The sequence below is a fragment of the Scyliorhinus torazame genome, chromosome 16 (genome assembly GCF_047496885.1).
Source record: "Scyliorhinus torazame isolate Kashiwa2021f chromosome 16, sScyTor2.1, whole genome shotgun sequence".
NCBI lineage: Eukaryota > Metazoa > Chordata > Chondrichthyes > Carcharhiniformes > Scyliorhinidae > Scyliorhinus > Scyliorhinus torazame.
In genome coordinates, this window is record NC_092722.1 from 187,404,890 (window position 1) to 187,693,247 (window position 288,358).

General features: G+C 46.9%; 1 protein-coding gene across 7 annotated transcripts; it reads right to left on the reverse strand.

The window, feature by feature from the left end:
* Nucleotides 1–24,744: 24,744 nt before the first annotated feature.
* On the reverse strand, nt 24,745–226,569 carry r3hcc1l (R3H domain and coiled-coil containing 1-like). Of its 7 annotated transcripts, XM_072479624.1 has the most exons (10): nt 226,518–226,569; nt 170,397–170,489; nt 168,327–168,468; nt 143,597–143,662; nt 110,193–111,606; nt 93,787–93,962; nt 84,482–84,552; nt 59,666–59,761; nt 50,278–50,418; nt 24,745–28,369 (listed from the first exon to the last, which is right to left on the reverse strand). In XM_072479624.1, exons 5-10 carry the CDS (start codon nt 111,585–111,587, stop codon nt 28,317–28,319), a joined length of 1,932 nt encoding a protein of 643 aa, XP_072335725.1. In that variant the 5' UTR covers nt 111,588–111,606; nt 143,597–143,662; nt 168,327–168,468; nt 170,397–170,489; nt 226,518–226,569; the 3' UTR covers nt 24,745–28,316. The 7 variants fall into 7 exon arrangements, with proteins under 7 accessions (XP_072335725.1, XP_072335727.1, XP_072335726.1 ...); XM_072479626.1 differs by lacking the exon at nt 168,327–168,468; XM_072479625.1 differs by lacking the exon at nt 143,597–143,662.
* Nucleotides 226,570–288,358: the final 61,789 nt, after the last annotated feature.

Genomic DNA, 288,358 nt, shown 5'->3' on the forward strand with positions numbered 1-288,358 from the left:
GACAATCAGACCAAACCTACCTCATGAAGGACAGGTATTTCAACAGCTTGAATAAAGAGATGGGTGTGACATAAAGAAGCAGAGATGCGATCGGGAGGAATTTGGGGAGGAATTCCAGAGTTTAGGATCCGGACAGCTAAAGACACGGCAACCACGTTGTCAGGAGTATCTTCGAGCAGGCAGCGCGGTGGCGCAGTGGGTTAGCCCTGTTGCCTCACGGCGCCAAGGTCCCAGGTTCGATTCTGGGTCACTGTCCGTGTGGAGTCTGCATGTTCTCCCCGTGCCTGCGTGGGTTTCGCCCCCACAACCCAAAGATGTGCAGGTTAGGTGGATTGGTCGCGCTAATTAGCACTTAATTGAAAAAAATGAATTGGGTACTCTAAATTTTATTTAAAAAAAGAAATATCTTCAAAGAGAATGGAGAGCTTCAGGGAGGCATCACAAATCTTCGTAGCATCAGCAAGCTAAAGGCAGGGTCACCAATAATGCAGCAATGAAAATCGGCGACTTAGCAGCCAGGATTGGAGGGATGCAGAAATCTCGGCACGTTGTCAGGGGGTTAGAAAGGTAGGGAGAGGGTTTTGGTGAAAATGCCCTATTCATTCAGGCGATACAAAAGTTGGCTTAGGAAATAGAAAATATAAATAGAAAAATATTGAATGCTTTAGTGGGAATCGGTTTTCTGAAGTTAATGCCGAGGCCCATTGTTACATCACCATCGTTACTTTGCATCGAACAAGTTTATTGCTGATTCTCGGAAAATATTTCTGACTGCACCATCCAGCAGTCACCGAGAATACAGATTGAAAATTCGGGCATTTCTGGTGTTCTTTATAAGGACGGGATGTGGGCATCGTTGGTTAGGCCAGCATTTATTGCCCATCCCTAGTTGCCCTTCAGAAGGCGGTGGTGAGTTGCTCCTTGAACCACTGCAGTCTGGTGGAGGTACATAAGAACATAAGAACTAGGAGCAGGAGTAGGCCAATGAGATCATGGCTGATCTTTTGTGGACTCAGCTCCACTTTCCGGCCCGAACACCATAACCCTTAATCCCTTTATTCATCAAAAAACTATCTATCTTTGACTTTAAAACATTTAATGAAGGAGCCTCAACTGCTTCACTGGGCAAGGAATTCCATAAATTCACAACCCTTTGGGTGAAGAAGTTCCTCCTAAACTCAGTCCTAAATCTACTTCCCCTTATTTTGAGGCTATGCCCCCTAGTTCTGCTTTCACCCGCCAGTGGAAACAACCTGCCCGCATCTATCCTATCTATTCCCTTCATAATTTTATATGTTTCTATAAGATCCTCCCTCATCTTTCTAAATTCCAGCGAGTACAGTCCCAGTCTACTCAACCTCTCGTCGTAATCCAACCCCCTCAACTCTGGGATTAACCTAGTGAATCTCCTCTTCACATCCTCCAGTGCCAGTACATCCTTTCTCAGGTAAGGAGACCAAAACTGAACACAATACTCCAGGTGTGGCCTCACTAACACCCTATACAATTGCAGCATAACCTCCCTAATCTTAATTCCATCCCTCCAGCAATGAAGGACAAAATTCCATTCAACTTTTTAATCACCTGTTGCACCTGTAAACCAACTTTTTGCGACTCATGCACATCCAAAGTGCTGGTAGGGAGGGAATTCCAGGATTTTGACAGTGAAGGAACGATGATATATTTCCAAATCAGGATGGTGAGTGACTTGGTGGGAAGGGGGCAGGTCCTCCAGGTGGTGGGGTTCCCAGGTATCTGCTGTTCTTGTCCTTCTAGATGGTTGTGGTCGTGGATTTGGAATCATGGAATAATAGAATCCCTACAGTACTGAAGGAGGCCATTCAGCCTATCGAGTCTGCACCGACCCTCTGAAAGAGCACCGAAAGTGTATCGTATAGATGGCACACAAGGATGCCACTGTTCGTCAGTGGTGGAGGGTTTGAATGTTTGTGGAAGGGGGAGGAATCACGTGGGCTGCTTTGTCCTGGATGGTGTTGAGCTTCCTGAGTGTCGTTCGAGCTGCACTCATCCAGGCAAGTGGAGAGTATTCCATCACACTCCTGACTTGTGCCTTGTAGGTGGTGGACAGGCTTTGGAGGGGTGGGGGTGGAGAAAGGATTGAGTTACTCGCTGCAGGATTCCTAGTCTTTGACCTTGTCTGGTATTTATATGGCTAGACCAGTTCAGTTTCTGGTCAATGGTAACCCCCAGGATGTTGATAGTGTTAGCACTATGGCCAGAAAATTAGACGGGGCCACATTCTCGGTTTGTGCCCCTGGTGTGTAAGGTATAGCGAAATGGCACACGGTAGGAAGATTTCTTATTTAGTACCAGTAAGTTAGCAGATTCAATAGAACCCTTGATTGGAAATACTTGGATTAATACCCGAAGAGAAGGAAATTGCTGTGACATTGGGGGAAAACCCTAAGAAATTGGGACTAATTGAGACTAATTTGTAGCTCTTCCAAAGACCCAGCACTGGCGTGATGGGCCAAATGGCGTCCTTCTGTGCTGTAGTTTTCTGTGCGAAGTGCCCCATTAGTTCATGCAGGAAATAAAAGGTATTCATTAAAAGTGGGAATTTGTAAGTCGCACTTATGAATGCCTGACCTTTTCACATTTGTTTTCAAATGAAAGAACATAGATAGAGCAGGAAAATTACTTTAAAAATCACTTCATTTCCTCTTGCCCGCTTTACATTGCTTCATGTGGATGTTGTTCAGGAAACAGCTTACGCACCAGTAATAAGTTTGGCAGCTGATCTAGCAGCAGTCAAACCACATGTTCCAGAGTGGCCACTCGGCCCCTCCCATCAATGCACCATCAGTGTTTACGGCCACAAGAGCCTGTTGTTCAAGCTCAGTAAATCAGACCATTGATTCAAGCAGGTTATACCCGCCAGAGAAAAGTGGACTACTTCACGTATTTGAAGTTCTACAGCCGATTAAGTTAGTTAAAAGTGGACTTGACATCGTTGGAAGCACTGAGGGAGAGCCAGTACCCTGTTCTCTCCTTTATTGATATCATTTACGTGGCTGCTGCATCTTTGAATGTTCCTCCTTTATTTTTCTCCAAATCCCCGAGGCAGGAAAACTGTGCCTCTCGCATGCCAAGGGCTGAATTTGCACGCCCGAGTCAGGTGCGCAGAAAATCTTCCACTCCCCAAACGCAACTCGGGAAAAATTCCCCCCAAAAGGTCAGATTTTCTCTCCAGGGGGGCTAAGGGGCCTGCACCCCCTGGACGCCGAATGGAGGCAGCCGCCTGGGTTGCTGAATTCTAATGCGGGCTGTTTAAAGAGGCCTGCCTCATCCCAGTTAAAATAAAAACACTTAAGTCCCTCTAGCCCTCACCACCTCACCCCATGTGCCCCATCCGTGCCAACGCATGCCACCTCATTCCCCAAACCAACCCTGTGGCCCCCATAGCACCCATGCCAATCTATGCCCCTCTACCCACCCCATGGCCCCACTTAGCCTGCACGCCAACTCATGTTCCACCCACCACCCTTTGTCTCACCTGTTATACACCATGGGCAAATCTCAGGGGCCATGCTGAGATGAAATAAAATAAAATAAAGTTCTCAGTGTTTGTTACAGACTTCACTATATTAAAATAAACATTCATGTTGATAAAATACCTTTCAATACATTTAAGTCCCTTCAAGTTATCAAACAGTCCATTATCAAAACAAATATTTGTATTTATAGCCTCACCTCACAACCACATTACCACCTGAAGCTTCCAATCAAACTGCAAACTTAGATGCACACAACTGTGATAATGATAGGTTGTGGAAGCAGTAAAGCAGCACTAATACTGTAATGACAACCCACAGACTTATGCCAACAAACATACTGAAATCGTAAGCACAGCTCTTTTATGACTGAGAATCACAGAAGGCTGTGTTTTGTTCTCAAAATTTAAACGGCAGGGGATTTGAGCAAGTTGACAGCTTGACTATTCCCCGAGACCTTATTGACCATTTCCGCACATTCACATCTACTGTTAACAATCCCAAAATGGTACCTGACCTTTTCCAAAGTGCAGTTCACCCCTCCAAAGAATTCCAGAAGATATAAGTCATTTCCTAGAATTCATAAAGTCTATGAATTGTGTTTCGGAAACCTAGATAATGAAAGTTGCTTCTAATTGAGCCACGGCTGACATTAAACATACAGTTTAGATGGGGAAAGCCAGTTTGAAGGGCTAAAGCCCAGTGGGCAGGATACCAATTCTATTGTAGGATGAGAGAATGAGAAGTTTCCAAGTTCTGAAGTCCTGGGGACTAAATTATCCGTGAGAGGAGAGTTTTCTTGCACCCTGTCTTGGAGTTGAATCTTCTCCTCATTACTTCAAATGACGGAAATTCCACTTTTAGTTAGTTTAATTGGCTGTAGAATTTCAAATAAGCAAAATATTCACATTTTTACTTGTGAGAATAAGAGGGAAAAGCTCGTCTTTATGAACCTTGGATATGTGAAATATATAACTTCTCCATTCACTCCCTCTATTCCCTCAGTGATAATGATTGGCGCCGGGTCCAGGGAGTGAGGCAGGGGACCTATTTTGCCAAGGCACTGGATCTCTTCCATATTTATGAAAATTCAACCCCAAAACAGAATACAATTTAAGATTCGTCTCATGGATAATTCTTCTCACATCGTTAAGTCTACTACCTTTTTTCGCATCCCTCTGCTGTGATCTATTTTATAAGCTTGGTTATTGAGCCTCTGAACTTTGCTCTCCTAGTTCCTTTTCATTCCTGCGTGCACTCTCCCACTCTCCTTCACGGTGCTGAAATCAATATTCATTGAATTGTATCTTATCCTGCCACTTATTTGCTAGGGTTGAATAACTTGGGATATTCTCATTCTCTCACCCGACAATCTAACTGGTATCCTACCCCTTCCAGCTGGCTTCCCCAACGCCAGCTGTGGCTCAGTTGACAGTAATCTCATCTCGTAGTCTGATGTTCATGGGTGCACAGATGTGGAGTAGAAATCCAAAGTTGTCACTACAGCGCAGGACCGAAGGGAGGGCTGCACTGTTGGAAGCGCTGTCTTTGTACGTGTCTCAACGGACAGAGAAAGATGGTCTTATCAATTTGTTAGAAAGATAATGAATGCCTGGAGTCAATGATGTGTTAAACCATGAACGTTTACGACAAATATTGGAAAACCAGGAATTTAGAATAGAACATAGACATAGAACAGTACAGCACAGAACAGGCCCTTCGGCCCTCGATGTTGTGCTGAGCTTTGTCAGAAACCAAGATCAAGCTATCCCACTCCGTCATTCTGGTGTGCTCCATGTGCCTATCCAATAACTGCTTGAAAGTTCCTAAAGTGTCCGACTCCACTATCACAGCAGGCAGTCCATTCCATACCCTAACCACTCTCTGAGTAAAGAACCTACCTCGGACATCCCTCCTATATCTCCCACCTTGAATCTTATAGTTATACCCCCTTGTAACAGCTACATCCACCCGAGGAAATAGTCTCTGAACGTCCACTCTATCTATCTCCGTCATTATCTTATAAACCTCTATTAAGTCGCCTCTCATCCTCCTCCGTTCCAAAGAGAAAAGCCCTAGCTCCCTCAACCTTTCCTCATAAGACCTATCCTGCAAACCAGGCAGCATCCTGGTAGATCTCCTTTGCACCCTTTCCAACGCTTCCACATCCTTCCTATAATGAGGTGACCAGAACTGCACACAATACTCCAAATGTGGTCTCACCAGGGTCATGTATAGTTGCAGCATAACCCCGCGGCTCTTGAACTCAAGCCCCCTGTTAATAAACGCTAACACACTATAAATCTTCTTCACGGCTCTATCCACTTGAGTGGCAACCTTCAGAGATCTGTGGACATGAACCCCAAGATCTCTCTGTTCCTCCACATTCCTCAGAACCCTGCCGTTGACCCTGTAATCCACGTTCAAATTTTTTCTACCAAAATGAATCACCTCGCACTTATCAGGGTTAAACTCCATCTGCCATTTTTCGGCCCAGCTCTGTATCCTATCAATGTCTCTTTGCAGCCGACAACAGCCCTCCACCTCATCCACTACTCCACCAATCTTGGTGTCATCAGCAAATTTACTGACCCACCCTTCAGCCCCCTTCTCCAAGTCATTGATAAAAATCACAAATAGCGGAGGACCCAGCACTAATCCCTGTGGTACACCGCTGGTAACTGGTCTCCAGTCTGAAAATTTTCCATCCGCCACCACCCTCTGTCTTCTATGTGATAGACAGTTACTTATCCAATTGGCCAAATTTCCCTCTATCCCACACCTCCTTACTTTCTTCATGAGCCGATCATGGGGAACCTTATCAAACGCCTTACTAAAATCCATGTATACAACATCAACTGCTCTACCTTCATCTACACACTTAGTTACCTCCTCAAAGAATTCAATCAAATTTGTGAGGCAAGAGCTACCCTTCATGAATTCATGTTGACAATAAATGAAACACAAAAAGAGCTTTAAAGTAAAAAGCTTTTGGCCTGACCTTTGTTCTCCTATTGACACCTTCTGCCATCTTACCTGTGCCACTATTAGCATTCTTCAGTCCTTAATGGCACCATTAACACCTCCCCCCCTCCATTTGTATGATGTCCACAATACTGTTGACAATCTCTCCTTTGCGCCAACCTATCCCTGTCCTAGTCTGCCCCACCTCCTCCACCTGCCTCCCCAACTAGAGAATTCATTACTTTTCTATCTCTCTTCAGTTCCATAGAAGGATCGTATGGACTTTTAACACTCTGATTCTCTCTTCACAGATGCTGCCAGACCTGCTGAGTTTACCCAGCATTTTCTGTTTTTCTTTCAGCTTTTGTTCTAATTGTCCCCGGACGATGTGTGTTTCTTCAATGAAGGTGCCTGTGATCCCTGAAGTTGATAAATGTGAATTATTCAGTAGCCCGTCTTGGCCCCAAAGTATTGGCCATTTTGGCAGCACAGTGGTTAGCACCGTCGCTTCACATCTCCAGGGTCCCAGGTTCGATTCCCGGCTTGGGTCACTGTCTGTGTGGAGTTTGCACTTTCTCCCCGTGTCTGCGTGGGTTTCCTCCGGGTGCTCCGGCTTCCTCCCACAGTCCAAAGATGTGCAGTTGATCTTTTCTCTACACCTTGCTATAACCGTAACATTATATTCTGCAGTCTCTCCTTCCTTCCCTATGTACGGTCTGCATTGTTTGTGCAGCATGCAAGAAACAATACTTTTCACTGTATACTAATACATGTGACAATAATAAATAAAATAAAAGCAAATCAAAGATTGGGTGGATTGGCCGTGCTAAAATTGACCTCAGTGTCCAAAAAGGATGTGGAGATGCCGGCGTTGGACTGGGATGAGCACAGTACGAAGTCTTACAACACCAGGTTAAAGTCCAACAGGTTTGTTTCGATGTCACTAGCTTTCGGAGCGCTGCTCCCGAAAGCTAGTGACATCGAAACAAACCTGTTGGACTTTAACCTGGTGTTGTAAGACTTTGTACTGTCCAAAAAGGATAGTTGGGGTTACTGGGTGACGGGGATCGGGTGGAGGTGTGGGCTTAAGTTGGGTGCTCTTTCCCAAGGGCCGGTGCAGACTCGATGGGCCCAATGGCCTCCTTCTGCATTGTAAACTCTATGATTCTATGAATACACGACACATCTTCAGACTGTAGACGTCTCCTCCACTTCCTCGCGTGTCCCTCCCACGTATATTCCATTGTGAGATTCTTTCCTCGTTTGTCTGATGGAACTTTGCCGATGATTGTTGCTTTTATATCATTTGTTTTTCTCAGGGCCTTTCGTTGTAAAATTGAGATCATCCTTGGGGGCCAGCCAACACCCTTTCACCTTCTTCTAGTTTTAGAAAACAACTGGTTTCCGGGCTATTGAACCCGAAACAGTTGCTCTTTATGAAAGATTCAGCAAAGAATCTATAATCATGAATCAAATATCCTCTTCATTTTGTTTAAATCTATGTAAGGGTTTGCATGCTCACCTTCCAGTTTCCAGTGGCTGAAAAAGTGTCTGGAGCCGAAATAAATGTCCGGTTCAGATATTGAAGGCCTATTGCTCAATTCCGTGGCAGGGTGGCACAATGGTTAGCACTACTGCCTCACAGTGCCAGGGACCCGAGTTCAATTTGCTCTGAAGATCCTGAGCACCCATTTTCGCGCTCGCTATCGCCAACGCTATCTCCAGCTCCTTCTTAAAATTTATATCTGCCTCTGCTAATAGCTTCCTTTGAATGGCCTCATTATTTACCCCTCAGTTCAAACAGTCCCGCAGAATATAATTGAGAGTGTCTCCGTAGGCGCAGTGCTATCTCATCTTGGTAATGTAAGTTACAATAGTTTCCCTAGGGGCTCTCCTGGTTGAACATAGAATTTATAGTGCAGACTGAGGCCATTCGGCCCATCGAGTCTGCACCGAACCAGTTAAGCCCTCACTTCCACCCTATCCCCGTAACCCAATAACCCCTCCTGACCTTTTTTGGTCACTAAGGGCAATTTATCATGGCCAATCCACCTAACCTGCATGTCTTTGGACTGTGGGAGGAAACCGGAGCACCCGGAGGAACCCCACGCAGACACGGGGAGAACGTGCAGACTCCGCACAGACAGTGGCCCAGCAGGGAATCGAACCTGGGACCCTGGTGCTGTGAAGCCACAGCGCTAATCACTTGAGTTCAACTTAAATCGCCGCAATATTACTGATGGCTTTGAGGGGTAGTGGATTTCACCAATTCAACCTCAGTGAATGACTTGGAATCAGGCCGCTTGGGGATGTGAGGTTGCCAACTAGATTGTAGGCTTGGGTCCCACATGCACTCAGAAGGATTGCTGTTATCTTCCCCTCCTCCTCTGTTTCATTGGTCTGAAGAAAGTATCCCAAATGTTCAGCGTATTGTGTCCAATCCTCCAGAGAAGCACCAAAAGGATCTATCTGTCCAAATAAGGATATAAATGCAGTCTTCTGTTTCACAACATCAATTGAACCTTGGCGTGGCTTAATACTCACGATCTTGGGGCCGTTTTTTATCCCCATTCATCCTCATCGCCAATGTAATATTTCCCGTTCACCAAATAACAACTGCAACATTTATTTAGATATAATTGCAATGCAGAGGCTTTAAGCCTCTGATTGCAAGTCAGTTTCCAAGATCAAACTGATACAGAAACCCACGCTTGCTAGGGTGACACCCCGGTTACCCGGGTCATGTGACCCTCTCGGCAGATCGCCCCCACGAAGAGGACAAACACCGCATGTTATTTCCACTCTTTTAAATCTTCTGTTTTTAGCCTTGTTATCGAATTATAAACAATCTGCAACGGGTGTCAAATTCATGATCCCTGTTGCGTGGGTGAAGCGAGGAAGCCAGATACTAAATCCAGCCCCTTGTTGTTGGGTTTCAAGGCTTTAAATGACATGACGTGGAGATGCCGGCGTTGGACTGGGGTGAGCACAGTAAGAAGTCTTACAACACCAGGTTAAAGTCCAACAGGTTTGTTTCGAATCACTAGCTTTCGGAGCGCAGCTCCTTCCTCAGGTGAAGCGCTCCGAAAGCTAGTGTTTGAAACAAACCTGTTGGACTTTAACCTGGTGTTGTAAGACTTCTTAAATGACATTGCCACACTGATTCCCTGTGTGCACAATATCCACATCATGTTGGCTGGAGTGTTTGTTCTTTATCAAATTGGAACAACCCACAATTGATTGCTCTGAGATCCATCTTGAGACAACATGCAACAATCAGCCCTACGACCAGTATTTACAACGTTCAGTGCTCTGTTACTGAAGCCCATGTAAAAGGCAATGCTGACATTAATTTGTGATGACTAATCCAAATTAGTGCCTTCTTTTAATTAGCATCACCTAAATTGTGCAGTTGATCCACTGGACATAGTCTCAGATTCCGAGGTCAGTGTCCTTTGGATTGAATTTTGGCTTTTCCACTTAATGTTTTTCACAGATACCACAACAGAGTGAACAAGACTCCTGAAATAAAATAAGGGACAATACAGCTATTGGATGGTGGGAGAGATGTGGACAACCATGTAGTTTACGGAGGGAGGAATTGGTAGGTAGTGAGGGCGATCATAACTGGTGGCCACCAGTCACAGTCCACATATGCAGGATACAACTGGCATGCTCCGGACACATGCTCAGGACACTGTCCGCATGCTCAGGACACTGTCCGCATACTCAGGACACTGTCCGCATGCTCAGGACACTGTCCACATACTCAGGACACTGTCCGCATTCTCAGGACACTGTCCGCATTCTCAGGACACTGTCCGCATACTCAGGACACTGTCCGCATGCTCAGGACACTGTCCGCATGCTCAGGACACTGTCCACATTCTCAGGACACTGTCCACATTCTCAGGACACTGTCCGCATTCTCAGGACACTGTCCGCATTCTCAGGACACTGTCCACATTCTCAGGACACTGTCCACATTCTCAGGACACTGTCCACATGCTCAGGACACTGTCCACATACTCAGGACACTGTCCACATTCTCAGGACACTGTCCACATTCTCAGGACACTGTCCGCACGCTCAGGACACTGTCCGCACGCTCAGGACTCTGTCCGCACGCTCAGGACTCTGTCCGCACGCTCAGGACTCTGTCCGCACGTTCAGGACACTGTCCACATTCTCAGGACACTGTCCACATTCCCAGGACACTGTCCACATTCCCAGGACACTGTCCACATTCTCAGGACACTGTCCACATTCTCAGGACACTGTCCTCATACTCAGGACACTGTCCTCATACTCAGGACACTGTCCGCATTCTCAGGACACTGTCCGCATTCTCAGGACACTGTCCGCATTCTCAGGACACTGTCCGCATGCTCAGGACACTGTCCGCATTCTCAGGACACTGTCCACATGCTCAGGACACTGTCCACATGCTCAGGACACTGTCCACATGCTCAGGACACTGTCCACATACTCAGGGCACTGTCCACATTCTCAGGACACTGTCCATATTCTCAGGACACTGTCCACATACTCAGGACACTGTCCACATACTCAGGACACTGTCCGCATACTCAGGACACTGTCCGCATGCTCAGGACACTGTCCACATACTCAGGACACTGTCCACATACTCAGGACACTGTCCACATACTCAGGACACTGTCCGCATACTCAGGACACTGTCCGCATACTCAGGACACTGTCCGCATACTCAGGACACTGTCCGCATGCTCAGGACACTGTCCACATACTCAGGACACTGTCCACATACTCAGGACACTGTCCGCATGCTCAGGACACTGTCCACATACTCAGGACACTGTCCACATACTCAGGACACTGTCCTCATGCTCAGGACACTGTCCACATTCTCGGGACACAGTCCACATACTCAGGACACTGTCCTCATGCTCAGGACACTGTCCACATACTCAGGACACTGTCCGCATGCTCAGGACACTGTCCACATTCTCGGGACACTGTCCACATACTCAGGACACCGTCCACATTCTCGGGACACAGTCCACATTCTTGGGACACAGTCCACACACAGACACAAAAACATCGAAGCAAAGACAAGAGGCTGCTCTCAGGCTTAGTCTGTCCTCGAAATAAGGAATAAAAGACATCCACAGGGGGACAAGGGACAGTCAAATGAAATATAATCTCTTAAAATGATAGACAGTTTTGTCACGCTGTCCCACAGTCGGTTTTCGCAGTGAAACTGCCAATGCTGATATCCTTATCATGTGATCACAGTTTACACCAATAAAGCACAGATAGTCAGTGATAGCACTGGGGACTAACACAGACACTTGTTTGAGGGGAGTCTGTCTGGTTTTAGTGCTGGCTGTCTGGAAATATGATAACACTTGAATTTATAGAATGTCTTTCATGTCATAAAAACTCTAAAAGTACTTCATGTTTTGAATTACTTTTGAAAGTGTGAGTTACATATGAAGAACCTAAAACGTTCACAGATGGACACAACGTCTAGTTTTGTGATACTTTCTTTTTACAGTCAATGTAGCCTTGCCATCCATGTCCATGTCATAATAATTAATTTTAAAATACTTTAGAATCTTGAACAATAAGTTGTCTCGAACAATACATTGTTACTATTTGAAAGAAATAACCGGCCAGATTTTTCGTTCCTGGGACTAAGTGTTGACGCTGAGGCGGGATTCGTCGTCTTCCACGATAGCAAAACTGGCGGCGAACTTCGACCGATTCGGCAACCGTTTAGGGGTTAGCACCGGTGCCACGTGGAACACAATCGAGTCCAATGGAAAACGAGATCGGATTCGCTGGGGTCGGGATTGTCACTCGGGAGGCCGAAAAGCTCCAGCCGCCTATTAGCACTTCACTCCCCCACACACACTCATCTCAGCCAACAAGATGGCACTGGTTGGGCTGGAGCGCACCCAGTCCGTTGGTGGGTCGGCTGAGGCCAGAGGGCAACTGGGGCAACACCCATGCGACCCGTGGCCCTAGGTTCGCAGTGGGTAGTCGGCGGCGTGCGCAGCTGCATGGCTGCCTTGCCGGCTGCGGCAATGGTGTTCCACGCCTGTCCACCCTGACCCCACGCCTGTCCACCCTGACCCCACGCCTGTCCACCCTGACCCCACGCCTGTCCACCCTGACCCCACGCCTGTCCACCCTGACCCCACGCCTGTCCACCCTGACCCCACAGCCCACCTCCTGGCCAGCCCCCGCTACTCCCCCCGGCCAGCGGCACAACAGTCAGCAATCTACGGTGACGTTGGGAACTTTCCGGACCCTCTCTCCTCCCTCAGCAGCCACAGCGACTGTTTCACAATTAAAAAAAAAACATTTTATTAAGGCATTCGTGATTTTATAATAAAAAATATACAAATACAAAGCAGCGCATAACACCCCCGCCAACCAACAACCATACCCAGCCACTTCTCCAGCCTCTCCATTTCCTCTCGCTGATCCCGCCTGAACTAAACTATACTACCTCCTCCCCCCCACCCCCACGACAACTAACCACTACCCATGTTATTGTTTCTGCTGACAGTTTAGTTTTCCCCGAAGAAGTTGATAAACGGCTGCCACCTCCGAACGAACCCCAACGTTGATCCTCTCAGGGCCAACTTTAATTTTCTCAAGCCTGAGAAACCGAGCCATGTCGCTAACCCAAACCCCCGATTTTGGGGGCTCAGAGTCCCTCCACGCCAATAGGATCCGTCTCCAGGTTACCAAGGAGGCAAAGGCCAAAACGTCAGCCTATCTCGCCCCCTGGACTCCCCGCTCTTCCAATACTCCAAAGATCGCCACCTCTGGACTCGGCGTCACCCTCGTTTTTAGCACCGTGGACATGACATCGGCAAACCCCACCAGTATCCCCTAAGCTTCGGGCATGCCCAAAACATGTGGACCTGGTTTGCGGGCCCTCCCGCGCACCTGACACACCAGTCCTCCACCCCAAAAAACCTGCTCATCTGGGCCACCATCAAGTGTGCCCAGTGAACCACCTTGAATTGTATCAGGCTGAGCCTGGCACATGATGAGTACGTGGTGACTCTACTCAGAGATTTCTCCCACAGACCCGCCTCTAGCTCCTTACCCAGCTCATCCTCCCAGTTGCGCTCTACCTCCTCTATCTGGATTCCCTCCCACTCCACGAGCCTATTTCATGATTTTTAAAAGCACAAGCGAACCTCGCTGTCGGGAATTCCTCGCAGTGGAAGCCTGAGAATCGCAGAGATCCCGGAGAATACCGGGCGGGGCCCGCTAATTATATGCCAACGGCATTTACTGTACAGTGGAGTAGAATGCATTGACACCACTGTCGAGGCGACGGAGAATTGCGATTTGGCGTGAAATTGGCAGCTGCCACATTTTCGGCGGCAAAACCGATTCTCTGCCCAATCACGGACTGGATTCTCCGATTCTGGGGCTATGTCCCCACTCCGCCATGGCAACGCCAGAAAGAATAATGCAAAACGGCCACCGATTCCCCGTTTTGCTGGGGGTGAGCATGCTGGCAGCATAGAACACCGGCTCTAGCTGCCGATATGCCCCAGTGAATTGCCGGGTCTGTGGCCGTGCATGTGCACAGTAGCGGCCTGCAGCGGTCGCGCCGTGCCACATTGCGCCGGCCGCTCGCGGAACGAGCCCGCGAAATAGCCCCCCCCCCCCCCACCCTTCGGCCGGCTCGCACGCCCCGGACCGCCCTCCCCCACAGTGCCCCCAGCCCTGAATAATGTTCCCCCCCGCCTGCAGATTGGCCCTCCCACAGCCGCCACGCCGAGTTCCCGACGGTGAGAACACATGTGCCCCACGCCGTCGGGAGCTCGGCCGGTCGGGGGGCGGAGCATCGGGGGGGGTTGGGGGCGGGTCTCAGGCAATGACCTGAGGCCGTCGAAACTCACAGAGTACGCCGCTCTGGAGGGGGCGGACCATTGCAAAAGCGGCACCGCCCCCGACTTGGTCGGTAACTTGGATTAGGATTTCCAGACGCATCTTGTTGTGATCTGCTGTTTCCCTGGGTTGGTGTAGTTAAGCCAAGTTGGAAAGTGCTGCACAAAAGCTCAAACTATTGATACCTTTCAAACCATCGACTTGCGTCAAATAGTCCTCCTGGAGGAAGGTTGGTGGTGGGGTTGGCATGAAGAAAGAGGAACTGACGGAAGTAGTTTATTTCTCAGGATGTGATGCTGCTGGTGTTGTGTTCTGCTTCTTCATGTAGCATAAGCTGCTTCCTTGATGTATACTCTGACAAAGGAAGGTTCAGACTTGGAGATAGGTTTAACACATTTATTGAACAGTTAACAATTCACCTACTTGAATTCGACTCTCCTGCTAATCTTGCTACAGTAACTCAGTCTAACTAACCAGTCTGCTCTAAGCCACGTGGTGGGTGTGATGCTTCTGATCTGCCCCCGTGCTTCTCTCTGAGTGTCACCTGTGGAAAGAGACAGAGCATGCGTGCCCTGTCCTTTTATATGGGTTGCCTTGTGGTAGTGTCACCTCTGGGTGTCTTGACTGCCCATTGGTTGTGTCCTATTCTATGTGTTCATTAGCTGTATGTCTGCATGTCATGATGTCTCTGGTGCTCCCTCTAGTCTTCACTTAGTCTTAGTGTATTCACATTAACCCCGTGTGTATTTACAGTGATGCAAGCCTGACATTTATGCGTCTGGAAATCCTAATCCAAGTTACCGACCAAATCGGGGGCGGTGCCACTTTTGCAATGGTCCGCCCCCTCCAGAGCGGCGTACTCTGTGAGTATACCGCGCCAAGTTTCGACGGCCTCAGGTCATTACTTCACTGAATTTAACTTGGGCTTTAACTGTTGGTATCTCAGACTTGGATCAGATTATATATGATAAAAATAATAGTTAGAAGACGAGGGGCGGAATGGTGGTGCAGTGGTTAGCACTGCTGCCTATGGCGCTGAGGACCCGGATGGGATCCTGGCACCGGGTACCTGTCCGTGTGGAGTTTGCACATTCTCCCCGTGTCTGCGTGGGTCTCGCCCCCACAACCCAAAGATGTGCAGGGGAGGTGGATTGGCCACGCTAAATTGCCCCTTACTTGGAAAAAAAATGAATTGGGTACTCTAAATTTCTATTGTAAAAAAGACTTGCAATAGAGCATCAGATCACAGGATAGGTTTGGGCTGAGTCAGTCCACTGATTTTATTCTCTCTCCCTTCCAATTGCCACCTGTTTCCTGAATTAGTCCAACCTGGTGGCTTCTGTTCCAGAGGCTGATTAATCATCACACCTCAGGGGCTTGCAGTGGTTGAACAAGGCACCACCACCTTCTGAAAGGCAACTAGGGACGGCCAATAGGTGCTGTGGGTTGTAGCATCAGGCACATCCCATGAAAGATGCTCTTAAAAAAAAAAAAATTACAATGGGGAAAAAATAATCCTCCTCGCTCGCCAGGAAAGTAGGGCAACTACTAAACAAATATTCGGCAAACCATCTACCTGCTCTGCCAGCAAAGGGGCCGGACCAGTTTCTAGGCCCAGATCTCAGATGTACAGAATCATCAAACTGCCTGCTCCGAAGCTGGCCACACTTAGGCTGATAAGTGAGGAGGGCAGAGTGTCATGATATGTATGTTGACTGGGATGTAAAGAGTTAATGATAATGATTCATGCCACTAGAAGGAACCACAGAACAGTCGTATATATATATTGTATGGCTTTGGGGATTCTGGGAGTTGAGAGTTAAGAGAGAGCTGGAAGAGGGTCAGGCAGAGAGAGCAGTTGTATACTTGAGAGTTCTGTAAGTTCGAGATAGCAGAGTTTTGTATAATCACCTTCTACTTTAGGATTGTGAATGGATCTTAGTTAGTAGTGTAAATTAATTTATAGTTTTGTTTGTTAGCAAAGCGTTGTGTTCTTTATTCAACACTACGCATCCAAGCCATCCAGATAAAGCAGAATAGAGACTACAACACAGAGGTGGCCGCGATTTGCAATATTGTCATGGGGCTCAGAGAAAAGGTCTGCTTTCCGGTTTGTAGGGCCCCTTCAGTTGTATCGCCAGTAAGACTGGAGAATTGGTGTGCTTTGGGAAGTTGGAAGGGAATGAAAAGTGAAGAATTGGATTTTTTAAAAAAAGAGACCGATAGGCATTTAGCTGCACTGAGGACTTGCGCGATGCAGATTAGCCTAGTAGCAGGGTGAAACAGATACTTTGTCCAGCAAAGTGGAGATCGCAGGTTTGGGACCTCGACAATAATCACACCCAGAAACAAAGCAGAACTCTCTCAGAAAGGAATCAAGCTGTTGTGTAGTAGAAAGCAACGGATGTTTATCTGTGCCAGGGTCCATAAATCCTACTCTAAACTAGAAGACACATTCCTAAACGAAAGCTTCAGGTCGTGTGTGGTAATTATTTGCTGGATTTAACTCAGAGTATTAAAACGTATGGGATGTTGTTTTGGGGATGGTGTATCCTTGTATTTGAGCAAGTAAATAGATTTAGATTGGGGGGGAATAGTTTAAGCATACTGTCTGGGTAACCATTAGTTAATTGTAATTGTCATTCTTTATTGTTGCCTTTCTTGTGTGTGTTTTAAAGTTTAATAAACATTTTGTTATTAAATAATTTACAACAAGACTGACCCCATTCCTCACTGGGTTTCACCTCTTCTCTCATTTTTTTTTCAAATTGCAAAAATGAATAGTTAAGAACTGGCGTTCCAGGACTTCCGGAAACGGCTATGTGGTAAGCAGTCACACAGGCGGTGACTTCTGGAAGAGTCCTTTGTTTTTAGCCCTTTACACCCATGTGCTGGTTGATGTTTGGGGGGGGGGGGGGGGGGGGGGTCTTGAGTAGTTCAATGGGATAAGGTCCCCACATAAAAGTAATGCCCAACACGTATAATACAAGGCAGCAGACGGGCAAAGAATCGTTGCCAGTCTCAGAAGCTCCTAGGGTCTCGTTGGTGGTGAAAATGGCGGAGGCCCCTGCTGCGTTCGGCCTCTCGGTTGACGGCTGAGATGTTGGCAAACATCTTGGTGGAGGAATTCATTAGCAGCGGCAGGCAGTGTCTGTGGACCGTAGCCAGTTAAAATGGCTAACTCCCGATTTAGAATGGCCAACCCCGATTTAAAATGGCGAACGGAAAAGGCTGATGGGAAAATCAGCCAACAGGACTAAAACAAGCAGCTGCAGGTAAAACTGTATATTCGCCTCTAGGAAGGCCAGCCAAGATCGATACCTGCAGCCATCAGCACAACAAAACACCAACCATCTGAATATTAATGAGCAATCCCCGGGAACAATGTGCAACATTTTAGACACAAAGCCAACCCAGACTTTTCGGCGCCAACAGGAGTCTACACAAAGGGAGGTGAACGATCACCCCAAGACCGCCCATCGATCAAGGAATCGCTCCAGCATTGGAGAATATCGAACCAAGTGATTGGGACAAAGTCCAATCACTTGGGACCAGGTACAGGGTCCGCCCTGAAAGGCGGGAAGCCCCTGGGGACTATAAGTATAGAGTCCAAGTTCAAATCGACCCTTCTCCTCTCTGCCACCCTCCTGCGACCCTTCTGCTGACCTTCTGCAACAGCCGCTCAAATCATAAGTCTTACTTCAACGCTCGCTACGAGATAGGCGCTCCTAGCTATCGATCTGTACCAGCTTCGAATCCCGCAGGCTCAGAACCCAAACGAAAGGCCATTCATTTCCCTGACCTGGTGGGCCATTTCCAAGTTAAGTATTGGCCTGAGTTGTAGGAAGTAGCTTAGAAGTAGAATTTATGCATGAGTATTGATTACTGCATATAATAAATGTGCGTTGATTTAACTCTTACTAAGCGGTGTGTTGTATTATTGATCATTACTCGGACTTGAACCACGTGGAGGTATCAGAAAGATACCTGGAGACTCAAGAGCAAAGGTGATAGAACAGAGCAATTAAACTAAGGCTAAAGTTAGCAGCAACAGGACCATGAGGAGATGATGGAAGGGGCTCTAGCCCCCATCTGGGGCACCTTGGAGAAGACGGATCAGAAAGTGAAGGAGCAAGGTGCAGTGGTACAAGAGTTGGAGTTGGCACTCTCAGACCAGAGTGACCGGATTGCCTCCCTGGAGGCAGTGCTGGCTGACAGGCATAAAGCGTTGAAGGCCAAGGCAGACGATCTGGAAAACCGCTCCCGATTGCAAAATCTGAGAATCATTGGGCTGCCGGAGCGTCTGGAGGGCCCGAGTCCTATGGACTATATGCCCAAGATGTTTGGGAAGATGGTAGGGGAGGGGCGGGACTTGCCATCCCCTTCTGAATTGGACCGGGCCCATCGGTCGCTGAGGCAGAAGCCCCGATCTGCGGAACCAGCACGGGTTATCGTTGTCAGGTTCCACAGTTACCAAAAGAAGGAACGGGTCCTGAGGTGGGTGAAAGGCCATCGAGAGTATAGATGGGAGGGCCACGGCGTCAATACATGGGAGCAGAACTGGCTAGAATGTGTGCAGCATTCAACAAGGCTAGGGTCACGTTGTAAAAAAGCAACATGTGATTCTGGGTGGTATAACCTGAACGTCTTCGAGTGGCTTTAAAAAAAAACAAATTTAGAGTACCCAATTCATTTTTTTCCAATTAAGGGGCAATTTAGCGTGGCCAATCCACCGACCCTGCACATCTTTGGGTTGTGGGGGCGAAACCCACGCAAACAAGGGGAGAATGTGCAAACTCCACACGGACAGTGACCCAGAGTTGGGATCGAACCTGGGACCTCACCGCCGTGAGGCAGCAGGGCCAGCCCCCTGCGCCACCGTGCTGCCCCTTCGAGTGGCTTTTAAGGAGAGGGACTATTATTTTGAGGCGCCGTAGGATGCAGATCTGTTTGTGAAGAAGCATGGGCTAGGGGCGAATTAATTGTTCGGTGCATTTGTATCTGTATTTATTGTGGGATTTTGGTATTGTGGGTGAGGGAATGTGATTGTGGGGGATTTGCTGGAGGGTTTTCTGGGTAAGTTTGGAGTTTGTATATTTGGGGTTGTTTGTGGGATGGGTGTTAGTTGATAGTTAATAGAGGGAAAAAGAAATCCATCTCACCGACCACTTCTTTTAGGACTCCAGGATGAAGTCTGTCAGGTCCCGTGGACTTGTGAACTTGCGATTGCAACTATTTGCTCAGTACCATTTCCCCGGTGATTTTAATTTTCTTGAGTTCTTCCCTCCCTTTCATTTCCTGATTGACAGTTATTTTCTGGAACGTGGTTGTGTCCTCTATAGCTAGGACCAATGCAAAATACCTGTTCCATTAATCTGCCATCTTATTTTCCATGATCAATTCCCCAGACTCACTTTCTACAGGACCAACATTGACTTGGGTAACCCTTTTCTTTTTCAAGTAGCAATAAAAACTGTTACTATCTGATTTTACATAACTTGCTAGCTTTCTCTCGCACTCTTGGCTTATTAATCTTGTAATTCTTCGCTGTTTTTTAAATATCCTATCCAAATCTTCTGACTTATCACCCATCATTGCGCAATTAGATGCTTTTTCATTAAGTTTGATACCGTCTTTAACTTTTTTAGTCAATCATGGATGATGGGTCCCTCCTTTGGAATGTATCCATTCTGTGTATTGTAAATATCCTTTTTAATGTCTGCCACCGTATTTCTTTGACATATCCCTTAGTCTAATTTTGTCAGTTCACATTAGCTAACTTGTCTTTCATGCCCTCGTAATTGCTCTTATTTCCGTTTAATATATTAGTCTTGGACCCACTCTTCTCTCCCTCAAACAGAATGCATAATTCAATCACATAATGATTGCTGCTATCTAGGGAAGCCTTCACTATAAGATTATTAATTAATTCTATCTCATTGCACAATACCAGATGTAATATAGGCTGCTCACTCTTTGTTTGGCCCCAGTATGTGCTGCTCTGAGAGGTTCCCAAAAGCATTCCATGGACTATTTTTCACCGGACTTTTCCAGTCTGTATATGGATTAAAATCCCCAAGAACCTCAGTCAAACCCTCAGCCTCCTTTTGGTCCCGAATCAGCCTTACTGCTCTTTATATCACCTTTTTAACTGTTTTACTATTATATATGCTTGTAGAATACTTTTGGATTTCCTATTATTTCAGCTGCCAGTCTTTTTTTCCGTATACTCTCTTTGTTTTGGTTACTTGGTTTTTCAATGACCCTCTGAACATTATATATTCAGCCTGTTTTATTCACCTGACATCTGTGATAAGCACACTTTTTCTTCCTCGTCTTAATTTCTATCTTTTTAGTCATCCCGGGAGCTCTGGATTTCTCTGTCCTGCCTTTCTGAACCATCTCTTCTTTAACGGCAGCCCATTGTTCAGTGACAGCTTTGCCTTTGATTCCAATTTATCGGAGTCAGAAACACTTTTGGTCTACTGAAGTGGGCTTCGCCCCAGTTCATTTTTCTTAACCCTGGACTGTTCCTTGTCCTTTTCCAGAGCCAACTTTAAGCTTACGATACATTGATCGGTGTGGCCTAAATGTTTCCCTGGCAACTGACCCACTTGGCCCCCATCTCATTCCCAAGAACCATGGGCAGGATTCTCCGAGCCCGTGCCGGGGCACGAGAATCCTGCCACGCCGTCCCCGATCGGAAGCCATCGAAAACGGCCCCCGCAGGGATTCTCCGCGCTCGATGGGCCGGCGTGGTTTACATATGGTCCCACACGGCAGGACCTCGGGGTTCTGGCTGCTGGGGCCGTCCTGGTGGGGGGGGGGGGGGGATCCGACTCACTCCGGAGGGGGGCCTTCATGGTGGCCAGGCCCGCGATCGGGGGCTACCGATCGGCAGGCGCGCTCATTCTGGGTGGGGGCCTATGTTCCTCCGCGCCAGGCCCATGGAGGCCTCCGCCATGTTGCGCGGGGGCTGGCAACCACGGGCATGCGCCAGCGCGAAGGCAGCCGGCGCGCAGACCCGCGCGCGAATGCGCGAACCCGCGCTGGCCGTGCAGGGCCGGCTTTTGGCGCCGGGGCAGCGCACAGTACACCGTCGCCGTTCCAGCCCCCGAGAAATAAGAGAATTACTGGGCCTGGAGACCCGTTGATGCCGGCATCGCTTGTGTTAGTTTTGACGCCAGTGTCAACACTTGGCCGTGATATCGCAGAATCCCGGCCCATGTCTAGCAGTACCTCCTTTCTGGACATTTTACTGTTGACATTTACTCCCGTGCATACATCCAGCAGTACATGCCCATCTCTGCTCTTTAGACTGCTACTTCCATCCTAGTCTATATTCATAGCTATAAATTAATTTTTAAATAACTTAAGTAGCTCCTGGCTTATAACATGTTCATTCACATGCTCGGTAGCATGGTAGCACAGTGGGGGGTAGCACGGTAGCACAGTGGCTAGCGCAGTTGCTTCACAGCTCCAGGGTCCCAGGTTCGATTCCCGGCTTGGGTCACTGTCTGTGCGGAGTCTGCACGTTCTCCCCGTGTGTGCGTGGGTTTCCTCCGGGTGCTCCGGTTTCCCCCCACAGTCCAAAGATGCGCTGGGTAGTTGGATTGGCCACGCTAAATTGCCCTTAAGTGTCCAAAAAAGTTAAGTGGGGTTACTGGGATAGGGTGGAGGCGTGGGCTTGAGTAGGGTCCTCTTTCCAAGGGCCAGTTCAGACTCGATGGGCCGAATGACCTCCTTCAGTACTGTAAATTCTATGCTGATTGTGCCTTCCTGTGACAGCTGATGGTTCCTTTTGGAATTTAAGGGCAGTTGGCTGCGTGTTTATATTACCATGAGTTTCCAAGTCAGTGTCGTCGATGTGTGCTGGAGGTCACCAGGCGTGCATCTTGGGAAATGCTTTAGGTTTCTCCAACCGGGGTTTTATCGGACATGCTTGGCACTGAGCTATGTAAAAGACTGGCGAGGAAAGGTGACAGGTAGGTTTGATAGGAAGTCTAAAGCAGAGGTGTAGGGAAGTCATTCCACTGCGTCGGGCCCAGGCAGCCCATCTCTCCAGGTCCCTAACAAAGTCTCACGTTGTATTTGGTTGCCTTCCCAAGTAAACCTACTCCATTTTGACCAGTTGCGAATTGGCGGGGACATTTGATGCAATGACCCCTTTCCGCAGTGTTCCAGAGGCCACTGAAAATATCTTTAGGCAGCGGAGGATCCCCAGCAGTGTTTCGTTATTTGTCGGGGAGTGGTGCGCTATCAGGCAGACGGGTGGAAGGATCGGCAGGAGTTTGGGAACATTTCGTAGATTAGACTGCACAAAGAATTAACCACCACCACGTGGTAAACAGAAGGTGAAAGATGAAGAGCAGGGCTCATTGCTCTGAACCAGATTTTCGCATCTCCACATAGAATGGCCGACAGATACAGAGAAGGTCCTCCTGTTGTCCCCTCCGCTGAGTGCTCTTTAGAGGTCCAGGGAAAAATGTTCCTCACCTGAGGAAGGAGCAGTGCTCCGAACGCTAGTGTTTGAAACAAACTTGTTGGACTTTAACCTGGTGTTGTAAGACTTCTTACTGTATTTGTCAAGATGTCCCTTAAATGTCACTATCGTCCCTGCTTCCACCACCTCCTCCGGCAGAAAGTTCCAGGCACCCACTACCCTCTGTGTAAAAAAACTTGCCTCTTACATCTACTCTAAACCTTGCCCCTCACGCCTTAAACCTGTGCCCCCTAGTTATTGACCCCTCTACCCTGGGAAAAAGCCTCTGACTATCCAGCTATAGGGGGAATTTATTAAGGGTTATACATAGAGTACTGTGGCTGTGTGGGGTATTTATGTTGCTTACTGTGTGTGTTTATAAAAATGTTAACTAAATTTGTAGAATAAACTTTGTTTTTGATTAAAAGTGCTGAAGGCCTCTGTTGAATAACACCTGAAAGGCAGTCCCTTGTGCTCCCTGTAACCAAAATCTACAAACAGCTGTAGGTCAGGTAAACTCCGTGATATACTTTAGAGTTTTCTAAACCCTGGCCCATAACAAAGGCAAAAGTTAAAGTTTTTCCTTGAGTGTTTAAGAACTGATAATTGTGAAGCTATTTTCTTTGATGTTAATGTGGTTAATTCTTTATTTAAATTATAGTTTATTTTAACATAAAATTGGTCAGGGTCATCGCTCTGGGTGAAGTATCCTTTCCTCATGATTTTACAATCTTGTCCGGTCTTCTATCAGATGTTGGGGTCTGGCCCAGTATCCAGTAACAGCGGATTTCAAGGATTGTTTGTGTAATAAACGTTGGCAGTCACACATATCTCTGGTAGCCATGGACCAACAGACAGTGCTCTCCCCAATCTCTACGAACTGGAAACCCTTGCCCAGAGAGACCACAGGAGGAAAAGAGGATTCAAAAGGTCCTCTGGCATAATAAGAAAAGCCAAATGACCGATGATGGAACCTGAAATGAAAGAAAGCGGAAATTGCTGGAAAAACACATCGGGTCTGGCTGCATCAATGGTGAGAGGAAATAGGATTAACGTTTCGAGTCCGTACGACCTCTTCAGGTTCTCTGGCGTGCTTGATGTGCTCTCCTGAGCTGGGCTAAGAAACAGTGAGCACTATTTCCTTCGTGGGCCAGATTTGATGTCTCAAGTAGTTTCCTCAAATGTATTTAGCATTTTGTGCACAGGCAGAGATCTGCCCCTACTTTTCGGTTCGATCACGGATGGCTTTACTCTGCTGCTAACATCGGTGGCTCAAACCTTAAAACTAAGCCATGGTGTTCAGGAGTAATGTTAGCAAGCCACTCTTCGCACAACAGGTCGTTGAAATATGGGACACTTTCTCCGCCAAAAAAGCTGCGAGGTTTGGGGGTGGTCAATTCAAAATCTCAAAACTAAAATGTTTTGTTCAGCAACAGGATTAGGGAACGTGGAATCATGGGGGGGGGTAAGATACAGATCAGCTATGGTCTGATTGAACTTCGGAACAAGTTTTGAGTGGCTGAATGGTCTTCTGTTCGAGAATCATAGAATTTACAGTGCAGGAGGCCATTCGTCCCATCGAGTCTGCACTGGCCCTTGTTCCTACGTGCCTTCCCATGCTTGATCTGGATACCAGCTCCCCGAAATGGGAAGTGTTCCATTCTCCAACACAAGCACCCCGGAAAAGCACAAATACACTGGGCAGTTACTTGCGGAAATTCCTGGGCCTAAAACAGTACTATTTAACGAAAAGATCAGATGAGAACATTGTTTTAAGGTAAAAGGTCAAACATATTTGAAATGACCATCGCAAGATACAAAATTGGTGCCAAGTTTCTCAGAGTTGAGATTATCAGTGTAAACAAAGTAGATTTCAAATTGTGAAAAATCAAAAAAACACTGCTTTATTTATTGAATACTTAAAAAGACATTCATTTACAGAGGTATCTTTCAAAATTTAAGAAAATGGTTTACAAATCTCTTGAGTATTTGCACAGATCTCAGTTCCCTGGAACCGTTGCTCTAAAACCTGGTGTATCAGTTGCAGTTTCGCTGGTGTTTTTACAGGCGCTGGAAGTAAATCAATACTTTGCCTGAAACCTAAAGTTCAATTTTGGGTAAATCGCCAGCGTGACCAGAAGAAGTTGAAATACTGTGAGAGGATTAGTTAAAAAAACAAAAATTCGCAAATGAAAATAAATCTGGCAGAACTTTAATTTAAACTAAGGATAATCAAAGTTATCCGCAGCTGGTCACTGAGGCCAAGTCGAGGAAATAGGTTCAGGAAAAGCAAATGGGCGTGATTCCAAAGAAAGAGTCAATGAGAAGGGAGGTAGATGGTGGTCAGCGCAATCACAAATGGGTGTGTTTGATTTAACCTGCACCCACATGCAACTCAAGCCCAGGTTTTACAATTGGTAATACAGAATTCATTTTGCCAGTAAGGAACTGAGCTTTTAAAAACTGGGCACTGACCTGTGAAGGGTGTAAATACACACAGAATGAATTCTCTTTGGGTCCTTATATCGCCAACTTAATAACGATTGGATGTGTCTTGAGCAATGCGCCGTGCCCTGAGCCACTGTTTTCTTTTGGGTTTCACAGTCAAATACAGAGAATCACCGAAGCAAAATGTCGATACAAAAATAACCAAATCGGTCTATTCAGTCGCTGTAAACTAGTGGCCTTGAGTGTATCCCCCACAAGTTCAAAGTATTACCATTCCACGCTTGTGATCCCAGCTCTGTAAATTACTTGGATGATTATGTACAATGAATACGCTGCACCCCAGTGCAATGAAAAGATGGATAAATTACTCCAGGAGTTCAGCTGAAGTCAGCAAGAAGGTTTGATTTCCTGACAGTGTGCTGCTTTGGTAAATTCCCTTTATGTTCTGTTCTAACTCCAGCTGTTAAACCACTTATTTTTAAGTTAAAGCCCCTAAATTGAAATTTAAGCAGCGTGGACTGAAAAACGACTTACATTATAGAGCACCTTTCACAACTGCTGGCTGTCTCAAGGCAGTTTGTAGTCAATGAACAACTTTTGAATTGTAAAGGAAAAGTCGCCCTAGTCCCAGATGACCATAGGCTGCATTCCCCTTTGAGGGGAGAGAGCTGACTGGTGGTGATTTAACCTGAGGATCACCACACCTCAGGCGAGGGGTGAAGTTGAGAAGGCGAGGCCTTCATGGATAGCCTCAGCCAGTGAGGGAATTGAACTCGTGCTGTTGGCCTCGCTCCGCATCCAGCCAAGTGTAGACACTGCAAGGTAACAGCCAATTTGTTCACAGCAAGGTCCCCTAGACAGCAATGTGATAGTGACTGGATAATGTTTTTTGTGATGTTGATTGAGGAGTAAATATTGGCCAAGGCACCAGACTCAAACCTCGTTGCCCTTCTTCAAAATAATCCAGCGGGTTCCTCCACACCCACTTGAGAAAGCAGACAGGGACCTTGGCTGAATGTCTCACCTGAAAGACATCTTTAACAGTTCCCTCGATATTGCACAGGAGTGACAGCCTCAATTTTTCTGCTCAAGTTCTGGGGCGGGGCTTGAATCCACAAACTTGTGACGTGGAGGTGCGAATGTTACCCGCTGGCACATCAAATCAGCTAAATGTGAAATCAAAGGACGGACTTGAAATCACTTTGCTTCCCCCTCTGTATTACTCGTTATTTCCATATTAATCTACATTGTTAAAGTTTCTGATGTATTTGAAAGATTGGCGGGTGGGGGGGGGGGGGGAGGGAGAGAGAGAGAGAGAGAGAGAGAGAGAGAGAGAGAGAGAGAGAGAGAGAGAGAGAGAGAGAGAGAGAGAGAGAGAGAGAGAGAGAGAGAGAGAGAGAGAGAGAGAGAGAGAGAGAGAGAGAGCTGGTCAAGATCTCATACCCGACCCACTCTTGTGCTCGCACTGTCTCGGTATCATAGAATTTACAGTGCAGAAGGAGGCCATTCGGCCCATCAAGTCTGCACCGGCCCTTACAAGGAGCACCCTACTCAAGCCCACATAGCTACCCTATCCCCGAAACCCATTAACCCACACTTAACCTTTTTGGACACTAAGGGCAATTTAGCGTGGCCAATCCACCTAACCCGCATGTCTTTGGACTGTGGGAGGAAACCGGAGCGCCCGGAGGAAACCCACGCACACACGGGGAGAACGTGCAGACTCCGCACAGACAGTGACCCAAGCCGGGAATTGAACCTGGTACCCTGGAGCTGTGAAGCAATTGTGCTAACCACTATGCTACCGTGCTGCCCTTATGGCAATATGGTACTCATGGCAATTCCTCCCAAATACGGCTATCGTAACTGGTCAACGCCCTTACACGTGGATTGATAATTTTATGATAAAATCTTTCAGAACTTAAGCCTTCACACCGCAGTTCTGTGAAATTAAACAGCACGGTACAATTTCCAAATCACCGTGGGTTTAAACAAGAAATAAACTCCAGTATTACAAAATTAATTTCCAAAAATAACTCAGCCAACATTTTGCCCTTCCGAACACTCCTGACAAGTTTGTTGAAGTCATTTACCTTCAGGTGAAAATGATAGACATCAGGGATGGTTTCAAAGGTCTTCATTTTCTGACTAACTGCAATCAGAATAACTGGTTCGTCCGTTTATACATAAAAACTTAAACAACTGAGAGTCTTGTAAAAGGAGGCTGGCAGTGCAGGTTTTTGTAAAGGCAGTGGAAGTGCTGATGTAAGGGTCACCACTGCCTGCATCTCACAGGAAAGGAACCATTCCAGATTAGGGATGGACAGAGATCAAGGCCAGGAAACAGGGAAAACAGTCCAAGGGTTCTCAGGATTATCAGAGGGGGGGGAGGGAAGACAACGGGCCACACCATTCAGAAACAACTTGCAACTCTCCCCTCCAAATTCTCCTCTGCTGTCTGATTCAAAACAGTAACCCACACGTACCCAGTGAAAAAACACACGAGGAATTGGTAAAAATTGCTACTTGAAACAGTCGGGGAACAACTGGAACCATTAGCTGGAATCCAGTTAAAGTCTTCAGTGGTTTGCTCGACAAATTAAAGAAAGAAACAATCTTAAAAACAGATTTAAAAGCATCTTCAATACGAGGCTTTGTTCTCCTCGTGATTAAAAGATACCTCGGTAAAACCCTTCTGAGTAAGTGAACTGGTCGAAAGTATCTGAGCTGTACAATGACTTCACCAATAAATGCACACTCCTTGCAGTTTTACAAGTTCATTTTGTATCATAAAAGTTGTGTGATTCTCTCTCACGGGGCTTCTCAGCCTCTCGTCTATGCAGATAACGCAACACAGGTTGGGTATGTCTTAAATCATGCGCTGTGTTCAATTCCCCCTCGCGGTGCTACAGACTGAGGCACTTCCACACTGAGGTTAGAGTTTGGAGAACACTGTTGATTTCTGCTGTTTGCTTCAGTGCGTGTCTCGCTGATCTCTTGCGCTACCTTCCTTCCCAAGCATCTTCTATTTGCCGTGCTGCAAGTTTTTTCTGCTCTGCAAGTGAAAAGAAGAAATCAATTACATAATTTCATATATAATTATGCAGCAGAAGCTGTGACCATTCTGCTCCTCATGCCTACGTTGGGTCGTGAGAGAGTCATCTGTGCTAACCTATCGGGCCTAGTTTTGAGCCTGATTAAAATTGGATATCCTAAATGAAAGGATTGGACACTTTAAATTAAACTGCAGTCGGCTCCAGCGAACAACTGGGAATTCGGACTTGACCAAGTTTGAATATACAAACTCAGTCAGGCTGCCTGAGCATGTCTGGACCTATCCTGTCAATCGCCCATCAAGAGATCATCACACCCTTTTGATCGGCACCTGTCTATTGTCCGCAGCCTAGATTGGACCGGACTCCTAGGTGACCGGGGTTCCCGCTGTTACCTTATTTGGTAAGGGAGTACGTGCAGACTACAGTACCGGAGGTGGACACCTGGTGCGGGCCAAGGTGCCCTGTCAACAGGTCACTAACAGGACCGTCGGGTGCTGAGACCCACTCCGGAGGCCTCATTGGCAGGAGGCCAGCGGAAGTGGCGAAAGGCGCAAAGGAAAGGGATAAAAATAGATTCTTGGGCGGGGCGCATCGGCAGCGTAGACTTGATGTGGGAGGTGACCATGACCAATCGAACTGACCAAGGAAGGAAGAAGCTGCCAGCGAGATCCACCTTCATGGCGACGGGCCAGATGGACTCAGGAATCGGACCCACCAAATAATATCCAATTAATCCCACTCTCCTGCTCCCTCCCCATCGGCTTGTTGCTGCTGCGTGTAGCTACTCCCACCAAGAGATCAGCTGCCATGATGTCTGTGAAAATAGAGGCCTTTGAAATGTGGATGCTGAGACATGTGCTTAAGGTTCCGTAAAGAATTCCTGAGACAAATGAAGAGGTGCTTGAAATTACAGGAGCAAAAAGAACCAAAAGCAACATCCTGAAATGGTAGCACAGTGGTTAGCACTGTTGCTTCACAGCTCCACGGTCCCAGGTTCAATTCCCGGCTTGGGTCACTGTCTGTGTGGAGTCTGCATGTTCTCCCCGTGTCTGCGTGGGTTTCCTCCGGGTGCTCCGGTTTCCTCCCACAAGTCCCGAAAGACGTGCTTGTTAGGTGAATTGGACATTCTGAATTTGCCCTCTGTGTACCCGAACAGGCGCCGGAATGTGGCGACTAGGGGATTTTCACAGTAACTTCATTGCAGTGTTAATGTAAGCCTACTTGTGACAATAAAGATTATTATTTTAAAAAAAAAGAAAACGTCAGCATTTCAGCCATTTGTTCAGAAAAGTTACAGAAGTGTCTGATCGAGGGCAAGGTGGAGGTCAGAGGGAAGGGCCTAGCCGCAGACATCACAGAGTGGTTGCAGACAAGCAACAGTGGGTGTGAGAGGATGGTGGAATCCATAGCCTGGCAAATGGCTCCTTTTCAGGTATTTATGTAATTCCTTTTTGAAAGTTGCCAACTGCTTCCACCATCCATCCTTGATCATAACAACTTCCCCAGAGTCTTTGCCAACTATTTTAAATTGATGTCTGCCAGTTACCTACTCTCCTGCCAGTGAAAACAGCTTATCTTTACTCTATTAAAAGCCACCGTGATTTTGAACACTTCTATTAAATCTCCCCCTTTAATCTTCTTTGCTCCAAGGAGAAACATTGCAGTTTTTCAAATCTTGCCGCAGAGCTCCCTCCTCCCTGATCGCATTCTGATAAATCTCCTCTGCTCCTTCTCGAAGGCCTTGACAACAACACTTCTAAAGTGCAACGTCCAGATGTGGATCCAACTTTACAACTGAAGTCTAACCAGCGATTTAGAACGGTTTACATAAAAGCGGGAGACTGCTATTTCACATTCTTCCAATCACGTAAGCAGCAAACACGAGATGATGCACAAGACAAATACTTAGAAATATTGAGGGATTGACAATAAAATGACCTCTCATAAAGGCTACCGCTTCCGAGCCAAGTGATAAATGTGCTGCTGTCAACATCCAGTCCAGGGGTAGCAGAAAAACAGGCCCTGCTGCTTAAGACTGGAAAGGGATATGGTCATGTTTAAGTAAACACATTCCAAAATCAAGCAACAATCTTGGTTTGCAATATTTTACAAAACCACGGCATTCCTTTTGAACGGTTGCTCCACCATAAATATTAAGACTCGCTGATCAAGGTCGTCGACAGTTAGCACGGAACAGACTAAACGCAGGTGTTCACAGTTCCCCCAAGTTTAAACAAGTCAGTTTTGTGGACAGGCGAATATTCTGAACTGACGCCACTTGGCGAGCTTAAGAACTTCCGTCGCAAGTGAAGTAATGGTCGCACAAATACTCCATCAGCTTACAAATCTACCAGCTTGGGCTAGGGCACAGTAAGCTTGCCGAGAGAGGCTAGTTGCCACACAGGGTCAACGCGAAGCCACGCAGCTTCATAAAGAAATTTTAAGCACCAACAGCTTCAACTACAGATGGGCATAGGTACATTTTACAGAGGCGTAAACAAACCACCCGGCGATGGGGAGGATAAGGGGTCTGAGAGTTCAGCGCAGGGTGAAATAGAATCCACAAAGAAAAGTTGACAAATGGTGTCCAGAATGCTATGACTGCAATCCACTGCCAAATTTCCAACCGGAGGCAATTAAGTTGAGAAACCTTCTAATTCCTGTGCGTGAATTATGCTTTTGATCCCTGTTGAGGCTAAATAGACGAATGGTCAAAACATTTGCAAACCGATTAATTTTATTTGGAGTTGTTAATCAGTCTGTATCCAAGTAAAAGATTGGGGGAAATTGTGCGTTGATTGATCCTTGATTGCTTTGCAACACAGCTCATGCTGAATAAGATGCTTGACTTGATTTCCTCAAGCTCAATAAAAGGGGGATTTCTAGTTAGAGAAGGCAAAGTCCACAATCAAACTGCTGGTTGTGCAAGGTGCTAATTTGACATTCCTATTCATCCAACTCTAGCCCTAAACTAATGTAATTGCACGCTCTCATTTTTAAATTGCTACATCGGCCACTCGCCGTATTTGCATTTTTAAAGGGAAAAGATCATTCTTATTCTTGTTTTTATAGCACCTTTCATGACAATCTCAGGATGTCCCGCAGCGCTTAACCACAAATGAGGTGTTTCTGTAATGCACGATCGTAATGGAGGAAAAATATCAGGCAACTTGTGGTCAGCAAGGTCCCACAAACAGCAATGAGATAATGAGTAGGTGATCCATTGTTTCAGGGATAAATGTTAGCTAGGACAGTGGGAGAAAGCTACTGCTCTGCTTTGAAATAATGTCACAGGGATCTCTTGTGCCAATCTGGTCTAATTGCAAGTTATTCCAGCTAAGAATGCACAGAGCTGCACATGTATGGTGCAGTGTTTCAATATTTAATTCCAGGCAAAAATTGTCCTCAGGAACCTAACTCTAGTTTTATCTTTGATTCCTGTGGGAAAGCAAGCTTTATTTAAAATGACTGTTTTAAGGAATGCAACCATCACTCTAACTTGAGGACTTGTTGAATAAGCAGCACAGTAACACAGTGGTTAGCACTGTTGCTTCACAGCTCCATGGTTCCAGGTTCTAGTCCCGGCTTGGGTCACTGTCTGTACGGAGTCTGTACGTTCTCCCCTTGTCTGCTTGGGTTTCCTCCTCCCACAGTCCAAAGGTGTGCAGGTTAGGTGGATTGGCCATGCTAAATTGCCCTTAGTGTCCAAAAAAGGTTAGGTGGGGTTACGGGGGATAAGGTGGAGGAGTAGGCTTAAGTATGGTGCTCTTTCCCGTGGCCGGTGCAGACCCGATGGGCCGAATGGCCTCCTTCTGCACTGCAAATTCTATGATAAACTATGATAAGTTCCCATGTTCATATTTATAATGGAAGCTGCCCATGTAAACGTTGTCATGGTGTAATTAGTACATAGAGAGTTTGTATTGTAAATGTGGAGCTTGGAAATTTAAGTAGAATCTGGCAGGAAGCATGAGGGGTTAATTAAAAAAATATATATATGCTACAGACAGAAACATGTCAAAAAGCAACATATAACAAAAGCTAAACTGAAATAAAATTTTAACAGGAAAATCAGTCAAGCACGGACTTGAATTGAACTTGCACCGCTGAGAGCAAAGGTTTTTCATGGTGCAATATAAAGATTTATTTTACTCTAGCGGGAGGAAGTCAGATAAATACCTTTCTGATTCAGTTATCCATAAAATATAAAAAATAAATTAACTTCACAAGCTCCAAAGATTAATTTTGATTCAAAAATCTTTCTAAAGGCCTATGCTAGATTGGGCCGACATTGCCAGTTTAAGTAAATCTTACTGCAGAGCCTCATCTAGTGGCTGCAAGTGTAAATCAAGGGTGCAGCCTGCTGCAGGCTGCTTTGAGAGAATGCCGTGGAGGAAGTCACATCTCACTCGTGACGGCAGTGTCTGGGTGAAGCTCTGCTGATCCCAGAGGAATAGGTGGCATTCAACGGGCTGGATACTGAAACTGGCCATTTGCTGTACATTATTCAGCAGAAACCACTGCTTAAAGAGAGTCAAATTCTCCTTCTTTAAATGTGGTCACAACCTGGCCCGCTGAGTATTTGTAGCATTTTTGGTTTAGATTTCTGGCATCCTTGGTATTTTGACAGAGTCAGAGGTTGTGCGTTCAAGCGCCACTCTAGAAATTTGACCACATAATTGTCAGGGTCTTTCCTGTTTATTCCTTTAATCCCCCTTTCTTTTATTTTTGCCGTTATATTTTTGATCCATGATGAAAGAAGGCGTATAGTGTGTTAGCGTTTATTAACAGGGGGCTCAAGTTTAAGAGCCGCGGGGTTATGCTGCAACTATACATGACCCTGGTGAGACCACACTTGGAGTAATGTGTGCAGTTCTGGTCACCTCACTATAGGAAGGATGTGGAAGCATTGGAAAGGGTGAAAAGGAGATTTACCAGGATGCTGCCTGGTTTGGAGGGAGGTCTTATGAAGAAAGATTGAGGGAGCTAGGGCTTTTCTCTTTATAGAACATAGAACATTACAGCGCAGTACAGGCCCTTCGGCCCTCGATGTTTGGAGCGGAGGAGGATGAGAGGCGACTTAATAGAGGTTTATAAGATAATGAGGAGATAGATAGAGTGGACGTTCAGAGACTATTTCCTCGGGTGGATGTAGCTGTTACAAGGGGGCATAACTATAAGATTCAGGGTGGGAGAGAGAGGAGGGATGTCTGAGGTAGGTTCTTTACTCAGAGAGTGGTTAGGGTGTGGAATGGACTGCCTGCTGTGATAGTGGAGTCGGACACTTTAGGAACTTTCAAGCGGTTTTGGATAGGCACATGGAGCACACCAGAATGACAGAGAGTGGGATAGCTTGGTCTTGGTTCGCACAAAGCTCGGCACAACATCGAGGGCCGAAGAGCCTGTTCTGTGCTGTACTGTTCTATGATTTATGGACATGCGCCTTTAAGGCAGCCTCTACCTTTAACTCCCAAGCAGAAGGAAGCAGTGGCCTATGCTTTTAATTCAACAAAGATAATCCGGAAGACTGTGCTGTTTTAGGCTGGTGACTGCAGACTGGCCGGCATCAGTGATGACTCGGTTTGATTGATTTGGCTGATGGCCAATTAATTGGCCCAAAAGGCCGCGCTCTGCCCGGTAACAGGTGGTGATTGGATCTGATCCAACTGGTATGTTTTCAGAATCACGAGGTTCCAGTTTGGTTTCACTTTTGAATCTGGCAGCCTGGATGGAGGAATCTAACTGACTCTCTCAAAAAGGATGTACAACATCCCATGGCACTATTTAATAATAATAATCGCTTTTTGTCACAAGTAGGCTTCAATGAAGTTACTGTGAAAAGTCCCTAGTCGCCACATTCCGGTGAGGCCGGTACGGGAATTGAACCCGCGCTGCTGGCCTTGTTCTGCATTACAAGCCAGCTGTTTAGCTCACTGTGCTAAACCAGCCCCATATTTAAAGAGCAGGCGAGTTCTCCTCCATGTCCTCCCAGTATTTGGTCCTTAAACAACATCACTAAAGAAAGAGGCTATCTGATCATCATCACATTGCTGTTGGTGCGAACTGCCAACATTTTCTACAACAGTGACTACACTTCAAAAGTGCTTCACTGGGCCGTGAAATGCCCTGAGGTTGTGCAAGGTGCTATAGAAATGCTATTCTTTCTTTCATAAAATATTTCGACAATGATGATGTACGACCACCGATAACACCTCATGACAGAAAGGTGATGAATTCAATCTGACAAGTCTTGTGGGTTACCTGCGCCCCAGGTTTTGGCAACCAGAGGCGGGAGAGAATGCGTGCCTCATTTCCACGTCATAAACACTTCCCAAGTACACGTGTAAATTAAAATGTGGAACATGGCGCTTGGGAGGTCACCGGCTCTGCTGGTGTTCTGCTCTCCTCTATCTCCGCATCAGTCCACGATAGATTTAAAGGTTGCCAGTATCTGAAGTGAAATCATTTGCAGGGCTACAGGGAAAAGACAGGGGAGTGGGATTGGCTGAGCAGTTTGCAAAGAGCCCAGACTCCTCTCTCTTGAAAAAAAGGCAGCTTAGGAGTGGCCTAATAGCAGTCTTTAAAATGATGAAAGGTTTTGATAGAGTGAATAGAAAGAATGTTTCCTCTTCCGGGGAAGAGCAGAACTAGAGGTCATCAAAATAAGATAGTTACCCAGAAATCCCAAAGGGAACTCAGAAAAAACGTCTTCATTGAAAGCGTGGGAAGAATGTGGAGCTTTCTACCACAGGAAGTGGTTGAAGCGAATAGCGTGGAAAAATTTAAGGGGAAGCTAGATATTTTTGAGGGAGAATGGAATAGATGGTTACATTGGTAGACTGGGAGAAGGCTAGAGTGGAGCATGGATTGGCTGGGCTGAATGATCCGTTTCTGTGCTGTACATGCTATGCAATCATTCTGTTGCTTTACCGCAGTTAGACACTTATATTCTAGTCTGAATCTTCTTACTTCGTCCAGTGAAATGTATTGTATTGGCTTACACTTACCCATACTGAAGTTAATTTGGCAACCACACGCCCATTCTACAAGATTGTTAATGGCTTTCGATATTCTGCCACAATCTTCCTCTGTACGTCCCCCAACTTGGTGTTATCAGCTAATTTTGAAACTATACTTCTGACACCCCCAAGTCCAAACTGTTTATGTGAATAGTGCACAAAAAGGGCTCCAGCACAAATCCTCATGAAACATCACTTCCCACACTTGCCAATCTGAATAACACTTTTAACCCTTACTCTCCATTTTTCTTTTGTACCCAGCTTGCTATCCATTCTGCTATTTGTACCCTGATTCGAGATATTCTGACCGTAATCCTACTTTTTGGTTTCTTATCGAAGGTTCTATTAGAAATCCAAATGTGTTGCATCGACCATATCACCCTTATCTACCTTTTCTGTTACTTCTTCGATTAATTCAATAAGGTTGGTCAAGAGTAATCTTTCCTTTTGAAATAGTTTTTACGATTCTTTATTACATTTCTAATAGATGGTTTCCACGTTATCTTAGATTAAAGATTCCACTATTTTTCTTACCATGGATGTTAAGTTAATTGGTCAATAGTTCCCTAGGTTTTCCATCGTGTATAAAGGAGTCAGATTAGCTGTCCAATCATGTGGCACAATTCCCTTTGACTGATAATTATTTCTATAGATGTGATAATGCCTTTGCGTTATTTTTCCTAACTTCTTTCTATGCACGGATGCAGCACTTCTTTGCGACCCTCTTTTTTAAAATCTTGACCAGTGTTTAATCTTCTCTCAGTTTGGTTAGTTTATCAATTATCACCTCTCATTTCTATTTTAAACACATCTTTAAAGTCGTCTAATGTTAGGCCACCATACCAGTGCCTTTGGTACATATTTAACGGGCCATAACCTGAGCTCTGGGGTGGTGTATCTGGGAGGGACCCCAAAGATGTGCTGGTGTACCTCCTTTGGATGTTTCCAGGTAGGATTTGCTTGGCAATTGCCCGGGAAGTGTAAACTTCGCTTGGGTAATTGCCCCGTACTTAGAACCATCAAAAATATGTTTCACATTGTGAAGTTTGATGATTCAGACTGTATTACTGTAAGTTACCTAGAAAAATTCAAAACACTACTAACCTCTGGGTAACTAAAGCACTAAACCATTTCAACAATCCCAAGAGACAACCAACCATTGGCCCCACCCTCGACAGAACACACCCCACCCCTCCCCCACATTCCCCCTGACTAACCGTCCACCAGGTCAGACTTCCACCCCTGACCTTCCCCCTCCCCACCAACCCAAAGCCAACTCTCCCCATCAGACCAAGTCTGAACTCTCAGTTGCTCACCTCCCAGGTCCAACTCCCGAACCCCTCACCCCAGGCCCGACTTCTGACCCTCCAGGCTCAACACCATTAGCCACCCCATCAAAGCCTGACGCGCCCCTCCTCCAGACCCGACTTCTAACTCTCTTCCCACCCAGGGACTACCCGACAAACGGCCCACACCCCAGACTCTTCCTCCCCACTCCCAAACCCACAAAAGCCCCTTTTAACCCACCCCCCCACCCCCTCAGGGTCAGTGCTATAGTTACCCAGATGCTAGTGCCATAAAAAAGGGGTTACTTACCTGTCCTCGACTGTAGGCCCCAAATGGCACATTGCACTGCACAGCTCTCACCCAATCAGAGTCAAAAGGTTGGGCGAGGTAGAATTGCCTGAATTTTCAGTAACGTCCAGCGGTGTGGCAATCCAACTCAATTGCTGCTCCGCTGTAAGACACAGCCCATCATTTCTGCCCTTTTACTCCCTGTGATCATCATTTGCATCCCTTAATCGGCCTACCTGATTTTTTTTCTTCAAAAAGATCCGTGAAATATTTTTCTATTTAACATAATCCCTGATATTATAATTTTGTCGCTTCTCTTTGCCGTCCTAATTTTTTTTAAAAAAATTCTTTCCTAACCTTTTTGACCTCCCTTTCATGAACCTCTGCTTTTTTGTATCTGTACTTAGTAAGCACCTTTTTCTTTTGGTTCCAACTTTGCCCTTATGTCTTTATTCATCCAGAGTGTGTAAATTCTGGCTAGTTACATTTTGCCTTTTAGTGCGATTTATTTCTCCCAAACGCTACAGATCACGGTTTTTAAATGTTTTCCCCGGTTGAGCTATTTATTTGTCAGTGAGTTAGTCCAGTCCCATTCTCAGACACTTAAAATCAGCTTTTTTCTAATTTATCACTTTGGTAATTGTCTTAAATTTTATTCCTGAACCGTTGCATCCGAGTTCCAGCATTTTTTCCTTTTAACCTGAGCGTCTCAAGTCCCAGCCAAATCGATCTTCTCTTCTGAATGTTGCCGGGTCTGCCTTAACCACGCCTAATCACCACCTAATGCAGATGCTGCAGGTGAGAAGTATTCTTTAAAATACACGCTGGATGGGATTCTCCGATCGCGGGACAGAGTGTCCGCACCATTGTGAACGCCGTCGTGACGGGCACGGGCACTAGCGATTCTGTCCCCCACAGGGGGCCAGCACGTCGCTGGAGCGGTTCACGCCGCTCCAGCCTCACTTCCTGGCGCGTACTGGGGGCGGCGCCAACCTGCACACGTACAGTGGCGACGCGCCAACCCGCGCATGCGCGGTGGCTTCACGGAACGCGGCGGCCCGCGCAACATGGTTCGGGGGTTCTGGGGCCGGACGTGCAACAGAGTGGGCCCTGGGGGAGGGGGGGGGGGGGGCTGTCCCGCCGATTGGTGGGCCCCGATCGCGGGCCAGACCCCATCGGAGGCCACCCCGGGGACGGAGCCACCCCCCCCTTCCCCCCACAGGTCGCCCCTCGAACCTTCGCGCAGAGTTCCCGTCGGCAGCGACCAGGTGTGGACAGCGCCGGCGGGACTCTGCTTGTTCCGTGCGGCCGCTCGGCCTATTTGGGCCGGAGAAACGGCGGCTTAGCCTCGGAGAATTGCGCGTCGGGGCGGCGTGGCGGTTGTGGCGATTCTCTGGCCCGGCGCGGGACTGGGAGAATCGCGCCCACAATTCTTGGACTCCAATTACAGCAACCTCCCTTCCCTGCCCCAACATCCTCACTCCTATTTGCTACTTATCTGCCCAATTGGCTCTTCTCTGTAGATCTATTTAGGTTTCAGTGCTTTCCTCAAAACACTCTTTCAACAATTTTGCACGCATTCTATTTAGAATACTCTCTGCATTAGCGTATCAAAATTATGAGCAGGAGCTCAGGTTCAATCCCCATAAAGACATTGCAATCTCCATGGGAATTATTATTAAACACTTACTCTTTCTTATTTCTTGTTTGTCACCCAATCTGTTGCTTTTTGTCCCCCCCACCACACCATGACATTTGGAAAGGCTCACAATACTCCTGTTAAAGATCCTATCCAATGAAGGTCAGGATATTTAACATCAAAACGCACCATCATCACCACCGTCAACACGAATGTGGCTCAGTATATTTGGTCCCCTCTTAAATGAAAATGAAAATCACTTATTGTCACAAGTAGGCTTCAAATGAAGTTATTGTGAAAAGCCCCCAGTCGCCACATTCCGGCGCCTGTTCGGGGAGGCTGGTACGGGAATTGAACCGTGCTGCTGGCCTGCCTTGGTCTGCTTTCAAAGCCAGCGATTTAGCCCCGTGCTAAACAGCCCCTACCATGCGTGGCTTGGAATTTTCGTCTTTGCTGACATTCAACTCATTTTAATCTCACTCGTTTGCCACCTTCCCAATGTAACAAGCACACAGTTCACAAGATCATCCCCTTAATCTTTCTTAGACTGGAGTAAGCGACAATACAGCTCCCATACCCAATGAGCTGTAATCGTTTCCCATCACAGTGTATCCCACGCCTCCATTTCCCGTTTACTCTGGGGTGCATTCCATCTGGTATCGCTTTATTTTCTTCCAGCAAGGCATTTATTTTACAACAAATACCCTTATATCACTGAAATAAAAGCAAAGTCCTTCAGATGCTGCAAATCTGACAGTACTGGATAACAATTTCCAGCACTTTCTGTTTTTTGCCCCTTTTATTACCAACTCCTATTGTGCTGTAAATGAAAATGAATCTGCTGCTCACCCTTTTAGCAGAAGAAGAATGCCATTGACATTGCCGACTGTAGAAACAAACTGGTGAAAGGGCGAGGACATGAATTGGAGCAGCAGTACAAGAATTGAGAGAAACTTTCTAAGTAGATATTTTTGCCCTCGGCACCCTGATGGAACATTTCTGATGGTTTGGATATAAATTTGTTTCCGTGTTTATATGCACATGGAATACAGATGCGTGTCACCTTGTGTGAAAGCACATGTACATCACGCCTTCAATATGAGGATTTGAATTTAAAATAACCCAGTCCAACCAAATGCATGCCAATAAACAACATGAAATTGATTTAAAAAAAAAAATAAAACAAGTTTTGATTTTTGTCTTTAGTTGTCAGCATTGGATTTTTTTAGGTAGCGCAGTGGGATAATGGATACTAGGAGCGTGATTACACGTCATTTCACAAGAGGGCTATAGACAATATAATAAACCACAAAAGCAATCAAGTGGTTTATTACTATTATATGAACTGTGAGATGGGATTACAGTCGAGAAGACACTCTTAAGTATTCAGAATTGGATAATTTGGACAGGCAGTACAATTGTAGGGGTCAACTTCCCCTTCCTCCCCTACCCTTGGATGCAAAGGTGGACATCAGCAACTGGGGGAACTCTTATTGTGGTGAAGTCTTCCGTGAAAGAATTAAATTATACAATCATAGAATAGTCCAGCACAGAAAGAGGCCATTTATTCTGCACTGGCTCTCCCAAAATGCAATCCAGTTAGTCCTACTCGCCCTAAGTCCCCTGTTGAAGGCTACTACTGGATCTGTTACCACCATCCTACCAGGTATTGCTTCCAGACCATAAACACGTGTCGCGCAAAAAAGAGTTAAGCCTCTGGTTCTTTTGCCAATCTCCTTAAATCTCCTCTGGTTATCAACCCTTCAGCTAAAATAACACTGCGATGCGAGGGTGACACATCGAACATAATTTTATTTACACAGGTCATCAACCAGAAATGCGACAGGATGCGCTACTATTGTTACAGGACACCAATATCATGGTAAGGTGCGGCATAACATAGAACATAAAAAAAATACAGCACAGAACAGGCCCTTCGGCCCACAATGTTGTGCCGAACCTTTGTCCTAGATTAATCATAGATTATCATTGAATTTACAGTGCAGAAGGAGGCCATTCGGCCCATTGAGTCTCTTGGAAAGAGCACCCTACCCATAGTCAACACCTCCACCCAACACTAAGGGCAATTTTGGACACTAAGGGCAATTTATCATGGCCAATCCACCTAACCTGCACATCTTTGGACTGTGGGAGGAAACCGGAGCACCAGGAGGAAACCCACGCAGACACGGGGAGGATGTGCAGACTCCACACGGACAGTGACCCAAGCCGGAATCGAACCTGGGACCCTGGAGCTGTGAAGCAATTGTGCTATCCACAATGCGACCGTGCTGCCCTTAAGAACAAATAAATCTACACTATATCATTTTACCGTAATCCATGTACCTATCCAATAGCTGCTTGAAGGTCCCTAATGTTTCCGACTCAACTACTTCCACAGGTAGTGCATTCCATGCCCCCACTACTCTCTGGGTAAAGAACCTACCTCTGACATCCCCCCTATATCTTCCACCATTCACCTTAAATTTATGTCCCCTTGTAATGGTTTGTTTCACCCGGGGAAAAAGTCTCTGACTGGCTACTCTATCTATTCCCCTGATCATCTTATAAACCTCAACAAGTCGCCCCTCATCCTTCTCCGTTCTAATGAGAAAAGGCCTAGCACCCTCAACCTTTCCTCGTAAGACCTACTCTCCATTCTAGGCAACATCCTGGTAAATCCCTTTTGCACCTTTTCCAAAGCTTCCACATCCTTCCTAAAATGAGGCGACCAGAACGTACACAGTACTCCAAATGTGGCCTTACCAAAGTTTTGTACAGCTGCATCATCACCTCACGGCTCTTAAATTCAATCCCTCTGTTAATGAACGCTAGCACACCATCGGCCTTCTTCACAGCTCTATCCACTTGAGTGGCAACTTTCAGAGATGTATGAACAGAGACCCCAAGATCTCTCTGCTCCTCCACATTGCCAAGAACTCTACCGTTAACCCTGTATTCCGCATTCATATTTGTCCTTCCAAAATGGACAACCTCACACTTTTCAGGGTTAAACTCCATCTGCCACTTCTCAGCCCAGCTCTGCATCCTATCTGTCTCTTTGCAGCCGACAACAGCCCTCCTCACTATCCACAACTCCACCAACCTTCGTATCATCTGCAAATTTACTGACCCACCCTTCAACTCCCTCATCCAAGTCATTAATGAAAATCACAAACAGCAGAGGACCCAGAACTGATCCCTGCGGTACGCCACTGGTAACTGGGATCCAGGCTGAATATTTGCCATCTACCACCACTCTCTGACTTCTATCGGTTAGCCAGTTTGCTATCCAACTGGCCAAATTTCCCACTATCCCATGCCTCCTTACTTTCTGCAGAAGTCTACCATGGGGAACCTTATCAAATGCCTTACTAAAATCCATGTACGCTACATCCACTGCTTTACCTTCATCCACATGCTTGGTCACCTCCTCAAAGAATTCAATAAGACTTGTAAGGCAAGACCTACCCCTCACAAATCCGTGCTGACTATCCCTAATCAAGCAGTGTCTTTCCAGATGCTCAGAAATCCTATCCTTCAATACCCTTTCCATGACTTTGCCTACCACCGAAGTAAGACTAACTGGCCTGTAATTCCCAGGGTTATCCCTATTCCCTTTTTTGAACAGGGGCACGACATTCGCCACTCTCCAATCCCCTGGTACCACCCCTGTTGACAGTGAGGACGAAAAGATCATTGCCAACGGCTCTGCAATTTCATCTCTTGCTTCCCATAGAATCCTTGGATATATCCCGTCAGGCCCGGGGGACTTGTCTATCAAGTTTTTCAAAATGCCCAACACATCTTCCTTCCTAACAAGTATTTCCTCAAGCTTACCAATCTGTTTCACACTGTCCTCTCCAACAATATGGCCCCTCTCATTTGTAAATACAGAAGAAAAGTGCTTGTTCAAGACCTCTCCTATCTCGTCAGACTCCATACACAATCTCCCGCGACTGTCCTTGATTGGACCGACCCTCGCTCTAGTCATTCTCATATTTCTCACATATGTGTAAAAGACCTTGGGGTTTTCCTTGATCCTACCCGCCAAAGATTATTCATGCCCTCTCTTAGCTCTCCTAATCCCTTCAGTTCCCTCCTGGCTATCTTGTATCCCTCCAACACCCTGTCTGAACCTTGTTTCTTCAGCCTTACATAAGTCTCCTTTTTCCTCTTAACAAGACATTAAACCTCTCTTGTCAACCATGGTTCCCTCACTCGACCATCTCGTCCCTGCCTGACAGGGACATACATATCAAGGACACGTAGTACCTGTTCCTTGAACAAGTTCCACATTTCACTTGTGTCCTTCCCTGACAGCCTATGTTCCCAACTTATGCCCTTCAATTCTTGTCTGACAACATCGTATTTACCCTTCCCCCAATTATAAACCTTGCCCTGTTGCACGCACCTATCCCTCTCCATTACTAAAGTGAAAGTCACAGAATTGTGGTCACTATCTCCAAAATGCTCCCCCACTAACAAATCTATCACTTGCCCTGGTTCATTACCAAGTACTAAATCCAATATTGCCCCTCCTCTGGTCGGACAATCTACATACTGTGTTAGAAAAGCTTCCTGGACACACTGCACAAACACCAACCCATCCAAACTATTTGATCTAAAGAGTTTCCACTCAATGTTTGGGAAGTTAAAGTCACCCATGACTACTACCCTGTGACTTCTGCACCTTTCCAAAATCTGTTTCCCAATCTGTTCCTCCACATCTCTGCTACTATTGGGGGGCCTATAGAAAACTCCTAACAAGGTGACTGCTCCTTTCCTATTTCTGACTTCAACCCATACTGCCTCAGTAGACTGATACTCCTCGAACTGCCTTTCTGCAGCTGTTATAAGCATTGAAACACGTGGAGGATCAATGAGTGAGAGTTATTGAGTTTAGCTTTCGAGCCATACAGCCGAGGTTTCACTCAGTTCAATTCTTGAAATGTGCTGGTTTTGCTGGTCCCAGTTAGGTTGCCAGTGGAAGACTACAGCTTGCCTCAGTTACTCTACTAGGAAGCTGGGGGAAAATGGACTCCAGAGGCCAGATATGTTGGGACAAGCTGGATGTTTGTGGGTGGGACAATAATGAATGGATGCAATTGAGGGGAAAGTATCTTCTGCAATGTTCCCTGTGCTTTTCAACCACCGTTCACCAACATCCAGTACTCAACGATTGGTGGGAGAGGCAAAGAGCCAAGGGGGGTTGTGCAAATGGTCCAAGTGTGGGTGTATGCAGTGAACTTTCCAAGCAAAATTACCAGTCACCTTTCTTCCATTGCAGCGCCCACAATCACCCCCCCTTGATGCTTTATATTCTGAAACCAAGTTGGGTTCTCTCCCTTCTATGTCTTTCTCTCCATATTTAGTTTTGGGCCTGTTCTAAAATGGGTCCACTTTCCCATCCTACTGCTGACAAAAGGTCTCCAGGCCCCTAAGGTTGTAGATACGTCCCAAGTTGCTTCACAGGCTTGTTGTCAAATAAAAGTTGACACGGGTTCACAGGGGGAGGGAGATAGGAGGAAAGGTGTTCAAAAGCTTGGTCACGGAGGGAAGTTTTAAGGAACGTTTTAAAAGAAACAGGTGACACATTAGGAATTCTGGGGCTTAGGGCCTCTGCAGCTGAAGACACAGCCGTCAATGGAAGGGCAAAGAGAGTGGGGGATGCACAAGCAACAACCCTTCATGTCTCTTCTCAAATCCTGACAGACTGGAATCTCTGGTGTGTTGGGTGACATCTGCCCACATGCCCAAGTGGCTATTCGTCATGCATGAGATGAGATAGTGAAGATTTTTACTATTTGATCGTATGATGCAATATATAAGCATTTTTGTTTATGATTTGTGACTTTTCACTTTTTTGGCAGTCTCAAGGTTTTGCTCTTGAAAGTCTGCTATATTCCACTAATGCCAGCTGTCTAACATGAGATAACATTATGACCACCATATGATTTTGGCTGACTACCGTTGCTTTATAACATAAAAAGTTTAGTTATAAAACAAGATATGATATTTGGCAAAGACATTTCCCTGGCAAATAAAATGTACAATCTTGTTGTGCAGCCGTGCTGGGCCTTACACTAAATTACAACATCCCTATATAGATTATACTGATGGCAGAGAATATCTGTCATTGCATTCACAAGGCAGTAATTCACAGGTAGCCATTTAACACAGTACACAAAGATTAATGAATTTAACAATACCAGCACTTAAATCGACAATGACCTTTCAGCATTTTGATCACTAGACAAGAGCAGAGCACTAGCTCATAGGAAGTATGGTTTGCGGGATTGGAGGTGACAAGACTCTGGGTTATTTTACATAGTGAATATAGAAAGTCGTCATCTTTATGTCACGTGATTCAACACTGTAACTGATCTAATATCTAGTAGAATGTCTACCAAGATGAGGAAAATGCTGCTCATCTCTCCACACATACACACTTGTACACACAAACCTGTGTACACACACACAATGTATGCACACACAAATGAATGCACACAAACACATGTATGCACACCATTACAAGAGTATGCGCACACACACGTGTATGTGCAGACACATGTATGCGCGTGCACACGTGTATGCGTGCGCACATGTATATGCACACGCGTGTATGCATGCACACATACACGTATGCATACTCATGTATGCACACACTCATATATGCGCGCACGCACACACTCGTGTATGCACACACTCATGTATGCACACTCGTCCATGCACACACACTCGTGCATGCACACACACACGCACTTATGTATGTGTACACACACTGTGGTAAACCACTGTATTGTTACATGCCTGGCCTTGTGCCTGCTGGCTCCGCCTGTAGCTCCTCCCCTCGGGCTCATGTATAAAGGTAGCTGGTCTCCGCCTCTGATCTAGTTCGGGATCAGAGGCCAGGAGGCTTGCAGTTTCGTGTATTAAAGCCTCAGTTACGTTCATCACTCGTCGTGTTTTTTTGATGGCATATCAATTTAATACACTAAACTCCTAAGATGAACTCATCACTCAAGCCTGATCGCCTGGAGCTGGACCCACAGGCAGCCGACGCCACGGAAACATTCGAGCACTGGCTAAGCTGCTTCGAAGCGTACCTCGGATCCTTCACTGAAGACTTCACAGACCTCCAGAAGAAGCAGATCCTCCACGCACGTGTGAACCCAAGAGTCTTTCTTCTCATCAGGGACGCCCCCTGGTATACGGAGGCGATAATGCTACTGAAGGGACAATATGTGAAGTCTGTTAAAGAGGTGTATGCTAAGCACCTCCTTGCCACGAGGCGACAACGCCCTGGGGAATCACTACCAGAATTCCTGCATGCCTTGCGGGTACTCTGCCGGAACTGTGATTGCCGGGCGATATCGTACCCAGCACGCGGAGCTGCTGATCAGGGACGCTTATGTCGCGGGTATGAAATTAAACTATATCTGCCAGTGATTGCTAGGGGGTACACTCGGACTCCCACAGACAGTGCAACTCTCAAACTCGCTAGAGGTGGCCTCCAAGAACATGGAGGCCTACACCTCCGACCGCACAGCACCCTCGTGGGCACCGCCATCATCTGACCCAGGTGCGACGCAAGCATGTGCCGCGCAGCGGCCCGCCAACGCCAGAAGCCCGAAATGCTACTTTTACGGCCAGGGTAATCATCCCAGACAACGCTGCCCTGCACGGAACTCAACTTGCAACGGGTGTGGGAGGAAATGAAATGAAATTAAATTAAAATCGCTTATTGTCACAAGTAGGCTTCAATGAAGTTACTGTGAAAAGCCCCTAGTCGCCACATTCCGGCGCCTGTTCGGGGAGGCTGGTACGGGAATTGAACCGTGCTGCTGGCTTGCCTTGGTCTGCTTTCAAAGCCAGCGATTTAGCTGTGTGCTAAACGAGCTCCACTTTGCAAAGAAGGGCCACTTTGCAAAAGCCTGCCAGGCCCAACCTCTCCCCAAAACTTCTAGGCCCAGCAGCGCTGCCTGCTGCCTGTTGGGGCCTCCCCCAGCTGCCGCGCAATCCGCCATGTGCGTCCTGTGGGCGCGCCATCTTCGCCGCCATCTTCAATTTCGGCCGCCACATGCGACCTATGGGGGCCGCCATCTTTAACGCAATTTTGTTCTCCACCCGCCACGCGCGACCCATGGGAGCCACCATCTTGGACGCCATCGCCGATGCCACCTGCCATGCGCGACTCATGAGGGCCGCCATCTTGGGCCACTCCGCAGCCTCCCGGGAGCCCGGCTCACTCGACCGTACACCGGCCGCTGCTACCTCCGACCGGCCTACCAACCGTCTTCCGAAGCTCGCCTCCATCACGCTCGACCAGTCCCGGCCTCATCACCCCAAGTCTACGATGACCGTCCGGATCAATGGGCATGAGACGGCCAGTCTTTTCGACTCCGGGAGCATAGACAGCTTCATACACCCTGATACGGTAAGGCACTGCTCCCTCCCAATCTTACCGCGACCCAGAAAATCTCCCTGGCTTCCGGATCCCATGCAGTAGAAATCCGGGGGTACTGTGTCGCGACCCTTACTGTACAAGGCGTAGAGTACGCTAACTTCCAACTCTATGTCCTTCCCCATTTCTGCGCTGCCCTATTACTGGGACTCGACTTGCAGTGCCACATCCAAAGCCTTACTTTAAAGTTCGGTGGACCCCTGCCCCCCCCCTCTCCGTCTGTAGCTTTGCGACCCTTAAGGAGGCCCCACCCTCGCTCTTCGCAAATCTCATCCCGGACTGTACGTCCGTCGCTACTAGGAGCAGACGATACACTGCCCGGGTCAGGGCCTTTATCAGGTCGGAGGTCCAGCGACTCCTGCGGGAGGGGATCATTGAGGTCAGTACCAGCCCCTGGAGAGCCCAAGTGGTGGTCGTCAAGACTAGGGAGAAGCACCGGATGATCATCGATTATAGCCAGACCATCAACCGGTACACATAGCTCGATGCGTACCCCCTCCCCCGCATATCTGACATGGTCAACCAGATTGCACAGTATCGAGTCTTCTCCACAGTTGACTTGAAGTCCGCGTACCACCAGCTCCCTATCCGCCCGGAGGACCGCCAATACACTGCCTTTGAGGCAGATGGCCGCCTCTACCACTTCTTCAGGGTTTCCTTCGGCGTCACCAATGGGGTCTTGGTCTTCGAAAGAGAAATGGATCGAATGGTTGACTAGTACGGGCTGCGGGCCACGTTCCCGTACTTAGATAATGTCACCATCTGCGGCCATGACCAGCAGGACCATAACAAAAACCTCCGGCACTTCCTCCACATCGCTAAACTCCTGAACCTCATCTATAAGGAAAAATGCGTTTTCCGCATAACCCGCCTAGCCATCCTCGGCTACGTCGTGGAACATAGAGTCCTAGGGCCCGACCCCGACCGCATGCACCCCCTCCAGTAACGCCCCCTCCCCCACTGCCCAAGGCCCTGAAGAGATGCCTGGGGTTCTTCTCATACTATGTCCAGTGGGTCCCCAATTATGCGGACAAGGCCCGTCCACTTATCAAATCCACCATTTTTCCCCTGACGGCTGAGGCCCGACTGGCCTTCAATCGCATCAAGGCAGATATTGCCAAAGCCACGATGCACGCTGTGGATGAGTCCATTCCGTTCCAGGTGGAGAGCGATGCGTTGGACGTTGCTCTGGCCGCTACCCTCAACCAGGCGGGCAGGTCCGTGGCTTTCTTCTCCCGTACCCTCCATGCCTCTGAAATTCAACACTCCTCCATCGAAAAGGAAGCCCAAGCCATTGTAGAAGCTGTGCGACATTGGGGGCATTACCTGGCCGGCAGGCGATTCACTCTCCTCACTGACCAACGGTCAGTTGCCTTCATGTTCAATAACACACAGCGGGGCAAGATCAAGAATGACAAGATTCTGAGGTGGGGGATCGAGCTCTCCACCTACAACTACAATATCTTGTATCGACCTGGGAAGCTCAATAAGCCCCCAGATGCCCTACCCCGCGCGTACCTGGTAAAGGCCTCTCGCCCCTTTGAGCGCCTCAGCATCAATTTCAAAGGGCCCCTCCCCTCCACTGACCGTAACGTGTGCTTCTTCAACATTGTTTACGAGTCCTCAAGGTTCCCCTTTGCCATCCCATGCCCTGACATGACCTCTGCCACTGTCATCAGGTGCTGCACAGTCTTTTCACCTTGTTCGGGTTCCCCATCTACATCCATAGCGATCGGGGCTCCACCTTCACAAGCGACGAGTTGCGTCAGTTCCTGCTCAGCAAGGGCATCGCCTCCAGCAGGACGACCAGCTACAACCCCCAGGGAGAGGGAGAACGCGATGGTCTGGAAGGCCGTCCTCCTGGCCCTACGGTCTAGAAGTCTCCCAGTCTCCCGCTGGCAGGAGGTCCTCTCCGATGCGCTCCACTCCATCCGGTCGCTCTGGTGTACAGCCACCAACGAGACTCCTCACAAGCGTATGTTTGCCTTCCCCAGGAAGTCCACCTCCGGGGTCTCGCTCCCGCCCTGGCTGGCAGTCCCAGGGCCCGTCCTCCTCCGGAAGCATGCAAGGAGCCATAAATCAGATCCCCTCGTCGAGAAGGTCCTGCTCCTCCAGCCAATCCACAATATGCCTACGCGGCACACCATGACGGGCGACAGGATACAGTCTCCCTTCGGGATTTGGCACCTGCAGATTCCCCAGCGACCATCACCACCACCCCCGACCCAACACTGTCTTCCCCCACCTCTACCCACCTACCTCAAGAACTGGCACCCGCAGGCCCACCGGCGACCATCACCACCATCTCCGCCCATATGCGCATGCACACACACAACGTCCGTGCTCACATGCACACATGTATGCATGCACACACATGTATATGCACACAGGACATGTATGCACATACACACACGTGTACGCACCCACACGTGTATGCACCGACACACACATCTACGCACTGACACACACACACCTGTACACATCCACAAACACACACTTACACGTGTATGCACACACACACACACACACACACGTGTATAGACACACACACACGTACACACGTGTATACACACACACACACGTACACACGTGTATACACACACACACACGTGTAAACACACACATACACACGTGTATATACACACGTGAATGCACACACGTATACACACACGTGTATGCACACACGTATGCACACACATGTATACACACACACACGTGTATACACACACACGTGTATACACACACGTGTATACACACACACACGTGTATACACACACGTGTATACACACGTATATACACACACGTGTATACACACACACAAGTGTATATACACACACAAGTGTATATACACACACAAGTGTATATACACACACAAGTGTATATACACACACACACACGTGTATACACACGCGTATACACACACACGTGTATACACACACACACGTGTATACACACACACACACGTGTATACACACACACGTGTATACACACACACGTACACACAGTGTGTACACACACACACGTATACACACACACGTGTATACACACACACACATGTATACACACACATACGTGTATACACACACATACGTGTATACACACGTGTATACACATACGGCCTTAGCCGTTACAGGATGTATCATAGGCGTCCATCCTGTAATGCTGAAAACACCAACAGTCTCAAAATATGTAATAAGTCCAACTTACCCCTAGCTTCCTTCAGCTTTTTACGCTCAGCCTCTTGTTCTGCTTTGGTTTGATTGCTTCTTACGCCTAGCGCTCCAATGACCAGTCTTCTAGCGAGCATGGCACTTGTCTGAGGGCGTTCCTTTGCAGGTAGGAGAAATTCTAAACAAACAAAAGAGGTGGGGAAAAAAAGATGATTTATTTATTTCTTTTCCAACAAAAACATACCATACGTCATGCTGGGAATCAGGTGAGCCAAATGGATTTTATTCTCCTTGAATGGCAACATGAGCAGCATATTGATATGGAACAAACAGCAACTTCTTGGTATCCGTACATTTAATACTGGTATACACATCAATTATAACCACATTAAAACAATTACATTACTTTTCATTACATGGTTTTTATAAATCACTTCATAAAAGCTGCAAGAGAATAACTTTGAAAGATGCAATCTTATAATCTCTTCATAGCAGAGCAATATTTTATTGTATAGAAGTCACTAAATCTGTCATGTTAATAGGCTAGAACATATTTCCAAAAGCATGGGCATTATCTTTGTACATTTATTTCTCATGTCATTGTTTTTTAAATTATGGTTTTGATCACTTGATGTTTTGCTATATCATATCACACAGCCTGTTACTGCGTGTCTTGGCGAGTTCTGCTGGAGGTTGCGAAATGGAGATGCTCTCCCTCTTTAAATAACCATTCACCTTTCGGAGATAAAACGCAGGCAGGCACATGCAAACCTCTGCTCACCTGACCCTGGATAAATACATCTGCCACACATTATATTCAATTAACTGGTTACAAATCACCAGATTATAAACAACTGTTGAATGCCAAAACATGGCAACATTGCAGCACTTCTTTTCTTAAAGACCATCACAGACAGTACAGGGCTGGAGCAACAATCTGTGAATCCACATTCACAGAATAAAACTCTAATGGACCAAACCGTGGTGTGCCATTTAAAATTTAATGTCACATTCAAACAGCAGTTTTAATGAGGCATTATAAGCAGTTGCTAATTTTTATTTTCTGCTGTAGTCTGCAATAGCACCGATTCAATATCCATCTCCGCACCTGTTCACTCTGGTTGCTTCATGCATTTATTATCTACAGGATGTACTTCACCATCTCCAAACCTACTCGGATAGTAAATTCCCGCCGTGATCTCATCCATCCAAGAATTGCCAAGGCAGGGATGTCACGGTCTCCTCCTGAGGTCCCCAGCATCACAGATGCAAGCCTGCAGCCATTTTGATTTGCTCCACGTGATGTCTAGAAACAGTTGAAGGCACTGGATACTGCAAAGGTTATGGGCTCTGACAAAATTCCGACAATAGTACTGAAGACAGACCTTGCCGTGCCCCTAGCCAAGCTGTTCCAGTACAGCTACTGCACTAGGATCTACCTAGCAATGTGGAAAATTACCCAGATATATACACAAAAAAACAGGACAAATCCAACCTGTCCAATTACTGTCCCATCAGTCTACTCTTGATCATCAATAAAGGGATGGAAGGGACCATCAACAGTGCTATCAAGTGGCACTTACTCAGCACTAACCTGCTCACTGACGCTCAGTTTGGGTTCCACCAGGGCCACTCAGTTCCTGACCTCATTACAGCCTTGATTCAAACGTGGACGAAAGAGATGAACTACAGAGGTGAGGCAAGAGTGACTGCCCTTGACATCAGCGCAGCATTTGACGGAGTGTGGTATCAAAGAGCCCTAGCAAAATGGAATCAGGGGAAAACTCTCCGCTGGTTGGAGTCATACCTAGCATAAAGGAAGATGGTTGTGGTTGTTTGTGGTCAATAATTTGAGTTCCAGGACATCACTGCAGGAATTCCTAGAGGTGGTGTCCTAGGCCCGAACATCTTCAGCTGCTTACTTGTACAGTCAAATCAGCCAAGATCTTATTAAATGGTGATGCAGGCCTGGGGGGGGTGGGGGGGGGGGGGGGGGCTACTAGCCTACTCCTGCTCTTAATTCATATGTTCATCAATGACCTTCCTTCCATCATAAGATAAGAACAAAGAACAAAGAAATGTACAGCACAGGAACAGGCCCTTCGGCCCTCCAAGCCCGTGCCGACCATGCTGCCCGACTAAACTACAATCTTCTACACTTCCTGGGTCCGTATCCCTCTATTCCCATCCTATTCATGTATTTGTCAAGATGCCCCTTAAATGTCACTATCGTCCCTGCTTCCACCACCTCCTCCGGTAGCGAGTTCCAGGCACCCACTCCCCTCTGTGTAAAAAACTTGCCTCGTACATCTACTCTAAACCTTGCCCCTCTCACCTTAAACCTATGCCCCCTAGTAATTGACCCCTCTACCCTGGGGAAAAGCCTCTGACTATCCACTCTGTCTATGCCCCTCATAATTTTATATACCTCTATCAGGTCTCCCCTCAACCTCCTTCGTTCCAGTGAGAACAAACCGAGTTTATTCAACCGCTCCTCATAGCTAATGCCCTCCATACCAGGCAACATTCTGGTAAATCTCTTCTGCACCCTCTCTAAAGCCTCCACATCCTTCTGGTAGTGTGGCAACCAGAATTCAACACCGTACTCCAAGTGTGGCCTAACTAAGGTTCTCTACAGCTGCAACATGACTTGCCAATTCTTATACTCAATGCCCCGGCCAATGAAGGCAAGCATGCCGTATGCCTTCTTGACTACCTTCTCCACCTGTGTTGCCCCTTTCAGTGACCTGTGGACATGTACTCCTAGATCTCTTTGACTTTCAATACTCTTGAGGGTTCTACCAAGGTACAAGTCAGAAGTGTGGATGTTTGCTAATGACAGCACAATGTCCTGCACTATTCGCGAATCCTCATACTTAATGCAGCCCATGTCCAAATGCTGCAAGGTCTGGACAATATCCAGACTTGGGCTGACAAGTGGCAAATACAAGTGCCAGGCAATGACCATCTCCAACAAGACAGGATCTAACCATCACCCCTTGACATTCAATGGCATTACCATTGTTGAATCTTCCCACTATTAACACCCGGGAGTTACCATTGACCAGAAGCTGAACTGGATTGGACCAACCATATTAATGCTGAGGATACAAGGGCAGATTAGAGGCGAGGAATCCTGCGGCAAGTAACTCACCGCCCGACTCCCCAAAGCCTGTCCACCATCTCAAGGTACAAGTCAGGTGTGTGACAGAATACTCTCCCCTTGCCTGGACCAGTGCAATTCCAACAACAGTCAAGCATGACACCATGGAGGACAAAGCAGTCGACTTGATCGGCCCCCCACTCACAAATATTCATTCTCTCCACCACTGATGCATAGTAGCATCAGTGTGTATCATGTACAAGATGCACCGCAGGAACTCACTTTAAACAACACCTTCCAAACCCACGACCTCTACCCCCTAGAAGGACCAGGGCAATAGATGCATGGGACCACCATACCACTCCCCAGCTCGAGTTAAAACTATATCGCCGTGTCGAAATCCTGCATCTCTGGGCAGCACGGTGACGCAGTGGTTAGCACTGCTGCCTCACGGCGCCGAGGACCCGGGTTCGATCCCGGCTCCGGGTCACTGTCTGTATAGAGTTTGCACATTCTCTCCCGTATCTGCGTGGGTCTCACCCCCACAACCCAAAAAGATGTGCAAGGTGGGTGGATTGGCCACGCGAAATTGGGTACTCTTAAAAAAAATAATTAAAATAAATCCTGCATCTCCCTCCCTAACCTACACTACATGGACTTCAGCAATTCACGAAGGCAGTTGACCACCACCTTCTCAAGGGCAATTAGGGATGGGCAATAAATGCTGGTCTAGCCAGCGATGCCCACACCACTTGAAAATGAAATGAAAATGCAAATGAAAATGGCTTATTGCCACAAGTAGGCTTCAAATGAAGTTACTGTGAAAAGCCCTTGAACAAATTTAAAAAAAATCTCCATCAGATCCAACTCAAAGACTATCCTAGTGTAGGTATTCTCTCATCCTTGCTGGGTAGAGATCTTAGGATTCCCCCACTTAAACACACTGTGAGAGCAAAGGATCGGAACAAGGCAGACAATCAGCACCTTCTCAGGACTGGTAATAAACACAATGCCAGTGGCACCCAAATCTCAAGCACAAATGGAAAAATAAATTTTTCAACAGTGAAGCTCTAACCAGGTAGCAATGTGGGTGTTACATTAAAACCAAGGGTCTTAACTACAATCTATTTTTATTGATGCCTTGCACAAATGTGAACTGAATTACGAAGGAACAATTCATTTCCTGGCACTGAGCGATATGTAAGCTACCTGTCTTTTAGGATCAGCTTTGTGGTTCCAGTACACTGGAGAATCCTAATGTATCGCTCAATGACAGGATTATTATAGCATGACCCACCCAAAGGAATCACAGCAGTGGCTCAAAATGTGCAGTTATCTGGATTGTCCAACTATTCTTTCCTGCTGTTAATAGACCAGGTATTCTTCAAAAAAGGAAAATCACAAACTAAGCAAATCTGCAATAAAAGATGACGCAAGAAATGTGCATCCAATCCACTGGCATTCAGAAAAAAACAACATGGGGTCAACGTTGGTGACTCTTGACCTGAAATGTGAACCTATCTTTCAGGGGACTCTGCGGTTAATGCACAGTTTTGACTAAGTTCAGGGTTTTGGGTTCCATCGAACTTCTTTATAATCAGATAAAGGTATGATCAGATCATAAGACATATTTCCAAATTACTGTATTTCCAGCTCATTGCTTCTGTTGGCTCCAAGTTCACACATAGTTAATCCAGCAGAATTCTCTCATCCATTGTTACATCAGCAGCAGCTTACTCTTGTCACAGTGGGTTCATGTCCCACTTCAGAGCCTTTAGCACAAAAATCTAGGACGAGCCTTTATAATCTTTATCATTGCCACAAGTAGGCTTACATTAACACTGCAATGAAGTTACTGTGAAGTCCAGTATTGAGGCAGTGCCGTACTGTTGGAGGTGCTGTATATTGGATGAGATGCTAAACGTCTGCTCCTTCGGATGGACGTAAAGTCTCCCACGGCACTATTTCTTCTCGGTTTTCCTGACCAATATCTCGCCGTCGGACAACATCACAAAAAAAGCGGATTAGTTGGTCATCACTATGTGATCTTGGGAGCTTGCTGTGCGCAATTTGGCTGCCCCATTTCCAACCTTACAACGTGACTACACTTCAAAAGCACTTTATTGACCTAAAGTACTTTGGGAGATCTTGAGATCATAAGGGGCTACAGAAATGTAATTTATTACTTTGTGACACACATTGCAGTGGGGAAGTGTGCACAGAGAAGCAATGGAGGGTTTGTGCACGATTATCAGTGCAAGTTTCTTACTCACTTGAAATACCAGCACAAGGCTGGGAACATACTTTTGCTCAAATATACTGCTCCTACTCTCAGCATCCACGTCAGTCAACCTCCAAATTTAGCAGTGTACTTTGTGACGGGCATTATGTAATGCTGTGACAAGAGACTGAGAGGCACCACTTGAGAAATGACAGAAATATTATTACTGGGAGATTATCTGCCAAAAAGTTAATACATTTCTGAATAGAGTTTATAGCACTGTTGTCCCTCATCACTAGGTGTCACTGTTCAGACTGAAAACAGCTTATAGCACTTCTGTCCCAAATTCACTGAGTGTTACTGTGCGGAGGAGCATGTCACCAAGGCAGCTGGCAATGCTCTCCTGGTTAGCCACTCGCCTCACAACTTTTGTGCTCATCTTCAGCTCATCTGAACCCTCTGCTGACCATCTCCTAACTCCAAGCCCTCCAGCCACGCTGACCGAGATTGACACATGCAGCAGCGCCCCAATTTCAAAATTCTTATCCTCGTTTTCAAATACCTCTATGGTCTCACTTCTCCCGATGTTTGTGATCTACTCTAACCCCACAACCCTGAGACCTCTGTGCTCCTCTAATTCTAGCCCTTTGCACAGCTTCAATTTGGATTGCTCCACCACGTTTACAGTTGATCTTTCAGCTGCCTAGATCCCAAACCTTTCTCTACCCCTCTTTTAAGGCCATCCTGAAAACTCACCTTGGGTCCGAATATCTCTGAAGTGGCTCAGTGTCAAATTGTGTTTGAAAATATTCCTGTGAAACACTTTGGGATGCATTTCTATAACAAGGGCGCCACATAAATTCAAGTTAAAACGCTCAGCAGGTTTTGACAGAAGGTCATTGACTTGAGACGTTATCCCTACCTCCCCCCCCTCTTTCCACAGATGCTGGCTGGCATGCAGTGTGTTTTCACCATTCGATGATTATGAGCAGCCAGTTGCTACAACATTGACGTATTTCGGAAGATGACAGATAGCCTTTCCCTCCCCATTTTAATGTTAATGGATGCAATCATTACATTCGTTTTCAAAATGAAACCAGGACTAAAGAATCATTCCGTGTCACAAGTGTAAAAGTCTAGGCAGCACAGTGGTTAGCACTGTTGTTTCACAGCACCAGGGTCCCAGGTTCGATTCCCGGCTTGGGTCACCGATGTGCGGAATCGGCATGTTCTCCCTGTGACTGCGTGGGTTTCCTCCGGGTGCTCCGGTTTTCTCTCTCAGTCCAAAGATGTGTGGATTAGGTGGATCGGTCATGCTAAATTGCCCTTAATGTCCAAAATGGTTAGGTGGAGTTACTGGGTTATGGGGATAGGGTGGAGGTGTAGCTTAAGTAAGGTGCTCTTTCCAGTGGCTGGTGCAGACTCGATGGGCCGAATGGGCTCCTTCTGCACTGTAAATTCTATGATTCTAAGTGTGCTCCTACTGTGGACGCTGTTTGGATTGTTAACTCTGGTAGTAAAAGGAGCCAAACTAACATACACAGTTCAAAGTTAACAATCTTGTTGAGAATCAGAGAATGGTATAGTACTGAAAGTGGACATTCAACCCCATCATGCCTGCACTGGTTTTTTGGAAGTGCAATCCAATTAGTTCCACTCCTCTGCTCTTTCCCCTCGACCCCGTAAAACGTTTATCTTGCGTTATGATCAGGGAGGGAGTCCACGGCTGGAGTGGAATGGAAACATCAGCATGGACATGAATGGTCTGTTTCTTTTTAATCTTCTCTGTAGTCCTACGTAAGCCCATCTCTTTCGTTGTTCCTGTTTCTGCTCCTGACTGACTCTGATGGGGCTCTGTTCGGCAGTACCCCACACCTCAGCCTTACTGAGATGCTAAGGCCTATTGTGCAGGGGATCGGGTATCAGAAATATTGGGGAAAAAAGTGAAAGAGAAAGCAGGTGGAGAACAGCGGAATTGTTCTGCATTAAAAAAAAAAAAATCATGAAAGTTTGTCAGAGGAAGGAAGGGCTGGGAAAGGTTAGCAGTTCCATAGTTTTAAGGAGTTCCTTGGAATGAACGTGCTAAGGCTTGGAATCACGACGAAGACTCTTGGCATCAATCGATACAGAAGACAGAAAAGTGTAAGAGTCTGGAGGATGCCCTGTTTATCGGGCACTGCAGATGAAACTTTGAAGGAGCATTTCAGGAATATTTCAAAAGACAGCTGACATTAGTCGTACGAATAAGATACAGAAAGCCAGCACAAACCAGACCATGCTACAGGGAAAGAGAGGCAGAACATCAAGAAGAGTGTCCAATCATCAATCAGTAAGGGCGGGAACACTGGGTGAGATTTGTAACTCCTTGTGGCTAAGCCTGGGGCACTGCGGCCAATCCAGCCTCCCAACTAAAAAACGATTCTTTTTGCTGGTACCCCTCTCTTTTTTGTTGCTGGGAGGGATGTTATGGTCGCCAAATTACAACATGATTTTGTTAAAAACTTTTTTAAAAACATGTTTGTGGGAGGGGCTAGGAGATTCAGCTGTGGGGTGATCACATATTTGGGTTCTTTAGTGAAAAGCTGTCGGCAAGCAGCATGGTATTTCCAAGAGGATTTGGGTGTGCCTGTGGCAGCCCGTGGGTAGGATTCTCTAATAATGGGGCTATGTCCCCACGCCGGCGTGAAAACCGGTGTCAACCACTCCGGCGTCAACGGTTCCCGAAAGTGAGGACTTCTCCCCTTCCTGGGGGGCTACAGTGGCGCCGGAGTGGTCCCCGTAGCTCCAGCCGGCGCAAGTTCGCGCATGCGTGGAACGGCCGGCATATTTCCGCGCATGCGGGCTACGGCCGACGTATTTCCGCGCATACGCGGGAGTTCCCTTCTCCGCGCCGGATCCCTGGGCAATATGGCGGAGCCCAACAGGGGCCCGGCACGGAGTAAAATAGGCCCCCACGGAACCAGCCCGCCCGCTGATTGGTAGGCCCGGATCGCGGGCCAGGCCACCGTGGGATCCCCCGCCCCTCAATCCAGGACGGCCCCCGCAGACTCAGCTTCCAGGTCTCGCCGTCTGGGACTCGAGTAACCCACTCCGGCGGGACTCATCGGCCACTCGGGCCTTCGGGGGCCGGAGAATCGCCGGGGGAGTCGCTTTCAATGGCCCCCGACCGGCATGGCAGGAATCCCACAAGCGCCCGAGAATGGGGAAGCCAGTCGGCGTCGGGCGCAATTCTCGCGTCTCCCCAGGGATTCTCCGACCCGGCGACGGATCGGAGAATCCCGGACATTGTCTCAACATTCAGTACTTCACATTTTTTAATGTCTTTTTCTTAGTTACGAGTTTGGATGGGTGTCTGGATTATTGGAAATGTCTCTCTCTTCACACTCCCCGGAGGGCGATTTGTTTGTTTCTCACCTTCACCTTGCAATGCAGCCTTGGATTTTTAAACAGGTTGCTCCGTCTCAGTTCAAATTAAAGAAATTCCAGTCACTTGAAAGTTGGAAAACCATTTAAAAGAAATAAAGGAACCCATCCTCATGTTACTCACAGAATTGTTGCTTTTCAGCAGACATTCAAAGGGACAAAGGTGGTTAGCACTGCTGCCTCACAGCGCTTGGGACCCGGGTTCCATTCTGGCCTCGGGTGACTGTGTGGAGTTTGCTCGTTCTCCCCGTGTCTGCGTGGGTTTCCTCCGGGTGCCCCGGTTTCCTCCCACAGTCCAAAGATGTGCAGGTTAGGTGAATTGGCCATGATCAATGTGTGTGGTCACGGGGATAGGGTGGGGGAGTGGGCCTGGGTGGAGTGCTCTTTCAGAGCGTCGGTGCAGACTCGGTGGGCCGAATATCCTCCTTCTGCACTGCTGTGATTCTATAGATTCTAAACAGAATCTCATGTATGATAATTGCCTAACCTGACTCGTATCTAAAGCTTGATCAGCTATGAGTAACTCCCACTGCAGGGACCATGTAGATCTGTGCCAAGAGAATGAGAGCTTCACATTACATGCTTTTTTTGACAAATGTGGGTCAGATTATTAAATCGTCTCTTTAATCAACAAACTGCGAAGGCCTTAATTGACTGCAATTACAATCTTTTTCTCACCTGCACAGCTTCTAGCCTTAACCTTCGATGATCTAGATGCTTGTGACAAAGGTCGAGTCTTCAGCATGGGATGTTTGGTGCTGATGGCGTCTCGTGCTACAGAGATGCGAGAAAACAGCCATGATTAATTGTGTCTGGAGGAGTAGCAGTAAGTACCGCTAAGCAAAGCATTTCAATCCTAATTAACTTTATTGAGCACCCGGAACCGAGCAGATTCCCAAGGTCAACAAACACATAGAGGAAAACACAGGCTGATATTTTTCGGAAGGCCTTATTACGGACATAAACAGTCTGACCAGCACAATGGAATCAGGGAAAGTTAGACTGAGTGGCCTCGGCGACATGGTAACACAGTGGTTAGCACTGTTGCTTCACAGCGCCAGGATCCCAGGTTCGATTCCTGGCCTGGGTCACTGTCTGTGCAGAGTCTGCACGTTCTCCCCGTGTCTGCGCGTGTTTCCTCCGGGTGCTCCGGTTTCCTCCCACAAGTCGCGAAAGACGTGTTTGTTAGGTGGATTGGATTCTAAATTTTCCCTCTGTGTACCCGAACAGGCGCCGGAGTGTGGCGACTAAGGAATTTTCACAGTAACGCCATTGCAGTGTTAATGTAAGCCTACTTGTGACACTAATAAAGATTATTATGAAGGAGCCCCCTTGAGCCTGCAGCAAAATGCAAACGAAACAAAAGAACACATGTTCTGGGCGTTTAGAAACAATGCTTGTGCGAAATAGAAAGCATTAACAGAAATAAAATGAAGAGGGGGTTAAAATCTTCCAAAAGAAATGGAAATGATGGGGCGGGGTTGACAGGGTTAAAGCGAGACACAGCTTGATATGCAGCAGGTTGCTTAAAGCTAGATCATCACAGAGATTCAATACTCTTTCGAGTCTGAAACATCTCCGAACTTAGGCAAGAAATTGATCAGACCCGAATGGATTTATGCTTCTGTTTTTAAACGAATGACTGGGGAGAGGAAATGCGGTTTTACTCGAATCAACATTTTCCCAAGAACCTTTTCCCGAAGAGCCAACTGAACCCTGAGGTTATAATGGAGCAAAGCAGCTGGTCGTCAGTCTGTGTAACTTCGCAGAAATCAGGAACATGATTCCAGGCAACGCTAAATGAGAGATTCTGTTGTCAAAATGAAGCGGCGTCTCTTCAGGCCGCAAAGTCCGAATATCAAATACTGGGTCAATTCAATTTAGAGACTGCAGAAGTTTTGGTTCCAGTATTTTATGCTGCAGTTTAGGTCTGGATGGAAGTGCTTGCCAGATGACTAGGTACATAATGTGTATGCTTCAGCGGCACCCAACCCTGCATGCAATGCAAGCTGAGATATCCAAGGATATGCTAGGATTAAAACCTTTCCAATAAATAGGGGAGACTGCTACAAATATTGATATCTTATTGTTTGAACAGTTGTGTTTAAATAGAGTGTGTGGGTGACAATAGACTGATAGGGAGGAATCACTAAACCAGGCACTGTGAAGGAGCTGAGTCAACATTAGCAGATACGGTTATTAACCCTTGGTGCTACATCTTAAGCTGCTGATATCAATTTGTATTGTCTGGCTCAGGAAGTCCTCCCAGTTCATTCTTCTATCACCCACATATGCTGCTTTAAACAATAAATCAGAAGTTTGATACAGTTTCCTGACAATTACAATCCCTTCAAGCTTAGAGAAAATGCAGACATGATTATAAAGGGGAATATGTTCCCACGTATATAAATAAAGCATGCAGTATGCAGTACTATATGGGCAGCACGGTAGTACCCACTTGCCTGGACTGGCCTGCATCTGAATCGGCCCCACAATCTATGATTTACTTTTAATAGCCTAACAAAGCCCTCAGTCGCCAAAATAAAGAAACAAATCACCCCTTCCTGCTTGCCACCATCTTCTCAGGGCAACCAAGGATCATCAGCGTTACACACATCATGTGAACAAACGAACGAAGTCAGCACTTTGGTTGCTGTGTTATCTACTTTACAACTCATGATGACACTTCAAAAAGTACTTCATTGGTTGCAAAGAACTTTGAGATGTCCTGAAGCCATGGTAAGCGTGACATTAATACAAGTCTTTCTTCAATCTTCAGACTTACTTCCCACTTTGGCAAATAAATAATCTGATCAGTACATTCTCCTATCCCCCAACGCCGGCAGTTCCTTTGATGTTTTTGATCCTACTTACTCACAGTCGTTTAAATGAGATGAGATTCAACCTTCACTAGATGTCAGGACATTTTCCGCGAGAGACGTTGATCACCTATATTCGTGAGTCTCCTGCACCGCAGATGCTGATAACAATCAAACCCTGCTGGCTAGGAGACAAATCCATTCGCTGAGTGTGCAAAGGCGTTTCATTATCCATATTTAATTCAGTCTTAAAAATGATTTACTACTGAAAAGTGCATCGTGCACAGCAGTGCCAGATATGGAGTTCTAATAAATCATGCTGCAGCTCAGATCTGCTTTTACTATTCATTGTGGTTAGTTCCTGATCTTCAATTTTGACGAGGGACAGGTACCCCCACATCCCCCCCCCCCCCCCCCCCAAACATGCCTCTGCTCATCGATCTGGGGAAATAGCAAAGGGAACAAAAATCAGAAGGGCTGTTCACCAAGAACTTACAAACAGAGGGGGTGGCACAGTGGCATTGTCACTGGACCGGTGATCCAGAGAGCCATAGTAAAGCTCTGGGGACCAGGGTTCGAATCCCACCATGGCAGATAGTGGAGAGTGAATCCAATAAAAATATGGAATTAAAAGTCTAATGGCCATGAACCTGTTGCCAATTGTCATAAAAACCCATCAGATTGCCTCTTTAGGGAAGGAAATCTGCCATCCTTACCTGGTCTGGCCAACATGTGACAACAGATCCATCCAGCCATGTGGTTGACTTTTAAATGCCCTCAGAAATGGCCTGGCAAGCCACTCAGTTGTATCAAAACCTTTACAAAGTCAATAAAAAGGAAATAAATCGTACTGACCACTCGGCATCGACCTAGGCACTGGAAACGGCAGCAAACCCAGCAGTGTCGACCCTGCAAAGTCATCCTTACTCACATCTGGGGGCTCGTGTCAAAATTGGGAGAGCTGCCTCACAGACTAGTCAAGCAACAGCCTGACATTGTCATACCCATGGAATCATAGCTTGCAGAAATGTCCCAGACACCACCATCACCATTCCTGGGTATGCCCTGTCTCACCGGCAGGACAGACCCAGCAGAGGTAGCAACCGCACAGTGGTATACACTCGGGTGGGAGTTGCCCTGGGGGTCCTCAACATCGACTCTGTACCGCATGAAGTCTCATGGCTTCCGGTCAAACATGGACAAGGAAACTTCCTGCTGATTACCACATACCGGCCCCCCTCAGCTAATCAATCAATACCCCTCCATGTTGAACATCACTTGGAGGAAGCACTGGGGGTGGCAAGGACACATAATGTACTCTGGGTGGGGGACTTCAATGTCCATCACCAAGAGTGGCTCAGCAGCACCACTACTGAGTGAGCTGGCCAAGTGCTAAAGGACATAGCTGTTAGACTGGATCTGAGACAGGTGGAGAGGGAAACAACAAGAGGGGAAAACATATTAGATCTCACCCTCACCAACCTGCCTGCTGAAGGTGCATCAGTCCATGAGAATATTGATAGGAGTGAACACCGTACTATCCACAACCAACGCATCAGATCTAAGCTCTGAGGGCAGCACGTTGACGCAGTGGGTTAGCACTGCAGCCTCACGGTGCTGAGGTCCCAGGTTCGATCCCAGCTTTGGGTCACTGTCCGTGTGGAGTTTGCGCATTCTCCCCGTGTTTGCGTGGGTTTCGCCCCCACAACCCAAAGATGTACAGGGTAGGTGGATTGGCCACGCTAAATCGCCCCTTAATTGGAAAAAATGTACTCTAAATTTATTTTTAAAAAAGATCTAAGCTCTGCAGTCCTGCCAATCCAGTCGGGGTCGGAAATGGTGGTGGACAATTAAACAACTCACTGGAGGCGGAGACTCCACAAATATCTCCATCCTCAATGACAGAGGAGCCCAGCTCATCAGTGCAAAAGAAACATTCACAATAATCTTCAGCCAGAAGTGCCGAGTGGATGTGACGTCTGGGTCTCCTCCAGAGGTCCCAGCATCACAGATGCCAGTCGTCAGTGAATTCAATTCACCCCACGTGATATCAAGAAATAGTTGAAGGCACTGGATACTGCAACGGCTATGGGCCCTGACAATATTCCAGCAATAGTTCTGGAGACTTGTGCTCCACAGCTTTCTGCGGCGCTAGCCAAGCTACACCTGGATGTGGAAAATTGTCCAGGTATGTCACGGACGCAAAAAGCAGGACAAATCCAACCCAGCCAATGACCACACTATCACTCTACTCTCAATCATCAGTAAAGTAAAGGAAGGTGTGAAACATGGGGAAAAGAGCTGAACTCCAGAGGTGAGATGAGAGTGACGGCTCTGGATATCAAGGCAGCATTTGATCGAGCATGGCATCAAGGAGCCCGAGTGAAACTGGAGTCAACGGGAATCAGGGGAAAAACTCTCCACTGGTTGGAGTCATAGCACTAAATAAGATAGTTGTGGTTGCTGGAGGTCTGTCATCTCAGTCCCTGGACATCACTGCAGGAGCTCCGCAGGGTACTGTCCTAGGCCCAACCATCGTCAGCTGCTTCATCATGACCTCCCTTCCAACATAAGGTCAGAAGTGAGGATGTTTGCGGATGACTGCACAATGTTCAGCACCATTCGTGACTCCTCAGATAATGAAGCAATCCATGTCCAAATACAGCAAGACCTGGACAATATCCAGGATTAGGCTGACAAGTGGCAAGTTACATTCACGCCACACAAGTGCCAGGCAATGATCATCTCCAATAACAGAGAATCAAACTATTTCCCCTTGACATTCCATCGCTGAATCCCCCACAATCAACATCATGGGGGTTACCATTGATCAGAAACTGAACAGGACTAGCCATATTAATACTGTGGCTACCAGGGCAGGTCAAAGACTAGGAATCCTATGGCGAACAACTCACCCCCTGACCCCCCCCCCCTCAAAGCCTGTTCACCATCTACAAGGGACAAGTCAACATTGTAAAGGAATACTCTCCACTTGCCTGAATGAGTACAGCTCCAACATTCAAGAAGCTTGACACCATCCAGGACAAAGCAGCCCACTTGATTGCTCTCCATTCCACAAACATTCAAACCCTCCACCACCGATGAACAGTGGCAGCCATGTGTCCCCTCTACAAGATGCACTGCAGTAACTCGCCAAGGTTCCTTAGACACACCTTCCAAACCCACGACCACTACCATCTCGAAGGACAAGAGCAGCAGATACCTGGGAACCCGGTTCCCCTCCAAGTCACTCACCAACCTGACCTGGAAATATATCGCCGTTCCTTCACTGTCGCTGGGCCAACATCCTGGAACTCCCTCCCTAACAGCAGTGTGTGTGCATTTGTCTTGCCTTTACTTTAATAAATAGTCTCTAATAATTGTCACTGGAGTTTCAACTGCCTCCTCATGCCAAAGCAGGAGTATTCACCCCCACGAACTGAACAAAGAACAAAGAAATGTACAGCACAGGAACAGGCCCTTCAGCCCTCTAATACCGTGCCGACCATGTTACCCGACTAAACTACAATCTTCTACACTTCCTGGATCCGTATCCCTCTATTCCCATCTTATTCATGTATTTGTCAAGATGCCCCTTAAATGTCACTTTCGTCCCTGCTTCCACCACCTCTCCGGTAGCGAGTTCCAGGCACCCACTACCCTCTGTAAAAACTTGCCTCGTACATCTACTCTAAACCTTGCCCCTCGCACCTTAAACCTATGCCCCCTAGTAATTGACCCCTCTACCCTGGGGAAAAGCCTCTGACTATCCACTCTGTCTATGCCTCTCATAATTTTGTATACCTCTATCAGGTCTCCCCTCAACCTCCTTCGTTCCAGTGAGAACAAACCGAGTTTATTCAACCGCTCCTCATAGCTAATGCCCTCCATACCAGGCAACATTCTGGTAAATCTCTTCTGCACCCTCTCTAAAGCCTCCACATCCTTCTGGTAGTGTGGCGACCAGAATTGAACACTATACTCCAAGTTTGGCCTAACTAAGGTTCTATACAGCTGCAACATGACTTGCCAATTCTTATACTCATTGCCCCGGCCAATGAAGGCAAGCATGCCGTATGCCTTCTTGACTACCTTCTCCACCTGTGTTGGCCCTTTCAGTGACCTGTGGACCTGTACTCCTAGATCTCTCTCACTTGTCAATACTCTTGAGGGTTCTACCATTCACTGTATATTCCCTACCTGCATTAGACCTTCCAAAATGCATTACCTCACATTTGTCCGGATTAAACTCCATCTGCCATCTCTCCGCCCACGTCTCCAAACAATCTAAATCCTGCTGTATCCTCCGACAGTCCTCATTACTATCCGCAATTCCACCAACCTTTGTGTCGTCTGCAAACTTACTAATCAGACCAGTTACATTTGCTTCCAAATCATTTATATATACTACAAACAGCAAAGGTCCCAGCACTGATCCCGGCAGAACACCACTAGTCACAGCCCTCCAATTAGAAAAGCATCCTTCCATTGCTACTCTCTGCCTTCTATGACCTAGCCAGTTCTGTATCCACCTTGTCAGCTCACTCCTGATCCCGTGTGACTTCACCTTTTGTACTAGTCTACCATGAGGGACCTTGTCAAAGGCCTTACTGAAGTCCACATAGACAACATCCACTGCCCTACCTGCATCAATCATCTTTGTGACCTCCTCGAAAAACTCTATCAAGTTAGTGAGACACGACCTCCCCTTCACAAAACCATGCTGCCTCTCACTAATACGTCCATTTGCTTCCATATGGGAGTAGATCCTGTCTCGAAGAATTCTCTCCAATAATTTCCCTACCACTGACATAAGGCTCACCGGCCTGTAGTTCCCTGGATTATCCTTGCTACCCTTCTTAAACAGAGGAACAACATTGGCTATTCTCCAGTCCTCCGGGACATCACCTGAAGATAGTGAGGATCCAAAGATTTCTGTCAAGGCCTCAGCAATTTCCTCTCTAGCCTCCTTCAGTATTCTGGGGTAGATCCCATCAGGCCTTGGGGACTTAGCTACCTTAATATTTTTCAAGATGCCCAACACCTCGTCTTTTTGGATCTCAATGTGACCCAGGCTATCTACAACCCTTCTCCAGACTGAACATCTACCAATTCCTTCTCTTTGGTGAATACTGATGCAAAGTATTCATTTAGTACCTCACCCATTTCCTCTGGCTCCACACATAGATTCCCTTGCCCATCCTTCAGTGGGCCAACCCATTCCCTGGCTACCCTCTAACTTTTTATGCACGTGTAAAAAGGCTTGGGATTTTCCTTAACCCTATTTGGCAATGACCTTTCGTGACCCCTTCTAGCCCTCCTGACTACTTGCTTAAGTCCCTTCCTACTTTCCTTATATTCCACACAGGCTTCATCTGTTCCCAGCCTTTTAGCCCTGACAAATGCCTCCTTTTTCTTTTTGACAAGGCCTACTATATCTCTTGTTATCCAAGGTTCCCGAAAATTGCCGTATTTATCCTTCTTCCTCACAGGAACATGCTGGTCCTGAATTCCTTTCAACTGACACTTGAAAGCCTCCCACGTCAGATGTTGATTTACCCTCAAACATCCGCCCCCAATCTAGGTTCTTCAGTTGCTGCCTAATATTGTTATAATTAGCCTTCCCCCAATTTAGCACATTCACCCTAGGACCACTCTTATCCTTGTCCACCAGTACTTTAAAACGTACTGAATTGTGGTCACTGTTCCCGAAATGCTCCCCTACTGAAACTTCTACCACCTGACCAGGCTCATTCCCCAATACCAGGTCCAGTACAGCCACTTCCCTCGTTGGACTGTCTACATATTGTTTTAAGGAGCCCTCCTGGATGCTCCTTACAAACTCTGCCTCGTCTAAGCCCCTGGCACTAAGTGAGTCCCAGTCAATATTGGGGAAGTTGAAGTCTCCCACTGAAGCTGGCCATGTTGTCCCAATGTTTAAAGGGGGGGGGGGGGAGAGAAAAAAATCAGATTTTCATTCCTGGTCATCATTGAGTGACACATGCTGGTAGGAATATCTGCTGGGTTGGGAATCATAGAATCCTTACAATGCAGAAGGAGGCCATTCAGCCCATCGAGTCTCTGCACTGACCCTCTGAAAGACGACCTTACCTAGGCTCACTCCCCTGCACTATTCCCATAACCCCACCCAACCTTTGAACACTAAAGGGCAATTTATCACGGCCAATCCACCTAATCCTGCCAACACTAAGGGCATTTAAATGGTCATTGGATAGACATATGGACGATAAGGGAATAATGTAGATGGGCTTTAGAGTGGTTTCACAGATCGGCGCAACATCGAGGGCCGAAGGGCCTGTACTGCGCTGTAATGTTCTATGTTCTATGCACATCTTTGGACTGTGGGAGGAAACCGGAGAAAACCCGGAGGAAACCCACGCAGCTACGGGGAGAAAGTGCAAACTCCAGCCCGACAGTCACCCAAAGGACAGAATTGAACCCGGGTTTGCGGTGCTGTGAGACAGCAGTGGTAACCACTGTGTCACCGTGGGCTTGGTTATAACACATTCATGGAAAGATTAGTTGCAAAGTGCAAACTAGGTTCATCTACTTTGGTGCAGAATGCCTGCCAATAATTGTGGGACATCAACCCGACTGGAGACATCAACTTCAGCACAGGAGGAGGAGGAGCAATGTACATCATACTCATGATGTGTAGAACATTTACACTGGCTGAAGGCATTGAGCAACACTTCAGGACTAAACACCTTCCTGTGATACACTAACTAGCGTGTGGCCCTCACATTCGATTCCAGTAATAGGCCAGTCACAACAGCCAACAGAAAACGGAAGCCAATACAAAATGTTAGCACTGCAAACTCAGGTTTTAGGTCTCTCAACGATGTAAGGTGAGAAATGATCACTGGCAGTTATTAGCAGACACGTGCCTAACACGTTGGTTTGATATATCTGAGCAGATAATGGACGGGATTTTCCGACACCCCGCCGTGTTGGAGAATCGCCGGGGGGCGGCGTGAATCCCGCACCCGCCGGCTGCCGAATTCTCCGGCGCCAGGGATTTGGTGGGGGGCGCGAATCGCGCCGGCCGCTGGCAGCGCCCCCCCGGGCGATTCTCCGGCCCGCAATGGGCCGAGTGGCTGCCCGTTTTTTGCCAGTCCCACCGACGTCAATTAAAGTAGTTCCTTACCGGCGGGACCTGGCGGCGCGGGTGGCCTCCGGGGGGCGTGGGGTGATCGGGTCCTGGGAGGTGCCCCCACAGTGGCCTGGCCCACGATTGGGGCCCACCGATCCACGGGCGGGCCTGTGCCGTGGGGCACTCTATTGTTCCGCGTCGGCCGCTGTGGTCCTCCGCGGTGGCTAACGTGGAGATGAACTCCCCCTGCGCATGCGCTGGGAGGACGCCAGCACACGCTGCGCTCCCAAACACGCGCCGGCCGGCGGAGGCCCTTCGCCGCCGGTTGGCGTAGCACCAAGCCCCTTCCCCGCTGGACGTCGCAGCGCAAACCACTCCGGGACCAGCCTAGCCCCTGAAGGTGCGGAGGATTCTGCACCTTTGGGGCGAGCCGACACCGGAGTGGTTCTCGCCACTCCTCGGTGCCGGGACCCCCCCCCCCCCCCTCCCTCCCCCTCCCCCCGCCGGGCAAGGAGAGAATCCCACCCAATATGTCCATTTCTTTTCAATGGGTCAGTATCCCTGCTGCTTTAGGAATGATAACAAGATCATTGAGAGGGTGCAAAGAGATTTGCAAAGATGATCCTAGGGATTGGAGCGTAGAGAAACATGGTGACCTTTCATTACAATAAAGAGGATTGAGGAGATAATCTCATATCTGACCTTTATAGACAACTTTCATCCCACTAGTTCAGTCTGATCATGATACCTTGCTCTAAATTATTTTGTGGAAAAGTGAACAGCCAGAGGTCGTGATCCACATTGGAACCAATGACACAAGTTGGAAAAGGGATGAGGTCCTGAAAGCTGATTTTAGTGAGTAAGGAAGGAAATTCAAAAGCAGGAACTCAAGGGCAATAATCTCAGGGTTACTTCCAGCATTACCTGTCAGCAAAAGAATAGAAAGATTGAGCAGTTCACCGTATGGCTGGAGGAATGAAATAAGAGGGAGATTTCTGAGGCATTGGGACCAGTTCTGAGGCAGGTGGGACCTACAAGGAGGATCAAAGTCTGAACAGGACTGGGTTAATGTGCTTGCAAGGAGGTGTGTTAATGCTGTTGGGGAGGGTTTAAACTGGACAAGCAGGGGGATGGGAACCAGAGGGGAAATTCAGGGTGGAGAAAGGACAAAATGGCAGGGGGATGTAGAGAGGTATTAACTGATAAAGAGGATACATCAGAGAGTAGTATCAAGGTAAACAGACATAAAACTTGCCGAGGGTTTGATAGAATTAGAGTGGGAAGGGAGAACGTAAAAATGCCCAAATCAGAGTGAGTGTGGATGCACGGAATGTGGCTAATAAGACTGGCAGAGGTTGACAAATAGAATTCTGTCATTATTGCTAAAACAGGGACCTGGCTCAATGAAGGGTAGGACTGGGCATTATATATTCCTGTTTAGGAGAGACAGGAGAGGAAGTAAAGGGAGAACGGCAGTATTGATTCTAGCACTGGAGAGAGAGAGGATGTTCCTGTGGGGTCAAGGACAGAAACTCTCTGACTAGAAGTAAGGAATGAAAAAGGTGCAATAACATTGATCGATGCAGAATATAGATCACCAAGTAGTGAAGGGGATGTAGAGAAACAAACCTGCAGAGAAATTACAGAGAGGTTCAAGAATTACAGAGTAATTATAATGGGGGACTTCAATTATCCAAATATGGACTGTGATAGGAATAGTGCAACAGGACAAGAGGGAAGGGAAGTGAGCTCCTGCAATGTGTTCAAGATCATTTCTGCAGCCGTATTTCCAGTCAGAGAGGGCAGGCGCTGTTGGAACAGCTTCTGGGGAATTTGGCCCAAGTGGATCCAATATTGGTACGAGAGGGTTTACGGAACAGTGACCATTGTGCCATAAGGTTTAGATTGGTCCTGAAAAGGGATAAGGAACAATCCAGAGCAGAGCTAATTAATTGGAGGAAGGCCAATGGGATGAGAATGTATCTGAGTCTGGGCCCTGGTGGGGGACGTAAAGCGCAAGTGGGAGGAGCTGGAAGGGGAGGTGGGGGCCGGGACATGGGCTGAGGCCCTGCGGAGGCTGAATGAGTCCTCGTCGTGTGCGAGGCTAAGCCTCATCCAGTAATACAGAAGGGGCATATGACAGTAGCACGGATGAGTAGATTCTTTGAGGGGGTAGAGGACAGGTGTGGGGGGAGGCCCGCGAATCATGACCACATGTTCTGGGCATGTCCAAGGCTGAAGGGATTCTGGCGGGGGTTTGCGTTCATGATGTCCGAGGTACCGGGCGTGGAGGTGGTCCGGAGTCCAGGGGTGACGATATTTGAGGGTCGGAAGACTCGGGAGTCCAGGGGGTGAGAGAGGCTGATGTTCTGGCCTTTGCCTCCCTGATAGCCGGGGATGGATCTTGCTCGTGTGGAGGCTCTCGGAGCCGCCGAAAGTGGGGTTGTGGCCGAGCGACCTTGCGGAATTCCTGAGGCTGGAGAAGGTCAAGTTCACCTTGACGGGGTCGGTAGATGGGTTCGCCCAGAGGCGGAAGCCATTTATTGATTTCTTTAAGCAGGTCTGAGATGTCAGCAGGGAGGGGATGGGGAGGTTAAAATGGGGAAGGTAGGGGTTGAGGAAAGGGTGGCGCGGAGGGACTGGGGGTAGGTTGTTTCTGATGTTACTTGGCTGTTCCTCTGCGTTTGTTTGATATATGACAATGCCTTGAATAAAACATTTTTAAAAAGAGAATGCATTGGAGTCGAGTGAGTTGTAATCAAATATTGGCAAAACGACGGCGGCTGAACAATCTGCCACCTTCAGTATTGCAGTCGACGATGGTATATTTCCTGGAAGGAGAAAGGTAGGACAAATAACTCCAGAGTGCCCTGGATTGAGAGAGAGATAGAGGTGAAGATGAAAAGGAAAGGTGCGCATACCACAAATGTCAGGTAGAAAATAGAATGGAGAATCAGACTGAATATAGAAGAACCTGGGGAAGTGAAAAAAGTAATAAGAAAATCATGGAGAGAGCATGAACAGACTGGTAGCTGACATTGCGCCCGGCACGGGGGCCGAGAATAGCCGCTCACGCCAGAAATCCGGCGTGACGGCTCTTCCGCTGACCCGCCAGTCGCACGCGCGCGCGGTCGGGGGCCGCTGGAAGAGGCCCCCGCAACGATTCTCCTTAGTGGACCGGCCAATTTCCCGGCGGTGTGGTTCACATTTGGTAGTACCCGGCGGGAACTCGGACTTGCAGCCGCGGTGGCAATCTGACTCCTGGGGGGGCCTCAGCGGTGGCCAGTGTTGCTAACTTTTGGTTGGCTCTTAAATGTTGCCCGTTGTATCTTTACTTAATTTGCTCTGTTTCTATAACCTTTGCTCTAGAGTCGCCAGGTATCTTTATGATACCGCCACGAGGTTCAATTTCAAGTACTGATCAATAACTCAACACACCAATTAGTAAGATTTAAATCAAAACATATTTATTATACACAGTAAATCACTACTCATGCATAAACTCTACTTTCTAGGCTATTCTCTATCACTAAAAGGCCTATACATAGCTTCGGAATTGGCCCACCAGGTCAGGGGAACAAATGGCCTTTCGTTCGAACTGAGTCTGCAGGATTCAAAAGCTGGTATGGACTGGTAGCTAGGAGCGCCTATCTCTTAGCGTGCGTTGACTGGAGACTTACTTGGTTGAAGCGGCAGCTTAGACAGTTCAATTTCAAGGGTTAGTTCGAGCTGCTGAGTGACCCTGCCAAGAAGGACGATTTGAACTTGGGGACTCTATTTTATAGTCCCCAGGGGCTTCCCACCCCTTTGGGCGGACCCCGTACCTGGTTCCAAGTGATTGGACTACGTTCCGATCACTTGGATCGATTTCTCCAATACTGGAGTTGTTCCCTGATCACTGGGCGGTCCCTGAGTGTCCGTTGGCCTTCTTTTGTCTTGGCTCCTGCTGGCGCCGAGGAGTCTGGCTTGGCCTTATTCACCTTACATGTTTCAATTGTACCCGGGGATCGCTCATTAGTATGCAGATGGCTGCTGGTTTCAGTGCTGGCTGGGCTTTTGCAAGTTCTAATACACAGGATTTCTGCACTTGCTAGGTTTTGCCTGTGTTGGCTGAATTTCCCTGTAGTCTTTGCGGATCTCCATTTTAAGTCGGGAAGTGGCCAACCCAGGTGGCTACACCAGGCCTGCGATCGGGGGCCACTGATCGGTGAGCCATCGCAATCTGGGGGGACCTACCTTCCTTTGCGCAGGCTCGCTGTCTGGGTCCATGTCGGCATCGCCCGTGCCGAAGTGGGCCGCTGTGCGCACGCGCGGCCTGGACAACAGGGCCCCGCCGGCAGCCAGAGCTGCGGGACGCACGCCGGGCCCTGCTAGCCCCCTGGAAAACGGGGAATCACCCCGGACTTAAGGAAAAAGTCCGGAGTGATTCTCGCCCGTTTCCCTCCGTGGAGGTAGGAGAACTAGCGGAGGTATTAAACGAGTACTTTGCATCTGTCTTTACAAATGAAAACACTACTCAAGTTGAGGTGAGAGAGGAGGTAACTGGAACACTAGAAACATTTACAATTGAGAAGTTGGAGGTTTACTTTACTTAAAATTGATACAGGTCAGTACCGGATTAAAAGCCTCCAAGGGTACGGAGGGAACTGACTTTGGAAATTGCAGATCCAGTAGTGATAATCATCCAGTCTTCCTTAGACACAGGGGTGATGCCAGTGAACTGGAGATTTGTGAATATTACACCCTTGTTCAAAAAGGGTTGCAAGGATAAAGCTAGCAACTACATTCCAGTCAGTTTGACTTCAGTGGTCGGGAAACTTCTAGAAACTATATTTAGGGACAAAATCAATAATCACTTAGGCGCAGGATAATTAAGGAAAGCCAGCATGGAATAATTAAGAATGACTCAAGTTTAACTAACTTTGTGTTTTTTGAGATGGTAACAGAGAAGGTTGGTCCTCCCCAATGCCAAATGAATGGGAGTCAAGGCCGTTTCGATTTATTTGCGAAGGTTGCCCGACACAACCCATCAGTGTTTGTCAAATTCTGCTGCCAAGGTGCTAGTAAGCATCTTGGCCATTAGTGGAATGGCCGGAGTCACAGAGGCTGCCTCGGCCATTTTCTCCATTGACGAGCTCTGGTATGCCTCAGATTCAGTTGTCAAACTTCTACTTTCAGGCTTTTTCACCCTGGGTGTTCTTGGCATTTCATCAATGTAGGCACCTTATTCAATTAAACAAGTGGGTTTTTAAATGAACACCCCACCCCCCCCACCCCCGTCACCCTCACTACCACCACCTAAAACTAATCATAAAGGAATAAAAGAACAGTACCCTAGCTGGAGCCACTTCATGCACGTCTTCCTCCTGCATAACGCCACTGGAAGCTTAACAGCACAGAGAAGGTTGACAAGGGCAATGCTGTTGATGTGGTGTATATGGATTTTCAAAAGGCATTTGATATCGTGCCACACAGCAGACTTGTGAGCAAAACTATGTCTCATGGAATAAAAGGGAAAGTCAGCATTTCGATAAGAGGAATTGGCAAGTGACAGGGAACAGAGAACGTAAATGGTTGTTTTTCAGACTGGAGGAAGGTTTGTAGTGGAGCTCCCCAGTGGCCAGTGTTGGGAGTTTGCTCTTCTTGATATATATATTAATGACCTAAACTGTGGTGTTCAGGGCATGATTTTAAAATTTGCAAATGATACGAAGATCGGAAGCATTGTCAACTGTGATGAGGATAGTCTTAAGCTTCAAAAGAACAACGATGTGTCGATGGATTGGTAGGTAAGTGGCAGATGAAGTTCAATGCAGAGAAGTGTAGAGTGATTCATTTTGGCATGAAGAATATGGAGACAGCATAAAATAAAGTAAGTGCAGGAATAGAGAGACATCAGTGTATATGTATGTGTCATTGAAGACGGCAGGGCATGCTGAGCGTGCAGTTGATAAAGCATATAGCATCAGAACACAGATTCCCTACTGGGCAGAAGGAAGCCATTGGGCCAATCGGGTTCGTACCCACCCTTTGAAAGAGCACCCTTACCTAGTCCCCATCAGCGTAACCCCACCTAACCTGCACATCCCTGGACACTAAGGGCAGTTTATCATGGCCAATCCACCTAACCTGTACTTCTTTGGATTGGGGGAGGAAATCGGAGCACCCGGAGGAAACCCACGCTGACAGAGGGAGAACGTGCAAACTCCACACAGTCAACCAAGGCTGGAACTGAACCTGGGTCCCTGGCGCTGTGAGGCAGCAGTGCTAAACACTGTGCTGCACTGTAAGTTTTATTAATGGGACATCAATACCAGAGTAAGGAGGTCATATTGAACTTGTGAAAGACTTTAGTTAGGCCAGTCTAGTTCTGGGTGCCATACATGAGAAAGGATCTAAAAGTATTGGAGAAAGTACACAGGAGATTCACAAGAATTATTCCAGAGATAAAGAACTGTAGCCATGAGGATAGATTGGAGAGGTTGGGACTGTTTTTCTTGGAGAAAAGAAGGCCGAGAGGTATTCAAGATCCTGAGGGGTATGGACAGCGTAAAAGGTGAGAATTTGGTCCTACTCAAGACAGCATCAAGAACCAAATGCACAGATTCCAAATAATTGGCAAAAAGAGCAAAAGTGATGTGAGGAAAAATGTTCTTACAGAGGATGGGTGGAGTCTGGAAAAAACTTCCCGACGGGGTGGTGGAGGTGGGTTCAATTGAGGTATTCAAAAGGGAATTGGATCGCTATCAGAAAGGAAAGAATGTGCAAGGTTATCGGGATAAGGCAGGGGAGGGGGATTAGGTTTCAGAGAGCCAGAATGGATTTGATGGGCTGAACAGCCTCCTTCTGCACTCTAACGATTCTGTGATATACGCAAAAGGCAAAACATCACTGGTGTCTATGTGCTCAGCCTCCATAATTGTTCGCAAATTTCTTTTACTTTCATTCCAAAGGAGGTATATATGATGGTAAAAGGTATTGACAAAGTAGATGTAGAGCGGAAGCTTCCTCTTGTGGGGCAATCCAGACCGAGGGGGTCATAGTTTTAGGATAAGGGGTAGCATTGTAAAATCCATTGAAATTAGTGTAACGGCAGCCATGGCATCAACCTCAACCAACACCATTCGAAGCAATTATCTGGTCATCAAATATTTGTTTGTGGGAGCTTGCTGTGCACAAAATGGCTGTCACGTTTCCTACATTACAACAGTGACTATACTTAAAAGTACGTCTTTGGCCATAAAGTGCTTTGAGGTATCCTGAGATTGTGAAAGGAGAAATGGAGAAGAAACCATGTGGGATTTTGGGGTATCACAGAAATGTTATGGTGCAGAAGGTGGCCATTCAGCCAATCATCTCTGCGTCAGGAAAGGAGAGAAATAATGTGTAACTATGTAGTTTTCAATCACTTCACCAAAACGTCTCAAAGCAATTGACAGAATGAATTACTGTTCCCAACCATGGGCAAATCCAGCTGCCGATTCTTCCTGCAAGTAACAATGACCATTTACTCTCTTTTGTTAAAGAGGGAATGTTGGCGGGGACACTGGGCGAACCATGTGTTATTCTTTAACATTCAACTCAAGGAAGATGTGCAGGCTAGGTGGATGGGCCATGATCAGTGCGCAGGGTCACGGGGGAATAGGGTGGGAGGTGTGGGCCGAGGTAGAGAGCTCATTGGGTGGGTCGGTTCCAGACTTGATGGGCCAAATGCCCTCCTTCTGCACTGTGAGGATTGTATGGATTCTAAACTGATGCTAAATTGTGGTGCATCGGAGAGTTAATCACGTTTCCAATCATAATTACTGTATTTTCTGGAATGTCGGTAGCCACTTCAAAACGATTGTTGCAGGATAGGCTGACTTGCTAGAGAATATCAGCATCGCCAGGCACCATCCATGGGCTTGCGTGTTCACTGGAGTCAGGAGGCTGACACTGTGTGAGCCCAGGTTATAGAGACAAAGAATTTCACTTGTACAAATCCATTTTGTAGTAAAGCTCATTAAAAGTGGATGTGCCTAAAGTAGGAACCAGCTGCTTGTTCTTTTTTCTGTGAATTGCCATCTTATTTCTATCAATCGAGTGCCTTGGTCAAAATGGAATTTGCACCGAGCATCTAATGTGCACTCAGGCCTGGGGGGGAACCCGGGGTTCGACTGGCTGCTGCAGATACTGGTGAGGTACGAATTCAATTTGACCGATGAGGAGCAATTCTAAAGTGGCTCTTACTCAGGCAAGAGGTGTCCTGCAAGTCTCACCTGTTGGGAGGAATGAGCAGATTGCCCCACGTTCAGGCAGAAATACATTCTGCAACCTGCATTCCAGGCTTCCATATTCCATTAATTAGAAAGCACTTTAGTGAAAGCCTCATATGGGGTAAAAGTGATCTCATCCATAAAATATTTTGTGAACACGGATTAAGATTCAAGTGTCAGCAAAGCATTTTGTTACTTTGCGAACCAGAGTAGGAAGTTAAATCTGCCAGCGCGATCTTTTCCTCTTGAATTTTTACTTTCAACAAACCTGCTTTAATTTTAGAGAATTTAAGAAGGCTCGTGAATTCAAGAAGGCTCCAGTAAGCAAATTACAGTAACAGGAATATTCTATTTGACCATGGACAATGGTACATTGCTGGATATTGTGCATACCCAGTAACACTTTGGATTACAGAGATAAGCACTCGTTTTGGAAGGGACCACGGGTGCTGTGTGGGAGAAATACTGAAACAAGCCAGAAAAACTCACCTGGAGAAACGAAGACTGTACAATGATCATTGCAGAATCTCCACATCAATATAGTTGGCATTTAAAATTAACATAAACAGCAAAGTTGCTGTTTTAATTAATTAAACAGAAGAGAAGTTGGAGAACCACATTAAAAAAAAATCTTACTCATGGCACTGACTAGCATTCTCCCTCAGGTCACACCACTCGTGGGAATGGAAATTATTGTAACTCCTTATCATATCTCCTGCATTCACGAGGTTCCTCAGATGCAAATATTGCTTATGTCAGCAGCAAGTCTGAGGGTATGTGTTTTCAACTGCAAGATTAAAAGTTCTTCAACTTGGTGTCTTCTTACTGGTCAAAAGGAAGACAGGTGGCTGTTGAATATGATCGGCCGTTGGAAGGTTGAGTGGGAAGGATATACTGTACCGGAGCAGGTCAGTCCATGTCCAACAGAGAAAGAGGTTTCTGTTTCAGCTACGGTCTTTACACAGACCGTACAGCACAGAAATAGGCCATTCAGCCCTTCTGGTCTCTGCCAGTTTTGATGCCCTGCAGGAGCCTCCTGCCATCCTGCGTCATCACCTCCTATCAGCACATCCTTCTATTTCTCCCTTGTATGTTTATCTTACAAAGGAAGGGCGTTGGCACAGAGATGACATCACTGGACCTGGAATCCAGAAGCCTAGGTTAATGTTCTGGCGACAAGGGTTTAAATCTCACCATGCCAGCTGGTGGAGTTTAAATTCAGTTAATAAATAAATACGGAATTGAAAAGTTAGTCCAACGATGACCTCAGAATAATTGTTGGTTGTCGTAAAAACCCACCTGGTTCACTAATATCCTTTGCGGAAGGAAATCTGCCGTTCTTACCTGGTCTGGCCCACACGAGACTCCAGACTCACAGCGATGTGGTTGACTCTTAAATGCCCTCTGAAATGGCCGAGTAAGCCCCTCAATTGTTTCAAACCGCTACAGTGTCTAAAAAGAATGAAACTGCGCCAACCGCCTATCGACCTAGGCATCAGAAATGATAACAGCACACCCGGTCCCGTCACCCCAGCAAAGTCCTTACTTACGTGTGGGGGCTTGGGCCAAAATCTGGAGAGTACGGGCGGCACGGTGGTGCAGTGGTTAGCACTGTTGCATCACAGCGCCGAGGACCCGGGTTCGATCCCAGCCCCGGGTCACTGTCCATGTGGAGTTTGCACATTCTCCCAGTGTCTGCGTGGGTCTCACCCCCACAACCCAAAAAGATGTGCAGAATAGGTTGATTGGCCATGCTAAATTGCCCCTTAATTGGAAGAAAAAAATTTGGAAAGCTGTTCTACAGACTAAGCAAGCAACAGCCTGACAGTCATACTCCGACTCATACCTTACAGACAATATCCCTAGCAGCACTATTACCATCCCTGTGTATGCCCCACTGACAAGACAGACCCACCAGAGGTGGCAGCGTAGTGCTTTACAGTTGGGAGGGAGTTGTCCTGGAAATATTCAATGTTGGCTCCAGAGCCATGAAATCTCATGGCATCAGGTCAAATGTGGGCAAGAGAGCGTCCTGCTGATTACCAACCCCCCACCTTAATAATAATCTTCACTGTCACAAGTAGGCTTACATTAACACTGCAATGAAGTTACTGTGAAAATCCCCTAGTCGCCACACTCCGGAGCCTGTTCGGGTCCACTGAGGGAGAATTCAGAATGTCCAATTCACCTGACAGCACGTCTTTCGGGACTTGTGGGAGGAAACCGGAGCACCCGGAGGAAACCCACGCAGACACAGGGAGAACATGCAGACTCCGCACAGACAGTGACCCAAGCTGGGAATCGAACCTGGGAAGCTGGCGCTGTGAAGCAACAGTGCTAACCATTGTGCTACAGTGCCACCCAATACTATCAATACTCCTCTATGTTGAACACCACTTGGAGGAAGCACTGAGGGTGACAAGAACACAGAATATACCCTGGGTGGGGGATTTAAATATCGATTTCCAAGAATGGCTCGGTAGCACCATTACTGACCGAACTGGCCAAGTCCTAAAGGACATATCTGCTAGACTGTGTCTTTGGCAGGTAAAGAGGAAACTAACAAGAGAGAAAAAGCTACTTGACCTCGTTCTCACCAATCTACCTGCGGCAGATGCATCTGTCCATTACAGTATTAGTAATAGTGACCACTGCACAGTCCTAGTGGAGATGACGTCCTGACCTCACATTGCGGATACCCTGTGATTGCGTGACACTATTCCCACAGAATCATACAATCAGAGAAAGGTTTCAGCGCTTAAAGGGGTCATTCAGTCCATTGTGCTGTACCAGCAAAAAGTAAACTAACCGCTCATTTTAATCCCACTTTCCATCACCTGGTCTGTAGCACTTCAGATGTAGATCCAGGTACCTTCTAAATGAGTTGAGTGTTTCATGCTAAATGAGAGAGACTTCGAACAGATCTAACAACTCAAAACTGGATGTCCGAGAGGCGCTGTGCACCCTCAGCTGCAGCGTGATATAACCACAATCTGTAACCTCATGGCCCGGCATATCCCGCACTCTTACCATTACCATCAAGCAGGACGATCAACCCTGGTTCAATGTAGAGTGCGGGAGGGCATGTCAGGAGCAGCACTAAACACATCTAAAAATGAGGGGTTAACCTGGTGAAGTTACGACCCAGGACTGCCTGAATGTCAAACAGCATAAGCAGCAAGTAATAGACAAAACTCAGTGGCCTTACAACCAACAGATCAGATCCAGGTTCTGCGGCCCCACCATATCCAGTTGGGAATAGCAGTAGACAATTAAATAACTCAGGGGAGGAGGAGGCTCGACAAATATCCCATCCTCAATGATAGAGGAGCCCAGCACATCAGTGCAAAAGACAAGGCTGAAGCATTTGCAGCTGTCTTCAGCCAGAACTGCCGAATGGATGATCCATCTTGGCCTCCTCCTGAGGGCCCCAACATCTCAGATGTCAGACTTCAGCCAAATTGATCTGTTCCCTGTGATATCAAGAAAGGGCTGAAGGCACTGGATACTGGAAAGGCTATGGGAGCTGACAACATTCTGGCAATAGTACAGAAGACGTGCTTCAGAACTAGCTGAGCCCCTAGCCAAGCTGTTCCAGCTACAACACTGGCACCTACCCGGTAATGTGGAAAATTGCCCAGGTAGGTCTTGTACAGAAAAAGCAGGACAAATCCAACTTGGCCAATTACTGCCCCATCAGTCTGCGCTTGATCAACTGGAAAGTGTCATCGGCAGTGCTATCAAGCGGCACTTACTCAGCAATAACCTGCTCGCTGATGCTCAGTTTAGGTTTTGCCAGGGTAACTTAGTCTTACTCCAAACATGGGCAAATGAGCTGAATTTCAGTGGTGCACTTGACATCAAGCCATCATTTGACCGAGTATGGCATGGCAAAACTGAGGTCAATGGGAATCGGGGGGGGGAAACTCTCCGTTAGCTGGGGTCATACCATTTAAAAAGTTTTTTTTTTTTTTTTTATAAAAAGAGTACCCAATTCTTATTTTTCCAATTAAGGGGCAATTTAGCGTGGCCAATTCACCTACTCTGCACATCCTTTTGGGTTGTGGGGGTGAGACCCAAGCATACACGGGGAGAATGTGCAAACTCCACACGGTCAGTGGCCCAGGGCCAGGTCCTCTCTGCTGTGAGGCAGCAGTGCTAACCACTGCGCCATTATGGTGCCCATGGCTGGGGTCGTACCAAGCACAAAGTTTGTGGTTGTTGGAGGTCAATCTTCTCACATTGTTTCGAATCTATCTTTCATATTTCTGCTGTGCCAATTTAATATTTTCAGTTTTGCTTTAATCCTTCTGCTGTAATGCAGATGATTTCAGAGGAGTAGCTCAGTGCATCGCCACTTACTATTCAGGCCAGTCATTGGGGAAGAAGTAAAGTTATGCCTGTGACAGAACCTGCATTCTGCTACTGCTAGTAAACTGCACAAACACGGCACCGTTACAATTTATGTCCACCCAATTGAAATATGGTTCTGCAGATACCTGACAGCCATCTGTTAGCTTATATTCATTGCCATAATATTGCAAATTGGAGCAATGCTTCTCCAGAGAAGGGACAGGAGCCAGGGTGCCTTCGCGTTCATTTAGCTCCAATGCCTAGCTCTGCAGCCAGCACATAAACCCCAATTTCTCTCTCTGCGTGCTGCCTGTGTGGGTACTGCATAAAAGAAGCAGTCACGATCCATTTCAGTTCGACACTAATTAATACGACAAGGCTGACTGGTGCTGAAATTGGCTAAATTATGATTGGTACAGATGAAGAAAACTCGCAGGTTGGGATTTCAGCATGCGGGTGGGTGCGAGTGGGGGAGGAGAATGGCAGGAAACTTTACACCATCGGCAACAAGCTGCAGCTGATTTAATTGAAATGTTTAAGATGATTAAAGGAGTTGTTATGCTCGATAGAGCAAAACTATTTCCTCTGGCGGGGAGGTCCAAAACAAGGGGACATAACCGTGAAATTAGGTGATGTCAGGAAATACTTCTTCACTCAAAGAATAGGAGAAATACGGAAGGATCTTCCTCATAAAACTGCTGAGGCTGGGTGTCAATTGAAATTTTCAAAATGACGATCTATAGATTTTGATAGGCAAGGATATATGGGGGGCACGATGGCACAGTGGTTAGCACTGTTGCTTCATTGCGCCAGGGTCCCCGGTTCGATTCCCTGCTTGGGTCACTGCCTGTGCGGAGTCTGCACGTTCTCCCAGTGTCTGCGTGGGTTTCCTCCGGGTGCTCCAGTTTTTTCCCCAAAAGTCCAAAATTGTGCAGGTTAGGTGGATTGGTCACGCTAAATTGCCCCGTGGTGTCCAAAGGTTAGGCGGGGTTGCGGGGATAGGGTGGAGGTGTAGGCTCTTTCAGGGGCTGGTGTCAACTCGATGGGCCGATTGGCCTCCTTCTGTACACGTAAATTCTATGATGACATTAAAGGGACAAGGAGCCAAGGCAGCTAAATAGAGCTAAGAGCAAGGCTCAACCATGGTTTGATTGAATGGAGGAAGGGGTCAAGGGCTAAATGACCCATTTCTGTTCTTAAGTTCTGAGAAATGCTTCTTACATTTTAGGGAGTAATCTGAAGGAGCAGTGATCAGACAGAAATCTATGTCCTCTGCAAGCAGCTCTCCAATCTGCTTCCCTTTCTACCAATGTTCCAATCCAGGCTGAAGACCCATGATTCCAGTTTCCTGCAGAGAAAGGAATCCTAATCTCGGCTTTTATGTTTGTCTAAAGACCTGACCCTCGCTCGTACGACTCATGAAAACGTGGGTGGCTTGCTTGGGGACTATTTATAGTATTGAGGGCTGGTGAAGGAAGCAGCTCTGCTCATCTATCGCTTATGGTACTCCGTTAATGCAAATTCACCTTTGACAGAACAAAGCAAAAGGAAAGTGTGCTCGATTTTTCACCACTGCCATCATTCAGCTTGACAAGTGCAAAACCATTCTCTGAAGAAAACATGATAAAGTGAAGACTCGTTAGTCACTTTACACATGTTGCTTGGGAAAAATAAGAGTAAAAATAAATGACAAGAATCGGAAACAGTTATTTACAACGTCAGGCACAATCTTGTTATCAGTAAACAACAGCTGATATAACTCATGCAACTTTCAAATAACCTTCTGTGAAATCAGCATTGCTTCCAAATTAAAATGATACATTTCACCAGACTGGGAGGGTTTTCTCCCCACCCCCTACTTCCTAGCTATTTTCCTTTCTTACCACAGGTTGAACATCCCTTATCCGAAATGTTTGGGGCCGAGTTTGTATCGGATTTTGGAATTTTTCGGATTTCAGAATTTAATGTGCAACTGCCACGCGTTGGGAACTGCGCATGTGCGGTGCGTTGGGAACTGCGCATGTGCGGTGCGTTGGGACCTGCGCATTGCCCGGGGACTTGTAACATCACTTTGGCGCTCGACAAAAAGTGTAGATTTTGGAATTTTTCGGAATTTTGGATAAGGGATGCTCAACCTGTAACACATATCGACACACACACACACACACATGTACAAATGTACAACATCAAAAATGGGGGCATAGACAAGGGAATGTTTTTTTTTCAAATGCAAAAATCCATGTGGCCCCTGTCAAACAGTATCCTGGTCCCATTCTCCTTCTCAGTGACAGGCAACATGCTGGGAGTTAGGAAACAGCAATGGTCCTGGTGTTTCAAACCTGCAATATCTCGATCTCTCGCCCCCTCCTGAGGCGTGAGAGAAAGGAGAAGATGGGAAAACAGAGCTGATTAGAAGCAAGGGTATGTGTTGATGCAAAGAGAATGGAAGCAAAAACATAAATGAAGCTGCACTTACATAAAGTAGCAAAATTGCTCAGCAATGGGAGATCGTGGCAGACGTTTTTAAGAAGGTCGCCACGGAAACACTTCAAATGAGAGGGATTTATCAGACTGCTACCTTTAATTAGAGCCTTGATGGGGCGATGCCGGCGTTGGACTGGGGTGAGCACAGTAAGAAGTCTTACAACACCAGGTTAAAGTCCAACAGGTTTAACTCACTCACCTGATGAAGGAGCTACGCTCTGAAAGCTCGTGATTCCAAATAAACCTGTTGGTCTTTAACCTGGTGTTGTGAGACTTCTTACTGGGCCTTCAATTAGAGAAAGGGCAACCACCGAGAACCGGAAGCACTAAACAAAATGTAATGGTCACGATGCCACTGACCACATGCACAATTGTTTTAGGATACCAAATTCAGAAGATAATTTCTTGGTGCGGTGAAGGGAAGAAAATGTAACTTTTCATTATAATTCAATGCAAATTCAAAACATACCTGCAATTGCACTTGAAAACAAGCCTAAAGCATGTGTGTCATCCACCCATTTGATATCGAATCCCTTTTTCCTATCAGAAAAAGAGCACTCAGTTACCAGAGTCCAATCCCTTGCGAAAGGAAATGAGATAACAATTAGAATCAAAGCTGTTCAGAATTATACAGATCCATGTGGACAAAAAGGCAAGTGTCACGTTAACAAAGGCAACCTGCAGCTGTGCCAGATTGCTCAGAAAGTGCCTGGTTTTATTCTCAGCTTGTATTAAATTACTTGCTTCCAACTAAGCTAGCGGCTAATTGCTCTCAGCACTCTGGGCTAGGGAAGGGGAAATCAGCCAGGGCTGTGTAGGCAAGGACAGAATTGGCTCAGGCCTGAGTACGTACAAACACAGACTGGCTAGCCTCATACAAGGAGAGGCCAGCTGGGAAAAAAGTACAGGCGAGTGGCCAGTGGGACTGTACCCCAAGTCTGGGGAAGCACAGGAAAAGAGAGAGGGAGGGAGAAATTTTGGAGTCAAACAGTGAGCCAAATTGGAATTTAGACATTGTTCCACACACACACACACACACACACACACCAGGTCCTCACGGGGAGAATCATTCAGGAAGGTTAGAAATGGCTTGTATATCAAGAGCTTTGCCAGCCGGTCATCCACCTTAACAGCAAATAATGTGCTTCACAAGATGGAAAACAAACAAAGAGAAAATGAGAGAAAGGCACAATTTTGACAAAAAAAAAAAAAAAATCATAGTTATAAGCCTTGGAGATGTGAAAAGAAGTAATTAGCAACAGATAGACATGAAAACTTCACAGGCAGGGCAATACAGCTGGAATTGTCAAATCTGATTATCTTCCTCCTAGCACAAGTGTAACAAAGTGGTACACTGCGACAGCAATGAATTTGATTATTGAAGTAATGGCATAATTACAAGGCATTTAGAAATTAATTTTGCACAACTGAATGCTGAACTTGTAACCCCCAATCATAATGGCATGCAATTCAGTGCAATGCACAATACAGCTTGATTAGAAAAGCCAGACTTGCATTGATGTAGCACCTTATCAGCACTCAAAAATACTTCACGATGAATCGCTTTGCAATTGGCAACTGCTGATGGCAGCAGCTGCTTCGTATGCGGCAACGTTCCATAAACCAGCAAGGAGGCAAACAACTATTTTTGGTTTAGCTGGCTGAGGGAAGGAGGCCGGCCAGACTATTAAGAAGATTCCTTTCTCTTCTTTGAGTGGCATCATGGGCTCAGTTAACATTGCCCTGGACCTGGAAATGGGAGCTTGAACATTGCAGGTTGCTGCTAAATTTGTACTGAAGTGTCGATTTAGATTCAGTCAGGGCTGTGAATACTGAACACTGCATTTACTGATGATTCCTTCACACTAGGATCTAAATCTCAAATACCAAGACAACAGTTTTAAGCTCTACAGTGTAACAAAGCTTGTGGGCAAAGTTGTAAAGTCAGACAACAATCCTTGTAGGTCACAAAAGGTGAATAGTAATTACTGATAAGGGATGCCAATCGACCCATATATGTCCTTCTTGCATTTAAGCTTGTGCTCTCTCCTCCATCATTACAGCTAACAAGCTCTTGAGTACTTTGAAAGCTTTTGCCTCCAGTACCCAACCAGGCATTCCACATATTAATCACGATTTGTGCATGCTGACATTAGTATCGTTGCCTTTTACTAGTTTACCTTCATGTCCCCTTGTAAGACATTTGTGCAATTTAACTTGAGTCACGGGCTCTGGGTTAACTGTTAGTTTGCCACATGTAGATCCCTCGCAATGTCTCCCATCACCTGTCACCTTTTGAGCTCGATGTTGTTTTTTGCTGTATTTCCTCTGGCACAAGGTAGCAGCCTGGTTAAGTTCACCCCATTGAATTAAACTCCAATTGGACATTGATAGGGTGAAGGAAATAAGGAGGAGAGAGCAGGCTACAAGTGATCACCTTAAGACCAGAACTGGAGTGCAAATCGGCAGCTACACCATGTATTCCCTGATGTTTGGCAGACAAAAAAAACAAAAGGGCAGCAACCGTGGTGATGATTGGTGACCAGTGTTCCAGTCAAAGTACATGGGCACTTTTGCTAATATTTAGAGTCATTACGCAGGAAGAAAATGAGTAATTTATTGAAATTACTTCACCTCAGGAAAAGCAGTGAAAAGGGGCAGGAAGGGGGCAATTCTGTTCCATGTGTAAAGATGAAGGGACGTTCTTCCACTAAACTGCCTTCTGATGACAGCTTAATAAACCAATTTATTTAATATTACACCTCTCTTTACGCTGTGCAGAGGCAACACTAAAGACCATTTTAAACCAGGATTTGCTTCCATATAAATATCCTGGAGTACTTTAATATCGGCTACAAAATAAACCATAGCTTTTGTATTCCTCGAGGCTGACTTTAAAATGTAAAGTTTTACTTAATTCCAAGCAAGCTGGGTATTTTAGCCTCAGACACAAAAAGATTTAAAAGGCCATGTAAGCAGCATGAAAATTCAGGGGGAGATTCTTGTGAGGGAGCAACAATTTACGAGTTCCAGTGAGTTTTACCCACCCATACCTGCCTCATACAGGGCACAATGATATGGTGGTTATAATAATGGGCTAGCAGCCCAGAATCTGAATTCAATAACTCTGATAATTTGTGCATTGGTATCTGGGAAATACTTAGCGTGAGAGCAGCCAGATTATTGCAAAACCCAACTGGTTGTCTATGAAAGATTCTCAAAGAAACCAACTTGCTACTCCCTACTTGGTCCGGCCTATGTCTGACTCCAGTTCCATGTTACATGGTTGGAATTTAATGCCTTACTCCAAAAATAAACAAAGGAGCATTCACTATTGTATCAGTATACAATGTGGACTTCTCACCAGTAATCCCTGTGACTTTGTTAAGGAAAAGCTGTCAATTTAATGAAATGAAATGAATAAATGAAAATCGCTTATTGTCGCAAGTAGGCTTCAAATGAAGTTACTGTGAAAAGCTCCTAGTCGCCACATTCCGGCGCCTGTTCGGGGAGGCTGGTACAGGAATTGAACCGTGCTGCTGGCCTGCCTTGGTCTGCTTTAAAAGCCAGCGATTTAGCCCAGTGTGCTAAACTTTGCGGGTCTTTTGTGCTTAGATTCAAGATTTTCAAGAGCTCACTTCAGAATTTAAACAATTGGCAAACCTACTGCCCTGGATTAACGGCTTGTACATTTGAGCCTACATTGTCTAAACAAAGAGCTTGTCGTATGAGGAACAGTGGAGGAATCTGGGTCTGTACTTGTTGGAGTTGAGAAGGATGAGGGGGGATCTTACTGAAACTTACAGGATACTGCGAGGCCTGAGTAGAGTGGACATGGAGACGATGTTTCCACTTGTAGGAAAAACTAGAACCAGAGGACACAATCTCAGATTAAAGGGACGATCCTTCAAAACAGAAGAGATGAGGAGGAATTTCTTCAGTCAGAGGGTGGTGAATCTGTGGAACTCTTTGCCGCAGAAGGCAGTGGAGGCCAAATCACCGAGTGTCTTTAAGACAGATATAGGTAGGTTCTTGATTAATAAGGGGATCAGGTGTTATGGGGAGAAGGCAGGATAATGGGGATGAGAAAACTATCAGCCATGATTGAATGGCGGAGCAGACTCAATGGGCTCTGTGGCCTAATTCTGTTCCTATGTCTTATGGAGCCCCTATCCCAAGTTTCAACTCATAACCTAGGCTGATACTCCAATGCAATACTCGGTGGACTGCTGCATTGTACCTTGAATATGGTATGAAAACCAGGGGACTGTCTTCCAGTTCCTTTGATTAGATTTGTGATCCAAAGAGCAGAAATTTACCATCCTGCAATATTCCTTTAGTCAAAATCACCTAAAAAAACAACTGCTAATTAAGAGTTCTAATGAGCTCGACAGTTAAATGTTAATTTGACCTATGTTTTCAAATCTCACTGTAGATTTGCCACCAGCTATTCCTGCAATCTCCTCAAGCCTTACAACCCTCTAGGATATCTGCACTCCTCCAATTCCCGCCTCTTGGGCATCCTGATTTTTATTGCTCTCTCAATGGTAGTCATGCTTATAGTTGCCGGACTCTTAACTCCGGAATTCCCTCCCTAAACCTCTCTGCCTTGTTCTCCTCTTTTAAGACCTGTCTTTAAACTCACCTCTTTGGTCATCTCCCCAAATATATCCTAATGAGGCTCGGTGTAATACTTTTCTTTATAACGCTCCTGCGAAGCTCGTTAGAGGGACATTGTTCATGTTAAAGGCTCTTTATAAATGCAAGCTGCAGTCCTTACAGATGTTAACTCAACTGCTGTGCATTCCCAAAATGTTTTACCTTGGTTTCAACAACCGACCCAATTGCAAGAAGCTTCTGGCTTTGCGCTTCCCCAGGTAAGTATTCCAGTAATAATTCATTGTGTGGACTATTTTGAAATGTTTTGATATGATAAGGTGATCAATAAATGTAAATATTCAAAAGAAGAGTATCCCCTATATTCACAGGTGAAAATCTGATGCGGCTTTTTAAGTGGCAAGCTTCAACTGGAGTCAGGCAACCTTCCAACACACTCAGATAAATAAACATCCATGTTATACAATGTGCTCAGTGATCAATCAGCTCAAGTATCACAGGTTAGTTGATAAATCTACCAGTCAACTGAGTTCAGTTGGGAGCACTTTCAACCCCGACATCAGAGTCTGGTGACTTCGGAATTTCACTCACTTCAATTTTGTCCTCCCCCCACACAGCACAATTTCAGCAGGGGTTGCTGGAACATCAACAAGAGCAGGACCGCAATTCAGGTAGGGTTATAAAGCAGTTCTTTTTTTAAATTTAGAGTTCCCAAATATTTTTTTCCAATTAATGTGCAATTTAGCATGGCCAATCCGCCTATCCTGCACAGCTTTGGGTCGTGGGGGTGAGACCCACGCAGACATGGGGAGAATGTGCAAACTCCACACGGACAGTGACCCGGAGCTGGGATCGAACCCGAGTCCTCGGCGCTGTGATGCAGCAGTGCTAACCACTGCGCCACCGTGCCGCCCGTACTCTCCAAATCTTGGCACAAGCCCCCACATGTAAGAAAGGACTTTGCAGGAAAGACGGGACTGGGTGTGCTGTTATCGTTTCTTACGCCTAGGTCGGTAACAGGCGGTCGGCACAGTTTGATTCTTTTTAGACACTGTAGCGGTATGAAACAATTGAGGGGCTTACTCGGCCATTTCAGAGGGCATTTAAGAGTCAACCACATCGCTGTGGGTCTGGAGTCGCATGTCGGCCAGACCAGGTAAGTCGGCAGATTTCCTTCCACAAAGGATATTAGTGAACCAGGTGGGTTGTGGGGATGAGACCCTCGCAGGCGCGGGAGAATGTGAAACTCCATACACACAGTGACCCAGGGCTGGGATTGAACCCGGGTCCTCAGCGCCGCGAGGCAGCAGTGCTAACCGCTGCACCACGGTGATGAAACAGTTCTTTGTGCAAAGGGTGGCAGAAGTGTGGAAGTATGTTAGCTCTCAAAAAGCAGCAGATGATAATTTAATCATGTTACTTCTGAGACTGTTGGCTACGCCAGCCAAGGGTATTAAAGGATTTGGAGCGGTGGATGGAGTTAGTTAGGATATAGGTCAGTCATGATCACACTGAAAGACGGAACAGGCTCGAGGGGTTGCTGTTCCTGAACCCAGGGAGATCGAGACCGACTTTGGCTCCCCTACCGCCAACCTATCTGGGATCAGTTAGCTCAATGCTATGAATCAAAGGCTGAATCTTCTTGGCTTGTGGTAAGTCAGCTGCTTGTGAGATACATTTGCTGAGCCACTGGGATAGCTTCAGCTAAAAGATAAAAAGAAGGCAAGGAAGTATTTACAGAAGAATACAAAAATGAACAGAGCTGTCAAATTAGTGCAAAGTATTCTGGAACCTTGGTTTAGAAAAAAAGATGCACCGCCAATGGCTGAGTAGACCGAGGGAAGTCGTATTTACGGCTTCTCAGAGATTCTGGACATGAAGATTCCAAAGTAAATAAATCAGCAAACCATCAGCCATTTCCAAGTGATTTTCTTGCCACGTGTATAAATTCCAATGGGTGACTGGACCATTATCAGTTCATGAAAAATGACTAGTGAGGAAGAGAATTTTCAAACGATTATGTGCTTGTAATAATGTAAAAAAAAATCAAAATGATTTCCGAATCTGGAGGGATATAGCTGCAAGGATCCCCAAGCTATTAAAGGGAGCAGTCCACACGCAATTTTACCTAAATGTGAAATAAAACCAACCACTTTACAAATTTACTAATGGACGTTGCTTTACAACGCCAGGGTCCCAGGTTCGATTCTCGGCTTGGGTCAATGTCTGGGCGGAGTCTGCACGTTCTCCCCGTTGTCTGCGTGGGTTTCCTCCCACAAGTCCCGAAAGATGGGCTGTTTGGTAATTTGGTTATTCTGAATTCTTCCTCCGTGTACCCGAACAGGCGCTGGAATGTGGCGACGAGGGGCTTTTCACAGTAACTACATTGCAGTGCTAATGTAAGCCTACTTGGGACAATAAAAATTATTATTAAGCTTCTAGTTTCATCCTTTGTTGTGCTAATTATTTGGAGTTGCTGCTGATGTGGCCAGGCAAGGGTTAGCCTCCAATACGTTGGTCAGAAATACTTGTGTCGCTTTGGATGCAAGTTAATGAGCCTAGCATTTCAAATTTTTCTCCTCACAGCAATAAGCCCAGTCAAACATGGAATAATAAATCATCTTCAGGAGATGAATGGTAGATTTATGAAGAGTCAATATCAGGTTTTTTTTTTTGTAACATGCACTATACCTGCCAAAAATTAAGTTCAAATATTAAAAATGTCAGATATTTAATGTCTGTTGAATTCCACATTAATGCAGAATTGCGATGAGAAGGCCTTTCCTCCAGGATCAATTATCTAGACCTTCAAAAGAATCCACCTCCAAATCTAAACTGCATTCATTAAAACAAACTGCCACATAGAGTTTCAAGTGTGCATTGATGAAAGGTTTTGCCTCCTGGTCCTAAAGGCTACAGTCTAAATGCAAATCAGATCACACAAGAAAATAGTTGGTGCAAATGACTAATGACACCATTCAATTATTTTGGATCGAATGTCTATGCTGTACCTTGAATGTAGCCAATTAGATTAGAGAGTGGCTGAATGGAGTACGAGCAAGAAAATCATATGCATTAGCCAAAAGTGAAGTGCAAGGTATTGCCCCTTCAAATTGGCACACGGCAGTTGGGAAAGTCAGGGTTTCAGCTCTCAGTATCCAACAAGTCAGATCATAGTTGTGCCACAGGGAGGAGCGCTCAACGGTTTCATCCAGGGCTTTCATAAAAGGCAGGGACAAAATTGAGTGAAGCCAGAATGCCAGGTATCACAACCTAGTCACACATTTCAGCTCGGTATTGGGAGATACTTCACTAGGAGTCCAACAGCAAACATTGTTCAGTAGAGAGAGAGAGAGAGAGAGAGAGAGAGAGAGAGAGAGAGAGAGGGGGGGGGGGGATGGGGAGAGGGAGATTAAGATGGAAGGGAATGGTAGATGAGAATTCTGCACCCATTATGGGCAGCACGGTGGCACAGTGGCTAGCACTGCAGCCTCACAGCGCCAGGGACCCAGGTTCAATTCCGGCCTCGGGTGACTGTCTGTGCGGAGTCTGAACGTTCTCCCCGTGTCTGTGTGGGATTCCTCCGGGTGCTCCGGTTTCCTCCCACAGTCCAAAGATATACAGATTAGGTGGATTGGCCATGCTAAATTGACCCTTTTAGTGTCCAAAACATTAGGTGGGGTTACAGGGATAGGGTGGAGGCGTGTGTTTAAGTCGGGCCGGTGCAGTCTTGAAGGGCCGAATGAAATGAAATGAAATGAAAATCGCTTATTGTCACAAGTAGGCTTCAAATGAAGTTACTGTGAAAAGCCCCTAGTCGCCACATTCTGGCGCCTGTTCGGGGAGGCTGGTACGGGAATTGAACCGTGCTGCTGGTGTGCCTTGGTCTGCTTTCAAAGCTAGTGATTTAGCCCTGTGCTAAACAGCCCCTTCGAATGGCTTACTTCCACACTGTAGATTCTATGATTCTACTAGAATAGGAAGAGGAGCAAAATTGACCAGAATTGGAAGGGCAGAATATATCTAAAAGTTGAAGAATACTGTAGGTATACAGCAGCACCACAGGTGGCTGAAGATAATGAAGAGCATCCTTTTTGTACAGTACAAGAAATGGAACCATTTCAATATTATTGAAAAAGATTTTGTGTTTTACTTTCCAATTACAATATTGATGTTGGTAATTGTTGTACATCTCTGAAGATATAATACTCAACTTGTTCACTCTTGTTCAACTTGTTACTCGTTCCCACTCCTCCCCCCGCAATGACCCCTAACCAAACTTAATACTGTTCCCCCTCTATCGTGAAGGTGTCCAGCTGTGCTGGAGTATTGCATTAACGGTAACCTATCTATGTTCCAATCCTTCCTATGTGAGTGTATGCAGTGAGTGCCTACTTAAAAAGAACCACAGCCAAATCTAATACTGTCCTCATCAAATGTCCACTCGCAGGCCGTCAGCAGTGATCAATTCTGCCAGCCTTTCCCGTCCTTACCCTGGGGACACCACAGCCACTTATAATGTTCCAAATGAATTCAGCTGGACAGCACGGTAGCACAGTGGTTAGCACTGTTGCTTCACAGCTCCAGGGTCCCAGGTTCGATTCCCGGCTTGGGTCACTGTCTGTGCGGAGCCTGCACGTTCTCCCCATGTCTGCGTGGGTTTCCTCCGGGTGCTCCGGTTTCCTCCCACAGTCCAAAGATGTGCACGTTAGGTGGATTGGCCATGATAAATTGCTTTTCGTATCCAAAAAGGTTAGGTGGGGGTTCTGGGTTACAGGGATAGGGTGGAGGCATGGGCTTAAGTAGGGTGCTTTTTCCTAAGGGCCGGTGCAGACTTGATGGGCTGAATGGCCTCCTCTGCACTGTAAATTCTATGATTCCATCTAGGTCGGGAATTGAAATTGGGATCTTCCAGACTGTATGCCTCAGAATTAGAATCGGCAACTCTTTTACCTATATATGCTGTTTCACAGTGTACTGCAACATGCTCAATGATCTGCACAAGAGGCGGAGCCACACTGATAATATCTTGGAGACACTAAACAATGACAGCATGAATCAAGGAAACAATTGAGGGGCATTTTTCTGGTTAACTTGGCAGTCATCCAAGGACTCCAAACCATTTCCACTCTCTGAGTAGTACGACTGGATACATACTGATAACTGGAGAAAGCTCGTAGCAAATCTTCAGTCTTAAATCCGGCTGGAAAATCGTAAATCTCGACAATGTGTGAAAATTCTGAATCATCTATGTCTGGCTCCGCTGGCTGGTAGTTGTAATAGTTGAAACAAGGATCTTGAATATTCTTCTTGGGCTTGCAATTAACGGTTAGCTGAAAGAGGAGAAGAAAGCAAGTTCAAGGAGCAAGACAACAAAAGCTCTGGTCAATGTGACACATGATGTGGAGATGCCGACATTGGACTGGGGTGAGCATAGTAAGAAGTCTTACAACACCAGGGCATTCAGCCTCTGATCTCCGGGTAAGCATTCTCCAAGGCGGCCTTCAGGACGCGCGACAACGCAAAATCGCCGAACAGAAACTTATAGCCAAGTTCCGCACATATGAGTACGGTCTCAACCGGGACCTTGGATTCATGTCGCATTACATTCATGCCCCACCATCTGGCCTGGGCTTGCGAAATCCTACCAACTGTCCTGGCTTGAGACAATTCACACCTCTTTAACCTGGGATTATCCCGCTCTCTGGATCTGCAAAGACCTAATTACCTGCAAATGCTCGCATTCAAAGCATCGTCTTGCATCTTTGACTTTGTCTATATATATGTTTCTGGAAGCTACCTCTTCATTCACCTGAGGAAGGAGCAGCGCTCCGAAAGCTAGTGATTTGAAACAAACCTGTTGGACTTTAACCTGGTGTTGTAAGACTTCTTAATATGACACAAACATTCCATACATTTTTGACGGTGTGGATTGGAAATGTGAGGTTATAATTCATTCATTATACCACTCTTCCACTGTCCCAATTGCTAACTCCCACTAGCTTGCTTCTTGCTTTATAGCTGGACTGGTCTGGAAGACTTTGCCAATTCTTTTGTGAGAAAAAAAACTACTGATGAGAGAAATTTATTTTAGCTACGTGGCGGTCAGTTCTCTGCCCACCATCCCACCTTTCATCCATGGCGTCCCTCACCACAAATTTAAAACGCGAGTTGAAGTAGAGATCTGGAATCTGGCTCCCATTTCAGAGACGAAGAAACACACAAAATGATATTTTCTTTCTAAAAAAATTGCCTGTGGCAATTAAAGCCTAGATTTTTCCAGATCATTTAGAGTAAAGCCTACTTGTCCTCCCTTCCTAGATAGCCATACGCATCCAGACTTCATCAATAGGACTGTTGCACATGTTAGAACAAAAGTAACACTAAGAGATTATTTATCTCCAAGTACAAAAAAAGCCCCAAATCAAAGAGGGGGAGGGGGGTAGCTTATTTTAACTACTGTACTTCGTCTCCTCTGAAAAGGAGAGACCCAGGCATGTTAACATTTGTACTAATTGGATTTCTTTACCGACCATGTCACATCGAGTACTGCATTATCCTCCTGTTAAAAAAAATAGCACCGGAGTTTGAAGCAGCATGATAATGCAGAATAATGGACAGTCAGCAACAATGCGGCTATGATTTACATCGACATGTTTTCAGGCTGTTGTAAACCATGAAGGCAAAAAAGCACAAATGGACTTTAAGGATGTAAATTGAGCCTTGAAAATAAGTTATGCCTTTTACCTCACATTCTATCATCAATTCTAATTATTAGGCCTCAATAAAAGAAAAAACAGACAAGAACTAATTTGAGAGTACCTCAGTAATAAGCAAGACACTCAAAGATATAAGACAGGTCCGACTTAGCCGCTTAGACAAAGAAGGCCTTCTATAGGACATACAACACAGCCTGGAAGAGAAGGCTGCCATTAGCAGAACAGGGGGAGGCGCAGGCTAGAGACATAGCGGTATTGGATCAGACTGAGACTGTGTTGGAAGGGAATGAAGGGACAATGGTGGTGCCAGATGAGGGTTTCATCCTGATGGAGAATGAAAGCAAGCTCGAATCTTCTCCCCAAGATGACGGTCAACTTGACCAAATCTTTGAAGGAACCACAAGGTTAAAGGATGAGGGTAACCCAGCAGGATTGTCCACCAGGAATTTCAGAAAGTTAAATATTCTTGGCCCCCTTGACGAAATAAAAGCCAGGGTGTTACAGTTCATAATTATCTAAAGGTTCATGACCAATGTTGTGAAGCTACAGCTAAAGCAGTCAGGGTACTCAATTTAGTCATGGGACAATTCACTACAAAATAAAACACACCAATTTGTCCTTGTACAAGATCTTGGTTAGATCTCAATTAGAATACTGTAGCCGTTTTGATTCCTCCAAATGGTGGAAGATGTTGACGCTTTCGTAAGGGTGCAGAGGACGGTTGCAAGATTAAGGTCCGGTTTACAACATCTTAGTTACCTAACAAGGGTCAAAACGCAGGGCCAATTGAGGCTCACAGGATTAGACTGTATTTATGTGGACCAATTATTTCAACTGGATCGGTTAGGGAGGACTAGGTGTCACTGTTACAAGATAGGCAAAGGTTTTTCAAGTTATTTCGTGGGGTGTGTTTTTTGAGTGTCCCGGTGGGAACGTCCCCCCGAGGCCGCACTTAGCGTCACTTCCTGGCAAGACCGGCACTTGTTGCCCATCTTTAATTGCCCTTGAACTGAGGGGCTTGTTAGGCTATTTCAGAGGGAAGTTAACCAACTCCATTGATTTGGTCTGGAGTGATATGGAGACCAATTGAAGTAAGGATGGCAGATTTCCTTTCTTCAGGGATATTGGTGAGCCAGATGTGTTTTCATGACAATTGATGGCCACTTCATGGCACCATTACTAGTTTTAGTTCCAGATTTTGTTGATTGGATTTAAATTCCACAAACTGCTCTGGTGAGATTTGAACTTATGCATAAGACAGTCGCCTGCTCCACAAGCCTGCTATTCCTTCAGATGAAGGAAAAGCTTTTTTGCCTCTCCGAGGAGATTTCCCGGGAGTGTTTGTGTCGTAATGCATAAGGCATCATAATCACATGGAACAAGTCAGATGGACCAGTGGGCTTTTCCTTATCTGTTATTTTCATGTTTCATCTGAGAGCTTCCTAAATGGTTCAGTCAATGATGGTGCTGTCTGTACAGAGTAAGCATGAGCAGCAGAAAGACCTAAATTTAGGTGTGGCACACTGGATAAAGGAGAAGAAATATTGGAGGAGAAATATTGACCTAAGAATTCCCAAACCTTAACACTCTTGATCAACATTTACTGGAAAACGCATGTGTGAATGTTGGAACAAGATAATGCCAACGGTTGAACTGCATATCCAGGCTCACATATTAAGAACCGCCACTTGAAGCATAAGAAAAAGGAAGTCAATATCTTAGTAGGTTAGAAACAGAGAAGATGAGAATATTTTGTGGGAGGGTTGGGGAAGGCAGAGACTGTGCTGAAGCCACATCAACTGAAGGTTACAAGGGCTGGCAGTGGTGCCATCACAGAATACAATTAGCGCTGGAGGCCCATGTCCCGTGAACACGTCCAAAGGGTGGTAATCTTCGATCAACATATACGAAGACCATAAATGGCCATTCAGTTGGCAAAATGCTCCATTGGTACTTGGGACCAAAGGCCGGACCTGAAACAGATCACTGAAACTTAAAATCATAGAACAGTTTCTTTAAGTTTTACATGACAACAATGACTATGGGCGCGATCTAATGAAGAAAAAAAGTCTGTTCTGGGCGAGAATAATGGGATCGTTCCTGGCAATTGTAGCACCAGGAATGACCCCACTCTCTAATGGCACTCTGTTTTTTTTAGTGCCCCGGTGGGGAACGTCCCCCGAAGCTGCACTCAGCGTCACTTCCTGCACTAAGGAGCTCTGGCAAGCGGAGCTCCTCAATAAAGGATGAGATCAAGAAGCCATTTTTAAATGCATCCCGATCTCTGCAACCCCCCTTCCCCAAAGCACCTGTTGGGGGTCCTCAGGCAACCCGGCACCTCACCTCACACGGGCAGGGCACCCCCGGGCCTGATCCCAGACGTGGACACAATACTAGCTTGGCACCTTGACAATGCCAGGTTGGCGCTAGGGTGTCAGGGCCCAGGTGCCAGGTTGACAGTGCCAAGGTGCCATGCTAGCACCAGCAGTACCGGGGTGCCACCCTAACTGGTAGCTGACCACCCGGAGTCCTCCGATCGCCTCGGGGGCCCCCGTAGGTACCATTCCACCTGTTGCGGGGACCAGTACTGAACGGCGCCCGGTTGGGGTCTCCTCGGCAAGGCCGTTAGATGCCGGGCGGCCGTTGGATCCGGCACGAGCACGGCTAAGTGGGCTCTTAAATTCACTTAGCCGTGCGAGACTGGGTTCAACCCATTGTGGGCGGGATCCAGATCGCAACGTCTCGCAAGGTCTGGTTAGATCTCGCGAGGCATAACGGCCGTCGGGAATCTCGGGGGAGGTGGGACGCGGCCGGTAGATTGTGCCCTATATTTCAAAAGTGCTTCATTGGCTATGCAGTGCTTTGGGATATGCTGGGGCCATGAAGGAATTTACATTTATATCGAACTTTTCTTTCTCTTTCTTCAATGCACTTCTTCAGTATTAGCACGTGGCGCCTGAACTGCATCAACATTCCTTTTTAAATACCAAATATTTCATAGATTTCATAGATTTCATAGAATTTACAGTGCAGAAGGAGGCCATTCGGCCCATCGAGTCTGCACCGGCTCTTGGAAAGACCACCCTACCCAAGCCCACACCTCCACCCTATCCCCATAACCCAGTAACCCTACCCAACACTAAGGGCAATTTTGGACACTAAGGACAATTTAACATGGCCAATCCACCTAACCTGCACATCTTTGGACTGTGGGAGGAAACCGGAGCACCCGGAGGAAACCCACGCACACACGGGGAGGACGTGCAGACTCCGCACAGACAGAGACCCAAGCCGGGAATCGAACCTGGGACCCTGGAGCTGTGAAGCAATTGTGCTATCCACTATGCTACCGTGCTGAGAGAATTGTATTCTCTCGGAAACAATTGATCAACCATTATAACCATTCCTGCGCATAAATCCAGTAAAAAAACTTGCTTCATGACCACGGAACGCCTCAAACATCTTACAGCGAATGATACGTTTGAAGCATCAGCACTGTTATAATGTAATACTTAAACAATCTTTCGATTGAAGTATTCCTCAGTCCAAGAGTTCAAGAAGCAAGGTCTACATACACATGAACAAGCAAATTAAGAGAAATAGGCCACTCGGCCCCTCGAGCCTGCTCCAACATTCAATAAGATCATGGTTCATCTGATTGTAACCACAACCCCACATTCCTGCTATGCCCAATAACCTTTCACCCCCTTGTTAATCAAGAAACTATTCAGCTCTGCCTTAAAAATAGCCGGTCTCTGCTTCCACTGCCTTTTGAGGAAGAGAGTTCCAGAGTCTCACGACCCTCTGAGAGGAAACATTTTTCCTCATCTGTGTCTTAAATGGGCAATCTCTTATTTTTAAACAGCGACCCCTAGTTCCAGATTCTCCGACAAGAAGAAACATCCTCTCCACGTCCACCCTGTCATTACCCCTCAGGATCTTACAAGGTTTTTATCGTTGCCTCTTACTCTTTTAAACTCTAGTGGATACTAACCTAACCTTTCCTCATAAGAAAATTCTCCCATTCCTGGTGTAAGTCTAGCTAACCTTCGCTAAATTGCTTCTAATGCATTTACATCTTTCTTTAAATAAAGAAACCAATACTGTGCACAATATTCCCGATGTGGTCTCACTAATGCCCTGCACAACTGAAGCATAACCTCCCTACTCTTGTAATCAATTCCCCTCGCAAAATATAACATTCTATTAGCTTTCCTAATTACTTGCTGTACATTTTTTTCCTTCTTCCTGCCAAAATTGACAACTTCACACTTGCCTACATTATTCTCCGTTTGCCAGATCTTTGTCCATTAACTTCACCTATCTATGTTCCTTTGTAGCCTCTTTATGTCCTTGTCACAATTTATTGTTCTACTGATAGGAAAACAAAGGTAGTTTTAAGGGATTTATCTTTGTATTTGCAAACATTAGAAATAGGCATAGTTTTAAGTGTGTCTATTGTAATGTTTCTGTGCCTGGAAGAGTAAATATGATTCTATTGTGCTTATAGAAGATTGCAGCGAGAACAGTAAATAAAAGATTAGAAAAGGTTAAGTCATTGCTGAGCAACTGGGGCCTTGTGTGGCCGAGCTTCTAAGTTTTAGCTCAGCTAATTTGATTGCAGTTGAAGATAGGTAGTGAGAGAGAAGGCAGCTCTCACAGCTCTGCGAGAAGCAGTTGGTTTAGAAGGCAAGAGAGTGAACATTTCTTTCATCTTTGCTGGAAGAAAAGCCATACCATGGAGCATTGGTTAAGAAAAAGTGAAAGGGCAGCACGGTAGCCCAGTGGTTAGCACTGCTGCCTCATGGCACCCGAGGTCCCAGGTTCGATCCCGGCTCTGGGTCACTGTCCGTGTGGAGTTAGTACATTCCCCCCATGTTTGCGTGGGTTTCACCCCCACAACCCAAGAGATGTGCAGGCCAGGTGGATTGGCCACGCTAAAAATTGCCCATAATTGTAAAAAATGAATTGGGTACTCTAAATTTATATTAAAAAAAAGAAAAGAAGCGGAGAGATCTGAAAATCTGGGCGGCATGGTAGCACAGTGATTAGCACTATTGCTTCACAGCGGCAGAGGCCCGGGTTCAATCCCCGGCTTGGGTCCCTGTCTGTGTGGAATCTACACGTTCGCCCCGTGTCTGCGTGGGTTTCCTCCGGGTGCTCCGGTTTCCTCCCAGAAGTCCCGAAAGACGTGTTCGTTCGGTGATTGGACATTCCGAATTCTCCCTCAGTGTACCCGAACAGTGTGGCGACTAGGGGCTTTTCACAGTAACCTCATTGCAGTGTTAATGTAAGTCTACTTGTAACAATAATAAAAATTATTAAAAGTCAGAGGTTAAAGGTACTAGAACAGAAAACTGTTCAGTAAAGACAGACAGAGCTGAGAAGAAGGCTGAGATGTCAGAAAGTTATCTGAAGTGATTTTCCAGGTTTGTGAGATTTTACTACAGTCTGTGGAATGAGTTGAAATAACTATGGAAAATAGGTGGCTAGATCTTGGAGTTTATGTAAAAGCAGTTAAGACAAAGGAAACATAAAAGGGGGAGTGTAAAACCCTATACTGCATTCGCTGCTAAAAGTGGAATGGAAGCTTTGCTTACAATGTCATTTGGAAATCTGGCCTGGATTTTGGAATGCAAACCGCTAAGGGAAAGCTTTATTATGAGACAAAATTTTATAGCATGTTTTTGAGGGTGGAGTTTGGAAACTCTCACGTGACAATTATCTGAGGAGAAAACCATAGACATTAACTTGGGGTTTATAGTAGAGAGTGTATTTGACCACGGTAATCTTGCGTATTTTAAAGGGTCTTTGTGTGAATGAGACCATTGCTTAGGAGGTACTTTTTAATCCATGTTAATCATAAAATTGTTGAGTTTTGGTTAAGATAATGGGGGGAGGGAGAGTAAAGGAGTATCAAATTTATTTAATAAAAATGTTATTTATTGTTAAAACTAATTAGCGGTCCTTTGACTCTGTTCCTCCACGTTTTAGTTTAAAAAAGTAAAAGTTGTGGGGTGGGATTCTCTGATCCTGAGGCTAAGTATCAACGCCGTCGGAAACGCCGTCGTGTTTCCTGACGGCTTCAACATGGCCTCAGGATCAGCAATTCTGGCCCCTACAGGGGGCCAGCACGGCACTGGAGCGACCCATGCTGCTCCAGCTGCTGATCCTGGCGTCAACTGGGCGGCGCGGGGTCCGGCCATGCGCAGTGGCACTGGCGCGATTTCCGCGCATGCGCTGTGTCTCCTTCTCCACGCCAACCCCAACGCAACATGGCGTAGGGCTACAGGGGCCGGCGCGAGAGAAAGGAGGCCCCCAGCCCGAGAGGATCGCGGGCCAGACCACAACGGAGCCCCCCCCCCCTGTCGGGGAGCCCCCCCACCCCGGGGTCCGGCGCCCCCCCCCCCCAGGCCCCAAGGCCACCCCCCCCCCAACCCTTCCATGCCGAGGTCCCGCCGGCTCGGAGCAGGTTAGAACGGCGCCGGCGGGACTCGGGATTTTTGTTACGGCTGCTTGGCCCATCCCGGGCCGAGTATCGGCAGCAGGGCCGCATAGAGCGGCCCCCGACCGACGCCAATTCTCCGCTCTGCAGCGATTCTCTGGCCCGGCCCCGGGTTGAGAGAATACCGCCCATGGTCTTTTCAGCCAGGGTTCCATTCTGGGATCTTCCCATCCAGTTATATCAAATGAGACTATAACACTATCTATCTTTGTGATGTCAGCAAATTTAGCAAATATACCTTCAGTCCCTTCATCCAAGTAATTGATAGAAATTGTTCAAAGCTATGTCCCCAGCATCGATCCTCCAAAAGCACAATATAGAATCCCTATAGTGCAGAAGGAGGCCATTTGGCCCCTCAAGTCAGCACCGATCCTCCAAAAGAGCACCCTACCTAGGCCCAGACACCCACCCTATCCCCATAACCCAGTAATTCCACCTAACCTGCAAATATTTTGGACATTAAGGGGCAATTTAGCATGGCCAATTCACCTAACCTGCACATCATTGGATTGTGGGAGGAAACTGGAGCACCCGGAGGAAACCCACGCAGAGACGGGGAGAACGTGCAAACTCCGCACAGTCACCAAGGCCAGAATTGAACCTGGGTCCCTGGTACTCATCACATCCTGCCAACTAGAAAAAGATCTATTTATGCCAACTGTTTCCTGTTAGCTAGCCAATCTTCTATCCATTCCATTTTGATACCCCCTACACCGTGAGCTTTTATTTTCCACAATAACCTTTGATATGGCATCTTCTCAAATGCCTTCTGGAAATCTAAGTACAGCACATCCACCGGTTCTCCTTCATCCACAGCCTGTGCCTCCTTCAATGAACTCCAATAAATTGCTTAAGCAGGATTTCCCTTTCACAAAACCATATTGACTCTGCCTGATTCTCTTGACTTTTTCCAAGAGTCCTGCTATAGCATCTTTAGTAATGGCATCTAACATTCTTCCATTTACCACTGCTCGGGTCACCCTTTCCGGCAGCGTATGATGTAGACAACGTTGGCCGAGTCACACGAGTCTGCACCGTGTACTTGGTCGGTGGTGTTCTCATGTGTGTACAGGGTGAGACCATGGAGACAGTACAACAACAAATGAACGGACTCGGTGTAACAGTCGCCAGGCAGAACTGCTCCCTTCCAATCGGGGCACACTTCAGCAGTCAAGGACATTCAGCCTCCGATCTTCGGGTAAACATTCTCCAAGGCAGCTTTCAAGACATATGACAATGCAGCATCGCCTAGCAGAAACTGGTAGCCGAGTTCCACACACATGAGGAAGGCCTGAACCGGGATCTCAGGTTCATGTCACATTACATGTAACCCTCACCATATTGCCCAGGTTTGCAGAATCATACTAACTGTCCTGGCTTGAGACAATTCACATCTCGATTATCTGTGATTATCACTCACTCCACTCACAACTGTTTATTCCTGTAACGACTCACATTCCAACCACTCCTCACATCCCAATCTGTAATCATCTTGCAATTGTGTCTCTCCTATATACTGTGATTGTGAACCTGCCTCCACTTCACCGGTGCTCCGAAAGCTTGTGATTTCAACAAACCTTCGGGCTTTAACGTGGTGTTGTGAGACTTTGTGCTGAGCCCACCCCAGTCCAACGCTGGTATTTCCACATCATGCCTAAATTTAAACGGGAAAACTGGCTGTGCCATCGCCTGCAAGACAGATTCATCACTGCGTGTCTACCTCACCATGTGACGTCAACACCACCAGAAAAGTGAATTAATCAGCATTCACTTTCAACTCATCAACCTCCATGAAGGAATACCTTATTGGACTTTCGATTCTGGATCCCAGAACCCACGTGAAAACACTATTTACTTTTTCTGTGGCCATTTTCACTGTAAATGGTTTTTTTTCTCTCTACTTATTTTATTGTATGAATGCAGAGGGGCAATGTGACAATCCTCCTCCCATGTTTTGAGTCTGTGCAAATAAACTAACCCTTTGAGTTCATCCTAACTCGGGTTTGCTGTGGGGTTATTAATAGAAATTGGATTACACCGAAACCGAGGGCTCGGAAATAACTCTTATAAAGGGGGAAGCAAATCAAAACACCTTTCTGTTTACGGACAAATGGTGAGAGGAGAAATTAGTGTTGTTTAAGTTAACCACCTCCTGTCTCTTCCTGACACATTTGGACGATCCATCACTGTAAATCTTTTTCCGCCCAAACTTTTATATTTTTATAACTAATAAAGTGTCCAAGAAAAAGGAAACAAAACCAATTCAATTTTTCTTTTGAAAGCCCCATGACCTTTCTCCTGAGGTGCAGTGTCTTTGAGATCAATCTTCAATTCCTGGAGGCCTCAGGACAATTCTGGAGGGTACTGTCAACCATTCAGCAGTTTATGAGCATTTAGAACGCTACGCTGTTGCATTTGCATTATGTCCTTACCTCTCAAAAGAGAATCAGGTTTTGCTTTAACAAAGAGATTACTCAATCCTGTTTTTTTTTGTGATTCAGGCATTAAGCCGTGTTTATTTTAATTAAGGAAAATAAATATCCCGTAACAAGGATCTGAGATAAACAAGCTGGTTTACGTACAGCATACGGTACCTTTAAATTTCCGTATATTTTCTTCCACCCCTGAAATTCATTCACCTCCACTTTGTCGCACTGAATCTCAAACTGGCCACGGGGCTGTTGGTTGTGTTTAAGGAATCCATTATATCGCCTATTTGCTTTTTAAAAAAAAAATCTACATACTCAATACAGCTAGATGGGACTATAGAAGGAGTAGAGAAGGGCAAATAATTGGATCATTGGAGCATTAAGCCTGAGCAGCTATCACTTACCTACGTAAAGAGCTTTAATAGGATCAAGGCAGGAAGATTATGTCTGAAAATTCTAGGTTTAGAAATACGAAGGCTTGAACAAGCAAAGTTTATCCAGTTTATAAACCTGTCTTCCACAGACCATTTAATCTCCCGTGTGAACCTTCTGTATAAATATCCTCAAAATAAATACTAACAAAGTCTGCAGAATAGGCATCCATTGCCATATCGCTATTCAAGATTCCCTCAGCCTTAGCAGCAGCGTATTCATTGGGTCCTAGGACATAAATAGAAGCAGGAGCTGGCTATTCAGCCCCTTGAGCCTTCTCCACCTCCACCTTCCTGCAGGAATCCCATATCCCAATTCCACCTCCACCTTCCTGCAGTAATCCCAATTCCACCTCCACCATCCTGCACTAATCCCATTTCCCAAATACACCTCCACAATCCTGCACTAATCCCTTATCCCAATTCCACATCCACCTTCCATGCACTAATCCCATATCCCAATTCCACATTCACCTTCCATGCACTAATCCCATATCCCAATTCCACATTCACCTTCCATGCACTAATCCCATATCCCAATTCCACATCCACCTTCCTGCACTAATCCCAGATCCCAATTCCACATCCACCTTCCATGCACTAATCCCATATCCCAATTCCACCTCCACCTTCCTGCAGTAATCCCATATCCCAATTCCACCTCCACCATCCTGCACTAATCCCATTTCCCAAATACACCTCCACAATCCTGCACTAATCCCTTATCCCAATTCCACATCCACCTTCCATGCACTAATCCCATATCCCAATTCCACATCCACCTTCCTGCACTAATCCCAGATTCCACATCCACCTTCCATGCACTAATCCCATATCCCAATTCCACATCCACCTTCCTGCAATAATCCCATATCCCAATTCCACCCCACTGCACTGATCCCATATCCCAATTCCACCTCCACCTACCTGCACTAATCCCAGATCCCAATTCCACAACCACCTTCCATGCACTAATCCCATATCACAATTCCACATCCACCTTCCTGCACGGATCCCATATCCCAATTCCACCTGCACCTTGCTGCACTAATCCCATATCCCAATTCCACCTGCACCTTGCTGCACTAATCCCATATCCCAATTCCACCTGCACCTTGCTGCACTAATCCCATATCCCAATTCCACCTCCAGCATCCTGCAATAATCCCATATCCCAATTCCACCTCCAGCAATAATCCCAGATCCCAATTCCACCTCCACCATCCTGCACTAATCCCAAATCACACTTCCACCTTCCTGCAATAATCCCATATCCCAATTCCACCTCCAGCAATAATCCCAGATCCCAATTCCACCTCCACCATCCTGCACTAATCCCAAATCACACTTCCACCTTCCTGCAATAATCCCATATCCCAATTCCACTTCCACCTTCCTGATCCCACATCCCAATTCCACCTCCACCTTCCTGCACTGATCCCATATCCCAATTCCACCTCCCTGATCTGATCCCACATCCCATTCCACCTCCACCTTCCTGCACTAATCCCAGATCCCAATTGCAATTAACCAAGTATTTGTTGATCGCCCTTTTGAATACATCCAAGGACTCCACAGTTCTCTGGGGTAGAGAATTCTAACGATTAACAATCCTTTTTATGTGTTGCATATGACAATTATCCCTCGTCAGGAGTTGTGCTGGGGATCAGTTACAATGACGAGTATTTCCTTTCCAAAGGATATCAAAGACAGAAAGGCAACAGGCACACCTGAAGGCCATGGCAGCACTGCATTTAAATATGGCACTTTTGTGGTCGGAAGATAAACAAAGGGCTGGATTCTCCCAGCCCGGGGCCAGGCCGGAGAATCCCCGCAACCGAGCCACGCCGCCCCGACATCGGCACGCGATTTAATCGCAGCGCATTGGCGCCAGCACGTTTGGCACGGAGCCAGTCGCGGCCGCTCGACGCAGCCGGCCTGCCGATTCTCGGGCTGGGATGGGCTGAGCGGCCGCTCTATAAAAGCCCAAAATATTCTACACATTGGGACTGCAACTTCACTCGTGTGAAAGGACGAGCTGCTCAGGGTTTAGTTTACGCTTGTACGTGGATTTAGGTTGAGCCTGGCCTCATGAAAGCAACCTTTTGGTCTTGACTGTTGGGGTCTACATTCTATGAATCTGAGCAGTATGGTCCCTAGTTCAAAGGCATATGTGCCCATTTGTAACCTCGAGTGAGTGTAATAAAAAATAGCAACTTGCATCCACGTGACATTAAAATAACGTTGTGCAAAATGGAAGCCAAGAAAATTGACATTGGTTCAGTTTGAGTTGCGGGGGGCGGGTGCCCTGAAGATGGAGCTAAATCACATCAGCAGGAATATTTAGTGGGATCTTTACTTTGTATCCGGTCGACTTTGCTTTTGAACTGAGAAAAGACTTACTGCTCAAACTGGAGGCAGTACAGAGGGCAAACTTAAAACTTAAAATGGATCTTTTGCTGCAATTAGCAAGACATTAAATTTGATAGCGGATAACTCGAGAAGAAAATCGAGGTTAATTTGAGGATTACCTTTAAAAAAAGACAGAATTGTGCATTGAGATTGGCTGTCGGAATTTTCTTTCATCTAGTGCTGTAATTTTCCAGAAACCTGGAGGTACCTTAGCTCCACCTGCTGGCATTCTTAAGCTTCCTTGAATTCGTGCTGAGGGATCATTATTCTATTTGGCTACCTTTTCAAAGAAAAATATTCGTGTTACATGTTCCCCACCCCTAGTTTTTGGATTTGTTTTTTGCTCAATTGCATCAAATTCATATTTTGAGATGGCTGATGGCAGGAGGGACTAGAATTTATCACTTTAAACTGCTTCATAGCACGTCTCAGCTACAAAGCAATACTTGCACAGTTTCATAGAATTTACAGTGCAGAAGGAGGCCATTCGGCCCATCGAGTCTGCACCGGCCCTTGGAAAGAGCACCCTACCGAAGCCCACACCTCCACCCTATCCCCATAACCCAGTAACCCCACCCAACACTAAGGGCAATCTTGGACACTAAGGACAATTTAACATGGCCAATCCACCTAACCTGCACATCTTTGGGCTGTGGGAGAAAACCGGAGCACCCGGAGGAAACTCACGCACACACGGGGAGGACGTGCAGACTCCGCACAGACAGTGACCCAAGCCGGGAATCGAACCTGGGACCCTGGAGCTGTGAAGCAATTGTGCTAACCACTATGCTACCATGCTGCCCCCCACAATGCTACCATGCCTCAGGGTCTTTTAGTGTCAAAAGGAGGTTTCTGGAGGGATGCAAGACCAGGCATTGTCATGGTAAAGGTAAATCCCATCAAATTAACTTGCAAGAATAGGATACGGGCAACAGGTTCAAACTGAACGTGAAGATAAATGGAGAATTGATATTGGGAAGCTCCTTATTAACAGTGCACAAACAAATGGAGCAGACGGATAGCAGTAGTGTAGACGAAAATCCTGGTTTTGTTTAAACAGCAATTCGATGCCGCAACAGAAACAATTTAGAGTCAGTCTGGATGGGTGAACTTGTGCTGAATGACCTTCCTCATCTGTAATCAGCCTGTGTTTCCTACTCACGGACTCTCTGAAGATTTTGTTTTGAGTACTGACCTGAATGGTTTCATACCAGATCTGTAACTATTTCTCTGTTATTTGTATTCATCTTATGCAGGAGGGGAGAATTGATTGGGGTTTCACGTGAGGAGATATCAAGAGAAACTCTCAAACTGGGGCGTTGTTGAGTTAAGGTGTGTGTAATAACAATAATCTTTATTGTCACAAGTAGGCTTACATTAACACTGCAATGAAGTTACTGTGAAAAGCCCCTAGTCGCCTGCTCGGGTACACGGAGGGAGAATTCAGAATGTAAGAGCTGGTTTAGCTCAGTGGTTTGTGATGCAGAACAAGGCCAGCAGCGCGGGTTCAATTCCCGTACCAGCTTACCCGAACAGGTGCCGGACTGTGGCGACTAGGGTTTTTTCACAGTAACTTAGGGGCTGATTTAGCACGGTGGGCTAAACAGCTGGCTTGTAACGCAGAACAAGGCCAGCAGCGTAGGTTCAGTTCCCGTACCGGCCTCCCCGAACAGGCGCCGGAATGTGCACGTCTTTCGGGACTTGTGGGTGGAAACTGGAGCACCCGGAGGAAACCCACGCAGACACGGGGAGAACATGCAGACTCGCACAGAGAGTGACCCAAGCCAGAATCGAACCTGGGACCCTGGAGCTGTGAAGCAACAGTGCTAACCACTGTGCGACTGTGCTGCCATATTTCAGCGTCTAACAAATGCACCGAGTAAAGACTGGCTCCAGTTACTATATCATTCACCAACTGGCTTTCCCAAATATAGTAACCAAATTACCTATTATTTTCTTTCCCATTTTGGAAATATTCCTCGTCTTGCCCCTGTCTTACTGAGCTATTTGTTTGTCCCTTTTGGTCTTTGGATACCATGCCACTGCCTCAGAAATCATCTTTGCAGATGATCCAAATGTTTTTCATTTCCTCCCGGTTTAAAAATAAATTCTTCATAATTTGAAGCACCCAACGCTATCCTACAGTAGGAACTGGCCAACATTCAGGCTTGGGCTGACAAATAGCAGATACATTCCTGCCTCTCACAATTGTTAGACAATGACCATCTTGAACAAGAAAGGCCCAAGCCTTTCCCTGATCTTCAATAGAATCTTCATCAGCTGATGTCAATATCCTGGTGGCTCACCGTTGACTAGAAGGTTAACTGGAAGAGACACATCAACAGTTTGGATACAAGGCCAGAGACTGTGTGCATGCCAATGCGTGAGTCATATCTGGACTCCACACAGCCACTGTACCATCTGCAAGGTGAGACTGAGCAGTGTGAAGGAATGTGCACTAGTCACCAGGGCAGGTGGAACCGCAACAACATTGGGGGCATTCAACACCATTCAAACAAAGCAGTTTTTACTCCTGCCACAGAGCTCAATGTCCATCCCCTCTGCCCAAACGATACGACGTCGGCAGGGTGCACTGTCTACTGGCAACTCACCAAGCTTACTTCAACAGCACATTCCAGCTCCGTCACCTCCATCAGCAAAAAAGGTAAGAGCAGCGAGATTATGGGAACACCAAAACCTTCAAGTGCCTCTGCACGCCACACATTATTCTGAGTTTAACGCAAACAGATGTTGCTCAATTATCAATAGGTCAAATTTTCAACCAGTTTGGAAAGACCAGCAATGGTTCACAAAAGCTCACCGTTACCTTTAAGGGCAACCGGGAAAGGACAATAAATGCGACCGTGCCAACATTCCCCATATCTCAAAGCAAATATTAATAACGTATCCTAAACATAGCATCATGTAACTGGCCATCAAAGTTAAGATTGCCAGAAGCATATATGGAAATATAATCAAACTTTCCTGCATAAAATACAAAAATACAACTTCGGAAATTATTCTACTAATCACCTGGCAACCACATTTTAAAAAAAGCTTCCTTTACCTCTTCCAGGAGGTGAGGGTCTAAGCAATCTCCGTCATCATTGAAAAGGGCATCCCAAGAGTCATCCTCAGCTTCTTCAGGAATTGCTGTTTCAGTACACTCAGAATCTTCTGTGTCAGTGGTTAGTTGGCCCAAAGCCACTGGGATTTGGTTGGCACTTTGCACAACAACACCAATTTCAGCATCCCCCTCGGCGCCGACAGGTTTACTGTCTATCAGGTCCGCTGTAACGTTGCTTGCTTCTTTTAAGGTCCCGGCCTCTTCTGTTCCTCGCTGCACTTCTTGCATGGCTGAAAGGGCAAGGAACTTGGAACCTGGGGAATCTGAGCATACCACATTTGCAAATGAAGTGATGGGTGGAGGAACGCTGGTCTCCTTTAGAAATGTACTCACAGTTCCCTGTGAGAAGGAGTCATTATCTATCCTAGTTTCATGCTCTGTTGCATTGTTCACAGGAAAGGTCATGTAAGAATTGTTTACTTCAGCTGCTTCACAACATGAATATTGTCTACTGCTTCTTTCCATCTGCTGAGCCTCATTTACACCTTTTGAGCATTCTACTATAGTATGTTTCACAGAATCGGAGCGTTTACAGATGGCTAATTTTGAAGATAGTTCATTTGCCTCCACAAAATTGTCAGAATCACAACTTCTGTTCAAAAGAGAGGCAGCATTTGGACTGAGAGATTTGTTTATATCAGTCTCATGTTCTCTTGCTATTGAATCTACCTTATTGAGTCTGCAGTTATTTCTGTGTTCTGATTGTTCATCATCAGATGTATTTACTGTAATCTGTTGTGCAGGAGCTGGGATTTCTGTGTAACTGGATTTCATTCCTTCTGTATTACTCTCAGTTATCGAACTGGTGACTTCAAGTAAACCGTTTGCTGCTACATCAATATTATTACATTTTTCTGACATTGCCTCTTTATGCACCAGTTCTTTCTCTCTACTGTGCAATTTACTGCCGTTTGATCCTGCCTTACATTTCTGCTGGGTCACCTTCTTTCCTTTTAAGTGCTTTGATTCCAAGCTGTTTCCTTCACCTGACCTCCTCTCTCGTACAGAGTTCATGGCTTGCCTCTTTTTTAAATCTTTGTTTTTATGCTCGCTTTTACTTTCTTCCTGTTGAGGCAAGTTGGTTTCTGCGCCCATCTGCTCCGGGGGCACTCTCAACTCATTGCAAGACGATACTTTTAGAACAGCACCCCTCTCACTTTTTTCCACTGCGTGTATTGTGTTTTCGAGCACCTTTCTGGCTTCTCCCTCTGGTTTGGGACCACAGTCGAGCTGCTCCTGCTGCTCCACGATCATATGCCGTCGAGCTCTGGGAACATACAGAGCTTTGTCTGGCCTCTTGGACCGTGGTTTGCTCTTGTCATGTTCCTGCTCCATAGAGTTTTCCTTTTCTTATCTGAAAGGTAATCAAATAGTCAAATGTTCAATCCACTTCACTGCTGTCCATTAACAACATACTACAATAGCTGCCGAAAATTCTGAAGAGAGTTTTGTCAAGCTGAATAAAAGGAGACGTCATCACTCCTTATGCTTTGGTTAAGTATGACAATCTTTGCTTAAATGAAAATGGTTCCTTTCATAGAGTAGTTACTTCCCTCTAATATTTTCGTGCTATTTTCCTTGAAGGTTCATCACATACAATTGAACATCTACAGCTTGAAAGAGAGGTATTGTCAAAATAATTTTGTTCCGAAATTCATGGACAAGGCTGAAAAGAAGACTCAAAGACACTGACAGAATAGCCAAGGCTGCCCTTCCCACTGTTGACAAGTCAGACAATCTCGCATAAAGAGGCCGCTTTGCCATTGGGAGCTCAGTAAAATGTAACATGAAATTCTCAAACAACACCTGAACCATAAAAGAAGATCTGGCCTGCCAAACTCTGGAGGGAGAAATTCCAGAGAAAGAATCAGGAGAAACTGCTTTACCCGGAGAGTGGTTAGAATCTGGAATTTGCTTCCACACACGAGGTGGCTGGATCATTGATGCCTTTGAGGGAAAGCATGGCAAGTACATGAGGGAGAAAGGACAGAAGGATGGGATGAGAACAGGGTGAGATGAAATAGGGTGGGAAATGCTCATGGAGGGCATTAATGCCATCATAGACCAGTTGGGCCCAATGGCCTGTTTCTGTGCCATAAACTATAATCAAAATGTAAATAAGTATCAGTTCCCAAGATCATTGAACATTAGACTGCACAATCCTTTTCCCAATCTTAAAGTCCCTCCTGGCCTCACCCCTCATACTTTGCAATCTTCGAGCATCTGGGGCGCGATTCTCCGATCGCGGGACAGAGTGTCCGCGCCATTGTGAAAGCCGTCGTGAAACGGGCACGGGCACTAGCGATTCTGTCCCCCCACAGGGGGCCAGCATGGTGCTGGAGAGGTTCAAGCTGCTCCAGCCTCACTTCCTGGGGCGCACTGAAGGCGGTACCAACCCGCGGATGCGCAGTGGCGACGCGCCAACCCATGCTTGCGCGGTGGCTTTACGGAACGTGCCGGCCCCGACGCAACATGACATGGGAGTTCTGGGGCCGGACGCGCAACAATGTAGGCCCGGGGGGGGGGCGGGTAAGAGGCCGGCTCGCCTATCGGTGGGCCACGATCGCGAGCCAGACCCCATCGGAGTCCCCCCCCAAAAAAACAGGCCGCCCCCACCCTTCGCGCAGAGTTCCCGCCGGCAGCGACCAGGTGTGGATGGCGCCGGCGGGACTCTGCTTTTTCCGCGCGGCCGCTCGGTCCATCTGGGCCAGAGAATCGGCGGCCCGGCCCCGTACAGCGGCCCACAACTGGTGCCGTGCCAAACGCGCCGGCGCAATGACGCCGATTCTCTGCACCCCGGAGAATCGCGCGCCGGCGTGGCGTGTTTGCGGCGATTCTCCGGACCGGCGCGGCTCTGGGAGAATCGCGCCCCATGTTCTTGCTCACATGCTCTCTTCCCATCTCTCTTCCCTCCATTCATCACATTTTGGAACTTTGTCCTTAAGCACTTTTAGAATCTTCCATCAATCCAATGTTTTTTGGACAGTGCCTTGCCTAGTATTTTGTCCACTACTGCTCAAGTCCAACCCCAATCGATATTGTGCTTGAGGCTATTTTGCTACTTTACAAGGGCTGCACGGAAGATTATGTTGTTGAAGCTCTCATAAATCAACAAGGGGAACAGAGGAGAGAGAAGCGATCAAGGTAGCAGCACAGCATTCCTATTTCCCAGCTCATCTCTAGATTTCCATTAGTTACAACTGCTTCACAGTTCGTCTGTGTGTGTGGAATTCTCGATCTACAATGAAACATGGGGGAACTTTCTTGGAGGAAAACACTTTCCAAGTTAAGCATGTCCCTCAAAACCTTAACATCGGCGCAAAATTCAATCTGTTGACACTTTGTAGAAAAAAGGTACACAGAGAGATAAGTTCTTTATAGAATCATATACTTGAAAACTGCTTTGACAGCTGAGAAAGGTCTTCCAGCATTCAGCCTCCACAGGGTGCGAGCAATCCGTTGCCTTTTACTATGTCTTTTTCTTTCATCATCTTTTTGATCTCATTATTTTTTTGAGACTTTGCCATTTATATCTTTCTCCCTCTGAATCCTCCAGCTATGTTGAAATTAAGATTTAAAGCAAAGTTGCTCAGAATTATTGCCTGCTAGGATTTCAGAAAAGTACAATGCTGGGGGCTGGGATGAAATCTTCCACAACGTGCATTATTATCTGACCAGCACATTGAAGAGTTTTTTTTTTAATTTGTTCAAAGGAAGTGGACGTTCCTGGCTGGGCCAGCATTTATTGCTCATCGCTAATTGCCCTCGAGAAGGTGGTGGTGAGCTGACTTCTTGAACCACTGCAGTTCATGTGGGGTAGGTACATCCACAGTGCTGTTATGTAAGGAGTTCTAGGGTTTTGAACGAACGACAATGAAGGGACAGTGATATATTTCCGAGTCTATCGACTTGGAGGAACCTGCAGTTGGTGGAGTTCCTATGCATCTGCTGACCTCGCCCTTCCGATGGTTCAAATTGTGGGTTTGAAAAGTACTGTCAAAGGAACCGTGGCGAATTGCTGCATTGCATCTTGAAGATGATACTCGTTGTTGCCATGTTATTTCAGTGGTTGAGGGAGTGAATGCTTGCGAATGCTTGAAAGGTTGTGGCTGGATCGCCAGTCAAGCAGGCTGCTTTGTCCTGGACAATGTTGAGCTCCTAGAGTGTTGTTGGAGCTGCACTCATCCAGGCAAGTGGGAATATTCCATCAAATTCCCAACTTGTGTCTTGTAGATGGTGGACTGGCTTTGGGGAGTTAGGTGGTGAGTTACTCTCGCAGAATTTCTATCTTCTGCTCTGCTTTTGGAGCCACAGTATTTACGTGGCTAGTCCAGTTAGATTTCTGGTTAATCGTGACCTCAAGAATGCTGATGGTGGGGGGGATTCAGCGATTGTAATGCCATTGAATGTCATGGGAAGAGTGTGAATTCTCTCATACTGGAAATGAATCTTTGCCTGGCATTTGTGTGTTGCAAATGTCACTTGTTACTTACTAGCCCAAGCCTGAATGTTGCTCAAGTCTTGTCGCAGGTGGATACAGACTACTTCATCTTCTAAAGAGTTGCAATGGGACTGAACACGCTGCAATCATCTACAAGCATCCCCAAAAGTGGGACTCCTCACAATTGCAAAATATAATGGCACTAAAATTTAGCTCTAGCCAGCCTGGAGCAGTATATCTCCCGCAACAATACAAAGCTGGAAACTATCACATCGATGAATGGGTTGGCCATAGTAAGCTACTTTCTTTCACTCACTGTTTGTACCATAGAGTTGGTTTAAATTCAATTCCACTTGTTGCAATATATTTTTAAAATCCCAATTGTGCTTCATGTGATTTTGTCTTACAGAATTTTATATAGCTGCAGAGAGTTTTTGATTTCTCAAAAGCAGCAAACAATAACGCGGACCCAAATATTGGTTTATAATGCCATCTTGAAAGTGTTTGGTTCAACCTGGGCAGGGGTTTAGTTAATGAAGGGTGTAATGGATGATGCAAATTCAATTCCTTAATTGGCTTTCCCACATTTGCTTCTTAATGAATTCAGCATTTATCTAAGCCCTGGCCCTGATGGACCACTTAATTCAGGTTTTGCATGACTTAGGGGCTCGTTTAGCACAGGGCTAAATAGCTGGCTTTTAAAGCAGACCAGGTCAGGCCAGCAGCGCGGGTTCAATTCCTGTACCAGCCTCCCCGAACCGGCGGACTGTGGCGACTAGGGGCTTTTCACAGTAACTTCATTTGAAGTCTATTTGTGACAATAAGCGATTTTCATTTTCATTTCACTTTCCTGACTCGAAAGTCAGTTCATGCACTTATCAGAGAACCTCACTTCTCCCACCAGTTGCTGTCTGTCAGCATTGGTAGGGAGAGCAAAGAGCTAACGTTGCGAGTCTGATGACTCTTTGTCAAAGCTATCAGACAGAGAAAGTGGGAAATATTTATACAGTGGAGTGAGAATGAGAAATGGAAAGCAGTAAGTTGGATAGTGGGGGAGGGATATACGGAAATCCTGTCGGAGTGAAGAGCAGTACTTCTTCAGGGTAGGCATTCCTGGAAGAAAGGTGGCAGTGAGTTAAACACTGGATAAAAGCAAATTACTGCGGATGCTGGAATCTGAAACAAAAGAAAAAATGTCTCTCCGACAGAATTTCCGTATATCCCTCCCCCACTATCCACCTTCACTGCTTTTCATTTCTCATTCTCACTCCACAGTATAAATATTTCCCACTTTCTCTGTCGGTTAGCTTTGAGAAAGAGTCATCGGACTCGAAACGTTAGCTCTTTTCTCTCCCTACAGATGCTGCCAGACCTGCTGAGATTTTCCATCATTTTCTCTTTCGTTTCAGATTCCAGCATCCACAGCAATTTGCTTTTATTATAGTTGCTGTCTGTAATTTCTTTCCCCTTTTAGAAGTCTTTTTTGAACTGTCAGCTTGCCTCAGGGGTAATACTCTTCCCCCGTTGAGTCAGCAGGTTGTGGGTTCAAACTCAATTCCTGGAGAGCAATCGATTAAAACTGACATTTCAGAGTGAGTACTACATTGTCAGAGGTTCCAGCTTTCCAATGAGATCTTAAGACAAGCACCTGGGGGGGGGGGGGGGGGGGGGGGGGGGGGGGGGGGGGGGGCTCCTGAATAATATCAAAAACTTGTTACTTTTACCATGTTACTTTTACAGCAAGCAAGAAATTCTCCCAGGATCATGGGAAGAAAATCATCCTTCAGTCAACATCATTAAAACAGGTCACGCAATTTCTGTTCAGGAATCCTTGCTATGTGCACAATGGTTGCCACAGTTACCCACAGAAACAGTCACGGTACCTTGAGGAATAATTCTCACGCCTGCGAATTGTTTTGGGACATAGAGAACACAAAAGAAAGAAATTGTATTTATATAGTATTTTATACTACCTCGGGACATCCCAAAGTTCTTTCCATCCTACCAAATACTCCCCGAATAAGCGATTTTCATTCATTTCATTTCAAATATAGCCACTGTTCTAATGCAGGTAAAATAAAACACCATTTTTCTCTGGGCGAAAATTACTGAACTCCCCTTTTATCCTTCTTCCAATTACTTTCAATCTATGCCCCCTGGCTATTGACCTGATTGTTAATGGAAATAGCTCTTTCTTCCCCATGCTATCTAAGCCCCTTGTAACAATCCCCACAGAGAATCCTCATGACTCCCTTGGAAAGAAAACTGCCGGACAAGATTTCACATACTGCAACAAACCTACTAATAATAATAGTCTTTATTGCCACAAGTAGGCTTACATTAACACTGCAATGAAGTTACTGTGAAAAGTCCCTAGTCGCCACATTCAGGCAACTGTTCGGGCACACTGAGGGAGAATCCAGAATGTCCAATTCACCTAACAGCACGTCTTTCGGACTTGTGGGAGGAAATCGGGGCACTCAAGATACTCCCTGCACAAATGTAGAACTATATGCAATTTCAGTGTCTCTCCAACTTGGCCTGTACTTTATAGATTCTCTCATTTCCCACTCGATTGTTTCAACCCTCAAATCGCATTCACCAGCAGCTGTATTCTATCCAAAGCCCTTGGACATAGTTACCATCTGTTACGATCCCAGTTGATGTTATAAGTGGGCGGGAAGATCCCAGACTGGAACTCTGGCTCAAAAGACTGTAACCGTGACTTCTTAAAAAATGAAATGTGGAGGAAGAGAGTGTCACAGGGCCGCTTATTAGTTTTAACAAGGAAAAACAATTTATTAAACGTGGAAAAATGGATTTTAATGTAATACTCCTTCTGTCCCCCTTTATCTTAGCAATTACACACTGGTTTTAGGAACAATACAGATTATAAATTACGGTGGGCAGCATGGTAGCACAGTGGTTAACACTGTTGTCTCACAGCGCCAGGGTCCCAGGTACGATTCCCAGCTTGGGTCACTGTCTGTGCGGAGTCTGCACGTTCTTCCTGTGTCTGCTTGTGTTTCCTCCGGGTGCTCCGGTTTCCTCCCATAAGTCCCGAAAGACGTGCTGTTAGGTGAATTGGACATTCTGAATTTTCCCTCAGTGTACCCAAACAGGCGCCGGAATGTGGCGACTAGGGGCTTTTCACAGTAACTTCATTGCAGTGTTAATGTAAGCCTACTTGTGACAATAACAAAGATTATTATTAATCTTAGAATACAATGGTCTCATTAACACAAAATCCCTTTTAAGCACTCAAGATGACTGTGGTAAGAAATTCCTCCCTGAACCCAAGTGAATGTCTGTGGATTTCTCCTCAAAACCCCCCAGATGATTCTTTTAAAAAAATATTTTTATTGAAAATTTTCATGTATAACCAACATAACATCGACATCAAACAGCCCAGAAAATGGATACATAGTAAAAAAGCACAAAAAAACACAACCGATCATACATATCCCACCCCAAAAATAACCTACCCCCAATAATAATAACAACCCACCTCCCCATTAATAGTTGATGGTGACTAACTCTTTAAAGTAGTAAATGAATAGTTCCCTCCTCAGGAGGAACCCTTCCACCGACCCACCTAATGGTACACATGACAATTTCCGGATATAAAAATTCCGTGAGGTCACCCACCCAGCCTGAGGCACTGGGAAGATCTCCATCTCAGCTGAACTCGCCTTTGGGCTAACAACGAGGCAAAGAAAATGACAAATGCTTCAATATTTTCTAAAAAAAAACGAGGCAAAGGCGAGAACATCTACCTTCACCCCTGTCTGCAGCCCTGGTGAGTCTGATACCTTGAAAATAGCTACCAATGGACAAGACTCCAGATCAATGTTAGGAATCGCTGACATGGTGCTATAGGAGGAGACCCAAAAACTTACCATCCTTGGACATGACCAGAACCCGTGGGTGTGGTTAGCAGGTCCATGAGAACACCGCTAACACCTGTCCTCCACTCCAATGAAGAACCCATTCACCCTAGCCTTAGTAAAGGAGCCCTATGTACCAACTTTAGATGAATCAGGCTGAGCCACACACAGGAGGAAGTGGAGTTCACCCTATGCAGTGCCTCACACCACACATCCTCATCCAAAATAGATCCCAGCTCCCCCTCCCACTTCGCTCTCACCCGGTCCAGTGAGAAAAATTCCATTGATATGATCGGCCCATAAATATTTGAAATGCACCCTCTCTCCCAGACCCCTCCAGCAATAGGATTCTCTGCTGTAGGGAGGATTGTGATGCTAGTGGAAATGTAGTACAATCCTTCTGGGCAAAATCGCCTAACTGGAAGCAGCAGAAGTCTGATTCCCCAACCACCCCAGCACCTTCTCAATAGGGGCCGAGCGAGCAAATTGGGTAATGCCAGGCCCCTCCGACTGCAGGTCCCTTTGAAGGAATACCCTACGAATTCTTGTTGACTTACCCATTCAAATAAAATAGGTGATTAACTTGTTAACCATGGGAAAGAAAGACTTAGCAAAGAAAGACTTAGCAAAGAAAACAGGGAGACAATGAAACAGAAATAAAAACCTTGGGAGAATGTTCATCTTAACAGTCTAGACTTGGTTAGGTGAATTGGTCATGCTAAATTGCCCCGTCGTGTCCAAAGGTTGGGTGCGGTTGTTGGGTTACCGGGATAGGGTGGAGGTGTGGGCTTAGGTAGGGTGCTCTTTCAGGGGCTGGTGTAGACTCGATGGGACGAATAGCCTCCTTCTGAACTGCAAATTCTATGATTCTGTAAATCGGACCTCACCCAGACTTGTATAGTTTAACCGATGAAGCATGGGCCAATTATGGGCCACTTGGATACACAGATAGCGGAAGCTATCTCAGGCAAGACAGAAACCCGCAGATTGGTTCCCCTCCCCGGGGGATTAACCGGAAAATATTCACTCTTCTCCAGGTTCAATTCAAACCCCAAAAAGGAGCCAAAGATCCTCAGTAACTTCATTATTTTGTCCATAGAGACAACTTGAATCCGTAAGACAAGAACAGGTCATTAGCACATAGGGACACCCATGCTCTCCCCCATCCCGTCTTATCTCCCCCCCCCCCCCCCCACCACCACCCCCTCCATTCACCTGAAGACCTCAGCGTTATGCTCGGGTAAACAGTAGTGGCAACAATGGACACCCCCTGCCTTGTACCCCTACTAAATAGAAAATACCCCAAACTTATCACATTAATGTGTACCCTGGCCATAGGGTCTCTATACAATTGCCAAACCCATGAAATAAACTTCTGCCCAAATCCAAAACTCCCAAGTATCTCAAAAAGATACTCCCACTCTACCCTGTCGAATGCTTTCTCAGCATCCACAGATATAATAACCTCCAGTTTGAGGGCTGGAGAGGGGTAAAGGACAACATTTCGCACCCGCCCAATGCCATATTAGCCAACAACTGCCGCCCCTCAACAAAATCTTTCTGGGCTCCTGCAATTACTCCTGGGACACAGGCCTCCAATCGCAGAGCCAGCGCTTGGCCAGTATTTGGCGTCCACGTTGAATAGAGAGATGGGAATTATGTGATACACATTCCATGGGGTCCTTATCCTTTTTCAAATTGAGGGAGATAGAGGCCTGCAAAAGTGTATCGGACAATGAAGCCAAAGGATCACTGAACATGTCTACTATCAATGACACCAACTTCTCATCAAATTCAACGGGAAAACCATCCGGGCCAGTGGCTTTACTGGTTTGCACCAGTCCAATGCCATTCAGTACATTCTCAGGGCTTAATGGGGACTCCAACTCCTCCCTTCTCTCTCTTTCTATCACCAGGAAGGACAACCCATCTGGGAATTCCGACATGTCCGGTCCACTCCCCGGGGCTTCTGATCTATAGAGACACCTGTAAAAAAACCTCAAAGCATTGACTTGCCTTGGGATGGAAAAAACAGCCCGCGTTCTCCCCTTACTCACAAACCAGCCTCCTCGAGTGCCGCAGCTGCCTTCCCTGTGGACACCAGATAAAACTGCATTTGTAGCTGCTTCCTAGTTGCCAGCAACTCCGGAGTAGGGTCTTCCAAATAGCCATGATCTGTCTCCAAAACTGCACCCGCCAGTCACTGCCGTTCCACCGTCACAGAGCTAAATGTGCCTCATAGATTACCTCCCCTCTTACAATCGGCGTAAGGGCCTCCCACAGTGTGGAGGGGGAAACCGCGTCGTTCCTGTTAAATCAAACATATTCTTCAATGGTTGTAGACACGCGCTCAGAAAACCCCTTCTTCGCTAGTAACGTCACATCTAACCTTCACGGCGAGCTCTGAATGGGGTTCATCTCCAGCACCAAGTTCACAAAGTGTGGAGTATGATCAGAGTGCATTGCTGAATATTCAACTTTTAACCCACAGGAGCAGGGACCTATCCAGTAGAAAGTCAATCCTGGAATTGACCTTATGCACATGGGAAAGTAGCAAAAACTCCCTTATTGCTTGGGTGCAGAAACCTCCACGGGTCTGCCTCCCCCATCTCCTCTATAAAGGCCAGAAGCACCTTCCCCACTCCTGACGGAGCCAACAATTTAGGCCTGGACGGGTCCACTTTAGGATCCAGTACACAATTAAAGTCCACTTCTAGAACCAGCTGGTGCATTTTAGATTGGGATAGGAAGCCAACTGATTCTTAATAAATGCCAGATCGTCCCAGTTGCGGGTATAGACATTTACCAGTACCACCAATGTATCCGCCAGAGACCCATTGTCACCACGTATCTTCCATTAGGATCCGCCATGCTCCTGGTGACTGAAATGGGGACCCGCTTAGCAACCAAATTTGCCGCACCTCGGGCCCTTCTATCAAAGACTGAGTGAAACACATTTCCCACCCACCCCTTCACAATGTGGTCTGATCATCTGCAAGTGAGTCTCCTAAAAAAATACATCAGCCCCCCCCCCCCAAGCTCCAACCCAAATGCTAGACCCACCAAACCTGATCAAACCGGTTCAACGGCTGCAGCTCCCACACCCGCCCCCCCCCCCCCCCCCAATCTCACTCCTGTTCGCTAGTCTTAATTATTGCTAGCAGGGCAGTACCCCCCAGGACAAAGAAAAAGACATCGACATTGCCCTCCTCGGGAATAAAACATTCTTAATAGTAGTCCCCATCAATCCCACAAATAGAAGAACAAATTTTATCAAGAAACAACAACAACTCTATTGAGGATATCCTCAAACCCATCCCAACCTACATACATTGAAGATCTCTCACAAGACCAGGTTAAAGTCCAACAGGTTTATTTGTAATCACTAGCTTTCGGAGTGCAGCTCCTTCATCAGGTGAGTCCAAAAGCTAGTGATTTCAAATAAACCTGTTGGACTTTAACTTGGTGTTATAAGACTTCTCACTTTGCCCACCCCAATCAAACGCCGGCATCTCCACATCATTAAAGATCTCATACAACACATTCAACTCGGCCTATGTCCATGCGTTTTAATGAAGATGTCTGCTTCCTCTGGTGTCTCAAAGTACTTGTCCTTAGACTCATTTGTGACCTGTAACCTTGGTACACCACCCCGAATTTTACTCCTTTCTTATACAGAAACGTCTTCACCTTAAAGGCTGCCCATTTCCTCGCCAACTCAGCCCCCACGCCCTGGAAAATCCTCTCAAGATTTCCTTCCCACTTTGAGTCACGGCGTGCTTTAGCCCACTTCAGGACCCTCTCCTTCCCCCTAAAGCTGGGAAATCAAATAATGATCGCTCGAGGTGGCTCATTCGGCTGAAGCTCCAGCCGAAGAATCCAATGGGCCCTCTTCAGGTCCAGAGGGGATGGGAGACCAACCTCGTCCATCATCTTCCCAAACATCTGGGATAGATATTCAATGGGAATCGGGCCCTCCAACCCCTCTGGCAATCGATGACTCAGAAGTTCTGCCTCCTTGACCGATTTTCAAGATCATCGACCTTAGATTTAATCACTTCTCATGGGCCATGGCCGCAATCTCGGCTTTCAACGCCGCAAACCGCTCACCTTGCCTCGTCAGCATCATCTCCACACCCTCTCACGCTTCGCCATGCTTTTTACTGGCTCGGTGATTGTACAGTTTCACCCGGGCGGGGCCCAGCACGTCCTCAATCAATTTTCACAGACTCTCCGACAACAACTCCCATTGCCTGTCAAAGTGTTTGACAAATTCCTTTGCAAGCACATACGCGAGCATGTCCACTATTATCGTGACGGCTGTCGTCGGCAATGCTGCCGCCGCATTTTCTCTGCTGACGAGCTGCACGAATTCTCAGAGTCCATCGAAGAATTACCTTCTGTGGGTTTTTTGTTTCCTTTCCTTTTTGGCAGGTGTTTGGTAGGGAACCCTGTATTATCAATCCAGAAAGCTTTCCTGCAACAATCTCCCGAAAACTCAGGCAAAAAAGCCTAGAAAATGCAGATCATGGTCCGTGACCTCCCCTCACCTGTCGCCACCGGAGTCCCTAGATGGTTCTTATACCGTGAGCCAATGTGTCTCACTGAACTCCGCCTTCCACAACAGTGATTTCAAACTCTGCCGACAACAACGAGCAGGTCAATCAACCAGCAGCAGCAGCACAGCAAGGCCTGAGCTTGACACCGGCCCTGACCCTGTCATTGTCTGAAATCCCTAAACTCATTTTGTTCGAGTGATCGGGACAAAAACAATGGCTGAAATTCTCCCTCCTCACCACAGTGCAGACAGTAAATCAAAACTTGGGCAGCTCAATAACACAGCAGGTTGTGCAATTAGTGCCAGAATGTCTGAAGCTCAATTCCTCTCCACCTGTTTCCCAACTCGCTGTAAACTTGTCACAGTATGATCATGACTGCAGACCCAGTCTCTCACCATTCACAATCCAGCGTTTAAGACTCTTCAGGAAAGACACATCCTTTGAACATCGACAGCTGACTGGAAGATTTATATTCCCAATCTTCTACCTCACGTTTTAATGAGGATCCAAGGGTCAGTGGTGCACTGGCCATTGAGGGACCACATTCACAAAATAGTTAAATCACACTTCCTACAGCCCGCTTTCCCCAGGCAGCGGGAGGTGTAGATGGAGCCAATGGATGGGAGGCAGGTTTGTGAGATGGACTGGGAGGTGTTCACGACTCTCTGAAGTTTCTTGCGGTCCTGGGCCGAGCAGTTGCCATGCCAGGCTGTGATGCAGCCTGGGGCTGGTTTAGGTGGCCCCTAGTCGCCACAATCCGGCACCTGTTTGAGTACACAGAGGGAGAATTCAGAATGTCCAATTCACCGAACAGCACATCTTTCGGGACAGGTGGGAAGAAACCGGAGCACCCGGAGGAAACTCACGCAGACACAGGGAGAACGTGCAGACACTGCACAGACAGTGACCCAAGCCGGCAATCGAACCTGGGACCCTGGCACTGTGAAGCTGGTTTAGGGGCTGGTTTAGCACACTGGGCTAAATCGCTGGCTTTTAAAGCAGACCAAGGCAGGCTAGCAGCACGGTTCAATTCCCGTACCAGCCTCCCCGAACAGGCGCCGGAATGTGGTGACTAGGGGTTTTCCCACAGTAACTTCATTTGAAGCCTACTTGTGACAATAAGCGATTTTCATTTCATTTCATTTCATTTTTAATTTTCATTTCATTTTCATTTTCATTTCATTGCGGGATTATAGGGATAGGGTGGGGGCACAGTGCTCTTTCAGTGGATCGGTGCAGACTCGATGGATCGAATGGTCTCCTTCTGCACAGTATCAATTTTATGTTCAGGAGCTAGCAGCTGAACACACTGCTACTAATGGGGATGCACAAGAATCCAGGAAAAAAGTATAGTATACTATAGTAATCATTACTGTCCCAAGTAGGCTTACATTAACACTGCAATGAAGTTACTGTGAAATGCCCATAGTCGTCACATTCCGGCACCTGTTCGAGCACACACAGGGAGAATTCAGAATGTCCAATTCACCGAACAGCACGTCTTTCGGGACATGTGGGAGGAAACCGGAGCACCCGAAGGAAACTCACGCAGACACAGGGAGAACGTGCAGACACTGCACAGACAGTGACCCAAGCCAGCAATCGAACCTGGGACCCTGGCACTGTGCTACCGTGCCGCCATAACATGTTAACAGATCAGCCACAACAACTTTCGGAGAAGTTCGGTCTCATCATTCCTGGGCTAAGAAGGGGATGGAAACCAAACCAAACAAATTAAGCAGGGAAGTCACTCTTAATTGATATCCTTGCTAATGGCTTTACCTTTGATATCCCATGAGCATCAATTGTTGAGATTCGCTGCCTAGGTTTGAAAGGTACCAGAAGGTACACTTGTGGAAACAGACTCCAAGAGGAGTTACAGAGAGATGATAGGCTTCCACCCAGGTCAGAATGTTGACGCACCTTTAGAAGTTCAAAAGTACAATTTCCAAAATCCGCTTCAAACTAAATTCTGGCAGTGTTCCCTCCCATTGCCTAATATATGAATCTTCCTGTTCCGTCAACAATGTTAGTACTGCACAGCACCATCAGTAGAAGGGGAATATTAGCTAACTGGAGGGCTATCAAACACATGGCCTTAAGACCAAATCCAAACCTTAAGCTAGAATTTTCCAGTATTTTAAACCTGATGTTTGTTGCCATTTGTGTGCACAAGTTTATTTTATGATTCGCATCCTCACCTGATGGGAGTAGGCCAGGCTATGGCAGTTCAGGAGTCGAGAACAGCAGCTGAAGTGGGGGGACGCAAACAAGCCAGAAGTCTAAGCGAGGAACCAACCAACAAAATTTTACACGCGGTTGTTGGAATTTTTTTTGAAAAAAACAGATGGATCTTAAAACATTTTTTGCGTAAATGTCAATGTGCAGAAAAGGTGCTGCCTACAGTCCATAGAATCCATACAATATATACTGAATATATACTGTGCAGAAGAAGACCATTCACCCATCAAGTCTGCACCGAGCCTACCTAGTCCAACTCCCCCGCCCTATCCTCGTAATCCCTCCATTGTATCGATTCAGTGATACCTATATTGATATTTTTGTAAGTATCAATTTGGTGATATTTTTAGATGCATTTGGTTTAAGTGCTGGGTAAGGTTTATGGGAAATTTTAAATTAAGTGTATGTGACATTCACTGATTGGAGATGTTGGGCATCTCTTGACCTTGGGAAGCCTCACTGTGCACCTTAGTAGAACAGGAACCTATCAGCAGTCAGAGATTTACTAAAGTGGCATCAGGCATGAAGAAATAAATAAAATCAGCTGTTTATTGGCTCCTTTAATTCATTCTTGGGATGCGGATGCCACTGGAAAGGGCAGCATTTATTGTCAATCCCCAACTACCCTTATAAAGTGGTGAGCTGCCTTCTGGGACCACGGCAAGGTTTAGCAGAACTGACTGGCTTGCGGGGCCGTTTCAGAGGACATTGCTGTACGTCGCACATCGGCCAGGCCAGCCAAGAGTGACAGAAGGATGTTTGTGAACGAGATGGGTTTTTACAGCAATCCAGCAGTTTCACGTTCCCCATTACTGAAATTAGCTTTTGTATTCCAGATATATTTAATTAACCGCCATGATGGGATTTAAGCTCATGTCTCCTGATTATTCCTCCAGATCTCTGGATTACGAGTCCAGTAACATAACCACTATGCTACAGTACCAATGTCAAACTCGGAAATGCAGAGAATTAAGGTCTTTCTTATAATCAAGTAATTCAGTTCAGTGCAGATCTGCTGATAATCTGTTCTTGTGATGTAGGAGTGGGAATGAGGAGTATGATACCACATCTCTACATCATTATTACATTTTCAATAAGTCGTTCCATCATATCTGTAGTTTAAAAAGGTTAAATCTGTGGATGAAAAGGAACGGCATAGTGTAAGAAACAGGTATTTGGCAGAAAACATAAGGCAGTTAAAGCCTCACTATTAGCCTATGACTCCAGTAACATTTGACTGAATTGCTATCATCCAACTCGATGCAAATTCGATCAATTATCTTCAATTTTCAATATTTGGTAATAACTGCTTTAAAGGACGTGTTAAATTTTCCTCTTATTCGCTAACCTTCTCAATGAATTTATTAGCTCCATTCTAACAAGTATTTCTGATTCTCCAACTTGCACACATCAAAAATAAGGGTTTTTAAAAATTCAATATTTGTGTTTGGCACTTTAGCAAACATTGGGCCAGTCTCATTTTGAGCATATAGGCGATTAAGGGGTGTTTTGATCAAGGGTCTTGGATAGGAAGCCTGCCCATAGCCCAATTATGGCGCCGAAGGGGCCACTTCCGGGCATTTTTCCACGCAGCTTCAATTTTTAGACAGGCGGGCATCAGTTGGGGCAAGGTGCAAAATTGAAAAGGTTAACTATCTCTACCTTGCGTCCGGCAGGGCCTTTCAGGGACGTGGGAGCTCCGGGTCTCCCTTCCCCTACCCCCGCACACCCCCACCCCCAATCCCCAGGGCATTCCCTAACCTGCTGACCCGGGACTCCTGGTACTTACCGGAGGTGTGGTGCCGGAACTTAAGCTCGGGCATGGCACTGCAGTACTGCTTCTGGCCACTGCAGCACTGTGTCTGGAGGAATTGGAGAGCTGTCAGCCAATCAGGTTGGCCGACAGCTGTCCAAGGCAGGCCATCTGTCCAAGGGCTGACAGAAACCCCACCTATTGCCAGTGTTCAATTGAGCATAAAATGGCGGCGTGCCTGTCAGTGCCTGCAGGGATGTGATCACCACCAACTCTCAGGATGGCGGGCGTCAAGCGCAGAGGTGTTTAAAATGGTAAACAGATTTGAGAGTGCAGATATGAAAAAACTATTTCCTCCAAGGAGGTACTTAGAATGAGGGGGCACAATCTTACAACTAAATGCAGGCTATTTAGAAATATAATCAGGAAGAGAATTTTTAAACAAAGGGTAGTGACTATCGAAGATTCTCTGCCCCAAAAGGCTGCGGATGCTGGGTCAATTGGATCTTTCAAGGCTAATTGATAGATTGTCAGGTAAGTGTATCAAGGGATATGGAGTTAAGGAATTGAAGCAAAGATTAACCATGATCTAATTGAATGTGGAGCAAGCTCAAGGGGATGAATGGACTGCTCCTATTCCTATGTTTCTAATATATGGTATTAAATATTTGCAGCGATGATACAGCACTGAACTAATCCCTAATCCAAATACACATCTGGTGCTTCACACTACCAAACGTCAGAAGTCTGATGAAAGCACTTGCCTGAAGCATCAACTTTTCTCTTTCAGACACTGATGCGGTTTTTCAATTTCATATATCCACCTTTTGAGTTTTATTCACTCTCGTCAATACTTCTGTTATGATAGAGAAATGTGGCAGGAGAGGTCGAGCTGAGATTCACTGCAGTGGCAAAGCACTGCGAGATACTAAACTTATAAAAATTCAGACAAAGAGAAGCGTGGGTTACTGCAGTAATGGCCAACGAAGCAACAGCGATTAAAAGCAGAGGGATTTTCAATGAGATAGCAGAATGAGGGATGAGGTTGTACTTATCTTCAGAATACATCAACATTGGGAAAATGCATTGTTTTGTGCCCTTCCTAACTTGGGAAAAGGACAAGGTTTATACAGTTTTTCTGTCAGACTTTTGAAAAAGACTCATGATCAGTGTTGTGACTTGATGTTCAATATAAAGTTGAACACTGAGTTTCTGCACCATCCCCATTTGAGAAGTCCCCAGGAGTACAATTATGCCTCAGCTGCGTGGGGAGACAGCATTCAGTAGTTAGGGAGATGCACTCACGGTTACAGATTTGGCACGTGTAGTGGCAGCAACTGATGCAATTAGAAAGGATGAACTGAGAGCATCACAATAGAAATGCATTGTACTTTAGCATGTACTGGCTTAAGATTTCACTATATAGGATGTTAGTAGCAATGTACCAAACAACACTGGTGACGGCACTGGTGATGACTTTTGCCCTCTATTAAATTAGCAATTCATTTATCGGCTGTGTGCAGTTCCTCGCTGCTATTCTGTCTGTCTTTACCCACATTTCTCCAATATAGAAACTATAATCTGTTTAGCTCAGTGGGCTAGACAGCTGGTTTGTGATGCAGAACAAGGCCAGCAGCGCGGGTTCAATTCCTGTACGAGCTGAGAATTCTGAATCGCCCCTCTGTGTACCCGAACAGGCGGCGGAATGTGGCGACTAGGGGCTTTTCAGAGTAACTTCATTGCAGTGTTAATGTAAGCCTGCTTGTGACAATAAAAGGTTGTTTATTTATTTATTTTAATCCTGTGCCCTACTCTGCTCCTTCAAACCTCATCGTCATTCCAATTGGACAAGTGAAGGCAACAAATTCTGCTACAAATTTGTCTGAAAAGGGCACAGGTGGGGTCGATAAGACAATACCTTTCTCAACCATGTTGGAAGCCAGAGGGTCATTAAGGAATATGTAGGGTCATTGAAGAATGTGGCAAAGCCAATTTGTGCAGAGTGCCACAATATGGCATTTTTAACAGCTATTTCTCATTATCCTGCGTAATTTAAGATTATTTACTTAAGTCAGAGTCAAAATCCTGGAATTCCCTTCCTAAAAGCACATTGGGTGTGCTAGACAACATGGGCTGAAACAGTTCACGGTGTCTTTCAATCACTTGTTGACGGGCAATTAGAGATGGGCAACAAATACATAGAAGCATACATAGAGAATCAATGCAGGAGGAGGCCATTCGGCCCTTCGAGCCTGCTCCACCATTCATTATGGTCATGGCTGATCATCCAGTTCAATACCCTGATCCAGCCTTCCCCCCATATTAGGGGCTGGTTCAGCACAGCTGGCTCGTAATGCAGAACAATGCCAGCAGCATGGGTTCAATTCCCTTACCGGCCTCCCCGAACAGGCGCCGGAATGTGGCGACTAGGGTATTTTCACAGTAACTTCATTGAAGCCTACTTGTGACAATAAGTTATTATTATTATATCCCTTGATCCCTTTAGCCCCAAGAGCGATATCCAACTCCTTGAAATTGCGCATCATTTTGGCCTCAACTACCTTTTTTGGTAGTGAGTTCCCAGATTTGCCACTCGCTGGGTGAAGACATTTCTCCTCACCTCAGTCCCAAAACATTTACCCCTTATCCTCAAACTATGACCCCTAGTTCAGGACTCCCCCACCATCAAAAACATTATTTCTAACCTGTCTAATAGTGTTAGAATTTTGTAAGTTTCTATGAGATCCCCTCTCACTCTTCTAAACTCCAATGAATATAATCCTAACACAGTTAGTCTCTCCTCATAGGACAGTCCGACCATCCCAGGACTCAGCCTGATAAACCTTTGTTGCACTCCCTCCATAGCAAGAACATCCTTCCTCAGATAAGGACACCAAAACTGCACACAATACTCCAGGTGTGGCCTCACCAATGCCCTATACAATTACAGTAAAGATCTCTATTCCTAGACTCAAATCCTCTCACTATGAAGCCAACATATCATTACCTTCTTAACTGCCTGCTGTACCTGCTTGCTTACTTTCAGGAACTGATGTACGAGGACACCAAGGTCTCGCTGAGTATCCACCACTCTCAATTTATACCCATTCAAATAATAATCTGCCTTCCTATTTTTGCTAGCAAAGCGGATAACCTCACATTTATCCATATTATACTGCATCTGCCATGCGTACGCTTACTCACTCAGCATGTCTATATCTGCTGAAGTATCTTGGCATCCTCCTCACAGCTCACCTTCCCATCCAACTTTGTACCATCTGCAAATTTGGATATAATACATTTAGTTCCTCATCCAAATCATTAATATATAATTTGAAAGTTGGGGTCCGAGCACAGATCACTGCGGTACCCCATTGATCACTGCCTGCCAATCGTAAAAAGACCCATTTATTTCAACTTTTTTGCTTCCTGTCTGCTAACTAGCTTTCTATCGATCGCAAGATACTTCCCGCAATCCTATGTGCTTTACCTTTACATAGTAATCTGCTATGTGACACTTTCTGAAGTCTAAATAAACCACATCCACCGGTTCTCCCTGGTCAACTCTACTCGTTACATCTTCAAAGGATTCTAGTAAATTTGCCAAGCAGATTTCTCTTTTGTAAATCCATGCTGACTTTGTCTGATCATACCACTGCTTTCCAAATACTGTGAGATGAAATCCTTGACAAAGGACTCTAGCAACTTCCCGACTACCGATGTTAGGCACACTGGTCTATAATTCTCTGTTTTCTCTCTACCTCCCTTTTTGAATAGCAGGGTTATATTAGCTACCCTCCAATCTGTAGGAACAATTCCAGAGTCCAAAGTATTTTGGAAAATGACCACCAATGGATGTACTATTTCTCAGGCCTATGTACTCTGGGATGAAAATGATCAGGCCCTGGAAATTTATCCGCCTTCAATCCCATTCATTTCCCTAAAACCATTTCTTTACTAATACTAATTTCCTTCAACTCCTCACTGAAACTTGTGTTTCCCAGAACTTCTGGTACATTATCCATGTTTTCCTTTGTGAAGATAAAAGCAAAGTACAAATTTAGTTCCTTAGCCAGTTCTTTGTTCTCTGTTATGAATTCCCCCATTTCTGACTGCAAGGGGCCTAAATTAGTTTTTATCAATCTTTTTATCTTTACATACATATGGACACTTGTACAGTCAGTTCTTATATTCCCCGCTAGTTACTTTCATATTGTATTTTGCCCTTCTTAATCCACCCCTTGTTCCGCCTTTGCTGAATTTTAAACTGTTTCCAATCCAGGTCTATTGCTTTTTCTTGCTCATTTGTATTTCTCTTCTAATACCATCTCTAATTTCCCTCGTAAGCCATGGTTTGACAACGGTTCCCTTTCTACTCTTACGCCAAGTGGGAATAAACTCTTGGGAGTTCACCTATTCATTCCTTGAATGCCTGTCATTGCCTGTGCACTGTCCTTCCTTTTAGTAATGTTTCCCAGTCCATCATAGCCAGCTCATGCCTCATACCATCATAGCTGCCTTTATTGTGATTCAGGACTCTGGTCTCGGAATCAACTACCTCACTATCCACCTTGATAAAAAATTCTACCATATTATGCTCACTCATCCCCAAGGGCTCTCTCACAAATAGATTGCCAACTAATCCTTCCTCATTGTACAACACCCAGTCCAAGATGGCCTGTTCCCTGGTTGGTTCCTCAACGTATTGATCCAGAAAACCATCCCGTACACACTCCAGAATTCCTCCACTATTGTACCGTGACTAATTTGACTCACCCAGTCTCCATGCAGATTAAAGTAATCCATAATCACCGATGTTCCTTTATCATATGCATCTCTGATTTCCTGCCTAATGCTATTCCCAACATTACCACTGCAGTTTGGTGGTCTGTATACCACCCCGACGAATACTTTTTGCCCCTTGGTGTTTCTTGCTCTTGATGTTTCTTAACTCGAACCATACACATTCCACATTGTCTGTGCTAATATCTTTCCTCAATATTGTATAAATATCTTTGTTAATCAACAATGCAACTCCACCACCTTACCCTTTTTGTCTGCCCTTCCCAAAAATTGAAGAGCCATCAATGTTTAGTTCCCATCCTCGATCACCTTGAAGCCATTTCTCCGTAAGCCCAGCTATATCATTCCCCTTTACATCTATCTGTGCAACTAATTCAACCATTGTATTTTGAATGCTCCAAACGTTCAGGTACAGAACCTTAACGTTCCTTGTCCCATTCCTCCTATTTTTTTACCACGTCCTTATCTGATTTGGGCTCTCATGTCCCATGAACAAAAAAAAGTGCGTTAGTAGTAACAGTTAATGGTCAATCTAAATGTGAAAGTGGAGGTGTAGCTAGTCTTTGCTAGAATTAAAGCTCCAAGCAGATCACGTCACAGATCCTCTGATGTGTTTAACCTTGAGGTGCTTAAAGAAATGGGATCCGTGTTATAACACACTTGGCTCAAATATTTAACTGTTGAGTGATGTTTGGGATTATTCAATTGGACTGGGGAGAGCTCCAGGTGTCTACATTTCAAAAGAGCAGCAAGTCGCAATTAGAAAATAAAGTCCAGTAACTTAACATCAGTTAAGCACGGTAGCATTGTGGATAGCACAATTGCTTCACAGCTCCAGGGTCCCAGGTTCGATTCCGGCTTGGGTCACTGTCTGTGCGGATTCTGCACATCCTCCCAGTGTCTGCATGGGTTTCCTCCGGGTGCTCCGGTTTCCTCCCACAGTCCAAAGATGTGCAGGTTAGGTGGATTGGCCATGATAAATTGTGTCCAAGATTGCCCTTAGTGTTGGGTGGGGTTACTGGGTTATGGGGATAGGGTGGAGGCGTTGACCTTGGGTAGGGTGCTCTTTCCAAGAGCCGGTGCAGACATTGGGCCGAATGGCCTCCTTCTGCACTGTAAATTCTATGATAATCTATGATAAGGGAGTCAAGGGAATAGTGGAGATGCCTTGCATGATCTTCAAAGAATAGGAGGCTAATAAGGAATCACAGCATGGTTTCTGAAAAAGTGTCAGTCACACAAACTTTACTGAACATTTTGCAGAAGATATGAAGTTGGTAGATGATGTAAGCCCATTACTCACTAATATATCAAAACTTTCAAAAAGCCTTCTGGAAATTGTTACACTAAGACTCAGTCTTGTCGAACTGGTTACAACCATGGAGACAAAAGACAATTATTCATTTCAACAGCTCTTCCCAAGGGACAGTCACAAATGGAATCTCAGAGATTGCTGTTAGACCCATCGCTCTTCACCACCTAATGACACAGCTGCAGTGGGTCGGATCTCGAACAACGATGAGTCAGATTAGAGGAGTCAGGATATATGAGAGAGATAGAGAACCTAGTGGAGTGGTGTAACTACAGCCTGGTCTGACAACTGCTCGGCCCAAGACCGGGAGAAACTACAGAGAATCATGAGCACCGCCCAGTCCATCACGTGAACCCGCCTCCCATCCATTGATTCTGTCGACACCTCCTGCTGCCTGGGGAAGGCGGGCAGCATAATCAAAGAGCCCTCACACCCAGGTTATTCAATCTTCCAACTTCTTCCATCAGGCAGGAGATCCAAAAGTCCGAGAACACGCACTAACAGATTCAAAAACAGCTTCATCCCCGCTCAGACTCCTAAATGACCCTCTAATGGACTGAACTGATCTCTTCACACATCTCTACTGAGTAGTACTGCATCCCTGTATGCTCCACCTGATGTCTATGTATTTACATTATGTATCTATGCATGCCCTATTTTTTCTCATGTATGGATGATCTGTCTGGACGGCACACAGAACAATACTTTTTACTCTACCTCGGTACACATGACAATAAACAAGTCCAAATCCTTCATTAACGATTGGACTGAAGACCTTATAGGATGGGCTTGCAAGTTTGTGCCTGACACAAAAGGTATGTAATACTGTAAAGTTCTCGGATGAACAGTGGGAGGGCATTCAGCTTCTCAGAACTGCCCTGTCATTTAATTAGATCATGGCTGATCTCACCTCAAGTCCATTTCCTTGCCTTTACTACATATACCATGACACACGTGTTCAACAAAAAAATCATCACCATCAGTCTTGAACGCTGCAATTGCCCCACAAGCCAATTTCCAAGTTTCTCTCAAATCTCTATGTGGAAAAAGTGCTTCCTGATTTCCCTCCTAAATTCCAATGTTAAGATTTTGTTCTTGATTTCCCCTAATATAGTTTCTCCATAGCTACCCTATCAAATCCTTTTAATATTTCAAATACCTTGATAGGTTCTCCCCCTAATCCTCTACATTCAAGGGAACGCAAGTCAAGTCTATGCAACCTAGCCTCTTAAATTAACCCGTTAAACACTGATATTATTAGGTGCTGTGCCCCCTCCAAGATTATATACTTCCTGAGGTGCAATGCCCAAATGAGTATGTGGTACTCCAGGTGAGTGCGGGGGACAGCCAATGTTCTGGACAATTGTCATACGATTTCTTCTGCATTGTATTCTAACCCCTTGAGGTAAAGGCTTACAATTCCATTAGCCTTTTTGAACCAGTCTACTGACTTTTAATGATTTGTTTAATGATTTTTGTACTTGAACTCCCAATACTCTTTGGACATCTATAGTTTCCTGTTTCTGAGCATTTAAAAAAAAAATTCAATCTGTGTCTCCTGGGTCCAAAGTGAATGCATCTCACACTCTCACTGAACTCTATTTACCATAGCTTTCCCCGCTTGCTCAAGCTGTTTATATTTCCCTTTGTTTTCTGCTTTATTCACAATCATCTGGAATGTAGAGTGTAGGAGGATCTAGACATGATGGTGGAATGGACCTGCGTCTGGTAGATGTCTTTTAGTGGAGACAAATGTAGTGCGATGTCTTAAGGTTAGGGCAATTCCAAGTACGTGCACAGCATGTACAGTTGCCCATTCAAAGCTGCAGAACAGGAAAAAAACCTGCTTAAACGTCACTCATGAATGATTGAAGGATCATGATGTTACACAAACCAAATACAAGGCAAACCAAGATCTTGTACATCTAGACGACTCATTCCAACTTTGATTACTTCCCATAGTAGGGATGCTGAGACTGTGGAAAAGGTTCAGGGGGTCCAACCATCTAACTGCCATGCAATTTAATGCCCCTCAGTCATGCAATTTAATGTCCCTTTTTTCACTTTGGAAATGCATAGCCTGCAAAGGGACATGAATAAGTTCCTTTTTTTAAATTTACAATTAAGGGGCAATTTAGCATGGCCAATTCACCTAACCATGCACATCTTTTGAGTTTTGGGGGGAGAATGTGCAAACTCCACACAGATAGTGACCTGGGGCCAGGATCGAACCCTGGTCCTCAGCGGCGTGAGACAGCAGTGCTAACCACTATGCCACCATACCACTCTAACTAAGTTCATATAAACAAATCAAGAGATTTGATTCTGCCACATTAATAGGTCATTCCAGCTAGGCAGCTAGGGGGGTGGAGGACATTATTACAACTTATAAAAGGCATTGTGTTAAGTTGGATGTCAAGAAGAACTTATTTTTACAGGAAGTTAAAGGCCCCTACAACAAGCTCCCAGCACATGGAGGGAATCCATACCCATCACAAGTGTTCAAAAGGGGGTTTGACAAGTTCACACAAGTGATGACATCTCAAATTATAGCAGAAAGGTGGGTTGGAGAATGAAATTTCAGTCACTGTGATTATCTGACACTTGTTGGGCGGTGGTGGGGGAATGTTAAAGATTAATTTTCCAGGGTTTCTTTTTCCTAAATCAAACCATATTTCTTTCCTCTTTTCCCCACTCTCTTCCCAGAGACTGCATGAATGCACGAGTGCAATGGACTTAGTGGCATGCGCAACGTACAGCTTGTTGGGACGGTGAAGGCTCGATCGTCCAGCTGGCCTTTCTCTGTGCCTTCTTTCACATATATCCCATTTTCTTCTGTCTTCGCTGCAACTAATTCTAAGTTAGTTAAGGGCTCAGGAATCGGCAGAATAATTTTTTTTGTACCACGAACAAAAGTGCCTCAGTGCACATGATTTTAAAAATGTATTTTTTAATAGCCTAATTTTTCAATCCAAATCAGGGTATCATTCCCACAGCGGTAGCAGGGCTAATCAACCTAGACAGGGACAGCGCTCTGTTAAAAATCTATTGCAGCCACTCAGATATATACATTTGAGGTAGCAGATTTTTAAAGATTTAATTAAATGTGACAAAGAGGACCTGGGGACTTGAAGATATGAACCAGTGACGGGACCTTTAATCAGATAATCGGTATTACTACCCTCCAGAGCTGCTGACATAGGCAGCACTGTGGTGCCTCAACATACTACCTCAGAATGGTAGTAAATGAGTTATACTTGGAATTTAGGAAGCAAAATGTTTACCGTACGAAGGGCAGAGAGCACTGGATTTCTGTTTTCAAGGAGAAACAAAACAATACAGAGCACAATTCCCAAATCAGACATTAAAAGACTGGCCTTCACTCATCAGAAAAACTTTGCTCATCTCACCAAACATCAGTGGTTCCGATTATTGGTAATAAGCAGTTCACTGCATAGCACGGAAGCTGGGTGCGCTGCTGGAAAGGTAATAAAAGATGGATTGATCGCTAAGATGGCCAGATGGATTAAAGAAAGTGATCAATTGAGTTTGAGCTGTCCCAGGTGCTCTTGTACACGTCCTGAAGTGCAATCAATGGACGCCTGTGAACACGCTGCTCGGTTGTGTCAAGAACTGAAAGAAGGAATTCTTTTTAAGATTGGTAGATGGTGGCGCTGTGAAGTAGGAACAATAATTTAACAGGTTTGGGCCTGCCATTCCTTGCAATCAAGTCTCCCAACTGCAGCTATGCGAGGATGGAATGCTTCAAGTGGTAACCAGGACTTCTTTGTGTGAAAGAATGGGAAACTGTCCAGTTTCTGAGCTGTAAATTCTATATCGGAATAGGGACATTCACCGATCCTACTCAACTTCCAGGATTAGAGATTCCTAGCAGTAATGGAATTGACAATGCCTGAAGAAGGGAAGTAATATTTGCATTATGTAGTGTATTTTCAAATCAAAACTTCTCAATACTTCTTTGGAGTGCAGGCAATGGGAAATAAGATTTTAATCTTGCTGAAGGCTTGTGAAGTTTGCGCTCATGTCTTATACTTATTATCCAAGTGAAATAGATTGCTTTGTGAAAGGTAATATTTTAAATTGATCTTTCATTATTTCAAAGACCTTTGCCGTGCCTTTTCTCAGCCCTCTCTTCAGCAAAGGTAAATTTACTTAACTCGAACCTTTGATTTTTAATAACTAGTCTCCAAATCACCCTGGTCACTTTTAAAAAGGATCATTGATTTGCAGAAAGTGGTCATTTGACCAACGGTGCATGTGCTTACTCTCTGAAAGAACCAGTCAGTCTAAATTCCCGTACCAGCCTCCTCGAACAGGTGCCGGAATGTGGCGACTAGGGGCTTTTCACAGTAACTTCATTTGAAGCCTACTTGTGACAATAAGCAATTTTCATTTCATTTTTCATAAATTTGGCGGCGGGGAAGCTTCTGGAAACAGTTATTCGGGATAGAACTAATAGTCACATGGAAAAGCATGGATTGATTATGTAGAACTAGCATGGGTTTCTTCAGGGGAGATCGGGTTTAACTAACGTGTGGGAGATTTTGAAGAGAGGGTTGATGAGGGTTGTACATGGACTTTCAAAAAACATTCGATACAGTATCGCTACAAGAAACGTCATAGCTCATGAAATAAAAGGGACAGTAGCAACGTGGGTACAAGATTGGCTGAGTAATAGGAAACAGCGAGTAATGGTTAATGGATATTTTTCAGAGTAGAGAAGTTAACATATCCTGCTATCTTACCTTTTTTATGGGCCAGGGTTTAGAAAACTCCAAAGTATATCATGGAGTTCACCTGACCTGCAACTGTTTATAGATTTTGGTTACATGGAGCACAAGGGCCTACCTTTCAGGTGTTATTCAACAAGAGGCCTTCAGCACTTTTAGAATAAACAAAGTTTATTCTACGAATTTAGTTAACATTTTTATATAAACACACGCAGTAAGCATTTTCATCAACCATAAACACCCCACACAGCCACAGTACTCTATGTATAACCCTTAATAAATTCCCTCTTTAAACTGTTCCAATTTAGTAACAAGATCCCATAAACCAGAAACCCCTTTTCAAAGGTGTGGCCCAGCACACGGCACTCACGACCTGGTTTAGATGCTCTTGTCCTTTCCAAAACAGCAGGTTTGAGTTTCTTCCAGAAAACAATTATTTCTTTAAAAGTCATCTGGAAAGTTTTTAAAATGCAGAGGGAGAGAGAGTCAGGAACAGACTGCACTGTCTGAATCCAGCAGCTAAAATGTGAAAATGAAATCAAAAAACTCAGAGCCACACAACAGCCCCAAACCAAAGCGAAAGTAAAACTCAGAGCCACAGCCCAGCTCCACCCACACAATGAGATCAATAAAGTCATGTGATAAGACAAAACATTGCTTAAAGGGACTCTCCCATGCCACCTTAACGCCACTATCAGCACCTTCTTTAGCCCTTAATGCTGCCATTAACACTCCCCTTATCCTTGATATCTTTGTCAATCACTCTTTAGCTCCCACCTATCCCTGACCTTTTATTCTGCTCCACCTTCCACTCCAACAATATAATCCATCACATTTCTACCCCTCTTCAGCTCTGAAGAGTCATACGGACTCGAAATGTTAACTGTTGCTCTCTCCACAGATGCTGCCAGACCTGCTGAGTTTATCCATTATTTTCTGTTTTCATTTCGGATTTCCAGCCTCTGCAGAATTTTGCTTTTATTTTAGGTTTGTAGTTCCCCAGGGTCGGTATTCGCACCCTTGCTTTTCTTGATATATATCAAAGGGACAATTTCAAAGTTTGGTGGAGTGGGCAAATAAGTGGCATATGAAGTTCAATGCAGAGAAGTTTGAGGTGATTAATTAAGGTACGAAGCACATGGAGGGACAATATAAAATAGGGTGAACAGCTCTAAAGGGTGAGCAGGAGCAGAGGGACCTGGATATATATGTGCATAAGTCATTAAATATGGCAGGGTAAGCAGGGAGAGTAGTTAATAAAAGCATATAGTATCCCAGGCTTAATTAATAGAGGCATAGAGCAAAAGAGCAAGAAGGATTGGTTGAACTTGTACAGAACACGAATTAGGCCTCAGCTGGAATAATGTGTAGAGTTCTGGGTGCCACACCATAGGAAGAATGTTAATGCAGTGGAGAGAGTACAGCAGAGATTTACCAGAATGGTTCCAGGGATGAGAAAATTTAGTTTTGAAGACTGATTGGAGAAGTTGGGAGTGTTCTACTTGGAGAGGAGAAGGCTAAGTGGACATTTGAATGAGTTCTCAAAATCATGAGTAGCTGGACAGAGTAGATAGCGAGAAATTGTTCCGCTCTTCAAGGGATCGCGAACAAGAGGGCACAGATTTAAAAGAATGCGATTGAGAACAAGTGTTTTCACACAGCGGGTTTGGAATGCACTTCCTGGAAGTGTGGTGGAGGCAGGTTCAATTGATACATTCAAGCAGGCGTTAGATGATTATCTGAATAGAAACAATGAAAGGGGTACAGGGAAAAGGCAGGAGAGTGGTACTAAGTCATAGTGCTCAAATCAGAGAGCTTGTGCAGACATGATGTGGGCGGCACGGTGGCACAGTGGTTAGCACTGCTGCCTCACAGCTCCAGGGACCCGGGATCAATTCTGGCTTTGGGTGACTGTTTGTGTGGAGTTTGCACTTCCTCCCCATGCTCCGGTTTCCTCCCACAGTCCAAAGTTGTGCGGGTTAGGTGGATTGGCCATGATAAATTGCCCCTTAGTGTCCAAAAGGTAAGGTGGAGGTACTAGGGTGGAGGCGTGGGCTCTTTCCATGGGCCGGTGCAGATTCGATGGGCCAAATGGCCTCCTTCTGCACTGTAAATTCTATGATGGGCTGGGTGGCTTCCTTCTGACTCGTAACAATTCTGTAAACCATGCTGTCCCCTCTTCTTTGTCCAGACCTTGAACGTTTCTTTTTCAAATATTTATCCAATTGCCCCTTAGAAACCACTATGGATTCTTTTGTGATTATCTCAGACTTATGACTTCTAATTACTGACTCACTGACCTGTGGAAATAGATATTTTTTCTATTTACCTCGGTGATACCTTATATTCCCAGACCTCCTCTTAGCCATCGCTCTGTTCGAGTGTTTTTTAAAAAAGCCCCAGTTTTCTAGATTATTCTCATAACTGAAGCCCCTCATCCTCGGTATCACACAAATAAATCTCTCGGTATCACACAAATTAATCTCTCCGCACCATCTCAACAGCCTTGACATCATTCTTAAAATAGGCTGTTCAAAGGTGGGCGAACTGGCCCAGTCAATAATTTGTATATTTGGACAGCATTACCACTTTGCTTCTGCATTCAATATCGCACTCTTTAAAGCTCATTCGGTCCAAGGTGTCAGATTCTGTTTGGCAATGCTCCTGTGAAGCATCTAGGAACCCTTCACTCCATTAAAAAGATGCTATGTGAATATACGTTGTTGTTATGCTTCCTTTTCGGTTTTATACAGTCAGGGATGTGGGCCTCACCAGCATGGCCAAAGCTTGTTGCCCATTCCCAATGGCCCCTTGAGAAGGTGGTGGTGAACCTTCTCCTTGAACTGCTGTAGTCCATGTGGTGCAGTCACAGTGCTGTTAGGAAGAGTTTTTATTCTAGTGGTGATAGGCAACTATCTGGACCATTTCAGAAGGAAGTTAAAGCATTAACCTGATTGCTGAGAGTCTGGTGTCACGTGTAGGCGTGGCCGGATATTTTTTTTCCAATTAAGGGGCAACTTAGCGTGGCCAATCCATCAATCCTGCACATCTTTGGGTTGTGGGGGGTGAGACCCACGCAGACACGGGGAGAACGAGCAAACTCAACACGGACAGTGACTCGGGGCCGGGATTGAACCTCAGTGCCGTGAGGCAACAGTGCTAACCCATGCGCCACCTGCTGCGAGCCAGGTAAGTTTTTAAGACAATCCAGTAATTTCATGGTCACCATTACTGATGCTGGCTTTTCCAGATTTATTTAATTAACTGAATTGAAACTCTCCAGCAGGGATTTGAACTTGTGTTTCTGGGTGATGAGTCCAAATCTCTGGGTTATAAAACCTGTGACATATATACCCAGCTCTGGTTCCTGGTATATATGCTTTCTCTCCACCTCCACAGCTTTCCAACATGCCCCCTCCCTGCCTTTAAAGATTTATATAGCTGAACCGCCAACATTCTCTGCTGCTTTATTCCATTCAAGCCAGTTCTGCCCTGGTGGTCTCACGTTGATGCAACAGTCAAGAAAGCCCAACAATGTCTCTACTTCCTACGGAAGCTAAAGAAATTCGGCATGTCTGCATCGACTCTCACAAACTTCTACAGATGTGCGATAGAGAGCATCCTATCCGGCTGCATCACAGCTTGGTATGGCAACTGCTTGGCCCAAGATCGCAAGAAACTGCAGAGTGTGGTGAACTCAGCCCAACGCATCACACAAGCTTGCCACCCCCACATTGATTCTGTCTACAGCTCCCGCTGCCTCAGGAAGGCAGACAGTATTATCAGAGACCCCTCCCACCCAGGCTTTGCCCTCTTCCAGACCCTTCCGTCAGGCAGAAGGTACAGAAGTCTGAAGACCCGCACATCCAGACATCGGAACAGCTTCTTCCCCACAGCTACTAGACTCCTCACCGACTCCCCCTCGGACGGATCTGTTCCCTGTAAGAACACTATTCACGACGCCCTAGGCTGCTCTTGCTCATGTATTTGCTTTGTTTGGCCCCTTGTTCTGCACTGTAACCAATCACTGTTTGTCGATGTACCATTTGTCAATGTACTCTGTTGATTATTCTTGTGTCTACTATGTACGTACTGTGTACGTTCCCTCGGCCGCAGAAAAATACTTTTCACTGTACTCCGGTACATGTGACAATAAATCAAATCAAATCAGTTTATATTTTCTTACTAAAATGTATCATCTCACATTCTTCTACAATCAAACATTGCGATTAGAGCACCTTTCCCATCATCTTTCTGAATATTCTCGTCATTCTAGAATGCAGAGATCCTGCTGACTTCCCACACAGATCTATCATTTTGTTTCCAGTGCCATCTCCTTGGCTTTAGTAATCTGAGCTAAACTGCTTCACTTTCTTCTGTGCGCACCATTACACACCTCTCTGAAACCCAACGCAACATACTCGTTTATTACACCTGTCATTCTGTCATCCTCCATCAATATTTCCTTTTTGATCCCCATCAATCTTTTCCTTTCCTTGACTATTAACTCCTCTGGATTCAACCCAGTAACCATTTACTGGTTGTGTCTGTGTGCGCTGAGGGACTGCCAGTTTCATTTTCCGTATTTTTTCCTACGGCTGACACTCAGCTTCTCTCTCCACTCTTATTTCCACTGTCAAGTAAGGGACAGCTAGGGCCGCGTGATGGCGCAGTGGTAGCACTGCAGTCTCATGGCGCCGAGGTCCCAGGTTCGATCCCGGCTCTGGGTCACTGTCCGTGTGGAGTTTGCTCATTCTCCCCGTGTCTGCGTGGGTTTCGCCCCCACAGCCAAAAGATGTGCAGGGTAGGTGGATTGAACACGCTAAATTGCCTCTTAATTGGAAAAAATGAATTGGGTACTCTAAATATATTTTTTCTAAAGTAGGGGATAGCTGGGTGTAATTCCGGTAACAATATTCTCTTTGATTTAGGGAGATAGGCGATGGGGTAAGCCACATTCAAGGCTGAAAAGAGCACAAGGTAAGAGGTGGTGAACCACGTGGTGGCAATGTGCTTTTGTAAACCAGGAGTTTGTAAAAGCCTAAAGGAGGTTGGTGGCACGACAGAAAGGAGAAAAGTACGAGCTTGAACAGTTACGAGGTTCTGGAAAAGAATAAATAATGAGTTAGAGTCAATATGCCAAATCTTAATTTAATAAGGACACGGGGAGTCCACACCAAGTAAAATAAAAATAAAGTTTTATTTGCACAAACGGTATGAACGCTACCCAACAGATCCCTACGGGCTCCTATTGAGGTCCGTGCCTTACTGACCGGCTTTATATACATGGGTTAATTGAGATACCCCGCCCTAGTGGGGGAACTCGTACTCTGCAAGGAGCATGGGGAAGACAAGCATCCCCTCCCTCCAATAGGTTCTGTGTGGGATATTGCACTTTAATTTCAACAGAGGAAATGCAGAGAAAACACAGGCATAATATGTCTGTGGTGTACCCAAATCAGCTGGCTCCCAATAGCATCAACACAGAACAAAGGGAAAGCATTTAATTTTGTTTTTAAATTATATGAAACTTGAATCCATCCTGCCCATCAGGGAGGACATACTGAAATTAATTGAACAGAAATGAAGGATCTGACCTGTAATCATGCACCAATTTCATCATTTGTTGCCTTTGGATGTGGATGTTGGGCAGATCAATAGGACTGGATTAAAAGAAAAAAAATATAAAATGGAAAAAAGGGTAAGGCATTTTGTCCTTGCAGATGATAAATCATCAATAACGTTGCCTCTGCTTTCTGCTGAGATTAATTACACACAACTGTGAAAACAAACAAGACCAGAGCAAGTCAATTATTCTGGTTCAGAGCTGCGGGAGCAACGTAGCAAGAAATTCACAGAATACAACCACTGTGATCTCCCACAAACGCTTAAAAACACATATCAACATCATAGAAAAGTTAAAAATAGAATTTATGATCAAAACCAGAAGAGCAATTACAAATCCCTTTGAGTATGAGTGAAATATACCAAAATTCATTGAAATCAAAATGACTGAGCTGATAGGTGCAATATATTTATATAAATAAAAAACTCTCTCTCTCTCTCTCTCTCTCTCTCTCTCTCTCTCTATATATATATATATATATATATATATATCAGCACAATTTAAGGTTAGAGTTCCTGCCAAGTGGGGAATCTATCAAAAAAGGATGTTCCTGTTGAATAGAACAGCCTTTTCCCATTCTTAAAAATTCCAATGTTCCTTTCATGTGTCAATGATAGTTGTGGGAGTGGGGAAGGGGGATTTCCCCTGATCCCTTCTCATAGAATTTACAGTGCAGAAGGAGGTTGTTCAGCCCATCGAGTCTGCACCGGCCCTTGGAAAGAGCACCCTACCCAAGACCATACCCTCCACCCTATTCCCATTACCCAGTAACCTCACCCAACACTAAGGGCAATTTTGGACACTAAGGACAATTTAGCACGGCCAATCCACCTAACCCGCACATCTTTGGACTGTGGGAGGAAACCGGAGCACCCGGAGGAAACCCACGCAGACACGGGGGAAACGTGCAGACTCCGCACAGACAGTGACCCAAGCCTGGAACCGAACCTGGGACCCTGGAGCTGTGAAGCAATTGTGCTATCCACAATGCTACCGTGCTGCCCGTTTGACTACCATACACTAAAAGGAAGGTTATAAAACAGTCAACACTGAGATACTGAATAATCTCCAGACTGCCGCAGCAGATTTACAGTTCTCTTGTGCTGTGCTGTGCTTTTCCTCTGCCCAATTTTATTACTGAGTTGAAGATAAAAACTACTTTCATTTACTCCTGTCCTTTCCATCCCTAACCGGTTTTAATATTATCCACCCATATAAGCACTCGATTGTCATCACTGTGCTCTGACATGTTGTAGCTTTCTAGTAAAATTCTATAATTCAAAGGAGAGTGAAATATCAGTGAACATTAATTTGATCAGCTTTCTGCATTTAAAAAGTGACCAAGTCTAGCAGCAATATATTACTATAGTAGAATCCAGTTACCAGAATGCTTATTAGTTTGCCCAATACATTAAAAGGTGCACGCATGATTCAGGATCCTTTAAGCCATCTTTATACTGGTCCACTTTTCGTTCAGATTAGTCATAGAGTTTTACAGCACAAAAAGAGGCCCTTCAGCCCATTACATTTGTGCCGACCATCAAGCACCTACCTATTCTAATCCCATTTTCCAGCATTTGGTCCATATTCCAGTGTGTTCTGGCATTTCAAGTCTTCATCAAAATGCTTCTTAAGTGTTGGAGGGATCCTGCCTCTACCATCCTTTCAGGCAGTGAGTTCCACATTGCCTCCACCCTCTGGGTAAAGAAAGTTCTTCCTCAAATTCCCTCTCAACCTATGTCCCTTGTTACTGACCCATCGACTAAGGGAAAAAGTTTCTTCCCACCTACCCTATCGATATCCCTCATAACTTTGTACACCTCCATCAGGTCCCCCCTCAGCCTTCTCTGCTCCAAGGAAAACACCTCCATCCTAAGCAGCATCTTTTAATAGCTGAAACACTCCTGCATAGACAACATCCTGGTAAATCTCCTCTGCACCCATTCTAGTGCAATCACACCCTTCCCAGAGGGTGGTGACCAGAACTGCACATGGTACTCTCGCTGTGGAACAACGAGCATTTCATACAGCTCCATCATAACCTCCCTGCTCTTATATTCTATCTCTTGGCTAATAAAGTATCTCATATGCCTTCTAAGCACCTTATGTACCTTCCCCTGCTGCCTCCAGAGGCTGGTTATCCGTGCTTCCTAGCATCCTACCATTCATTGTGTATTCCCTTGCCTTGTTAGTCCTTCCAAAATGCATTAGCTCTCACTCTTCAGTGCTTAATTTGCCATTGTTCTGCCCAACTATGTCATCCTGTAACCTCACTCTGGGAGACCAGCACAGTAAACCAGATTCCAAAGTTTGCATTGCTGCGATTTCCTTATTCTGACGGCAGAACGATTGGGTGTATGAACCCACTTAGGGAGCCCAACATAACGGAGGGCCTGAAAAAACCTAAACTGGTTTGTAAAATCTCAAAACCACCGAGATATGAAATGGAGTGAGGAAATAAGAATCACAATGAGATTTCCAGCATGTCCATATATATAATGCACAAGAATACACCTCAGCAGAGATTGGCTTCAAGGTTTTAGCACAAAGGTGTACTGAGAACATCAAACCACAAGAGCTCCGATGGTGTTGAACATTCTCTAAAGATTAGTCATACTACATCTTTTGATAAACAGTGAGAACAGCACAAGCAACCTCAAATATTTCTGCTTGTGGGACTTGGAGGTTTATATTAATGCATTCCATCAGTAAAGGCAGTTATATTCTCCTATCGCCTACTAACTATTAGTTATTTAGCTGCTCACCAATCCTATCGAAGAGGAAGAGTGGGGATTATTTTTTTCTGTGGGTTTACAGGGCAGGGAAAAGGCAAGTCAACATGAGAAGGGTTTTACTGGAAACTTGACTTTTTAAAAATAATCAATATGAAAGCTGCACACTTTTGTTAACCTTGAAGCCAATTTCCAATTGATTTTCTGAAGCATTTTAGATATGGGGGAAAATAAAGTTACAATTTGTTCACAGTTTACTCTGAAGCATCGACAAAAACATCTTGCAATTCCATAAATCCCCCCAGGTCTAGAATCACCCTGGACGTTCAAGGCTGAGGTGAGCCAAGTCAACGATCAAGCAGTATCTTATGAAGTAAGAGGTTAACAAAGGTAGTCTTAATGTCCATCACCTCCTGTGTGGAGTTCGCTCGCAAATATGGATGTCTAAAATGCAGACAGGAGCAGGCGGCACAGCGAGGGAAGAGGAAACTGCAGAGTCTCATCAATGTGAACATTCTGACCACAGGTTCTACCCACTGGATTGCTGGAGACCCAGAGAATGGTCACACGGTCAGAGTTCACCTCATGTGGGATTGGGTGCACCGCACGCCCAGGTAATCAAGTATTGTATAGTTTTCCTGTATTATTAACATTAATTGACGAAGGAAGCAAAGTTGCATCTGTTGCTGCATTCAAATAATATTTTTGCAATGCTGTCAATAGTTTCCTTAGTGCAGTTAGGTGTTCTTGAAAAATAGCACAGAAGGTCAGACCCTGGGAGCATGTAAGCATTTGCAAGTGCCTCAGAAGCACCAAGGAATCCCTGGCAATGTGACAGTATCTGAGAATGTGCCAATGTATTTGCAGAGGGGAACATCACCAACAGTGTACAAACATTTGCAGGGCTTCCACTGGAATATGTCAATATTAGATGCCTGTTACAAGCATATGCACAGGAAAAACTAGAACCAGAGGACACCATCTCAGACTAAAGGGACGATCCTGTAAAACTGAGATGAGGAGGAATTTGTTCAGCCAGAGGGTGGTGAATCTGTGGAACTCTTTGCCGCAGAAGGCTGTGGAGGCCAAATCACAGTGTCTTTTAAGACAAAGGTAGAGAGTTTCTTGTTTAATAAGCAGAATCAGGGGTTACAGGGAGAAGGCAGGAGAATGGGGATGAGAAAAATATCAGCCATGATTGAATGGCGGAGCAGACTCGATGGGCTGAATGCTCCTATGTCTTATGGTCTTATTTCAAGTGAAAACACAATGGAATGTGCAATCTGAAAAGAAAGAAATTAACAAAAAAGAAAAGCTTGAAGTAAAGTAGGCGAATGTGCGTTAGCATTTGTTTCAATTGATGTCTGGATAGATGCACTAAAAGTGGTCAAAATGGGCATGGACCTTAGAGGGATTCAGCCGCGAGGTAGGGGAGAAAGATGAGAATCCCTGTTCCTAACCATCTGGTGACCCCTGCTGGAAAATGCACGGTTGTTTAGAAATCGTGTGGCGATGGGATGGACTCAGCGACGAGTCTATCTTCTCCCTCCCACGGTTGAATATCTGCCAACAGTTCATCCGGTTCTGCAGCAACATATCCAAACCCACCCCTACCCAAACACCTTTCAGGAGGCAGGAAAACAAATTCTAAAAGGTATTACCACAAACCTGCTGTGGCAGGATTCAGTAGAAATGGGTACTTTTGATTTATTTAAAAGCATCAGAAATAAAACCAGTATCACAGTTACCCACAGACACAGCCTGACAGCCATATTTATATACCACAAAACAATAATGATTATTGATTCACTTTATGTCGCTCACAACAAAACCTCATTTCATTTTTTTTTCTGAAGCATTGTTTCTTGTCAAAGTACCGAAATTACATGGCTATAATTGGGCAACAGTCAGAATCTGTAACACTAGGAGCAATGATCAGACTTGATGCATTGGCTGCCACAACCTTACTCAAGCCAGTTATTGATCCAAGTTTCATTACCGAGGTCAATAAAGAAGGGGAAATATTAAAATAAAAAGAAAATCTTCACTGCTGCCAGTGTCTGATACCCGATTTAACAAAAACTATTTCTCACTGACAAGCTACTGACAAAATATATTTGAGCTCTCCTCCAATACGTCACATCAGCAGTTTGGAAAGAGCTTTGTTCAAGTTCCTGTACTGCGTATATTAGTGCAGAGAGCGGAAATAAACTAGGGAAACTTGATCTAATCGCACAATTAAAAACTAAACCTTGAGAAAGAGCTCATCATCTTCAATATCACCATGTACGAAAACATTCCCTGACTAATTTTGTTCATTTGTTTAATTCAATTGTTTAGTGACCAGTGTTATCCCGAGAGCAATAGTTTGCAATTATGCAGTAGGATGGTGGCATTTGAATCGACAGGTTTTAACATTCTGCTAGCAGAGCTCTTTATTCATCACCTGAACTTTCTTCTGCCAAGAGTGCAAAATCTGTAAGTTTGATCGAGTATTTTGCACCTCTTCAGACATAACCCAGATTGGGGAGGTGACGGGTGCAAGACAAGGTGGAGGAGTGTTAGGGAGTGCTACGATTGCAATGCTGAGCATCTCTGGCAGTTTGAAATAACATGAACCACAGCGCAGAAGGAGGTCATTCGGCCCATCGAGTCTGCACCGACCCTCTGACAGAGCACCCTACCCAGGCTCACTCCACCTTATCCCTATAACCTACCTACACATTTAGCATGGCCACTCCAGTGTAGGAATATGATAGGAAAATTTTACATACAGCCATTAAACTTTACTGAAACTGTAAGACAACATTGTAATGAATGGAGAGGGGAATCAAGATATAAATATAAGACAGCCAATAAGAAATCCAATAGGGAATGCAGGAGCAATGTCTTTACCCAGAGTGTGGTGCTTTATTAATAGAGGCACAGAGTACAAGGGCAAGGAGGTTAAGGCCAAATTAGTGACTTAGAATCATAGAATCAAAGAACTTACAGTGCAGAAGGAGGCCATTCGGCCCATCGAGTCTGCACGGCCCTTGGAAAGAGCACCCTACCCAAGCCCATACCTCTACCCTATCCTCGTAACCCAGTAACCCCACCCAACCTTTGTGGCCACTCAGGGCAATTTAGTATGGCCAATCCACCTAACCTGCACAACTTTGGACTGTGGGAGGAAGCTGGAGCTGGATTCAAATATGAAACCAGAATACCTACACTCAATGATGCAGTCAACTGTGAGACTCAGTGGGTTTGGTAGTCAAGGCTGCAGAGGCATCAGACTGCAGCTGACTAGATCTACTCATCATCAGCATAATCTGCCAGCATAATAAAAAATAAAAATACTGTTACTATACTTAATAGTGTTCTGCTGAAGCCAGCTCATAAAATCAAAAAAGCCTCTAAATTTCCTGTGTGCAGGAAGAAACGAACAGAATTAGCAATGAGATCATTCACGAGTTCATGGATAAATGTTCTGGTCTACAAAAGTGAATGGGGTCACTCAGTACTACCCAGGAACATCTCAACGTAACTCAAATTCTTTAACTCGTTGAAGACTGTTGCGACTGAGATTAATCCTGATTCCTACACAATGTCAAGTGATGGTCGAGTACTTGAGATGGGCGCTGCACATTTCTATTCACGGGCAGCAATGTAGCATAGTGGTTAGCACAATTGCTTCACAGCTCCAGGGTCGTCCCAGGTTTGATTCCCGGCTTGGGTCACTGTCTGTGCGGAGTCTGCACGCTCTCCCCGTGTGTGCGTGGGTTTCCTCCGGGTGCTCCGGTTTCCTCCCACAGTCCAAAGATGTGCGGGTTAGGTGGATTGGCCATGCTAAATTGCCCTTAGTGTCCAAAATTGCCCTTAGTGTTGGGTGGGCTTACTGGGTTATAGGGATAGGGTGGAGATGTGGGCTTGGGTGTGAGCCAGTGCAGACTCGATAGGCCGAATGGCTTCCTTCTGCACTGTAAATTCTATGAGTATTCAGCCCCTGCCTATGTGACAACTCATGCTGTGGTATAACGCCGCAATAATAATCATCTTTATTAGTGTCCAATTCATCTGACAAGCATGTGGGAGGAAACTGGAGCACCCGGAGGAAACTCACGCAGACACAGGGAGAACATACAGACCCCGCACAGACAGTGACCCAAGCCGGGAACTGAACCCGGGACGCTGGCACTGTGAAGCAACAGTGCAACACTGTGCTATCGTGATGCTCTCATCCAAGCGGCCATTCATCATCTCTGGGCCCAGAGAATGAATGCCAGTAGTTTATTCATCTCATGGGGCACCTGCTTGGCATTGGAGGTGTGGGAAGCAAAGGGTGCATCAGCTAAACTCAATCCTTGATTTTGCCCTATTCCACACATACCTTCCTGCAGGAATTACTTATTCTGATTGGAACTGGAACTCAAGCTAATTTTTTACCTATCTCTGGCTCAGTAATGTTGAATCTTCGATTTTCCTTGCTGCACCACTGGTGGGTGTGCTTCCAGCTGCCTACGCCCCAAGTTTTAGAATTCCCTTAACGAAACCTCACAGCCTCTCTAGCGCTCTCACTCTTTCTCATTTAAACTGCTCCTGAAAACCTCTGATCAAGCTGGTCACCTATCTGAGTACCCCTTGTGTCTTGGTGTCAAGTTATACTGAATAATCCTTCGGTGACACACTTTGGGATGTTTTATGACAAGGTTCCAAACAAGTTATTGTGGCCGGTGAAACTACATTATCAAGAATTAAATAAGATCTTGCTTTCTGCATTAAGTCCCAGTCAGCATGATGTAAGATAGACCAAAGGGGAAAGTGCCATCTAAACTGTCCCAATAAAGAATCGTAACTTCAGTCTCAAAACAAGCATCAGTTATTGCTTCACCGTGACATTTCCACTTCCTAGACCTGGCATCTTAATACCATCTCAAAGTGAGATTGTCAACTTAATGTCAATTAACAATGAATTATGAGCAGCTTTGTGCTTTGGACTCATGTTTAATAGGAAGTGGATTGAGACTGTCCCAGACTCATTATCAGAGAGAGGAGACAGTCATCCCATCAGTCTGGGTCAGATTCAAACTAAAGTCCCCAAGGTGAAAGGACAGCAAGCTATAAACTCCTGTAATTGATTGAGATAAGAGATGAACAACATTGCTAGGAAATTGGACTTTTTTTTGCACTTTGCATCTACCACGTGCTGCAGCAGCATTAATACAGAATGAATTGTTTATGTCCCAAGCAATAGCTAAACAACAAATGATTGCATATATGGAGAAATATGTAACATTAGGAAAGCATGATGCTGTTTTCACACACAAGGGTATGCAATTCATCTTGCTTCTACTGAAAGACATTCCATCCGCCCGCCCCCCTTCAAGACATGATAGGAATATGGTCCTCAAGGGCCGCATGTAGCACAGTGGTTAGCATTGTTGCTTCACAGCTCCAGGCTCCAGGTTCGATTCCCGGCTTGGGTCACTGTCTGTGCGGAGTCTGCACATTCTCCCCGTGTCTGTGTGGGTTTCCTCCGGGTGCTCCGGTTTCCTCCCACAAGTTCCGAAAGACGTGCTGTGAGGTGAATTGGACATTTTGAAATCTCCCTCTGTCTACCGGACCAGGCACTGGAGTGTGGCGACTAGGGTATTTTCACAGCAACTTCATTGCAGTGTTAATATAAGCCTACTTGTGACAATAATAAAGATTATTATTAATTATCACCACCCTCATTTGAGTATGAGGTGCAAAACGTTTTTAAAAAATAAACCACCTCTGATCTATTACTTACATTGCCTATACCTAATGATGTCTGATCATCTACCCCATTTTCTCTTCTAATAGTTTCATCTGGTCTTAAGTTTCTCAAAAATGTATGGCCGCAGTTGCTTCTTGCAAAATCCTCATTGCAGTTAAAAGTAAATTACTGCAGGTGCTGGAATCTAAAACAAAAACATAAAGTACTGGAAAATCTCAGTCGGTCAGACAGCATCTGTGGAGAAGGGAGCCAATGTTTTGAATCAGGATGATTCTTTGTCAAGTACTGCTGTAAGGGCCCTTCTTGTTTATTCCATTATTTCCCCTTTCTTTTATTTTGTCGTTACCATTTTTGATCCATGGGTGATTAATGGACATGTATCTTTAAGTCAAGCAACAAAGAGAACGAGGAATTCAAAAGTTACACTTTCTGCTAGCTTGAACAGGAGCTTCAGACTTTTCGGCACCCGAGAGAGAGAGGTGTCACGGGACTCGATTGGATTGATTGGCTCGGGGCCAGTGAATTGGCCCAAAACGCCATACTCTGCCCAGTAACAGGTGGTGATTGGATCATGTCCCAGTGAAATGATATTCAGAGTCCCAAGGAGCTCCGTTTGACTCCTGGAAGCACAGGGAAAAGGATTCTCTCTCTCTCCCTCTTTCTCGCTCGCTCTCTCACTCTCTCTCTCTTTCTCTCTCTCTCTCCGTGTTTTTAGAAGAAAGTCTGTGAATGTTGTATTGCTGGAACTGCAGAGAACCTGCACGAATGAATCTACAGGAAAACAAAGACCAAGATCCCCCCTCTCTCTCGCTCCAGAAAGGCTGTGAGTGCTGTATGTCTGAAAGTACAGAGGCCTGAATGAATCTACAGTAAAAGCTCGGACTGAAAGTAGAGTTTGAAGAGGAGTAAGGTACTGGAAACAATCATCTGAAACCGAGATTCTCCCTTTCACTTTTACCCCTATCTTCCCCTCTGTGTTTTTTTGATTTGAGTGTGCATGTAGGTGGGAGGGGAGGGGGCAAGTTAAAGCGGGGAATTAGGAGTAAGATAATAGTTAACCAGTTGTATTTGCTGCATATTTCATTACAGATTGTGCATTCAGAAAAAGTAATTGTAATTACATTTACAAACCTGGTGACTGTAATGATTGCAGCATAATCAAAGACCACTCCCACCCGGGCTTTTCCCTTTTCCATCGGGCAGAAGATGTAAAAGGTCTGAGAACACGCATGAACAGGTTCAAAACAGCTTCTTCCTCTCTGTTACCAGACTCCTGAATGGCCCTCTCATAGACTGAACTGATCCCTCGATGCATCTGCTCTACAGTTGTAGCCTGCACTCCGTAAGCTTCACCCAACGTCTATGCCTATGTATTTACACTGTGTACTTAACATGTGTCCAATGTTTTTCATATATAAAGGGGCAGCACGGTAGCATTGTGGATAGCACAAATGCTTCACAGCTCCAGGGTCCCAGGTTCAATTCCGGCTTGGGTCACTGTCTGTGTGGAGTCTGCACATCCTCCCTGTCTGCGTGGGTTTCCTCCGGGTGCTCCGGTTTCCTCCCACAATCCAAAGATGTGCGGGTTAGGTGGATTGGCCATGCTAAATTGCCCATAGTGTCCAAAATTGCCCTTAGTGTTGGGTGGGGTTACTGGGTTATGGGGATAGGGTGGGGGTGTGGGCTTGGGTAGGGTGCTCTTTCCAAGAGCCGGTGCAGACTCGATGGGCCGAATGGCCTCCTTCTGCACTGTAAATTCTATGATTCTATATACGGAGCGATCTGCCTGGACTGCACGCAGAACAAACCTCGGCACACGTGACACTAAATCTGAATCTGAATCTAAGTGGGGCGGAAATTAACTGCCCACTCGGCCCAAGGTGCCGTTACAGGGCTGTTTTCAATTGATTTTTAAAAACTCGATCTTGCCATTGGGAGTGTGAAAAGCAATATTTGTTATTGTGAAGCTACTGCATTTTGATTTTTAAAAATAGCATGAACGCATTAATAACAGGTTTATATCATGTAAGATTCAACACACATAGCTATTATATTTAGAGGGTTATCACATTGAAACAATTCAAGTACTTTACACAATGAATTGCTTTTTGGGGAATAGAGTAGGCATTTGCGCAGGATGGAAGATGGCCACACCACCAAGGATATGCCAAATAAGGGGCGGGATTCTCTGATCCTGAGGCTAACATTGACGCCGTCGTAAACGCCGTCGAGAAACGCGACGGCGTCAACATACCCTCAGGAGCAGCAATTCTGACCTCTACAGGGGGCCAGCACGACACTGGAGTGACCCACGCCGCTCCAGCTGCCGATCCCCAGCATCAGATGGGCGCCGCAGGTCTGTGCATGCGCAGTGGGAACGGCGCCAATACGCGCATGCGCAGTGGCTCCCTTCTCCGCGCCGGCCCCGACACAACATGGCGTAGGGCTACAGGGGTCGGCGCGGAACAAAAGAGGCCCCCAGCCCGAGAGGCCAGCCCGCCATTCGGTAGGCCCCGATCACGGGCCAGTCCACAGCGGAGGCTCCCCCCGGGATCGGCTCCCCCTGGGATCGGACCCCCCCCCCCACGCCGCCCCCGGATGCATCCACGCAGAGGTTCCACCGGGTAAGAGCAGGTGTGAACAGCGTCGGCGGGACTCGTTTTTTTCTGCATGGCCGCTCGGCCCGCCGGGGGGGGGAGGAATCCCCCATAGATTGGCCCCCGACCGGCGCTAATGGCGCCGATTCTCCGATCTCCGGAGAATCGGTGGACCAGTGTCGGGACGGCGAGGCGCGATTCACGCCAGTCCTGGCGATTCTCCGGCCCGGCCCCGGGGTGAGAGAATCCCGGCCAAGGTCTTAGCTCATACCAAAATGCCGGCAGGGTACCCAAAACTCCGATTCAGGGGAGCTGTCAAATGGGACATGAAAGCCATCAACATCAACTACAACTCTGACGATTGATACAAATTGCGACACGAGCTGTGGGCAGGGGTTCGCCACAATGACATACGGTTTCAGAAAATGCCAAAACAGATACCAGCCCTATTACGATCCCAGACCAGACCCCAGCAGTGGCTCGGATACTGGACAGAAACCCCACTATTTTATTTTAATTTTGTAAGTCTGTGAGGAAAGGATACTTCGCTCCAGGAGTGATTCCACAAATAAATAGGGATATGGTATATTAAAACAAACTTTACAATTAACAGAGTATTAAAATATCTTTAACATCACACAAGAAAATAGCTTTAAATTACCCCTTACTGCTAATCAACAGAGTGACACAATAAGCCTTAACTGCTATCTTTTTTCCCACTCAAACAATCTCAGATCTCAATCCACTTTTAAATGCAGTTAGCAGACTTGGAAATACTTCAATTTAAGAGATACTTCGGGAAAGAGGTCTTTTGAGACTGTTTTAAAGAAAGGGACCTAAACCCCCTATCAGAATGATGCAAAATCTCTGGCGGTATTTCTTCAGAAAACCTTCTCAGCTTGCCTTCCAGCCAATACTAAAACTGAACCACAGCACCCGACTGCTTCAACCCTGGCCCCTCCCATCAACTACATCATCTCACTACACAATGTCTCCAATTAACTACTCTGCAGGGAACCCTCTTAATATAAGCAAAAGCCTAAACTTTTATGGTGCTTTAATTGCACCTCTGGCACGAAAAAGGCCTCGCAAACCAGGATTTGTAAAAACAATACTGCAGCAGTCAGACACACACTAACCCAGGCTTTTAACTCTCACTGCACCAAATAAATACAACATAACACACCTGCAATTCCTACGTTCAGCCCTGAAAACAAGTTGTCAGCAGAGCTTATCCTGCACCATTATAAAGGGATCACTTTATGTGTGGCACTATAGTTGCAGGCTTTGCCTTTTTAGAATCAGCTTGTTCAACCATTGAAAGAAGTGCAGGTGATCTCATTTGACCTCGCCAGAGTTCTGAGGCTGCATTCCCATCATCTCTCACAGATGGATAGATGCCAATCAAGCTGTAAATGAGCATCAACCGGGCAACTTGACAGGAGCGTTTACAATTCAAATTATTCCAGTTTGTGGAAAATAGACCCCTCCAAACCAATATACATTTTTTCTTTGAAATCAATTATCGTACAGAAACAGCACCATCAAAATTACACATGACATACTATGTGATTGTGACAAAAGTAAACCAGCTTGTCCTTCTCAACCTGTCAGCAGCCTTTAACGTCATGACAACATCACTGTCCTCCAATGTCCATCATCCAGCTGGGTAGGACTACTCACCTGGTTCCACACTGATCTACCTGACCACAACCAATCAGTTGAAATGGGATTCATTTCCCATCTTGCGCCATGACAGATAGTGCCCCCAAGGATCTGTTCCTTGGTCTCCTCCTGCTTCTTGTCCACATGCTACCTTGTTGCATCATCTGCAAACACATCAGTTTTCACAAATACACTGATGACACCAAGCTCTACCGCTCTCAACTCCTCCACTGTTGCTAAATTATCAGCATCCATTACTGGCTGAGCAGAAATTTCCACCTATTAAATATTGGGATCAACAAACCCATTGTATTTGGTCTCCGCTGCAAACTGTTCCCTTGCCACCGACTCCATCCCTCTCTCGGCAACTGTCGAGGTTGAACCATTATGTTTGTAACCTAGGTGTCATATTTTACCCAGAGACAAGCTTCCAGCCACAACTCAGTGCCATCATCAAGGGTGTCTATTTCCACCTCCATAACACTACCTGGTTTGACCCCTGCCTCTGCTCATTAGATGCTGAAATCCTTATCTATACCTTTGTCACCTCCAGACCGAAGACACCACCTACCCCTTGCTGGCTTCTCACATGCTGCAAAGTTGAAATCATCCAGAACTCTGCTGCCCATGTCCTTATGCACCCCTATTCCTATTCACCCATCCTCGTGATCGCTACAAGCAATGCCTCGTTTTTAAAATTCTTATTATTTTCTAATCTCTCCAGGGCCATGCAGTGGTTAGCACTGCTACCACATGGCGCAGAGGACCCGGGTTATTTCCCGGCCCCCGGTCACTGTCCGTGCGGAGTTTGCACATTCTCCCTCACCCCCACAACCCAAAGTTGTGCGTAGTAGGTGGATTGCCACGCTAAATTGACCCTTAATTGGAAAAATTATTTTAGAAATCTCTACAGGGCCTTGCCATTTCCTATCTCTGTAGCCTCCTCCTGCCCCACACCATTTTGAAATCTTTGTGCACATCAAATTCTGCCTTGTGTATCTGTGATTTTTAAAAGCTCCTTCATTGGTAGCCGTGCCTGCAGCTGCCTGAGGCCTAAATTCTGGAATTCCCTCCCTAAAGCTCTCCATCTGTCTTTCTGAGTTCATGGTACTCCCTAAAACCGATCTCTTTGATCAAGCTTCTGGCTATAAAATTATAGAGTTTACAGTGTAGGAGGCCATTTGGCCCATCGAGTCTGCACCGGCCCCTGGAAAGAGCACCCCACCTAAGCCCACATCTCCACCCTATCCCCGTAACACAGTAACCTCACTAAGGGCAATGTAGCATGGCCAATCCACCTAACCTGCACATCTTTGGACTGTGGGAGGAAACCGGAGCACCCTAATACCATATTACATTGTTAAGTGTCAGATTTTGCTTTATAATGCTCCTGTGAAACACTTTGGGAGGTTTTATGTTAGATAGGTGGATAATTGGTTTCTTAAAAAAATGATCATGGCAGCAGATGCCGAATTGTGATGAGGCAAATAAATTCCTGACATAGTATCACAATTAAAATCTCAATAAAATACAAGCTAATAACAGGATTGCACAATTCCGAACAATTCAGCATATAAATAAGTACAATGTTGTAAATTGCAAGTCTCCTTCAATGCCAAATAAAAATTAAAGGTCTACCTCACTCTGCATTTTGCATTAAAGTCCATAGAGAGGGTGGTGCAGTGGTCAGCACTGCTGCCTCACGGCACCAAGGCCCCGGGTTCAATCTCGGCCCCGGGACACTGTCCGTATGGAGTTTGCACATTCTTCCCGTGTCTGCGTGGGTCACACCCCCACAATCCAAAGGTGTGCAGGGTAGTTGGATTGCCCATGCTTAATTTCGCCTTAATTGGAAAAATTGGGGGGGGGGGGGGGGGGGGGGGAAATTAAAGTCCTTTGATTATACACTGTCAGGTGGAGATCCTTAAATGAGGAACTGGTTTTGGTGGTAATAGAGTCCAAGTTTTAGAGTACAAAGAGCCTTCAGCCCATCGAGCCTGCATGGCCAAGTATCTATCTATTCCATTTTCTAGCACTTGGTGCATAGCCTTGTATGCTATGGCGTTTTAAGTGCTGATTTAAATGCTTCTCAAATGTTCCTGCCTGGAACACCCTTTCAGGCAATGAGTTCCAGATTCCCACCACCCTCTGGGTTAATAAGAGTTTCCTCAGATCCCCTCTAAATCTCCTACCCCGACCTGAAATCTATGCCCCCTGGTTACTGACACCTCCAAGGGGTCAATGTCATCGAGCTAATAATCCAGAGGCTCAGGCTAACGTTCTGGCGACATGGGTTCAAATCCCATCATGGCAGCTGGCAAAATTTTAATATCTGGAATTGAAAGCTAGTCTCAGTAATAGTGACCATTAAACTATCAATTGTTGTAAAAAAGAAAACTATCTGGGTCACGAATGTTCTTCAGGGAGGGCAATCTGCCTTATCCAGTCTGGCCTACGTTTGACTCCAGATCGACAGTAATGCAGTTGACTCTGAAATGGCCCAGCAAGTCACTCAGGTCAAGGGAAATCAGGGATGGACAACAAATGGCGGCCTGAAGAATAAATGTAAAACAATTCCCAATCATTTATATACAATGTACGAGCTTTATAAAGTCGAGAATTAGGCTGACTCACTCTGCACCTTATGGGTCCCTCATTCAAATGCACTCGGTGCCAAATTGAGGGACTCAATATTAGGATGAAGGAACCTGCTGAGAACCATCCCCCCAAATGGTGCCTTTTCTCCTCAATTCCAATCATTTTGTGTGATTGTGGTAAGGGATGTCTGGCTACCTCGGATCAGTTTGTGCTCATTACTGAACACTTTGCAGCTTGTTCACATGCTCTTTAGTAAGTCTAGCATTCCAAACAGGTGCTGCCTATTCAACATTGGATCTTACGTAACCATCAAACACAATGAATGTCAGCTCAAGATACGATGCAACATTGGAGACAATCCATAACAAAATACCTGACAAAAATATGCACTTGAGGTTCTTCCATGGCATGACAGGTTATTACTGGACAACACTTTTTATCCAGGTACCCAGTGTCAGTGTCAAGCATTTCCACGTCAGGTACGAGAGCAGGTGCATGTAGTATTCCGTCCACTCTGTTCCGAATTTGCACTTAAAGTCCAAAACTAAGAGCACTCCTATGCCTTTCGCACCATTTCCTATGCCAGCCATTCTTTGTATGAGCTCTTGGATTGAGATTACCAATTTAGAATTTTGTTTACGCAAGGTTCCTTCCTCACAAGCAACTGGATATCATAGTCTAATTGAAAATGAGGCAATCTGCTCCAATACAGAAATGCAGATTTTTACTTTCCTGCGCTTGCAAATCAGTTAATTTTCCTGTCTGCCACAGTTAACACTACACTCCACAATTGCTGGTTTAGGAAGAATTGTGGCCGTGCTTTATTATATTTTGGCTGTGGCCACATCAACAATAGCAACCTCCAAAGGTGAGTAGCTAAAACATGATAAAGGCGTACAATTATAGCTACACAATCTGCGAGTTCTGATATTAGAAGACACAACTTTAAAACAGATTGAATTTCCAGCGTGTATTAACAGCATGTATTAACAAGAGGCAAAACCACCTTGCATACAGTTTGAAAAATCCATACATTTTATTGGATTTCTGATGAAGATGATGATTATCGGTCATTCAAGGATAATTATCACAAACATGATACTATCAGACAAAATGGATTAATAATGAGACCTGTATTTAGAATTAGGAATGTGGGTAAAGTTTTATGGGAGTGATAATGTTCGGCAATATTTTGCATTATTCCAATTTTCTGATAAATCTCTGGAGTTACTGACACTCCAATGCACCAAATGCATAGTTTTCAAACTCTTCATCAGCTTTTACAGTAATGTATGGTACTGTGTTTTGGTGCTTGCTTCACTGTACAGCACTTCAATAAGTTTAGACGGTTGCTGAACCAAGACACATATTTTCTGACAAAGAAAAAATGTTAATCCAGCCTTGCAGACTTTGGCAAACACATTGACATGTTTTCACTATGAACATAGTCCTCACCACTTCTTCGATAGTTAGGTGCAAGAGACACAATGCTAAATGATTACTAATGGCACGATTGATGCCAATAAACAGTGGTGGTGTAAAACTGAGCAAAAGCAATGTAAGAAGTGTATAATAAAGCAGAAAATTATGCCAAGTGGTGGTTCAACTTCATTTGATCACATTCAACTGCCCTTTGGACAAAATGTCAAACCAAAGTCTCCTCTGTCTGATCAGCTGGAGTTGAAGATCCCTTGACACTACTTGAAGGGCGAGGAGTTCTCCATTTAAATAGGAGTAGGCCATTCAGCCCTTCAAGTCTGCTCAGCTATTGAACATAACCATGGCTGACCCTCTATTCAGCGCAATACTCCAGCGCTCTCCCCATATCCCTTGACACCTGTGGAGTCTAGAAATCTATTTCTTTCTAAAATAATAATCAGTGATTGGGCTCTACAGCCTTGTGTTAGAAAAGTCTACAGGTTCACCATCCTCTGAGTAAAGAAATATCTCATCAACTCAGTCCTAAATGGCTTACCCCTTATTCTGAGACTGTGATCTAGCACTTGGCCCATAGCCTTGTCTGCCTTGGCATCGCAAGTGCACATCTAAATTTTTCTTAAATGTTCTGAGGGTCTCTGCCTCTACCACCCTTCAAGGCAATGAGTTCCAGACTCTCATCCCCTCTAAAACACCTGCCCCTTACCTTAAATCTATGTCTCCTGGTCATTAATCCCTCCATCAAGGGGAAAAGTTTCTTCCTGTCTGCTCTACCTATGCCCCTCGTAATTTTATACATCCCAATCCTGTCCCCCCTCAGTCTCCTCTGCTCCAAGGAAAACAACCCCAGTCTATCCAATGTCTCTTCATAACTGAAACTCTCCAGCCCAGGAAACATCCCGGTAAATCTCTGCACCTTTTCCAGTGGTATCACATCCTTCCTGTAATGTGGATTCCAGAACTGCATACAATACTATAGCTATGGCCTAACTAACGTTTTTTTTTTTACAGTTCCAGCATAACCACCCTGCTTTTAAACTCAATGCCTTGGCTAATAAAGGCAATTTATTCCTTCTTAACCACTATGTTCCTGCAGGGCTACCTTAAGGGACCAGTGTACATGCACACCAAGGTCTCTCTGGTCCTTGGGGCTTCCCAGGGTCATGTATTCCCTTTGCTCATTTGTCCTGCCCAAATGCATCACCTTACACTTATCAGGATTGAATTCCATTTGCCACTGATCAGGCCATCTGACCAGCTCGTCTATATCCTCCTGTAATCGAAGGCCATCCTCCTCACTATTTACCACCCCACCAATTTCCGTATCATCCGCAAACTTACTGACCAACCCTTCTACATTCATGTCTAATTCGTTTATATAAACCACAAGGGCCCCAACACTGATCCCTGCGGGACCCCACTGGACAGAGGCTTCCAGTCAGTAAAATACCCCTTTGACCACCACCCTCTGCTTCCTGCCACTCAGCCAATTCTGGATCCAATTTGCCAAAATTCCTTGACCCATGGGCTCTGACTTTCACTATCAATCTCCCATTTGGGACCTTATCAAAAGCTTTGCTGAAGTCCAGGTAGACTATGTCAAATGCATTGCCCTCACCTGCACACCTGATCACCTCTTTGAAAAACTAAATCAAGTTGGTCAGACATGACGTCCCCTTAACAAAACCATGTTGACTGTTCTTGATTAATCCCGGACTCTCCAAATGCAGATCAAATCAATCTCTCAGAATTGCTTCCAATAGTTTCCCCACCACTGAGGTTAGACTGACTGGCCTGTAGTTTCCTGGTTTCTCCCTTCTTGAATAATGGTCCTACATTGGCTGTCCTCCAGCACCTCCCCTGTGGCCAGAGGGGATTTGAAAATTGCCAGTGCCCGTGCCTCGCTCTGCAGCCTGGGATACATTTCATCTGGTGCTGGAGGTGTGTCTACTTTTAAGATAGTAAGAAGTCTTACAACACCAAGTTAAAGTCCAATCGGTTTGTTTCAAACACTAGCTTTCGGAGCACTGGTCCTTCCTCGGGTGAATGGAGAGGCATGCCTCCTCATTCACCTGAGGAAGGAGCAGTGATTCAAAAGCTAGTGTTTGAAACAAACCTGTTGGACTTTAACCTGGTGTTGTAAGACTTCTTACTGTGCTCACCCCAGTCCAACGCTGGCATCTCTGCATCATGGCTACTCTTAAGATGACAGACCACTCAGAACCTCTTCTCTGTCTGTTAATTTCTTCAATTTTATCACAGTCCTTCTCCCTGATTTCTATACCCACACCGGCCCTTTCATTAGTGAACACAACACAAAGTATTCATTTATAACCCTACCTGTGTCCTCCAGCTCCACACATAAATTACCATTGTGGTCCTTAATGGGACTTAATCTTTCCCTAGTTATCCTTCTATATTATATTATTGCCCACATTATACAGCAGCCTGCGACCTGGCTGTCACATGCGGCTCCTCTGGGTTTGGAGTGCGGCCCACGAGACATTTTGTTGACCATTGTCCATGTGCAGGGTTGTCACATTCCGCAGATATCCGGCAACGTAGTTTTTTTTCTTACCGGTATGACTGAAGTGATACGCACATAAAGCAAGGGCTGAATGTGCACAAAATTGACAGTACGAGCCGTGCACTTGCTCTATGTCCAAGATGTAAATATTTTGTTTTTACCACTGGAAGTTAATGAGAGTTCTATTAATATGAAAATAAAACTAATTATGAAATATTCAGCGTGTTTTAAATGTATTTAATCTTATTCGTCGGATGATAGTGAACAAGCCCAATTTCAATCTTATGGCCCACTGAGATGAAGGAGGACCATTCATGCAGCCCACTTATTTAGCCTAGGTTGCCCATTGCTGTTATTTAAGAACATAAGAACTAGGAACAGGAGTATTTCCCTCCAGATGTCCCGCTATTTCCTCCTTAATGATAGATTCCACCATTTTCCCTACAACCTAAGTTAAGCTTACCGGCCTACAATTACCCGATTTCTGCCGACCTCCTTTTTTAAACAGTGGTGTCACGTTTGCTACGTTCCAATCCTCTGGGACCACCCCAGAGTCTAGTAAATTTTGATAAATTATCACTAGTGCGTTTACAATTTCCCTAGCCATCTCTTTTAACACTCTGGGATGCATCCCATCAGGGTCAGGAGACTTGTCTACCTTTAGCCCCATTAGCTTGCCCAATACTGCCTCCTTAGTGATTACAATCATCTCAAGGTCCTCACCTATCATATCTTTATTTCCATCAGTCACTGGCATGTTATTTGTGTCTTCCACTGTGAAGACTGACCCAAAAAACCTGTTCAGCTCCTCAGCCATTTCCCCGTCTCCTATTATTAAATCTCCCTTCTCATCTTCCAAAGGACCAATATTTACCTTAGCCACTCTATATTTATTTAGTTTTATTCATTTACAGGATGTGGCTGTCGCTGGTTACGCCAGCATTTATTGCCCATCCCTAGATGTCCTTCAGAAGATGTTGTGAGTTGCTTTTTGAACCCCTGTAGTCCCCGAGGTGTAGGTACACCCACTACACTGTTAGGGAGGGAGTTCCAGGATTTTGCCCCAGCAACAGTGAAGGAGCAGTGATATATTTCCAAGCCAGGATGGTGAGTGACTTGGACGGGACCCTCCAGGTGGTGAGGTTGCCCTCCACTGAGGTTAGACTGACTGGCCTGTAGTTTCCTGGTTTATCCCACCCTCCCTTCTTGAAGTGGCACCACATCTTGTCTTTCTACATTGTAGCAGTCATGGGTTTGGAAGGTGCTGTCTAAAGAACTTTGGTGAGTTACTGTAATGCACCTTGCAGATGGTACACATGGTTGTCACTGTTCATCGGCGGTGGAGGGTTTGAATGTTTGTGGAAGGAAGAGCAATCAAGCAGCCTGCTTTGTCGTGGATGGTGTTGAGCTTCTTGAGTGTTGTCCGATGGACATTGAAGTCCCCCATCCAGAGCACATTCTGTGCCCTTGCCACCCTCAGAGCTTCGTCCAAGTGCTTCATCCAAGATGGTGGCCGATACTCAGCAGGAGGCTTCCTTGCCCATATTTAACCTGAAGCCATGAGACTTCATGGGGTACAGAGTCAATGCTGAGGACTCCCAGGACAGCTCCCTCCCGACTGTATGCCACTGTGTCGCCACTTCTGCTAGGAATGGTGATAGTGGTGTCTGGGGCATTGTCTGTAAGGTATGATTCTGTGAGCATGATTATGTCAGGCTGTTGCTTATCTAGTCTGTGAGACAGCTCTCCCAACTTTGGCACAAGCCCCCACACGTTAGTGAGGAAGACTTTGCAGGGTCGACAGGACTGGTCTTGCTATTGTCGTTTCTGGTGCCTGGGTCGATGTCCCATGCAGTCCAAGTCCGTCCGGTTTCATTCTTTTTTGTGTTTTTGTCGTGGTTGAATACAATTTCAACCAATATGTTACCCCTACACCATGAGCTTTTATTTTCTGCGATAACCTTGGATGGTGGGGTCTTATCAAATGCCTTCTGGAGATCTAAATACGGTTACATCCACCTTTCCCCACATGATTCCTTCGAAGAAATAGTTCACTGAAGCACTGAGGTGTTTTAAATGATGTAGAATGCGATAAAATACTAACATTCATTCTAAAAGTAAACATTCTGATAATAACCCTGCAGAGAAACAAAGAAACAATCAAGACAAACATTACGCAGAAGCCAAGTGGCTAGAGGGGAAAGCTGAGAAGAGTGAAATATAAGGATTCAAGTGCCCTGTAGAGAAGCCTTTTAGTACAGAGGTATTGAGTGAGAATCAATGACAAAAGTCAGGTTTTTGAAAATCGAAATATGTTAAAAATGCCCCATGGTCTTGCTCCACCCCATAGCTGCTGTCTTCGTCCAGTTTATGGCCAAGTACAGCCTTTCACGCCACTTCATCATTCAGTAGAAGAACCTTGAATCAACATATAGGGCAGGCATTGTCAAACTCGGGGGCACGACTCGCGGGCGGCTGTCGGGAGGGTCGCGGAGCGGTCCATTGTGGCGCCCACGATCGTGCAAATCCGTGCGCAACAGCCGGCTTTTAAAAATGCCGGCAGCAAAGCGGCCTTCAAAATGGCCAGGAACAGATTTTTAAAATTCGGCCGCACTGCGCATGCATGCCCGATCATCGGTACATATGTGTAAAACTATGCGCATGCGCACCGATGATCGGGCACACATGCGCAGTGCGGCCTCAGTTTTTTAAAAATCTGGTCACAGCCTTTTTTTCCCCCAAGTTCGGGGGGCCAAAGGGACCCAAAACCATTTCCTCCATTTTTGTCCAGTAAGAAGTCTTACAACAAACACCAGGTCGCAAAGGTTGGCTGGTTGGTAAAAATGGGTCCCCGGAAAAAAAGTTTGAAGAACACTGATTTAGGGGACCTTTTAAAATCCACCCATCACGCTCCATACCTTCAAAAGCTTCCTCAAAACTTTCCTTTTCAAACCATGCTCCTGTCGCTTCCCTGAACTGCTTGTGGCTTGCCGAATTTCAATCCCCATCAAGGGTATAGGGATGTTTGTTACATGAAAGGTACTATCCAAGTGCAAGTTGTTAAACTGAAAGCTGGAAAGGCTCTCCTAAATATAACTAGAAAGAGCTGCAGGGGCACCTACTGTACTGTGCAATAGGTATGCACCAGTGGATAAAGACAGACACTAAACCTTTGCAGATATGACAGATATTTTGTCCCAAATGGGTTTGGAGAACATGCTGCAGTTATGACTGTTCAGCAATTTTCCAGATCATTTAAACTTTTATTAATAATCTGGCTCTCTAATGCCCTGGTAAATATATTTTACCTCGACAGGAAGGACACCAGCTCAGTAAGGACCTACATTTGGTATTGCACAGAGGCAACAGGGCAGCAAAGGAAGAGGCTAGAAGGACAAAGAAACAATGTGGCATAGCACAGCAAGAACATGACTAATACTGCTTAAAAGCCATCGTGGAACTTGCTAACTGGCAGCCATATATAACCATTGGGAAATTAGACATGAAGATAAAAGCAAATTACTGCGCATGCTGGAATCTGAAACAGAAAATGCTGGACAATCTCAGCAGGTCTGACAGCATCTGTGGAGAGAGAAGGGAGCTAACGTTTTGAGTCTGGATGACTGGATGCTTCGAAACATTAGCTCCCTTCTCTCCACAGATGCTGTCAGACCTGCTGAGATTGTCCTGCATTTTCTGTTTTGGAAATTGGACGTGTTGATTCTATAACATCCTGAGTACATAAAGGCTTATTATAGTTTGCAAAGTTTTCTGTTGTTAACCTCACTGGATCAGCATTACCCAGCATTTTGCGGAGGCCAAAATCCCAAGCAAAGTCTTCCAGGTGGGCCATTTTCAAGAACAAGTCAGCTTGCCATATCGTGAGCAGACAATGGAATGAGAATATGTACAAATGATGTTGCATATATGAACTTTCGATTACGATACACATCACAGTGGAGGTTGTTAAATGGCCATTTTATTAGCGCGATGGGCTAGTCCCAATCTCAAACTCCCTTTGCTCAGTCTCACTCAACAGCCAGGGACAGAGAATTAGCATCACCGTAAAGCCCTAGTTTTATTTCACTGCAAAGGTGGCTGTAAATTGAACCCTCGAGACACAGAGAAGGGCAGCACGGTGGCACAGTGTTTAGCACGGTTGCTTCAGTGCCATGATCCCGGATTCGATTCCCAGCTTGGGTCACTGTCTGTGCGGAGTGTGCACGTTCTCCCAGTGTTTGCGGGGGCTTCCTCCGGGCTCTCCGGTTTTCTCCTACAAGTTTCGAAAAGACATGCTTGTTACGTGAATTGGACGTTCCGAATTCTCGCGCTAGTGGCGACTAGGGGATTTTCACAGTAACATCATTGCAGTGTTAATGTAAGCCCACTTGTGACAGTAATAAAGATTAATAAAACCCACTCTGAGTCATTATGGGATAATGCAATAGAGAAATGAACTAATAAACAGCCATATTTGTCAGGTAGTGCATGAGTATCACCACTGAAGATTAAACTGACGTGGAGGGTGGGCATGGGGAGAAGCGAGAATGGGGGGTGGTTGAGCAAACAACACTGAGGTGCTCCCAGGTGAGGAAGATAAGTGTAGTTGAAACAAAAAAAAGTGGTCTTTCTGATTCTCAGTCAAAGAAAGGGAATGAATTGTAACCTGTACTGTGTAACCCTCAATCCCATTGAACTCTTCAGGGTTAACTTTTGGCAGAAAGACATTAACGATGGATCACATTCATTGTCAGCACCACCCAAACAGGTGAACGTTCACGCGGTAGACACGATATGAGAAAGATTATTACACTCTTTTAAAAAAAATATTCATCCACATTTTCAATTTTCCATCAGCATTCATCCCTTAAATGAAGACTAAACTGTTCAGTGATAAATCAATAGAATAATCAGTAGTGGCATTGATTAGACTAATAATCAAAGCACACCACTCTGTTGTTAATATACTGGCAGAACTACAGTAGGTCTGGCTTCTGAGTAAAATGCCTAACTTTTTATCCCGCCTTCTGCCACTTTAAGGGAGTAGCGAAGCAGAGATTTGCAAACTCATTCAGCTTGCCAGTGATTGAGGAACCAGAGATTAGGATGTGTTATCTATCCCCTCTCACAAAAACAAAGCCAAGTTTCAGATAGCTTTGGCAGCATAGAGTTCACTTTCACATTACTGGGTGAACATTTAATGAAGTGAACACTCGAGTATTGATAAGATCAAAGTGCCTTCAAACAAATGAAAGGAGCCCGTGGAGAATCAATCAAAATGTGAAGACTACACTGGAGTGCAGTGCAAAGTCAAGGTGCAATGCAGTAACATATGAAACACTCCTTCTTGGACACCATCTGCAGATTGTTCTCAAGTGTGGGCTACCCATTGAATACATCACCTGGTGCAATATTAATCCACACAGAGCAGGCTGATTTGATCCATGGCCTGTTCAGTGTTGGAAAGCCTTATCCATGAAGAATGGCCATGCAAGGGAGCCATCAAAAGCCATCTATCTGGAACTATGCCCTATGTGTCTTCGCCTATGAAAAACAGAAAAAAAAACTTGGCAGGGGGAGGAATGCAAGGGATAAAAATAGTGTTAGCTTGTCTGGTTAGGAATTGTGGCGAGGGCCATGACATACATACTATGTAAACCCTGATAATCAACCTCTCAATCATTACATCTCCAGGCTGTCAGTACCACTGAGGCTTAATAATGCAGCTTATATTTAGGACCGCTTTTACGATAATTGATCAAATCAAACGCTGTTTTCTGATCAAATCAAATGCTGTTCTTATTGAATTGATATCTGGCATTTTAGCTGCTGTTCCGGGACCCCACCCACCTCACTGTATCCATTTATAATTAGTGAAGAGTTAAGGTGATTTATTCAATTAAATTCTGTTTTTATTACATGGGGATTTCTGGACTTTTACTACAATTTTGGGATTGTGTTCGACAAACCCTTCCACTTTTTGTGTGAGAATTATAAATCAGTGGATTTAATTAAATTGGATTAACAATCTTAAATTTGCATTCAATTACATTTGAAGGTTAAGAGAAAATTCTAGTTGCATGTTTATCTGGAGTTATTCACTTGGGTCAGGAGATCAAATGATAAACGTCTGTGCAGAATACTGGTAAAATGCCTGCGGCGTTGCCCACAGTCAGTTGAAACAAATATATTGGATCTCAAAATAAAAAGTGGTGGAGTTAGGAAACTGCATAAATTAATTTCACATACCCACTTCATGTGCAGAACTACAGCGTGACAGTTGGTATAGCAAATGATTGCATGGGAAATACTGACATGGCAATTTACAATATAATGCTGACAAAAAAGTGATTGAAAATTATGGAAAGGTTTGCAGATTGGTGTTCATGCCCTACAGAAAATGTTTAATAAATGGATGGTCTGCTGATTGAAGACAACTTTACGGGTCAAATGAAACTTCCGATGATTCATAACCCAACTTCCATCTCAACTATTACTGGCAAAGAACATCTCCGATTTTGAGGGCTGCACGGTGGCGCAGTGGTTAGCACTGCTGCCTCCCGACGCCGAGGACCCGGGTTCAAACCCGGCCCTGGGTCACCGTCTGTGTGGAGTTTGCAAATTCTCCCAGTCTCTACGGCGGTTTCACATCTACAACCCAAAAAAGATGTGGTTAGGTGGATTGGCCAGACTAATTGGGAAAAGATAATTGGGTACGCTAAATATTTTTTTTTTAAATTCCGATTTTGAAAAAGAATGTACAGGCTCAGAGGTGGGGATTGTCACTATCGGTGACAATACAGCTGCTGCCAGCAACGCTCCCACATCAAGGGGTTTTTGTTGCAAAATAACATCAAATTGTATAATCAAAGCTCCTGCTAATATTTGTTATACAAAAAAATGATCACTGCGAAGAAGCCATCCGTAGCATCTGTCAGTCCCTTCAGGAGTTGAGGGCACATATCGGAAGCATAATGACCATGTCATTTGATCAGTAATCCAAAAGTCTGGACTAATACAGTGGTACAGTGGTTAGCAGTGTTGCTTCACAGTGCCAGGGAACACGGTTCGATTCCCGGCTTGGGTCACTGTGTGCAGTTGGCACATTCTCCCCGTGTCTGCGTGGGTTTCCTCCGGTTTCCTCCCAAAAGACGTGCTTGTTAGGTGAATTGGACATTCCGAATTCTCCCTGTGTATCCGACAGACGCCGGAGTGTGGCGACTAGGAAATTTTACAGTAACTTCATTGCAGTGTTAATGTAAGCCTACTTGTGACACTAATAAAGATTATTATTAATACTCCAGGGGATGGAGTTCCAATCCCACCTCAGCATTTTGAGAATTTGAATTTAGTTTAAAATCTGAATGCAAAAAGCTGCTCCCAGCAAAAAGTGTGGATAAAGTTGTCAGATTGTTAGAACAGCCAAGGGGGTTTATGAATGTCCTTTAGGGAAGGAAAGGTGTCATCCTTACCTGGTCTGATTTCTATGTGACTCCAGTCCTGCATCATACAACTGACTCTTAATTTGCCCTCTTCAGGAGACCACTCTGTGGTATGCAGGGAAACTGCGGATGTAAGTAAATGCCTGCCTCATCAATGGTGCCAATGAATAAAAAAAGATCTTACCACATATATTAAAATATTACAAGGAACTTTTAAGTCAACCAGAATCTTATCTTGGGTTCAGATTACTGACATCTGCACCCCTCGATAAGATTACCAGTTTGTAATCAATCCTAGTTCTTTGAATTTTTTTAAAACTTAAGGAAGCAGATGATTCCACTGAATGAGTACAACAATGAGGATTTTGCAGCTTTTCAGCAGTTACTCTCCTTATTTAGCATTACAAATGTTCTTCAAGATTAACATGGTTTATGATTCTTTTAAGAGCTCTGCACCAGCTGCCTTCAGCTGGCATAAGAACGCAGTCATAAAGGCTCCTGCTTTGGAACTGATGGAGCTCTCACTGATTGTAACTTGATAAACTGTAGGAAAGCAATGTAAGCAAATGCTAACAATCTCAGAAGCTATTCTGATCACAAAGCCAGAATTCTTTGAAATTTGAACATTTTATCTGTCTTTATCTAAAAATTCACAGAATTTTATCCACGTAAGGGAGACATTATGACCGTTATCAGTCTCGGTTACAGCTACAGATCTACATTAGATGCTCTCTGGGGAGCCATATACAAAGCACGCTGTAGGTATACAGCCTCTCTGTTCGACAGGGATTCATATAACCAGATGTGCAGTTCAGAGTCTGTGGAAAGGTACATTCCACGTCTGACTCGTCCAATGCTGTCTTCCTCATATGCTGCAGGAAAGGATGTCCCGAAGCGTGGTACATCGGCGAGACCATGCAGACGCTACGACAATGGATGAACGGACATCGCACGATAATCGCCAGGCAGGAATGTTCCCTTCCAGTCGGGAAACACTTCAGCAGTCAAAGGCATTCAACCTCTAATCTCCGGGTAAGCGTTCACCAAGGTGGCCTTCAGGACACGCGACAACGCAAAATCGCCGAGCAGAAACTGATAGCCATGTTCCGCACACATTGAGTACGGCCTCAACCGGGACCTTGGATTCATGTTGCATTACATTCATCCCCACCATCTGGGCTGGGCTTGCGAAATCTTACCTACTGTCTTGTCTTGAGACAATTCACACCTCTTTAACCTGGGGCTACCCCATCTCTGGATCTGTAAAGACTTAATTACCTGCAAATGCTCACATTCAAAACATTGTCTGGCATCTTTGACTTTGTCTATATATATGTTTCTGGAACAAACCTCTTCATTCACCTGAGGAAGGAACAGTGCTCCGAAAGCTAGTGATATTGAAACAAACCTGTTGGACTTTAACCTGGTGTTGTAAGACCCCTTACTGTATTGTTCTTTGTTCTATTACCGCAACCTCTCACTGTCGGTTTGCCATGCACCATTAATGCTTTCGGCATTTCATCACACCTAACTTCCACCCTATTACAAACCTTTCCTGTTGTTCTATCCCCTCGCCTCCTCTGTCCCTGATCTGAAATGTACTTAAAACCTATCGGATCTCTTCCTACATTTTCCAGTACTGATGAAAGCTCATCAACTTGAAATACTACCTGTTTTTATCTCCACAGCTGCTGCCTCACCTGCTAAGTGTTTGCAGCATTTTGTGCTTATGCTACTGGACAACAGCTTTTGGGGCACGCCAGTACTGATGAAGAAAGGAAGAGCTTGCTAAAGACAAAGAGGCAAAGGCATACAAGGCTCGATACTAGGGACAAGAATGGAGTCTGATGGAGAATGCATGCAGTTACACTGGAGTTCAGAACAGATCTTACTTAGGGTGGGATCAATTTTCTAAAATTGAGCCTGCTGTGTTTGTTGCATTAGAACAGTACTTAATTGGCTGCAAAGCACTTTGTGACATCCCAAGGACTCAATGAGAGGTTGTAAGATATGTTCAGACCACATGCCAATGGCAGATTTGACCTTGCTGCTTTGGCATAGCAATACTTTACCCATTCAAATTGAACAGTGACTGGGCAAGTCTTACAGTGCCTTCAGAAGAACATTCACAGAACATTCAGAAGATGATAACCGACAATATATTTTTTTGAAAGTCATTTTTACACCATGTACTGGCTAGGTCAGCATTTTGACACATATCCCCAATTGCCCTCGAGAAGGTGGTGGTGAGCTGACTTCTTGAAGCTGTTACGACACCCTGGGATTGTGTGCGGTCAATTCCAACCCCACAGTCCCAACACAAGTGAATTAACCAATAATTTATGCAAAATTCAAAATCTTTGGCCCTTGACTGCCCAATAATTTATAGTCACCAGGTTTGTAAACTGAACATACTAACTTTATTTAAAACAGAAATAAAGTTGAAATGTGCAGTAATTACAACACAATAACGGGCAGCTACTACCCCCTCCCCTTTTACTGACCCACCCTCTATTCAAACACACACAAGCCAGACAAACACAGAGGAGGGCGAAGGGGTGAACATAGTAAGGGTTTAAAGGCAAAAGAAAAATGAGGGTCCTGCCTTTCAATGTTGAATTATTTGCAGAATGCTGTCCTCTCAGGATGCTCAGTCATCAAAGCCACTAGTGTACTGTTGGTGATGTTCTTATGGTAGTAGTATTCAGTCAGTACTCCCAGACAGTAGGATTTCCTCTGGAGAGTCCCATTAATCTTTATTAACCTGGACCCTCACTTAAAGGAACAGCCTCAGGTTCGTTCAATTCTTAAGACTCTTTGTCTCATTTCAGCCTAGCTCCAGCCGGAGTTTTAAAATTGATTGGTTTCCAGTGTCACCAGAATGGCCTCCAGCCTGAGGAACGAACAGAATCCCCACACAATATTTCAGAGAGGCTTAATAGAGAGGGATAATCAGAGTAGCTGCTTCCAGCTCCGATCTCAAAAATGAAACTGAAAGGAAAAGCCAACCTTGCTGTGGAAGATACATTTCAGAGAAAATCAGAACCATTCCAGAGAAAGTCAAACCCAATCAGCATGTTTATTTTGGCAAAGGCTGGCAATCTGAGCCAGTCCGTTGGCCGGCAGCCAGGTCCATCAACCTGAGTCAGCACAGATGTCAGTCAAATCCTTCTGGAATCTGCTCATTTGAAATGCAAACAGCATCCTGCAGACTGCTTTGCTTTGAGGTCACAGGTCAGTTTTCAGTTTACCTAATCCAGGCCTCTGCTCGAATTAAAGTTGTTAATCGTCCATGGACAAAAATTGTAAGAGCGAAAGAATGAAAGGAGAAAGATAGAACAAACAGGGTTTACCCAGGAGGATCCTTACAAACCGCTGCAGTCCATGTAGTGTAGCAACATCCACCGTGCAGTTAAGGAGGGATTTCCAGGCTATTGACCCAGCGATAGTGAAGTAACGATAATATATTTCCAAGCATGGTGAGTGCTGGGTTGGGGGGGGGGGGGGGGGGGGGAAAGAGAGAGAGAGGAGAGATTATAGGGGGGGATGGGGCAGGAGAGATAAACTTCAAGGTGGTGGTATCTGCTGCCCTTGCCCTTCTAGATGTGAGTAGTCGTGGGTTTGGAAGGTGCTACCTCCGGAGTCGTTGAGAGTTCCTGCAGTGCGCCAGTAAATGGTACACACGGCTGCTTCGTGCGTGGGTGGTGGAGAGAGTGAAGCACCCGGAGGAAACCCACGCTCACACGGGGAGAACGTGCAGACTCCGCACAGACAGTGACCCAAGCCGGGAATCGAACCTGGGACCCTGGAGCTGTGAAGCAATTGTGTTATCCACAATGCTACCGTGCTGGTAGAGATACACCAGAAAGTACAAGCAAATCCAATGTACCTGCTATAGGTTAGTATTCAACACACAAAATTACTTTAAAAATTGCAATATATGTAAAATGAAAAGTGCCCATAACACACTGACATTTCACCACACTCCATTTGATCAAAACAATTAATCGCGAAAAACTATTATTTCACCAAGATGACTATGGCCCTTGCTCTAACCTAGTGTTTTTCAAACTATTTTGCCGGGGATCCATTTTTACCAACTGTCCAACTTTCGGGACCCACTCCGACCGACCTCCTAGACCCACTCCGACCGACCTCCGGGACCCACTCCGACCGACCTCCGGGACCCACGCCGACCGACCTCCGGGACCCACGCCGACCGACCTCCGGGACCCACGCCGACCGACCTCCGGGACCCACGCCGACCGACCTCCGGGACCCACGCCGACCGACCTCCGGGACCCACGCCGACCGACCTCCGGGACCCACGCCGACCGACCTCCGGGACCCACGCCGACCGACCTCCGGGACCCACGCTGGCCGACCTTCGCGACCCACCATTATCTCTTACCTTGTTTGCTGCTGACAAAATGGAAGAATCGCAATCGCGCCCAAAGCACATGATGGTGACGTTGGGGGACCGTGACCTGCTCTCTGCCTCCGGCAGGCAGGAAGATTACATAGCATTTTTAAAAAAATCTTCTGCCTCTCCAATTGTGCAAATTTCCGGTCTTCAGCCGCAGCAGCCGTCTTTAATATTCAATTTTAATTTATTTTTTGGAAATTATAGCAATGTTGTTTCACGGCTGATGAGCGGGCACGCACGCACAGTTTTTTATATGGCAAAAAGGCCGCTCGCAGCTGTCATTGTTAAAAGCTGGCTGCTGCGGCTGTTGTGTGCGAATTTGCGCAATCGTGAGCACCGCAACGGACGGCTCCGTGACCCTCCCGACACACGACCCACCCGCGGGTCGCGCCCCCGACTTTGAAGATCACTGCTTTAACCTCCAAAATGCACTCTTGCCTCAACTTGCTCCCTTTCCCGCCCCCCCACTTATTGTCACGAGCACGATTCAACATGTCATTTCCTACTCCTCTTGCTTTCCAGGAACTCAAAACTAACTAAGACGTGGGAGAAGTAGGCCACTCGGCCGATCAAGTATGCTCCAATATTTAATGAGATCATGGCTGATCTGAAATAATCCTCAAATCCACTTTCGCGCCTTATCCCATAACCCTCGATTCCCTCACTGATTAAAAATGTGTCTGTCTCAGCCTTCAACATACTCAACGACCCAGCTTCTACAGCTCTCTGTGGTAAAGAATTCCACAGATTCACTGCCCTCTGAGAGAAGAAATTCCTCCTCATCTCTGTCTTAAATGGGCAACCCCTTACTCTTGAGATTATTCCCTCTGGTCCTAGACTCTCCCACCAGAGGAAACAACCTCTCAGCATCTACCCTGTCAAGCCACCTGAGAATGCTGCATGTCTCAATAAGGTTGCCTCTCATTCTTCTAATGAGTACAGACTCAATTTACTCAACCTCTCCTCACAAGAAAGTCCCACAGTACCCAGGAACAACCTAGTGAATCTTCTCTGGACTGCCTCCAATGCCAGTATATATTTCCTTAGATCAGGGGACCAAAACTATTCAGTGTTCCAGGTGTGGTCTAACTAGTGCCTTGTATAGAGAAGAACCTCTTGGGAGATTACTACAAGTGTATCGATTATCTCTGTAGCTACTTCCTTTAATGTCCTGGTCCAGTGGACATATTGGCCTTTAGCCCCTTTTCATAGATTATCATAGATTATCATTTTTGTTCCCCTAGTACCTTTTCCCTAGTGATTCTTATTGTATTTATTTCCAACTAGCCCAGCAGCAAGCTAGTCAGATTGATTGTCTTTAGCGAATACAGTAGTTGAGTTTTCATTCAATTACAGATCGTAGTAATTCTTCAAATCATAATACACAGGATTAAATAACTAAGTAATCTAAACAAAAGAAAGATGGCAATTAGCAAAAACAAGCAGCAAAGGAAATAGGTTTCAGAAATATAGATGGGGTGATCCCGGGATGTGTTTTTCCATCCTGGTAAGTGATTCTTAAGGAGATTATCTTAAGGTCTACCCTTCTTTTTACTTATGATTGGTTTTAACTGATTTATAATTTATTCAATTCGGCCAAAATGTCTGTCCATCAATTTAAGAGATCTATGTATTTAAATATATTGGTGCAAATTTCCCATTCCATCGCTTGCCAATTTTCCAAACTATCCACACCCGCATCTAACATTAATTAGAAAAACAGTTTTTGTTAAGATATTATCACCCTAGACTGGCTGTTACCATAGAAACGGGACTATCCATTCTGGGACAGCAGCACCAGTTCTTACAATACAATGGACCTTTTAGCTAGTTGACGTCATTGACCTTGCAGCCTCAAGTAACTTGCAAATGTGAAACCTCAGTTAAAGTATGTGATCTGGATTAACCCTTAGTGGATTTCCCAGCTATTGTTGCACCCAAGTAATGCTTAATATGATTATAGTTAATTATTCTTAATGTGTTCTCATTTAACCCTTTTACCTCTGTCATCATCCCTCACTCTCATGGTTATAGCTGACTATAAAAGTCAATTTCTATCACTCGCCCCTCATTCCTTTATAATTACCCTTACTTAGGTATAGCACAGTTGCTTCTGACCCAAGGTTCACACTCTCGGTAGAAGCTAAATTCTACCAAGGGGAGCTTTTACCCTGAGATTGTTTATTAAACCTGCCTCATTACACATTACCAAATCCAATAATTTACCTCGGCCACACACTTTCACCCACCCACACCCACTCCCCATCACTCCCTTCATCCCCTTCTAAAGTCTACAGGTTTTGAGGGCAGGAATTATATTGCACTCAGAGTTAAACCCATCCAAATGTATGATACCCTCTGAAAGTTGGTTTCACATCTCAGGGGTTTACTACACTTTTGATGCCCTTGGTGTAAAATAAACAGCTATTAATGAAGGCCAACACCCAAGTACTTAATAACTTGTGATTAATCTAATCTTTTCTATTCTTGTTACCTTTCTCGTGTCCTGCAGAGAGATTTGATCTGGGTTTTTCAATAACAAATGCATTCAGGGCACAAAGGGCAGCAGGGTCAATAATTACGACATACACACAAATGTAATTCCTCTGAAATTTGATACTAGTCACCAAGAAAATGAAATGCCATTTAGCTTTCTGTCGTGGACGAACCGTAGGTTATCAAACAACTGCTGATGACTGGAAATGTGGGATATAACTTAAAAGGGAGGATTCAATAAGGTTCAAAACCTCCCAACCAGGAGGATTTGCACTATTGGGTTTGCAGTTTACAGGGAAAGGATCATAAAAATCCTATCACATTAAGGTCCTGAGTGATTATATAATTAAAACCATTCAGCTCTAAAAAGTGCAGAGATTTTGTATTCCTGTTTCAATTTTCCTTCATACTTAGGCAACGTTGGAGGATTTGTCAACGTATCACCCGACATCATCCCAGAAACCTCCAACCCAGCCCTCTCCTCAGTACACTCAAAAACTGCAGCAAGTCTGCCAATAATACAATCCCCCTAGCGAAGCAGGGGAAAATAACTGTGTTCAATGTCTCTCGATTAATTATCCAACAACTGGTGGAAACAAGGTTGACCATACGAGTAACCTGCCTCGATGCCATATCATTTCTTCAAAGATGACTGTGCTGGGTTCAGATTAGTTCAATAGTTATAGGTGTTTTGAAAAATACTCAAAAACTACTTGTTACAGTGTCATTCTGAGTACAGAGTGTTCTTATACGCCTTTGTCCTTTGTAATTGTTTTACCGACTTCTGCCGAGGGTTTTGAGCATGTGCGGGCTTTGCAAGGTTTTTTCAGCCTGCAAGGGGGTGACCTGTAAGCAAAACCTGTTTTACTAGTGCTCCTGTTTTCATAGTTATTACTGTTACTACTGTTATATTGTGTTACTGTTGAACTTCGTTATTGATTTATACAGAGAAATTCCTTCGTTCAAACAAGCATTCGACTACCTCTTTTGTACTCTCAAGTTACCACACTGCTGAAGACAGACCAATGAACAAGACACTGACTTGTTTCAGAAATGACAATTTGGACGAGCAAATCAAGGTTTGCAGCATGAACTGTACAGCCCTGTGAAAGATCACTGATCATAGGAAGAGACCATTGAATCTACAGTGCAGTGAACTAATTTTCAAAAAGCATCGAAAGTGGTAGGAAAGCCACTGGGCAAGTTTGCAGGTTAGTAACAGTGAGACCTCACTATATTAATACCAATCCGAAGCCCCAAAGTGAGATTGTCTTCTTTGAATGAAAGCACCTCCCACACATCCATTAACTGGGCGGCACGGTAGCACAGTGGTTAGCACAGTTGCTTCACAGCTCCAGGGTCCCAGGTTCAATTTCTGGCTTGGGTCACTGTCTGTGCGGAGTCTGCATGTTCTCCCCGTGTCTGCGTGGGTTTCCTCCGGGTGCTCCGGTTTCCTCCCACAGTCCAAAGATGTGCAGGTTAGGCGGATTGGCCATGCTAAATTGCCCTTATGTTAGGTGGGGTTGCTGGGTTACGGGATAGGGTGGAGGTGTAGGCTTAAGTAGGTTGCTCTTTCCAAGAGCCGGTGCAGACTCGATGGGTCGAATAGCCTCCTTCTGCACTGTTAATTCTATGATTCTAACTAAGTTGTTCTCACATTCCCCATTCCGAGTTTAAAAGTTGATCAAAGTACAAACAGATATTTGCCCGCTATCCCACTGGCTACAGGCCATAGCAAACAAAAGTGACCCTCATTCACAACCACATTTAAAGAAGGCTGCAAAGGAAGCTAGATGGCTGATGTCAGAAATCTGGAACTGTCAAATGCCTTTATGAAGTTAGAATTCAGCATCAAGTTTTACTCATCCCCATCCCCATCACTGGCCTCAGTGCCTTCAAATTGGAGAGGGGACAATATAGTAGGGGCAGTGCACTAGTGATTGCAGAAGGATCTGAGTGTCCTAGCACATAAATCACAAAAGATTGGTATGCAGGTACAGCAAGTGCTGAGGAATGGAATGTTGTCATTTATTGCAAGGGGCATGGAATAGTAGGGAGGTTTACCTGGAGCTGTACAGGGCATTGGTGAGGCCACATCGGGAATACTGTGTAGTTTTGGTCACCTTATTTGAAAACGGATATAATTGCTTGACGTTCAGAGAAGGTTCATTCGACTCATTTCTAGAATGAGGGGCTTCTCTTAAGAAGAAAGGTTGAACCGGTTGGACCTATACACATTGGAGCTCAGAAGAATGAGAGGTGATCTTAGTGAAACATACAAGATTCTGAGGGGGGGAAAATCACAGAATCATAGAATTTACAGTGCAGAAGGAGGCCATTTGGCCGATCGAGCCTGCACTGGCACTTGTAAAGACCACTCTACTTAAGCCTACGCCTCCACCCTATCCCCGTAACCCAATAATCTCATCTAATCTTTTGGACACTAAGGGGCAATTTTAGCATGGCCAATCCACCTAACCTGCACATCTGATAAGGGTAGATAGCGGGAGGATATTGTCACTTGTGGGAGAAATAGAACTAGGGCCTGCAGTTTAAAAATAAGTGGTTTACCGTTTAAGGTGGAGATGGTGAGGCATTGGTTTCTCTCAAAGGGTTATTAATCTGTGGCATTCTCTTCCCTGAAAAGCAGTGGAGGCTGGATCATTGAAATTATTCAGGTTAGAGGGGGATGTCGGCAAAGTGGAGTTGAGGTCACAACCAAATCAGCTTTGATCTTATTGAATGGTGGAGCAAGCTCAAAGGGTTTAACACCTGCTTCCAAGTCCAATGTTCCTCATTTTTAGGAGAGAGAGTGGTGTACTAGTAAGGTCAACGGGCTAGTAATCGAGAACCCCAGGCCCATATCCTGGGGGAACACGGGTTCAAATGCCCTCGTGGCTACTAGTAGAATTTGAATTAATTAATAATAACCTGGAATTGAAAGCTCGTCTCAGTAATGGTGCCATAAAACTATCATTGGCTTCCGGTGACGGCGGGCGTGAGGCAGCCACACGTTGGAGAACTCCCGCTCGGGAATAGAATTTTCGGGGTTTTAATGGCCGGTCCCAGGGGCAACAGATGCTGAAAAAGTTGTAGGAAGACACAGCGAGGAGAAATGTCCAAGTGTTCGAAAAAAACGGCCGTGAAAAAGGGGGCTAATGAAAGTCTGCCGGTACAGCATGAAGGAAAGGTCCTGTGCTGGGAAAAGCAGAAACGGGTGGTGCAGTGGGCTGGAGCTGGTATACGCATATACCAGGACTTTACGGTGGAGTTGGCGAGGAGGTGGGTGAAGAAGGCACTGTACAACAGCAAGGTGCAGTGCGGCAGAGTGTATCCAACTAAGTTGAGAGTGACCCACAAGTCCAAGGACTTTTATTTTGGGACGGCGGAAGCGGCAGAGGGGTTTGCGAAGGCAGAAGGACTGTGGCAGAATTGAGAAATGGGACTGAGAGCTGGTCTTGTACTAATGTAGCCTCATGTAACTTTATTTTTTCACTGCGTGTTGGTGTATGTACTAAATGTGTCAACGCTGTATATTTGGACAAGGGAAGAGTTGGGACTTTCATTTGCAATGATGGTTCTTTGGGGCTTGGGTGTGTTTGCTGGGGTTGTGTGTTAAAGGGGATTTCTTTGTTTCCCTGGGACCGGGCCGGGGGTGGGGGCGGAGAGAAGGGAGACCCAGGCGGGGGCCTCCACGCTGGCTGGTTTAAGCCGGCCAGTGAACGGGAGTGAGGTGGGGAGGAGTTGCGGCCATTGGAGCCTGGTAGAACAGGTTATGATGAGTCTAGCCGGGGTGAAAAGTTGGGGGAAGAAACTGATGCTGGGGCGGAGGGGGGAGGAGTTTACAAGAGGAAGTGGAGGGGAGGAATCTGTGTGTGTGGGTGGGGGGGGGGGGGGGGGGGTGGAGGTCTACAATTCATGGGTGTCATTCACAGTACATTTTCAGGGACTGGAAGGCTTTGAATATTAGGGGGGGGGGTGGACTATATATGTTAATGGTGACCATGGGCGATTCCTGATTCCTTTTGCTTCTTTTTCTTGGGAGGTTTCTTTTTATTTGTTGCTTATATTGTCATGTGGGCCGTTGTTTGGGGGTTATTTGGAGGATGGGATCGTTGTTGTTGATAAGAGGATTGACATTGTATTCGTTACCGTTTACTGTTTGTTGGTGGGGTGTAAACTTTGAAGAAAATGTGAAAATGGAGAATAAAAATATTTTAAAAAAAATATAACTATCATTGATTATCATTAAAAACAAGCCTGGTTCATTGATGATCTTTAGGGGGAAAAAAATCTGCTATCTGTGACTCCAAACCCACAGCAATGTGGTTGACTCTTAACTGTCCTCTAGAATGGCCTAGCAAGCCTTTCAGTTCAAGGATAATTAGGATTGGCAGCAAATGCTGGCCTTGCCAGTGATACCTGCATCCCAAGGAAGAATAAAAAATAATCATGATGTGGAGATGCCGGCGTTGGACTGGGCAGAGCACCATAAGAAATCTTTGCAACACCGGGTTAAAGTCAAACAGGTTTGTTTCGAAAAAATAATCAGGCGGGATTTACCGCTGAAGACCCCTGATTAAGTAGTGAAGTGCAGACACCAGATGAGAACAATGTGCAGATCAACTGTGAAGTCTGCCACAGTAAGCAAACTTATTAACACTCACAGGCAATGCTAGAACAGGAACAATGCCAACATGGTTAGCATTAGGGTACCAAATGCTAAAATACTTGTTGAACTGCAGCTCCAGCAAGGACTCGCAACATTCAGGAATGCCAGGGAAAAAATTGATAAAACAATTTGGCCCTGTCCAGATGATGTTCAACTCAAGGTCTACTCCTACAAAAATAAGGTCACCACATTCCAACTTTTGCATAATGCTTCACGTACATCAGTTTCCTGACAAATTTCGTTTAATGTTGCAATACAATTTTTATGGGCTCATAAATAATTCCGACAGCCATGTACTGCAGTCCTGCTGCAGTTCCCTTTTCTCCAACAAGTTTGCAGGAAATATGAAGCAGCTGAATGAATGAATAACACTTGGTGTGGACTGAAATATAACTTGCCCCTTTCATTTACAAAATCCTAGCTTTCAATTTTTTGCAAGAATTGAAGGATAAAAATACACAAATCTTGGAACGAGACTTACAGTATTTTAGTACGGTGCCAGTAAAATAGTTTCCCACAAATAACTTTCTTCCTAGCAATAGGGAATCATTTCAGTCTCAAATGTTTCCTTAAATTACAACTAATCTATAGTTGTATCGATAAAAATGAATTAACCTTGCACCTAGAAAGTAAAGCAGCAGCGGATCGAGGCAAAACACTTTCAACCTCCACTTACTGCATTGCTGGGACATGGCCTCTGTCCTTGAATGGCTGAATTTCTAACACATCCAGGAACAAACGCTGCAGCTTCCCATTAAAAAGAGACTTTTGTATGAGGACCTATTGGCGTAACATCTAAAGATAACCGAGAAAGCAATCTTAAGCAAGGCTGACACTTGGAACATTTAGCGTCAAGGGAATAAAACACACATTTAAGCACACAGATTTTAACAGCTGCTTTTGGTATATTAGTGCGCCAGCTCCCAACGCACGGCTAGAGAACAACTTGGAAACATTAGAGCAAACCTGCCAGATTCACCAAGGCAGTAGATCTTGCTGACTGCCAGCTTTGGCAAATTTGGCAAGATTGCTTCGGCACCACCACTATCTGCAAGGAACATTCACATATTGGGAGCAGATATCAACACAGCAGCATCTATTGCACTACCAATGGGATGCGTTCAATTTGTTCCCTCCAACCACTACCAGTAGCAGTGACAAGACCAGTCAATTACAAAGCTGGTAGCTCAAAAGATTCTCTTCAGGCGCACCCCAAATTTGGAATGACAAAAAATTAGAATTATGCTGAGGTGCTTATAAAAATATTGTTTTTTTTTTAATTTTAGAGTACCCAATTATTTTTTTCCAATTAAGGGGCAATTTAGGATGGCCAATCGAACTAACCTGCATATCTTTGGGTTGTGGGGGAAGGCACGGGGAGAATGTGCAAACTCCACACACTGACCCTGGGCCGGGATCGAACCCGGGTTCTCAGAGCTGCAGGCAGCAGTGCTAACCACTGTATCCATAGTTCAACTGGACATTGTATGAAAATTGCGCAAGCAAACCATTCCTGAAGTCTAACTGACGATATTGGCAGGTGCGTTGCTCGATGGTCATTACACATGTGGCAGCCATTTATACAATCTACAGCCGTGCACAGTTGAAACTACAAAAACCTAGTGTAGGTGACATTTACGAGGAGAGATCCAGTCAAGACAGACTGATTGCAGACACATCGCTTTCCAGTTTTCAGGGCAACACGGTAGCACAGTGGTTAGCACAATTGCTTCACAGCTCCAGGGTCCCAGGTTTGATTCCCGGCTTGGGTCACTGTCTGTGCTGAGTCTGCACGTTCTCCCCATGTGTGCGTGGGTTTTCCCCGGGTGCTCCGGTTTCTTCCCACAGTCCAAAGATGTGGTTAGGTGGATTGGCCATGATAAATTGCCCTTAGTGTCCAAAATTGCCCTTAGTGTTGGGTGGGGTTACTGGGTTATGGGGATAGGGTGGAGGTGTGGGCTTGGGTAGGGTGCTCTTTCAAAGAGCCGGTGCAGACTCGATGGGCCGAATGGCCTCCTTCTGCACTGTAAATTCTATGAAATTAACGATGGACTTTTCTCCCCTCCAAATTCTGCAAACATTTTACAGCAGCGAGCAGTTGGCTTTCTGAGAAGAACGTGCCTTTTTACCGGCTGTGGAAACATCAAGTTCTTTACAGAAAACTCAGAGATCTGAAATTCAGAACTCAAAGTCAAATGGCAAAGCTATTATTTGTTAGCGTTATTTGTTGCCTGTTCAGAAACTCTAGATCCCAAAACACCATCTTTACAGAACTGTAACGGTGCTTTCTATCGTCACTGTCCAACATGGACACCATTCTTCACAGACTGGGCAAAATTGAGTCAATGAGTCCAGTAACTGTTCACAAAACGCACAAGCCTGTGCTGTCTTCAGACCAAATTTGTTAGACTAGGATATAAGAAAATATGGAGCCAAGGCAGGTGGATGGAATTACGTTACAGATCAACCATGATCGAACTGAATGGTAGAATAGGACTGAGGAGGTGAGTGTCTTAACCCCTCTTCCTATGTTATGCTCTGACATCGCCTCAATAGGCAGCACATCCAGACATAGTGTTGGCTGAACATAATATGATGGATGCTGCCATTGCTTCAACAGGTGAATGATTTTAGATTATTGTCGGATGTGGGTTTTGCTGCATGCGTGGCCAGCAGCTGAATTAAATAATTCATTAACAAATGCAGCTGAATTAAACTATTAAGTGCACCACCACCACATCGGTTGATGAAATCGCCCATCGCCAGGCAAAATCAAGCTCAGCACTGGGCAGGCTCACCCACTGGCTTTGGAGAGAGCATGGAAGTTCTCTCAAAACACAGATCAAAGCTTAAAATAAGTGAAAATGTTAGAAAAACACAGCTGGTGTGACAGCATCTGTGGAAAGAGGAACCAAATTAATATTGCGAGTCCAATATGACTTCTTCCAAAGTCTACCAGGAGTGGTTCTCACATCACTTCTCTGTGGCTGAAGGGCCATGGACAACCTGGAATCACACAAAACAACTGAATGTATTCCACCTTCGCTGCTAGATCTATCTCCGAGATCTAACATCAAGTGGCAGGTCAAAGTCCCTCACAAGGTGCCGCATTCCTGATCGAGGGCGTGCTCAACAGAGCTCAGCATCATTTCAGTTGATCACGGGGTTCAGATGGAGGATTCCCACACACCAAAGTCAATGAGACCAGTTGTTCGGAGCCCAGATTGGCGTTGTTAGACATGTGATGTTAAACTAAATCTTGATTTGCAAGTCCAATTGCATGCGTATGAAGTCAATGTTGAAGGGCTGAGAGAAGGCACTGGTCTACTTTTATGCTTGCTTGACTCTGTTCTCAAATGTGAGATTGCTTGAAGATAGAGACTGCTCCATTTGGTTCTGCCCAGGATTGCTTTTTTCTCCATGTATTGAGGTCCAACTTACAGGCTCTGAGATTAGCATTCAGAATGAGTTTAGGATGCCCTCTGGTGTGGGTTCCTATGCTGGGCTGGATGTGGAACACCCCCGTTGGTGAGAATTATCCACACGAACGACATTGCAAACTAGCAAAGCTGAGCTCTGATGGGCTTGTTCACAATGCTAGGTACACAACACCTTGCATCCCCATGGAAGCGTTTTCGTTTCTGCCACTTGACGTAGATCTTAAGCAGTGAAGGCGGAATGCATCCAATTTCTTTATGTGACACTGGGAGGTTCTCCATGTCTCAGCCATGGGGAAATGATGTGAGAACCACTGTCTGGTTGTCCTCGTTTTGAAATGCAAATGAAATGAAAATCGCTTGTCACAAGTAGGCTTCAAATGAAGTTACTGTGAAAAACCCCTAGTCGCCACATTCCGGCGCCTGTTCGGGGAGGCTGGTACGGGAATTGAACCCGCGTTGCTGGCCTGCCTATTTACAAGCCAGCTATTTAGCCCACTGTGCTAAACCAGCCCCAAACAAACTCCATGGAAACTCCATGGTCTCTCCAAAGCCTGTGGGTGAGCTTGCCCAACGCGGAGCTTGCTTTTGCTTCATCAATCAGTGATGTTGTTGCATGGAGTACAACGCCTCTTTAATTCAGCCGCTGACCAAACAGACAATAGAATGGACTCCCTGCAATAGTCTAAAACCAAACAGTTCCTAGACAGACTGGAACTGCCAGTGGTGGGGGAAGGCAGGCAGGGGGAGCTGGAAGCACCAATAGACCTGGGAGAAATCATGCAGGCGGGGAAGGCACCGGGACCCGACGGGTTCCTGGCGAACTTCTACAAAAAATTTGCACCAGTCCTGGCCCCACATCTAAGGGACATGTTCACTGGCAGGGGGCACCCTGCCCCCAATGCTAGCACAGGCCACAATCTCACAAATACCCAAAAAAGATAAAGACCTGACGGAATGTGGATCATACAGACCCATTTCACTGCTGAACGTGGATGCGAAAATATTCGCAAAGGTCCTGGCCAAAAGGCTGGAGGGCTGTGTACCAGAGGTGGTCGCAGAGGACCAAGTGGGCTTTGTCAAGGGTAGGCAGCTCATAGCGAACATCAGGCGGCTGCTGAATGTGATAATGACCCCCCACCCCCGCCCCCAGGAGAGAACACCAGAGGTGATCATCTCCCTGGACGCAGAAAAGGCCTTTGAGAGTCGAATGGAGCTACCTCCTCGAGGTACTGGAACGGTTTGGGCTAGGAGCGGGATTCACCGCCTGGGTGAGGCTCCTGTACAACGCTCCCAAAGCAAGCGTCCGAACTAACACCACCAGCTCTGAATACTTCCAGCTACAGAGAGGAACAAGAGAGGGCTGCCCCCTGTCCCCACTCTTGTTCGCGCTAGCGATCGATCCCCTGGCGATAGCCCTGCGGGACGCAAAAAGCTGGAAGGGAATCCGGAGAGGAGACAGAGAGCACAGAGTCTCACTCTATGCAGATGACCTGCTCCTCTATGTCTCGAAGCCACAGGAGGGACTGAAGGCAATACTGCAAATGCTGAAAGAGTTTGGAACCTTCTCGGGCTACATTCTTAACCTGGGCAAAAGCGAGACATTCCCAGTGAACCCAAAAGGGGGAGGGAGAGCTGGAGGAGCTCCCGTTCAAAACGGCCCAGAACAGATTCCGTTACCTGGGGATCCAAATAGCCAGAGACTGGTCACAGATCCACAAGTGGAACCTGACCAGCCTGGTGGAGGAAGTAAGAAAAGACCTTCAACGGTGGGGCTCACTACCACTCTCCCTGGCGGGAAGAGTGCAGATGATCAAGATGAACGTACTGCCAAGGTTCCTCTTCCTGTTTAGATCCATCCCGATCTTCATCCCCAAGGCCTTTTTCCAAAACATAGACAGGCTAATCATGGGGTTTGTGTGGGGAGGCAAGAACCCGAGAATTCCCAAACTGACACTGCAAAGAGGGAAAGTCAGGACCTGGCTCTACCGAACCTACAATACTACCACTGGGCAGCAACGGCAGAAAAAGTGAGGGGGTGGGTACAAGAACCCGACACAGTTTGAGTGCAGGAGGAGGCATCCTGTAAAGGAACAACCCTCTGGGCCCTGGCCACAGCAGCACTCCCATCCTCCTCAACAAGGTACACAACGAGCCCAGTGGTAGCGGCCATGCTGAGAACATGGACCCAGTTGCGACAGCACTTCGGGATAACCAAAATGTCCCTTATGGCCCCCATCTGCGACAATCACAGATTCCCCCCAGCCATGCGAGATACCACCTTCAAAAGATGGAGGCGGGACGGGGACACACTAACGGTCGGGGACTTCTACGTAGGGCACAGACTGGCGACACTGGACGAACTGACGAGGAAGTGGAAACTAGCAAGAGGACAGGAATTGAGACACCTCCAAATAAAGCACATCCTCTGCAAAGAGACAGTAGGGTACCCCGGGGCCCCAGAAAGCACACTACTAGAGGACCCGATAGGCACAAGCAGTGGGAAGGGGGGGGGGGGCTATGTGGGAAAATATACGGACAGATACTGGACAGAGCACGAACACCACTGGACGGGACCAGACAAAAATGATGGGACGAATTGGGGACAGAGGTAGGATGGGGACTCTGGAGCAAAGCACTGAGCAGGGTGAGCTCCACCTCCTCCTGCGCAAGGCTAAGCCTAATGCAGCTCAAAGTGGTACACAGAGCGCACCTGACCAGAACCCGAATGAGCAGGTTCTTCCCGGGGGTGGAGGACGAATGTGAGCGGTGCCAGAGGGGCCCGGCCAACCACACACACATCTTTTGGGCTTGCCCCAAGTTTGCTGGGTTCTGGACAGCCTTCCCCGAGGCAATGTCGAGGGTTGTGGGGGTGAGAGTGAAGCCATGCCCAATAGTGGCAATCTTCGGGGTATCGGAGCAGCCAGAGCTACACATGGGGAAGGGGGCCAACGCCCTTATTTTCGCTTCCCTAATCGCACGCTGGAGAATCCCGCTCGGCATTCGGCAGCACCGCCCACAGCTGCAGACTGGCTCGCTGACCTCTCGGAATTTCTCCACCTGGAGAAGGTTAAGTACGCCACCCGAAGGTCAGAGGAAGGCTTCCTGGATACTTGGGGGCAGTTCGTCGGCCTGCTCCAAAACCTGTTCGAGGCCAGCAACGAGGAGTAAGCCAGGGGGAAAAAAAGATGAAGGACTGCGCAATCCGGGGGGGGGGGGGAAGAGGTAATGGGGAAACCACAAGAGAAGAGGTAGGGTGTTGAAACCAATTGGGGGGGGGGGGGGATATCATAGACCGATCCAGAGGGCAGCAAAATGTACATACAGTTCGTCAAATGAAGGACAAAACAAATCCCTCTGTAAAATAAAGCAAATTAGCGCAGGCAAGAAAAAATGTAATGTATATAAGTAACAGTTTATAAATATGAGAAAAGCCAATAAAAAGATTATCAAAATAAAAAAATAATCTAAAACCATCTGGGAGTGGAACTCAGAATTCTTCTTCATTTTAAAATTAGGTTTTCTCCAGAAACTGAAGAGTGGATTTATTGACTGACCAGATAAGGAAAATATGAAAATAAAATTCCTGCAACACCTTCCAGGTCCACTGACCAGAAGACATTAAATTTACTAACCTAGTAAAATAATGTTGGAATCAGTCTAGTCCAGTAATATATCACATTTGTATTGTGCACAAAAAATGCTCTCTGTTCATCAGTGCCAAGGTTTGATGAAGTTATAAATGGGACGGGAAGCATATACCTTCAACATTTCAGAATGTGCCAAAGCGGGAAATACTTAGCCGAAACATCAGTGTTAAACAGTAACAACTGCAAAACGTTCCTTAAAAAAAAGTCTAAAAATCTTAATAAGGGAAATACCAACTTGAACCCACTGTGTGAGTTTCGTCCGGGTGCTCCGGTTTCCTTCCACAATCCAAAGATGTGCAGGTTATCATAGATTATCATAGAATTTACAGTGCAGAAGGAGGCCATTCGGCCCATCGAGTCTGCACCGGCTCTTGGAAAGAGCACCCTACCCAAGGTCAACACCGCCACCCTATTCCCATAACCCAGTAACCCCACCCAACAGGTTAGGTGGACTGGCTCTGCTAAATTGCCCTTAGTGTCCAAAAAGGTTGGTCAGATGGGGTTACGGGGATAGGGTAGAGATCTGGGGATAGGGTGGAGGTGTGGCCTTTGGTAGAGTGCTCGTTCCAACGGCCGGTGCTGACTCGATGGGCCGAGTGGACTCCTTCTGCACTGAAAATTCTATATTGGGAAATCTGGCTTACAGAAGATACGTCAGATGAAGTAACAAGAGTTAAATACAGACATTAACCCCAGGTTAATTCTGCTTCAAGAGTGTGTTAAAAGAATGCTCCAAAATAAGTTCCAAACCTGGTGTGCTAATCTCATCTTTATATCAAAGTTCAAGAATTCAAGCTGTGTCCAATGCTGACACCCCAGTCTTGTACAAGAGGATAAGCTGCACTAATGGAGGTACCATCCTGAGGACGAGAGCATAAGGCCAGGTCCTATTCTAGTGGCTCGGGACGGGGAACAACAGCAGCGGCTTGCATTTATATAGCGCCTTTAACGCTGCAGCGCCAAACAACTATCGAGTTGTTCTGCACAAATTAACTCGCCAAGAGTAATTCATCTTGAAGTAGCTCGAGGCATTTCAATATAAGATAATGATTCCTGTACCTTCACAACATCTACATTTGTTTTAAAAACCACTGCATGGGCAGGCAACACTCATCCTAAGCTCACACCCCTGAATATACTCACTAAATAAAAATTATGTTTGAGAGTTGGGCAAAAAATTATAATTGCAATCTTATTGTTAAAATGCTAAAATTTTAAAAAATTCACTGCAATCTAGTTTCAGAATAGCTAGCACGAGATCAATATTATTTAATGAATCTAAATGTTTTCAATGTCTAAAGTTAGTTCACACAGCAATCTTTGCTTTAATTCAAGGCCTGCAGGACATATACTTGAGATATGTACAAAGTGAAAAACATCTCATCTGTGTTATGTGGACAGGAGTTTAGCTTAGGCTGAATTTATTGAAGACCAAATTTCAATGTCGGAGCCCAGAAACCTCGCAACCAGTTGGATATATGTTCTGTTCTTGAAAAAGTGGATATAAAGAGAAAAGCTCATTGTGCAGGATATTATTAGGGCTGAACAAGAGTTTATTTTAAAAAGGGGCAGAAGCGATTAAAAAGCAATCAGGGGACATCAGGCTTTGATTTTGTACAACTAGAAATTGGAGGAGGAACATAAGGAGCAACAAAGTGTTAATAAAGAAGCGGTGATGCTTTATTTAAGGAAAGTAAGGATCTGGAGAGCAGGATGGGAACATGGAACGTATTTGGAATTGAAGAGGAATGAAGTTCATCCCAGCTGTGACCATGGCACTATAAGCAAAAACAATGCTTAACATAGAGCATAGAAAAATACAGCACAGAACAGGCCCTTCGGCCCACGATGTTGTGCCGAACCTTTGTCCTAGATTAATCATAGATTATCATAGAATTTACAGTGCAGGAGGCCATTCGGCCCATTGAGTCTGCACCGGCTCTTGGAATGAGCACCCTACCCAAAGTCAACACCTCCACCCAACACTAAGGGCAATTTTGGACACTAAGGGCAATTTATCATGGCCAATCCACCTAACCTGCACATCTTTGGACTGTGGGAGGAAACCAGAGCACCCGGAGGAAACCCACGCAGACACGGGGCGGATGTGCAGACTCCGCAAAGACAGTGACCCAAGCCGGAATCGAACCTGGGACCCTGGAGCTGTGAAGCAATTGTGCTATCCACAATGCTACCGTGCTGCCCTTAAGAACAAATAAATCTACACTATATCATTTTACCGTAATCCATGTACCTATCCAATAGCTGCTTGAAGGTCCCTAATGTTTCCGACTCAACTACTTCCACAGGCAGTGCATTCCATGCCCCCACTACTCTCTGGGTAAAGAACCTACCTCTGACATCCCCCCCTATATCTCCCACCATTCACTTTAAATTTATTTCCCCTTGTAATGGTTTCTTCCAACCGGGGAAAAAGTCTCTGACTGTCTACTCTATCTATTCCCCTGATCATCTTATAAACCTCTATCAAGTTGCCCCTCATCCTTCTCCGTTCTAATGAGAAAAGGCCGAGCACCCTCAACCTTTCCTCGTAAGACCTACTCTCCATTCCAGGCAACACCCTTGTAAATCTCCTTTGCACCTTTTCCAAAGCTTCCACATCCTTCCTAAAATGAGGCGACCAGAACTGTACACAATACTCCAAATGTGGCGTTACCAAAGTTTTGTACAGCTGCATCATCACCTCCCGGCTCTTAAATTCAATCCCTCTGTTAATGAATGCTAGCACACCATAGGCCTTCTTCACAGCTCTACCCACTTGAGTGGCAACTTTCAAAGATGTATGAACATAGACCCCAAGATCTCTCTGCTCCTCCACATTGCCAAGAACTCTACCGTTAACCCTGTATTCCGCATTCATATTTGTCCTTCCAAAATGGACAACCTCACACTTTTCAGGGTTCAACTCCATCTGCCACTTCTCAGCCCAGCTCTGCATCCTATCTATGTCTCTTTGCAGCCGACAACAGCCCGCCTCACTATCCACAACTCCACCAATCTTCGTATTGTCTGCAAATTTACTGACCCACCCTTCAACTCCCTCATCCAAGTCATTAATGAAAATCACAAACAGCAGAGGACCCAGAACTGATTCCTGCGGTACGCCACTGGTAACTGGGATCCAGGCTGAATATTTGCCATCCACCACAACTCTCTGACTTCTATCGGTTAGCCAGTTCGTTATCCAACTGGCCAAATTTCCCACTATCCCATGCCTCCTTACTTTCTAAAGAAGCCTACCATGTGAAACCTTATCAAATGCCTTACTAAAATCCATGTACACTACATCCACTGCTTTACTTCATCCACATGCTTGGTCACCTCCTCAAAGAATTCAATAAGACTTGTAAGGCAAGACCTACCCCTCACAAATCTGTGCTGACTATCCCTAATCAAGCAGTGTCTTTCCAGATGCTCAGAAATCCTATCCTTCAGTACCTTTTCCATGGCTTTGTCTACCACCGAAGTAAGACTAACTGGCCTGTAATCCCCAGGGTTATCCCTATTCCCTTTTTTGAACAGGGGCACGACATTCGCCACTCTCCAATCCCCTGGTACAACCCCTGTTGACAGTGAGGACGAAAAGATCATTGCCAACGGCTCTGCAATTTCATCTCTTGCTTCCCATAGAATCCTTGGATATATCCCGTCAGGCCCGGGGGACTTGTCTATCCTCATGTTTTTCAAAATGCCCAACACATCTTCCTTCCTAACAAGTATTTCCTCGAGCTTACCAGTCTGTTTCACACTGTCCTCTCCAACAATATGGCCCCTCTCATTTGTAAATACAGAAGAAAAGTACTCGTTCAAGACCTCTCCTATCTCTTCAGACTCAATACACAATCTCCCGCTACTGTCCTTGATCGGACCTACCCTCGCTCTAGTCATTCTCATATTTCTCACATATGTGTAAATGGCCTTGGGGTTTTCCTTGATCCTACCCACCAAAGATTGTTCATGCCCTCTCTTAGCTCTCCTAATCCCTTTCTTCAGTTCCCTCCTGGCTATCTTGTATCCCTCCAACGTCCTGTCTGAACCTTGTTTCCTCAGCCTTACATAAGTCTCCTTTTTCCTCTTAACAAGACATTAAACCTCTCTTGTCAACCATGGTTCCCTCACTCGACCATCTCTTCCCTGCCTGACAGGGACATACATATCAAGGACACGTAGTACCTGTTCCTTGAACAAGTTCCACATTTCACTTGTGTCCTTCCCTGACAGCCTATGTTCCCAACTTATGCACTTCAAGTCTTACCTGACAACATCGTATTTACCCTTCCCCCAATTGTAAACCTTGCCCTGTTGCACGCACCTATCCCTCTCCATTACTAAAGTGAAAGTCACAGAATTGTGGACACTATCTCCAAAATGCTCCCCCACTAACAAATCTATCACTTGGCCTGGTTCATTACCAAGTACTAAATCCAATATCGCCCCTCCTCTGGTCGGACAATCTACATATTGTGTTAGAAAAGCTTCCTGGACACACTGCACAAACACCACCCCATCCAAACTATTTGATCTAAAGTTTCCACTCAATGTTTGGGAAGTTAAAGTCACCCATGACTACTACCCTGTGACTTCTGCACCTTTCCAAAATCTGTTTCCCAATCTGTTCCTCCACATCTCTGCTACTATTGGGGGGCCTATAGAAAACTCCTAACAAGGTGACTGCTGCTTTCCTATTTCTGACTTCAACCCATACTACCTCAAACTACCTCCAACAACCATTTCTGCACCCTCTTCTATCCAAGTTTCTGTGATGGCCACCACATCGTAGTCCCAAGTACCGATCCATGCCTTAAGTTCACCCACCTTATTCCTGATGTTTCTTGCGTTGAAGTATACACACTTCAACGCATCTCCTTGCCTGCAAGTACTCTCCTTTGTCAGTGTTCCCTTCCCCTGTGCCTCATTACGCGCTTTGGCGTCCTGAATATCGGCTACCTTAGTTTCTGGACTACAAATCCGGTTCCCATTCCCCTGCCAAATTAGTTTAAACCCTCCCAAGAGTACGAGAAAACCTCCCTCCCAGGATATTGGTGCCCCTCTGGTTCAGATGCAACCCGTCCTGCTTGCACAGGTCCCACCTTCCCCAGAATGCGCTCCAATTATCTAAATACCTGAAGCCCTCCCTCCTACACCATTCCTGCAGCCACGTGTTCAGCTGCACTCTCTCCCTATTCCTAGCCTCACTATCACGTGGCACCGGCAACAAACCAGAGATGACAACTCTGTCTGTCCTGGCTTTTAACTTCCAGCCTACCTCCCTAAACTCGTTTGTTACCTCCACACACCTTTTCCTACCTACGCCGTTGGTACCAATGTGCACCACGACTTCTGGCTGCTCACCCTTCCCGTTAAGGATCCTGAAGACACGATCAGAGACATCCCTGGCCCTAGCACCCGGGAGGCAACATACCTGGCCCTGGCACCCGGGAGGCAACATACCTTCCGGGAGTCTCGCTCGCGACCACAGAATCTCCTATCTATTACCCTAACCATTGAATCTCCTACAACTATTGCTTATCTATTCTCCCCGCTTCCCTTCTGAGCCCCAGAGCCAGACTCAGTGCCAGAGACCTGGCCGCTAGGGCCTTCCCCCGGTAGGTCATCCCCCCCCCCCCAACAGCATCCAAAACGGTATACTTGTTTTGAAGGGGAACGGCCACGAGGGATCCCTGCACTGTCTGCCTGTTTGTTTTTTTCCCCCTGACTGTAACCCAGCTATTCTTGTCCTGTATCTTGGGTGTGGTTATCTCCCTGTAACTCTTCTCTATCAACCCCTCTGCCTCCCGGATGATCCGAAGTTCATCCAGCTTCAGCTCCAGTTCCCGAACACGGTCTTTGAGGAGCTGGAGTCGGGTGCACTTCCCGCAGGTATAGTCAGCGGGGACACCGGTAGTATCCCTCACCACCCACATCCTACAGGAGGAGCATGCAACTGGCCTAGCCTCTATCCCGTCTTACCTTACAGAATATAGCTGCCCTGTGGACCAACAGGATCTCCGCCCTCCAACTCTGCTCCCAGTCAGTTGCACTCTCTGTAAACCCCTAGCTCTCTTCTCACTTTTTGCGGAAATGTAGGAAACTAAATGAAAGGAGCACCGTACTCCCTCCTCACCTAACTCCCTCAGTCACCAAACTCTCACTATTGCACTCAAATGCACCAAATTCAGCACTCCCTCAGTCACCAAACTCTCACTATAGCACTCAAATGCACCAAATTCAGCACTCCCTCAGTCACCAAACTCTCACTATAGCACTCAAATGCACCAAATTCAGCACTCAGTGCAAACAAAGTCTGCACTGCAGGGGATCACTTTTATACTGTGAATCTAGCCTCTGAAAACTGGCCTAATCCAATTAACTAATTAACAAGCTCCAGCTGCAAGTGCCTACAAGTAGAAGCCTTGTTTAAAGCTGATTGAAAATTCACCTTCTTCTAAACCAAACAACAACTTTTAAGTTAATTAACCAAATAAAAGAAAGACTAGACTTTAGATAAAAATGAAGCCTTATACTCCTTCAGTCACCAAACTCTCACTATAGCACTCAAATGCACCAAATTCAGCACTCAATGCTTGAAATAGAAAAGGAGAGGGAGGAGGCTGGCGTTGAGCAAAGTATTGTCCATCAGCCAATGTCCTCCATGGAGAGGAGATTTGAATGAAACCTTCTACCAGATTTGGTCAGTGTGATAAGACCAAGAAAATGAAACAAAAAAATCCCTTAAAACAAGAGTTTCACTCAACACTGCAAATTAATGTGTCACATCTTCCATTTCACCTTTCACAAAGCAAAGCACCGAAGGGCTAATTCTTTGTATAAAATTGGATGATAACTCATCATTATAATGATAGGTGGAAGAAAGAAAGTCAAGAGGATGTGAGGGTTTGATAGAACAGATAGAAAAAAAAAGAATTCCTCCTGGCAAATAGGTCAATGAATAGAGGTAATAGATTTAAAATTATTGGCAAAATATCTAGAGGGGCGACAAGGAAAAAAGTTTTCACTCTCAGTTGTCGGAATCTGGAATGCTTGACCTGAAAAGCTGGGGGGGAAGCTAATTCCATGTATAATTCCAGTTCGGCAGGTACTTGAGGATGAAGTTACAGAATTACAGGCAAATAAAGTCAAGGGAGTGTGGAACAATGGACATGGATTTATTCAGAGACTGCATAGGCATGCCAAATAGCCTCCATCTTTTGTGCAGGTTTCTGTGATTCCAACTTCTGTAGCGATAGTATTAATGAAGTACCAGTAAAAGAAAATAATGAATTGATATACCACCTTTCCCATCCTCAAGACATTCCAAATCAGTTTTTAAGTGCAGGTACTGTCACATAGACAAACATGACAGCCAGCTGAATCCCACATAATACAGTCTGACCCGATAACTGTTTTGATGGTGATGGTTAAAGTTGAAAGTTGGCTGGGACATCAGGAGAACTTGCTGTTTCTCTTTAAAAACAGTAAAAAGTCTTACAACACCAGGTTAAAGTCCAACAGGTTTGTTTCAAATCACTAGCTTTGATTTGAAACAAACCTGTTGGACTTTAACATGGTGTTGTAAGAAGTCTTACAGTGCCCACCCCAGTCCACGCCAGCATCTCCACATAGTCTCTTTTTTTTTTTAAATGATTTTATGTTCATTTGAAGAAACAGATGGGGGCTTCAGTTTAACATCTCGTCCAGAAGATGGAGGGGTTAAATTAAGGAAACGCAAAAGCCTTTCTTTTTTAAGTCTTTCCGATTCTGCTAAGTACTATCTTCTCAGTACCAGAACTCAAAATCTAATCTGCATTCCAACAGATCAGATTCAGAATCTGGAAGAGAAGACACATAACTATTGGGATAGATTTTGCTGCCCAAATAACGGCGAGGTTAATGGCGCTCACTGTTATTTATGAATAAATGCTACACAAAATTGTGGCAAGTGTTGATCCGCATTCGCAATGTAAAAGCTATCACCAAGTTGCACCACTCCATCTTCAGCTTGGCAAAAATGGTGTCGCGCTCTACGACTTATTAACAGGCATTGAACGTTGAGAAATCATGTATTTGTGCAGGAGATGTGAACCAAGCTGGCTGCAGATATTAGAACTACCAACTACAAGTCCAATTACCTTTTAGTCCAAGTCAAGTGTTGGTAGCTGCCAATAAACATCCCTGGTAGCAACAATGAAATATAAAAACTGAAGAGGCACATTCTTTCAGATTTCAAATATGTCAAAATTGCTCCATCACTTTATCCATTCGTTTTTCCCTATCTTTCTCCTTTTGAACCTGATTTGGCATTGAATTCAACTCCCACCCTCTTTTATTCACCTGCCTTCTCAGTCCTTTTCCTGTTTAAGTGCTGAATAAATCTCTCTGGTTAAGGTGATACAGAGTTGCTGCTCACTCATGTCCCAGATGTCCCATGTTTCCCCCCCTGCGCCATTACCAACTCTCATGTGCACATTAGCGGACAAAATTCTTTCAAGATGAAGGGTGCAGAGACAATTCAAACTAGCGGCAGACACGGTTAGCTACCATGCCACAGCAAAATCCGGTACACTATTTTTTCAAAGATGAATTCAAAGAGACAGATGTGGCCATTTCAAAATGAATTATTCATTGTTTACATGGCAGGCCAGGTCACAGAAAATTTGATATTCCTCGACTGGCTTCCAGGAGGGAGGTTGGGGGAGGGGGTGGTGGCGAGCAACTGAGGAAAGGATTATTCCCATTGCCAGAGAGAAAAACACAGGATCCAAGCATCATAAGACAATAAGACATAGGAGCAGACTTAGGCCACTCGGCCCATCGAATCTGCTCCGCCATTCAATCAATCCGTATATTTTTCTCATCCCTATTCTCCTGCCGTTTCCCCATAACCCCTGATCCCCTTAGTAATCAAGAACCTACCTATTAACCTACCTCTTAAAGACACTCAGTGATTTGGCCTCTACAGCCTTCTGCGGCAAAGGGTTTGACAGATTCACTACCCTCTGGCTGAAGAAATACCTCCTCATCTCAGTTTTAACGGATTGTCGTTTTAGTCTGAGATTGTGTCCTCTGGTTCTAGTTTTTCCTACAAGTGGTTCTAGTTTTTCCTACAAGTGGACTGCCGCTTCTATAATGCAGGGGATTTCAACGCAACGTATGTACATTCAGGAAAGTTTCCTTTATCCACCATTGCAAACACTTTCCCACACCTAGTGGTGACATGCATCCATTTCAAACGGATGCTACATGACTTGCAGTGAATATCCCACTGCTGAAAACCGACTTTCATTGTAGGCACTGGCCTGAGAGCGCATTTTAGACCAGGTTCGTCACCACACTCGGCTTGCGCTCCATGGAAACTGCAGCACCTTACACTCCGGGTTCCGCATTATTGCAAAGCAGAAGCAGCCCGGCTCCTAATGGCAAAAAAGGACCACAACTGCACTGCAATGAAAAGCTGACAAAACAACAGAATCTCTTCAACATCTCAAAAAGTATTTTCAGTTAAGTGAATTAATATTAAAAGGTTAATTGAGGTGTAGGTAAAATGCAACAAGGAGGAAATTAATCTAACAGCAGCAATTTTCTTCCACCCAATTCCAAAATAATTGGGAATTTTTCAAAAAATAAAAAATAACTTTAATACCCAGTTACATTTTAAGGGGTCAAAACGTCAGTCGTGTAATAAATAAGTGAAAAGATCAATTCAAGCTAAATCTAATAACAGTTGAGCCAATATGCCTGAGGACTACAAGTTACATCTCACAAAGATTCCAGACCATCAAATATTTAAAATATATTATTTTAATATGTCAAGTTAATTTACTCTCAGTTCTACCCAGAAAAATGGCATCATAAATTTTAAACAAACTTGCAGCAGATCACCATATACAGCTTTCCCACTTGATCAAAATATCACCAGTATGAAGCAGAGATGCAGAACAGTAATACAGGAATTAGGAGCAGAAGTGGGCAATTCAGCCCTTCGAGCCTGCTCCGCCATTCAATCAGATCATGGCTAATCTCTTCCTGGTCTCAAATCCATCTCCCCACCAGTTGGCCATATCCCTTTAACCCATTTTAATCAGAGATATATCCATCTCCTTCTTGAAACCATTTACTGTGTTGGAGGTGGGTGTCAATGCCAATCTTTTTTATAATTGTTTCTGCTGCGGATGGGTGATTGGGCCACAAGTCTATAGGTGCTGCCTGTCCCCCAATACCTCCACTCAGTGCTTGTCTGTCATGCCAGAGTTTAAATGTTCAGTGGCAGCAAGCTATTCAATTTGGGGGCCCAAGGAAAGGACAAAAATCACAGCTGATGAGCCTTAAGCAGCTCGTGGCCAATAATCAGGTGCATATTGTTTCTAGCAGGAATCACTGAATAACGATCAAGACCTGACACATTACGATCCCAGACCAGACCCCAAGAATGGGTAGGACATTGGACCGAAATCCCAATGTTTTAGTTTATTTGTAAGGCTGTGCGGAAAGAATGATTCGCTCCAGGAGTGATTGCAAGAAGAAATAGGGCTTGATTATTTTTAAAACAACACTTTATGAACAGAATATCAACTTTAAAAAAAAACTTTACACCCAAAAAGAACAGCTAATAATTACCCCTTCAACACTGCTACTCAATTTTCCATTAAACAAGAAAATAAACATACAGCTCTCAATCTAACTTACTGTGGGGGAATTTTGGACTCCACATCAGACAGATCAGAATCAAACTCCTCTCTCCAAAGATCTGCCTCTCTAAAGCTTTTCAAAATGTCTCCCTGCATACCTTGGGTCCACCCAGCAATGGCCTCATCTCCTCAAGCTGAAAAACAAATGATCTCAGCAGGCTGCAAAGCTCATCAACTCCCCAGGGACTTTCCCAGTCATACCGCAGTCTATGAGCCCAGATTGAAAAACACATTCCTTTGCCTTCTGGCTGCTAAAAGTACCCAGTCCCTGCAAAACAGAATTATTTTTGAAAAACATGACCACTGCAATCAAACACATTCTGACCCCCAAGCTTTTAACCCATAAATTTCCCAATACTTGGAATCCAATATTCTTAAACTCCTCCAGTCGCCACAGACATGGAGGTCAAATTTCTGCATCCACATCACTTCAGGGGCTATGAGGAAAATACCACAGATTGTGACAAAGCATTTTGCAACTAATGAAGTACTTTCAAAAAGTAACCATTATTGCAATTAGGAAACAGCAACCAATTTACACTTCTACAACCAACAAAGTTAAAATAACCAGGTCATCTATTTTTAGCGATGTCGATTGAGGGCTAAACACTCGGCAGTCACCAGGGCTAACTCCCCTGCCTTTATAAGAGACTGAACCTGGGATTCACCTGTATACAACTTACAATTATACAGAATCTTGAATATACTGAAGCATGCCAAGGTGGTTTGAGCAAAATTTGACACTGAAACACACAACATATCAGGACAGATGGTCAAGGAAAGGAAATAACGAGGTTTTGGGAAGGACATTTTTCTTTATTCTTTCATGGGACGTGGTAGTCACTGGCAAGGCCAGCAATTGTTGCCCATCCCTAATTGCCCCGGGGTGCGTCGCTTTCAGAGGACATTTGAGAGTCAATCACATTGCTGTGGGTCTAGAGTCACATGTCGGCCTGACCAGGTAAGGGTGGCGAGTTTCCTTCCCTAAAGAACATTGCTGAATCAGATGGGTTTTTACAACAAGCGACAATGGTTTCATGGTCATCATTAGATTTTAATTCCAGATTTTTATTGGATTCAAATTACACCATCTGCCAAGGTGGGATTCGAAACCAGGTCAGCAGAGCATCTGGATTACTGATCCAGTGACAATACCACTACGACAGAGCTTGGGGTCCAATGAGCTAAAGTCTGGCTGCCAATGGTGGGGCGGTTAAAATCAGGAACGTACAAAATTGAAGATGCACAGAGATCTTGGAAGGGCTTTGGGATGAAGGTGGTTACAACAATGGGGGGGGGGGAAGAGGCCATGAAGAAAGCAAGGATAGTACTGTGCCATTTCACATGATACATTTACTCATCGACATCAAATAAGGAAGCCTAAATTCTATTCCTAATGCTTGGAAACAAATCGCAGGGTCCATAGAATCCCTACAGTGCAGGAGGCCATTCGACCCATTAAGTCTGCACCAACCCTCGGAAAGAGCACTCTATCTAGACTTACTCCCCCACCTTATCGCCGTAACCCCGAGAATTGATCATGGTTAGTCCAACTAACCTGCATATCTTTGGATTGTGGGAGGAAACAGGAACACCCAGAGGAAACCCACGCAGACACAGGGAGAAAATGCAAACTCCACACAGACAGCCACCTGAGAATCGGGTCCGGGTCTCTGGCGCTGAGATGGCTGTGCTAACCACTGTGCCATTGCGCTGCCCTGCGCATACCAGGTTCGCTTGCACTTCAATTACTTCCTCATTTATCAGTAAAGGAATGCATCATCACTGCTCTTCGTAAGTAAACAAATGACTAAGATCAGGAACTAGCTATGTAAGAGGCCATGCCCATAATACCGTGCACTGTCAATTTGTGCTGCTCTACGTTAAGTCTGAGCATTTTCCTTCTAAATTATACCGGGCAAACTTTCAGAGCAACAACAATGGGATCTAAACATATTGTGTCTCCGCTAACCTAGATCATCAATCAATAATGCAAAGGTCTGTCAAGGATCTTATATTAAAGGCCCTGTAAAGAGACTCCATCTTTTGCTGGCACCATCACCTCAAATGATAAATGAGCTCCGCAGTTATTAGCATCTCATTTAGCCACAAGCTGCACCCAATATTAGCTCTACCTGACCAGATGCAAAATTAATTTTCTGATTACTTCAGCTTCAGAAACATAAAAGTCTAGATTTAATAGACTGCAGCAGCTTATTATGCTTTATTCCCCCCAAAGAGAAACTATTGGAGTGTGGCGCAGAGACTGAATCTCCAGGATACTTTGAAAACCTTCAGCAACATTTTTGACAACATTCAGCATATTGGCACCAATACACTCGAGTTAACACAAGGAAGGCACTTTTGAGGTTCCTTAATACATCACCTTAAATCGCTTCCATTCCTAGCAGCAAACATGTAATTACTGCTTCTTCTTTCCAATGTTCAGATCAATATTTTTTCCCCAAATGCAACCCAAGTTTGGAAGAGTTCTGAAAATCGAGGATTATGTTGCTGGATGTCTTCCCCCCCACCCTCACAGTTCAAACAAGCATTGACAATCAGCCAAGAGCTAAATACTGCAGATGCTGGAAATCAAAAGAAAATGCTGGAAAGGCAGAAAAAGTAGACTCTGTTCTCCAGATTCTGTCAGAGCTGATGAGCATTCCCAGTATTTTCTATCTAGAATCGGCCCATAGCACTCAGCCATAATGTCACATCCTTCAACAAAAAAGTGCCACCTGCAATGTCCATGAGCAGATGACAAATGGCTCAACTTTCATTAATACGCCTGGGATTAATACCAGTCAGCCGCAACCTGGAGGCATTACTGACCCATCACTTCTGTCCTTCACACTTCATTCTAGCCAATTTATTCCAATCACATGCCCTCCATCCCTTCCTCCAACATGTCTTTCCCAATCCATGGTTCTCTCATCAATGCTTTTTGGTTCTTCTGCTTGAATGTACCAATTGTATATCTAAAAAGGCTAATACTTTACTATCTAATTACCCATATTGGTTTTGACAAAATCCAAAAACATATTGTTATGCACTTATATTAACACTGCAATGAAGTTACTGTGAAAATCCCCTAGTCGCCACATTCCGACACCTGTTCGGGTACACAGAGGGAGAATTCAGAATGTCCAATTCACCTAACAGCACGTCTTTCGGGACTTGTGGGAGGAAACCGGAGCACCGGGAGGAAACCCTCGGCGACACACGGAGAACGTACAGACTCCGCACGGACAGTGACTCAAACCGGGAATCTAACCTGGGACCCTGGCACTGTGCTACCATGCCACGTCGATTGATTATTGATGTTATGGGTGTGTCCAAGGCTGTTGGGGCCATTGACAATGGTTTGTTAGTTTCCTGCTCGAAACGAGCATAGAATGCATGGAGTTCATCGGGGCGGGGTGCGCTGTTGCCAGAGATTCTACTCGGTTTTGCCTTGCCATAACCGACAAGAGTCCTTGTCATTAGTCTGTGACTCTATCTTAGTCTGATATTGTCTCTTGCTGTCCCTGATGGCTTTGCGGAGGTCGTACCTAGATTTCTGGTATAGGTCAAGGTCACCTGTCTTGAACACCTCAGACCTGGTCTTCAGTAGGGTGTGAATCTCCCAATTAAACCTTTCATAAACTTCCAGAAGATCCTTTAGTTCACCAGGAGTAGCACTACGTGAGATCCAGGAGTAGAATGTAATTTTCATTCCACCACTCAAGAGCTAAGAATGTGAAATTCTACAACAGGTTATGGGTACCCACCTCATCCAGACAACCCACACTGGTTTATAACCAAAACAGTACACCAGTTCTAATAATAATAATCTTTATTGGCACAAGTAGGCTTACATTAACACTGCAATGAAGTTACTGTGAAAAGCCCCTAGTCGCCACATTCCGGCGCCTGTTCGGGTACACAGAGGGAGAATTCAGAATGTCCAAATTACCTAACAGCACATCTTTCGGGACTTGTGGGAGGAAACTGGAGCACCCGGAGGAAACCCACGTAGACACAGGGAGAACTGGCAGACTCCACACAGACAGTGACCCAAGCCGGGAATCGAACCTGGGACTCTGGTGCTGTGAAGCAACAGTGCTAACCACTGTGCTACCGTGCAGCTATAAGAGGGAGACGCCTTAGCGTAATCACGCATTGGATTACTTCTTAACTGATACAATCTCCATTCTCTGCATCATTTTGTCTTGAGGTTAGAGCTTTTCAGAACCCATCTTTTTTTAAAGATGGGAGAGAATTAGTCCATCCAGAGATGCGACTAAAAAACTCATTACCAGTTGGAACTCAAAGTACTAGCTCGGAGAGATCATATTCATACAACAGTCAACAATCTCCATTTCTCTCAATTTCAACAAGGCTGATTGGATCGGTCATTCATGCCATCCAAAAAAAAATTGTTTTCAGTTTGGAAGACTCCGAAGACTCATCTTCATGAGTCATGTTACTTTAGAAAGGTGGGATAATTAAGACTTTCTTCCTGGTTTGCTGCACAGGAAATCGAATGGGTGTTGAGGACATCCTTGAGATTTAAATTAATTCTTCTCTTCCCCTGGGCTCAATGTTCTGATCCCATATGCCATTCACATGTCAATATGTAAGTTGTGCAACTTTTCAATCTTCAAGATATCATGACAACATATTACCTATTAAGAGGCACTAAATCTAAGATAATAGGTTGAACTATTTTAATGTTTTGAGGCACCTCTATCAAAATTCACAGATGCAAATTCCTTTCATACAGAATGAAGAAAGGTAGCCTGCCCCCTAATTAACCTGAGACTATGCTGAAATCAATCAGTTTCTAATCAACCCAAGGAAGGAACAGCAATTACACGGTGTGGCCTTAAATCAATTTACACATTGCTATGCTTCTGCAGAAGAATAAAACAGTGTAACTTGGTAAAACATGCCAGCCTGATACTCTTTGTATTGTCTGACCTACCGTGAGCAGTGTGACAGGTGATCAACTGGTGCTTACCATTGTGAACAGCAAGGGGTTAATACTTGGAAGTCCATGAATAATCATTAATTTAATTTATTATCCTGATAATTTGTGAATCAACAGTTTCATTTTCTATCTGAAAGACTTTATCTTCAGCCACAAGTCAGTTGTGGGGAGCTTTAACGGCAAGATGCATACATTAATCAATTACCCATTCTCTAGCAACTTTGCTACATCTTCAAATAATCGCCATCAATGTGTTAGGCATAACTGCTTTTCATAAGCAAATAGCAGCTCACCACTAATGTCCTTACTTTCCTCCGAATAAAAATAGATTTTGTATTTTCTGCCTCTGTAGAAATCAAATCTACACCATTTAAACCCCCGAGCTTCTAACCTTTATTAAAATATGAAAGTAAACGCACTGGGCTCCACCCATGCTTATTGAGCTGTGAATAATTTGTGCTAGTGGTTCTAACCTTCTTGCCAGCACTCATACTGTGTTTATATTGTAGTGCTGTACAATATCAGCCTGAAGGCTGATGCAATTATATTATAAATGCAGCCTTTGGAACAGTTGAAAACACAGCTCTCCTCCATTGTCCAACTGAATGTGGCTGGCTGCCCCTTACCCCATCCGTTCTTGCCCATCAATCCCAGCTTATATTTATGTAGCACTTTCCTTCCAGTTGTAGCCATAGGTTCTATTAAAATGGCTTCTCTTCCCACCTTCACCTCTCGAGCTCAAGGATATATGTCTACCTCGTATTTCTCAGCTACCTACTGCCACTTAGCAACATCCTCTAAAGAAATGCTGCCAAGTTCCACACAAATGCTGATGACACCCAACTGCACCCCATGGCTACCTCTCAATCCCTCCACTGCTTGTTTGGCATCCAGTCCTCCAATTAAACATTGGGAAATCTTTGTCAGTCCCCATCATAGATTCTGTTTCGGCGTCACTGATTCCGTCTTTCTCTCTCTGCTGACTGCTGCAGGCTGAATCAGACTTCTCGCAATCTCAGTATTCCTTTTGAACTACAGTCAAGCTCCTGATACCATACAAAATTCATCACTAATACTATCTACTTCCATCCCATCTCCATCCATGCCTCAGATTCTCTCACACTCATTCGTGTTTTTGTTATCCCAGGCGTGAATATTGCAAAGCCCTCACGGTCAGCCTCCCATCTAGTCGTTGAGAAGTTGACAAGAACGAGCAGATATAAAGCACCAGAGCAACTGAGAATGTAGTTTGTTTTCTCATCTCTCCTTCGAGAGGAATTTCTTTCTTTCGATTTTGGTGGTATGTCCTTGGCCCCCATTTTGAGTTTCCTTATGTTCTCCTTGCGGATCTCTATACCCGCCATCCTAGAGCTGCGGATCTGTTTGTTGGCTTCTTCCTGGTTCTCCCACCACTGACTCCAGCTTCCTGTGGCTGCCGGCAGCGATGGTGCGGTATTGAGGGTAGAGTGCAAGGTCAAGGCCTGCACTGACCCCCGGCTGCAGCCACTGGCTACTAGCCAGAAGACTGTTGAGGCTGCTGCGACTTAGCCAACATGTTCCTGGCACACTATCAGCCACGTGGACACTTACTCCTCCATGCCCTCATCTACCGACCTCCACCTCCCTCTCCTCCCACAAGAACATAGTTTGCAATCTTGATTTCAGTGCTATTAGAAGAGATATTCAAGGAAAATTATGAAACGATTAGCATGGATTTGGACATGACATGGTCAAGGCTTTAGAAATGGAGGGTGAAGATAGGGCAATAGATTTGAAGAACCAAATGGTTCAAGGACAGGTTTGTGAGCTGCTGTTGGCAGTTTAGAAGTGGAGGGAACAGTATCTGACGAAAAGGAACAACTCACAATGGAGAAGTTGAGTTGTTCTCCCAGGAGCAAAGAATGCAGCAAGGATTTTTGATAGAGGTGAGTAAAATGGATTTGGATTTTGTTTATTGTCACGTGTACCGAGGTACAGTGAAAAGTATTATTCTGCGAGCAGCTCAACAGATCATTAAGTACATAGGAAGAAAAGGGAAGAAAAGAAAATACAGAATAGGGCAACACAAGATATACAATGTAACTACATAAGCACTGGCATCGGATGAAGCATACAGGGTGTAGTGTTAATGAGGTCAGTCCATAAGAGGGTCATTTAGGAGTCTGGTGACAGTGGGGAAGAAGCTGTTTTTGAGTCTGTTCGTGCGTGTTCTCAGACTTCTGTATCTCCTGCCCGATGGAAGAAGTTGGAAGAGTGAGTAAGCTGGGTGGGAGGGATCTTTGATTATGCTGCCCACTTTCCCCAGGCAGCGGGATGTGTAAATGGGAGTCAATGGATGAGAGGCAGGTTCGTGTGATGGACTGGGCGGTGTTCACGACTCTGAAGTTTCTTGCGGTCCTGGGCCGAGCAGTTGCCATACCAGGCTGTGATGCAGCCCAATAGGATGCTTTCTATGGTGCATCTGTAAAAGTTGGTAAGGGTTAATGTGGACATGTCGAATTTCCTTAGTTTCCGAAGGAAATATAGGCATTGTTGTGCTTTCTTGGTGGTAGCATCGACGTGGGTGGACCAGGACAGATTTTTGGAGATGTGCACCCCTAGGAATTTGAAACTGCTAACCATCTCCACCTTGGCCTCGTTGATGCTGACAGGGGTGTGTACAGTACTTTGCTTCCTGAAGTCAATTACCAGCTCTTTAGTTTTGTTGGCATTGAGGGAGAGATTGTTGTCACTACACCACTCCACTAGGTTCTCTATCTCCCTCCTATATTCTGACTCGTCGTTATTCGAGATCCGGCCCACTATGGTCGTATCGTCAGCAAACTTGTAGATGGAGTTGGAACCAAGTTTTGCCACGCAGTCGTGTGTGTACAGGGAGTAAAATCATGAAGGGTTTAAATAGAGTAAATAAAGAAAACTGAACTCAGTGGCTAAAGTGTTGCTAACCAAAGAACACAAATTTAAGGTGACAAACGAACCAGAGGCAGCACAGGGAAAGACATTTTTAGGCAATGAGTGGTTAGGATTTGGAATGCACTTGACTAGGGTAGCAGCCTTCAAAAGGGAATTGGCTGAATGCTTCAACAGAAATTTGCAAGGGTATAGCGAAAGGGCAGAACTAATTGGATTACTTGTTCAAAGAGCTGCAGAGATTTGATGGGAAAATTGACCTTCTGCTGGGCTTTACTAAATCTATAATTCTGTGAATATCAGGTAGCATGGAGGTCAGTCGAGGTTGGGTGTTCAGCAATTTAGTGGGAATGAGGTCAAGACCATTGTGCTGAACTTGTACGGGACACTAGTTAGCATTGTGTACAATTCTGGGCACACTTGAGGAAGGACGTGAACACATTGGAGAGAGTACAGATAAGAGGGATAAGAAACTTCAGTGACGAGGATTGATTGGAGAGGTTAGGACTGTTCTCCTCGGAGGGGAGAAGGCCAAGAGGACATTTGATAGTGTTGTTCAAAATTATGAGGGGCTTGGAATGGTTAATTAAGGAGAAGCCGATCTCACTTGTAAAAGGATCGAGAATGAAAGGGCACAGGTTTAAAGGCAAAAGGAGCAAATCAAAGTGAGAAAAAACATTTTCACACAAGAGGTTTGGGTCTGGAGTACACTGCTGGGAATAGTGGAGGGAGATTGAATGGAGACGTTCAAGAGGGCATTAGCTGGTAATGTGCAAGGTTACAGGGAGAAGGCAGTGTAATGGCACTAAGGTGTAACGATAATTTGGAGAGCCAGGCCAAATGGTGACTTCTGTGCCATAACAATACTGTATGCTGTGACAGGAGAGGGAAACTCTCAGGTGGGAGGAGCACAAATTGGCCATGGAGAAGAGAAGAGATGGGAGTGAAACTATGGACACCAAGGCACCTTCAACTGGTTTACTAGAATCAAAACAGTTGTGGAAAACAAACGTTTCCTCTCACTGAAAAGGTGGAAAAACTGTCTGGTGGTGAAAAGCCGGATCTCAGTAGGTTTTAACCGAATATGGATGGAAGCTGAATTTCATATTTTCCACAAGAATATAACATAAGTAGGAGTGGGTCAGTCAGCCCCTCTGACCAGCTCCACTTTTCCATAAAGTTATGGTTGATCTTTCCTGCACAGTCTACTTATTCCTTGATTCCTTTAAATGTCCAAAAGTCTATTGATCTTGAACTTGAAAATACTCAATATTCCTAAGTATCTGCAGCTCTCTGGGGTAGAGAATTCAAAAGATTCACAAGCCTTTCAGTGAAAGAAAGTTTGCATCTCAGCTTTAAATGGTTGACCTCTTATGACTGAGAAAATGCCCCTTGGTTCGAGATTCTCCGGGCGGGGGGAACAACCGCTCAGCATCCCAGAAAAGTGCCAGAGAATCCCTGCAGTGCAGGAGGCCATTCGGCCCATCAAGTCAACACCGACCCTCTGAAAGAGTACCCAACCCAGGTCCACTCCCCCGCAACACCCATAACTCCAAGGTAGGGTGCACTTTCAGAGGGTCGGTGCAGGCTCGATGGTCCGAATGGCCTCCCTCTGCACTATACAGATTATATGATCTATGACAATTGGACCAATTCCTTAATAGATGTGGCACGTTTTAGGGCTATGAGAGCATAATATATTTCTGATATCATGAATACAGTTTTTCTAAGAGCCTGCGGTCTGAGTTTCATTCGGCTATTGTTTTGAATGGTACTGGTTCAAGTGCAAGCACCTTGCCTGCAGATAGGGAAACTTTATCACATGTTGCCAAAAACAATTCATCTGCACTGGGTGGCACTGGGACAGCCTCCAGGATAGTCATTTGAAAAACAACCTTAAAAGAGAGATATATATTCAATATTTTCTTCTAATCTGCAGCTCAAAATTTACAACCAGTTGCAACTGTCTTCTCCACCAGCGGAGGTTAGAAGACACAGCGGCTGCCTGAATTTTCTGGGCATATTACAGGACCAACGTCCACTTCACCAACTCACAATCGTAGAATTTACAGTGCATAAGGAGGCCATTCGGCCTATCGAGTCTGCACCGGCCCTTGGAAAGAGCACCCTACCTCACCCCATACCTCCACCCTATCCCCGTAAACCCACCTAACCTTTTTTGGGCACTAGGGGCAATTCAGCTTAGTCAATCCACCTAACCTGCATATCTTTGGACTGTGGGAGGAAATCGAAGTGCCCGGAGGAAACCCACGCAGACACGGGGAGAACGTGCAAACTCCGCATAGACAGTGACCCAAGCCAGGAATTGAACCTGGGACCCTGGAGCTGTGAAGCAATTGTGCTAACCACTGTGCTACCGTGCTGTCCTATCAGCCTAATCGTCAGCCATGTCTCCAACTGAACTTGGCCATTACCGCGAGACAATCACCAGAATGAAATGTATATGTAATGTAAATAACGTTAACAATTTGATTACATCAAAATTCTGAAGCCTTCCAGTTTCTTCCAACCTAATGAAAAGGAACTTGTATTCACAGGTAAATCAGCAAAAATTGCATTCCATTTAGTGTACTCAGCTACTACATTCACATACATTAGAAAAGGCAAATCATTAAACATACTCTGCACTTTTCCAAATGACATGCAGTGCTGTCAATTCACAACAACTCATCTTTCTTCTGCAAAGTTTCTAAATATAGCTCAGCTATATTCCAAATATATTCTTTTATCGCTCATGGTAGATGCGATGGAAATTTCAGTCCAATGGTGAATCTACAAGGGGATCACATCTTGGGGATGACGTAACATTGCTTCCACGACTATGCGTGCCTCCTTTGTGTTTTATCTCCATCGTGTTCACAAAAAAATAAAACTAGTGATATAAATTGCAGCATCTTCAGTATTCGAAGTTAACAGCTTCCGTGGCAAGTGAGTCAAGAACCAAGGGACAATGTCTCAAAATAAGGGGTAGGACATTTAAGACTGAGAGGAGGGGGATTTTTTTCACTCAGAGGGTGGTGAATCTTTGGAATTTTGTACCTCAGAGGGCGGTGGAGGCTCAATCATTGAGCATGTCCAAGGTAGAAATCATAGAATCTACAATGCAAATCAATAAATGTTTGGATAGTATTACGGCACCCTGAGCCAGTGCATAATCAATTCCAGCCCCACAGGCCCCGGAGTCCCAACATAAGTGAATTAACCAATAATTTGTATATATTTTATGAGATCTTTGACTCTTGACTGCTCCAATGACTTACAGGCACCAGATTTGTAAGTAGAACTTAACTCTTTATTTAGAACAACAGATAATGTGAATAATAAACTTTGCCCTATCAATTGTCTATCCTTCCTCACAGACTCACTGCATACTATTTCTGCCTGTTCAACAGCTACCCTTATCCTCTGATCCGTAGCTCTGGTTCCCATCCCCAGCCAAACTAGTTTAAACCCTCCTGGAGAACTCTAGCAAACCACCCGCCCAGGATATTGGTACCCCTCCAGTTTAGATGCAACCCATCCTTCATGTACAGGTCCCACCTTCCCCAGAAGGTATCTCAATGATCTATATATCTGAAGCCTTCCCTCCTGGACCAGCCCTGTAGCCACATGTTCAGCTGCACTCTCTCTCTGTTCCTTGCCTCACATTGTCATGGGAGTGTCCTTTTAAGAAATGCTTTGTGTTATAAAATGGCTTCAGTGATGTCATTGTGTGGGTGGAGCTGGGCTGTGGCTTTGAGTTTTACTTTCATTTTGGTTTGGGCTATTTAGTGGCTCTGAGATTTTTTTGTTTCGTTTTCACATTTGGAAGCTGGAAGTCTTTGGAAGTCTTGAATTCTTTCTTTCTCTCTGCATTTTAAAAGCTGTTTCCACAACTTAATAACTTAAAAGAGATAACTGTTTTCTGGAAGCAATTCAAACCTGCTGTTTTGGTAAAAGGGTTTTCTGGTTTATGGGATATTGTTATCAAATTAAAACAGTTAAGGGGAATTAATTAAGGGTTATAAATAGATTACCGTAGATGTTTGGGGTATTTCTGTTTGTAGTTGATAAAAATGCTTATTCTATGTGTTTATAAAAATGTTAACTGAATTTGTAGAATAAACTTTGTTTTGGATTAAAAGTGCTGAAGGCCTCTGTTGAATAACACCTGAAAGGTAGGCCCTTGTGGTCATCATAACCAAAATCAAAAAACAGTTGTAGGTCAGGTGAACTCCATGATATACTTTGGAGTTTTCTAAACCTGGCCCATAACAACATGCATGTGGCAGCAGTAGCAATCCTAAGATTATTACTCTGCTCGTCCTGCTCTTTAGCTCCCAACCTAATTCCATAAAATCACTTTATAGGTGTTCATCCCTTTTCTTAGCTATGTCGCTGGTGCCTATGTGACTTCTGGTTGCTCCCCCTCCCTCTTATGAATCCTGTAGACTCGATCCGAGACATCCCTGACCATGGCAACCGAGAGGCAACATACCTTCCGGGAGTCTCGTTTGTGACCACAGAATCTCACCTTCTTCTAACCCAAATCCGTACTCTAATGCAAGCAAGATCAGCACTGTAAGATGTCACATTTATACGGTCTTACTCTCGCCTCTGAAAACGGACTTAATCCAATTAACTAATTAACAAGCTGCAGCTGCAAGTAGAGCCTGAGTAAACTCTGTTTAAAGCTGGTTTGCAACTCACCTTATTCTAACCCAATCAACAACTTTTAAATTAATTTACAAACTAAAAGACTAGACTTCAAATTAAAATGAACCCTTCATATCCCTCAGTCAACGAAGTCCCACTTTAGCACTCTAATGCAGCCCAAAGTCAGCACTCCAATGCAAACAAAGTCAGCACTGTAAGATGGCTCAACTTTGTACTAACTCTAGCCTCTGAAAACTGGCTTAATCCAATTAACTAATTAACAGCTGCAAGTAGAGCCTGAGTAAACTCTGTTTAAAGCGGGTTTACAACTCACCTTTTTCGAACCTAAACAGCAACTTTTAATTTAATTACCTGAATAAAAGACTAGACTTTAGATAAAAATGAACCCTTAATGTCCCTCAGTCACCGAACTCCAACTGTAGCACTCTAATTCAGTAAATGTCAGCACTCCAGCGCAAACAAAGTCAGCACTGTAAGATGGTTCACTTTAATGGTCTAACTCCAGACTCTAAAAACTGGTTTAATCCAATTAACTAATTAACAAACTGCAACTACAAGTAGAGTCAGAGTAAACTCTATTTATAAGCTGGTTTAAAACTCATCTTTTTCTAACCCAAACAGCAACTTAAGTTACTTTTCTAAATAAAAGACTAGACTTCAGATAAAAATGAACTCTTAATATCCCTCAGTCACCGAAGTCCCACTTTAGCACTCTAGTGCAGCCCAAAGTGAGCATTCCAGTGCAAATAAAGTCAGCACTAAGGTGGCTCACATTTATACTGTCGAACTCTAGCCTCTGAAAACTGGCGTAATCCAATTAACTTTTTATAAGCTGCAGCTGCAAGTAGAACCTGAGTAAACTCGGTTTAAAGCTGGTTTAAAACTTACCTTCTTCTAACCCAAACAGCAACTTAAGTTAAAAATTTGCTAAATAAAAGACTAGACTTTGGATAAAAGTGAACCCTTAATTTCCCTCAGTCACCAAACTCCCACTTTAGCACTCTAATGCAGCCCAAAATGAGCATTCCAGTGTAACAGTGGCCCAAGCACAGATGCCTGTGGAACACCATGAGTCACAACCTTCCACTCAGAAATACACTCTTTTATTGCTACCTTTCGCCTTCTGTGACCGAGCCATCTTACCACCGCACCTGTGCGCCCGTGTGACTTCACCTTTTGTCTGCCATGAGGCACCTTATCAAAAGCTTTACTGAAGTCCATGTCAACAACATTCACTGCCCTCCCCTCATCAATCATCTTTATCACCTCCTCAAAATACTCGATCAAGTTAGTGAGGCACAACCTCCCCTTCACAAAACTATGCTGCCTATCGCTTAGGAGTCCATTTGCTTCCGAATGGGTATAAATCCTGTCCCTGAGAATTCTCTCCAATAATTTACCTACTACCGATGTGAGGCTTACCAGCCTATACTTTCCAGGATTATCCCTGCTACCTTTCCTAAACAGATATAGTGGGCTAGATTCTCCGCCCCGCCGCGCCATATTTGTTTCACCCCGCCGGCAGGATGCTCCGTTCCACCGGCCGGTCAATTGGGTTTCCCATTGTGAGGCAGCCCCACGTCATCAGGAAACCCCCAGGCTGCTGGCAAAATGGAGCATCCCACCGGTGGAGAATCCAGCCCAGTGTTTCAGTCAACGTCCAGATACAAAAGTTAAAAGCGCAGTCTGCAGAATTGTAGCAGCCAGCAAGACAGAACATAAAGAAATTACACAGGGAGAACAAGGTTTAAACAAGAAATGATTGGTTTAAACATGAGGATCCTTACAATAGTGACATCAAGGGATATGGGGATAGCGCGGAGAGGTGACGTTGAGGAAGTTGATCAGCCATGGTCCAATTGAATGGCAGAGCAGGATTGATGGGCCGAATGGAACTCAAGGAGCTCAATATCATCCAAGGCAAAGCTGCCCACTTGATCAGTACCCCATCTAGCATCTTAAATATTCACTCTCCATCATTAGCACACAGTGTGTACAATCTACAAAATGCACTGCAGCAGCTCAGCAAGGCTCCTTCGACATCAACTTCCAAACCAGTGATCTCTGGATCCAGAAGGACAAGGTTAACAGGAGTATGGGTACACAACCGCCTTCCTACAGGCTTCCCTGCAAGTCACACACCATCCTGACTTGGAGCGACATCACTGTCCCTTCACTGTTTCTGGGTCTAAATCCTGGAACTCCCTCCCTAACAGAACTCATGAAGGCAGCTCATCAGCACCTTCACAAGGGCATTTAGGAATGGACAATAAATGTCAGCCTGATCAACAATGCCCACACCAGGTAGATGATTAGAAAAACAAGCATTGACTTCCGGGTGCAGCGATGCTCAGCTAAGCCGCGTGTTCCGGCGGCTCCAGCTCCGACAGACTTTCGGGCTCTTTTTGAGAGCCCCAACGGGAATCTTTTTTGACAAAACCCAGTGTAGGGTGAAGAAATAAGGAGTCCCCCCCCCCCCCCCCCCCCCCCACAGTGTGCAGGAAAAAGATCGGTGGCGGTGGCCAGATCACAAAGGATCCTCGAGGGCAGCGGGAGAGGGGAGAAAAGAAAAGGAAGCAAGATGGCGTCGGAGGGAGGCCGGGCGACATGGGGACCGGATCAGGAGGAATTCCTCAGAAGGTGTGTGGAGGAGTTAAAAAAGGAGGTGTTGGCCCCGATGTTGCTGGCAATCGATGGGCTCATAGAAATACAAAAGGCCCAGGCGATAGAGCTCCGTGTGGTGAAGGAGAAGGTAACTGAAAACGAGGATGAGATCCTGGGCCTAGCGGTCAAAATGGAGCCGCACGAGGCACTACATAAGAAGCGCATCGAAAGAATTGAAGTCCTGGAAAATAGACCAAGGAGAAAGAATCTCCGGATCCTGGGTCTCCCCGAGGGAGTGGAGGGAGCTGACGGCGGGGCTTACGAGAGCACGCTGCTACATTCGCTAATGGGAGCTGAGGCCCCCTCGGGCCCCTTGGAGGTGGAAGGGGCTCACCGGGTCCCTGCGAGGAGACCAAAGGCTGGAGAACCACCAAGGGCGATGGTCGTTTGATTTCACCGCTTCAATGACAGAGAGATGGTTTTGAGCTGGGCCAAGAAGGTACGGAGTAGCAGATGGGAGAATGCGGTGATACGAGTGTATCAGGACTGGAGCGCGGAGGTGGCGAGAAGGAGAGCAAGTTTAAATCGCGCCAAGGAGGGGCTGCATAAGAAGAAAGTATAGTTTGGGATGCTGCAGCCTTCGCGATTATGGGTCACGTACCACGATAGACACTATTATTTTGAAACGTCGGAAGAAGCATGGACCTTCATCCAAAAAGAGAAACTGGACCAGAACGGAGGGACTGATGTTGGGGGGGAAACGACAATGTTGATGTATAGAAATATAAATTGGAGAAAGGGAGGTTCACTGTATCAGGACGGTCTTTGACAGGGGGGACACTGAGAAATGTGGGCACCGGTGGGGAAAAAGGGACACAGGTGGGGGATGGGGAATGAGAACGGGGCTGTAGGGGGAGCTGCGCCATAGGGGGCAGGACGGTTCTAGGAAAGCGCGGGTCTTTTCCTGCACTAGAGAGATGATGGCTTGAAGACAGGCGCAAGGAAGATGGGAGTTCCACACACGGGGGGGGTCAAGGAGAGAGCGGGAGAAGCCGGGGTCAGTTGAAGTCAGCTGACTTTCAGAAGCAATATGGGGGGGCGAGTAACCATGCTAGACGGGGATCTGGCGGGGGGGGGGAATAACTGTGTTGCTGCTGCTGGGATCGAGAGGGAGCTGGTACGAGAAGAGGTGGTCGGGGTGGGAATGCGCCGCCTGGGGGACTGGGGGTGTGCGGGACCTGGACATGGGACTGGCCCAGAGTGGGTGATGGCTAGTCGGCGGGGGGGGGGGGGGACCGGCTGATCACGTGGAACGTGAGAGGCCTAAATGGGCCGATTAAGAGGGCCCGAGTGTTCGCGCACTTAAAAGGACTGAAGGCCGACGTGGCCATGCTTCAGGAGACGCATCTGAAGGTGGCGGATCAGGTTAGGTTAAGGAAAGGATGGGTGGGGCAGGTGTTCCACTCAGGGCTGGACGCAAAGAATAGAGGGGTGGCTATATTGGTGGGGAAACGGGTGTCGTTCGAAGCTAGGAATATAGTAGTGGACAACGGTGGCAGATATGTGATGGTGAGTGGCAGACTGCAGGGAATGGAGGTCGTGCTGGTAAATGTATATGCCCTGAACTGGGACGATGCGGGATTTATGAAGCGGATGCTGGGACGTATCCCGGACCTGGAGTTAGGAAACTTGGTAATGGGGGGGGATTTCAATACCGTGCTGGACCCAGGGTTAGATAGATCTAGATCCAGGACCGGAAGAAGGCCGGCAGTGGCCAAGGTGCTTAGGGGGTTTATGGACCAAATGGGGGGAGTGGCTCCGTGGAGATTTGCTAGGCCGCTAGCCAAAGAGTTCTCCTTTTTCTCCCATGTCCATAAGGTATACTCCCGGATAGATTTCTTTGTTTTGGGTAGGTTACTGATTTCGAGGGTAAATGGAACGGAGTACTCGGCCATAGCTGTTTCAGACCATGCCCCGCACTGGGTGGGTCTGGAACTAGGAGAGGAGAGGGAACAGCGCCCACTCTGGCGACTGGATGTGGGATTATTGGCGGATGAGGGAGTCTGTGGAAGGGTGCGTGGATGTATCGAAAGGTACCTGGAGGCCAATGATGATGGGGAGGTCCAAGTGGGGGTAGTATGGGAAGCGCTGAAGGCGGTGGTGAGGGGAGAGTTGATCTCCATCAGGGCTTACAAGGGGATAACAGAGGCCAAAGAGAGGGAGAGATTACTGGGGGAGATTTTGAGTGTGGATAAAAGATATGCGGAGGCCCCGGACGAAGGACTATATAGGGAGAGGCAAAGACTCCAGACGGAGTTTGACCTGCTGACCACGGGGAGGGCAGAGGCGCAGTGGAGGAAGGCACAGGGGATGAGATACGAGTATGGGGGAAAGGCGAGTCGGCTGCTGGCCCATCAGCTTCGTAAGAGGACAGCAGCGAGGGAAATAGGGGGAGTTAGGGATGAATCGGGAACTACGGTGCGGAGTGTAGGGAAGGTAAATGAGGTGTTTAAGACCTTTTATGAGAGGTTATATAGGTCCCAACCCTCGGACCGAAAAGAGGGGATGCAGCAGTTTCTGGACCAACTAAGGTTCCCGAAGGTGGAGGAGCAGGAGGTGGCAGGCCTGGGGGCGCCAATTGGGGTGGACGAGGTGACTAAAGGGCTGGGGAACATGCAGGCAGGGAAGGCCCCGGGACCAGACGGGTTCCCGGTGGAATTTTATAGGAAATATGTGGACTTGCTGGCCCCGCTGCTGGCAAGAACCTTTAATGAGGCCAGAGAAGGGGGGACTCTACCCCCGACAATGTCGGAGGCGACGATATCACTAATCCTGAAGCGGGATAAAGGTCCGCTGCAATGCGGGTCTTATAGGCCTATCTCGCTCCTGAATGTGGACGCCAAGTTGCTGGCAAAAGTGCTGACAATGAGGATAGAGGATTGTGACCCGGGGGTGGTGCACGAAGACCAGACAGGGTTTGTAAAGGGGAGACAATTGAATGTCAACGTGCAACGGCTATTGGGGGTGATAATGATGCCCCCAGCAGAGGGGGAGGCAGAGATAGTGGCAGCAATGGATGCAGAGAAGGCATTTGATAGGGTAGAGTGGGAGTACTTATGGGAGGTGCTGAGGAGGTTTGGGTTCGGGGAGGGGTTTGTCAGCTGGGTTAAACTCCTCTATGGAGCCCCAGTGGCAAGTGTAGTCACAAATCGGCAAAGATCGGAGTATTTTCGGTTACATAGGGGAACAAGGCAGGGGTGCCCTCTGTCCCCATTACTGTTCGCGTTGGCAATTGTACCACTGGCCATAGCGCTGAGAGACTCTAGGAAATGGAGGGGGGTGGTTAGAGGGGAAGAGGAACACCGAGTGTCACTCTATGCAGATGTCCTACTGCTGTATGTGGCGGATCCAGTGGGAGGGATGACAGAGGTTATGCAGATATTGAGGGAGTTTGGAGACTTTTCAGGGTATAGGCTTAACATGGGAAAGAGTGAGATTTCCGTAATACACCCCGGGGACCAGAGTAGAGGGATAGATGGCCTGCCGCTAAGGAGGGCGAAAGAAACTTCCGATATTTGGGGATTCAGATAGCCAGGAGCTGGGGAACTTTACACAAACTCAATCTGACTCGGCTGGTGGAGCAGATGGAAGAGGATTTCAAAAGGTGGGATATGCTGCCGCTGTCACTGGCGGGCAGAGTGCAGGCGATTAAGATGATGGTCCTCCCAAGGTTTCTATTTGTGTTTCAATGTCTCCCCATCTTGATCACTAAGGCCTTTAAGAAAATAGATAGGAGCATTATGAGCTTCATGTGGGCAGGGAAGGCCCCCGAGGGTAAGGAGGGGGTTCCTGCAACGTAGCAGGGACAGAGGGGGACTGGCGTTGCCGAATTTAGGTGACTATTACTGGGCCGCCAATGTGGCGATGATCCGCAAGTGGACAATAGAGGGAGAGGGGGAGGCGTGGAAGAGGCTGGAGATGACGTCCTGTAAAGGAACAAGCTTAAAAGCGCTGGTGACGGCGCTGCTACCGCTCTCCCCGAAAAGGTTTACCACGAACCCAGTGGTGGCGGCAACATTAAGTATCTGGGGGCAATGGAGGCGACAGAAGGGTGTGTTGGGAACCTCGGTGTGGTCCCCGATCAGGAACAACCATAGGTTTGCCCCAGGAAGGTTGGACGGAGGGTTCCAGAGCTGGCACCGGGCAGGAATTAGGAGAGTGGGAGACTTATTTATAGATGGGACGTTTGCGAGCTTGGGAGCGCTAGAGGAAAAGTATGAGCTGCCTCCGGGGAATATCTTTAGGTATATGCAGGTGAGGGCGTTCACGAGACAACAGGTGAGGGAATTTCCGCTGCTCCCGACACAGGGGATCCAGGTTAGAGTGCTTTCGGGGGTGTGGGTCGGGGAGGGCAAAATGTCCGAAATATACCGGGAGATGAGAGAAGAGGGGGAGGAGTTGGTAGAAGAGCTGAAAGGAAAATGGGAAGAAGAGCTCGGGGAGGAGAGTTTGTGGGCTGATGCCCTAAGTAGGGTAAATTCCTCTTCCTCGTGTGCCAGGCTTAGCCTGATCCAATTTAAGGTGCTACATAGAGCACATATAACGGGAGCAAGGTTGAGCAGGTTCTTCGGAGTGGAGGACAGGTGCGGGGGAAGCCCGGCGAACCACACACATATGTTTTGGTCGTGTCCAGCACTGGAGGAGTATTGGAGGGGAGTGGCAAGAGTGATCTCGAAGGTGGTGAAGGTCCGGGTCAAGCCAGGCTGGGGGTTAGCTATATTTGGGGTAGCGGATGAGCCGGGAGTGCAGGAGGCGAAAGAGACCGATATTCTGGCCTTTGCGTCCCTGGTAGCCCGGCGAAGGATTTTACTCATGTGGAAGGAAGCGAAACCCCCCCGGCGTGGAGGCCTGGATAAACGATATGGCAGGGTTCATAAAACTGGAACGGATGAAGTTTGTGCTGAGAGGATCGGCTCAGGGGTTCTCCATGCGGTGGCAACCGTTCCTTGACTATCTGGCGGAACCTTTTGGGAAAATAGATAGCCAGCAGCAGCAGCCCAGAAAGAGGAGGGGGAGGGGCAACTTGTTTTTGTTCTAGTTGGGGGGGGGGGGGGGGGGGGAAGCACCATTTCTTGTTACTTTGTTAGTTCACTACTTAACTTAAACAATGTTATCTATTAGTTATTCTGTTACCGTTTTTGTTGATTTGTAAGGGGGAAAAATTGTGTTTGAAAACTTTTATAAAATATATTTTAAAAAAAAGAAAAACAAGCATTAAATTCAAGTTTGTACGGTTGGTGATGGAAACAATTGTAGGCTCATACACAGTAAGATAAGCTAAGGGTGTATCGTGCTACAAATCTGATGTGCACGCAGAATGATTTCTGCCCAACAAATGCTGAACTGTGCAGCACAACTCTCAATCTAATCGGACTCCGACTAAACCTGCAGTTAAATCATCCAATCATAAGCTGCAATGCGCATGCATCCTGAGATAGGTAAGTTTTAGTTGCGTATTAATGTATTCGGATCTAGGTGAGCTGCACTGTACTGATAAGCGGCATGGTAGCACAGTGTTTAGCACAATTGCTTCACAGCTCCAGGGTCCTAGGTTCGATTCCCCGCTGGGTCACTGTCTGTGCGGAGTCTGCACGTTCTCCCCGTGTCTTCGTGGATTTCCTCCGAGTGCTCTGGTTTCCTCCCACAGTCCAAAGATGTGCAGGGGTAGGTGGATTGGCCATGCTAAATTGCCCTTACTGGGTTAGAGGGATGGAGTGGTGGTGTGTGCTTAAGTAGGGTGCTCTTTACAGGGGCCGGTGTGGACTCCATGGGCCGAATGGCCTCCTTCTGTACTGTAAATTCTAGGATTCTATGATAATGTATTCTACGATGAGCTAGCTTTAATTGATGGCAAATTTACACCAAAATAAATTAATTTTCAAGAGTCCTCACGAGAGGATGGTAGTATAGTGGTAATGTTGCTGAAATGCCAGCCAGTGTCCTGAACCAATGCTCTAGAAATACATCAAATTCCACCATGAAGCTGGAGGAATGTGAATTCAATTGACTAATAAATCTGGAATAAAAATGCTAGTCTTGTTAATAATGAACAACCCATCTGGTTCACTCATATCCTTCGGATGAGAAAGTCTGCTGTCTCTTAGCCAGTCTGGCCCACATGCAACTCAAGGCTCACTGTAATTAGGCCCACAGAAGAACTCTCTGCAATAGCGTAACAAGCCATTCAGTTGTATTAAACCGCTACAGAAAAAACATGCACCTACACCACGTGGACTGCAGCAGTTCAAGAAGGCAGTTCACCACCACCTTGTAGAATCCATTATCAAAGATTTTATAGCAGAGCACTTGGAAAGCAGTGGCAGGTTCAGACAGAGTCAGCATGGGTTCATGAAGGGGAAATCATGCTTGACAAATCTACTGGAATTCTTCAAGGATGTAACTAGTAGAGTTGATGAGAGGGAGCCAGGGGATGTGGTTTACTTGGACTTTCAGAAAGCTTTTAACAAAGTCCACATAAGAGATTAGCATGTAATATTAAAGCGCGTGGGATTAGGGATAGTGTATTGAGATGGATAGAAAACTGCTTGACAGACAGGAAACAAAGAGTAGGAATTAACAGGTCTTTTTCCACTGGCAGGGAATGACTAATGAGGTATCGCAGGAATCGGTGCTGGGATCCAGCTATTCACAATATAGATTAATGATTTAGATGAGGGAAAACATAACATCTCCAAATTTGCAAATGACAAAGTTTGGTGGAGGGTGAGCTGTGTGGAGGATGCAGAGATCTTTCAGTGTGATTTGGGCATTGAGTGAGTGGGAAAATAATGGCAGATGTCGTATAATTTGGATAAATGCAAGGTTACCCACTTTGGTAGCTAAAATTGGAAGGCAGACTATTACCTGAATGGCCACAAATTAGGAGGGGGGAAAAGTGCAAGAGATCTAGGTGACCTTGTACACCAGTGACTGAAGGTAAGCTTGCTGGTGTGCAGGTGGTAAAGGTGCCAAATGGTATTTTGACCTTCATAGCGAGAGGATTCGAGTACAGGAGCAGGCATATCTTGCTGCAATTATACAGGGCCTTGGTGAGGTCACACCTGGAAAAGTGTGCATGGTTTTTGTCTCCTTACCCATAGAAGACTGTTCTTGCTCTCGAGGGAAAGCAGCAGCAAATGTTTACCAGACTGATTCCTGGGATGGCAGGATGGATGTGTGAGGAGAGATTGAGTCGGTTAGGATTGTATTCGCTGATGTTCGGTAAAATGAGATGGGGGTGCGGGGGGGGGGTCTCATAGAATCTATAAAATTCTAACATGACTAGACAGCGTAGGTGCAAGAAGGATGTTTCCAATGATGGGGGTCTCTAGAACCATGATTCACAGTCTGAGGATACGGATGTATTCAAGAAGCAGTTAGATATAGCACTTGGGGTGATGGGCATCCATAAGACCATAAGACATAGGAGCGGAAGTAAGGCCATTCGGCCCATCGAGTCCACTCCGCCATTCAATCATGGCTGATTTCAACTCCATTTACCTGCTCTCTCTCCATAGCCCTTAATTCCTCGAGAAATCAAGAATTTATCAACTTCTGTCTTAAAGACACTCAACGTCCCGGCCTCCACCGCCCTCTGTGGCAATGAATTCCACAGACCCACCACTCTCTGGCTGAAGAAATTTCTCCTCATCTCTGTTTTAAAGTGACTCCCCTTTATTCTAAGGCTGTGCCCCCGGGTCCTAGTCTCCCCTGCTAATGGAAACAACTTCCCTACATCCACCCTATCTAAGCCATTCATTATCTTGTAAGTTTCTATTAGATCTCCCCTCAACCTCCTAAACGCCAATGAATATAATCCCAGGATCCTCAGACGTTCATCGTATGTTAGGCCTACCATTCCTGGGATCATCCGTGTGAATCTCCGCTGGACCCGCTCCAGTGCCAGTATGTCCTTCCTGAGGTGTGGGGCCCAAATTTGCTCACAGTATTCTAAATGGGGCCTAACTAATGCTTTATAATGCTTCAGAAGTACATCCCTGCTTTTATATTCCAAGCCTCTTGAGATGAATGACAACATTGTATTTGCTTTCTTAATCACGGACTCAACCTGCAAGTTTACCTTTAGAGAATCCTGGACTCGGACTCCCAAGTCCCTTTGCAGTTCAGCATTATGAATTTTGTCACCTTTTAGAAAATAGTCCATGCCTCTATTATTTTTTCCAAAGTGCAAGACCTCGCACTTGCCCACGTTGAATTTCATCAGCCATTTCTTGGACCACTCTCCTAAACTGTCTAAATCTTTCTGCAGCCTCCCCACCTCCTCCATACTACCTGCCCCTCCACCTATCTTTGTATCATCGGCAAACTTAGCCAGAATGCCCCCAGTCCAGTCATCTAGATCGTTAATATATAAAGAGAACAGCTGTGGCCCCAACACTGAACCCTGCGGGACACCACTCATCACCGTTTGCCATTCCGAAAAAGAACCTTTTATCCCAACTCTCTGCCTTCTGCCTGACAGCCAATCGTCAATCCATGTTAGTACCTTGCCTCGAATACCATGGGCCCTTATTTTACTCAGCAGTCTCCCGTGAGGCACCTTATCAAAGGCCTTTTGGAAGTCAAGATAGATAACATCTATATATATATATATCCATCAATGGATATGTGGGGGGGGGGGGGGGGGGGGGGAGAGAAGAGGCGGGATTAGGCTATTGAGTTGGATGATCAACCATTATCATAATGAATGGTGGAACAGGCTAAAAGGGCCAAATGGTCTCCTTCTGCTCCTATTTTCTATGTTTCTCAAGGGCCTTTAGGGGTGGGCAATAAATACCAGCCTAGCCAGCGATGCTCATTTCCTAAGAACGAATAACAATAATAATCTTCATTATTGTCACAAGTAGGCTTACATTAACACTGCAATGAAGTTGCTGTGAAAATCCCCTAGTTGCCACACTCCGGCGCCTGTTCGGGTACACGGAGGGAGGTTTCAGAATGTCCAAATTACCTAACAGTACGTCTTTCGGGACTTGTGGGAGGAAACCGGAGCACCAAGAGGAAACCCACACAGACATGGGGAGAACATGCAGACTCCGCACAGATGGTGACCCAAGCCAGGAATCGAATCTGGGACCCTGGTGCTGTGTGCCCCTGTCATTAACAGGCCAGATCTTTCCATTTTAATACCTCGTCGTGGAGGTGAGAGAAGTTGTGAATTATTTTGTCCTGATTGTCCTGAAAAGGTTTACTTGGAGTCACTGGCAGTCTGCAATCATCTTGTGAAAGGAGAGGTTTTAAAAGGGTCACAATCTGATAATGCGATGGACAGAATTGCTTTCTGTAAGCATTAACAAAATTAGAAACATGGTAGCACAGTGGTTAGCACTGTTGCTTCCCAGCGCCTGGGTCCCAAGTTCAATTCCCAGCTTGGGTCAATGTCTGTGTGGAGCTGCACGTTCTCCCTGAGTCTGCGTGGGTTTCCTCCGGATGCTCCGGTTTCCTCCCACGACTCCCGAAAGATGTGCTGTTAGGTACTTTGGACATTCTGAATTCTCCCTCCGTGTACCCGAACAGGCGGCAGAATGTGGCGACTAGGGGCGTTTCACAGCAACTTCATTGCAGTGTTAATGTAAGCCTACTTGTGGCAATAAAGATTATTATTCATCACAATAACATCACCCCACTATTAAGGTTTATTTTGATTCAGTGTTGAAGAGTTGAATCAGGAGAACAATCTGCTTCTTGTTGCTGTTCAACGTAGAATACACTTAACACTAATAAGCTTTAAAGCAAGGCAATGCACTTATTGTTCAATATTCTCAACATTCATCACTAAAATTGTCCTCACTGGTACTTTACTGCACAAATTTCCCTCTTCAGACTCAACTCAAGTTTTTTGAAGGGAGAAAATAAAAAGACTGGAGAGGTTTCAAAAACGCAGAAACCGCTGGTAAGACACAACAGGCCCATCGGTATTTATCAGTAAGAGGTGAATTTTCTTTAACATAGAGGCCCTTTGCCAGCTTTTTATAAACTCTCTGGACTTAACATCAACATTTCTTTACACGCATTGACAAAGAGCTTTTTATAGATTTCAATGACAAACACTCTTTTGTAAAATTAAGTTTTCCCAATTCTTATACAGCAAAAGCAATTGATCTTTAATCTGACAACAGAAACGGGGAACCCCTCGACATCATCACCTGCTGACGCCCCCCCCCTCCCACAAACTCCCCGCTGCCGACTAATTACAAGGATTACCATCTTTCCAATCATACCGATTCCACAAAGCTGCCCTAGCCTACCCCCGATATATTCTTCCACCTCATTTAAAACCCATGCACTCATCTCCTTCAGAGATTATTCCAATATGTCTGCTACCCCCACCAAGGTTCCCATGGTTGCCTCAGACACTGAAAGCTTGCGCCTGCCAACCAGATGCTGAAATCCATACCTAACGCCAGAATCACCATTCCTAAAGGGCGCCCTCCGACACTGAAATCTCAACCCCAAAGATGTCTCCACCTGAACAGTGAAACACCTTCTGCCCATGGTGCCCCTCACACCAGCGTGCCCAGCATTATCAGCCCCCACCTCCCCTCAGTCGCAGAGCTGTCCATCACTGTGACACCCACTCCCCAACCCAGGGTGCTCCGGCACTGTAACTCCCGACCGCCATCCCAGGGTGTTCCAGCTTTATCACCCCCCCCCCCCTCCCCTCCCCTCCCCTCCCAAGGTGCTCCAGCACCGTTGTCCATCCCAGGATGTTCCAGCACTGTTACTCCCATTGCCACCCCAGGGTGCTCCAACATTGTCACTCCCCCACCCCAGCATCCTCCAGCACTGTTGCCCCCCTACCCCAGGGTGCTCCAATGCTGTCTGCCTCCCCCACCCAAAATGTTCCAGCACTGTCGTTCCTCCCCGCCCCCCCCCATCCCAGATTCCTCCAACACTGTTGTGCCGGTCACCTAGGGTGCTCCGGTACCGTTTCTCATCACGCCCCAGGGTGCTCCAGCACCATTCCCCTGCCACCCCTTGGTACTCCAGCATCATTCCCCCTGCCACCCCAGGGTGCTCAGGCACCATTCCCCCTGCCACCTGAGGATGCTCTGGCACCGTTCCCCCTGCCACCTCAGGGTGCTCCGGCACCGTTCCCTTTGCCACCCCAGGGTGCTCTGGCACCATTCCCTTTGCCACCCCAGGGTGCTCTAGCACCGTTCCCTTTGCCACCCCAGGGTACTCCGGCACCGTTCCCCATCCCACCCCCGGGTGCTCCAGCACCGTTCACCCTGCCAGCCCAGGGTGCTCCTTCACCGTTCCCTTTGCCACCCCAGGGTGCTCTGGCACCGTTCCCCATCCCACCCCAGGGTGCTGCAGCATCGTTCACCCTGCCACCCCAGGGTGCTCTGGCACCATTCTCCTGGCACTCCAGGGTGCTGACGTCTCGTCTCCTCAGGCCAGACACACATACAGCAGGGCTCAGCCTGGCACAGGGGTAAGTGAGAATGGGGTAAGTGAGAATGGGGTGAGTGAGGCGGCGGGAGCAGGGCCGCGGGTAAGCCTGTCCTCCATTACCTTCCCCCTCCGGCTCCCTCCGGCCTCCCGTCTCCAGGCAGCAGCTCGAGCGCAATGACAACCAACGTCATCGCGGCGCCGCACGTACACGCCCCCTTCCCTGACAACTTGGCGCGGTGCTCGCCGGCCCGGGGGAATTCTGGGAGTTGTAGTTCAGCCCAGCCCAGCTGGTGTGGATCTGAAATCAGAGCAAGATGCTGGGCATCTGGGGAGAGAGAAACAGGATTAACGTTTCCAGTGCAATAGGACTGCACTTCACCCCAGCACCCTGGGATCTGGGATCTGCAGGGAGGCCACGGTTGGACCACCCTGAGGTGGAGGGGGGAATCAATGTTGGCATCCTGGGTGAAGGGAAACAATATTCAAGCAACTTGGGGTGCGGGACAATTCTTGGAGCACCCTAGGGTGGGGACAGTGCTGGAATGGGGCATTCTGCTGATATTCAACTCAAAATGGTAACTCTATTTCCCGCTCTACAGATGCTGCATTAACATTTGAGCAGTTTTTGTTTTTATTTCTGGTTGTCTTTAAAACAGGTTGAAGATCCCATAGGTATTATTTGAAGAATAACAGGGGAATTTCTCCTCTGAGGCCAATATTTATCCCACAGCTGACAACACCAATACACATGTAACAACACCAATAAACATCTAACAACACCAATACACATCTAACAACACCAATACACATCTAACAACACCAATACACATGTAACAACACCAATATACATCTAACAACACCAATACACATCTAACAACACCAAAACACATCTAACAACATCAATACACCTCTAACAACACCAATACACATCTAACAACACCAAAACACATCTAACAACATCAATACACCTCTAACAACACCAATACACATCTAACAACATCAATACACATCTAACAACATCAATACACATCTAACAACACCAATACACATCTAACAACATTAATACACATCTAACAACATCAATACACATCTAACAACACTAATACACATCTCACAACACCAATACAAATCTAACAACACCAATACACACGTAACAACACCAATACAAATCTAATAACACCAATACACGTCTAACAACACCAAAACACATCTAACAACACCAATACACATCTAACAACACCAATACACATTTAACAACACCGAATGGATTTGTTTATTGTCACATGTACCGAGGTATAGTGAAAAATTATTTTCTGCGAGCAGCTAAACAGATCATTAAGTACATGGGAAGAAAAGGGAATAAAAGAAAATACAGAATAGGGTAACACAACATATACAATGTAACTACATAAGCACTGGCATTGGATGAAGCATACAGGTTGTAGTGTTAATGAGGTCAGTCCATAAGAGGGTCATTTAGGAGTCTGGTGGCAGTGGGGAAGAAGCTGTTTTTGAGTCTGTTCGTGCGTGTTCTCAGACTTCTGTATCTCCTGCCCAATGGAAGAAGTTGGAAGAGTGAGTAAGCCGGGTGGGAGGGATCTTTGATTATGCTGCCCGCTTTCCCCAGGCAGCGGGAGGTGTAGATGGAGTCAATGGATGGGAGGCAGGTTCGTATTTACGATAGTGACATTTAAGGGGCATCTTGACAAATACATGAATAGGATGGGAATAGAGGGATACAGACCAAGGAAGTGTGGAAGATTGTAGTTTAGTCGGGCAGCATGGTCGGCACGGGCTTGGAGGGCCGAAGGGCCTGTTCCTGTGCTGTACATTTCTTTGTTCTTTGTTTTGTTCTTTGTATGATGGACTGGGCGGTGTTCACGACTCTGTAGTTTCTTGCGGTCCTGGGCCGAGCAGTTGCCATACCAGGCTGTGATGCAGCCCAATAGGATACTTTCTATGGGTGCATCTGTAAAAGTTGGTAAGAGTCAACGTGGACATGCCGAATTTCCTTAGTTTCCTGAGGAAGTATAGGCGCTGCTGTGCTTTCTTGGTGGTAGCGTCAACGTGGGTGGACCAGGACAGATTTTTGGAGATGTGCACCCCTAGGAATTTGAAACTGCTAACCATCTCCACCTCGGCCCCGTTGATGCTGACAGGAGTGTGTACAGTACTTTGCTTCCTGAAGTCAATTACCAGCTCTTTAGTTTTGCTGGCATTGAGGGCGAGATTGTTGTCGCTACACCACTCCACTAGGTTCTCTATCTCCCTCCTGTATTCTGACTCGTCGTTATTGGAGACCGGCCCACTATGGTCGTATCGTCAGCAAACTTGTAGATGGAGTTGGAACCAAGTTTTGCCACGCAGTTGTGTGTGTACAGGGCGTAGAGTAGGGGGCTAAGTACGCAGCCTTGCGGGGCGCCGGTGTTGAGGACTATTGTGGAGGAGATGTTGTTGTTCATTCTTACTGATTGTGGTCTGTTGGTCAGAAAATCGAGGATCCAGTTACAGAGTGGGGAGCCAAGTCCTAGGTTTTGGAGCTTTGATATGAGCTTGGCTGGGATTATGGTGTTGAAGGCGGAGCTGTAGTCAATAAATAGGAGGCTGATGTAGGAGTCCTTGTTGTCGAGATGCTGTAGGGATGAGTGTAGGGCCAGGGAAATGGCGTCTGATGTGGACCGGTTGCAACGGTACGCGAATTGCAGTGGATCAAGGCGTTCTGGGAGTATGGAGGTGATGCGCTTCATGATCAACCTCTCGAAGCACTTCATTACGACTGAAGTCAGGGCCACCGGATGGTAGTCATTGAGGCACGTTGCCTGGTTTTTCTTTGGCACCGGTATGATGATGGTCTTCTTGAAGCAGGTGGGGACCTCGGAGTGGAGTAGGGACAGGTCAAAGATGTCCGCGAATACCTCTGCCAGCTGGTCCGAGCAGGCTCTGAGTGCACGACCAGGGATCCCGTCTGGGCCCGTCGCCTTCCGAGGGTTCACTTTCAGGAAGTCCGATCTGACTTTGGAAGCTGTGATGGTGGGTGTGGGTGAATTATGGGCTGCTGGGGCACTCGACAGCGCATTGTTGGTTATCTGCTCGAACCAAGCATAGAATGCACTGAGTCCATCGGGGAGGGGTGTGCTGCTGCCAGAGATACTGTTCGGCTTCGCTTTGTAGCCCGTTATGTTGTTTATTCCTTGCCACAACCGCCGAGAGTCTGTCTGGGACTCTAGCTTGGTTTGATATTCTCTCTTGGCATCTCGGTTGTTAGGTACACATCTAACAACACCAATACACATCTAACAACACCAATACACATCTAACAACATCAATACACCTCTAACAACACCAAAACACAACTCACATGACCAAAACACAACTCACATGACCAAAGCACAGCTCACATCACCAAAACACAACTAATCACCAAACCACAACTAATCATCAAACCACAGCTCACATGACCAAAACAGAGCTAATATCACCAAAACAGGAGTGGCACAGTGGTTAGCACTGCTGCCTCACTGTTGCCTCACAGCTCCAGGGACGCGGGTTCAGTTACGGCCTCGGAGACTGCCTGTGTGGAGTTTGCACTTTCTCCCCGTGTCTGCGTGTGTTTTCTCCGGGTGCTCCGGTTTCCTCCCACAGTCCAAAGATGTGCAGGTTAGATGGATTGGCCATGATAAATTGCCCCTTAGTGGCCATGGGGTGGGTGGAGTTACTGGGGGATAGGGTGGAAGCCAGGGTTTGAGTAGGGTGCTCTTTCCAGGGGCTTGTGCAGACGCGATGGACTGAATGGTCTCCTTCTGCACTGTAAATTCTAAGTAAAGATAACTAGCACCAAAACACAGCTCACATCGCCAAAACACAGCTCACATCGCCGAAACACAGCTCACATCGCCAAAACACTGCTCACATCCGCAAAACACTGCTCACATCCGCAAAACACTGCTCACATCCGCAAAACACTGCTCACATCCCCAAAACACTGCTCACATCCCCAAAACACTGCTCACATCCCCAAAACACTGCTCACATCCCCAAAACACTGCTCACATCCCCAAAACACTGCTCACATCCCCAAAACACTGCTCACATCCCCAAAACACTGCTCACATCCCCAAAACACTGCTCACATCCCCAAAACACTGCTCACATCCCCAAAACACTGCTCACATCCCCAAAACACTGCTCACATCCCCAAAACACTGCTCACATCCCCAAAACACTGCTCACATCCCCAAAACACTGCTCACATCCCCAAAACACAGCTCACATCACCAAAACACAACTCACATCACCAAAACGCTGCTCACAACACCAAAACACTGCTCACACCACCAAAAAATAGCTAACATCACCAAAACACAGCTCACATCACCAAAACACAGCTAACATCACCAAACATAGCTCACATCACCAAACACAATTCATATCACCAAAACATAGCTAACATCACCAAAATATAGCTCTGAGCACAAAAACCCAGCTGACCATAAGCTGGTCGTTATCGCATTGCTGTTTGTGAGAGTCTGCTGTGTGCACATTTGTTGCTGCCTTTCCCACATTAATTTCTTTAGCTCCAAATGTCTCTTTTACAGCCAAGGAACTACTTTTGAAGAGGCAAAACTATTGGACTGTAGCGAATGTCACCAATTTGCAGTACAAATCTCGCACAAACAGGAAAGCACAAAGACCAACAATGTTTTAGCAATCACCTAGCCCTGCTCCCAAGTCCTGAGTTCCTCTGTTTCTATGATGTTGGTTGAGGGATAATTATTGGCCCCAGGACACCTGGAGGAACTCACGTATTCTTCCTCGAATATTCTGATGGGATCTTTTACACCTACCCTAAGGGACAGATGGGATGTATTTTTAACATTTAGTTATAAAAATGATTCCTATAATGCCACAGTGACCACACTTCAAAAATATTTCACAGGCAAAACTCACTTTGGGACAACCAAGGCTGTGAAAGGTGCTGGTCAACTAATAGCTTTTCATTATTTCATCTCCGACAGTGCCGTCCTTCCTCAGCGTGACACTGGAGTGTTACTCTGGATAACGTATACAACTCACTGCAAATTAAAATGTTAAATCAAAATATTGCATAAAAATCAAGAATGGTCCTTAAACCACAACCTACTGATGAACAGGCAATTTGTTGATGAGCATGGTAAGAACGCATGTGGGAATTTTCCTTTGACAGATAGGAAAGGTGAAGAAGGGGTGCTGGGATTGCTTAAGGAGAGCATTGCAGTGCTGGTGAAAGAGTGTGTCCCAGAGGGTTCAAGGACTGAATCAATCTGGCTGGAGTTAAGGAACAAAACGGGTGCAATTACATTGCCCGGTGTAGTCTATAGACCATCAACCAGTGAGAAGGATGTCGAAGAACATTGTGGGGAAATTACAAAGAGACGCAAACATTATAGAGTAGTTATAATGGGGGAGTTTAGTGGCTGCATGTAGACTGGGACAGTGGGTAGTGTAGAGGGTGGGAAGGGGCAAAGGTTCCTAGATTGTGCTCAGCAACGTTTTCGACAGCAGTGTGTGTCCAGTTCGACAAGAAATATTGCACCTTTGGCCCTGGCTCTGAGAAATTAGGTGGGAAAAGTAGATCAAGCGTCAGTGGGGGAACGTTTAGGAGGCAGTGATCATTGTTTTGTAAGGTTTAGGGTGATGATAGAAAAGGATAGGAGACAATCCAAAGTGAAAGATAATTAATTGGGGGAGAGCCAATTTCAATGGGGTAAGAATGAAGCTGGGCCGGTTAGAGTGAAACGGAAGGTTGGTAGGAAAGTCTATAGCTGGACAATGGGCTACCTTCAAAACAGAAATGGTCCAGATTCAGTCAAGGTACATTCCCTTAAAAGGGAAAGGTACAACAAACAAATCCAGAGCTCCCTGGATAAAAAAGGAGATAGAAATTAAGAAACCAAGGAGCTAGGTGCTACACAGGTTATGGTGACAGAGGAGGAAACTCTGTCCCTAGAAGAGTTCAGAATTGATAAGGAGGAAGTGTTGAATAGACTGTCGGTACTGAAAGTTGGCAAGGCATCAGGACGGGATGAGATGCACCCGAGGATAATGAAGGAGGTGAGAATGGATATTGCAGGGGGCGCTGGCCATCATCTTTCAGTCTTCTCTAGATTCAGGGAAGGTGCCCGAGTACTGCAGAATTGCAAATGTTACGCCCTTGTTTAAAACAGATTGTAAGATAGTCTCAGAATTTTTTAAAAATATTTTTATTCAAGGCATTTTCAATTTATATATAAAAAACACAAAACAAGCATCTTTATGCATTTGCTGCAATACAAAAAAACCTCCATTCCCTTGAACATCTCGCGTGCCCCACTTTATACTTCTAAAGTGAAACAAAGATAATCCATAACAAGACAAACCCCTCCACCCCCCTACTGACATCTACCGCTCATTAAAGAAGGCCATGGACACCCTCCACCTTGATAAGAACTCCTCCTCTGAATCCCTAATGGCAAACTTCATCTTTTCCAGATGGAGAACTTCATCTTTTCCAGATGGAGGGGAGGGAGGTAAAGGACAATACGTCAGCCTCCCTCCCCTCCTGCACTGCCAGACCCTGAATATCGCCACCCATGGGCTTGGGGCTGAATTTGTGACCAGAATCTCCGACATAGCCCCTGTAAAGCTCTCCCAAAACTCCACCAATTTCAGGTAGGACCAAAATACGTGAGTGCGGTTTGCCGCCCACAATTATCTTCCACCTCCAGAAAAAAGCAACTCATCTGCGATACTGTCATGTGTGCTCTATGCACCACTTTAAATTGAGTTAGGCTCAATCTTGCACATGAGGAGGTCGGATTTATCCTCCGCAGGGTCTCGTTCCACACCCCCGCTTCGAATACCGCCTCCCATTTCCATTTTACCTCTTCAAATGAGGCCCTCTCCGTCTCCATTAACTGCCCATAAATATTGGAGCCCCCCCCCCATCTCAATCTCAGACACAGTATTTTCAAACAACAACATGGTTGGCAATCTTGGAAATGTGACCAGCTCCTTCCTCACAAAGTCCCTGATTTGCAAATACTGAAACCCAATACCCCTTGACAACTGAAACCTCTTCACCAACTCTCCCAACTCTGCAAATCTACCTTCCCCTAACAAATCCTGAACCTCTTTCGCCCCTCCCGCTCCCACATCCTGAATGTTGAATCTAACCCTGCTGGATTAAATCTATGATTACCACAAATCGGTGCCTACAGCGACATATCCTTTACCTTAAAATGTCGCCTGCACTGATTCCAGGCTCTTAGTGATGCAACACCATCGAGCTCGTGGAGTATTTAGCCGGCAAGAATGGAAGAGGTACCAGCACCAACGCCCTCAATTCCATCCCCCTACACAAAGCCTCCTCCATTCGCCCCCACACCGACCCTTCCTCCATGTCCCACTTCCGAACTTCTCCATGTTTACCACCCAGTAATATTACAACAAATTTGGCCGCTCCACCTGCCCTTCTCCAGAAATGTGGTTGACTCTTAAATGCCCTCAGGGATGGGCAACAAATGCTGGCCCGGCCAGCAACGCCCACATCCCGCGAACGAATAAAGGAAAAAAAAAGAAAAACCCTCTTAATCCGAGATAATTTACCCGCCCATTAAAAATCCCAAATCAACCTAAAAAAATAACCGAGGTTCTGAAAGATGAACATAAACTTGGGTAGAACCGTAATCTTCACTGTCTGGACCCTCCCCGCCAACAAGAGCAGAAAAACATCTCACATCCTGAAGTCCTGCTCCACCCCCTCTACCAAATTAGCCAAATTCAATTTATGTAACTGAGCCCAACTATGTGCCACCCTTATTCCCAGATATTGAAAACTCGACTTGGCCAGCCAAGCATCTCCAAACCCTTCCCCTACATCCGAGCATTGACCAGGAACACCTCGCTCTGTCCCACACTAAGCTTGTACACTGAAAATGACTCAAACTCTGTCAATGCCCTGATAATCCTATCCATACTATCCACCGGTCAGGGACATGCAGCAACAAGTCATCTGGGTACAGGGCGGAGGTATGTCAGGCTTCCCATAAGAGTCAGCGGTCAGAGCAGAGGGATGACAGGTTGTTCTGGGTGGGAGACCAGGTTTTGGTCCTAATTTTGCTTCAGGCCTGCCTTGGTTAGCAGGTTGGGTTGTGGCCCAGTCAGGACCGGTATCATATATGGTCAATGTCAACGGGAAGACGGTTAGAAAGCACGATGATCACTTAAGGAGTCAAAGATTGATGGCCCCAGCTTGCAGTCAACAAGTCCCACCAGTATTATGAACCTGTAACTCCACATAGCCAAAGGAATCAACTCAACCAGCTGCGCCTGTCGAGGCCAGTGCTTCCTCAGGTGACACAGACTGTTGAAAATTCGATTACCCAGAAGGATGCCGAGCCGGTGGGAGGGCTGTGGACGTCTGGGAGGACCCGGAGGTCTCCAGGCCGATTGACGTTTTGATGAACTCTCTGTTGTCTCTTATAATGTTTGTAACTCTGTACATAGTTTTCTTGGGGGTTGTTGCACTAAGGGACTTAAGGGGGGAGGGTGTGGTAGTGCGGCCCTTTTAGGGGGCGGGCCCGATGGACCACCTGACCGGCTCGGGGCCAATCACACGGGGGGGGGTGCGAACCCCGGCCAATAGGGAGTTTGTGCAGGATCCTGAGAGCAGGATTCTGGGTAGTGTGGACCAGGGAGCCAAAGCGACCAGACGTGTTATATTGTGTTCTGTGCCTGTTATTTAGCTGCCTTTGCTTTTTATCAATAAACTTCTTTGTTAACAACTGGAAGCCTCCAGTCTATATCTCGAGCAGAACGTGACCAGAACAAATCACGCAGGAAATAAAAGACTGAGGGGTCAAACTGATAAAGGCATTTGAGATAACGAAGGGACTCGATAGGATATAAGTAGAGGAAATGTTTTCTGTCATGTGGAAGTCCAAAACTAGAGGTCGTAGTGATCAATTAATCACGAGTAAATGTATCAGAAAGTCAGGCGAATTTACCCAGAGAGTGCTTCACTGCACTAGCAGTAGTTAGGGTGAATTGCAGAGGTGCATTCTGGGAAACTTGAGTCAACACATGAGGGAGAAAGAAATAGCAAAATATGCCAAGTGTGTGTGAGGAAGTAGGGCGGGAGCAGGCTTGTGTGGAGCATAAACACCATTGTGATTTGGTTGGTAAAATGGTCTATTTTTGTGCTGTACATTCGAAGAAACGCAATGTATCATTCGCGTACTGGGCTCCCTCAAGAAAAATGCACATGTCAAACCGGCAATTCGAGGGCGTTTGAAATTCAAGCAACATCTTCCTGACTGTCTCTGATTTCATCTAACCCGAAGGAACTTTGCACTAATCTCACTCTGGTGCCTTGATGTACAGCAGAGCTGTATCTGATGGCAATACCTGCATCGTTATCCTCAGTAACTCGACAACATTCAAAGTGGCAGCCTTCTCTGTCAACCCAAATGCTATTAGCCCAAAGCCAAGGAGCTGTTAGTGGAAATCCCCACTCTGATGAGACAGCCAGTCCCCGCTGGCACATCCCAAGCAGGTTGCTATGACTTGATGAATGATGCCGTGCAGGAACAGAAATGAGCATTGTGCGCCGCAAAACTATAGATGAAGCAACACAAATGTGTAGCGTTGCAGTGAAAATGTCAAAACATCCCGAGGTGTTTCACAGGGATCAAACCCAGTTCATTGCTGCCTCACCATGTTACCAAAAATAACACAAGAATGGAGCAAACACATGGCATTATCTTTCAATTTTTGATGGTTATTTTCACAATTTCAGGTCCATGTGCTGCTGGCAAAATCAAAATGACTAGAGCTGGATTTTTTTCATCTAAATTTGAATATAAAGTTGAAGTGGACTTTTTAAACTTTGACGCCTTTTGTAAGGGCCCCGAAGAATCCAGCACGAGTTTTAAGGCTACAAAATAACAACGTTTATTTACTATAACAATATATACATAACAGTAGCAGTAACTTCCCTTGCTACCTTCTCCTTCCTCCTGGTTCCTGGACTGGCCAGCTTATTTATAGTAGGAGTTTCTCTGCCCCCCTCATTGGGGAAGTTCATACTCCCATAGGATTGTGGGATAGTCATTAGTCCCCAGCCAATCGTCAGTAGGCAGGTTATAACATCCCTCCCCCCCAAAGTCCAAGGAATCCACCGTAGGCCCTGGCGAAGGAAGGTGTCGAACTCGTTTGGCCGCAGGCCGGACGCCATTTGCATGCGGCGCTGGATCAGGCGGCGTATAACGAGATGGAGACCGGCGCTTCCGTGATGAACGGCGCGGTTGTACATCCACGGCCTGTGGACCCGAGGATTCCCCCTCTGATTCATCCTGCGTCTCCATCTCGGAGTCAGAGTCTGCTGCCTCCGTCATGTCAGCGTCTCTATCCCCATTTGGTCCCGTCACGACCTGCGCAGGCTTCGAGTGAGGCACCAGTGGAAAATTTGGAGGACTACCTTCCCTTGTTTCTGGTTTTTGCCGCTGTTGAACTGAGCTCCGGGGGCGGGGAATCTTTTGCAGGGATGATCTTCTGGACCAGACGTGGTCTACATGTTTTCGCTGGAGACGACCCTGGGCTTGCACTTGGTACGATATAGGGCCCGTTTGGCGATAGATTACACCAGGAACCCATTGGGCACCACCAGCAAAATTCCGCACGAATACTGGGTCACCGGGCGCAAACTGCCGAATCGGACGATGCCGAGACGATCCCGGTCCCTGCCGTTCTTGTGTGGGGCGTACTTTTGCGCCAATGTCCGGGAAGACCATACTAAGGCGGGTGCGAAGTCTCCGGCCCATTAGGAGTTCTGCGGGAGCTACCCCAGTCACTGTATGGGGGGTGGTCCTGTACGTAAACAAAAACCGAGCCAGTCTCGTGTCCATTGATCCGGAAGACGGCTTCTTTAGGCCTCTTTTGAATGTTTGCACTGCACGCTCTGCCAACCCATTTGAAGCCGGGTGGTAAGGGGCAGTGCGGATATGGCGGATGCCGTTCATCTTTGTAAACCTAGCAAACTCCTCACTCGTGAATGGAGTGCCATTATCCGTGACCAGCACCTCTGGGAGGCCATGCGTGCTAAATGATAAACGCATTTTTTCAATTGTTGCGCAGGACGTTGTCCCCTGCATCTTATGAACCTCCAGCCATTTGGGCTGGGCGTCAATTAGTAGAAGGAACATGGATCCCTGAAAAGGGCCTGCGAAATCTGCATGTAAGCGTGCCCAAGGCCGCCCTGGCCATTCCCAGTGATGTAGGGGCGCGGCCGGCGGAAGCTTCTGATGCTCCTGGCAAATGGAGCAGTTTTGGGCCACCTTCTCAATGTCGGTGTCGAGGCCTGGCCACCAGACATAACTCCGGGCCAACATTTTCATCTTGGTCACGCCCGGATGCCCATTGTGCAAGTCTGATAATATCAGCTCCTGGCCTTTTTCCGGGACAACCACACGCGTCCCCCACAAGAGGATGCCGTCTTCCACGCTGAACTCTGACAGCTTGGAGGAAAATGCCCGTAACTCGCCTGGGAGCTGTCTATGCTGCCCACCATACAGGACTATGTGCCGAACCTTTGACAGGACTGGCTCCGTCTGGGTCCACTCACGGATCTGTGATGCCGTGAAAGGCAAGGTGTCCATAAAATTTAGGGTTGCGACCACCTCACTGGCCGTGGGGGTCGACATGGGGCCGGTCGATAAAGGCAATCGGCTCAGTGCGTCGGCATTTGCTATCTGAGTACCTGGTTTGTGCTCCAGAGAATACTCATATGCAGCAAGCAACAAAGCCCAGCGCTGGATCCGTGCAGAAGCAATGGGCGGTATTGGCTTATCCTCTCTGAAGAGTCCCAGCAGGGGTTTATGATCAGTCACGATAGTGAAATGGCGGCCGTACACATACTGGTGGAAGCGTTTCACCGCGAAAACCACTGCCAGGCCCTCCTTCTCGATCTGCGCGTACTTTTTCTCCGCTGCAGTCAATGTGCGGGAGGCGAAAGCTATCGGTCGCTCGGCCCCGTTCTCCATCTTGTGGGACAGGACAGCCCCAATACCATACGGGGATGCATCACATGTGACGAGCAAAGGCTTTCCCGGATCATAGTGGGTTAGTAACCCAGACGACGACAATTGTTGCTTTACCCGCCGGAAAGCGGGTTCTTGCGGCTGACCCCAAACCCAGGTGTGATTTTTCTTTAGCAGCAGGTGTAAGGGGGCCAGCGTAGTTGCCAGATTGGGGAGGAACTTCCCGTAATAGTTTACGAGACCGAGAAAAGAACGAAGATGCGAAGTGTCAGTCGGGGTGGGGGCATGTTGAATTGCACGCACCTTCTCTGCGACGGGGTGCAGACCCTCGCGGTCCACCCGATAACCTAGGTAGACTACTTCTTTTGCCTGAAATACGCACTTTGTGTGACGTAAACGGACTCCAGCCTCCGAAAGGCGTTTAAGGACAGCCTCCAGATTTTCCAAATGCTCTTGCTCCGATGTCCCTGTAATCAACACGACATCTAGGTAGACAGCCACACGTGGTAAACCTCTCAAAATGCCCTCCATAACACGTTGAAAAATTGCGCAGGCAGAGGATACTCCAAAGGGCAACCATGTATATTCATACAGGCCCCGGTGTGTGTTAATTGTTACATATGGTCGGGAGGCAGGGTCCAGCTCCAACTGCAGGTAGGCGTGACTCATATCTAATTTTGTGAATGAGAGTCCGCCTGCAAGTTTCGCGTAGAGATCCTCTATGCGAGGCATTGGGTATCGGTCGAGTCGGGAAACTGTATTCACTGTAAGTTTATAGTCGCCACACAAGCGAACTGTGGCATCTGGCTTCATTACTGGTACAATTGGTGCTGCCCAGTCAGCAAAACGGACGGGCCTGATAATACCCAAACTCTCCAAACGAGTGAGCTCCCCTTCTACCTTCTCGAGCAAAGCGTAAGGCACTGGGCGCGCCCGGAAATAGCGCGGCGTGGCTCCTGGTTCAACTTGGATACGGGCTACGGCCCCTTTTATTTTCCCCAAACCAGGCTGGAATACCTCTGGGTATCGTCCTAGCACCTCAGTCAACCCTCCAGAAACTGTTTGGAGGATGTGCTGCCATTGCAACCGCAAATGGCACAACCAGTCCTGACCCAACAGGCTGGGCCCATGGCCACGCACTACGATAAGTGGGAAACGCCCCTCCTGGCGTCCATAGACAACAGGGGTCATTGTAGTTCCTGCAATGTCCAGTGGTTCCCCCGTGTAGGTGGCCAACCTGGCCTGTGAGTCAGTTAATGTAAGGGTCTGTATACCCTGCTTGATGCGGTCGAATGTCCTCTGGGCGATCACGGAGACCGCTGCGCCAGTATCCAACTCCATCTCCAGCGGGTGGCCAGTGACCCGTACTGTCATCTTAATGGGGGCCACACGGGGAGCTGCCACACAATGCAGCTGCAGGCAGTCGTCCTCCGTCTCCACGTCCTCAGGAGTGGTCGCCGCAGGTTCATCCACATGGAAGGTACGGCCTCTGGGCTGGTCCCAGTTACAGCCCCTGGGCTGGTCCCAGTTTCGGTCGGAACGACGGCACCTCTGGCGTCCCCAGGACCGCCGTCCGCGACGGGGTCGGCGCCTACAAGTCTGACACGGACATGGCTCCTCATCCATTGGCTCTGGAGAAGGCTCCCTTCGGGGAGGAATGTCCGATGGCCACTGGCGTCGGTCTGGTCGTTGCCTCGCCCAAGGTACCGCAGGAGTGCGGGGGGACGTTTTTGGGCGGAAAGGGTTGCGCCCCAAGGCATGCACTTCCATTCTCTGTAGCTCCTGTACTCCTCGCTCTGCGCTCTCTCGGGACAAGACTATTTGTATTGCCTGTTGAAAAGTCAATGTTGGATCCGCTAACAACTTTCTCTGGGTGGCCGCATTGTTAATACCGCAAACCAAACGGTCGCGTAACATTTCTGACAAGGTCTCACCATAGTCACATTATTCCGCAATCCCGCGTAGCCTGGATAAAAAAATCGGCAAGGGATTCTCCAGGGGTCCCCTCAGCGGTATTAAACCGGTAACGCTGGACTATCGTGGACGGGGTTGGGTTAAAGTGTTGCCCCACTATATTCACAAGTTCGTCAAACGTTTTTGTGTCCGGCGCAGCTGGGTACGTAAGGCTCCTAATCACACCAAACGTATGCGGCCCGCAGGCGGTGAGCAATATGACCACCTGGCGCTCGTTTTCAGTGATATTGTTTGCCCGGAAATAGTAACGCATCCGTTGTGTGTACTGGTTCCAGCTTTCCAGCGCAGCATCAAAAACATCCAAACGTCCGTACAGAGGCATGGTATAATAGAAAACAACTTCCAACCTGTATCCAACAAAAATCCAGGGAGGTGGCTTCAGCAGTGTAGACAGCTATTCACTTTTACCTTCGTCGCCAGTTTTGTAAGGGCCCCGAAGAATCCAGCACGAGTTTTAAGGATACAAAATAATAACGTTTATTTACTATAACAATATATACATAACAGTAGCAGTAACTTCCCTTGCTACCTTCTCCTTCCTCCTGGCTCCTGGACTGGCCAGCTTATTTATAGTAGGAGTTTCTCCGCCCCCCTCATTGGGGAAGTTCATACTCCCATAGGATTGTGGGATAGTCATTAGTCCCCAGCCAATCGTCAGTAGGCAGGTTATAACAACACCCTATTCGACCCAGAGCTGAGCTCCAGAATCCACCATTTCTGGTCTTTCATCAAACAGACAGCCAATTTCTACCTTTGTCACACAGCCTGCCTTCAATCCAACCTCATTCTATCTTTGACACTTCCAGTCCTCACAATGCAGTGCTCTGTTGGCCAGTCCATCATCATAGAACATAGAACAGTGCAGCACAGTACAGGCCCTTCAGCCCACGATGTTGTGCCGACCATTTATCCTAATCTAAGATCAACCTTGTCATGATATCCACATTAACATATCATGGTGCAATCACACACACACACTGATGGACAGGTAGTTGGACCAACCAACACACACACAACATCGCAGCCAATCACCAGTGAGAGCACACGCACTATAAAACAGGGAACACCACAGTTCCCGCTCATTCTACCAGGAGATAGCTCAGAGCACAGAGCTCACAGCGCGCCACTCAGACATACACCATGTGCTGAGTGCCTCACTAAGATAGTGCTAGGTCTGGGTCCACAGGTTAGCTGGTAAAGTACGAATCACAGCCAGAAGTTAATAGTTATTATTGTACAGAGTTGTACCATCTACAACCGTGTTGGTTCATTTGTGTATCGGAACACCCAACACGACAAACCTAACCTACACCCCTTCAATTTACTGCTGCACATGTGCCTGTCTAAGAGTCGCTTAAATGTCACGAATAACTCTGACTCCACCACCTCTGCTGGCAATGCATTCCACACACCTCTTTCATCCTTCCCAATCTTTAGCTCAAACAGAACTCTCTTGCTGCAATGCTCTCGGGCACAAAGCCTGTCACTGACATGTATTGGTGCCCCATCTGGCAAATTCAAAATTCACATCCGCTTTTTTTCCCAATTCCCTCATTGTCTTTCCCCTCCCTATATCCTTACAATCTCCTCTGCCACTGCAGCCCCGTCACAGCTCTCCTTTTCCCTGATGTGGCCTGTTGGTAACCCCCAGCAGGGTGGTTGGATCCTATGGAGGGCTCTCCATGCATGGCAAACATACCTGGCACTAATGGGGAATCTAGGGTGTAGGGGGTTGCACAGAAGAGTCCTGCCAAGCAGCCGTTGAAGGCTCCTGCAGCGAATTGCAGCTTGGATGCATCCATGCTCCATAGGTCTAGTGAGCGGCAGAGGTGGCAGCTCCTTGTTTGTTATTTCAAGGGGTGAATCCTCAACCTCTGGCTCCATTTCAGTTCCTATGCTCCCACGCCTTGGACACCTGAACTGGAGGAATGGAGCAAAGCCAACAGCCACCTGATATATCCGCTCCTAGGTCTGGCATACGGGATCGTCTGTTTTGGGTTTGAATTTGCTGGGGCGGCGTGGTGGCACAGTGGTTAATAATAATCTTTATTGTCACAAATTGGCTTACATTAACACTGCAATGAACTTACTGTGAAAATCCCCCCCGTCGCCACACTCCGGCGCCTGTTCGGAGAATTCAGAATGTCAAATTCAACTAACAAGCACGTCTTTCGGGACTTGTGGGAGGAAACCGGATCACGCGGAGGAAACTCAAGCAGACACAGGGAGAACTTGCAGACTCCAAGCCGGGAATTGAACCTGGGACCCTGGTGCTGTGAAGCAACAGTGCTAACCACAGTGCAGTTAGCACTGCTGCCTCACAGCTCCAGGGACCTGGCGTCAATTCTGGCCTCGGGTGACTGTCTGTGAGGAGTTTGCACTTTCTCCCCGTGTCTGCGTGGGTTTCCTCCGGGTGCTCCGGTTTTCTCCCACAGTCCAAAGATGTACAGATTAGGTGGATTGATCATGATAAATTACCCCTTAGTATCCAAAAAGTTAGGTTGGGTTACTGGGTTTTTAGGGATCGGGTGCAGGTGTAAGATTAAGTAGGGTGCTCTTTCCAAGGGCCGGTGCAGACCCAATGGACCGAATGGCCTCCTTCTGCACTGTAAATTCTATGATTCCATTGAAGAAATCAAACTGGCTAAATTGATGTTCTCCCTGGAAAGAGTTCAAATTGCAGGTAAACAACTCAGGGAGTTTAAATTACAAATTAGTGCTGGATAGAATGTTTTCACTGTGTGACAATGGAGCTGTGCTTACCGGGAAAGATATTGAAGCAGTTAGTGGATTCGAGAAAAAAATCGATGCATTTGCAAGGAGATTGGGAATTGGGTTGGATTGAATTGGTTTATTGTCACGTGTACCGAGGTACAGTGAAAAGTATTTTTCTGCGAGCAGCTGAATAGATCATTAAATACATGAAAATAAAATAAAAAGAAAATACATAATAGAGCAAGACAAGGTACACAATGTAACTACATAACACCGGCATTGGGTGAAGCATACAAGGGTGTAGTGTTAATCAGGTCAGTCCATAAGAGGGTCACTTAGGAGTCTGGTAACAGTGGGGAAGAATTGAGGAAGATAATGAGGTAGCAATGAAACAGGATTGTTTAGGGGTCAAAGACAGGTTTGTAGCAAAACGCGACATTTTCCTACCCCAAAAAACGTTTATACAGTTATTTAAACACAACTTTAACGACAAATTAAAAGTGTACTGAGCTTTGACAAAGGGTCATCTGGACTCGGAACGTTAGCTCATTTCTCTCCTTACAGATGCTGCCAGACCTGCTGAGATTTTCCAGCATTTTCTCTTTTGTTTAAAAGTGCACAACTCTGTTATCACTTTTTTTTAGATATTCCTATAATCAAAGTAAACTTGATTGAGTAAATTTGGTAATCAGCCATGTCCCAACAGGCAGCATTCTCACCTTAGGCATCAGGAAGTTGTGTGCTCAAATCCAACTCACACACACAAAACTGAGACTAGCTCTTGAGTACGAGTACTGAGGGTGTGCTGCACCGTCAGAGATACTGGCCGAGATCTGGCCCAGTCCAACACACGAACCCGCCTCCCATCCATTGACTCTGTCTACACCTCCCGCTGCCTGGGGAAAGCGGGCAGCATAATCAAAGACTCCTCCCACCCGGCTTACTCACTCTTCCAACTCCTTCCATCGGGCAGGAGATACAGAAGTCTGAGAACACGCACGAACAGACTCAAAAACAGCTTCTTCCCCACTGTCACCAGACTCCTAAACGACCCTCTTATGGACTGACCTCATTAACACTACACCCCTGTATGCTTCACCCGATGCTGGTGTTATGTAGTTACATTGTGTACCTTGTGTTGCCCTATTATGTATTTTATTTTTATTTTATTTAATTTTAATGTACTTAATGATCTGTTGAGCTGCTCGCAGAAAAATACTTTTCACTGTACCTCGATACACGTGACAATAAACAAATCCAAAACCAAGATTTTCCGTCTGTCTACACAAGTGGGATCTTCCCATGCACCCCGGTGTGGAGTGGATTCAATGGGAAATCTCCCATCGAATCCCCCCCCAACGTCGCCGGGAAGCCTGCGGTGGGCGTGTGCTGTCAGCGCGACTGGAAAATCCCATCGGCGCAAAGAGCTGGGAAACATCGCCCAGAAAAACAGGCATTATCATCACCTCGCTGTTTGTGAGATCTTACTGTGCACAAAATTGGCTGCCTCGCGTCCGACTTCACAGCAGTGTTTTTGCTGTGTGGCTGACGACATTTCCAAAGTATTTCCCTGGTTTGCCAAGCGAGGCACTACAGAAATGCAAATGGTTCTTTCTTTGACCAGCTTCATAGCAGAGAATAACAAGATGTGACAGACACGTCATCAGACCTCTCTCCTTTGCTGCTCCAACATCAATCGCGAACTCTTTGATGCTTTTTCGTACCAGCTGGTCAGTTTTCAAATACTGTAAAGAAAATTACTGCAAGCTTTTGTTAAAGTCTATGTTTAAGTGGTTGACTGGTGTTTGTCAAGCCTCCAGGAAATGAAAATCATTGTTAAAAGCTTCAATTATCAGCTGGAATCATTGAATTTAACAGCACCATGGAGGCCATTCAGAACACGGTGCTTGCACTAACTTTCTGAAAGGATCATTTCTATCCCCCCTCAACTCCCTTTTAATTTTCAAGTATTTATTTTCCTCCCTTTTAGAAACAATTATTCATTGTTTTACTGAAACCATCATTTATGGTAAGCTCCATTGAACTTCACATTCTATTCCCATCATTATTTTCTCGGTTCGCTGTTGGAATCATCCATTTCACTTAACTATCTCAACAACAGTAAATACAACAGTCTATAGCTTTGGCAAGGCTGTTGTTGCAGTCAATTTATGGAACTGTCTGATATTTTGTGATATATACGTTCCATGCCGTGACATTCAATGGCATTACCATCGCTGAATTCTCCCATATCCTAGGGGTTACCACTGACCAGAAACTGAATTGGACTAGCCCTATAAATACTGTGGCTACAAGAGTAGGTCAGAGGCTCGGAATTTTGTGATGAGTAACTGACCTCCTGACTTAATGCCTGTCCACCATCTACAAGACGCAAGCCAGGAGTGTAATGGAATATTCTACCCTGGCCTGGATGAGTGCAGCTCCAACAACACTCAAGAAGCTCAACACCATCCAGGGCAAAGCAATCTGCCTGGTTGACAACCCATCCACTAACAGTCACTCCCTCCACCACCGACGCACATTAGCTGCCGTGTGTACCATCTACAAGATGCACTGCAGTAACTCACCAAGGCTCCTTAAACAGCGCCTTCCAAACCCATAACCACTACCATCTCGAAGGACAAACGCAGCAGATACCTGGGAACAACATCATCTGGAGGTTCCCCTCCAATCAACTCACCACCCTGACTTGGAAATATATCGGCCGTTCCTTCACTGTGGCTGGGGCAACATCCTGGAACTCCCTCCCTAACAGCACAGTGGGGGTAGCTACACCACATGGGTTACAGCGGTTCAAGAAGGCAGCTCATCACCACCTTCTGAAGAGCATTTTGAGACGGGCAATAAATGTTGGACTAGCCAGCAGAGTGCCTTGAATGAATAAAAACTGATGTCACCAGATAGAGGTGCTGACTCTCCGATGCATCACAAAGAATGCATGTTCCAACAATACTCTGAGTAGAAGTATGCTCATGTCGCTCTCCATAATCGCAGCTGATTGTTCCTGGCAACATCTTAATCTATCCACACTGCATCTTCCCCATTGCATTTACATCTTGCTGGAGTATAAATATGTGTGCTTCCCATACAGCAGTCATTTCGCCAGCTGCTGTAGGAGGCCACACATCTTAGTGTAATAAAGCCTCAGTTGCATTCAACTCTCGTCTTTGTGTAATTGATCGTGCATCAATTTATTACACTAAGATGTGTGGCCTCCGACAGCAGCTATGGAAAAGGCTGCTGTATGGGGATCACACATATTTATACTCTGCCTATTGGGCAGAGCCAGCAGGCAAGGAACTACCCCCGTACCTGTAGTACAGGGCCTTACCACAAATCACCTAATATATACATCAGTGATGACTACAACACATCCTTAGGAAAGTAGCATAAGGAGGAGGCTATTTAGTTTTGGGCAGCACGGTAGCACAAGTAATTAGCACTGTGGCTTCACAGCACCAGGGTCCCAGGTTCGATTCCCTGCTGGGTCACTGTCTGTGCTGAGTCTGCTCGTTCTCCCCGTGTCTACGTGGGTTTCCTCCGGATGCTCCAGTTTCCTCCCACAGTCCAAAGACGTGCAGGTTATGTGAACTGGACATGATAAATTGCCCTTAGTGGGTTACGGGGATAGGGTGGAAGTGAGGGTTTAATTTGGTCGGTGCAGATTTGATGTTCTATGTCCTATGTTTTGTTCTAGTCCCTGAAGTCTGTTCCACCATTCATTGAGATCGTGGCTGATCAATGACCTAACTCCATATAATAATAATCTTTATTAGTGTCACGAGTAGGCTTATATTAACACTGCAACAAAGTTACTGTGAAAATCCCCTAGTCGCCACACTCCGGCACCTGTTCGGGTACACTGAGGGAGAATTCAGAATGTCCAATTCATCTAACAAGCACGTCTTTCGGGACTTGTGGGAGGAAACCGGAGCACCCGGAGGAAACCCACGCAGACACGGGGAGAACATGCAGACTCCGCACAGACAGTGACCCAGTGGGGAATCGAACCTGGGACCCTGGCGCTGTGAAGCCACAGTATCAGCCTTTGCTTATTTCCCTTAATTTCTACCTACAATGGGTGAACAATATTGTATGCAATCTGCTGAGGTTTTGTATAAATTCAAAAATTCAATATTACTTTAATATATATTTAGATGTAAAACCATAAACTATGTCTTTTTATTTTAACTTCTTGTCACCTTTGCTGCCTTGACACATATTCGATTTGTACTCTTCGGGGCAATATTCCTGCCACGCTGCGCCTGAAAGGCAGCTCGCCACGGCACGGCCTGGCCGGTGAAAGCTGGGGGACCCCACTCCCGGGATCTACCCGGCTCGCGAGACGTTGCAAGAGGAATCCCGCCCACAATGGGCGGGATCGTTTTTTGGCAAATCTGCATATTAGGGCGAGGCAGCAAGCCTCACTCTAATGTGCAGATTCCCGAGGTACCTGCGGCTTTGGGATTCAATCCCTTCGCCTCGAGCAACTCGGCCGAGAGCCGTTTGGTGCTTGTCCCCACAAAAGGGAACGTACGCACAAATCATCAGCGGCGGAGTCAAAAAGGCGACCACAGAGGAGGTCCATGCATCCTCCCATCGACAAAGACACCACAGCACAGAACGCTGAAAACCAACAGAAGGGCCCTCAACAAAAAGTGGAGGCCCCAGCTCACCCTGACAACTCAACCCCAACCTCATCTGACGAGGAAGACTCAATGGAAGAGGACGGAACGAAGAATCAAGAGCCCTGGGAAACGGTGAACATTGACAAACGAAAGAGAAAACAAAAAAACAAACTGAAGAAACCCCTGATGGGGAGCGGCAAAAAGCGGCACCTTCCAGCCAGCGGACTTAGCGCCGACACCTCCTCCGATGAGGGAAAACAAGACAAGAATCGGCCTCAAATAAAGAGGCAAAGTACCAATGTGGAACAGGATGCACAGACCCCCCCAGACCACAGACGGAAGAAAATAGAACACGCCGAGATCATCAACCTCTGGTGGATGGGAACAGCAATATGACCAACGGACACCAAACGCCGGACATTAAAAATAAGGCCACAGACCAACTCCAGAAATTAACAAGCAGCAACAACCCAGGCGAAAACCGGCCTGCAGCCCCAACACCCACTGACTGCCACGATGGACGCTAGGGCTACACTATCCCCCCAATGCATCCCCGTCGAGTTCACGGGCCCAGTGCGGACCAGGACAGCTTTCTCAGCCCTGCAACTGTGCAACAGTTTGCGAGCACCACCGGCATGCTGGCGAACATTCAACAGCTGGAACACCCAACTGCATAGACTCTGGACTCTGAGACTGGTAAATCTACCTTTTTAAAATGGGGTTTAAAATTGCATCCATAAATGTGCGAAGCATTAAAGATACTTTGCGGTGTGTAGCCACACTAGGCTATTTAGCAAACGTGAAAGCCGACATACTGTTCCTGCAGGAGTGTGGAATTCCTCACCTCAGCAACTACAGGCGCTGGTCGAGCTGGTGGTCCCACGGGCCATCCATCTGGTCAGGAGGAAACGACTGTCGTTCCTCCGGCCTGGGTATTCTGCTGCGGGGAGGCAACTTCACCATCTCCGACGTTAAGGAGGTAATGGGTGGACGCCTCCTTGTAGCAGACGTTAAATACAAAAACGTCCCTCTCAGACTCATTAACGTGTACGCCCCGGCCGTAAGGAGTGAGCGGCTGGCAGTCCTTCAGCAACTCCCACTGCTGTTGGCCACCTCCAAGCCGGTCATCCTGGGCGGTGACTTCAACTGCATCATCGATGCGGCAGGACGATCCAGCAGAGCCAACAGCAAACTAGACGCTACTCCCAGGCTCCTGAGAGAAACGGTAAAAGACGCCAAGCTGCTTGACGTCTTCAGCAACCCTGCAGACGGAGCGCAGCCTAGATACACATGGTCACAGCCAGACGGGTCCGTCCGCTCCAGGATAGACTTCTTCTTTGTGTCCCGAGCTTTCACGGTCAGGTCCACCGTCGTTAAGCCGGTGTTCTTCTCTGACCACTGCCTCCTACTGGCCGACTGCCACCTGCAGGAAAACCAGGGGGCGGGCAGGGGGACATGGAAGCTGAATGTAAAACTGGTGACTCCAGAGAACCTCGAGGAACTTAAAAGGGATTACAAAGGTTGGAGAACCATGAAACCCCTCTTTGAGTCTCCACATCTCTGGTGGGAAGCAATCAAGGGGAACATCAAAAGGTTTTTCATCCTCAAAGGCATTCAAAAGGTGAGAGAGAGACGAGGGGCCATGTCCAGGCTCCAGAAAAGTATGCAGAATTTGCTCCAGCTGCAGTCGATGGGGGTGGATGTCAAAGAGGATCCCCAAGAGGTGAAGAGCCAGCAAGCCTCGCTCTACACCTCGGAGGCCTCCAAGGTTATCTTCCGTTCCAGAGTCTGCTCCGTGGAGCAGGATGAAAAGTGCTCACGCTTCTTCTTCCAAAAGGTGGACAGAGAGACCTCTGTGATCAGCAGCCTGAAGGAAGAAGATGGCTCTGTAAAGTCATCGCAGTCTGACATCCTGAGGATCAGTAAATCCTTTTATGACGGACTGTATGACCTGAAGCCAACAGATAACACTGTTTCCCAGACCTTCCTGTCGTCTATCAGGGAGGTCTTAGGCGACAGCGAGCGGGAAAACCTGGACAGACCGCTAATTCTGGAAGAGCTGATAAAGGCCGTCAGGTCATTTCAGACAAGTAAAACTCCCGGAAGCGACGGCCTACCGGTTGAGTTGTATTCGGCTCTGTGGGACAGGATGGGCCCAGACCTGCTGGAAGTGTACAAGAGTATGCTTCTGGACGGCAGCATGTCAGAATCCATGAGGAAAGGCATCATCACCCTCATTTACAAGCAGATGGGGGAAAGGGAAGAAATTTGAAATTGGCGACCCATTTCACTGTTGAATGTGGATTATAAAATTCTAGCCAAGCTCATCGCCAATCGGGTCAGGTCTGCTCTGGAGTCGGTGATCCACCCTGACCAGACCTGTGCTGTACCCGGCAGGAAGATCTCTGATAGCCTCGCGCTACTCAGGGATACGATCGCCTATGTGCAGGATAGGAAGGTGGACACCTGCCTCGTCAGCCTTGACCAGGAGAAGGCTTTTGACAGAATATCGCACACCTACATGATGGATGTTGGGCGGGATTCTCCGACCCCCCGCCGGGTCGGAGAATCGCCGGGGGCTGGCGTGAATCCCGCCCCCGCCGGTTGCCGAATTCTCCGGCACCGGAGATTCGGCGGGGGCGGGAATCGCGCCGCGCCGGTTGGCGGGCCCCCCCCCCGGCGATTCTCCGGCCCGGATGGGCCGAAGTCCTGCTGCTGGAATGCCTGTCCCGCCGGTGTGGATTAAACCACCTCTCTTACCAGCGGGACAAGGCGGCGCGGGCGGGCTCCGGGGTCCTGGGGGGGGGCGCGGGGCGATCTGGCCCCGGGGGGTGCCCCCACGGTGGCCTGGCCCGTAATCGGGGCCCACCGATCCGCGGGCGGGCCTGTGCCGTGGGGGCACTCCTTTCCTTCCACCTTCGCCACGGTCTCCACCATGGCGGAGGTGGAAGAGACCCCCTCCACTGCGCATGCGTGGGGATGCCGTGAGCGGCCACTGACGCTCCCGGGGATTGGCCACCCGGCAATGTCATTTCCGCGCCAGCTGGCGGGGCACCAAAAGCCTTTCCCGCCAGCTGGCGGGGCGGAAATCAGTCCGGCGTAGGCCTAGCCCCTCAAGGTTAGGGCTCGGCCACTCAAGATGCGGAGGATTCCGCACCTTTGGGGCAGCGCGATGCCGGACTGATTTGTGCCGTTTTTGGCGCCGGTCGGCGGACATCGTGCCGATTACGGAGAATTTCGCCTGTGGTCTCCAAAATGGGGTTTGGGGAGGGAATTCGCAATTGGATCAAACTGCTCTACACAAACATCTATAGCGCAGTCTCAATCAATGGGTGGGAATCAGAAAAGTTCCAGATCAAATCTGGAGTCAGGCAGGGCTGCCCTCTTTCCTCGGCCCTGTTTGTGTGCTGCATAGAACCTTTTGCCGAGTCCATCAGGAAGGATCCGGGTATAAGAGGAGTGACGATCCCAGGCAGCGGAGGCGTGCAGGTTAAGGCACGCCTCCGTCGCCGTCTTCTGCTCGGATCCCGCGTCTGTACGCAGGCTGTTGAATGCCTGCGACCAGTTTGAACTGGCCTCGGGAGCCAAGGTAAACCGCGGCAAGAGCGAGGCCATGTTCTTTGGGAACTGGGCCGACCGGTCCTTTGTCCCCTTCACTGTCAGGTCAGATTACCTGAAGATGCTGGGGATATGGTTCGGAGCGGCTGGGGCATGCACCAAAAACTGGGAGGAGCACATTGCCAAGGTAAGACAGAAACTGGGCTGGTGGGAGCAACGCTCCCTCTCCATTGCGGGCAAAACCCTGGTCATCAGGTGTGAGGCACTCTCGGTGTTACTGTACATGGCGCAGGTCCGGCCCATTCCCCGACCCTACGCTGCAGCAGTCACCCGGGCCATCTTCCAATTCATCTGGAGATCCAAGATGGACACTGTTATAACCTGCCTACTTACCATTGGCTGGGGACTAATGACTATCCCACAATCCTGTGGGAGTATGAGCTTCCCCAATGAGGGGGGCGGAGAAACCATTAGTAAACTCCTAGTATAAATAAAGCTGGCCAGTTCAGGAACCAGCAGGAACGAGTATGTAGCAAGGGAAGTTACTGCTACTGTTATGTATATATGTTATTGTAAATAAATGTTATTACTTTGTATCCTTAAAACTCGTGCTGGAGTCTTCGTGGCCCTTACAAAAGACACCATGTACAAACCTCTGGAGAAGGGAGGGAGAAACGTACCCAACGTCTCCCTCATCCTGTTGGCCACCTTTGTGTGCAGCTGCATCAAGCTGTGCGTGGACCCCCGGTATGCAAACACCAAGTGTCACTACATACTGAGGTTCTACCTGTCCCCGGTGTTACGAAGGATGGGCCTGGCCTCATTGCCGCGGAGCGCTCCAAGTAGTTGGACTGTGCCGTACCACCTGTCCCTCGTGGAAAGGTTTTTGAAGAAAAACACCTTTGACCACAAGGCAATGAAGCAGTGGTCAGCACATAATGTCCTCGAGGCCCTCAGGGAAATGGAGACTGTGGAGGACGTTGGAAGGTTCCCTGAGCAGACTGTCAGAGTCATCTGGCAGAACGCCTCATCACCAGAACTTACAAACAAGCACCAAGACCTAGCTTGGCTGGTGGTGAGAAGGGCCCTCCCCGTCAGATTCTTCATGTACACCCGAAGGCTCTGCGCCGTTGCCGCTGCCCTCGGAGTGGCTGTGGGGAAATGAGACGGCCACACACCTCCTTGTGGAATGTGCCTTTGCAAAGGAGGTCTGGAGAGAGATGCAGTGGTATTTGTCAAGGTTCATCCCGAGCAGCCCTGTGACACAGGACTCTGTGCTCTACGGACTGTTTCCAGGGACACACACCGAGACAAACATCAACTGCTGCTGGAAGGTCATCAACTCGGTGAAAGATGCTCTTTGGTCTGCCCGAAACTTGCTGATCTTCCAGTGCAAAGAACTGTCCTCGACCGAGTGTTGCAGACTGGCACATTCCAAGGTCCAGGACTACGTGCTGAGGGACGCACTCAAGCTTGGGGCAGCTGCCGCCAAGGCACAATGGGGAAAAACCACTGTGTAAGGTCTTACCAGCAAATGTACACTGAGGGGCGGGTAGCAGTGTAAACCCCCCTCGGTCTGGGTCATTAACTCTCCAATGTATAAAAGAAACATGACAATGTAAATATTTAAGAAAGAATTGTAACGGAAAGAGGGATATGTGTGTAATGTCATCCCAATTGAATGGAAGAAAGTCAAGGGAATGTGTAACTCTGATGGAAATGTACAGTCAAGACAATTCGAAATGTTCTGTAATGTTTCTTATAGATTTTATGAATAAAGTATATTTTTAGTTAAGTTTAAAAAAAGCTGGTCCCCACAAAAGGCGAGCTGACGGAACGGCCCTCGTGGGGGTCCCCCAGGGGATCGGAGGCCCCTGGCTGCATGCCCTTTGGGCAGGGTGATCCCCTGGTACGTCTGGTGCCATCTGGGCCCTCTGGCAGTTCCAACCTGGCACCCTGGTATTACCACATGAGTGCTAATCTGGCACTGCCAGCTGGCAGGGGCACTGCCAGGGTCCCAGGTTGGATTTACCAAGGTGTCAAGCTGGTGTTTTTTGCATGTGTGTGATCTAGGCCAGGTTGCCCACTGAGGGGTTGACACGGGGGGGGGGGGGAGTGAGGGGGTAAGCGAGGGGGGGAAACCACACCATCCCATGTTGCGTTCAGTCTCCGGGGGGGGGGGGGCGGGGAGGGAGGGACTTTTTCTGTGGGCCTTGGAGACCGGGCGTGGGATTCTCCAAAAATGGGGCTATATCCCCACACCAGCGGGAAAATAGATGCCAACCACTCCGGTGTCAACATCCCCCGAAAGTGCGAAATTCTCCATCTTTTGGGGGCTAGGTTAATGCCAGAGTGGTTGGCGCCGCTCCAGCCGGCATGGTCTTGCGCATGCGCCGGCCGGCCGGCATAGTTCCAGGCATGCGCGGGGGTTCCCTGCTCCGCGCCGCCCCGCGGGCAATATGGCGGAGCCCTACAAGGGCACGGCGCGGAGGAAAGAAGGCCCCCCACGGAACCAGCCTGCCCGCAGATCGGTTGGCCCCGATCGCGGGCCAGGTCACCGTGAAGGCCCCCCCAGGGGTCAGAGATTCGGCGAAGGGCTAGAATCGCCCCCCCGCCACCCCCCCCCCCCCCCCCCCCCCCCCCGGCGATGCTCCGGCCCGGATGGGCCGAAGTCCCGCTGCTAGAATACCTGTCTGCCGGCGTGGATTAAACCACCTCTCTTACCGGCGGGACAAGGCGGCGCAGGCGGGCTCCGGGGTCCTGGGGGGGTCGCGGGGCGATCTGGCCCCGGGGGGTGCCCCCACAGTGGCCTGGCCCGCGATCGGTACTGTGCCCCCCCAGTACTGCCCCTGCACACTTACCTGCCAGGTCCTGCCGTGCGTGAGGTGAGTAATTCACGCCGGCGGGATTGGGCAAAGCCTTATGGCCACTCAGACCATCGGGGCCTGGAGAATCGTCGGGGGGGGGGGGCGCTGTCAACGGCCCCCGACCGGCGTGGCGGGAATCCACCGGCCCCCGAAAAACGGCGCCGGAGAATAGGGCAGCCGGCATGGGGGAGGCGGGGTGGGATTCGCGCCTCCCCCGGGGATTCTTTGACCCTGCGCAGGGCCGGAGAATCCCGGCCCGGGGCGGTATTTAAAAATGGCGTGCTGACCTCTCGCTACAACGGGGAGTTCCGGTGAGCAGAGCTCACCGTTATAAAAAAACGGGGCTAAGTGCAGCCGCGGAACACGTTCCCCATTTAGGTCCCTTATTCAACACGAGTCGCGTTGAATAGCCAACCCGGCTAAACCCGCTCGCTGGAAAACTTTGATCCCTTTTGGGAAGATCGCACTCCTTGGGCGAAATTCTCCGCAATCGGCGCGATGTCCGCCGACCGACGCCAAAAACGGCGCTAATCAGTCCGGCATCGCGCCGCCCCAAAGGTGCGGAATCCTCCGCATCTCAGGGGGCCGAGCCCTAACCTTGAGGGGCTAGGCCCGCGCCGGACTGATTTCCGCCCCGCCAGCTGGCGGAAAAGGCTTTTGGTGCCCCGCCAGCTGGCGCGGAAATGACATCTCCGGGCGGTGCATGCGCGGGAGCGTCAGCGGTCGCTCACGGCATCCCCGCGCATGTCCTGTGGAGGGAGTCTCTTCCGCCTCCGTCATGGTGGAGACCGTGGTGAAGGCGGAAGGAAAAGAGTGCCCCCACGGCACAGGCCCGCCCGCGGATCGGTGGGCTCCGATCGCGGGCCAGGCCACCGTGGGGGCACCCCCACCCCGGGGCCAGATCGCCCCGCGCCCCCCCCAGGACCCCGGAGCCCGCCTCCGCCGCCTTGTCCCGCCGGTAAGAGAGGTGGTTTAATCCACGCTGGCGGGACAGGCATTCTAGCAGCGGGACTTCGGCCCATCCGGGCTGGAGAATCGCGGTGGGGGGGCCCGCCAACCGGCGCGGCGCGATTCTCGCCCTTCGCCGAATCTCTGGTGCCGGAGAATTCGGCAACCGGCGGGGGCGGGATTCATGCCCTGGTGGCCACAGCTGCCCAAATGGTTCCCTAATTCCAAATTGCCGCAGCCTGTATCTCAATTCCCATAAACAAGTTAAGTGGTGTTTACTCCCTCGTTACTGAGTGAGAAAACAGTCCTGATCACACTGCAGAGAAAAGTCTCGCCTTTTCCCCCACAAATATTTTCCCTAAGACAGTTTATTTATGGATGACCGAAACCTCCTCTCAGTGTAAATCTATTGACAGTACACAATACAACCGCACTGGAGATCTATAATAATGTAAATGCAAATCCTCTGAGCTCAAATCTTTATCTGTTAATGGTACACTAGCTATTGTCAAAAAGCATAAATTCAACAATAAAGTCTGCATTTCTTTCACCCATAATTGGCGGCTAGATAACAAAGTCGCATTCTCAAGAGTATCATGTCAAGTTGTCAACTGCTACCACTATAATTGGTGGGTTATTACTGAGCGACTGTTTGGTTATACATCACTCTCTTCAGAGTTGTTGATAGTTTCAGTTATATTTCTCACCAAAATAAACCACATGACTCCTGTCACATTTCTTTTTTTTCACTTTTGTTAAAGTGTCGTTGTGCTCAGTACAAGTTGTTCCCGCTGCACTCCTCGAAAATGACAGGATTTAATTATGGAGATTGAGATGTAAAGTGAGGACTTCTCTTTTCTTCCCGACAAGTTCTTTAGTTAACATGCTCAGCTTTGAACGTCTTAGGGAGCTGTTGTTTTTTTAAAGTGTTTTTCAGAGCCCCCTCTTGTCTCAAATACGGCACTACTAAACCATGTATATCAGTGCTGAACGCAACCAGTTCTCTGATCTTTCTGAAAGTTGTAACCCTCCACAATTGTCCCGGAGTGTCTGAAAGTTAAAACCTGGGGCGCGATTCTCTAACCCCACACCGGGTCGGAGAATCTTCGGGGGCCGGCGTGAATCCTGGCCCCGCCGTGTCGCGAATTCTCCGCCACCGGAGATTCGGCGGGGGCGGGAATCGCGCCACGTCGGTCGGCGGGAATCCCCCGGCGATTCTCCGGTCCGCGATGGGCCGAAGTCCCGCCGCTGTCAACCCACGCCAGCCGGCGTGGATTGAACCACCTTTGGGACGGCGGGACACGGCGGTGCGGGCAGGCTCCAGGGTCCTGGGGGGGGGCGTGGGGTGACCTGGCCCCGGGGGGTGCCCCCACGGTGGCCTGGCCCGCGATCGGGGCCCACCGATCCGCGGGCGGGCCTGTGCGGTGGGGGCACTCTTTTCCTTCCGCCTTCGCCATGGTCTCCACCATGGCGGAGGCGGAAGAGACCCCCTCCACTGCGCATGCGCGGGGATGCTGTGAGCGGCCGCTGACGCTCCCGCGCATGCGCCGCCCGGAGATGTCATTTCCGCGCCAGCTGGCGGGGCGCCAAAGGCCTTTTCCGCCAGCTGGCGGGTCGGAAATTCGGCCGCCGCCGGCCTAGCCCCTTAAGGTGGGGCTTGGCCCCCAAAGATGCGGAGCATTCCGCACCTTTGGGGCGGCACGACGCCCGACTGATTTGTGCCGTTTTGGGCGCCAGTCGGCGGACATCGCGCCGTTCCGGAGAATGGTGGGGGATGAATGTAATGCAACGCGAATCCAAGGTTCCGGTTGAGGCCGTACTCTTACGTGCGGAACTTGGTTATCAGTTTCTGCTTGTCGATTCTGTGTTGACCCGCGCCCTGAAGGCCGCCTTGGAGAACGCTTACCCGGAGATCAGAGGCTGAATGCCCTTGACTGCTGAAGTGTTCCCCGACTGGAAGGGAACATTCCTGCCTGGTGACTGTCGCGTGATGTCTGTTCATCCGTTGTCGCAGCATCTGCATGGTCTCGCCAATGTACCACATTTCGGGACCTGCAGGGTATGAGGGAGACAACATTGACCGAGTCACACGTGTATTTACCGCGTACCTGGTGGGTGGTGTTCTCACGTGTAATGGTGCTATCCATGTCGATTATTGGGCACGTCTTGCAGAGGTTGCCATAGCAGGGTTGTGTGGTGTCATGGTCACTGTTCTCCTGAAGGCTGGGTAGTTTCCTGCAAACAATGGCCACTCCCCTGATGAAGAAGCTACTCTCCGAAAGCTCATGATTCCAAATAAACCTGTTGGACTTTAACCTGGTGTTGTAAGACTTCTTACTGTGCCCACCCCAGTCCAACACCAACATCTCCAATTCATGGCAATCCATATTTATGTTGATGATATCCAGCTCGAGCTCACCACCACCACTCTCCAGAAGACCATAAGGCATAGGAGCAAAGGTTGGCCACTCGGCCCATCGAGTCTGCTCCGCCATTCAATCAGATCATCACTGATCTGATGTGCTAATCCCCAACTCCACTTTCCCACCTTATCCCATAACCCTGGATTGCCTCACTAATTAAAAATCTGCCTGTGTCAGCCTTGAATATACTTAATGACCCAGCCTTGAATATACTTAATGACCCAGCCTCTACAGCTCTCTGTGGTAAAGAATTCCACAGATTTACTAGAGAAAAGAAATTCCTCCTCATCTCAAAGGACAAAGATAAGTACAGCACAGGGACAGGCCCTTCGGCCCTCCAAACCTGCGCCGACCATGACGAAAATCTTCTACACTTCCGGGGTCTGTATCCCTCTATTCCCATCCTATTCATGTATTTGTCAAGATGCCCCTTAAACGTCACTATCGTCCCTGCTTCCACCACCTCCTCCGGCAGCGAGTCCCAGGCACCCACTACCCTCTGTGTAAACAACTTGCCTTGTACATCTCCTCTCAACTTTGCCCCTTGCATCTTAAACCTATGCCCCCTCGTAACTGACCTGTCTACCCTGGGAAAAAGCCTCTGACTATCCACTCTGTCTATGCCCCTAATAATTTTGTAGACCACTATCAGGTCGCCCCTCAACCTCCTTCATTCCAGTGAGAACAAACCAAGTTTATTCAACCTCTCCTCATAGCTAATGCCCTCCATACCAGGCAACATTCTGGTAAATCTCTTCTGCACCCTCTCTAAAGCCTCCACATCTGCCTCCACCAGAATTGAACACTATACTCCAAGTTTGGCCTAACTAAGGTTCTATACAGCTGCAACATGTCTTGCCAATTCTTATACTCAGTGCCTCGGCCAATGAAGGCAAGCATGCCGTATGCCTTCTTGACTACCTTCTCCACCTGTGTTGCCCCTTTCAGTGACCTGTGGACCTGTACACCTACATCTCTCTGACTTTCAATACTCTTGAGGGTTCTACCATTCACTGTATATTCCCTACCTGCATTAGAAATGTCTCTGTCTGAAATGGGTGACTCCTTACTCTGAGATTATTCCCTCTGGTCCTAGACTCTCCCACAAGGAGAAACATCCTCTCACCATTTACCCTGTCAAGCCCCCTGAGAATCCTGTTTGTCTCAATAAGGTCACCTCTCATTCTTCTGAACTTCAATGAGCACAGGTCCAATCTACTCAACCTTTCCTCGTGAAAAAAACCCTCCATACCCGGAATCACCCGTGTGAACCTTCTCTGGACTGTCCCCAATACCAGTATATCTTTCCTTAGATGGGGGGAGATCAGGTTAGGGGTGTGTGGGATGGGGATTAGTGCTAGGGGCACAGTGTTGTCCACTCACCCTGACCGCCCTGAGGAGCTCGTGCAGTTTCTTGTGGCACTGCAGGCCAGTCCGGATGACGTTGCCTCCGGCGCTGACCACCTCTGCCACATGCACCCAGGCACGGCGAACAGTGGCGGCTGGCAGCCTCCTTTCCGGGCCTGGGCACAGGGTCAGGGAGTTAAATATCCGAGGGTATCAAACCTTTCGGAAGGACAGAGTGGATGGTAAGGGAGGTGGTGTAGCTCTGTTATTTAAGGATGACATCCGGGCAACAGTAAGGGATGACATCGGTGCTATGGAGGATAAGGTTGAATACATTTGGGTGGAAATCAGGAATAGTAAGGCGAAAAAGTCACTGATAGGAGTAATCTATAGGCCACCAAATAGTAACATTATGGTGGGGCAGGCAATAAACAAAGAAATAACAGATGCATGTAGAAATGGTACAGCAGTTATCATGGGGGAATTTAATCTACATGTCGATTGGTTTAACCAGGTCGGTCAAGGCAGCCTTGAGGAGGAGTTTATAGAATGTATCCGCGATAGTTTCCTAGAACAGTATGTAATGGAACCTACGAGGGAACAAGCGGTCCTAGATCTGGTCCTGTGTAATGAGACAGGATTGATTCAGGATCTCATAGTTAGGGATCCTCTCGGAAGGAGCGATCACAATATGGTGGAATTTAAAATACAGATGGAGGGTGAGAAGGTAAAATCAAGCACTAGAGTTTTGTGCTTAAACAAAGGAGATTACAATGGGATGAGAGAAGGTAGACTGGGAGCAAAGACTTTATAGTGAAACAGTTGAGAAACAGTGGAGAACCTTCCAAGTGATTTTTCACAGTGCTCAGCAAAGGTTTATACCAACAAAAAGGAAGGGCGGTAAAAAGAGGGAAAATCGACCGTGGATATCTAAGGAAATAAGGGAGAGTATCAAATTGAAGGAAAAAACATACAAAGTAGCAAAGATCAGTGGGAGACTAGAGGACTGGGAAATCTTTAGGGGGCAACAGAAAGCTACTAAAAAAGCTATAAAGAAGAGTAAGATAGATTATGAGAGTAAACTTGCTCAGAATATAAAAACAGATAGTAAAAAAAACAGGTCTACAAATACATAAAACAAAAAAGAGTGGCTAAGGTAAATATTGGTCCTTTAGAGGATGAGAAGGGAGATTTAGTAATGGGAGATGAGGAAATGACTGAGGAACTGAACAGGTTTTTTGGGTCGGTCTTCACAGTGGAAGACACAAATAACATGCCAGTGACTGATGGAAATGAGGCTATGACAGGTGAGGACCTTGAGAGGATTGTTATCACCAAGGAGGTAGTGATGGGCAAGCTAATGGGGCTAAAGGTAGACAAGTCTCCTGGACCTGATGGAATGCATCCTAGAGTGCTAAAAGAGATGGCTAGGGAAATTGCAAATGCACTAGTGATAATTTACCAAAATTCACTAGACTCTGGGGTGGTCCCGGCGGATTGGAAATTAGCAAACGTGACACCACTGTTTAAAAAAGGAGGTAGGCAGAAAGCGGGTAATTATAGGCCAGTGAGCTTAACTTCGGTAGTAGGGAAGATGCTGGAATCTATCATCAAGGAAGAAATAGCGAGGCATCTGGATGGAAATTGTCCCATTGGACAGACGCAGCATGGGTTCATAAAGGGCAGGTCGTGCCTAACTAATTTAGTGGAATTTTTTGAGGACATTAACAGTGCGGTAGATAACGGGGAGCCAATGGATGTGGTATATCTGGATTTCCAGAAAGCCTTTGACAAGGTGCCACACAAAAGGTTGTTGCATTAGATAAAGATGCATGGCATTAAGGGGAAAGTAGTAGCATGGATAGAGGATTGGTTAATTAATAGAAAGCAAAGAGTGGGGATTAATGGGTGTTTCTCTGGTTGGCAATCAGGAGCTAGTGGTGTCCCTCAGGGATCAGTGTTGGGCCCACAACTGTTCACAATTTACATAGATGATTTGGAGTTGGGGACCAAGGGCAATGTGTCCAAGTTTGCAGACGACACTAAGGTAAGTGGTAAAGCAAAAAGTGCAGAGGATACTGGAAGTCTGCAGAGGGATTTGGATAGGCTAAGCGAATGGGCTAGGGTCTGGCAGATGGAATACAATGTTGACAAATGTGAGGTTATCCATTTTGAGAGGAATAACAGCAAAAGGGATTATTATTTAAATGATAAAATATTAAAACATGCTACTGTGCAGAGAGACCTGGGTGTGCTAGTGCACCTGGGTGTGCTAGTGCATGAGTCGCAAAAAGTTGGTTTTCAGGTGCAACAGGTGATTAAGAAGGCAAATGGAATTTTGTCCTTCATTGCTAGAGGGATGGAGTTTAAGACTAGGGAGGTTCTGCTGCAATTGTATAAGGTGTTAGTGAGGCCACACCTGGAGTATTGTGTTCAGTTTTGGTCTCCTTACTTGAGAAAGGGCGTACTGGCACTGGAGGGTGTGCAGAGGAGATTCACTAGGTTAATCCCAGAGCTGAAGGGGTTGGATTACGAGGAGAGGTTGAGTAGACTGGGACTGTACTCGTTGGAATTTAGAAGGATGAGGGGGGATCTTATAGAAACATATAAGATTATGAAGGGAATAGATAGGGTAGATGCGGGCAGGTTGTTTCCACTGGCGGGTGAAAGCAGAACTAGGGGGCATAGCCTCAAAATAAGGGGAAGTAGATTTAGGACTGAGTTTAGGAGGAACTTCTTCACCCAAAGGGTTGTGAATCTATGGAATTCCTTGCCCAGTGAAGCAGTAGTGGCTCCTTCATTAAATGTTTTTAAGATAAAGATAGGTAGTTTTTTGAAGAATAAAGGGATTAAGGGTTATGGTGTTCGGGCCGGAAAGTGGAGCTGTGTCCACAAAAGATCAGCCGTGATCTCATTGAATGGTGGAGCAGGCTCGAGGGGCCAGATGGCCTACTCCTGCTCCTAGTTCTTATGTTCTTATGTCATCCGTCTCTCCTCCATCGCGTCCAAGAGGGTCTCCTGCTCGGTAAACCTCAGAGCTGCTCTCCTTGCTGCCATCTTGTTGGCTGGGATGGTGCGTGTGGGGGGTGCATTGTGTATATGCGGTTGCAGCTTGCCAGCCTCCTGAGTGTCAATTGTGGAGTCGCCAATCTGGCACCGTTGCTCATTGGAATGAATTGTGTTCCACGTGGCGCCGGTACGAGCCCCTCAACAGGACCAGAATCGGTCCAGGTGCATCGCTGTCGTTGACATTGATGTCAACACCGTGTGCAGGATTCTCCGCTTGCCGATCCCAAAATCGCATTCGGCGATCGGATGGAGAATCCCTTTTGACGCCTGTTTTTAGACGCCGCGCCCCCTCCAAGACGGCGTCACCGGTGAGTCCGCCGCGCGCCATTGGGACGGCCTCAGGAAGTCACCTGAGGGCCCTCCCCCCGATGCTCAGCTCCCGATGGGCCGACTTCCCGACGGCGTGGATGACGTGTGATCTGAGTTTACGCCAACCTCGCGTGGCGGCCGCGGACTGTGTCCAGCGCCGCCACAGACGGGGAGGGGACCGCTCCGCTGGGGGGGGGGACTGGTCTGGGGTGGTCCAGGGGTGGCGAGGGGGGGGGTACAGGGGGTCACTATCCGGCAGGTCGGGTCCGTGCACGGCTGGCACTATGTTGTACGCCGCGACCGTTGCAGGTCGTCGCATGCGCGGCCATGGACCCGGCAATTCTCCGGCCGTTTCTGTCGGGAGCGCCGGGGGGGTTTACGTTGGGCAGCTGCTAGCCCCCCACCGGGGCAGAGCATCGGTGCGGGGGCGGCACCGACTTTTTCACGGTCAGACTAGCCACATGCTCTGGACATAGTCCCAAATTCGGCGAATCCGGCCCGTAGTCTCAGAAACGGAGAATCCCGCCGTGATTCTTTGAGAGCCAGGCCGAGAATCTTTATTTTTAGTTATTATGAAGAAAGATGTTTTTTCTCAGTTTACTCGAAAGGGCCAATGGAAGTTCGCTTTGTATGATTGAAACTTTGAGTAAAATATTTACGACAAGACAAACAATGCTGAATAAATGTATCTACAATTGCTGCAGCCATTGTTATGCAAATTGTTCTGTCATGAGGGAGCAGGTGAGAGCCGTGGCTGGAGCAATGGGCCAGAGGGAACATGACAGGTGCCAGTGGGGCAGCATTGTATTGAGCCCAGTGACTATTGGGACAAGTGTGTCAGAGACACTGGGCTTTTTTCCATGCCAGTTCCAGCAAATCAGTGCTCTAAACTGACTCCTCCAAGTGACGGGACACCAAAAGTTTAGAGGGGGAGGTTTGGGGGGGGGGGGGGGGGGGGGGGGGGGGCGCAAAGGTGTGATGTTCTCCATTTTTTACTGCCACAGACAAGTGTTTCCATTTGGAAAGAAAAGCAAAAGTGGAAGCCATAAATGTAAGATAATCACCAAGAATTTGCACATTCCTCCCTTGTCTGCGTGGGTTTCCTCCCACAGTTCAAAGAAGTGCAGGTTAGGGTGGATTGGCCGTGATAAATTGCCCCTTGAGGTGGGGTTGCAGGAATGGGACAGCGGAGTGGGCCTAGGTAGGGTGGTCTCTCGAAGGGTCGGCGCAGGCTCGATGGGCCGAATGGTCTCCTTCTACACTGGACGGATTCGATGATTGTCAACCGAAAGGGATGGGAATGTGAAACTAGTTGCCACGGGGAATGGGTCAAGTAAAGTTCATTCATGGATTTGAAGGCAAGCTCGATTAGCATCCGAGGATGAAGGACGGAGAGGGTCACGCGGATAGAGAGAAATGAGGAGATTTAAGAATAGCATTAACAGTAGCATTGTAAGAAATGATACAGAATTATTATAGAATTAGCAGGCATAGTATGAGGCCACCGGACGAAAAGGTTGCTTTTTCTTTCTCACGCAGACCGCCATTGGCTGCAGTCTGTCTTTTGAACTCACCTCTTTGCTGTTACTTACAGGTCCCTGGCTGCTCACACTGCGGAGTGCTGGCTGGGTCCTTTAAATGCTCAGAAGGCCTCTGGTCATCTGGGAGCCCGCCAGAACGTCTGTCTGGGCACCCTCATGCCCCAGCTGTTTTAACAAGGGGATGGGCGTGGCCAAACTCAATCAGGGGCCCACCAGGTGTTGGCACTCCTCAGAAGCGCTGCCCCACTGCCGAGGAAGCAGAGGATCAGCAGAGCTCACCCCAACCAGGGGACAGCTGCACCGCGGCCGACGGAGCCCTCCCTGGTTCTCTGCCCCTCTCGGAGCAGAGGCCTCACTAGTGACCCCCACCCCTCCGGATCACCAGCTGGTAAACCTCGGACACCCGACCTCAAGGGAGGGCAGGGCTTCTCTGAGCTGTCTTGGTGGCTGCGGTGAGTGTGTTGTAAGGTGAACGCTTAAAAACAACTCCAGCTGCCAGACACTTTGGCGCTAACTCACAGAATCGCAGAATCAACAGTGCCGAAGGAGGCCATTCGGCCCATCGAGTCTGTACCGGCCCCTGGAAAGAGCACCCTACTCAAACCCACGCCTCCACCCCATCCCCGTAACCCACTTAACCTTTTTGGACAATAAGGGGCAATTTAGCGCGACCAATCCACCTAACCTGCACATCTTTGGACTGTGGGAGGAAACCGGACCACCCAGAGGAAACCCACGCACACACGGGGAGAACGTGCAGACTCCGCACAGACAGTGACCCAAGCCGGGAATTGAACCGGGGACCCTGGAGCTGTGAAGCAACTGTGCTGACCACTGTGGTACCATGCTGCCCACGTGGTTAGAGCGCCCGCTCGGCCAGGAATTGCGCCGAGAACGACCCCCCGACCATCTGTCAATTATTTTGGCCTTCACGAGGCTTGGCTCCATTCACAACCCCCCTTGGACCACCATCCCCCCCCCCCCCCCCCCCCCACTGTCCCAATTTACCTCTTAGGGTCCTTGAGACCCACCATATCCCACCTCTTAAGGGCAGGGCACCCTCTGGCCCGATCCCTGGCATGGGCAACTTCTCACCCGGGCATCTTGGCACTGCACTCGTCAACCTGGGCTCGAGGTGTCCGGAACGAGAGGTGATTTCATTGAAATATATCAAACTCCTAGAAGGCTTGACCGGGTAGATACTGATTACCGGGGAGGCATTTGATAAGGTTCCCCATGGTAGGCTTATGCAGAAAGTAAGGAGGCATGGGATAGTGGGAAATTTGGCCAGTTGGATAACGAACTGGCTAACCGATAGAAGTCAGAGAGTGGTGGTGGATGGCAAATATTCAGCCTGGATCCCAGTTACCAGTGGCGTACCGCAGGGATCAGTTCTGGGTCCTCTGCTGTTGGTGATTTTCATTAATGACTTGGATGAGGGAGTTGAAGGATGGGTTAGTAAATTTGCAGACGATACGAAGATTGATGGACTTGTGGATAGTGAGGAGGGCTGTTGTCGGCTGCAAAGAGACATAGATAGGATGCAGAGCTGGGCTGAGAAGTGGCAGATGGAGTTTAACCCTGAAAAGTGTGAGGTTGTCCATTTTGGAAGGACAAATATGAATGCAGAATACAGGGTTAACTGTAGAGTTCTTGGCAATGTGGAGGAGAAGAGAGATCTTGGGATCTATGTTCATACATCTTTGAAAGTTGCCACTCAAGTGGACAGAGCTGTGAAGAAGGCCTATGGTGTGCTAGCGTTCATTAACAGAGGGATTGAATTTAAGAGCCGAGATGTGATGATGCAGCTGTACAAAACTTTGGTAAGGCCACATTTGGAATACTGTGTACAGTTCTGGTCACCTCATTTTAGGAAGGATATGGCAGCTTTGGAAAAGGTGCAAAGGAGATTTACCAGGATGTTGCCTGGAATGGAGAGTAGGTCTTACGAGGCAAGGTTGAGGGTGCTAGGCCTTTTCTCATTAGAACGGAGAAGGATGAGGGGCGACTTGATAGAGGTTTATAAGATGATCAGGGGAATAGATAGAGTAGACAGTCAGAGACTTTTTCCCCGGGTGGAACAAACCATTACAAGGAGACATAAATTTAAGGTGAATGGTGGAAGATATAGGGGGATGTCAGAGGTAGGTTCTTTACCAAGAGAGTAGTGGGGGCATGGAATGCACTGCCTGTGGAAGTAGTTGAGTCGGAAACATTAGGGACCTTCAAGCAGCTATTGGATAGGTACATGGATTACTGTAGAATGATATAGTGTAGATTAATTTGTTCTTAAGGGCAGCACGGTAGCATTGTGGATAGCACAATTGCTTCACAGCTCCAGGGTCCCAGGTTCGATTCCGGCTTGGGTCACTGTCTGTGCGGAGTCTGCATGTCCTCCCCGTGTCTGCGTGGGTTTCCTCCGGGTGCTCCGGTTTCCTCCCACAGTCCAAAGATGTGCAGGTTAGGTGGATTGGCCATGATAAATTGCCCTTAGTGTCCAAAATTGCCCTTGGTGTTGGGTGGAGGTGTTGAGATTGGGTAGGGTGCTCTTTCCAAGAGCCGGTGCAGACTCAATGGGCCGAATGGCCTCCTTCTGCACTGTAAATTCAATGATAATCTATGATTAATCTAGGACAAAGGTTCGGCACAACATCGTGGGCCGAAGGGCCTGTTCTGTGCTGTATTTTTCTATGTTCTATGATAGGCTGCTTCCTTTGGCTGGCATAAAAGCCTTTTAATGCCTTACTAATATCTTCCGTCTTAATCACCCTATTGCACTTGGAGTCTCGCACAGAGGGAATAGCCTTAGAGTCTACAATTTTGCCGGGAATAAAAGCCAGATATCTACTCAGTTTGTTTACAAACACATAAATCGCTTTTATTTGGCAAACTTTATCCTCCTCTGAGCAGTTTGAATCAACAAGGAGGCCAGCTAATTGGATTCATTTCTTTCAGCAACAAACCTCTCGGATTCTCTCAGGCCCTGCGGAATTATCAGCCTTCAATCCCACCAATTTCCCCAACACCATTTCCCGACTGATTCTGATTTACTTCAGTTCCAGCCTCGCATTAAACCCGCTGGGCGGATTCTCCGTCTCCGGGACGTCCAGAATGTGTCCAGGATGGGGCGGAGAATCGGGGGTCGGGACAAAATCGGGATCGTCGCCGGGCACTGACCCGAACTTCATGCTCGAACCCCTCGCTGGCGGGGCGAGGAATGCCCACGCCGCGCGCCATCAGGAGCATGGAAGTAATTGCAAATCGACTGTAATGAACCAGAGACATCTACCTAGCCGGCCTGGCGTCCTATACACCATCCTGCAATGATACTCCAACCCCCGCGGCCAGGAGTGGGCGAGATTCACTTGTGGGGCGAGATTCTCCGGTATCGGCGCGGTGTCCGCCGACTGGCGCCCAAATGGCGCAAATCAGTCGGGCATCGCGCCGCCCCAAAGGTGCGGAATGCTCCGCATCTTTGGGGGCCGAGCCCCAACCTTAAGGGGCTAGGCCCGCGCCGGCTGAATTTCCGCCCCGCCAGCTGGCGGAAAAGGCCTTTGGTGCCCCGCCAGCTGGCGCGGAAATGACATCTCCGGGCGGCGCATGGGCGGGAGCGTCAGCGGCCGCTGACGGCATTCCCGTGCATGCGCAGTGGAGGGAGTCCCTTCCGCCTCCGCCATGGTGGAGACCGTGGTGAAGGCGGAAGGAAAAGAGTGCCCCCACGGCACAGGCCTGCCCGCGGATTGGTGGGCCCCGATCGCGGTCCAGGCCACCGTGGGGGCAACCCCCCGGGCCAGATCGCCCCGCGCCCCCCCAGGACCCCGGAGCCCGCCCGCGCCGCCTTATCCCGCCGGTAATGTAGGTGGTTTAATCTACGCCGGCGGGACAGGCATTTTAGCTGTGGGTCTTCGGCCCATCCGGGCTGGAGAATCGCGGGTGGGGGGGGGGTGCCGCCAACCGCCCCCGCCAAATATCCGGTGCCGGAGAATTCGGCAACCGGCGGGGCGGGATTCACGCCAGCCCCCGGCGATTCTCCGACCCGGCAGGGGGTCAGAGAATCTCGCCCGTGGTGTCTACAATGGTGAACCTGATGTGGTAGATCTCATGGTGGTCCCATGCCTGTTGGCCTACAGCCAGCTTAACCATGCCGGGGTCATGACGGCAGATACCAACTGTCTCCATGCCCCCCACCACAAATCAGTCACCCCCCCCTTCCACACCGCATAGAGGCCCCCAAATCCCGGATTGCCTGGGTGCCCCCCCATCCCAAGTGTGGGGGTGACCCGACCTTTGCTCTTCAGGGACCCTGTAATAGGGAAATCCCCCAGGTATCCCTGTGATAGGGAGACCACCCCCCCCACAAGGACCCCTGTTATAGGGAGGCCCCTCCAGGAACCTCTGTGATAAGGAACCCCCACAGGTACCATAGGGACCCCTGTGATTGGGAGACCCTGATAGAAAGAATTCCCCACAGGGACAAATGGACCCCCAGGGACCCACCCAAAGGATCCCCTGACTAAGGGACGTCCCCTCACAGACCCGCCCCGCCCCCAGGAAATAGCCCCCCTGTCTGGAAGCTGAAGGCAGTCTAGACAGGGGCAGTGGGAAGCATTATAGCTGGAATACTTACCTTGCATGTGTCCATTCCTTGAAGGAAAGCAGCTGTGACCTGCGTCTGGTTCCCACAGATCGACAATCTGTAATCCATTCATGGCTTTCCAGTAGTGGTTTGTGATTGACAGCTCATTAAACACATTAGCAGCTTTGATGCATCATATCCCTTCACGCTTCAGTAGCCTAAGTGGTGAAACCCCAATGTTTGCAAACATTGACCACATCAAAGAAAATTAATTCAGTGCATTGAGTGCATTCAATCACTCAAGCGAGTGATTTTGCTGCACTTTCATCTCTTTGGAGATGCAAGGGGTTCGTACAACTGGTGCACTTCAGCTCCGGCAATAGAGCAAAGTCCCCAAATGGAGAATCCAGCTCTATGTTCCCCAACATTTGTGGTACTTCATTTGAGTCCTCTGTGAAGAACCAAAGTATGTACATAAGAATATTAGAACGAAGAGCAGGTTAGGCAATTCAGCCCCTCGAGCCCTCTCCGCAATTCAATACGATCATGGGTGATCTCCTCTTGGCCTCAACTCCACTTTGCTGCCAGTCCTCCATAACCCTTCAACCCATTACTAATTAAAAATCTGTCCAGCTCCTCCTTAAATTTACTTAATGTCCCAGCATCCACAGCACTCCGGGTGAGTGAACTCCACAGATTCACAACCCTTTGAGAGTAGGGCGGGATTCTCCGTCGGCCGAAATCAGGACAGGCCATTGGGCGGAGAATTGGTCATGAAGCCAATATGGCGGCTGGCGCTGGGTGCCTGCCAGAATGCCATGCTCCGGTGCTTCGACAGCGGAGTGAATGCATTCTACTCTGCATGTAAAGGGCGGGCTGTTGGGCAAAGCGGGAACCTCTGCTAGGCCCGGGGTGTGCAGTTGGGGGTGAGGGGGAGGCGTTACCAGGAGATGGGTCGTGGGTTAGGGAATGCTGTCGAAGACCTAGATATAGAGGTTTGTGCTCTAGCCCCTAACGCTATACTGTGAGCTGCACCCGTGCCAACTTAACTGGCGTCCACCTTTCTGGCCTTTCTGGGCCCTATTGGTACGTCTCGGTGGTTCCCTAGGTGATACATCTAGAGTGGAGGTGGCCTGCTGTGATTCCTGCCCTGCCCCCTGGGTCCCCTTTGGCTGGCGTCTTTTGGGGTGACCAGGCCTGGATGGGTCCGGCTGCTGCTCGGGTGTCCCAGATGGCGTGGTGCCGCCCTGTTTTGCCCATTGGCCATCAGATGCACCAGGGAGAGGAGTGGCGAGAGTCCAAGGCGCTGTGCTGTTCCAGCACGCTCCCTGTGGGAGTCACGGCCCAGGTCCCATCACCTTCTCCTCCCTCGGGCTGCCCGATGGTCCCCGGCTACTCCCTTTAAAACATTTTTTTAATAACCTTTATTGTGTGGGTTTACAACAATGATCGTTGGGGGCTGGTTTAGCTCAGTGGGCTAGACAGCTGGTTTGTGATGCCGAGCAAGGCCAGCAGCGCGGGTTCAATTCCTGTACCAGCTGAGAATTCTGAATTCTCCCTCTGTGTACCCGAACAGGCGCCGGAATGTGGCTTCATTGCAGTGTTAATGTAAGCCCACTTGTGACAATAAAAAGATTATTATTATGAAGTTACGGTGAAAATCCCCTAGTCGCCACATTCCGGCGCCTGTTCGGGTACACAGAGGGAGAATTCAGAATGTCCAATTCACCTGACAGCACGTCTTTCGGGATTTGTGGGAGGAAACCGGAGCACCCGGAGGAAACCCACGCAGACACGAGGAGAACGTGCAGACTCCGCACAGACAGTGACCCAAGCCAGGAATTGAACCTGGGACCGTGGAGCTGTGAAGCAACAGTGCTAACCACTGTGCTCCCCTGCCACCCATGTGCTACCGTGCTGGCACTTGGGAAAGAGGGTGCGAGCGGAGCCAACCCCTGTGGCTCCGGCCACCTCTGGCTGGTTCATACTCTGGAGCCCCGCTGCAATGTGCAGGTGGCCCTGATACGTGGCTGCCTTGGCAGGACAACCCTATCCTGGGTACTGGCCACCAGCAGTGCCCAAGGCCTTGGACATCCTGACCCATGGCCGATACCTTCGCCCCCAAGCCCTCCACATCCTGACCCATGGCTGATACCTTCGCCCCCAAGGCCTCCACTGCAAACACCATCCATGCGGTGTTTGCTGGGTGGCATGAATTGTCGGCACCGCCTCCTGCCCCTGCAGGTTGTTGGACTTCTCCAACTACACCAGAAGGCGCTGGATGGTCGCTGACAACCCCTCATGTAGTCCCTGGCTCTGTGACTGCGTCTCACCATCGATGGGACAGCCCTTTCCAGAATCACAAAACCCATCCGGATGGCAGCTAGTCCCTGGTGTCGGGCCGTCGTCTGACCGTCCGCCCCCGCGTGGGTTCCTACCTCCAACTGCTGCGCCACGGCATGTGTATAGTACCCTTGATGTACCTCTGGGGTAGAGAATGATGGTCTCATAACTTGAGAACGACTAAATCTACACTTCGAAAAGTTTTTTTGAATTGTGCCCTTGGTGTCTAAGGTTGTTGAGTTGTAATGATTCCTGTGGTTCAAGAAGAGCAGCGGCTTCTCCTGCCCAGGGTCCTGGCCAACATTTAACCCTAAACCAATATCATAAAATAGAGAAAAGAGTTGCTTTTATACAGTGCCTTTCACTACCATTGGAGTGTAGTCACTGTTGGAAGCACGGCAGCGAAATCACACACAGCAAGGTCCCACAAACAGCAATGTGGCAACGATCAGACAATCTCTTTTTGTGATAGTGACTGAGGGAGAAATATTGGTCAGTACATTTGGGGAGAACTCTCCTTCTGCGATGGGACTATTCACATCCACCCAGGTAGGCCGCAGTTTAGAACATAGAACATAGAACAGTACAGCACAGAACAGGCCCTTTGGCCCTCGATGTTGTGCCGAGCATTGTCCGAAACCAAGATCAAGCTATCCCACTCCCTGTCATTCTGGTGTGCTCCGTGTGCCTATCCAATAACCGCTTGAAAGTTCCTAAAGTGTCCGACTCCACTATCACTAGCAGCCAGTCCATTCCACACCCTAACCACTCTCTGAGTAAAGAACCTACCTCGGACATCCCTCCTATATGTCCCACCCTGAACCTTGTAGTTATGCCCCCTTGTAACAGCTACATCCACCCGAGGAACTAGTCTCTGATGATGTCTTCATCAATGCCTTCATCTGAAAGACATGAATGACTAATAATTCTTCTCATTGCCATCTTGCTGCATTCAGATTAGTTGCCTCATTTGCTTGCAGATCCATAGTTATTTCATTTTAAAAGTAACTAATTGGCTGTGAGGTGATTTGAGGGTTCCTCAGGCACTGTGTAAATGCACATTCTTTCTCTATGTCTGGTTATGGTGTCAAAATCAAGTCCACAGCAAGAAGATACCTAACTCAGCACTATTCACCCTCAAAAGATCACTAAGAAACTCTTTGCTCTGTTTTCTTTTGAATGAAGACATTTCTGTCGTGACGTATTTATTTCCCTCAACAAAGACCGCCCATAACTTGTCATTTTGTGCTTCTTCACTGACACAACTCTCGTTATTCCAGTTCTTTCTTTTTGATCGCTGTAATTTTGGTCATTGTGAGTAGCGTCTGTCACTCGGGTTTAGGAGGAGACACATGGGGCAGGATTCTCCCCTCCCCGGCGGGGCGGGGGGTCCCGGGGGGACGGAGTGGCGTGAACCACTCCGGCATCGGGCCGCCCCAAAGGTGCGGAATCCGCCGCACCTCCAGGGGCTAGGCCCGCCCCGGAGTGGTTGGCACCCCGCCGGCCGGCGGGAAAGGGGGCTTGGCACCACGCCAACTGGCGCCGAAGGGGCCTCCGCCGGCCGGCAGGAGTTGCTGCATGCGCGGGAGCACCAGCGTGTGCTGGCGTCATCCCCGCGCACGGGCAGAGGGATTCGCTTCCGCACCGGGAATGGCGGAGAACCACGGCCTCCGGTGCGGAAGGATGGAGTGCCCCCACGGCACAGGCCCGCCCGCGGATCGGTGGGCCCCGACCGCGGGCCAGGCCACCGTGGGGGCACCTCCTGGGGCCAGATCCCCCCCGCGACCCCCCAAGAACCCCGTTGCCCGCCCGCGCTGCCAGGTCCCGCCGGTAAGGGACCTACTCTAATTAACGCCGGCGGGCCAGCAAAGAACGGGTGGGACTTCGGCCTATCGCGGGCCGGAGAGTTCGGTCAGCCCCGGGGCCCATGGAGTCGTGTCGGACCCCGCTATTCTCCGAGGTGGGCGGCGCGACTCATGCCGGAGCAATCTTTTGGGGGCGGGAGAATTAGGAGGACAGCGGGGGCGGGATTCGCGCCGATCCCCGGTGATTTCCCCCACCCGGCGGGGGGGGGGTGGGAGAATCCCGCCCGAGTTTGCTTCTTAATATCAAAGATCTCGGGCTGAATTCTCCGTCGGCGAGATCCTCCGTTTCACCGGCAGCGCATTCCCCCCTCATCTCTCGCTTCCTCCAGGACTGGATCTGAAGTTATTATCTCCTTCTGTAAATTTGGCCGTTGTCAAGATATGAGGCCATCCTCCTCCACGCACCCCCTCCCCCCTCCGCACCTCCCCCGAAGAAAATGTTTTCATAACCTCAGGATGGGCCAAGCCACGTCACGGCCGATAAAATGCACTTCTTCTTCGATGGTGGGATGCATGAGGCAGGCAAAGAACGTGCTTCCTGGAATGGGCCAGGCGCCTGAGACCAGAGGCTGTAGCTTGAGGGGCACCGCCCTAAATCAATGCTGGCCGACTCGGAGACCCTCCAATTCCTACCACCTGCATTGGGGGTGTTGGAAGGATTTACTGCCCGATAAACAACCCGTCTGGCCACATTATGAACAGCTTTCCGTGGCCATTTAGCCCTGGAGTGGGACTAGAACCCACAGCCTCGGGCGCAGAGGCAGGTGGTGCCATCGTGCTGCAACATCTCCGGGTGGTACATTTGGAGTGTTGAAATGTCAGTGAAACATGGCAGCCAATCTGTGCACAGCAAGGTCCCACAAACAGATACAAGATAGTGACAAGAAAAGCTGCTTAAGGGATAAATCATGACTCAAACACTGGGAAATGCAGTCCTGTTTGGAAGTAGTGCCATAGTCTCATTCACTTAAGTCTGAGAGAACAGTCTTCCGTTTAATATCCTGCCCAAAAGGCAGCACATCTCACATTTGGGGTTGGCTGGGTGGCTGGTTCGTGATGCCGAGCGAGGCCGACAGCGCGGGTTCAATTCCCGTACCGGCTGAGGTTATTCATGAAGGGCCCCGTCTTCTCAACCTCGCCCCTCGCCTGAGGTGTGGGCGATCCTCAGGTTAAATCACCACCAGTCAGCTCTCCCCCCTCAAAGTGGGGGGGGTCACCGGGGCCAAGGTGACTTTACTTTACATCTCGCAGTACGACAGCTCCTACCAGGCTGGAAACCCAACAGAGAAGGTGTTCGCACTCGTCAAAGGATCAACTGCGAGGCGGCATAGGTTTAAAGTGATTTGCAAAAGAAGCAAATGTGATGTGAGAAAAATAACAGTTTCGCACAATCAGTGTTTCGGGTCTGAAATGCGCTGCCTGGAAGTGTGGTGGAGGCAGGTTCAATCGAGGCATTCAAGAGGGCATGAGATGATTATTTTAATAGAAACAATGTGTAGGAGTGCGAGGAAAAGCCTGGGGAATGGGACTAAGTCATGCTGCGGGGGCAGCACGGTGGCACAGTGGTTAGCACTGCAGCCTCACGGCGCCGAGGTCGCTCTGGGTCACTGTCCGTGTGGAGTTTGCACATTCTCCCCGTGTCTGCGTGGGTTTCGCCCCCACAACCCAAAGATGTGCAGGGTAGGTGGATTGGCCACGCTAAATTGCCCCTGAATTGGAAAGAATGAATCGGGTACTCTAAATTTTTTTTAAAAAAAAAAGTCGTGCTGCGGGATTCTCCGTCGGCGGGATCCTCCGCTTTGCCGGCAGCCCACCCACGCCTCCCCGATTTCCCGACGGCGTGGAATGGCCACAATGGGAAACCCCATTGGTCGGCCGGCGTAATCGAGAAAACGGGACTGGCGGGACGGGGAATCCCGCCCAAGGCGTTTATTTGGAGAGCTGGTGCAGACAGGATGGGCCGAATGGCCGGCCTCTTTCTGCACCGTAACAGTTCTCTGATTCTGCAATTCTGTCGTTTTGAGCTGCCGTGGAATGTTAATCCACAATCTTCCCATCCCAAGACAAGGGGGCAGCGGTCGGAGTCGCAGCTGACAGCACACGTTGTCAGGGTGCGTGTCCGATCTCCGGACCCTGGACACATTTAAACGCTGCCATGGAAAGAGGATGGCCAGGGTACTCTGGAGATCAAATGGTTCACAATGATTTCTTCACCTGAACTGAGATGTTTGAGAGGGTCGGCCCTCATCGTGACTCCGAACTCTCCCGGAACACGTCCCACTTTGGGAAGCCCCCTGGCTTTGTCCCTTCAAAACCCTTTTAAAATCGGGCCCAAAATGCCAGTACGGTGTGGCCCAGAAGGCATGGCACAACAGATATAGTCAGGTAAATAATTAAACACTACAGCCCAGCACATGAAGCAGAGCTGCAACGGAGACTGACACTGCTGTTAAATAGCAATAAGACCCAGGATAGTGGCGCCAGCTGAACACAAACAGGTCTGGAGTCTGCAGCAAGCCTTAAAGTGAACAACAGGCTCGAGCTCTTTCCTGTAGAGAGGAAACTGGAGGGTGACCCTCATAGAGGCTGTTAAAATAACAAAAGGGTTCGAAATGGCAGACATGCAGAAAATCAAAGAATCATAGAATCCCCATTCGGCCCATCGAGGCTGCACCGACCCTTTGAAAGACCACCCTACCCAGGCCCTAGCCCCGCCCTGTAACCTCACCCTACGGGGCAGTTTAGCATATCCCATCCACATAACCTGCACATCTTTGGACTGTGGGAGGTGATGTGTTGGGTGTTCTGGATCACATACAGGTCACAACACTTGAAATAGTGCTACATTATTTTATTGAACCATTAACTGTTTAAACATACTCAGACTGTGGGTTAATACGATACTAGCTTTAACTAAAGACCTTGGCCTTGTCCTAACCAGTCGATGCACTCAGCACATGGTGAATGTCTGTGTTGCAGGCTGTGAGCTCTGTCCTCCTAGCTAGCTGCAACTCGAATGAGCGGGAACTCTGACGCCCCCTGTCTTTATAGTGAGTGTGCTCTCACTGGTGATTGGCTGCGGTGTTGTGTGTGTTGATTGGTCCCACTGTGTGTCCATCAGTGTGTGTCTGCACCATGATATACTGGTGTATATTATGACAGGAGGAAACCGGAGCACCCGGAGGAAACCCACGCAGACATGGGGAGGACATGCAGACTCCACACAGACAGTGACCCAAGGCCGGAATCGAACCCAGATCCCTGGGGCTGTGAGGCAGCAGTGCTAACCACCTGCGGTGAAAATGTTTTCACTGGTGGGAGTTCAAAGCTGGAGGCCGCAGATATAAGTTAACCATGAGTCGATCCAATAAGGGATTCAGAAGAAACTCTTTATGAGAGTATTTAGAATGCGGAGTTGTTGAGGCGAATCCTGATCTTCATCGAGTCAGCATTGGCGGCCACGTCTTCAGCTGCGTGGGCCCTAAGCTCCTGAATTCCCTTCACAAACCACTCTGCCACTTTCTTTTCTTCCTTAAGATGCGGATTAAACCTACATCTTTGTCATGCGATTGGTCAGATGTCCCAACGTTTCCTTGTGTGGGCCGGTGTCAGATATTGTTTCAGAACATTCCTGTGAAGAACCTTGGCAGTCTTTACTATGTTAAGGGCTCTATATAAGTGTACATTGTTGTTGGTGAATAATGTAGATGTATTTAAGTGGAGGTTAAAAAAGAACAGAAGGACAAACGGAAATATAAACAGAAAATGCTGGAAATGTACAGCAAGCCACGCAGGAGAGAGGAAGAGGGGGCTGGATTCTCCGTTTTGGGGTCTATGTCCCCACGGCGTTGTAAAAACTGTGGCCTTTCACGACAGAAAAACTGGGAGCTAGCAGGGACCCGGAGTAAAACTCGCAGCTTTTGCTGCACTTCCGGGACAGAGGCCGCGCATGGGCAATGTGGCGGCCTCCAGCGGCCGCGCGTGCTCCATGGCGGATTCAGACCGCGGAGCTGGACCTCCCAAATAGTGCCCCCGATCAGCCGTGCGCCCGACCCTGACTGCCTGCCCAAAAATACCCCGGGCCCGTATGAGCACCCCCCCCCCCCCGCCCCCCCCCCCCCCCCCCCCGCCCTCCGATCGGCCCGCCCCCGACCATGGCGACCGTGGACTGAGAGTAGCAATTCTCCTCCCGGAGGGTGATGTGTTGTAATATGCTTTGAGGGATAGCAGCATGAGATCAATATAAGGGAAGTATGTCATACGATCCAGTCTTAGTTCCAATTTTGTTTTGAGCGGAGCACGCACACTGATGAGCTGCTGATGGCTTCAAATCTTCTACCTGTGTATAAATGTTCATATGGGCCTCCTCTCAATAAACAAACCCACAAAAGGTTCATGAGTAATCGGTGCATTTATGTCATTGTAACAACACAACACTGTTCCTTACGTCGTGTTTCATTGCAACAGTGTTGGAGGCAGGATCAGAGGTGGAATTGACTGGAGGTGCTTCACAAAGCAAATCCCCAATCTAGGTTTGGAACAGAAAATGCAGAACAACGTCTCAAACCCAGCAGTTGAAAAATTGGATCTTTTCATAATGTTCCGTGCATCAATTTTAATTGTGCAAAATAAAATAAAAGTTACCTGGAAAATTCAGCTGGGCGTTGCATTGACACAATATGGCAGCCGACTGCTCATGCCCTTGGCCACTTGTGTGCCGGTCTATTCACGCGCTCCGAGCAACCCTTGATCCCACCCAACCCTCGATCTGAGCCACCCATGACCCGAGTCACCCAACCCAAAATCTGGAAAAGTCAGTAATCGGAAGAACAACGGTCCCGAGGTTACTGGTTTTGAGATACTGTAGAAGCTTCTGTAGCTGTACAAGGGACAAAGACTGGTGAAGACAAACGTCTTAAAACAGTGGGCAGAATTCTCCCCCCCCCCCCACGCCGGGTGGGAGAATCGGCGGGGCGTCGCGCGAGTCCCGCCACGCCGCCCCGGCGCCCGCACGTGATTCTCCCACCCCCCCCCCCAAATCGGCGCGGCGCGAATCACGGCTGGCCGCTGGGAGAATCGGCGCTTGCCGTTGGTAATGGGCGAGCGGCGATTCTCCGGCCCGGATGGGCCGAGCGGCCTGCCCAGCACGACAGGTTCCCGCCGGGGCCATCCACACCTGGTCGCTGCCGGCGGGAACAGCGCAGGAACGCTGGGGGGGGGGGGGGGCGGCCTGTGGGGGGGCGAGGGGGGTGCCTACACCAGGGGGGGGGGACTCAAAAGGGGTCTGGCCCGCGATCGGTGTCCACCGATCGGCGGGCCGGCCTCTCTGAAGGAGGACCTCCTTTCCTCCGCTGCCCCGCAAGATCCATCCGCCATCTTCTTGCGGGGCGGCCGCGGGGACGACGGCAGCCGCTCATGCCGCGCCAAGGCCCGACGCGCATAAATGGCGTGGCGCCGCACCTAGCCCCCCGGGGGCGGGAGAATAGGGGGCTGGGAATGGCCTCCGACGCCAGAGTGAAACACTCCGGTTTTCGCTCCGGCGTCGGCACTTAGACTCCCGATGGGAGAACTGCGGCCAGTATGCGGAATTGAAAGAAGCACACGTTAATTGCTGTTTCACCTGGAAGGAGTGTCAGGGAGAACGCAGGAGGTGTTAGATTTCTTGTGCTTGTACAGGAAGGAGCTGTGGGAATGGAAGGAGCTGTTTGGTGGGTGATTGTAGAGCGGACCAAGGTATTGAGGACGGAATGATTTATTTCAAATGCTGGGAGGTGTGGGGAGTAGACAAAGTGTCTGGTCTGAAGGATATGTTTAGATGTCGAGAGGGCTAGAACACAAGAGCAGGGATGTACTTCTGAGGCTGTACAAGGCTCTGGTGAGACCCCATTTGGAGTATTGTGAGCAGTTTTGGGCCCCATATCTAAGGAAAGATGTGTTGGCCTTGGAAAGGTTCCGGTGGAGGTTCACAAGAATGATTCTTGGAATGAAGAGCTTGTCGTATGAGGAACGGTTGAGGACTCTGGGTCTGTGTAATAACAATAACCTTTATTGTCACAAGTAGGCTTACATTAACACTGCAATGAAGTTACTGTAAAAAGCCCCGGGTTGCCACATTCCGGCGCCTGTTCGGGTACACAGAGGGAGAATTCAGAATGTCCAATTCACCGAACAAGCACATCTTTCGGGACCCGGAGGAAACCCACGCAGACACAGGGAGAGCGTGCAGACTCCGCACAGATAGTGACCCAAGCTGGGAATTGAACCTGGGATCCTGCCGCTGTAAAACAACAGTGCTACCCACTATGCGACCATGCTGCCCTACTCGTTGGAGTTTAGAAGGATGAGGGGGGATCTTATTGAAACTTACAGGATACTGCGAGGCCTGGATAGATTGGATGTGGAGAGGATGTTTCCACTTGTAGGAAAAACCAGAACCAGAGGACACAATCTCAGACTAAAAGGACGATCCTTTAAAGAGATGAGGAGGAATTTATTCAGCCAGAGGATGGTGAATCTTTGGAACTCTTTGCCGCAGAAGGCTGTGGAGGCCAAATCACTGAACATCTTTAAGACAGAGATAGATAGGTTCTTGATTAATAAGGGATCAGGGATTATGGGGAGAAGGCAGGAGAATGGGGATGAGAAAAATATCAGCCATGATTTGTGATGTTTTACGAATAAAGTAATGGCATGATGGGAAAACTGGTCAATGGGAAGACTGGTCAAACTACCTGGTACAATGTAAGAAAGGCCGACTCCGCATAACCTAAAGCATGAATAAGATCAGAGAAGGTCAAGCCATTCCAAAATGCCTGACCTCTGTAATTTCTGATAAGGCTAACTCGTCATAATCCAGGGTGGTGTGAATAAGGCAAGATAAGGAATGGATGAGTCTCCTCCGACCTTTTAATGTTCTATCAAAGGACAAGATAATGGTATGAGGGATGAGACAAAGAGTCCGAGAAGATCAACAGGTCAGCAGGTTTATGACATTGCTTCCGTTTCTACTTCCGATCAAATTCCTGACTAAGCTGTAGTCACGCAATCTTGATAATGATAATGTATAAATACTGAACTGGTTTTCTGTAAAAGCGCAGACTTGAGTAGGAATCAGCAGTGGTAGTAACTGCTCTCCGACCTCTACTTTCAGCCAAAACTGCATGCGGTCATTTCGTAAATAAAGCCTTGTTATTTTACCATAACGATCTATTGTTGAGTCTTTACCACAGTCAAAGAAACAGGAAAATATTGACTTCTACAGATTGAATGCGGAGCAGACTCGATGGGCCGAGTGGCCTAATTCTGCTCCGATGTCTCATGGTCTTATGGCCTTATAGATGAAGTGCAGTGTGAGGAGGCTTGTGTGGGCATTAAAAGCCAGCACAGACCAGCCAAATGGCATGTTTCTGCACTGCGCACTCTATGCCATCTTAGGAATTCATTAACGATTAGCTGCTAAAGACACAACCTAAACATCCTGGCCAGTGGACCTAGCAAATCCAGGGAAGTTACTTTTGGGTGTTTCTGTAATGTGGTGGTTATCAGGTTTGCCTCACATGCCAGAGGTTTCCAGATCAAGACGGTACAGAAACAATGTTGACTTGTTGACTTACCTTCCAGGAGCGGAGACAGCCGGACATGTAAAAGACACCTCTACTGGGTCAGCGGATAAATACAGAGCGGGGCTCAGGCCTTCACTTATCTTCCAAGAGGGGCACATCACAGGAAAACAGTGAATTCACTGGTCGGTGGGAAGCTGCTATTAGGAATTCCTGGGATATTGGGACCAGTTGTGGGTGAGGTACAAACTGGACGGGTTACGCATGGGCAGAACTGGGACTGATGTCCTGTGGGTGGTATTTGCTCGAGTGGTTGAGGAGAGTTTAAACTAAAATGGCAGGGGGGTGGGAACATACGCAAGGAATCAGAGGAGGGGGAAACACGGACAAGCACACAAGACAGAAAGGGGAATAAGAAAAGTGATAGGCAGAGAAACCAAGAATCAGAATCAAACAGGGCCAGAGTGAAAACTGATGTGAACATTACAAGGAGTGCTACAAAGACAAGCCTTAAGGCTTTGTGCCTGAATGCATGGAGCACTGGCAATAAAGTGGATGTATTAATCGCCCAAATAGATGTAAACTAGTACAGTGGGCTAAGACAGCTGGCTTGTAATGCAGAACAAGACCAGCCTCCCCGAACAGGCGCCGGAATGTGGCGACCAGGGGCTTTTCACAGTAACTTCGTGGAAGCCTACTTGTGACAATAAGCGATTATTATTATTATTATTAAACGACTATGATATAGTCGGGATTAAGGAGGCATGGCTGCAGGGTGACCAGGGATGGGAACTGGACATCCAGAATGATTCAGGATTTAGGAAAGACAGACAAAAGGGAAAAGGCAGTGGGGTTGCATTGCTGGTTAAAGAGGAAATTAATGCAACAGTCGGGAAGGATACTAGCTCTGACGATGTGGAATCTGTATGGGTAGAGCTGAGGAACACCGAGGGGAAAAAAACATTAGGAAGGGGTTGTATATAGACCCCCAAACTGTAGAGGTGATGTTGGAAATGGCATGAAGCAGGAAATTAGAGATCATGGGCGCGATTCCCCGTTCCCGCGCGGAATCCCGTGGCGCGCCATTTTTCCCCTCGCCACCGGCCCGACGCCCTCCCGCGATTCACCCAAATGGCGAGAACGGCCCCGTCAGGTTCTGCGCGGCGCAGGCCGGAGAATCGCCCGCGACACCCAAAATGGCGATTCTCCGCTACACCTGCTATTCTCCGGCCCGGATGGGCCGAGCGGCCTGCCCAAAACGACGGCTTCCTGCCGGCGCCATCCACACCTGGTCGCTGCCGGCGGGACCAGCGCGGGAACGCTGGGGGGGGTGCAGCCTGTGGGGGGGCAAGTGGGGTTCTTTCACTGGGGTAGGACTCAAAAGGGGTCTGGCTCGCGATCGGTGCCCACCGATCGGCGGGCCGGCCTCTCTGAAGGAGGACCTCCTTTCCTCCACGCCTCGCAAGATCCATCCGACATCTTCTTGCGGGGCGGCCTCGGGGAGGACGGCAACCACGCGTGCGCGGGTGACGCCAGTTACGTGGCGGATGACGCGGCGCCGCTTTTATGCGGCGCCAATGCCCGGCGCGCGCTGACGATGCTGCTTTCACGACACGCCCCCCCGAGTTTCTCGCGGCCCTGATCCTAGCCCATTTTCGGGCCCTGAATCGGTTGAGATCGGGGCCGTTTCGCGCCGTCGTGAACCTCAACAGCGTTCACGACGGCGTGGGCACTTAGTCGCGGGAGCGGAGAATCGCGCCCTATGTGTAAACATCTGTAATTATGGGTGATTTTAATCTGCATTTGGATTGGACAAACCAAATCAGCCACAAAACTGTAGAGGAGGAATTCCTAGAGTGTATAACGGGATGGTTTTGTGGACCAATACATTGAGGAACCAACTGGAGATCAGGCCATCCTAGACTGGGTATTGTGTAATGAGAAAGGAATAATTGGATATCTGGTTGTGCGAGACCCTTGGGGATGAGCGACCATAATATGCTGGAATTCTTCATAAAGATGGAGAGTGACCTAGTTTATTGTGAGACCAGGGTCCTGAATCAAAATAAAGGAAATCCGATGATATGAGGCACGGGTTGGCTATGATGGATTGGGGAACCTTACTTAAAGAGATGCCGGTGGATAGACAATGGCAAAAGGCATTTGGATGAACTGCGAGAATTGTTCATTCTTGTCAGGCGCAAAAATAAAATGGGAAGATGGCCAAACCATGGCTTACAAGGGAAATTAGAAATATGGTCAAAGAAAATGTCCAAGAAAAATATTTTTAATGTCACTGATTTTTCTCCATTTTTGCGCGCAGCAATTTCCTGGGGATTGATCTTAATCTCCTGGAGACTCCAGGCCACTCCTGGAGCGTTGGCAACCCTAGTTGACTGGTGGATAAATATTGGCAGGGACAACGGGTAGAAATACGCTGCTCCGCTTCGCAATAGTACCAACGAGATGGCGCCTTGGTTTGACGTCTCATTTAGAAGATGGCACCTCCAACTCCTTCGCTACACTGGCAGTGTCAGTGGTGGTGACCCCGGGTAGGGCGGGGAAGGGGGGGGGGGCACAGGGTGTGGATGAAGACCAGCACAGTGGGATTATGTCTTTATCTAAGGATAATATTGAGTGGAATGTTTTCTTACCCTAGTGTTACTGGGATGACAGTATAAATAAAGTGTGCACTGCAGTGGTTGAAGAGATTACCAGGATTCATTACCGCAATTAGAGGGATTTCCACATCCTAATGAAGCAATTGCTCCATTCTGTGTTTAATTCCATCAGAGCTCTGTGTGACATTAATACATTTAGATATGGTAAGAGGGACTATCTCACTGTGACTGCAGCACAGGGGAAGGTTAAATTGGTTCAGAGATAACAGTAGTTAAGGGTAAGGATCTTTGAAGGAAAGGCATTTTAATTAATTGCATTAATTGGCACAAAACTAGTAACCCTGTGCTGGGGTGATTGAATTTACAACTCAAACGACTTTACTACATCATATAGCTGTTAATATGTCTTTATTAAGAAACTAGTCCTGAGTGTGCAATGTTCTAGGCACTGATCTTTCACCTCTTGTATCTGAGTTGAAATGAAGCCCAGACTGATGGGTTTATTCCTGCTGTCTGCTAACTACGTGAGTTGTGCTTAGAACGTGCAACTCCAGCTGAGAACAGGCCAAGTGTGGCCCTAATTGATACTGAAGCTGGCAGACTCAGTCTGAAAGGCACGTGTGGGAAATCGAAAGAAGTCGCTTTGGCATAGGGGAGGCAATAAAGACTTGCATTTATATGGCACGTTTTACAACCTCAGGCTGTCCTGGAGTGCTTGACAACCAATTATGTACTTCTGAAGTGTAGTCACTGTCGTAATGTAGGATAGGTGGCAGCCCCAGCAATGTGATAATCATCCGATAATCTGTTTTTAGCGATGTTGGTTGCGGGCTAAGTGTTGGCCAGGACACTGGGGTGAACTCCCTTCTTCTTCAAAATAGTACCAAAGGATCCAGCGGAGCGAGGAGACAGGGCCTTGGTTTAATGTTTCACCCCAAAGGTAACACTTCCAACAGTGTAGCATTCCACAGTCAGATGACCGGCTGGCACTGACTGGAAGGTCTCACGTCGTTAATGGTCACCTCAGGAGAGGGACTAAAAGAAGACTGTTGCCATGGACTTGTAACCTTCTAGAATTAAACATAAAAAGAACGAGGATGCAGAGACAACGAAACAATGTTTATGTAGTATATTTAACATATCGAAACATACCAAACCGCAACACGTGAATGCTACCAAACATTTGACATTGAACCACATATAGGATACAGGTGACCAAATCCATTGGTCAGGAGGAGAGAGGGGTAGAATCCCAAAGCTCAAGGCCCCCAATGATGGAGTGTGTAGTATAAGGGTCTGGTACATATAGTGTTAATATGGGACTGAGTACACGTGATGTATGAGAGCACATGACCCTCACAAAGGGTCAGTCTAGTGTTGGCCAGAGACGGGCAGCACGGTGGCACAGTGGTTAGCACAGTTGCTTCACAGCTCCAGGGTCCCAGGTTCGATTCCCGGCTGGGTCACTGTCTGTGCGGAGTCTGCACGTTCTCCCCGTGTGTGCGTGGGTTTCCTCCGGGTGCTCCGGTTTCCTCCCACAGTCCAAAGATGTGCAGGTTAGGTGGATTGGCCATGCTAAATTGCCCTTAGTGTCCAAAAAGGTTAGGTGGGGTTGCTGGGTTATGGGGATAAAGGGGATAGGGTGGGGCTTAAGTAGGGTGTGCTTTCCAAGGGCCGGTGCAGACTCGATGGGCTGAATGGCCTCCTTCTGCACTGTAATTCTATGATTCTATGAGATATGTGTACCAGCAAACATGGACACAGCTCCTGGCTTGTACCTTTTTCTCTATATTTGTAAATAGTTCCAAGAGTCAAGGAAGACCTGCTGTTAACCTATGTATGACGACAAAGACTTCACCAGGCTCAACAAACATGTAACCAACAGCCTCCACAAGAGTGGTTAAAATTGGGGATGCACAAGAGGCCAGAATTAGAGCAACCCGGAGATCTTGGTGTATTGTGGGACTGAGAGAGTTTACAGAGATAGGGGGCTGCATTCTCCGGTCGCCGAGGCCGAAATCGGGTTCGGGGAACAGCCGGAGAATCACATTTCCTGGCCGAATCGGGGCCGGTGCCGCTATCGCGATGCGCTGCCCCCTTCAAAGCGGCGCACCCGCAGAGTACGGCGCGCCACATTTCGGCGGCCTCGGGACATTGCCCGAGTCCCGCCCCCCCCCCCCCCGATGCCCCGCCCCCGACCGGCCGAGTTCCCGACGGCGCGGGACATGTGTGCTCTCACCCATCGGGAACTCGGCGTGGTTGCTGCGGACTGAGTTCAGCGCCGTCGCAGCCGGGGGAGGGCCGATCCGCGGGCAGTGAAGGGGGGGGGCACTGTGGTGGGGCGGTCCGGGGCGTGTGAGCCGGCCGAAGGGGGGGGCTATTTTGCGGGCTGGATCACCGAGTTGCCTGCGCCATGAAGCAAGGCGCGGCCGCTGCCGTTCAGATGCACGGCCACGCACCCGGCTATACTCAGGGGCGTATCTGCAGCTAGAGCCTGGTGCTAGCCCCCAGCAAAACAGGGGAATCATTGGCTGTTTTGTGCCAGTTTTCCTGGCGTAAAACGCCACCGTAACCCCCGGAGGAGTGGGGACATAGTCTCCAAATCGGAGACTCCAGCCCTGGGTGTGGGGAAAGGCCAGGGAAAGATTTGAACACAGGGATGAGAGTGTTAAAATTGAAGAATTGCCGGATTGTCTGGGCACAGACCTTGGCCCGGATATTTTGGCCCTGCAATCACGGACACATCACGGGGGAATAGGCAGCCCAGCCGAAGATCCACAGACTGTCAGAGGGACAAGGCATTCCCGGCGGTGGCTGGGACCAGGAAACCCCACCGCAGGGTCACCGGGTAAATTCATCCTGTCGTTAGGTTTAAAGAGTGTGATAGTTTATGTTTTCATTTGAAAAGCCTGTGTGTGTATCTCCAGGACAGCAACAAGGTTGAAAAGAGGAGGAGAAAGGGCAGGTATCAGTGGATAGTGTCCAGGAGTGAGGACTCTGGTCATTTTAGTCTCTTTAACCTGGAGCTCAGAGGCCAAATGAGCCACCCCAGCCTCAATCCTCCTCAGTTTACTCAGCACTAACTCCGAGACAGGATGGAAATCCTCCTCACCTGCAACATTTCATCCACTCGCTCAACAAACCTGCTGAGACCATAGAGAAGCCACCTCGGGCTCTTTGATAAAGGCATTGTCCATGTAAAGCTGACTCCTATTCTTGATGTGGGGAAAGTGAGTTTCATCTCAGATGTCGCGCATGTCGAAATGTCATCAAAGTTTAGCAAATTCAATAGATCCTGTTAGCCCAGGCTCCGCCTTGCAGAATGGAAATTCTAATCTATGCTTTTGTTATCACTGGAGTCAGCTATCCCCATCCTCGACTGGCCTTTCACAGTTCTACCTTCTGTAAACCTAGCTCATCTAACGCTCTGCTGCCCGATCGTAACTCTCACCAGATGCATTTCATCCATCATCTATAAGGTCACTCACCGACTTTGGCTTCCATTCCGCCGATGCTGGAATGGAATGACACTTTCCATCCTGGTTTTCAAATCCCCCCCCCCCATCTCCTCACCCCTCCCTATCTTTGTAACATCTTTGGAGATGTTGGAGCTCCTCCAATTCGAACCTCTTGGTGTCAAATGCTGTCTGCTTCATCTGCCGTGAAACACCTTCATTGCATTTTAGATGCTATATAAATGCAAGCCATTGTTGATGTTTGGACGATTGCCCTTCGAAGTAAGAGATTGGCTGGAGATTATCAGCTGGCTCCTTTGACATAAAGGATGGGATTGTGATGAGGTTATATCGCGATCGATACATTTTAAACTCACCGTTTTCCCACACAGATGGCGCACCCACTTACTGCAAAGTCACCAGCCTCTGGAGGGTGGTTCTTCCAATACTGCAGCAAGCATTGTACGTTTGGGGTTGTTTCATGAATTTTTTAGACACCCCCTTAGGGAAGGCACTGTATCAGAAATTGTAATTAAGCTTATCTGTCTGAAAATGAAAATTAGAACGGTCAGGACTCATTTGCATACAGAAATGAGCGTGGTCGCAATTACATGTCTTCAATGAATTAAAAAAAAAAGGAAGTACGCTATTTACATTAATACCCAATCACACAAAAATATGACAGAACTCACATTTAGGAATAACAGGTTCTGAAGCTTCAAGCAGAAATTAATAAAGCGGAGGTCGTAAAATCAGAGGTTGTGTGCGACATACTGACAATAAAGCAAAAAAGCCTCGGTTTTAGTGAGAGTGTTGAAAGCAAAGTTTCAGAATCCAATTTGAATTGAAAGCTAATAATGCCAAACAATTCGGTTAGAATTCCTTCAGGTACCTGATTCAAAGCGAGAAGTTACATATTTTAAATTTGTTCTGCAAAATTGATTTGTTTTAAAAATCAATGTTTTTCTGGTTGCAGGCTCCGTTGCTGCTGAACCTTAGTTGCCTTGAGAAAAGTGACTTTCCTCTTGGACCACTGGGGCAGCACGGGCGGCACATTGGTTCGCGCTGCTACCTCACTAGGGACCCGGGTTCAATCCCGGCCTCGGGCAACTGCCTGTGCGGGGTTTGCACGTTCTCCCCGTGTCTGTGTGGGTTTCCTCCCACACTCCAAAGATGTGCAGGTTAGGTGGATTCACCACGGTCAATGCACAGGGTCGAGTGGGCCTAGGTAGGGTATTCTTTAATAATAATCTTCATTATTGTCACAAGTAGGCTTACATTAATACTGCAATGGAGTTACTGTGAAAATCAGGAGGGAATGGCCTCCTTCTGCACTGTTTGGATTCACTGTGGTTTTTGGTACCCTGATGCTGCCCTATGCCAATGGTTAAACTGGAAATTCTAAGGCGTTGGTCCTGTATCAATTAAGAATCAATTATACATATCCAAGTCAGGATGATTTGCAAGTGATGGCTTGGACGTGGTCCCTTGACATTTCTTCTCTTAACCTTCTCACTAGTAGAGGTCGTAGGGAAGAGAGTGAGCGAGAGAGAGAGAGAGAGAGAAACTGTCTAAGCTACAATAGTCAGTAGAATCCAAAGTAAATTGTTGTGTATGAAGAGCTTTGAGACGTATTCATGTGTTATTGAAATGGACGCCTTTCTGGTTAGTATCAATGGCATTACCACCGGGTTTGCACAGAGTTACAGGAGGTCTTGAGGTACACGGGCTGCTCTGCCTCGAAGCCGGATTTGAGTCCCACCTCAGGACATGATGGCCAAATAAGGCACTTTCATACTGCGGCCAAACTGGTTGGTATCACATGCCAATGGCAGGACATCAGAGTGGGAAGGATTCCTGGTCCGCCATCGCAATCCATAGCTCCAGACAACAACATGCCTGTCAAGGTGCATGTTGCCATAGTTACTCGGACTACCTGATTGATCTGTAACACCCCACCACCAGACAGGAGCAGCAGCCCCTCGAAGTTCCTCTGCCATTCAATACAATCATGGGTAATCTTCGCTTCAACTTCAATTTTCTGCTTGATCAATTTAACTGCTGATGCTTTTGGTTCCTTGGTTTTTCT

Excerpts from the sequence above, each read along its gene's own strand:
- r3hcc1l (XM_072479628.1), bottom strand. The coding sequence starts at position 111,587 with ATGGAGCAGGAACATGACAAGAGCAAACCACGGTCCAAGAGGCCAGAC. Across the intron at positions 93,963-110,192 it reads ACCCTCACCTCCTGGAAGAG|CTAACCGTTAATTGCAAGCC; the intron begins GTAAAGGAAGCT and ends CTCCTCTTTCAG. Across the intron at positions 84,553-93,786 it reads CGAGCTTTCTCCAGTTATCA|GAAAAAGGGATTCGATATCA; the intron begins GTATGTATCCAG and ends TTTTTCTGATAG.